The sequence below is a fragment of the Chiloscyllium plagiosum genome, unplaced genomic scaffold (genome assembly GCF_037043375.1).
Source record: "Chiloscyllium plagiosum isolate Xiang-an unplaced genomic scaffold, Cpla_swu_hap1 HiC_scaffold_1, whole genome shotgun sequence".
In the NCBI taxonomy this organism is placed as follows: Eukaryota; Metazoa; Chordata; class Chondrichthyes; order Orectolobiformes; family Hemiscylliidae; genus Chiloscyllium; species Chiloscyllium plagiosum.
Window position 1 is genome coordinate 44,886,854 of NW_028270139.1, and position 288,358 is coordinate 45,175,211.

The 288,358-nt window shown below is 40.9% G+C and overlaps 2 protein-coding genes across 3 annotated transcripts; both read right to left on the bottom strand.

Moving 5' to 3' along the window:
* Positions 1-22,527: 22,527 nt before the first annotated feature.
* On the bottom strand, positions 22,528-175,779 carry rab28 (RAB28, member RAS oncogene family). Of its 2 annotated transcripts, XM_043694681.2 has the most exons (8): positions 174,477-175,779; positions 174,243-174,339; positions 163,796-163,884; positions 138,507-138,636; positions 52,123-52,226; positions 49,131-49,208; positions 24,221-24,321; positions 22,528-23,717 (listed from the first exon to the last, which is right to left on the bottom strand). In XM_043694681.2, the coding sequence occupies exons 1-7, from the start codon at positions 174,549-174,551 to the stop codon at positions 24,226-24,228; spliced, it is 669 nt and encodes a 222-aa protein (XP_043550616.1). In that variant the 5' UTR covers positions 174,552-175,779; the 3' UTR covers positions 22,528-23,717; positions 24,221-24,225. The 2 variants fall into 2 exon arrangements, with proteins under 2 accessions (XP_043550616.1, XP_043550626.1); XM_043694691.2 differs by lacking the exon at positions 24,221-24,321 and having other exon boundaries at positions 174,477-175,748.
* A 69,740-nt stretch (positions 175,780-245,519) lies between these two features.
* On the bottom strand, positions 245,520-248,151 carry nkx3-2 (NK3 homeobox 2). Its single transcript, XM_043694660.2, has 2 exons — positions 247,098-248,151; positions 245,520-246,782 (listed from the first exon to the last, which is right to left on the bottom strand). The coding sequence occupies exons 1-2, from the start codon at positions 247,507-247,509 to the stop codon at positions 246,340-246,342; spliced, it is 855 nt and encodes a 284-aa protein (XP_043550595.1). The 5' UTR covers positions 247,510-248,151; the 3' UTR covers positions 245,520-246,339.
* Positions 248,152-288,358: the final 40,207 nt, after the last annotated feature.

Genomic DNA, 288,358 nt, shown 5'->3' on the forward strand with positions numbered 1-288,358 from the left:
TTGAGAATATAAAGTGCCTGAGCAGAAAATGAGGTGTTGTTTCTCTAGCTTGTGTTGTGCTTCATTGGAACACTGCAGGACAGAAATGTTAGCATGACAACAATTTTTGTCAAGTGGCAAGCAACTGGGAGGTCAGGTCATTCCCACAAATTGGACAGAGCGGTTCCACAAAGCAGCCACCCAGTCTCTGTTTGGTCTCACCAATGTAAAGGAGACCACATTGAGAGCTATGAATAAAGTAGACTAGATTGAAAGTGAAATACTGCTTCAGCTGAAAGGTATGCTTGGAGCCTTGGAGAATGAGAAGGAAGGAAGTGAATAAGCAAGTGTTAGACTTACACAATTGCAAGGGAAGGTGTCATGAGAAATTGAGAAAGTGTCAGGAGTGATAGAGGAGTGGACCAGGATTCAAAGAGGGAATGCTGGCAGGCTACTGGAGGTGGAAATAGGAAGGATGATCCTTTGAATGTGGAGATGAGTATGGGGGAAAGTAAGGAGAAGGGGAACTTATTATTATTCTGGGATGGAGAGAAAGGAGTCAGGACAGAAATGAAGTGTTATGTCGCAGGTAGATAGGATAGTGAAGAAGGCATTTGGTATGGTTTCCTTTATTGGTCAGAGTATTGAGTATAGGAGTTGGGAGGTCATATTGTGGCTTTGTAGGACTTTGGTTAGGGTACTTTTGGAATACTGTGTACAATTCTGGTCTCCCTCTAAAGGATGGATATTGTGAAACTTGAAAGGGTTCAAGAAAAGATTTCCAAGGATGTTGCCAAGGTTGGAGAGTTTGAGCCCACATCCCTCTAAACCCTTTCTATTCATATACCCATCCTGATTCCTTTTAAGTGTTGCAATTGTACCAGCCTCCACCAATTCCTCTGGCAGCTCATTCCATACATGCACCACCATCTGCATGAAAAAGTTACCCCTTAGGTCCCTTTTAAATCTTTCCCCTCTCACCCTAAACTTATGTCCTCTAGTTCTAGACTCCCCCATCTCAGGGAAAAGACCCAGGCCATGCCCCTCATGATTATATAAACCTCTATAAGGTCACCACAGGGAAAACAGCCCCAGTCTATTCAGCCTCTCCCTACAGCTCAAACTAAGTAGAGAACAACTATATTGAAATTCTTAACTAGTTAACTTACTGTTACATGTGATATGTGTATCCAAGTTGTAGGCAGGTTGCTGGAAAAAGATATACATGTTGTGGAAAGTTTGTGCTGCTGCTGCCTAAGACTTCCTACTATTTCCTGCCCACTAAGCAATGAAATCGACAGGAATGTGGAATTTGAAACACAAAGAAATCAGCCAAAATTTCATTCAATGGTGGAGCAGACTGTTGGGACCAAATCATCTACATCTGCTCCTAATTCGCATGCTTGTACACTTGATGTCGACACTTGTCAAGTGCCTAATCACCAAGTGGTGGCTATTCTCTTGAGGAAGGAAGTCAGTTATGCTTGTATGAGGTCAAGGTAGACCGAAGTTGACAGGCCTAATGATAGAACTTATTTGGTTTCAGTCTTCCACATCAACGTGTTTGTAACCCAAAACCTGAGGCAGGCTGCAGTACTCAAGGGCACATTTGATGATGAGCCAGTCAGTTAGTCTGATTAATAGATTGAACTTTAAATAGTTAGAATCTAATGTATCTCATTGCACTTTTGAGAATCCTTAAGTCTTGACTCTTGTGAATCTGTGCTCAAAGGCTGTAAACTTCAGATAGACTTACATGTATGTATCACCTCTCACAAACTTTGGTAAATTCAAAAATACTTCAGAACTAATGATTAACTTTGGAAATGTCCTCATTGTTGTTTTGCAGGCAAGTATAGTCAGAAGTACTCACATAATGAAACCCCATAAATAGCAATGGGAAGAATGGCCAAATATTCTGCTTGCTTTTTAAGGTCTTAGTTAAGACCAAGGGCTCAAAATGTTTGACAGAAATGCATAAAACATCTGCACTCTATTTTTAAACAAGTACTATGGGATCTTTTAAACCCACTTGATCAGGTAGAGGGGCTTGATGCCTGACCCAAACCTCTTCCTCAGCTGAGCTTAATTTCTTGTCTATATGACAGTACCTATAACAATGTTGCAGTCTCTCATTATTGCCCATACTGAAGTGTTAGTGAGTATTATGTTCTGAAATCATGGAGCAGTGCTGGAAACCACATTCTTGTGGCTCAGCAGCCAAACAATTTCCAGTGAACCATACTAATACCTATAAGACAAAGGGATAGCATCTAGTTAATTGATTTTGCACATGCAGGTGCCATTACAGGTGCAGTACACAGAGTCATCTCAAAGTGAGAGCATACCATACATAACAAAAAGAAGCACTATCTGTATGCAGTTCTCTGTTCCCTGGTTTAGATACTCCTAAAGTATGCAGATGTTTCTTCTGGAAATCAGGGCTTAACATCTATCTTTTTATCCTATTCCCATCCAATACCTACATTTTCAGTAGGAGTCCATTGAACAGGAATAGAACTGGAGGTGAGCCCTTTACCCACCTTTTAGCTCAGGAACTGACAGACCAATTGAACTATCCTTCCCACATGGATCGCCATCTCATCAGAATTGTCCAAACATTTCCAGCAATGAAAGATTTGTCTCCTGGACACTGAAGTGAGTAACATCGGGAAAAAGATACCTAACATTTCAATGAAAAGCACAATTTTCTAAGACTCTCTATTGTTCCTAAAATGTTGGATCTGGGGAAAAATGGTAGTTGGTGACAAGAAGGTCATGTTTTGAAATCCAAGGACTCTCTCCTGCAAGTGCTGGCTTTTCTCTGTACCGCTGTTCTGGTTGAACAGAGCTACCTCAACAATGACAAGCGAGTATCTTGGGCCCCTCCTGTCTAGTCAGCACAGTTCCAAATGTACAGGTTCTATGTGTATTGAACAATTGGGACGTCAGATAAACACCAATTTTTTTTTTTTAAAAGTGAAAAAAATTGCAACTTGATGCTACATTCACCTTAAGAAAGGCTTGAGTGTTGCTAAAACAAAAAATGTCTAGGCTTTCACCTTGCATTTATCAGGACATTTTGCAAAAATACCAATTCAAGGGAAAAACTAACATTTATACTGCATGAGAGGAGAGTGCTGATTGATTGGGAAGTGAGCACTGATTGTTAAGTGTCATCTTCACTTTGAGAATACCCTCCATTGTTTTGTGCAGCACTAACACCATGTTAAATGGGACAGATTTCAAACAGATCTAGTAACTCATGAGTATATATGAGGTAGTGTGAACCATCAGGAACGGTACATGGCCCAACATACTCAACTTCCAAAAGAATAACACTTCTACTGACTCCATTGTACCTATCCTGCTTGATTCCTCCTCAAATAATTCTAATAAATTTGTCAGGCATGATTTCTCCTCCATGAAACCATGATGCTCCTGTTTAGTTTAATTATATATTTCCAATGCTCTGCTATTACAGTCTTTAGCTATACTCCAAAATTTTCTAATGATAGATGTTAACTGGCCAAACGTTACCTGTTTATTTTATAAATAAAATAATGTCTCTTTCTTTTGAATAAGGCATTGGCAGAAATTGCCTGATTTCTAAACTCTCTTTTTGAACAGAGGATTTATAAACATAGTCAGTTCTTTGATTCGCTGGGACTTTTCATGAATCTAAGAATTCTTGGAAGATTTATAAAAGTGTATCTACCATCTTTGTAGCAACACATCAAGTCTAGGAGCTATTGGCCATTAGGTCCATTAGTTTTCCTAATACCTTTTCTGTAGTGATTATTACTGCGTTCATTTCCTCCTCCCTTGATTATTTAGTAATTTTGGAATTCAATTAATGTCTTCTACGGTGAAGACTGATACCCAGTACTTATTCAACTTCTGTGCCATTTCATGGTTCATTAACTTCTTAGTCTCTTTCTAAGGGATCTATGTTCACTTTGGCCTTTCTTTTTATATATTTAAAAAAAGCTTTTACTATCTATTTTTATATTACTTGCTGGTCTGACATAGACATAGATATAGATATAAATATAGATATGGATATAGATATAGAATCCCTACAGAATGGAAACAGTCCCTTGGGCCCAACAAATCCACACCGACCCTCCGAAGAGTAACCCACCCAGACCCACTCCCCTGCATTTATCCCAGAGCAATGCACCTAACCTACACATCCCTGAACATTTTCGGCAATTTAGCATGGCCAATTCACCTAACCTGCACACCTTTGTGTTTGTGGGTTTAACATCTTTTTTTTATCCTATTCCCATCCTATACCTAAACTTTCAGCAAGGGTCCATTGAACAGGAATAGAACTGGAAGTGAACCCTTTATCCACCTTTTAGCTCAGGAACTGACAGACCAATTGAACTATCCTTCCCACAAGGATCACCATCTCATCAGGATTATCCGAAAATTTCCAGCAATGAAAAATTCGTCTCCTGGACACTGAAGTGAGAAACATCAGGAAAAAGATCATAAGGATATCTAACATTTCAATGAAAAGCACAATTTTCTAAGACTCTCTATTATTCCTAAAATGTTTGATCAGGGGGTAAGGGGCAGTTGATGACAAGAACATGACAAGTCAAGTGTTGAAATCCAAGGACTCTCTCCAGCTAGTGCTGGCTCTTCTCCATATCTGGAGCACCTGGAGGAAACCGATGCAAACACGGGGAGTATGTGCAAACTCCACACAGACAGTTGCCTGAGGCAGGAATCGAACCTGGGTCCCTAGTTGGCATGAATGAGTTGGACTGAGGATCTGTTTCTGTGCTGTATGACTCTATGGCTTCTGAGTTAACGCCTTCCTTTTCCATAATAGTTCAAAATTAAACTGAATTGTAGTCACTATCCCCGATATGGTTACCCATTGTCACTTCACCCACTTTCCCGTCTTCATTTCCCAAAATTAAATCTAGAATTGTGTCTCCTCCTCCCCTTGTTTTTTTTTTTAAATTTTCTCTCTATTATTTTCCTGGTCAAGTTTTGCTGGATTTTAAAACTTTGCCAATCTCTTTATTTACCACTAATTTTGCCAATTTATTTATTTTTTCCCCTCCAATTTCGCTGGGATATATCTTAGCTGTGAGCCATGAACAATTTTCTTAAACATCCACCATTATTTCTTAAACATCTACCATTGTTCCTTAATCATTTTTTTCTGCTAAACTCCTTTCCTAACCCATTCATCCCTCATCTCTACATAATTACTCTTATTTAGGATTAGCACAGTTGTTTCCATTCAGTGCCCTGCTTGTTTCAAACAGCTAAGGGGAAATACTATTCAATACAATCCACCAATCTTTAGAATGTATGGCCTACATGCTTGGCATCACATCAGTACTGAACATAGCACTTTATTCATTTGTGTGATAAGCAGGGTGACTTTTTCGCTTGACAGCAGCATCCTCTTAGTGGTGAACACCCCTCATGTTGCAATGCAGATTAACAGTGTGAAACAGCTAGATTTTCCTGTTGCTCAAACATTTGTGATACCTGACCATTCCAGAGTAATCTGAGGTAACCTAGACAGTTTGCAGGACCATGTGCAACTGCCTTAGGGCCTCTTATGAGTTTGCATAACATAAAACGAAAAATATCTGATCAGGGCTGTCATTATCCATAGTCAAAAAATATGGCACTGTAAAAGCACACCAGGTCAGGCAGTATCCAAGGTGCAGGAGTGTCAACGTTTTGTGTATAAGCCCTTCATCAGGAATGTCATCATCCATAGGATGGCCTCGAATTTCCCTATTTCGACGTCAGACTTGCATGGTAAGCAGATGACTCAGACCCTGTTTATGAGATGTTAATAAGGGCAATCTTTTATGTGTGGAACTGTACAAAGACCAATGTGCACATTGACAAGTGAAGGTAGGTTTGAGTAGTCACCTGAACTTGGCTGATCTCTCAACATCGATGAAAGGCTCTGGAACAATTAATTACTTAGTTTAGTATTGAATAGTGCTTGCAACTGAAATAGAAGTGGAATTGTTCCAGAGGATAGATATCAACTGACATACTCAACCATTATGCATCTATAATATCTTCACGCGCTTGGATTTTGATTACAAATCACTTGGCATTCGAATATACATACACTGATGTAAATTCCCAAGGCTACCTTTTACTGATTACAGATAAGAACATCAAGTTATTTCTGTTTCTTTTTGAAGAACACAATGTTTTGGTATGTTACCACTTGAAGTACAGAGTAGGTGGTCACCTGAAAGCAGATTCAGTGCAATGATAGACTAAAATACATTAACACAGAATGCAGTTCACTATTCAAGAAGTTTATTAGTGTTTACTGTTTAGATCTAGATTAGATTACAGTGTGGAAACAGGCCCTTCGGCCCAACAAGTCCACACCGACCCGCCGAAGCGAAACCCACCCATACCCCTACATTTACCCCTTACTTAACACTACAGGCAATTTAGTATGGCCAATTCACCTGACCCTGCACATCTTTGGATGGTGGGAGGAAACCGGAGCACCCGGAGGAAACCCACGCTTAGCTTTCCTGAAGAAAAGGTGTTGACTGTGAAACCTCTAATTCTGTCAATATTCAGGTTTAAGAAGTGACTGTGGATATGCTGGAGATTTATGTCTCAGTGATGTTGCTTCTGGGGTATTTTGCATGATTGACTAAAATAGATGCTTCTCAGTTAACACCACCAGGGCAACTTTAAATGGATTTAGTTTCCCCATTTGTACAATGGTAACAGGTCACAGCTACCTAATCCCTTATTTGCCTCAAGTGCCAAATTCAATGCATTGTAAATAACAATGAATTCATCCCAGTGCAAGGTTGAGGAAATGTACTTGAAAGTGTTAGGGTGACTGAAGCAATATCCCAGGCTCAAAAGTACAGTAGACCTTTCAAAATAAAGCTCCACATAGCCCAAGTTTATCCTGTAAATTAGATTACAAGTGACATCTACTGGAGTTGCACCACAACTTCACGAAACCGCTGCTCCTTAAATTTAAAAACATTTGAATGTTCAAATGAACGATTAAGTTTGTCAAAATTATGAATTGTTTTTTATGCTTACAGATATAGCATTTAATAATCAATGATACAATATCAGTTTTATGCCCTGAATTTGTCTGGCATAAGCAAGGTAGAGTCCCTTTTGTGTAGTTAGAGGCCGTTTTCCTATCGAGTCTGTACTGGCCCCCTGACAAGCATCCCACCCAGATCCACACCTCTATCCTATACCCGTAACCCTGCATTTCCCATGCCTAATTCACCTAGTTTGCAGAACCCTGGACACTATGGGCAATTTAGCATGACCAATCCGCATAACCTGCACAACTTTGGATTGTGGAAAGAAACCGGAGCACTAGCCGGAAACCCGCATAGACACAGGGAGGATGTGCAGCCTCCACATAGTTACCCAAGGTAATTATAATTAAGTCCCTGGCATTGTGAGGCAGCAGTACTAACCACTGTGCCACCGTGCACTCCAGCATTAGGATAAGTATGTTAAAAATATCGATGTGATGAATAGCATTAGTGTTGCATTTTCAATTTTATAGGTGAATTATTTATTGAACTGATTTATTATAAATCCAGGAGTAAATGTTTTGCAAAGGTTCTCTAGAAATTGATGTGATGTTTTAATCTCTTAATTTTTCCCACATGAAATTATTAAATATTTATGTCCAAACTTCTCTACCAGCGCGTTGGCACAAATTGTGGTGATAAATCTAACACAACTTTTAATACAAGAATGTAAGCTTCTCATGTTGAACTGACATAAAGAATGTTTGTTATTCATTTTCTGAGTGAATGCCTCCTCCATTTTCCATGAAAGATCCTGTTTTGCTGCACTATCCTTTAATACAGGTACCGAGCAGAATAAACTAATCGGCCGCAATGAATATAAATGATTGATTAAGATGCTCCCCCCAGTATCTAATCTATCATGAGGAACTTGCTGGTTCCAAACTATTGGCCATGAAGGTGCAGATTTGAAAGAGGAAATAATTAGTTGGTAAATGCTGTGAAATTCTGATAACTTGATGAACATAAATGGGAAACAATGTAACTTTTTCATAAATTGATAAACTTTAATGCATCAGTTTTGGATCAAGAATGAATCTCTTGCATTTTTTTTAGGTTATATATACATTGGGAAGGTTACAAATTAAGCAAGGGAAAGGTTTTACTGAGATGTGTGGGGAAACTCTGAAGCAAAACATAGAATGTGAACTGAATCTGACCAATCTGTTCAAGTGTCAAAATGTTATACTGAAGCTGGTCATTAATTCCAACAGCAAAAGCTGCAAACAGATAATTACAATTAATTATCAACATCAATTCTGAATATCAATACAAATAGAAGTCTTGAAGGACCTCACGACATGAGATTCTATAATATGGAGATTATCTTGGGTCTGAGTCACAGAGATCATCAGGGCATACTGAATATTTAAAATAAAAACATTATTAAAGAACCCACCTGAATTTTCTGCATTTATTTATGGTATTGGACCAAATGATTTGTCAGTTTGGTTATGCAAAAGAAAGGACATGTAGAAATGCAAAAAGAACACTGATTACATACACCATTGAGTAATCTACTGAGTTGTGTTGTTGTAACTAAGAGTTATGAAGCTACATTCCACAAAGTTTGTGGGAAACCTTGCTACATAGTGTGGTATAGAATCATAGATCAGGTAAGTCCCAGATCTGAATTTTTAATCAAAACCAGGGTTGAAATAGTCACTAAAATATTATTCAATTTTTCATGAAGTAGGAGAAAAATCAGGCAAGGTTCCCACCTCTGACTACTACGAGATTATCATCCTTGCTGACATGTATGTATGGATGAAGGGTGAGAAACAATTTGCAAAATGGCAATCACGGCTCCAGAATTCCAATGACAAACTCATAACAATGTTGGACCTATGCCACGCATCCGCCTGACAATTTCATCCCTCTTGTCTCCGTATGGAGGTTTTCTCTGTCTTTAGCGTCCAAGTGTTGCAGCAGCCCAGTGTTGCTAAACAAAGAGACCTTGCAGTGTAGGTTCATAGCTCCTTGAAAGTGGAGTCACAGGTAGATAGGATAGTGAAGAAGGCGTTTAGTATGCTTTCCTTTATTGGTCAGAGTATTGAGTACAGGAGTTAGGAGGTCATGTTGTGGCTGTACAGGACATTGGTTTGGCCACTGTTTGAATATTGCATGCAATTCGGTCTCCTTTCTATTGGAAAGATGTTGTGAAACTTGAAAGGGTTCAGAAAAGATTCACAAGGATGTTGCCAGTGTTGGAGGATTTGAACTATAGGGGGAGGTTGAATAAGCTAGGGCTGTTTTCCCTGGAGCGTCTGAGGCTTAGTGGTTTATAAAATCATGAGGGGCATGGATAGGATAAATAGACAAAACCTTTTCCCTGGGGTGGGGGAGTCCAGAACTAGAGGGCATAGCTTTAGGGTGAGAAGGAATTGCTTAAAAAAAAAAGTGGAATTAAAGGAAAGTTCTTGGTATTTCAAAGTACCTGTTTACGAAAACATTGCAGAATATTTACTGCATGATTAATTCCTCAGTCATTTTCACAATGCTTGTTGAATAAAAAGAAGAAAAATTTTGTTTTCGTAAGAGATTATGCACCTAGACAAAAGGTGAATTTTCCTAGTATTATATTGAATCAATTTTTGTATCAATTTTTAAATAATCAATAAATATAAATGTATTTTATGTCAGCATGCCTATTAGGTTTGCCCATGGCGGATATTAGTTGACTCAACATGGAGAGTGAAGTACAAAATGTGGCATGCATTTGCATTGGTTCATGTTAAGTTAGCATAGAAGTTATAAAAGGCCATAGGGATGATTGAGAGAATAGATTACATGGAGACTATAGGATGTGCTAAAGGGGCATAGGTGGTCTAAGATGCTATATATTGACAAAAATGGGAATTGTGAAGGTGAGGTGGGGATTTGTGACAGGTAAGGGATTTTTGTTTATTCTCCCCGTGTCTGCGTGGGTTTCCTCCGGGTGCTCCGGTTTCCTCCCACAATCCAAAAATGTGCAGGTTAGGTGAATTGGCCATGCTAAATTGCCCGTAGTGTTAGGCGAAGGGGTAAATGTAGGGGATTGGGTGTGGGTGGGTTGTGCTTCGGTGGGTCGGTGTGGACTTGTTGGGCCAAAGGGCCTGTTTCCACACTGTAAATAATCTAATCTAATCTTAACAATCCAGACAGTGGTCGTGCACAGAGATAAGCCTTGTACCCAGTCTGTACCCAGAGTCAGAGCCTGTGCTATCCTTGAGGGGTGGACCAGCCCACCATCCAGAACAGTTTTTCTGGGTGGGGTTTGTAGGAAACCTTCAATCTGTACATTTCTGACTAGAGAATGGAATTCAGGGCCCTGAATTTTCCAAGATTCCAATCACTGTGTCCAGCAATGTAATGCCAATAAAACGTTTATTTGTGATCTTAAATCCCCAAAGAACTAAAAAGACAATTGATTTTTGACGTACATCCATGTGCTGGGAAGTTCAAAGGCATATCGTGCGTTCTGGCTGCTGATTACCATCAGCCTTCCAAAATGAACCAAGTTCAGAAGACAGATACAAAGCTTCAGATCGATGAAATGTACGTAATTTACGGCCCAAGTTATGAGTGTTGGTTCATGCCTGGGGCATGGGTGTCTCCACATCATGTTAATCATAAGAGATTTAGACTGGAAATAGAGGAGAAATTTATTGTCACGTGTACTTTTACATGAACAATATAGTAAAAAGCTTTATAAGTCACCACACCATGGCACCAACGTCAATGACAGAGGCAAACACAGTAATTTAAAAAAGAGATAATATTAAGACAGCTTTCATCACAATTCAGTTAACGGCTCCTGGAGTTGGAGAATGACGATTTAGGATTGATGGAATACCCTTAAGACACAGCTGAGACAAGACTGCCATGGTGGGGCACTCAATACTAGACCGGAAGCCTCTGCTAAGAGGACTGCCGTGCCGGGCCGAGACTGCCAATCCTGGACGTGACCATAGAGTCATAGAGCTGTACAGCATGGAAACAGACCCATCGGTCCAACTTGTCCATGCCGACCAGATATCCCAACCTAAGCTAGTTCCACCTGCCACCACCAGGCCTATATCCCTCCAAACCCTTCCTATTCATATACCCATCCAGATGCCTTTTAAATGTTGCAATTGAACCAGCCTCCACCATTTCCTCTGGCAGCTCATTCCATACACCTACCAGCCTCTGCGTGAAAATGTTGCCCCTTAGGTCACTTTTATATCTTTCCCCTCTCACCCTAAAGCTATGCCCTCTAATTCTGGACTCCCCCACCCCAGGGAAAACATTTTGTCTATTTATCCTATCCATGCCCCTCATGATTTTATAAACCGCTATCAGGTCACCACTAAGCCTTGCATGCTCCAGGGAAAACAACCCTAGCTTATTCAACCTCCCCTTATAGTTCAAATCCTCCAACCCTGGCAACATCCTTTGAAATCTTTTCTGAACCCTTTCAAGTTTCACAACATCTTTCCAATAGGAAGGAGACCGAATTGCATGCAATATTCAAACAGTGGCCTAACCAATGTCCTGTACAGCCACAACATGACCTCCTAACTCCTGTACTCAATACTCTGACCAATAAAGGAAAGCATACTAAACATCTTCTTTGCTACCCTATCTACCTGTGACTCCACTTTCAAGGAGCTATGAACCTACACTGCAAGGTCTCTTTGTTCAGCAACACTGGGCTGCTGCAACACTTGGACTCTAAAGACAGAGAAAACCTCCACACCGAGACAAGACCAGCACACCAAGAGACCACCACACTGGGCCATAAATTTAAAAAAATATTATTGTTCTACTTGCTTGAAATTGTTTCCCTCGTTCTAATTCTTTCCCCACTTCAGAGCAGAAAAAAAATGTTTTTTTGTTAGTTTGAGCAGTGACAACATCCTTGGGGACTTATGTAACCTTAAGATCAAACAAAGTGGATTACTAATCATAGATTAACCTTGCAGTCATTCTCTGCTGTTCTTTATATTCTGACTAGTCATTGACATGTCACTCATCTCTCTATAATTATATGCTTTTCCTTGTTTCATGTTTTCTTTAACTTCTTTAGTTGACCACAGATGGTGGAACCTCCTTTGGAATTTTTCTTTCTACCAGCAATGTACTTATTACATTTAAAATGTCTGCTACTGTTTGACAACTGATCTCTTAACCCAACTTCCCAGTTAACTTTAGTTAGTTCAATTTTCATGCCCACATGGTTGCTGTTATTTACATATAAAATTGCAGTCTTAGACCACTCTTGTCCCTTTCAATTACACATAAAATTTAATCATATTATGATCACTGCTACCTAAACATGCCTTAAGGTAATTAAATAATTCTGTCACATAGAGACATAGAGATGTACAGCGTGGAAATAGACCTTTCAGGCCAACTTATCCATGCTGATCAGATATACTAATCTAATCTAGTCTCATTTGCCAGCACTGGTCCATATCCCTCTAAACCCTTCCTATTCATATATCCATCCAGTTCCCTTTTAAATGCTATAATTATACCAGCCTCCACCACTTCCTCTGGCAGCTCATTCCATACACACATCACCCTCTGTATGAAAAAGTTGCTCCTTAAGTCTCTTTTATATCTTTCCCCTCTCACCCTAAACCTATGCCCTCTAGTTCTGGATTCCCCCACTCCAAGGAAAAGACAATGTCTATTTACCTTACCCATGCCCCTCATGATTTTATAAACCTCTATGAGGTCACCCCTCAGCCTCTGATGCTCCAGGGAAAACAGCACCAGCCTATGCAGTCTCTCCCTATAGCTCAAACCCTCCAATTCTGGCAACATCTTTATAAATCTTTTTTGAACCCTTTCAAGTTTAACAACATCCTTCTGATAGGATGGAGACCAGAATTACATATAACATTCCAAAAGTGGCCTAACCAATGTACTGTACAGCCGCAACATGACCTCCCAACTCCTGTACTCAATGCTGTGATCCACAAAGGCAAGGATGCCAAACGCCTTCTTCACTATCCTATCTACCTGCGACTTCACTTTCAAGGAACTATAAACCTGCATTCCAATGTCTCTGTTCAGCAACATTCCCCAGGACTTTATCATTAGGTACTTAAGTCCTGCACTGATTTGCCTTTCCAAAAAGCATCCTACATTTCTTTAAATTAAACTCCATCTGCTACTCCTCAGCCCATCTGATCAAGATCCCGCTGTACTCTGAGATAACCTTCTTCGCTATCCACTAGACCTGTAATTTTGGTGTCATCTGCAAACATTACCCAATACAGTTCCTTGTCATTGAGTCATACAGCACAGAAACTGACCCTTTGGTCCAATCATTTCATGCCGATCAAGTTTCCCAAACAATACAAGTCCCACTTGCCTGCATTGGTCCCATATCCTTCCAAACCTTTCCTATCCATGTCCTTGTCCAAATTTCTTTAAAATATTACAACTGTACCTGCATCTACCACTTCTTCTGGCAGTTCATTCCACACACACATCACCCTCTTGTGTGAAAAGGTTAGCCCTCAGGTTCCTCTTCAGTCTTTTTCCTCTCATCTTCCCTACTTTTGAACTCACCAACCCTAGGAAGAAGATCGTTGCTACTCACCTTTGATGTGCCCCTCATGACTTTATAAACCTCTGTAAGGTCACCTCTCAACCTCCTATGATTCAGTGAAAAATATCCCAGTCAATCCATATAACTCAAACCCTCCAGTCCTGGCAACATCCTGGTCAATCTTTTCTGAACCCTCTCCAATTTAATGATATCCTTCCAGTAGTGGAGTGACCAGAACTGTACAGAGGTACTCCAAATGTACTGTTAACAATATCCTGTACAACCTCAACCTGATATCCCAATTCCGATGCTCAATGGTCTGAACAATGAAAGCAAGGGTGTTAAACAGCTTCTTGACCACTGTGTCTATCTTTGACACAACATTCAAAGAACTCTGTACCTAAACCCCTAAGTCTGTCTGTTGGACACCACCACCCAGGGCCCTATTATTAACTGTATAATTGCCCCTGTTTGTTTTACCAAAATGCAATACATCATTTATTCAAATTAAGCAATTTTGTATCGAATTGGCAAGCTCTCCCTGAATTCCACGTGATCTAACTTTACTCATTAGTCTATCATGCAGAACGTTGTCAAAAGCTTTTTCTAAAGTCCATGTAGACAACATTTGCTGCTCTGCCCTCATCAATATTTTTGGTTACATCCTCAAAAATCTAAAACAAGTTTGTGAGATAGGAGTTCCTATGCACAAAGCCATACTGATGATCCCTAATCAATCCCTGCCTCTCCGAATGCATGTAAATCCTCTCTCTCAGAATCCCCTCCAACAACTTACCCATTACTAATGTCAAATTCAACTGGTCTATAGTTCTCAGGGTTCTCCTTACAGTCTTTCTAAAATAAAGGCACATTAGCCATCCTTCAGTCCTCCTGCTCCTCATCCCTGGTTCTAGATTATACAAATATCTATACTAAGGCCCCGGCAACTTCATCCCTAACTTCTCACAATATCCTGGGATACACTTGATCAGTCCTGGAGCTTTATCCACCTTCATATTTTTTTAAGATCTCCAACATTTCTTCTTCTGTAATGTGGACTGTTTTCAAGACATCAATATACATTTCCCCAAGTTCCCCAGCCTCCATTTTTCTCTCAAGAAAAAAACTGACATGAAATATTTGTATGGTATTTCTCTCATCTCTCTTGGCTCCACACTCAAGACAACATTTAAGGGGCCCTATTCTCTCCTTAGTTGTTCTTTTGCTCTTAATGTACTTGTAGAATCTCTTTGGATTATCCTTATCTGCCAAGGCTATCTCATATCCCGTTTGCCCTCCTGATTTCCCTCTTAAGAATAGCCCTACACCCCTTATACTCTTCAAGACATTCACTTGATTCCAATTGTCTCTGATCAGAGCCTCAATATCTTTATTCATCCATTGGTCTCTACTCTTACTAGCCTTATCCTTCATTCTAACAGGAACATAATGCCTCTGAACTCTCGTTATCTCACTCTTGAAAATCTCCCCCTTGCCAGTTGTCCCTTTACCTGCAACAAGTCTATTCCAATCGCTCTTGAAAGTTCCTGTCTCATACCATCAAAATTTGTCTTACTCCAATTAAGAATTTTAACTTTTATATAAGACCTTTCCTTTTCTAGAACTGTTTCAAAACCAACAGAACTATGTCAAAACATTGGGTTGATGATGCACTTCAACCCTTGCAGTTAACCCCCTTTCTCATCTGATATTATTAATCAACTTGTACAGACACATAATGACACACCTTCAAAGGAAGAACCTGAACCTTGTACCCTAGACGTAGGGACACTACTACTGCACTGCTAAATGTAAGCACCAATCTCATTGGCAATGGTATTATTGAGTTTTAATGAGAATAGGCACTTGTCTTACCCAACATGTAGTTTATTACATGATAGAAATAGGTACAATTTACATTGACTAGTTAGGTATAATTACAAAGGCCACCAGGGGCCAGAGATGACAAGTCTGTCTCCATCGGGATCTCGTTACAGATTCCTTCAACCCCATCCAAATACCATGTGACATCAGATTGAGTGGAGCCAAGACCTTGCTGTTATTTGTGGAATCTACAGGCATAAATCAACTAACTTTGAGGAAAATAAGTGGTTTGAACATCTGATTCAGCTTTCCCAGTTTAATGAGTAACTCCTAGTTACATTTGACCTCGTCACTTTGCACAACCTATTGTATGTATTGATGCTCATAACATTAACTAGCTAAAACAAACCCATTGAATACTGCAATTCTTCAGCAAGCTGGAATTTAGGCACAAAGCATACGTTTTTTATAGCTGTATATACATAGCCAAGGTTATATTGCTTACTTTACAAGTTAAAGAGTGGAAATTCATATTGTGCCATGGTAAGCAGCAAAATGAATTTCAATATAAGGTGATAAATTACAGCTCAGCATTATGAAGAATGACAATTAGTGCTTCTGAATTGTTGCAAAAACCCACTGGTTTATTCATATTCATGGAGAAAGGAAATCAATCACCACTAAGCTGTTACGTTTGGTTTGCATGTGACTCTTGCTCACATTCCTCATTCCCTTTTTCATAAAGGAAATATAAAAGATTTGTAAAGCGAATCACCAAATTCAATCAGCAATTAAGGTGTTAAATTTAACTCAGACCCCAATCAGTGCATGACACTGAATTTTTCCCAGAGGCTAGCTCTCAGATAGTAATGCAAAGAGAGGGAACTCTGGAATGGTCTTACTAGCCTTGTAGTTGTAAGGTTGTTTATGCCAAAGCAAACCACCTAAAAAGAGTGTTATTATGATTTATCAAGAATTCTTTTTCCTCCAAGATTTAACAATAAACAATGGAACTTGTTCAAGGGGCAACTATTGAGTGTCCTTGATAATTATGTACCTGTCAGGCAGGTAGGAAAGGGTCGTGCGAGGGAGCCGTGGTTTAATAAGGAATTGGAATCCCTTGTTAAATGGAAGAGGGCGGCCTATCTCAAGATGAGACGTGAAGGTTCAATTGGGGCGATTGAGAGTTATAGGGTAGCCAGGAAGGACCTGAAGAGAGAGCTAAAAGCAGCAAGGAGGGGACACGAAAGGTCCTTAGTAGATAGGATTAGGGAAAACCCTAAGGCTTTCTATAGGTATGTTAGGAATAAAAGAATGACTAGGGTAGGAATAGGTCCAGTCAAGGATAGTAGGGGGAAGTTGCGTGTGGAGGCGGAAGAGATTGGGGAGACACTGAATGAATACTTTTCTTCAGTATTCACTCAGGAACAGGGCATTGTTGTCGATGAGAATACTGAGGCACAAATAAGTAGAATGGATGGCTTTGAGGTATGTAGAGAAGAGGTGTTGGAAATCCTGGAAAAGGTGAAAATAGATAAGTCCCCTGGGCCTGATGGCATTTATCCTAGGATTCTCTGGGAAGCAAGGGAGGAGATTGCAGAGCCATTGGCCTTGATTTTTATGTCCTCTTTGTCTACAGGAGTAGTCCCAGAAGACTGGAGGATAGCAAATGTGGTTCCCTTGTTCAAAAAGGGGAGTAGGGATAGCCCTAGTAACTATAGGCCGGTGAGTCTCACTTCTGTTGTGGGCAAAGTCTTAGAGAGAATTGTAAGGGATAGGATTTATGCACATCTAGATAGGAATAATGTGATCAAGGATAGTCAGCATGGTTTTGTGAAGGGCAAGTCGTGCCTCACAAACCTTATTGAATTCTTTGAAAAGGTGACGAAGGAGGTTGATGAGGGGAAAGCGGTAGATGTGGTATATATGGATTTTAGTAAGGCGTTCGATAAGGTTCCCCATGGTAGGCTACTGCAGAAAATACGGAGATATGGCATTGAGGGTGAGTTGGAGGTTTGGATTAGGAATTGGCTGGATGGAAGAAGACAGAGGGTAGTAGTTGATGGCAAAGTTTCTACATGGAGTGCCGTCACTAGCGGTGTTCCGCAAGGATCTGTTTTGGGACCATTGCTGTTTGTCATTTTTATAAATGACCTGGAAGAGGGGTTAGAAGGTTGGGTGAGCAAGTTTGCGGATGACACGAAAGTCGGAGGAGTTGTTGACAGTGAGGAAGCATGTGGCAGGTTACAGCAGGATATAGAGAAGCTGCAGAGCTGGGCAGAAAGGTGGCAGATGGAATTCAATGTAGCTAAGTGCGAGGTGATTCACTTTGGGAAGAATAACAAAAAGATGGGGTACTGGGCTAATGGTCGGATACTTGGTAGTGTGGATGAGCAGAGGGATCTTGGTGTCCATGTACACAGATCTCTGAAAGTTGCCACCCAGGTAAATAGTGCGGTGAGGAAGGCATATGGCGTACTGGCTTTTATTGGTAGAGGAATTGAGTTCCGGAGTCCTGAGGTCATGATGCAGTTGTATAAGACTCTGGTACGGCCGCATCTGGAATATTGTGTGCAGTTTTGGTCGCCATACTATAGGAAGGATGTGGAGGCATTGGAACGGGTGCAGAGGAGGTTTACCAGGATGTTGCCTGGTATGAAAGGAAAATCGTATGAGGAAAGACTGAGGCACTTGGGGCTGTTTTCACTAGAGAAAAGAAGGTTTAGGGGTGACTTGATTGAGGTGTACAAGATGATTAGGGGGTTAGATAGGGTCGACAGTATGAACCTTTTCCCGCGTATTGAGTCGGGTATTACAAGGGGGCATAGCTTTAAATTAAGGGGGGGTAGATATAGGACTGATGTTAGGGGTAGGTTCTTCACTCAGCGAGTCGTTAGTTCATGGAATGCCCTGCCAGTAACAGTGGTGGACTCTCCCTCTTTATGGGCATTTAAGAGGGCATTGGATAGGTATATGGAGGATAGTGGGTTAGTGTAGTTTAGGTGGGCTTGGATCGGCGCAACATCGAGGGCCCAAGGGCCTGTACTGCGCTGTATTCTTCTATGTTCTATGTTCTATGTTCTAAAATGCTGTTTGAGTAGACTACAAGGACAAGGTAGAATGAAATGAGAATAACACACACCGTTCAGAGTGGTATTTTTTGAATGACCCCTGAGAATTGTGGTCCTTGCCTTGAGACCTCCTCTTCCACCGAGACAAACATACTCCATCCTGTGAATAAATTGTCCTGAGAATATAATCTTTTTCACATATTTGCTTAAGTATACAATTGTTTTTTTAAAGTGAATTTAAGATGGTATATAAATTTAAAGTAGAATTGTCATAACTATCTTTGATTACCATATACTCTATGATCTGAATTTGATACTTATTCATAAGTATTAAAAAGATTATTGTCTCAAACTCAATTTCTCACAATGCCAGAAACAGAAAGCAGTATCTTAGAATTCTAACCTAAGAATTCTATATTCTGATATCAATCATTGTTGATAAGTTGTTTGTTACAACCTACCTGGAGAGTTCTCTATTTTTGAAGCACCTAATCTATAATCCATAACACTGACTAAATTCTCTCTTAGTTGAGGTCTTAGGCTGACAATCAATTTGACTGGCAAGATTTACCTTGCTGCAGGGAGTTGGGAGTGATGGGGGGGGGGGGGGGGGGGGGAGGTGAAGTTAATAGAACCATTGATATCCTCGGAAACTCATTATTGAAATGTCTTGGGCAGATCAAAAATAACAAAAAACATTTGGATAGGTAAATAGAAACTGGAAAGAAACAAATTTTAAAAAGGGTCAAAATTGGCCATTATAGATTACCAGATTTTATTCAAAAACTCCTTAAACCAACTTTAGAACAACACACGATAGAAACCTTTGTGCTTATTTTATATGGGATAGGTTACTATTGTCTAAATAGCTGAGAAATTGCCTGGGTGACTAACTGATGTAATTGGAGTCTAAATTAAATATTAGTAACAAAATGGCAGACATTTATGGTTCCAGTCCAAAATTTGACCTGAAAACTGGATGTCATGCTGAATGTACAGAAACTTTGTTAACGTGTTTTGTTATAGAATCCCTGCAGTGTGGAAACAGGCCTTTTGGCCCAACAAGTCCACACCTACACTCCAAAGAGTAACCCACCCAGACACATTCCCCCTACCTTATATTTACCCCTGACTTTGATCAATAATCCCAATATCCATCAATTAAGCCGTCACACTAAAAAAATCCACACTAAAGTCTCCTTTTCTTAGCACAAACTTTCATATTTGTTAATACGTTGCAGGGGCATACACTTAAAATGTTATCCATTAAAAACAGGGAAGACCTGCCATGTAATTTGCTTTTAATTGCTATCCAGTGACCTTACTTGAGAATGTGCAGCAAAAACTGATTTTTTGCTTGGGCTCTCATAGCCATCCTCTGTAACTTAGCGAAAAGTATCATACAAACCCAGGAAAAACAGTGTAAATGCTCTACGACTGGAATTTAATGGTCACACTGATAGGACCTTCCACTAGCTGGCACTGACAACTTGCAACATCGCTGCAGGGGTATTCTCTACCCCAATGTAATGTCAACCAAATTTATCTCGTGTTGAGTTTCTGAGCAACTCTAGGTTGGTAGCTCTTCAATATCAATGGTGTCTATGGGAATGATGGCCACTTCTGGTACTGTAGGAGGCCGAGGCTGAACATCTTCATTGGAACCCTGGAGAAAAGACAGATCAGGCAGGATCACCAAAATCCATCAGAGAGCACAGAGTACCCAGCTTCATAAATGGACATGGTTATTTGCCAGGTGATACAGTTCAGAGTGATAAATTATGAGCCACATAAAATTTTGACAAACATGAAGCTAAAAACAGACTTTGGAAAGACTCAAAAAAGCATAGTTTTCCTTTGTAGAATAAAGAACCACTCTTCAAATTATTAAGTTGACTCATTTTAATTAAAATAAAATTGTTAAAATATACAATATTGAATATTTCAAAGTAGCAATGTAAAAAAATTAAATTGAAACACCTTCAGTAAACATCAGGTTGTTTACCATAAATTGTGTTCAAACATATTCAATGAATTAATCATGCCAACTTCTGAAAATCTCATTGATTTCATTTTATATGTACTAATACATTCCAACAAAGCAGTAAAACATTTTTATTCTAATATATTTGTATACAAATAAAACTTGAATAAAATTTACAATGCAAGAACAATTACATCAATGTTACAACATCAGCATAGCAATATTTTAAGCAGTTTATTTTCTACATCCTTTATATTATGCATTGAGCAGTGAGATATGCTTGGAAAGTCTGTAATAAAATGCAATGTCATTCTATTTTTATGCAATACATGACAAAAAATCATTTTGAAATATAAAAAATGTTTTTAAACTATTGATACTATTGTGTCATTGATATTGCAAATATTGGGCATCTAGTTAACTACTTTTGATACAATGAATCATTTATATTACAGTAGGAATTGTGATGTTTGCAAAAGATTGTAGATAATTATATTATAATATAATTCATGGTCCTTAGTAAGATGAACTCATATAGTACCTTGTTTGGAATATTAGTGAGAAAGATTATATTAAAAGTGATCGAAATATTATGTACACTTTTAACTGCTACTTTGAAACCATATACTATACACTGTACTTATGTGGAGTTGACACTGCAAAACTTTCATCTGTTCATGGAGATTGTGCTTTGCTAAACCGCATTTGGACGTGGTTCAAAATGCTACCAACGAAGCACATATATTTGACTGCTTTCACAGAATGCAAGAATACAGTGGTAGTGTACTATCTCTGGGCCACGGAGCCCAGGTTAAAGGTGCTCCAGAGGTGTAAAGTAAAATCTCTGAACAAGTTGATTCAAAAATATCTACAAATTAGTACACAATGTGAATGTCTAGAGTCCTTTTTTGCTGCGATAATTGAGGCATCAAATAGAATGCAATGGAGCTTGTGCTGAAATATAGACAGTTAAAACAAAATATACATGAAAGCAAAAAATCTGTGTGTACCTAGCAAGAGTCAAATATTACTTACTATGAAATTTACAAACATTTAAACATTATGTTTGAATGTTTGTAGAACAAAGACTTGTGAAATGTGTTTAGTGTTATATTACTGCATACTCAAGCTGACAGCTATGAAATACAGAGATACGTAAAGAGTCATAAAGAACAAGACCAATATATATCATCAGTTACAAATCAGTTGCATTATCAATAACATTTGGGAATAAAATAAAACATAGAACAGTACTGACTTAGGAAAGCTCCAATATCAATAATATAATAAAAATATGGAAATTATTCTACAAAACAGTATCTGAGCAGCACGAACTGAAGAAATAACCAGTATGAAAGTAGGAAACACCTGAAAAATCTCCTTGATTTACTGGTGAATGGTCCAGATAAAGTTGATGGTGGATCTTCATATGGTAGTGCTTGTTTATTTGAGATTTCAGAATATCTGCCATTTCCAGTGAAAAGGAATTAGACTAAATCCACAACAGATCTTGGATAAAACTAGGATAAGAAGCCGGTTTAAAAAGAAAATCAGGTTACAACTGAGGCCCTGAAACTTCTAATTGGAAATGTTCATTTAGTGTCCTAAAGTTTCAGCATTTTACACCTCATTTTGTTTGGGCTTTTTAAATTCCAGCAGTGGCAGGGTAGTGTTGTGCTTATGTTAACAACAGCGATACACTTGTAGAAGGATAGGCAGAAAGACATTTGAAAAATATGAAGGAGTACACATTAACAGAGTGAAGGTTTTTTTTTAAGTACATCATGTACATTTTTGCATAATGTTCCTATCCTGGTTACTAAAATCCAACTGTTTAGAACATGAAGCCAACAACTTCCATACACTAATGTTATAGGGATCAAAATTATACTCCAAACAGTTTGAAATCCAAGCAAGTGAGAGTTCTCTCCTCAGAAATTCTCACACTGGCGTGAAGTTAGACCAGGCTGCCACATATACAGTGAAAATTTGGCATTGAAACTAGGCAAAATTGCCATATAAATGCATATTTTGAAAAAGACTCTGCAATGATAATAGTACTCATTGTTTTTAAAGATGAGATAACATAGACGAAAAATGGTAAAACAATACTAAGACTCTTGACAAAACAGTAGAACACACAGATACAGGCATTATTCCAGGGCTTTGTAATGTACAGTCTCAGATCGTGTCACAAAAAGTGTTTACAAAATATACACAGGCAGGTCCGCAAACAGATATATAGAGGAAGGGATGCAAAAGATCAAAAGCACGCCTGATTTCCAGAAGCAGAAGGAAAAGACCCATAAAATAAAATGTAATGCAAAACTCTGGAAATAAAATGGTTTAGGAAGAACCTCAGAAATGTATGTAAAATATTCAATGGTGTAAGTAAGGCATGCCCAGAATACTATATTAGACTAGAAGGACATTGAATTTGAATTACTTAAAGCAAACTTAATCAAATAAAAGTCGTACTTAAAGACTGATAAATGTATGTAATAAGCAGCCAGGCAAGTAAGTAAGGACAAAATCATTCAGAGTATTCAAAATGCAATTGGATGCTATGTAAGTGTAAATGTATAGAGGGCTAAGCTCAATGGCCAAATTAATTTTCATAGGCTTGACTCTTTATTTGCCCAAGGAGTTTCTTTCATTAGGATTTGGATCATTGTGGCAATCTGCTACAAAGCCTTTATTTCTTATTTAAAAATTACAATAAAAAGGTGCTGGACTTTTTTGGTATTTAAAACTTTATGTCTTGTTATTTCAAGTTAATTTGCATGGAGTTAAAACATTCTGTAAATGCTGATATACATTAAACTGCACTACTGAATAAATTAGGTTTTTGGTAGTTATAAAAGACACATCTGATGCAGTTACACTATCATTTGAAACAAAATGGTGAAAATTCTTTCCTAACTCAATTCTGAAAATTATACTCATATGTGTGGTCCAACCTCTTGCATCTCTGTAGTGGACAGTGGCTGCCTTGTATTTCTCAGCATACGGTAACACAGTCAGTCCGTGAAGTCTTTTACTGTGTTACTGAGATGGTTGCTGTCAAAACTAAGTTCCTGAGAAAGAATGGGCCTGTGTGAATGAAGCAGGTTTGCCAAATGTACTAATATGGGGATATGACGGGATCACTGAACTGCACACATTGAACTTCTAGGAGGGTTCACAGTTCTCACCACAGGCTCCTGGCTGTAATTCACAATATCTGCCTTCACTACACGCTGTCATAAAAGAAAGAAAGAGAGATATTATGGATTGTTCAACAAATTAAACATAAAATATAAGTCAAAATAGATTTATTCAAAATTATCAGTATACTAATAATAAAATTTATCAATTGCAAGAACGTTAAATAACGTATCATTACATTGCTGCGCACAGTAAGGCAATAAAAGGTAGAATTAGCTTAGTAGTCCATAAAAATAGACATACAACACTTAATAAACTGTCTCTTACTCTGCTTGAGTTAGGTTTTGGTAAACAAAAGACAGAGAAAATATACTAAATAGTGTCAATTATACATTATGGATTTTTATCTCTATATAAACGTGCTAAGTGAATGTAAAATTTACCATATAGAATGGTGTAAATGTACATAAAATCAAGATTAAGTTAAATTCATTTCATGATAAAATAACTCTTTATAAATAAACCACATTTTGTCCTTCACTTGATGAAACATTTTCAAAGAGGAACTAACTGTTTCAAGCTTCTGCTGTAGTACCTGAATTATTGCATGGTGCACACTTTACTCCGGAATTGTGCAGAATTCTGTGATAGATTCGCATCATGTGAGTAATTTACCAACTCAGCCCTGACAATATGCTGTCAACAAAAAGATTCCAGAAATGCAAAAGAATGAGGGAATAGAGAAAAAGAATGAAAAGAACAAATGAAGACAGATTTGAAACATTTCACAGCTATAGGTATCAAGTAAATTGATCATCAATTATAGCAAAATAAAACAGTGAAGCACAAATTTCTCACATGATTTTGTTTTATCACCACTAATGACACACTTAGTTTAAATGGATTACCAGTAATGCTAAGTAATGATGATTAATAAATTTAAACTGAAATGTGTAACTACAGTGAATGAAATGTACACGACAAAATAAGTAATGAGTTAACCTATACACCATAATTTTTCTTTGCAGAATAAAGAACTGAATTAACCTGTGGTTAAAAAGATAAATTTATGTCGCATGATGTATAATTTAAAGTATTACATAATTGTCTGCTTTATCTCTATATAAAAATATGAAAGCTGCTTTAAATACAGTTTGATATAACTGTAATATAACTTTAATATAACTGTATTTTACTGTGCTAACAAAAAAAGCAATATATCGCAGGTTGGCACATAGAGTTAAATCCGCTAAAAAGTGATGCTGAGTTTGAACCCACCACTTCTCAGGGATGTGTTGTATCTACCTAACATTCTAGTCAAATTCAGCTGTATTTCTCTGCTCCGCTTTCATCATTGCATTGGTACAGCTCACACAGCTCCATCTTTCACCTTTGATAAGGGACAAGAGGAGAAGCTTCACCATCACCAAAACCACCACAAAAAGCAACACACCAGCAGTACCAGCTGGTTTTTGCTCAGCCATGCATCCCTCCACTGGACAGAACTGACACTGCTTTCATGCTGAATGCAGGTGAGGCCCTAAAACAGTCTCCCAGATAGACACGCCTGAGCATCAGCAAATCAGGAGACTCAGGTTCCCACCACAGCTCACTGCTGACATCCATAAGCTCTTGGAATAAGCCTTTTTTCCAGGTGGAATATGAGGGCACACATCATTAGTGGTCAGTAAAGTGACAATCACTTTACAATCACCTTTACAAGTATCTTTGTCTTTACCACACCACACCACACTGTCAACTAATTATGTTCTCTCTTCTCCTACACGGAGAGAAAGCAGAGAGATGTGAGTGCTCATAATGGCTAGATATATCAATACCAATCATGTCCTCAGAGTAGTTCATGAGCTAAGAACTTGTCTCAGCTCGTAGTCTCCTTTTAGTTTGAGAATTTCCACTTAAAATAATCAACAAGGAAGTTTTAGCCTTAAAGAAGATAATGGTTACTTTATTGCAAAACTATAGCATGTAAAAACACATAAAACTGATAAAATTATTAATTAAAAATTCACAAATACAAAAGTAGGTAAAGACAAAGATACTTGTAAAGGTGAAAGACTCTAAGATTGCTTCAGTCTTGAAGATTCTCCTTCTCAAGCCAAGTCATTGAAACTTGAAGTCAGTTTCGATAACTGTGATGACTTCTGTAGACCAATAATTGGTCTTTGCCTGTGGAGTGGACTTTGGTCAGGAGGATTCTGGAGAGCGAGAGAAAGTTCCTTATTCTTCATTGGTTCTGTGGTTACAGTACGTGCAGTTTGCCTGGTGTAATTCAGCAAAACAGCAGCTGATTTTATATGCCATCCTCCCTGTGCTCTCTTTGACTGAGAATGGTCTCTGATGCATTTCAGTGTTCTTCCTGGGGTTCTGCATAAATTGGCTTATTTATACTCTTTTTCATAAACAAAGCAAAACAGCTGCTAACTGAACCATTGTTCCATGAGACAAACAGGTTAATTACATTGAAGTACTTTTCTGTCTCCTGTTTTCCTAAAGGATGCATTTGTGGCCAATTCCACCACTAGGTTGCATATCATGTGCACATGAAAATGGCACATAAAAGTATTATTCACCTTTCCTGTCCCCCAAGATAGAGATACTTTTCATGCAGTGTCTTGAGTTTGTAAGAGTAATGCATCTATGGCTGACTTCCTCTGCCATTTATATTCAGCCTGCTTGGATGGAGAGTTCTTTTCTTCCCTCTCTTGGGAACATAGGAATAGGACTAGGCCATTCAACAAAGTCAGACTGCTCTGGCATTTATCAAACATTTCAGTACTGGTTACCCACATTATCCCATAACCCTTTATATCATGGACTATCTAATATCTATCAACTTCTACATTCAAAGACTGGGGTTCCAACACCCTCTGCATTACAGAATTCAAAAGATCACTACCCTCTGAGTAAAATAATTTATCTTAATCTTGGTCCTAAATGGCATTCCCCTTCTTTTGAAATTATGTACACTGGTTCTAGACTGCCCAGCCAAGAGAAATATTTTACCTGCATTTATCCTGCCTATCCCTTTAAGTATTTTGTAAGTTTAATGAGATCACCTTTCAATTCTTCAAATATCTAACACCTAAAGATCCAGCTTGCCCAATCTCTGTAGAGGACATTGGGAAGGAGAAAGCTCTCTTTATGCAGGACAAAACTCAACATCAGGCACTACAGGCCAAACAAAACCTGACTCACACCTGATTCCAGTGGATGAGAGCTGGATGTAGCAGACCATCATGGAATGCTAAATAGTTGTTAGTCAGAACGTAAGATTGTGAAGGAATCATTTTGGTTTTGTTTATATTCTATTTTTCTGGCTGTCAATAAAGCTTCATGTTTGGAATTGTACAGCTGTTTGAGTGTATATGATGTACCCCTCTTGGACAAGGTGCAATCTACAATGGGCGCTAGGAACACAGTAGTACCGACATAGAGAGGGTATTAAGACATTGGGATGGGTTGTAGCTAAGAGTAGGTAAACTGTGTACTGTGGTGGTTAAGAAGCAATAAGGTTGAGAGATTGAGGTTATGAGGGAGTATCAGCCATATCAGCTATATGCAATAAGCAGCATGACAATGTCAGTGAGGTAGTTGAAAATGTGTTGCTGGAAAAGCACAGCAGGTCAGGCAGCATCCAAGGAACAGGAGAATCGACGTTTCGGGCAAAAGGAATTGGGAATATGGGATGGCGCTTTTACAGGGGGCAGGGTGGGAGGAGGTGTAGTCTAGGTAGCTGTGGGAGCTCCCCACCTTGTCTCAGTCAAATCCCTCGAACTCAGCACCGCTTTCCTAACCTGCAATCTTCTTCCTGACCTCTCCGCCCCCACCCAACTCCGGCCTATCACCCTCACCTTGAACTCCTTCCACCTATCGCATTTCCAATGCCCCTCCCCCAAGTCCCTCCTCCCTACCTTTTATCTTACAGTCATAAACCGGCCGATACAGTCATCGATGTAGCGGAGGAAAAGGTGGGGGATGGTGCCAGTGTAGCTGCGGAAGATGGACTGTTCCACATATCCTACGAAGAGGCAGGCATAGCTCGGGCCCATGGCTACTCCTTTGGTTTGGAGGAAGTGAGAGGATTGGAAAGAGAAGTTGTTCAGAGTGAGGACCAGTTCAGTCAGTCGAAGGAGGGTGTCAGTGGAAGGGTACTGGTTGGTACGGCGGGAAAGGAAGAAGCAGAGGGCTTTGAGTCCTTCGTGATGGGGAATGGAGGTGTACAGGGACTGGATGTCCATGGTGAAGATAAGGCGTTGTGGACCGGGGAAGCGAACATCATGGAGGAGGTGGAGGGCGTGGGTGATGTCCCGAACATAGGTGGGGAGTTCTTGGACTAACGGGGATAGGACCATGTCGAAGTATGCAGAGATGAGTTCGGTGGGGCAAGAGCAGGCTGAGACAATGGATCGGCTGGGGCAGTCAGGTTCGTGGATTTTGAGCAGGAGGTAGAAACGGGCGGTGCGGGGTTGTGGGACTATGAGGTTGTAGGCGGTGGATGGGAGATCCCCTGAGGTGATGAGGTTATGGATGGTCTGGGAGATGATGGTTTGGTGGTGGGAGGTGGTGTCATGGTCAAGGGGGCAGTAGGAGGAGGTGTCCGCGAGCTGCCGTTTAGCCTCAGCGGTGTAAAGGTCGGTGCGCCAAACTACTACCGCGCCTCCCATGTCTGCCGGTTTGATAGTGAGGTTGGGGTTGGAATGGAGGGAGTGAAGGGCTGCACGTTCCGAGGGTGAGAGGTTGGAGTGGGTGAGAGGGGTGGAGAAGTTGAGGCGGTTAATGTCGCGGCGGCAGTTGGCTATGAAGAGACCGAGGGCAGATAAGAGGCCAGGTGGATGGGGTGTGTTGGAGGCGGGAGAAGGGGTCGTCAGAGGGTGGGCGAGAATCCTGGCTGAAGATGTAAGCACGGAGGCGAAGGCGGCGGAAGAATTGTTCGATGTCACGCCGCGTGTTGAACTTGTTAATCCGAGAGCGTAGGGGAATGAAGGTGAGGCCTCTGCTGAGGACTGATCTGACAACATTGGATTGCCAACATTTGTCTAGGTGCACTGCAGCCTTCCAAATATGCAAAGAATGCTTTACTTTAGGCACTTATCTGCCAAGTGGCAAGTTGTGGGAACAGCGAGCCGTAAGATGGGAATAGAATTAGATATGAGGGACACTTAGGGAGAGCAGTTATTTAATGAGGTGAGTTGGTAAAATACAGTGAGAAATGTGAATGAATCACAAAAAAATAACTTGCAAAGAATATGAAATTCAGAAAGCAAATGATATGTTACACACCAATCATTTTGTAATAAAAGCTAAGTGTGAAGACATCTTGCTGAAATTGTGCAGAACCAGGTCTGGAGTATATATGAACAGATTTGGTCTCCTTGTATACAAATGGATATATAAACACTGGAGAAAATGCAATGAAAGTTTACCAGACAGAATCCAAGGATGGGTAGATGTTATTAAGCTCAGATTGAATAAACTAAGCCTGTAGAGTTCAGAAAAATGAAAATTAATCTAATTGAATCATGAAGTTCGCTATGGGTTTGATAAGGTAGATCTTGAGTGGAATCTAGAAATTGGGAGTCACAATCTCAAGACAACAGACATGCTCCATCACCTACCCCACACTAAATTTTGCTGCTGATGCCCCACAGCAGCTATGGATGCCCAGTTTTGAGATCCATGATCGTTTCAAAGTCATGCCCATTTAAGAGTAGTTGTCATGCCAGACAACGTGATGGAGGCTACCTTCAATATGAAGATGAGACTTCTATACAGAAAGAACGCGCAATGGCCACTTTTACCAATAATATCATGGACAAATTCATCTCTGACAGGTAGACTGGTGAAGACGAGGTCAGGTTGGTTTCCCCTCTTATGAGTTCCCTCACTATCTTCTGCCAATCCAGCCTAGAACCTATTTCTTGTACAACTTGGCCAGCTTGGTCAGTACTAGTGCTACTGGGCCACTCTTCGTGAACGGGTGAAGGTGATGTAACCCATCTAGAGTACACCGTATGCTCTTACCACCATTAGTGCTTCTTTCAAGCAATACTCAATGTGGAAGAGAGCTGCTTTGTCAGTCCAGGGATCTTGGTAAGTGTTAATGGATACAAGGTTTCCTTGCCATCGTTTGGCTGATACATTTTCATTGGTCAATGCTGAGGCTTGCAGGAAAATGCCCTTCCAAACATATATCACTATGCTGCCATTCTGGTGAGTCTATCCTGCCCATGAGATGTTGATGCTGGAGTCTGGGATATCACCATACTCAAGACATCATACCTTCCAGGCAATGTTAGGCTGTTGATATACTACTAGCCATGAAGCCCATTCCTGAAGAAGGGCTTATGCCCGAAACATCGATTCTCCTGTTCCCTGGATGCTGCCTGACCTGCTGCGCTGTTCCAGCAACAAATTTTCAGCTCTGATCTCCAGCATCTGCAGACCTCACTTTCTCCTCATGGAGTCAGGGATATATAGCACAGAAACAGAAACTTTGGTCCAACTCGTCCATGCTGACTAGATTTCCTAAATAAATATAGTCCCATTTGCCACCATTTGGCCTGTATCCGTCCAAACCCTTCCTATTCATATACACATCCAGATGCCTTTCAAACATTGTAATTGTATCAGCCTCCACCACTTTCTATGGCAGCTCATACCATACATGCACCAGCCTCTGCGTGAAAAAGTTGTCCCTCTCACCTTCAACCTATGCCCTATAGTTTTTAACTCCCCCTACATCCACCACTTCCTTTGGCAGCTCATTCCATACATGCAACACTCTGCATGAAAAATGTTGCCCCTTAGGTCTCTTTTAAATCTTTCCCCTCTCATGTTAAACCTATGTCCTCTAGTTCTGGACTCCCCTGCCCCATGGATAAGACCTTGTCTATTTATACTATCCATGCTCCTCATGATTTTATAAACCTCTATAAGGTCACTGCTCAGCCTTCGATGCTCCAGGGAAAATAGCCCCAGCCTATTCAGCCTCTCCCTACAGCTCAAACCCTCCAACCCTGGTAACACCTTTGTAAATCTTTGCTGAACCCTTTCAAGTTTCACAATATCCTTTCGATAGCATGGAGACCAGATTTGCATGCAGTATTCCAATAGTGATCTAACAATGTCCTGTATAGCCGCATCATGACCTCCCAATTCCTATACTCAATGCACTGACCATAAAGGAAAGAATACTAAACACCTTTTTCACTATCCTATCTACCTGTGACTCCACCTTTAAGGAATTATGAATCGACATTCCAAGGGCTCTTTGTTCAGCAATACTCACTAGGACCTTACTATTAAGTGTATAAGTCTTGCCCTGATTTGTCTTTCCAAAATACAGTACCTCACATTTATTTGATTAAACTCCAAAAGCCCATCGACCCATCTGATTAAGATCCGCAGTCCACTACACCTCCAATTTTGGTGTTACCTGCAAACTTATTAATCATATCTCCTATGTTCACATCCAAATCATTTACATAAATGACAAAAGTACTGCAGCCAGCCTTGTGGTGCACCACCTGTCACAGGCCTCCAGTCTGGAAAGCAACCCTTCACCACCACCCTCTGTCTTCTACCTTTGGGCTAGTTGTGTATCCAAATGGCTAGTTCTCCTTCTATTCCGTGTGATCTAACCTTGCTAACCAGTTTCCCATGGGGAACCATTTCAAACACCTTACTGAAGTTCATATAGATCACGTCTACCACTCTGTCCTCATCAATTCTCTTCGTTACTTCTTCAAAACACTCAATCACATTAGTGAGGGTTTCCCACACACAAAGTCATGTTGACTATCCCTAATCAGTCCTTGCCTTTCCAAATGTACATAAATTTTGTCTCTCAGGATTCCCTCCAACAACTTGCCCGCCACTGATGTGAGGCTCACCGGTCTATAGTTCCTTGGCTTTTTCTTACCACCTTTCTTAAATAGTGGCACCACTTTAGCCAATGTCCGGCACCTCATCTGTGGCTATCGATGATACAAATATCTCAGCAAGAGGCTCAGCAATCACTTCCTTAGATTTCCACAGAGTTCTAGGGTATACCTGATCAGGTCCCTAGTCTGTGAGATAGTTCTTCCAATTTTAACACATGCTTCCAGATGTTAACAAAAAGTACTTTGCAGTTGTTGTTTCCAAAGGCTACGTTAATGCCAAGTGGAGGGACTGGATCATTTTTTTTGTTTGAATGTGAACACAGGAGATATGGTGGATCCAAAGTGAATCCATAGCAGCTTGATATAACTGAGTGACTTCCATTCTTGTTATTAATCAACCAAACGACTGTGAATCTGGAGTCACATGCAGGCCAGACAAGGAAAAGACTACAGATTTCTTACCTGAAGGCTTTTATTAAACCAGCTGTGTTTTTATATCAATCAATAATAGTTTCATGGTTAGTATTAAACTAGCTTTTGTTTTCGGAGAAAGTGAGGACTGCAGGTGCCGGAGATCAGAGCCGCAAAATGTGGTGCTGGAAAAGCACAGCTGGTCAGGCAGCATCCGAGGAGCAGAAGAGTCGATGTTTCAAGCATAAACTCTCCATCAGGATGAAGAGCTTTTGTTTTATTCAATTATTTTATTGAATACAAATTTGAATTGCTGCAATGGGATTCAAAGCCTTTTCTCCAAAGCATTAGCCTGTGCTGCAAAGTTACTAACTCCAGTGGCATTATCACTTCATCATTTTTTTGTATGCTAAGGAAACTGAGGAATTTGAGGATTGCATGGGAAGATAAAGGTGAGATCTTGTTGAATTGGAGAGCAGCTAAAGAGTACCCCAGCTCTTATTTCTCATATACCTATGCATTGGACACATGCTGTGAATGCAAAGTGTAAACTCATCGTCCTACGTATCACCTTCCCTCCATCCCACCCACCCAGATTTGTTCACAGCAGTTGCCAGGAACATCATCTTTCACTTTTGGAAGCTCCAGGAAATTGCAGGAAGATTGGAAACATTAAGCAGTCAAAAACTGGCAGATTTAATCAATTCCAGCATGGAAGTACAAATGTTACATTGGGAATTCTGAGTAATAGCACAAATTTTAAATGCAAGTGGACATCACAGATGCATTTGAAAGCAGGATGTTGGGATGAAAGTGTTTTCTAAGAAGTCCCAAATGATAACATACACTAAAAGAGGCAGATGAATGTTAGTCAATTATGTGAACACTATTTTATGAAAAGATCGTAAAGTAAATTTAAAATAGTGACCTAAATAATTCAGTTCCAAAAAAGCATGTGATTGCAATTGAGTACCTGGGAGCACACCTGTGGTGTTTATACATTTATACTTTGGGCTTGAGACATTCATGGCAAAGACATTAAAGCAATTAGTTTAGTGTTTACTTCAAAACAGAATACAATGTAGAAGATTTTCTCCTAGAAGGAGAATCAAGTTAGTTCAGGGGGAAAAAAAATTACACTAACTGAAGTGTAGTAATGTTGAGCATCCAAGTCAGGAGAAATCAGGATATATCTTCAAGCTGTTAGAACTGAAGAGAGAGATTCATGTCAGTGGACTCAGAAAGGAATCATGAAAAACAGTCTCCACAGGAAAGAATCTGGAAAGTGTCAATTGAGTAAAGATTTATAGAAGTGGAGATAGAAGTAATAGTTCTCTAAGATTGCAGGTCAGCAATGGATGGTGCAGGGAAACAGGTTGAAGATTTGTTTTTATGTTGCTGTTAAAATCTTTCTATCTATTGTCTAAACATATATACATAGCTTTTGTTTGTTATTTCTTCTTTCATGCAATAAACTTGTGTTCTGTTGTTTAAGAAAATCTGCAGCCTCTTGGCAAAACGTCTCAATAGCTTATTACTGGGTCAACCAATTGCAAAAAATTGAACATATGATCTGTCAAACCAGGTTTCTTTCTGGGATCTCACCCATGTGGAGATTTTAACACTTAAAATAAGTAATCAAACAGACCAAAACTAAAATACCTTGATGGTTGTGCCAAAAGCCGTGTGAACAGCACTGACAGAAATTAGTTCTGTTATTCAGTGACTGCAAAGATATTGACCCAGAAGTTTGACATTTGACTTGTTATAATATATTTCTTTAAAAAAAAGACACGAGTAGCCAACTGTAAGGAGTCATTCTATTGAGTGTTTTGAATTCAATTGTTCAACCAGTGAAGTCATAATATCTTCATCCAGATGAATTACATTTTGACGAAGTGCCAAACAAATAAAATCATGTTTGATTTTCAAATAAGCCAATAAAAATAATCACTTCTTTGAGATGGGTGAAATGGACTGACAGTTCCCAAGAGCTGAAACACCACCTGTAAACACTGCTGTTCTCAGGCTGCAATAAGAAGCTCACTGTAAATTGACATTGCCCAGTTTATTCCACGGATCTTGGCTTTTTTTTTAAACAAGGTTTCACAAGAGAAGTATTAGACTGCTGTTAAACATCAAGGGGGTCAATTTCCTCAGTTTCTCTAGCCACGTTGCAGAAACAGTGGAAACTTTATTTAAATGCCCCAATCCAATGACCTTCCCCACAAAGGCCTCCCACTTTCACTCAGCACCACCAGGGTCCAATCCTTAATAAGCCACACAAACCATGATTCCCCATGCACTACGACAACCAACTCAATTTCACCATGCCCTTAAACATAACCATAACCTGATCACTACGCCCCATCCTTAACACGCACTAAAGATTTTCAAGCAACATGTGCTCATTTCATATACATTTGATTCATACTGAGTGATTAAATACAAAAATCATAAGAACATAAGAAACCAGGATTAGGCAATTCTGCTCATTGAGATGTTCCACCATTTAATGAAATCATGGCAGATGCAACATCAACGTCATACTGCAACATAATTTTCTTGCATTATCCATATATTTCTTGTTTTTTTTTAATACAGGCAATTCCACTGTAACACATCTTTCGTTAATGCGAATTGCCTATAACACAATTGGATGAATAGGGAATGCTGTTTGTAAAACACAAACGTTTAAAGTATGAGTTGGCTATAACGTGATTAGATCACCAACACTTTAAGTGTTGTTTGTATTGTGCGATTTTTATATAGCGCGGGGTCGCACAGGAACGCAGCTATCGCATTCTGGAAGAACTGCCTGTTTGTAGAAATCTATCAATCCCAATCTTGAGCAGACTTGACAATTTAGCAAAGAACTTCAAAGATTCACCACCATATGAGTGAAGAAACTCCTCCTCACCTCAATTCTAAATGGCCTTACCATTGATAACATTTATACAGATTAAGTTTACACACTATATGCAGTTTGAAATCCCTCATGATTATTGTGTTATACTTGTCACATACACTTTATTTTTTACATTTATACAGTGAATTACATTACATGCGCATGGTGGCCTATAAACAACTTACATCAAAGATTTCTGCCCCTTGGTGTTTCTTAGTTTTAACCAAACTGATGCTGCATCTTGAACTTTAGAACAAAGGTCATATCACAGAACAATGTTAATAGAGTTAATACACCACCTTTTCCCAAATTCCTTATTTCCTGAATATCACGTGTCTTTGAATATTCAGCTCACTGTTTTTGTTCTTGCAGCCATGTCTCTATAATGGCGAATAGGTCACACATATGAATTTCAATTTTAGTTGACAATTTACATGTTTATCATGAATGATGCAGGCATTCAGATACAAAGCCTTTAATGCAACTTTTTAAAAAACTATCTTTGTGAACTCTGGCACACTTAAATTTGCAATCGCTTTTCTTTCTGCCAAATTCAGGTTATCATTACTTCTTTAGCTAGCTTGACCTACTGCTGCGGGATTTCCACTTTATGCACTTAGTTCTCCCCTACATCATCCTTTCCACCCCCTTCCATAGTATTACACATGTTGTTAGTACCTACATGGATCAAGGCAATGGCATTCTCTATTTCACACTGTAAGTCTTTCTGCAACTCTAAGCAAATATCCTAAACCCTGGCTCCAGACATGCAACACAGTTTTATGGATTCTCATCATAAACAACAGAGAAATGTCTCTCTCTTACTACCAATGCATTTATTTCAACTATCACTCCACTTGAATGCCTTACTATAACATAGTGCCATCACCAGTTTGCTCATCCTCACTAGTCCTTGCACTCATCCATTCAAGTTGCGAAGACCTCAAGTCTATTGGATAATTGCAGGGGCTGAAGCTCTTCCCTCCCTCCTTCTCAATCTCCTTAACTAATTGATTTGCAGTCATATCCTTAGTCCTTGGCCAAATCAATGATGCTAAACTAAAAGTGGTGTGACTGTCCTCTGGAACAAATTTCAACATTACTTTTCCCTTCCACAATGCATCACAATGTCTGCAACTCAACTTTCAACTCAATAACTCTGAGCTGAAGCTTCTCAAGCTGCAGACACTTGTTGCAGATGTGTTTGACATGGAATCCTTGTCTTGTAGGAGCTACCAAAATGCTGCAGCCATGAGACATCACTTACCCTGCCAAACTTGTATCAATTAAATTTATTCACTTATATCAATAAATTTATAGTTCCCACACCCACCCAACACTTGGCTTCACATTTTGTACAGGTTATCGACACTGAGAAACTCTTAGAGATGTGGTGGCACATTACTAATCTCACTGCATTAGCAATCCAGAACCCCAGACCAACATTTGGATTCTCACCTCTGTTAAAACTTTGGATAGAAAAGCTGACTTTTCTTTTTCTAAACATCGCAAATCTTATTTTATCAATTCTTCATATTTTGCGAACTGACTTGCCAATATTCACATCATTCAGGAAGATTCTATCCAATGAGCCAGCTCTGCTAAAATAGAGAAAACTGCTCAAGGTAGTCAGCTAATTAATTAGTTACTGATTCAGAGAGCCTGTATATTCCTGTTTAAGTGTAAGAGGCAATGTTTTAAAATTAGGGGTTGTCCTTTCAGGACAGAAAGGAGAATTTTTCTCTTTGAGGGCTCAGAGACTTTGGAACTCTGCCTCAGAAGGCTTTAGAGGTGAGGCCATTGAATATTTTTAAGACAGAGGTGGATAGATTCTTGTTGGTAGAATTAACAAATATGGGAATGGATGGGAATGTGAAAATCAAAGTATTCCATTCAGCCATGGTCTTCTCAATTGGCAGGATAGGCTTAAAGGGCTGAATTATTGGCTCCTGCTTCTATTTTATGTACACATATGAACTAAACCTACTCCTTTTAAACAATAACTTAACATTTTAAAACACTAAATTTTGGTTATTTGCTAAATGTAAACAAACATTTGAATTGAGACTGAGATTAACTCTTAAGATCCCCTCACTAACCTAACTCCTGCCACTGTTTCAAGCAGTACAGAGTTGCAAAAAAAATACAAGCAGCTGAATATTTTTAAAATTTAAGTTGTAGTATAAAAGCAAAACATTGTGTTTTTATGATTCACAGTGGACAAGTAAGTATTTGCAAGTATTCAAAAGTAATTTCTTCAGCAAATAAGTGATGTCAATCTGTTCAAAATACATCAGATTCACTTCTAAATGAAGCTGTGTCAACATGAATGATGCTTTGCATATTCTTCTATCAGGTGAAATGATATAAACATGAAACTAGAAAATAGCTTTCGAGTGGTCAGAGTTGAGTTCTGTATTATAAAAAGGCAAATCTTGAGCACGATGGTTAGCTAATGAGTGCTCTGCTAAGGTTTCAATTGATCACCACCTCATCTTATTTAAAAGTCTGAATTAATCAAACCTTCCCTGTTGATGTGATCACAAAAAGACTCACTGTCTTCCACATAAGGTTATCCTGAGTTTCCAGCAGTCCTATTTAATCACAGAGCTCCTGATCTATTCATCCAGAAAAATATGCAATACACCCAAACTAACTTCCAAAATATTGCTGGAATTACAAGACCTAATTGCAGGAACATTCCAGCCAATAACAGAACTGGACAGTCAACTTTTCTTTGTCAATATATTTTGTAGAATCAAATCAACCCAAACCACAGACCTTTAGATACAATCAGATCCCATTTTGAAGTTACAGTGTATCATGGGAATCTCTAGAGAATTCCTAATTTGTTGTGCACATTTGAATTTCAATACAATCTTTAAACTTCACATCCTATTTGAAATTCAAAGAAAAACCATATTTATGTTAAGACAAATGTCTATTTAAACTTTCTAATTGAAGCCAAAAGTTTTAAATTGCAGCAAATGTGGAACCATTGAAGCAAATCAATTTTCAAATTATACTTGATTATTAATGGTAACATAGAAATTTGAAGCCAATGCCTCTTTTCAGTTTTTGTATTAAGTGCCATAATAGCTTTGGTGAGACATTGGATGAATTGTCATCCCAGTAACATAAAACTGAAGTCAAGACTGACTCTGGTCTTGAGGTTTTCAAAGAGACCCAACCTCCCTCCCCAGTTAGCATGGGGGCAGGTTCTATATCCAGGTAAAGGTGGCTGGCATACACTCTCCGAAAACTAGATTGCCAATCAGAGGATTTCCACCTTGATATGCAGGATGTGGAGGTGCCGGGGTCGGACTGGGGTGGACAAAGTCAGAAGTCACACAACACCAGATTATAGTCCAACAGGTTCATTTGAAATCACAATTTCATTTCAATTTAACCTGCTGGACTATAATCTGGTGTCGCGTGACTTCTCAGTTTGAGAGAAGCAGCAGCTTGCAGTACTTTAATTGGTTAGTAACATATTGCTCCAATATGGACATGTCCTTTCACCAGTGTTTGAAAACAGAAATAGCACTGCATCTCTGTGTGCACCCAAAGCAGGAAGGGAGGGCGGGCACGGAGACCTGCTGGGAGCTTTGGCTTACTTGTTTATTGCTGTTAAAAATCACACAACACCAGGTTATAGTCTAACAGATTTAATTGGAAGCACACTAGCTTTCGGAGCGCCGCTCCTTCATCAGTTGATTGTGACAACCTGGTGTTGTGTGATTTTTAATTTTGTACACCCCAGTCCAACACCGGCATCTCCAAATCTTGTCTATTGCTGGGCACAGTTATGGACGCTTAGGGCAGTTCAAATGCAGTCTCCCATTTGGGAAAATTGGAGGCTGACTGGCAAGTTCCAAAATGGCCATTTTCTGGAAACTGTCAATGCAGAGGCACCTAGTGAAACACGACCTAATCACTTATCTCTCAACACAATGAGCCCAGGCTAAGGTTGAAAGCAGGCCAATAGCAAAATTCAAATTTATCCACCTCTAGGTGTCCTCATGCACCAGCCACTGAAAGTAAGCATGTAGGTACAGCAGGCAGTATAGAGGGCAAACTCTATATTGGCCTTTATACCAAGAGGATTTGAGAAGAGGAACTAGGACGTCTTGCTGCAATTGCATGAGCACCAGTGAGGCCACATCTAGAATATCGTGTATAGTTTTGGTTTACTTATCTGAGAAAGGAATAAAATCAGAGAAACCCTACAATGTGGAAAGAGACATTCGGCCCATTGAGTCTATACTGATCCTTTGAAGACCATCTACTCAGGCAGAGCAACCCACCTTATTCCTTTGCATGTGTGAGGAATCCGGAGCACCAGCGGAAACTCATGCCTACATGGGCAGAACATGCAAATCACCTAAGGCTTGAATTAACCCCAGGTCCCTGGCACTGAGAGGCAGCATTACTAACCACTGAGCCACTGTGCTCCCTTTTGCTAAAGACGGAGGTCAGTGAAGATTTACCAAATTGATTCCTGGGATGGCAAGACTGATATAAGAGGAAAGATTGAGTTGGATATGACTGTATTCACTGGAGTTAGGAAGAATGAGGAAGAATCTCATAGAAGTCTATAAAATAATAACAGGACTAGACTGAGATGCAAGAAGGACATTCCTAATGATGGGGGTCCAGTACCAGGGGTCAGAGTTTAAGGGTAAGGGCTGTGATTAGGGGAAATTTCTTTACCTAGAGAATGGCAAGCTTGTGGAATTCACTACCTGAAAAAGTGATTGAAATCAAAACATTATGTGTTTTCATGAAGGAGATAGATATTGGTCTTGTGCCTAAAGGGATCGAGCGATATAGGGAGAGGATGTGACTAGAGTATTGAGCTTAATGATCACGCACGAGCGGAGCAGCCTCGAGGAGTTGAACTGCCTCATGCTGCTCCTATCTTCTATGTTTCTATGTCTATTACAACTGTGTTTTCCATCAATCAGGGCTGTTCTTGGAGACCTGACACACAGTTAAAAAAAAACTTTGTCTAAATTAAAATTTAATTTTAATATTTCTGACCCTCTGCCAGCCCTAGATCCCCCAGATGGTGGTCCTGCCCAGAGATGCTGTTGGACATCTCAACAGCTAAGGATAGAAATTTCAAGAATTCCTGAATGGGCAGCATTGTTGTTCAGTGGTGAGTGCTGATGCCTCAGAGAGCCAAGGATCTGGGTTTGATTCAAGCTTTGGGTGACTGACTGTGTGGAGTTTGTCAGCTCTCTCTTTGTCTGCATGGGTTTCCACCAGGTACCTGGCTTCCTCTTACAATCCAAAGTTGTGCAGGTTCATGGATGGGCCATGCCAAATTGCCCCCTAGTGTCCTGGGAAATGCAGGTAGGTGGGTTAGCTAGTAGCAGTAAATGCAAGGTTACGGGGATAGGTTGCAAGGCTGGGTCTGGATGGAATGTTCTTCGGGGGGGGGGGGGGGGGAGGTCAGTGCAGACTCAATGGGCCGAATGGCCTCGTTCCACACTGTAGAGATTCGATGAACATGGAAAGCTCATTTCTGCTGATCCTATTTAAATTTCATTAGTTTACCAAAATACATGATGGTAGCTCTCTGTCTTCACTTAGTTACAGATGCAACTCCAATCTCATATGTTCACCGCATCATATTACGGAGAGGTTGTAATGTAGTGTTAACATGTTGAACTAGCAACCCAGAACTCCACACTGATGTTCTGAGGATATGGGTTTGAATCCTCACCACCAGTGGACAGTGAAATTTGAAATGAATCAAAATCTGGAATGAAAAACAACTCTAATACTATTCACTGTTAATTGTTGTAAAAAACAATCTGGTTTATTAATGTCCTTTAGGGAAGTAAATCTATTATTCTTACGTAGAATGGCTTACATATGACTCCAGACCAACAACAATGTGGTTGACTCTTAACTGCCCTTTGGGCAATTAGTGATGGTCAATAAATACAGGTCTAGCCAGTGATGAGCACTTTTCATGGATAAATAAATATTAAAAATGATAAAATGTTGCCATCTGCCCTGCATCCCAAAGTGAAATAATAACAAAAGCAATATAATAAAAGAAAGAAACTATTACATTTGCATCCAAAGAAACAGATTCAATTTTCACAGTCACTAGAAAAGTTATCTTACATTAAAGTATTACACTTAATTTTATCGATTAAATGCAAAAAGACATATTAAAGTTATTTTATTGACCTAGCACTCTAGCTAAACACAGCAATATTGTTTCATTAAAACATGACTCCCTTTGGGAGAAATCATGGACTAAGTAGAATCAGTATTTTCTAATGTTTTCAATAAAATTAGAATGCAATATTTTAAATCACAACTCTCAAACAAAATAATACAAATAAATAATGGCAGAGCCAAATCTCAGCAATTAACTTTGTTCAGTTTCTATTTAAAGATCTTTTTACCAAAGTAAAAAATGCAGTTATTTTTAAGTTGCTTGCAATTATGATAACCTTTAACTATAATACTGCTGCAAATATGAAATTTACAAGTTAAATTATGAAGTGCAAAATCAATTTTAGCCAATTTTAATTCTGTTTATAAACTTTATATGGGGAAATGCGAAGTAAGGAATAAGAATTCACATCTGTAAAATTAAGTAGTGATTAACTTAGTGGTAAAAAGCATGGGAAAGGAACTAAGTAATATACAACGTTGAAGCCATACAATTACTTCTTTAAAGGATGAGCAACAAATAAAATACATACACTGATGTAACCTAGGTATTTCACATATATTTCTTTGCAGCTAACTCAAGGCTATTACTGTCAAAGAACTGGAAGCAGATCATCTGCCCACCCACTTTGCTGGCCAACACTATATTGGCAGAGGTAGTCCGGGAGTGGATGGAGCTTGAAACAAATCAAATAAGACAGGGTAGAGAAGAAAATCATTTAATATAAGTTATTAGCACAAAGATGGACTACTGTTGATCAGCAATGAAATTTTCAGTGCCAAGATAATGGTTTAGCTGAAATGAAACAATGAGATAATTTGTCATCCAATGTAAGGTGCTGAATCTGGCATTTTATAAGAATCACTGTGGGTGTGAAGAGGTCAGGCTAGATGACAATACACTGAACCACCTGCACATTTTTCACAGCCAACATGTCTCCACTAAAACAATCCTACAGAAAGACTAATGGATTTTTAGGAAGCTAGGGAAACTTATCACTTAGGTCCCAAACTTCTAGATAACATATCTATTTGGGAGTACATACTTGTCAGTGCAGTACAAACCTAAAATCAACATCTCATTAAAATACTAGAGTTTTCTTGCTATCTACTCTGAGTATATCTTTATAGAAATTGTAATAAAAAGGGATAGACTATATTTTTTCTCAGAATAAACTTTTTCAATTTTTTTCAAAGGAATATGAATTACTAATTTACAGACAATTGAAAACTCTTCATTTGAATTACTATTCCATGATTTTCAAATGGCTTAATAAAACTACCATGGCTGGTGTTATAAATTCCTCCTTTCTCCCTTCCTCTCCAGAAGTTGACAGCTAATAATGGATATCATTAGTAACACAGCCTTCTGTACTTTGCACAACACTGATCCTCTATGGTTGAATCTATAAACTGTCAGCAGCTGCTTTTCGTTAGAACAGTGGAAGAACATAAGTATCAACCTGTATTGTGATCTTTCAAACAGAGCTGATCAGATGTCAATCAACAATGAACAAAAGCAAAATCAGCATTGTAATATGTCCACCTCCTCAAATGTAACTGAAGTCAGCAAATCCAGCATATTCACAATGAAATTGACTTTACAAATTCCTGTGCTCAGCAAAGGGCTCAATTTTATACCGTCAATGAATTTCAGGCATGCCATGACCTTGAATTCTTTTTTCCAATGTCTTCGCCTCTATGTCCACTTCTTTCAACGGGAGTCCTTCCCCATCATAAAGCCCTTTCATCTATCTCCAATAACTCTCCCTCCTCCTAGACTCCTCCCTCAGTCTTTTGACTTCCGCTCAATTTCTTCAACTGCTGATATGATATCAACTGACTTAATTTCTCTATATTTCTCATTCACGCTAACCTGTCTCCATCTGAACTTGCTGAACTTTGTTCTCTCAGGTCCAACCTCAATTTGATTATCAAAAGTGCTGATAAGGCTGATGCTGTTGTCATCTGACTGCTACCTGACAGGGTTTGAGTGCTAACTCTCAGAAACTCCTCTCATCTCCTGTGGATCATGACCCTGTAGTGATTGCAATGTAGTTAGCCAGGTGGATCTCATAGAATATGAGTTCCCTGACTGGGGCTGTTAATCAGAGGGGCCGGGCTGACAAATTAAAACAGGAGCTTCAGGCATCCTTACACTCTGAGAACTGGCTCTGAAGAAGCAGGATCAGTGTCAAGGACTTTCCACATATAAATAAAGGATACCAGCTTGTGGGGAGTTATTTCAGACCCCACCATTGAACATCAAGCTGTTATTGTGAGAACTGTCACAGATTTCATCTCCCCTAGAGATTATACTTCCAAGGCTTCCTCAAACCACTTCTAATCCACAGCCCACTTCTACCTCTTTTCCAAAATGTAAGAGGACTGTCCAGGCAGACCCATTGTTTCAGCCTGTTCCTGAAATTATTTATTCTTACCTTGATTCTATTTATTCCCCCTTTGTTCAGGTCTCTTCCCACTTACATTTGTGATTTTTTGGGTGTTTTATATCAGTTCCACAATTTCCAGTTTTCTGATCCTCGTCACCTCCTCTTCACCATGGATGTGCAATTCCTGGGCACATCCATTCCCCATCAGGGTGATCTGAAGGCTCTCCATTTCTATCTTGAAAATAGGTCTGAATGGTCTCCATCCATTACCAACTTCATTTACCTGGCAGGGCTCAGTTCTCACTTTGAACAACTTCTTCATCTCATTTTGTACAAGTCAAGAGTGTGGCTATGGGTGCTTGCATGGGTGCTAGCTACGCTTGGAGAATATGGAACATTCCTCCCTACTTTGATTCCACTCACAACATTGATGTTACTTCCTCCTCTTGTGTGGAATTGGAAAAGTTCATCAATTTTACTTCCAATTTTAAGGGTCCCACCCTCACCTGGTCCATCTCTAATTCTTCTCTGACCTCTCTGTTTGCATCTCTGGGGATAGGTTGTTCACCAATATTCATTACTAGTCCATTGTCTCCCACAATCACCTCGACTAAACTTCCTCACACCTTACTTCCTGCAAGTTTCTCCATCTCTGTCACAAATGTTCCAATAATGACACCTTCCACTAGTGTGCTTCCACCATGATCTCCATTTTCCTCAATTGAGGATTCCCCTCCACTTCTGCTGACAGATGTCTCAGCCTTATCTGACCAATTTCCCAAAATTCTGCCCTCACCTTTACCACCTCCCCTTCCCAAAACAATGATAGGATTCCCCCCATTCTCACTTTCTGCTTCATCAATCTCTGAATTCAAAGTATCATCCTTCAACATTTCTGCTACCTCAGCAGGACGCTACCAACAAACGCATCTTTTCTTTCCCTCTATTGGCAACATTTGAGGGGACAGCTTCCTTCATGTCAGCCTGGTCCACGCTGTCATCGCTCCTAACACTCATTTATATAAATGATATGGATGTGAATATAGGAGGTATAGTTAGTAAGTTTGCAGATGACACCAAAATTGGAGGTGCACTGGACTGTGAAGAAGGTTTCCTCAGAGTACAACAGGATTTTGATCAGATGGGCCAATGGCCAATTTAATTTAGATAAACGTGAGGTAAAGGCAAATCAGAGCAGGACTTATCTACTTAACGGGAAGGTCCTGGGAGAGTTGCTGAACAAAGAGATCTTGGAGTTCAGGTTCAGAGTTCTGGTTCAGAGTTCCTTGGAAGTGGAGGACCTGAGGAAATCCCTCATCATTTTTTTCCATCTACTACAGCCAGTGAGATAGGTATGGATCAGATGAATTGTGGGATTCACATCAACATCCCATGGAAGCATGTTATCTTAAGGGGCAGATTTACAGTTTTTACCAAAGCCCCCTATTTCAGCAGAGACATGATTTCAGAAGTAAGCAGGTGAAACTGGTTTTATCATCTTTGTGCCTATATCTGGTATTCCTGTGGAAAAGTGAGCAAGAGTGTGGAAGAGTTTCCACCTCTTCATGGAATTTCTCATCCATTTGGATCGATCCACACACTGAGGCTGGAAGTGAAGACTGAGGCAACATAAACTAGCAGAAGATGAAGTAGTTGTGGCACCTAGCAGGAAAACATGCTAACAAATGCAGAACTTTTGTTGTGGTTGGAGACCAGTTGGATATTGCGCGAGTGCATCTTTCCTACTAATGGATCTCACTGGCCAATCACTGGGTGCCTTGATTGCCAGTGGGTGCAACTGATGATACCCTGCATTTGGGAGAATCCATTGGAAGCAAAGCTTTTGAGGTGATTATTGAAAGGAGCCAAAAGTGAATGCATGTAAGGTCACACTGATTTTGATGGTCACTACCAGGCCATGGTGACCAGCATCACAAGATATAAGATCTTCTGCATGAGGACCACAAATGTTTGACGATATGCTTGAAGAGTTATAACCTCCTGCAGCACTGTTTCTCAGTCATCTCCAAGTAGCTCAGTAGTAAATTCAGTGAATTCAATTCTGTTGCCGTTCTGCCCTTTTTTTCCCTCTCTGTCCCCTCTCAATGCCCAGAGTTCAGTTTTTACTTACTTACTTACAGTGTGGAAACAGGCCCTTCGGCCCAACAAGTCCACACCGATCCGCCAAAGCGCAACCCACCGAAACCCATTCCCCCACATTTACCCCTTCACTTAACACTATGGGCAATTTAGCATGGTCAATTCACCTAACCTGCACGTTTTTGGACTGTGGGAGGAAACCGGAGCACCCAGAGGAAACCTACGCAGACACAGGGAGAATGTGCAAACTCCACACAGTCAGTCGCCTGAGGCGGGAAATGAACCCGGGTCTCCTGAGAAGAATATTCTTGCTCAACACCACTAGCCCCAGAATCTGAGAGTTGTGTCTCAATTGCCAGCTGGAACATTTCTAAGGGGAAAATGGCTACCCAATTTTCCTCGGCAGTCTTGGTCCTCACTCCTAATGCCATGGGGTGCTGATCACATTAAAGCCTTGGTATTAATGACCATTTTCCCCTCACATGTGCAGTGCCAAGGTACTCTCTAATCCAGCCTCCTTCTGCACCACTGAACATATTGCGGAATCAAGTGACACCTTTGGACAGCTCACCAACATGTACCATTCTGTCTTCAACTGTTCAGTTTCTGAGAGTGGGTATCATGGCCAGCCCCTTCAAATCAGAACTGCAACTCATTAAAAGTTTTTACTGAGTTTTTCTGACTATTTTAATTAGCTTAAATTGGAGGGAGAGTGGGATTTCTGAACCATCTTCATGATATTTATTATGCCAGACTAATCCAACTTAATTTACAAATAATTCATGAATAAACAAAATATTTGCAGTGATCTTTAAACTATTTCATAACATAAAACAAAATAATGCACACGAGCCCTGTTATCAGACTAAATCCATTTTGTGATCATTAATTTTCCTGAAACTACCTGACTTAAAAATTCAAGTTTTATTATTAGCTGTTGGGCCATCATACTATGACAATCTCCCATTTAAACTTTGTTAACTGAACTGCAAGTCAAAAAATTGACCTCTGATTTGACCTAGAGCTTCATGCCTAGAGTCAGACAACTCAACTTGCCCGTAGAACCAGCACCTGGTTGTAGCCAGACTTTATACATTTCCCAGTAGTATAAATCTCCCAAACACTACCACACCCAAACAAATTTAGGTTTATTTCATACATGCATGAAGTCTGCTTTTTAAAGAGTTTAAAACACTTTTTTGAATTAATAGATAATATGAATTGTAAGTTGGAGAAATGGGCAGTACAATTCTATTATATTTAGGTCTCAGCTTTGTCTCTGTTGAAGCCATGTCTACATGATTGCTATCATATCATATTCCTCTCAGTTTCATGAAAACTCCCAGATCTATTCTATTTTGCCTTGCATTAGCAAAAGTACGTGATCACCCTGAAATAAAATTTGTGCTAATCATTATTACATCTAATATTAATGCTATTTTCTTATGTTCTACTTTTACTGTATGTGAGACAATTCTCATGATTGATACAAAAGATTTACAAGTAATATTGCAGTCTGTGTTTAAATATCAGACTATTGGAATTTCAATCTAAGCTGAAAGCCTTGTTCACTGGTCCTTGCTGATTGACGCTGGTTTCTCACCCAGCGATAACCCTAGATGGTAATACTTTCATGTAAAATGTTCATCCTCAAATTCAATGTGTTCATGAACTTGCCCAACTCCTCTCCAAGATTTCCTTGAGCCCTACAATCTTCTGCAGTCCATCAATTTTGGCTTTTCATGCATCTCTGGTTTTAATCACCCACTAATGATGGCTGTGTCTTTAGCTACCTAATCTGTAAACCAGAAATTTTTTCCTAATGTCTCCACCACTTTTCCCCTCTCTTGTTTAAGACACTCCTTAAAACCTATCTTTGACCAAGCCTTTTATCAACTGTCATAATATGTCCTTTAGTGGTTTGATGTCAAAGTTTGTTTGACAGCATTCTTATCTTAGTGCATTTTTATATATTAAAACACTACGTAAATGCAAGTTGCTACAATTGTTGTATGTTACAAGCTCCTAATGAAGCCTTGACATATTGTGTAACTCATAAGGATGCCTTGCTACAATTTATTGAGTTTTGATCAGATCACATGGAAACACAGTGCTTGGTTTTCCTCTCCATGTCTAAGGAAAGATATACTTACTTTGGAAGTGGTACGACAAATCTTTATTACATTGGCTCCTAGAATGAACGGTTTATCCTATGATGACGACATGCTGAATAAACAGAGTATATATTTTCTAGTGTTCAGGTGAGAGATGATCTTATTAAAACAGATTCTGTAGGGGTTTGTTCCACCAGTTTAAACTGGTTGTTCCACCAGTTTAAAATCTATAACATGGGAGCATAGCCATGTAATAAAGGATTGATTATTTTGGACTGAGATAAGGAGAAATTTCTTCAGACCGCTGTAAACCTTCAGAATTCTCTTCCCTAGAATTGTGCATGTTCCATCTCACAATTTTATTTAAGACTGGGAAGAATACTTGATTGGGATATCGGGATCAGACAGGAACGTGAAATGGAGTCAGATCAGTTATGAACATGCTCAAAAAGATAAATAGTCTACTCCTGTTTCTATTCTTACGTTCTTATTAAAAGTCAGTAATACATGCTATAAGAGATAACGATGAACTGCTGGAGTAAGACTGAAGAGTTCAGGAACCTTGCTTCACCCTGAGGCATCTTACAGCATTGAAATATTCATGCTATAATATGTAATTATGGCAATGCGCTTACATTCTGAGAATAAACATATGGAAGTAAAGGGATTTTTGTGATTCTATATTCAATTTACTACTTTGTCTCAATTGAAATATATAAGATTGAACATTCAAGTATATGAGGGGTCATATCAGAGTAGATATGAAGAGGACATTTCCTCTTCTTAGAAAATCAATAACTCGGGGTTACTGTTTAAAAATGCATTAAAAACCCACAAAATTGAAAGGAGGCCTTCTTTTCCTCAAAGAGGGTCATAGGATTTTGGAACTCTCTTCCTGAAAAGATCATAGAAGCAGAGTCTTTGAATACTTTTATAGCAGTGGTGAATTGATTTTGGTAAGCAAGGGAATAAAAGATTATTACTATAGCCAGGAATGCAGATTTGTAGGTACAACCAAATCAGCCACAATCTTATTAAATGGCTGAGCAGGCTTAATGGGACAAATAGTCTACTCATGCTTCTTACTCATATGCTAGAATGTTCCTTATTCTTTTGTTCCTTTTGGATGGCAATGGAAATGTTTTGCTCCAATCAATGCACTGTTTATTTAAAACAGAAACGATATCACCGTTTATTTTAAGAATATAAAGTAAGAAAAACAGGTTTTGTTTGTAATAATGCCTATATAAATGGATAGTAACTGTTTCATAAGTACGTCACTGGTTTCTGAAATTCTTTTTTCATAGATGCACTCTTGACTTGAATAAATTCTGGAATAGCACTTCATAAATTACATGTTAATTTATTTCTTCATGAAATCATTAAGTGAACTATAAAACTCTGAGACAGCAATAGGTTGATTAAAACATTTTAATAGGTTAATATAAAGTAATTAAGTTCAGTGATTTTACAATACCTGTGATTGCTCAATCTCTGCTTTATTTAGCTTGATACCAATTATATCAGCTGCAAATCTTTGAAAACAGAGGAATACCTATCAAAGAGAATCAGAAATAAGCAAATATACACAGCTGCCAAAATAACTAGATTAATCCTTTTTCCATCCCATCATTGGACATTTAAATTAAGTCTACCCATATCCCGAAGTTTATCATGTATTGTATTTTATAAAAGACATTTTATCCAAGTCCTAACCAAACTGATGAAAATCAAAACAAAATAGATATGACAAAAAACTTGGATAAAAAAATTTACATTTTTTTTTGAGTGGCTTGAAAACAATCTAACTTTATCAACTGACACAGCCCACAAAATGGCACCCAGTTGCAAAACCATATACCAAACTGAAAAAATAATCGTCACTATGAATCAGCATTGTGACAAGAACATGCAACATGATTTTTTTGATGTAACATAGGGCAAATATAACTTAACTAATGTACCTGCTAATATATATATATATATATAAAAAAATTGGCACTCCAAGAAACCATAAGTCATTCATTGCCACTGCTAATTCTGGCACAATAAGGATATGTTTGTTAAACAATAGAATTTTACAAAATTATTTAAGAAATAAACTGCTATAGTTTAGTTCAGGAATTCAGTACAAGTTAATAAAACATAACTTGCATTAATTGATGTGATGACATTTCTAAAATCAAATAGAGAATTTATTTCTCCAACATGAAAAATATCAGTTTTATAAAGGGATGAGATAAAATATTTTGAGAACATAGAAGGTAGTACCAATACTTTTAGTCATTCAGCCTCATCTTTATCAGGTTATGGATGATCTGATTGCTTGTTCATGAAATAAACCAATGTTCAAATGAAATGATATTTAAAAATGGATCAAAATGAAGACCACCTGTAGTTTACATAAGACAAATAGCCATTTAGCAATTTGCTCGTTAGAATAAAGGCTGTAATTTCTGAGGAATGGCAATGTTAAGCAGTTTGTCATTCAGTTCCTTTTCACAAAAGAGGGACCTCTGCATTTCTGAGAGGAGATTTTGATCAGGGTTCTTTCAGAAACGCAGATCCACGCTTCCATTCTGACAGTTATAGAGTCATAGAGATGTACAGCATGGAAACAGACCCTTCGGTCCAACCCGTCCATGCCAAACAGATATCCCAACCCAATCTAGTCCTACCTGCCAGCACCCGGCCCATATCCCTCCAAACCCTTCCGATTCATATACCCATCCAAATGCCTCTTAAATGTTGCAATTGTACCAGCCTCCACCACTTCCTCTGGCAGCTCATTCCAAACCTGTACAACCGTCTGTGTGAAAAAGTTGCGCCTTAGGTCTCTTTTATATCTTCCCCTCTCACCCTAAACCTTGCCCTCTAGTTCTGGACTCCCCGACCCCAGGGAAAAGACTTTGTCTATTTACCCTATCCATGCCTCTCATAATTTTGTAAACCTCTATAAGGTCACCCCTCAGCCTCCCGACGCTCCAGGAAAAATAGCCCCATACTGTTCAACCTCTCCCTACTGCTCAAATCCTCCAACCCTGGCAACATCCTTGTAAATCTTTTCTGAACCCTTTCAAGTTTCACAACATCTTTCCGATAGGAAGGAGACCAGAATTGCACGCAATATTCCATCAGTGGCCTAACTGATGTCCTGTACAGCCGCAACATGACCTCCCAACTCCTGTACTTAATACTCTAACCAATAAAAGATGTTTTGGAATGCAGAATTGTTGGGGGAAGACAAACCACTACCACTTTTCACAGCAGTCTTTGTCCATATTCTGACATTTAAAGATCCAGACAGCCGTTTTGACAACTGCTATCAGATGGCAAGTACCTAAGGTAAGCGTAATGTTAAGGGTAGGGTGCCAGGTAAATAGAGGTTAGGATGCCAAGAAGAAAGGAAGTAGCATGTTAACTGACCAGTTGGCTAGATAAATGGTGTAATGTTGAGGGTGGATTGAGAAGGGTAAGAGAAATCAGGTCCAACAGAAACAAAAGAGTGGATGTTGAGTCTGGCGATGGAAGAGAGGCTATTTGTGAAGCAGGAAAAAGGTATGTTAAGCAGCAGAAATTTTGGGTCAGCTGCATAACTAGAGAAGAATAGGTTCAGGCTGGCAGCAGAAGGCAGGTGGGCCATATCTTGAGTTGAAGGGGAGTGGGATTCAGAACACAGAAAGTGTGATTGAATCCTGAGGGGGTGAAGAAGGGGCAAGAGTAAGGCAGCGGGGAATGATGATGTGTCAGGTCAGTATCTTGACAGCTAAATGATCTAGGCAAAGTGCAGTTGAGGGTGTATTTGAGTTAAGAATGGGATCAGTTGAATAGTTACTCACGAGTTAGACTTGGTATTTAATAGTTCAGCTTTTCCTGAATGTAATTGGTACATTCTGAACTCTTGACTGAAATTGAGACTTTAAGAGGGCTCCAGATGTAGAAGACTTGCCCAGCAGAATCTTTAAATTCCCAGGCAATGCCTTCAGAATGTGCTCGGAAGAAAATTCCGCAGGGTCCTACTTTCAACTCGTGTCTACACATGAATGAAGACTGGCTGGCCATCAGAAAGTCCAGACCCTTGTGTTTTCAATACATACTGTATAACATGATAACAATTAAAATAGAAATATAAATTCTTTAACTGCAGCAAATATTAAACATCCATTTATCAGAAATATCCTTCCCTATTCATTTGTCATGACGTGTATGCCTTTTGGCATTAATTCAAGTCAATCTTGGACTTTTGTCTTATTTGTGCAAATCTAATATTCTTGACCAAGAAAAATATAGCATTTTAGACACTGTGACCAAGTAAAGCAACCCATAAATTAATTAGGTGGAAAGGTCTTCCATGTTACTGATTCTTTGCATGTCTGGTTCAAGATCATTGTTTTCTTTTTCCATTTATCCACTTCTGTTAATCTAAAGTAAACACACTGTTCTAAAATGCTTTAAATGTTCCAACTCACTGAATCTCCGGTTTTGGCAGACACAAAATGACCACTAATGTTGTTTTCCTGGCAGAATCGTTGATGCTTTTCTGTCTTCACAGTTCGCATGTGTTCCAAGTCAACTAGTAGGAAAAGAGATATATTACTGTTTTGTATTCAATGAATGTATTTTAAAATTTAACCATTTCTCTTTCATATGAGAAATTAAGCAGATTGTAAAACCAAACAAAAGTAAAAACAAAATTGTATTTTTATTTTCCTTACCATTCTGTACTATTTTGCAGCTGTTCAACAGTCTAATCAATACCATGGCTTTCAGCTAAGAATTCATAATGAGGCCTGGCTGACTGCCCAAAAATCCACTAAACCTTTGAAATGGCTGAGCCCCAGGGAAAACACTGCTTGATTGGCAATTCTGGCTGTTTGTGTAAATAAACATTAACAAAAGATTAAGAGATTTCAACTGCTTGTAGTTACAGCTATTGATACTTGAAAAGGATTTGAATTTTCGACACTTGATTTGTTTGGAAAGGAGGACTTTAAAGAAATTGGAAAATTAAACAGTAATGTAATCATAAAAGCTTTCTTTTAAAAATATCCTTGTCACCATTGGATTCATTGCATCTATGCAACATACAGAGTCATAGAGAAATACAGATGTACAGCATGTAAAAAGATGCTTCGGTCCAACATCCTTGCCAACGAGATATCCCGACCCAATCTAGTCCCACCTGCCAGCACCCAGACCATATCACCACAAACCCTTCCTATTCATATACCCATTCAGATGCCGTAAAATGTTGCAATTGTACGAGCCTCCACCATTTCCTCTAGAAGCCCATTCCACACACGCACCACCCTCTGCATGAAAAAGTTGCCCCTTAGGTCTCTTTTACATCTTTGCCCTCTCACCTTAAACCTATACTCTCTAGTTCTGGACTCCCCCACCCCAGGGAAATGACTTTGTCCACTTCAAGGAAAACAGCCCCAGCCTATTCAACCTCTCCCTACAGTTCAAATCCGCCAACCCTGGCAACATCCTGGTAAATGTTTTCTGAACCCCTTCACGTTTCACAACATCCTTCCGACTCCCAACTCCCGTACTCAATACACTAACCAAAAAAGGAAAGCATACCAAATTCCTTCTTCACTATCCTACCTACCTGCAACTCCACTTTCAAGGAGCTATGAACCTGCACTCCAAGCTCTCTTTGTTCAGCGACACTCCCTCGGACCTTACCATTAAGTGTGTAAGTCCTGCTAAGATTTGCTTTGTCAAAATGCGGCACCTCGCATTTATCTAAATTAAACTCCACCTGCCACTCCACAGCCCATTGGCCCATCTGATCAAGATCCCGTTGTAATCCAAGGTAACCTTCTTCACTGTCCACTACACCTCCAATTTTGGTGTCATCTGCAAACTTACTAACTGTACCTCTTATACTTACATCCAAATCATTTATGTAAATGATGAAAAGTAGTTGACCCAGCACCGATCCTTGTTACATTCCACTGATCACAGGCCTCCAGTCTGAAAAACAACCCTCCACCACCACCCTCTGTCTTCTACCTTTGAGCCAGTTCTATATCCAAATGGCTAGTTCTCCCTGTATTCCATGAAATCTAACCTTGCTAACCAGTCTCCCATGGGGAACCTTGTTGAGCGTCTTACTGAAGTACATATAGTTCTCATCCACAACTTTGCCCTCATCAGTCCTCTTTGTAACTTCTTCTAAAAACTCAATCAAGTTCGCGAGACACGATTTCCCATGCTCAAAGTCATGTTGACTATCCTTAATCATCCTATCCCTCAGGATTTCCTCTGACAACTTGCCCACCACCGACGTCAGGCTCACTGCTCTATAGTTCCCTGGCTTGTCCTTATCACCTTTCTCAAATAGTGACACCACATTAGCCAACCTCCAGTCTTCTGGCACCTCACCTGTGACTATCAGTGATACAGATTTCTCAGCAAGAGGCCCAGCAATCATTTCCCGAGCTTCCCACAGAGTTCTTGGGTACACCTGATCAGATCCTGGGGATTTATCCACTTTTATGTGTTTCAAGATATCCAGCACTTACTCCTCTGTAATATGGACATTTTTCAAGATATCACCACCTATTTCCCTACATTCTATATCTTCCATGTGCTTTTCCACAACAAACACCAATGCAAAATACTCTTTTACTAACTCCCCCATCTCGTGCGACTCTACACAAAGGCCATCTTGCTGATCTTTGAGGGCCCTATTCTCTGCCTAGTTACCCTTTTGTCCTTAATGCATTTGTAAAAACCCTTTGGATTCTCCTTAACTCTATTTGCCAAAGCTATCTGATGTTCCCTTTTTGCTCTCCTGATTTCCCTTTTTAGTATACTCCTAATGCCTTTATGCTCTTCTAAAGATTCACTTGATCTACCCTGTCTATACGTGACATGTTTCCTTCTTTTCCTTAACGTAACTCTCAATTTATTTAATCATCCAGCCTTCCCTATACCTATCACGTTTCCTTTCACCCTAACAGGAATATACTGTCTCTGGACATTCATTTCTGAAGGCTTCCCATTTTCCAGCCGTCCCTTTACCTGCGACCATCTGCCCCCAATCAGTTTTTGAAAGTTCTTGCCGGATACTGTCAAAATTGGTCTTTCTCCAATTTAGAACTTCAACTTTTAGATCTAGCCTAAATTTTCCATCACTATTTTAAAACTAATAGAATTATGGTCGCTGACCCCAAAGTGCTCCCCCACTGACACCTCAGTCACCTGCCTTGCCTTATTTCCCAAGTGTAGATTAAGTTTTGCACCTTCTCTAGTGGATACATTCACACAATGACTTAGAAAACCTTCTTGTGCATGCTTAACAAATTCCTCTTCATCTAAACCCTTAACACTATGGCAGTCCCAGTCTATGTTTAGAAAGTTAAAATCCCCTACCATAACCACCCTATTATGATGGGTGAATGGCCAGGGAAGTAACATAGCTGCCATGTGAAAGATGTTGTGAACTTACCTTTCAAAAGATTCTCTCATGCAAACCATAGCTTATGGATCCTGAGGTCAGTTAACCATAACTCTCTGAAAACTTGGAATGACTCCATTAAGTAGAAGAGGACTAGGAACTTCTTATCTCACATCCCAAGCTAGCCAACACCTTATTAAGGGATGACTGAAAATAGTAAACCGAGGAATATTATCATGTTAAGTCTGTTAATTTTAAAAGGCTACTAAGTCATTCTGAATTGGGACAAGAACTTGTAGGTGGTGTTCCCATACATCTGTACGGTGTGCAAACAACCTTGTGTGTCAATAGCAAAGAACTAAAAAGAAACTGAAAGCAGGGTTAATTGCTTGATTTGATACCAATGGTAGATTGGGGAATATAACCTTATATTCCACAACCACCTGAAGGAGCAGCACTCTGAAAGCTAGTGCTTCCAAATAAACCTGTTGGACTATAACCTGGTGTTGTGTGATTTTAAACTTTGTACACCCCAGTCCAACAATGGCCCCTCCAAATCGCATGAAGTGATGGTTACTTGACAACATTTGATTGGCTCTTGACCAGGTGACTATCCCTCACGTGGGGGCAGAACAGCAGATAACCTGTGCAAAGGGAAAACAACCAGACTGCTGAAAACACAAAGATGGATAAATCCCCATTTCCTGATCAGGTGTACCCTACAACTCTGTGGTAAGCTTTGGAATTGATTGCTGAGATATTTGTATCATCAATAGCCACAGGTAAGGCGTTGGAAGACTGGAGGTTGGCTAGCGTGGTGCCACTATTTAAGAAAGGTGGTAAAGAAAAGCCAGGGTAACTATAGACCAGTGAACCTGACCTCGGTGGTGGGCAAGTTGTTGAAGAGAATCCTGAGGGACAGGACTTACATGTGTTTGGAAAAGCAAGGACTGATTAGGGATGGTCAACATGGCTTTGTGTATAGGAAATGGTGTCGCACTAACTTGATTGAGGTTTTAGAAGATGTAGTGAAAAAGATTGATACGGACAGAGCAGTGGACATATTTTATGTAGACTTCAATAAGGCATTCAACAATATTCCTCATGGTAGACTGGTTAGCAAGATTAGATTATATGGAATACAGGGAGAACTCGCCAGTTGGATACGGAATTAGTTCAAAGGTAGAAGACGGAAGGTGATGGTGGAGGGTTGTTTTTCAAGACTGGAGGCTTGAGACCAATAGTGTGCCACAAGGATCAGTTCTGGGTCCACTGCTTTTCATCATTTATGTAAATGATCTGAATGTAAACATAGCAGGTATGGTTAGTAAGTTTGCAGATAATACCAAAATTGGAGTGAAAAAGGTAACCTCAGAGAACAATGGGATCTTGATCAGATAGGCCAATGGGCTAAGGAGTAGCAGTTGGAGTTTAATTTAGATCAATGAGAGGTGCTGCATTTTGGAAAGGCAAATCCGAGCAGGACTTAAACATTTAATGGTCCTGTCCTGGGGAATTTTGCTGAACAAACAGACCTTGGAGTACAAGTACATAGTTCCTTAAAAGTGGAGTCACAGGTGCATAGGATAGTGAAGAAAGTCTTTGGCATGCTTACCTTTATTGGTCAGTGGATTGAGCATAGTTGGAAGGTCATGTTGCAGGTGTACTGAACATTGGTTCGGCCACTTTTGGAATATTGCGTGCAATTCTGGTGTCCCTGCTACTGGAAGGATTTGTGAAACTTGAAAGGGTTTAGAAAAGATTTACAAAGATGTTACTGGGGTTGGAGGGCTTGAGTTATAGCGAATGGTTGAATAGGCTGTGGCTTTTTTCTCTGGAGCATCAGAGGCTGAGGGGTGACCTTATAGAGGTTTACAAAATCATGAGGGGCATGGGTAGGGTAAATAGACGAAGTCTTATCCATGGGGTAGGGGAGTCCAAAACTAGAGGACAAAGGTTTAACATGAGAGCGAAAGATTTAAAAGAGACTTAAGGGGCAATTTTTTTCATGCAGAGAGTGTTGCATGTATGGAATGAGCTGCCAAAGGAAATGATTGATGCGGGTACAATTACAACATTTAAATAGCTTCTGGATGGATGTGTGAATAGGTTTGGATGGATATGGTAAAAACAATGACTGCAGATGCTGGAAACCAGATTCTGGATTAGTGGTGCTGGAAGAGCACAGCAGTTCAGGCAGCATCCGAGGAACAGTAAAATCGACGTTTCGGGCAAAAGCCCTTCATCAGGAATTTAAAAAAAGGCTTTTGCCCGAAACATCGATTTTACTGCTCCTCGGACGCTGCCTTGGACGGATATGGGCCAAATGCTGGCAAACAGGACTAGATGCATTTAGGATATTTAGTTGGCATGAACTAGTTGGACCAAAGGGTTTGTTTCCATGCTGTATAGCTCTATGACTTAAAAAAAAAATCATGTCTTTCTCCTGTGGAGGGACTTAGCTGTTTTTCACTCATCTCTCTGCAAATACTACTGAAGGGGAATCAAAACACTTTCAAAAAAATGTGAAAAATATCCCTAACCTACAAAGGAAAGACAATGGATGTACAATCAAGCTTGTGTCAATAGCAAAGAATTAAAAATGAACCAAAAGAAACAGAAAGAGAGCAACTCATTGAATCCTGCAGTGCAGACATGCTATTGAACTGTTTTTTCCCCTGATTTTCTTTTCTACACTTAATATCCATGTTTTGTCTGTTTTACTGTGTCTCTGTTGTGAAGAGGGATGTTTATGAAAGATTAGCCCTTAAATTATAAAGTTATAAGTTAGCAGTTTACATTTGCCATTGGTTAAGATTAACGAGCTGATTATGATATTTTCCTGTTAGGTACAGAGACCTGGTGAACATTTTCGTTGGATCAGAGTTCATAAGTCTGGTAGAGTGGAAAGTGTTTCCCAAACTCTTCTCAATTTTGTGATGACTCTGGGAATAGTGGAGCTTGATTTCCAAAGTACCCCCCCCACTTTTTTTCACACACACACACACACACACACACACACACACACACACACACACACAACGGGTAATGCTTCTGTTAAAGTTTTAAAAGCTCCACTTAAGACGGAAACTCAGTCTTTTATACCTCAGTTCACATGCTATGAAACAGTGATGACATCAAGTTAACTACATTCTGATTGTGGGGCAGAATACATCCCTATTTTTCGAAAGGAAAAAAATGCCCACTCATCCATGGTTGTGTATCGGCACATGTTGTCACTTTGATAATTACATAAATAAGTAAAACCATTTTAAAAATTAATATTTCTAACTTCAGTGTGATCCTTTGCAGTTTTTTATAATTCATACTGATTTGGTGATTGCATACTCATGTAGAGAGGTGCATGTTCTTGACTGCTCTTAGATGACACTTGATTGTCTTGCTGTTCATTATTACCACTCAATATTACTGCATAATCATTGGTATTTTCTTCTTTCTTCTCAATATGCTTGTACACAATAATATCATACAATGGACTGAACTGGTATCAGTTCACTCAGTAATGAAGCACCATGACTATAATTATTGCATCTAATCAGGACTAATTGCAAGTACTCTGCCCTCTTCACAATTGCAGTTGTTCTCAAACTCCTTCCATTCTACTCTGACTGGTGTCTCAAAACAGTTGACAATTGGCTACAGGCAAGGGTGACTGCACTTGCCTTCCATGCACAGGTCTGTTTTCTTTTTATATGTCTTTGTAGAGATTAAATACAGCTGAGTGGATTGTCCGGCCACTTCAGAGGGCAGATATACTGCCGTGGATCTGGTAATATATGTAAACCAGAACATGCCACAATGGTAAACATCTTTCCCGAAAGGACATCAGTGAATGAAATGGGTTTTTATGACAACTGAATATGGTTTCATGGTTGCCATTAGACTAAGTTTTAATTCGGGATTTATTAATTAAATTCAAATTCACCATTGCCTTGGTGGATGCAAACCCATGTCCCCAAAGCTTGAAATACAAAGCTAGTTTCAGAAATGGTGACCATAATAAACTATTGACAGATCAGAAATGAAACATCATTTGCTTTAAGTTTCAACAGTATGTCTACTAAAATAAGACACTGTACAAAAGTTTCAAAAAAATGTGGTCACTTCAATGCATATGTATTGTTTTCGGAATTTATGTAAAGTTGCTTACATCTCTTTTATTTTTCTTGCTATCATTTTTGGTTTGGAACTGTGAACTGTGAGTTGAGAGCTCAAGGTCACTTTTGAGTTGTGACGAGCACCTTTTTTAAAAAAAGAACAAACTGGAAGTTAACTGCAGGTTAATTCTTGTTCAAAGAATGGTGTAGATATTTTGATTCCAGAGACGCAGTGTCCTTCAAACACATGGCAGATGTTTGGATATTAACTGGTGCTTCATAGGCAGTTATGGTGCCAATCAGTCTAACAGTGAATGTGTTGGAGAAGCAGAGACATTGAAGTTTATTATAGTTTTAAACTGTACTTTTGACAGAAGGACTGTGGCTGCCAGATAGTCAGCACTTTCCATACTTATGACCAATTTCACCAAGATGGACAAGGGCAGCACATACCATCACCTGCAAGTTCCCCTTCAAGCCACTCGCCATCCTGATGTGGAAACATATTGCTATTCCTTCACTGTCACTTGGTCAAAATCTTGGAATTCCCTCCCACAGGACACTGTGAGTCAACCTACAGCATGCGGACTGCAGTGGTTCAAGAAGGCAGCTTGTCACCACCTTCTCATAGCAACTAGGAATGGATAATAAATGCTGGCCAGTTATTTTAAAAATCTGGTTAGAAACAATTGGAGCAATTTTGCAGGTCATTTTGTGGTTCTGAGGAAGGGGCACCAGATCCAAAACATTAAGTTCTTTTCACAGGTGCTGCCAGACTTGCTGAGCTTTTCCAGCAACCTTTGTTTTTGTTGAGGGTCATTCAGTGTTTCAATTTTATTTTGTTGCAAATATAGGGATAGGGAGGCTGATTCGACTTGACTCTCCATCTCCATGTGGCAACAAAGTTGAAAGACAGTCTGAATATTGAGTATTAATATGCTAAGCAAAAGTCAAGTCGACAAAATTCATCACACACACACTATTAAGATCAGTGTAGGTCAGGACCAATTTCATGGATGCAAAAACAGTAACTTTCACTAGATGGGAGTACTGTTCTGACAGACATTTCAAGATTGCTCATGCTTAAGCAATATATACACATAATTCACAGCTTTGTAATGCAACAGTAGTGAAAAGGGTTGCTTATTTCATTTTCAATGTACATTAAATGACTGGCATAACTTTTAGAATTGGATTCAATTACATGAAATGTACATTTTTCCCAGCAACATTTCATTCCCCAGAGAATAGTGCCAGACGAAAGCAGATTAAGTACTGCATGAATCTGTATACTTGCAGGTCTACAAGCAATAAATTTATTTAATAATATATTTTGCTCAATCACTGCTTTCAGTATTGGTTCATTTTGAAACTGGCCAGAGACAGATGCTATGAGTGTCAGAATTTTCATGTTTACAGAAAAGTCAAAATGGTCTCAGATTCATTAGCAGTTTGTTTATGGAGCCTGTTTCGATGTATGACAAATGGATTGCTCTTAGTCAGGCTACATTGAGAAGTGATCCTTGTTAGTAATCTTCTGTAGGAGGATAAAGCATCTATGCATAATAAACACTGCACTACTCAGACAATGTCTAAGTGCCCAACCTTAAAATGTATCTACTATTAAACACGAGCAGACCATCTATGAACAGGAAAATACCATGCCCCACAATGAATAACCTCCTTGGCCTTAACACAGAAGCCATCATGCCTCAGAATACTTAATCATTTCAATTTTCATCCATTACCTCTAAACTTCTAATAGAATCATAGAATGTCACTGTAATGAAACAAGTTATTCAGCCATTAAACTTGCAGATATTTTTCTCCACAATCAACCTAGTTAAAATCCAACAGCAGATGCTAGGAAACAGAATGAGTAACAGAAAATGAAAGTCAGGCATCATCTGAGAAGAGAACACCAGAGTCATTATAATAGTTCTGATGAAAAGTCATTGACTTGAAACATCGAATTGTTTTGCTACCCACAGGTGTTGTCTGACTTGTTGAGTGTTTCCAGAATTTTCTGGAACCTAATTATACCCTTCTGCTTACTTATGATCTGCATAAGAGCAGATCCTCTCTTCGTTTTTTCACAGATGGACTCCACTCTTTGTTTGATTATAGAAGCCTTTCATTTTCAGTTTCAATTTGTTTATCATAATTCTAGTTCTTCCTCTTGATCTACATTCCTCTAATCTTTCTTCAATCATAGAAACATAGAAACAGAAAATTAAAGGAGTAGGCTATTCGGTCTTGAGCCTCCACTGTCTTTCATTCTGATCATGATTAATCATCCAACTCAGTACACTGTTTTTACTTTCTTCCCATTTCCTTTGGTCCCTTTAGCCCCAAGAACTATATCTAACTTCTTGAAAACATTAAATGTTTTGGTCTCAACCACTTTCTGTGACAGAGAATTCCACAGGCTCGCCATTCTCTGGGTGAAGCAACTTCTCCTTATTTCAATCCTAAATGGCCTACACTATATCCTTAAACTGTAACCTCTGGTTATGGACTGCGCAGTCATAAAGTCATACAGCACGGAAACAGACCTTTTGGTCCAACTCATCATTGGGAATATTCATGTCAGCATATATCCTTTCTTGTCCTGTTAGAATTTTATTTTATGAGATCGCTCCTCGTTCTTCTAAACTCCAATGACATAATCCTAAGCAATCGAGTCTCTCTTCATAACTCAGTCCTGCCACTCCAGGAATCACTCTGGTAAACCTTGGCTGCACTTCATCCATAGCCAGAGCTCCCTTCCTCGGTGACCAAAGCTGCAGAAATACTCTCACCAACACTTTGTACAATTGCTGCAAGACATTCCTCCTTCAGCATTTCTCATGGCTTAATAGAAGGCCAATTCAACCATGCTGCCATTAGTTGATCATATTTACAAATGTTTTTCCCTCTTTCACCACTCTTAAGTTTCTTCATTGTTTGTGTTCTCTCCCAGCTGACCTGCTCTACCCTCTTCCAGACTCCCACTTCGAAATGTCCTAGTCTTTGCTTTTGTCAAATGTGTGCAACAAGAGTCTTCAATTTTGATAATTATTTTCAGATCTTTTACTTATGCTTACACTCAACAAATCTTCATAAATAAGATATAATGACATTCTTTGGCAATGCTACTCCACTTCCAACATTTCTTTGGTACCTAAATTGTAATACCTGTGCCTGCTACTGATCTTATATCTTGATTTCTCCTTTCTCAGTCCCATTCCAATTTTCATAACTTCCACCATGTTTGCGTTATATTTTATTCCATATATTTTTAACCACAGTATGCATTCTATCCATTAATATCTGTCAATCTTTTGCCTTGCAAGCCATTAGGACTTGACCTTACAGCCTTCACAATTGACCTTTTACAAGTCTTTCTATTCCCTAACTGGCAATGAGCTTCTTCCAATTTACCTGGTCGAGTTTATGCATAACCCAGTGTGTGTATTTTTTGCTTGTATTCTCTGCTTCTGTCACTGAAAACACTCATCATTGCTATAATCTTCTTAGTTCCATAACACTTCCTAAAAGCAAATTCATCACAGCTGATGAAATGGCTTGCTTTGCTTGATTCATTGACATTACTTTTGATTCTGTTAAGATACAATACTCTTCACATTTCATGGTACTCAGCGATCCTGTAATATCACACTTTTTATGCAAACAACTGCCCAATTCACTTTTAATAGAATTTATGGACTCTGCTTCAACAACAACCAGTGGTAAATAATCCCACATCTTAAGAACCTCTGACACTTTTCTTAAGTTCCTCTTTATTTTCTGGTGATCTTAATTTTTTCTGTTCCAATTACTATCTCTCTGACCAGTGGAAACAATCTATTTTATTTGCAGACAGTTTAAGAGAACCTGGGAACAAAAACCAGACCTTCAAATTATGGAAGAGAGCAAAGTGAAATGTGTAGACAAATGCTATTTCAGATTTTTTTAACAAACTATCACATAACATCCGATAAATTCACAAACAAAATTTGGCAAAGACTCAATACTTCCAAATACATATTGATCATGATTCAAAATCTGCACGTTCTAGACAGTAATCCAGAAATTCTGAAATAGCTTGATAGATCTCTCACATTTACTAGTCAAAGTTTAGAGGCATCAATGACCTTATAATATGCAGGCTAGTACACTTTTTTCTACTTATTACAAGCAAATTAATCCGTCTGCTTACAAAATTCCACGTCTTATACACAAATGTTCATCTTGAAAAGATACAAATGAATAGAAGCAACAGACGCATGGTCTTCTCCCAAGAATGTAGAAATAACAAGAGACCTTGGTACATGTGATGCATATATATGACAGCATGTCCTTTAATGGTGGTGGAACAGAACAAAAATGGGAGAAGAATATCGTAGCTTTAAAGCAAAATAAATTTGAGATCCAATCAACCTCAAAGTCAGCAAAGAAAATTTCCAATGACTTTAGCCTAACTATTCCTCTGATCTCGATATAAATCTAGACCTGCACTAACATATATCATGAACTCATTCTGATGGCATGGAAGTTTGTAGCCAATTAAGTACATTTGAAGTGTAGATAGCTGCAATGCAAAAAATCTGGAAACTAGTTTTCTGACAGCAAGAACACATAAATAATGCTAAATGTAGAAGCAGCAGTGCTCCATTCAGCTACTTAAGTCTTCTCTTACATTCAAGAAATCATGACTTAACTACTTTCACTCCATTTTCTGCACTATCCCGATATCTGTTGATACTTTTGATATTTAGAAATGTGTCAATCACAATCTTGACCATAATCAACACCTGAACCTCTACAGCCACAGGGCAAGAGCATTTCAAAGATTCCCAACTCTCAGAAGGAAGAAATCCCTCCTCATCCCAGCTCTAAATGACCTTCCCCTTATTCAAAGTCTGTCACCCAGTTATGAAACCTACCCGACCCCACCCAGGCAAGGGACCTATTCTTCCTGCATCTACCACATCAAGTCCTGTATGAATCTTAATAAATCTATAGTCCAACAAGAAATACATCTCACAGGAAAAGAGATCCATGAATAGCTTAAGAAGTAGGCTGAAGATGGTATTAGATCAGGGCTTCCCTAACTGGCAGTGAGCTGAAATTTTGAGATTATAAATTCTTGATCTATTACCTTGTTATTTCCATTTAATGTACTCAATTTTCCACAACACAATTCATTTCACCCCCTCAATTCAGGTTAAATCCTGCTCCAATTTCGTCATGATATGAGTCATTAGAAAACTTGCCTCAGCACTATTCAGGTGAAATCTGTCTCAAGAGTATGGCGCCAACTTTCCTATTACTGATGCCAGTGTCCCACAAGTTAAAATACATGTCTCCAACACTGGTCCCTGAGGCATGAACTTATCTTGCTAATCTTCTTTACAAAATGTCAATATGCATGTGGTTCAGGTAATTATTACTTTCGATGCTCTGCATTTCAATTTAGGGCCTATTTCCTCATATGCCTATGCAGAACTGCCTAAGCGAAAGTGAGAACTGCAGATGCTGGAGATTAGAGTGGTGCTGGAAATGCACAGCAGGTCAGGCAGCATCTGAGGAGCAGGAAAATCGACCTTTCGGGCAGGAGCCCTTCATCAGGAATGCCTAAACTGATTAGTCCTACCCATGTCATTAGTACCTACATGGGCCATGACAACTGGATCCTCCCCTTCCACTGCAAGTCCTCTATAGCTCTGAGCAGAATTTCTGAACCCTGTCACCGGGCAAGCAACAAAGCCGACTGGTTTCTTGTTCTTGGTGACAGAGAAGTGTGACAGAGAAGTGTGACAATCATCATGAAAATACTGTTCTCTACAATTACTCACTCTGTTAAGTCCCTCCATTTGAATGGTTTCCTGTACCATAATATTATTATTAGTTTGCTCACCTCACTCACCCTTGCACTCATTCATACTAGCTGAAAAAATCTCAAGTTTGTTGGACAATTGCATCCTTGAGTCTCCTCCACTCCCACCATCTCAATCGTGTACCTGACCACTGACCAAATGAGATGATGCTAATCTAAGTGGTATGAGTGCCTTCTGGAACAAAGCACCCAGATAACATTCCCCCTCCCTAATGAGTCACAATGTTTGTTATTACAGTTCACTGGGTAACATGCTGAAATATTTGTCTATTCTGGAGTCATTACAAAAGTTAAACATTGTAAAAAAAATGTATTAAAAATTGTCTCTCCAACTTACTTGATCCAGGTTAACAGAATACATGGATTACATTTCTATACTTAATAGACACTTCTACATGTTACAAACAAAGAGATTCTAACCACAGATAAACAAATATGAACTACTGACATGTAACTCTTATTTAAAACTGAAACCCCAACCACCCCCAATCCTGCTCTCTATCTCCTCCTCACCTCCTCACCAACCAACCCCACCACCCACCCTCGCCCCAACACATACACATGGAGAGAGTGACCACTGCAGATGCTGGAGAAGTCAAAGTCGATAAAGTTGGCACTGGAAAAAGCACAGTAGGTCAAGGAACATCTGAGAAGCAAGAGAGTCGACGTTTCAAGCTTAACCCTGACTCATTTGCTCCTCAGATGCTGCTTGACCTGCTGTGCTTTTTCCAGCACCACACTTTATTGACTCTACACATATATATGGACACAGGCAAACAAACAGAAAAAAAAACTGATGTTATGGGTGAAAGAAAACAAAAGTCCACAGGGTTTGATGGGACAATACTTCTGCATGAAAAGGCTTTCTGTTCTTCATTCTCCTTTCTCCAGGTTCTTTTCCTTCTTTGGAATAGCTACAGATGATTGGTACACTAACTGCAAAATCTGTAAGTTACTGTTAAAGAGTTATGGCAAGTAGACGAGAAAAAAAAAGCTGTTTTTCATCAATAGGTACGTTTATTGCAGAGAGTGAGAGGATCACCACTCCTTTTTACCAGAAGTCAAAACACTTCTCACTGTCTCATTCATACCGACCAACTGTTTTGCCATGAGTCAAACAGATAGTGGTCATCAGGTTAATGACCTTTAGCATCCACAACTGTTCTCAATTCCACAAGTCAATCATTTACCTGTTGCCAACTGAATCGCACCTTACACATACCTCAAGAGGCTGACCTGTCTACAAACAGCTTCTCCCACTGCTTGAACAAAGCAGCAGTATAAACAGTACATACAATGAGTCTCAGCAACCTGGTTTTGAAACAGCAGCAATTTTTTTTCTCTAAAGTCCTTGGTTTTAAGATAGTCCTTTCTTTCATTAAAGTCCACAACCTAAAATGAAGTAAAATAAAAAGAACACTTTATACTATAGATCAAACTCAATCAAAAAGTTTTGAAGTGAAGCTCCTCACGCTGCAGGTCTATAGAAATTTACTGAAGTTATGGGTGCTATGGATTGCCTGTGGTATTCCTAAGTTCTTACATGCTGCAGCTGTTGCATAACATTTATACTGCAATTTTTCTACTAATTAAACGTATTTGTTTCAATTAATTTATAGTTTCTTTCCTCATCCAACTTCCCCCATTCTCTCAACTCCTAGCTTCACAATCAATGCAGACCAATTAATAATGACCAAATAATCAGTAATGTCTGCTGAGAAAAACTCGGAAAAGCAGTTTCAAAATAATTCATTGAGCTTTTACATTCTCCAGAGAGTGCAGAAACAGTTTCATTTTAGAATTTCATCTGAAGGAAGATATAAGATTTCCCCAATGCTACAGCGAAATCTCAACCTAATTGCACTTAAATGTCTGAGGTGCAAGCTGAAATCATGATCTCCTAGATTCAAATGAAAGCATGTTACCAATTTAGCCAACGTTGACTACTCATGAACACTGATATTTTCTGTACATCACAGCACAGAAAACACTTCCCCATTAGATGCTTAGTAAAGTTCCTTTCCTTGGGTTCACAGGGAGAAGGAAGCAAAATAAAGAGCCATTGCAAGCATACATATGAAAACTATGCATTTAGCTATTTACTTATTAACCACAATAACTATTTTCATGTTCTGTGTCGAAAACAAAGTTTCTAGTCATACATAATTTTAGTTTGCTTTTAATCTAGGTGTTGAATGAATCAACTGCATTCCAACTAGCTGACCTTTCATTTGAATGAGAGTGACAGTATATAGGAAGAACAAAGTTTATTTAGTTGAAATAAACACATTTTTGTAAAACTGAAGAAAGGAGGGGAAAAGGGAGTCATTATAATGTAATGCAGTGGTAATTATTAGGAGTTTTGCCACTGCTTACAAACAACATTTCATGAAGACTAATGGATATTAATATGATGGAAGCCATACCAGGTTGGAGGTTACAATTCATTTCAAAATACAAGGCATTCCCTGTAAAGTGTTTACAGCTGTGTATGTTGCTGACTAAACCACAACGTTCACATAACAATGCCACCAGAGGAAGACTCAAGATCTGTAAATTCTTTACAATGATTTTTTTAATGAATTGCATAAACAAAGAATCTTTCTCCACAAGTTGGTTGTGCTTAGTTCCTTTAAGCAAAGGAGTACAATTAGTTTACGCATATCCTTTGTAATTCTGCTGCATTAGGCAAGAATCTGGTTGACTGATCTGGTTTTGCTCATTTCTGACAAACTGTGTGTCACATTAACTACCCCCAGGAAGTAATTCCAAACACAAAATAAACTGTTTATGCCTTCACTCAGATGCCTCTGACAGACTGCTATTAGTTACTAACAGATGAAATACATTCATTTAATTCCCTGTATTTGTTTATCTTAAAGTACCTTTATGTACAATATTGTGAAGTGCATAGCAACATTAACACTAAATAGTACAAACTAATGAAACAAGAGGCACTGTAATACCTAGTCATATAAATTTGAAAAATGTACAGTTGGTAAAGATAGATACATTATTGTGAGGCTGGAGGAAAGTAGTCTTAAGCTTGTTCACATCAACAGACTGAAAGCGAATTCATGATCAGTACATTAACAGGTTGCACAACACATTGTGTCACAAAGTTTTCATGTATTCGATATACTCAATGGCTGTAAAACCTGATCATATTACTTTCATATTGAAGAGTTCAACATATCCTGCATCATAGGATCGTAGAACAATAGAGCACAATTACTGAACCAATCTTGCCTGTACTGCCTTTTTAAAAAACGCTTCAATTAGACACACACCTTTGCTCTTTCCTCACAGCACTACAAGTTTTCTTTCACAATTTATGCGTACTCCAATTTTATACTGCAAATCACTTTTCAAAGCTATAATTGAATCTGTTTCCACCAGTTTATCAGGCAGCATGTTCTAAATCATAATGACTCACGGCATAATTATTTTCCTTTGTGTCACCTCTGGCTTTTTTGCCACATTCCTGCATTAAGTTCATCAGTCTACTTCCTCTCAAAAACTGCCACTTCATTCCTCATGGTTCTCATTTCCAGGTTTTGCGTATATTTAGTATACTGAAATTTAGGTCATTAATACATATATCTTGTTCTGCTATAACGCGGGTGTTGTTGAAGCAAATTTGCTGTAATGCGATTGATGAATGGGGGCACTTTCTAAATCATGAATTTTTAAAACTTGTGTTGGCTTTAATACAATTACATCACCAACACTTTAAGCGCTGTTTCCAAAAGTGCGATTTTTCTATAACGTGAGGTTGCACAAAAATGCAACCATCACGTTATAGAAGAACTACCTGTATCTAAAAAAAGCAATGCTCCAAATACTAATCATCAGGAAACATGACTCAACTATAGTTCACCGCTGCTTTCCATTTTTGTTCTTTCATGAATTATGTACCAAGCCCCTGTAATCCAATGGGTTTCAATTTTGCCACAAAGTCTGTTGTGACTTTTTTCAATTGTTTTCTAAAAATCTTCATATACATTTAACTGCAGTGTCCTCACCTCTGTATTGCATCAAGTCAGCCAACAATGATTTACTTTGAAAAGAAACATATTAGCTTTCATTTATTAACATATACTTTTCAAATTGTTAATTAATATTGCTGTGGATTATTGTCTCTAAAGGTTTCTCTGCCACTGCTGTGTGAGATTTATCCCCATCACTTTCTGAAACACTTGAAACAGATATAATACTTTAATTCTTCCAATTCTCTGGCACCATATCCAAAAGCAACTATAAGACTGTCAAGAATCTCTACAATTTCAACTTGCACTTCCCTCAACAAAGTCATCATTACCAGCTATTATAACTTAACCTGAAGCACAGGTGGAATTGGGTATCTGCTACTGAAATCATTATCAATGCCTTTGTTAGTTCTTGGCTAAAGACCTAAATTGTGAAATTCTCTCCATTAAAATGTTACTACCTCTTAGCCTCTCCTCTCTCTTCACAAAGTTCCTCTTTAGTGAAGCATTTAGTCAGCTGGCCAAATATCTTATGTGGCTCAGTTTTAATTTTTTTGATAACATAGAAAATAGGAGAATGAGTGATCCATCCAGTCCATCAAGCTTGCTCAGCCATTTCAATACGATCATGGCTGATCCTCTGTCTTAACGCGATAATCCCACTCTCTCACCACACTGCTTGGCAGCTTTTTTTTGTTGAAAATATTCAGTGACTTGACCACCACAACCTCATGTTGTAGACAATTTCACAGGTTCACTATCATCTGACTGAAGAAGTTTCTCCTCATCTAGCCTTAGAAATATTTAATAAATCTTAATAGGTCTACAGTCAGAAGAAAAACTCACAGGAAAAGAGACCCATCTAAGGTTTAACAAACAGGTTAAAAATGGTATTAGATGAGGGCTTCCCAATCTGGAGTAGGACTGCGAGTTGAAACTTTGAAGTTATAACTTCTGAGGCAACAGTGGACGAACCCAGTTCCTCCTCACTCAGGGCTCACAGCAGTTGAACTCGGAAATGGAGTCACAGTGGGAAAGAGGTTGGGAAGCACTGCATTAAATTAAGAGGCTTACAATATTGGCAAACAAAAACCTGTGGGAGAGTTTTAAATAACAGAAAGGGATAATCAAAAAAAAAGAATAGAGCGAGAAAAATAAAATTAGACTAAATAAGTCAGAAATGTTACAGATTTAAATTAACACTGTAATTATATAAAAAGAAATTAGTGCAAGTGACCATGAATTCCTCAAAGTCTGAGGCAGGAGGTATTATAATGGGAAATAAGAAAACAGCTGACTTGTTGAACAAGTTTTTAGCCATCTTACAAACTAGAAGACGCAAGAACTAATGGCAATGCCTTCCTCCTCCATGAGGTAATCTTGTCGGACCTGACTCAGCTCTAGCGATCATCCAATTGTATTGTTTCTTAAATATTCTAACAACTTTTAAAAAACTGTGTTTTCTAGTAAAATGTAAAGGTAAAGATGCTGTGATCCCAAAGGACCATACGGCTGTTCTCTTATCAGAGAGACAAAACTGATGGTAAGTTTAACATGAAGGTCACTGTGCCTCAAGAGAGGAGTGAGGTTGAGAAGGCAAGACCTTCATGTTGACTTCAGCCAGTACAGGGATTGAACCCACACTGTTGGTATCACTCTGTATTGCAAACAAGCTGTCCAGACAATTGAGCTAATTGCCCAAAGGTAAAGTCACTATAGTCATAGTGGGCCCTTGGGCTGCTCTCTCGTTAGAGAGAGAAAGAGAGAGAGAGAGAGAGAGAGAGAGAGAGATGACTGTTGGTTTAAGTTTAACCATGCACCAGGCAAGGGAACAGGTTGAGGAGCGTCCTCCACGGTTCGCTCTGCAGGTGGAGTCATTGAACCCCATTTATGGCATCAGTATACATCACAAATCAGCTGTCCACCCAACTGAGCTAACTGGTCGCAACAGGAAAAGAATAAAATGTAGAACAAAGAACTACCAAATTACTGAAATAGACTGTTTACATAAACACTGCAGGGCAACTCTTGCTTCACAACTTTTGTCGAATAATCATGAATGAAAATAAATTATCTTTTAACTAGCTACCAATATCATGTTATTTAATACATATATAGTGTTAATATTGGATTGTTCACATTTGTAGTGCATCTAAGAAGGGAAAGAAAAAGATGAAGGGAAGACTAGATTACATTAGAGTGTGAAAACAGGCCCTTCGGCCCAACAAGTCCACACCGACCCGCCGAAGCGCAACCCACCCATACCCCTACATTTACCCCTTACCTAACACTACGGGCAATTTAGCCTGGCCAATTCACCTGACCTGCACATCTTTGGACTGTGGGAGGAAACCGGAGCACCCGGAGGTAACCTACGCAGGCACGGGGAGAACGTGCAAACTCCACACAGTCAGTTGCCTGAGGCGGGAATTGAACCTGGATCTCTGGTACTGTGAGGCAGCAGTGCTAACCACTGTGCCACCGTGCCGCCCACAAGGAAGGAAGGGAAGGAAGGGAAAAAGAACAAAGATAACTATTTCGAGATAGAGAGCATGTCCATGTGCCAAGAGTAGTGGGGGCTATTATGATAATGACAGATGGAGGATTAAATATGAAAATAAACCTATAAAATAAGATCTATCACACATTCGCACTTAATAATACTACTACTGACTTTTATTTTAGCATAAACTGGAAAATGATGCCTGCTAACTGATGATTTGAAGTTAAAGAACAGTACAAATATTAATTACTGGTGTCAGAATGACAACTATACATGTCAATAATGAATGCAGAATTTAATAATTAATTAGCAAGACTAGTCATCAACCAGAGCAATAGTTTTCAACTGAATTGATATTCTTCCTAGATCAACATAGCAGACAAAAACAGGTTTAAACTCATTCTGAATGTATACGATATAGTGGAAGATAATTATAAAGCAACTCAAACCAGTGTGTAAATTTGCACAGATATCTTTTTAATAGCTTTCAAATCTGATGGTATAGTGAATTGATTTGTTCGTGCAGAACATTAGATGTTAGATTCAGATGCATTTCTAAATAATTTTGAGAGAGGACAAAAATAACATTTGGAAACATACTTAACTATCCTGATACTGTAACACGGGAAGTATTGAAAAGGTCAGTGGCGCATGCATGTAACATATTCTATTCTGAAAAGTAATTTATTTTATTCGGTGACTGAATTAGATGAATTTAAAGAACTAAATAATAAAGCAGATTTGTAGAAGTAGCAATTATGAAAATTTAACAATCCAAAATAATTGAACAAGTGGCCAGCCTTTACACAATTTTTAGCAAAATTGAAGCTCTCTTCTTTGTGTGGTTTTCTGATTGGGCACATGTGTACCAATCCATTAAAAAAACAAAATTTAAATTTAAATCTTTCGCCCATTAAATACTGCAAAAATAAAGAACATAAGAAATTTATAACAAAGGAAAAAGCTCTGATCTCTCCTCATAGCATGAAATTTTCCACTACTTCAAAGAAATATCCAACGTTCCTCCAAAAGATACAATAGTCCTAAATGCTTCATGCAATGTTCCATGCTCAAGGAATCCATTTCTACTTCTCCAAACTTTTTCTCCACCCTCAGTGATTTTTTTATACTATTGACTCCCTATTGCTACTGCCCCCTTCTCCCGACAGAAAGAAATTAGTCAAATATATGTTTCCCAGTCACAATCAAAAGCCTTTTTCAGGTTTAAGATTAGATTCCCTGCAGTGTGGAAACAGGCCCTTCGGCCCAACAAGTCCACACTGACCCTCCGAAGAGCAACCCACCAAGCCCCATTTCCCAACATTCACCCCTGACAATTTGGCATGGTCAATTCACCTGACCTGCACATCTTTGGATTGTGGGAGGAAACTGGAGCACCCGGAGAAAACCCACGCAGACACGGGGAGAATGTGTAAACTCCACACAGACAGTTGCCTGAGGGGGGAATTGAACACAGATCTCTACCGCTGTGAGGCAGCAGTGCTAACCGCTGAGCCACTGTGCCGTGCCCGTGAAACTTGATGTGGCTCTGCTGATCTATAGTTTTTATCATCCTTCTCTTGCATACGCGTTAAATGTAGGAACAAAGGAAATAGGAGTAGCCCTTGAGTTTGTGCCACTACCTAATAAAATCACGGCTTTGCTTTTCCAACCAATCCCTCCAAACCTCGATTCCCTTAAAGTCCAGAAGTACAACAGCCTCAGCTTTGAATATATGCAATGTGCTAGTTTCTACATTGTTATGACAAAGCGAATTCCAAGGATTCACAAATCAGAGTGAAGAAATTTCTCATTTCAATTTAAAATGGCTACAATTTTATCCAGAGACAATGCTTTCTGGTTCAAGACACTCTAGCCAGAGGAAATAATCTCTCACAACATTTTATGCCATTATGCTGTCTCAGACTAATTTCAAGCATTATAGGCACATTCTAGTCAATCCCTTCTCAAAGGACAAATATCTCAATCCAGGACAAATCTAACAAGCTTTGCATTCCCTCTAAAGCAAGTATTTTTTTCCTCAGGAAGGCCAAAACCTCTTAGTACTAGAACAAACAGAGTTGTTATATCTGGTTTGTTACCCATGCCACGTGCTAGAGCGGTGAAGAATAGGGAGAGAGAGGAGTTGAACATGTGGCTACAGGGATGGTACAGGACGGAGAGTTTCGTATAACTGGATAATTGGGGCTCATTCTGGGAGAGGTGGAATTGTCGTTCCATTGTCCGGGAGGTTGAGAATAGTGAGGTCAGAAATATGATTTCAAGGTCACAAAAGTGCACCTGCAAGCAGGAAGACAGTTTGAAGTGTGTCTACTTCAACACCAGGAACATCCGAAATAAGATGGGTGAACCTGCAGCATGGGCTGGTACTTGGGACTTTGATATTGTGGCCATTTTGGAGACATGGATAGAGCAGGGACAGGAATAGTTTTGCAGATTCCAGGATTTAGATGTTTCAGTAAGAACACAGAAGATGTTAAAAGAGGGGGAAGTGTGGCATTGTTAATCAAGGATAGTATTATGGTGGTAGAAAGGACGTTTGAGGACTCGTTTACTGAGGTAATTTTCTATAGGGCTCTGAATAGTTCCAGAGACGTACAGGAAAAGATAGCAAGGATGATTTTGAATAGGAGTAAGATTAACAGGGTAGTTGTTATGGTGGCTTTAACTTTCCAAATATTGACTGGAAATATTTTAGATGGGTCAGTTTTTGTCCAATGTGTGCAGGAGTGTTTGCTGATACAGTAATGTAAACAGGCCAACAAGGGCCGAGGCCATAGTTGATTTGGTACTGGGTAATGAACCCGGCCAGGTGTAAGGTTTGGAGGTAGGTGAGCACTTTGGTGATAGTGACCACAATTTGATTATGTTTACTTCACCATTGGAAAGAGATAGGTATACAACGCAGGGCAAGAGTTATACCTGGGAAAAGGCAGTTACGATGCAATTAGGCACGATTTAGGATACATAGGATAGGGAAGGAAACTACAGGGGATGAGCACAATTCAAATGTGTAGCTTACTCAATGAACAGCTACTGCATGTCCTTGATAATTATGTACTTGTCAGGCAGGGAAGAAGTGGTCGAACGAGGGAGCTGTGGTTTACTAAAGAAGTTGAATCTCTTATCAAGAAGAAGACTTATGTTAGGCTGAGATGTGAAGGCTCAGTTACGGTGCTTGAGAGTTACAAGCTAGACAGGAAAGACCTAAAGAGAGAACGGAGAAGAGCCAGGTGGGAACATCAGAAGTTGTTGGAAGATAGGATCAAAGAAAACCCTGAAACTTTCTGTAGGTATATCAGGAATAAAAGAATGACTAGCGTAAGATTAGGGCCAACTAAGGATAGTGATGGGAAGTTGTGCGTGGAGTCCAAGGAGACAGGAGAAGCGCTAAATGAATTTTTTTTGTCAGTATTCACACTGGAAAAAGACAATATTGTCGAGGAGAATACTGAGATATAGGATACTAGATTAGATGGGATGGAGTTTCACAAGGAGGTGGTGTTAGCAATTCTAGAAAGTGTGAAAATACATAAGTCAACTGGACTGGATGGGATTTATCCTAGTATTCCCTGGGAAGCTAGGGAGGAGATTGCAGAGTCTTTGGTTTTGATTTTTATGTCATCATTGTCTATATAAATAGTGCCAGAGACTGGAGGATAGCAAATGTTGTCCCCTTGTTCAAGAAGGGGAGTAAAGACAACCCTCAAATTATAGACCAGTGAGACTTACTTCAGTTGTAGTAAAGTGTGGAAAAGGTTATAAAGAGATAGGATTTATAATCATCTAGAAGAAAAAATGAGTTGATTAGGCATAGTCAACACGGTTTTGTAAAGGATAGGTTGTGCCTCACAACCTTATTGAGTTCTTTGAGAAAGTGACCAAACAGCTTGATGAGGGTAAAACAGTTGACGTGGTGTATATGGATTTCAGTAAGGCATTTAATAAAGTTCCCCAAAGTAGGCTATTGCACAAAATACGGCGGCATGGGATTGAGAGTGATTTAGCAATTTGGTTCGAAAATTGGCTAGCTGAAAGACAGAGGGTGGTGGTTGATGGGAAATGCTCGTCCTGGAGTTCAGTTACGAGTGGTTTACCACAAGGATCTAGTTTAGGTCCACTGCTGTTTGTCATTTTTATAAATGACCTGGATGAGGGCATAGAAGGATGGGTTAGTAAATGTGTAGATGACACTAAGGTTGGTGGAGTTTGGTTAGTGCTGAAGGATGTTGCAGGTTGCAGAGCTGGGCTGAGAGATGGCAAACGGAGTTTAATGTGGAAAAATGTGAGGTGATTCGCTTTGGAAGGAGCAAAAGGAATAAGGAGTACTAGGTTAATGGCAAGATTCTTGGCATTGTAGATGATCAGAGAGATCGTGGTGTCCATGTACATAGGTCCCTCAAAGTTGCCACCCAGGTTGATGGGTTTGTTAAGAAGGCATACTGTGTATTAGCTTTTATTGGTAGAGAGATTGAGTTTCGGAGCCACAAGGTCATATTACAGCTGTATAAAACTCTGGTGCGACAGCACTTGGAGTATTGGGTACAGTTCTGATCACAGCATTATAGGAAGGATGTGGAAGCTTTGAAAAGGGTTCAGAGGTGATTTATTAGGATATTGCCTAGTATGGAGGGAAGGTCTTGTGAGGAAAGGCTGAGGCACTTGAGACTATTTTCGTTAGAGAGAAGAAGGTTGAGAGGTGACTTAATTGAGACATATAAGATAATCAGAAGGTTAGATTAGGTGGACAGTGAGAGCCTTTTTCGTCAGATGGTGATGGCTAGCACGAGGGGATGTAGCTTTAAATTGAGGGGTGACAGATACAGGACAGATGTCAAAAGTAGTTTCTTTACTCAGAGAGTAGTAGGAACATGGAACGCCCTGTCTGCAACAGTTGTAGACTTACCAACTTTAAGGGCATTTACATGGATAAACAAATGGATGAAAATGAAATAGTGTAATATAGATCGGGTTCAGATTGGTTCAACAGGTCGATGAAACATCAAGAGCCAATGGGCGTGCACTGCACTATAATGTTCTATATTCTGTATTCTATGTTAATACACAATACTCCAGGTGCAGTCTTACTAAAGCCCTATACAATCTCAGCAAAACTCTCTTCTTATGTATTCCACCGTCCTTCTATTATGGTTAACACACTATTTGTCTTCTAAATTGTTTTAGGTATATACAAGTTTACTTTGTGTTTCTTGTACAAAGTACACCAAAATCCCTCTGAGTTTCCATTTCTACAAGTTTCTCACCAATTTTAAGAATATTCTATTTGTTCCTTTCTTACTACAGAGTTACAAACCACAATATGTTCCAACTGTCATCTTCTTCCCCACTCATTTAGGGAAAAGTGAGGACTGCAGATGCTGGAAGTCAGAGTCCAGATTAGAGTGGTGCTGGAAAAGCACACCCGTTCAGGCAGCATCTGAGGAGCAGGAAAATCGACGTTTTGGGCAAAAGCCCTGATGAAAGCTCTGATGAAGGGCTTTTGCCCGAAACGTCGATTTTCCTGCTCCTCCGATGCTGCCTGACTGGCTGTGCTTTTCCAGCACTTCCCCATCATTTAGTCTATTCATATTCCTTTGTTGACTTGTTGCACACTTCTCATTCTTCCACCTAACTTTTTATCTTTCGCAACCTTGGATATATGACACATGGTCTTTGGATTATCATGTCATTTTTTATAAGCATGATAATTTATATCTGCAGCAACTGCACATTTGGGACAGTTACTGAGCTTGAGCACATGTTGCCATTGAACATTCTAAGGGCATTGGTTTGTAACCTGTTCACTTTCTAGTAGTTCGTTATCAGTGCAACTTTTCTTATACATACCACTGACATCATGTGCAGTATAATAATTTGACTGTCATAAATGGCCATCATAAGTCAACAAAATGTTCATATCTCAAAACAGAGCCCTTACATCAAGAGCATGTTCGATGGACAATATGCCACGATAGCACAAGGCATACCTAAAAATGAGATGTCAACTTGCTGAAGCTTCAACATTGTACTACTAATGTGCCAATCGGCATAAACAGCAAGTGATAGACATTGCTTAGTGACTCCACAACCAATGGAGCAGATCTAAGCTCTGCAGCACTGTCACATCCACTTGCGAATGATGAAGGACAATTAAATAACTCACTGGAGGAGGCTCTACAAACATCCCCACACTCAATAGCGTGCAAAAGATGAGACTGAAGCACTCGCAATAATTTTCAGCCTGAATACTTAATGGATTATCCATTTCAGCCTCCTCCAAAAGGTGTTCAGCATCACTGATGTCAAACTTGAACCAATTTGATTCACTCCACATGATAGCTGGAATTGGCTCAATCATTGAATAGCATAAAGGCATTGAAAACATTTAGCAATAGCACTGAATGACAGGCAAGATTAGCCAAGCTATTCCACACAGCTATAACACTGACATTCTCCTGGAAATGTGTAAAACTGCCCAAGCAAATCCTATACACAAAAAGCAGGACAAAACCAACCTGACCAAATCACACACGATCAGTATACTAACAAAAATCAGTGAAGTGATGGAAGGGTACTCAACAGCACTTTTTAGTAATACTCTGCTCACTGATGTTCAGTTTAGCTTCACCAGGCACACTCAGCTCTTTGCCTCCTTACTCCCATAGTGAGGTGAGAATGGCTGTCCCTGACATTAAGGCAACATTTGACAAGTGTGGCATCAAGTGGGAGAAAACTCTCCGCTAGGTAGATTCACACCTGCACACCAGGAGGTGGTTGTCATCTGGAGGTTAGTCATTGCAGCTTCAGGACATCACTGCAAGAGTTCCTCAGGCCCTAAGGCCAACTTTATAAATGACCCTCAGGTCAGAAGGGTGTTCACAATATTCACCACCATTCACTACTCCTCATGTGCTGAAGTAGTCCATGTCCAAGTGCAACAGGTCCTCGAGAACATTGAGGCTTGAGCTGAGAAATGGCAAATAACATTCACACCGCACAAGTACCAGATAATGACCATTTTCAACAAGAGGGAATCCCACCATCTTCCCTTGACATTGCTATCATGAATTTCCCACTATCAACATCCTCAGGTTTACCACTGACCAGAAACTGAACTGGACTAGCCATATAAAAATTGTTGCTACACCTACTGTGGGAGATCATAGGCAGGGAATTCTGCAGTGGGTAACTCACCTCATGACTTGCTAAAGCTTGTCCATCATAGAAAGGCACAAGTCAGGAGTCTGACAGAATATACTTCACTTGCTTGAATGAATGCAGCTCCAACAACTCTCAAGAAGCTTGGCACCATTCAGGAAAAAGCAGCCTGCTTGATTGATACCACATCCACAAACATTCACTCTCTCCACCACCATTGCTCAATAGCAGGAGTTTGTGCTATCTGCATAATGTACCACAGAAATTAGCCAAGACAGCTTAGACAGCACCTTCCAAATTCAAGAACACTACCATCCAGAAGGAATAGGGCAGCAGATACATGAGGACATCAGCATTTGCAAATTTGTCTCCAAGCCACACATTCTGACCTGGAATTAGGTTGTCATTCCTTCACTGTCATTGCTTCAAAATCCTAGAACCTTCTCGCTAACTGTCACAACACCAAAGGACCGCAAAGGTTCAAGAAGGCAGCTCACCACCACCCTCCCAAGGGCAATTAGGGATGGGCAATAAATGCTGACCTCACCACATTCCATTGATGAATGTAGAAAATTCTGGTTCAAAGTGACTTGCAGTCAACCATTTCCATGAGAACTGTGCTGTCACTTACAGTTGAACAGTTCACGGTACTTTTTAATGCAAACAGCTCCTTCCAGGCAAGTGCAGGGGAAAAGCAACATAAATTAATCTTCTATCTGAAAAAGCATAGGAATGCTTAATGTGTAACCATAGGATGTTCTATTTAGCAACTTGAGAAACCATTTGTTAAGTTAACTGTTCTGAAGAAGGGTCACTTGTCCTGAAACATCAACTCTGATTTCTCTCTACAGACGCTACCACACCTGCTGAGCTTTTCCAGCAATTTCTATATTTGATTCTGATTTACAGCATCCACAGTTCTTTTGGTTTTAATTCTGTTAACAGTTGACTAAAGAAGCATGTTTTAAATAATATCTAAGTCATGTGACACACCCAGAAGGTATAAAGAGACCCTAAATCACTTCTTTGAAAACCATATTTTCTTGTGTTAGAAGGGCCTCTTGCTGTACTTAGCATGACTGCTATCGACAACAGAATGTGCTTCCTGGAAAACTCCTGTTTCTAAAAGCTCGCTAGTCATCCAGAGGTTTCATATTCTTACATTGTGTGGACATTTCAATCAATCAAATTAACACAAAGAAACAGGGGATGAGATGTCTACCTCAGTCATTTCTGAACAAAGGAAAAACTACTGAAACTTTTTATACTTGAGATAGTGCTAATGTCCCTGAAGCTAACTCCTATATCACACACTGGTTTTTGATGGGATTGATCAAAAGCAGATCAGACAATTTGAGAAATACTGTACTTCAACTTCATACCTGTGTCACTAGAAGCTTTGTTGAAGATGTTTCTAGACTTAGTCCATTTTCCATAGCAGAGAGCTGGCAGCTAATCTTTCATCATCAGTGGTATAGATGCCACTGAAAACACCTCCACAACTTTATTCAGATCTTGTAGAGTATTTTAGACAGGTTCAATTGACTGTTGTAGACCAACCTGTTGTGACTGAAACCTATTTTATTTGGAACCAAAATCTAGAACTGCAACTAAGGAAGGAATAGAGTGGACTCTTTGGGACAGTATGTTCCAGCTCCTTTTCTACTACTACCTTTGCTGCTCCTCACCTGTGAACTATGATACAAATATCTCCTCAAGCTCACCATGTAAATCGTTTGGGTTTTGTGTTGTGACAGTGGCGCAATATGCCAGGAGTATTGGCCATGTTCAGAGCAACAGGCTGTTCTTCCAGGTCTACAAAAACAGAAGAGGAATATACGTCATAATACTGACTCCAGGAGACCTTCAAACAGCACCTGGATTGCAATATGCTGTCTGCAACATGTTTACGGAAGAATAATTTCCTGTGTGCCATTTAAATCAAGAACTCCTTTTGGTGCTTATCTTTCATATTAGCATATAGTTTGATCAAAATTATCCATTTAAACCCTTTACCTTCATTCAATCTAACATAATCTTGAATGCTGGTGTGATTTCAACCCCAGAAAGTTTGGAAGTTAAATTGTGAGACTGAAGTTTCAGTGGAAAGACATTGCTCTGTCCTCTAATGCAATGTATATAACCTCCAAGATCCCTCATTGCAACTCAACTGGTAGAAACATTGTATTCTATGTTCTTCTATCATTTCATAATTTTAAACATTCAATATCCAGGCACAGAAGTCAATGCTTCAAATGTTAGTCGGAGGACTCTTTTTAAAATGATATTTACAAACCAATCCCCTTCAATTAAAAGTGCTGCCTTCCATGTTTTTTTTGTATAATTCTTTCTGCTCTTCCTCAGCAGTAAACTCACTGCCATTTAGAGTATGATTAATTATGATATTTTATTCAATCAATCTCATGCATAACAACATTGACTTCTGCCATATTTTGTCTTATTCCCCACTTTATCAATGGTCCCTTTGGCCTTCGAAAATATGGGGCCAGAGTCTCCCACCAGGCATTCAGAGCTACAAACATAATGGCATTGAAATTAACCATCCTATTCCTGTTCCCAACATGCCTGCTTTTCTCAATCAGGAGCCTACTTGTAAAATGAAAATTTGAGTCTTATGACATGCATCAGACCAAACTTTGAGGGACATCAGTCAAAACGCACACTGAACCTACCACACCCTTTGGACTAGACATGGAACATCTTAAAACTGCAAAAGTCAAAGAGATTGCTCAGGCCATTCCAAAACCAGATAGGTTTATGAAGGACCGGAGCATGGATAAGACCTTTCTCACCCAATGTCAATTGTCTATGCCTCATTTTCCTCAAAGTACTGTCTTTTGTTTTTAGTTTGCTCCACAGAAGAACAGCAGATTTCTTAATCCATGCTATAATTATTTTTGGGCATTGATTTTAAGCACAAATGAGATCTGGTAAGTAGATTGGCTTGGGCGTCTTGCAAAGAACATCAGGGTATAAGTTGCAGTGAATACACTGCTGCTCAATGTCCACTTTGTGAAAAATTGGCTCCATTGGCATTGTCACCACTTCCTTAAACATATATATAAATCACTGATGCACACAACAAACAAATTGCCTCAGAACGATCTGGAATATCACTCTCACTTCCATCTACTTTTAAATCTTTGCTTTACTTTGATCAGATTTTAACCTGAGGTGCCATATCTCATAATCCCATAATCTCACAGCACAGAACCTTGCCTAGTAATCTCCTGTATGGAACCTTGTCAAAGGTATTTGCATACATTTATTTAATTCAATTACCCTCCAAGCAATAAAAAGCTCTATGAAACAGAAATATCTCTTTTAAAAAAAACAATTGACTACCTGTCCTCAAGTAGATTACTGAGACTGCTGAAGTGCCAAGAGAATTGCAACTACTTTGTGCAGCATGGACCTGCTGCCCTTTCTCAAGAGACAGGATTGGTCTTCCTATCACTGCCTTCGCTGTTGCCCATCAAGCAACCAATACAGAAGGCTACCACCCACAGTGAGATTGCTTAATCTGAAGGGTCATGGGACCCAAAATGTTAACTCTGATTTCTCTCCAAGGATACTGCCAGACCTGCTGAGATTCTCCAGCAATTTCTGTTTTTGTCTCAGATTTCCAGCCTCTGTAGTTCTTTCACTTTTTTTGTTTAGCTTAATCTGCAACTGGGCTATCCAGGACCAGAACATGTTGCAAGGCTATCTTGTAGTCTCATTTGAAACTCAGCAGCCTTCTGCCAGCTATCTTGCATCTCTTAGTGCACTGAATAGCAGCACTTGGGCAAAGGCAGGAAGGGAATACAGAAGGATGAATGAACGTTTAGAGAATGTTTGTATACTTTAATGGTCTGGACACAAGTGTTGAAGGCTTGATTAGTAAATTCACAGATGATACAAATATTGGGGGTGTGATAAAATAATGAGAGGAAAGCTTCAGATTACAGGATGATATAGATGGGCAGAACAATTGCAGATAGAATTTGATCTCGAATAGTGTGAGTGATGTATTTTGAATTGCATTTTGGGAGGACTATTAAGGCAAGGAAGAACACAATGAATAGCAGGACCCTGGAAAGTACTGGAACTTTTTCCCTTTGCAGTTAGGTCAATAACAATAAGGCATAGATTTCAGATAAGGGAAAGAAAATATATTTAAAGAAAACTATTTTTCATCTGGGGCTGGAGTGGCTCCTGATGGAGCTGCACTTAACCAGGCAAGTGGTGAGTATTCCATCACTCTCCTGACTTATTTATCTGCCATTTAAGGTGCAACTTATAGTTTATATTATACCTATGAACTCATGCTAGTGTTAGATGTTAAAATATAAGAGTGATAGTGTAGTGTTTGTTCAATCGTGCATAGGAAGAAAATCGTTCTGCTTTTAACTGAGGAACCTTTCAACTTTAGTCTGACAGAAAATAACTGGGACGCTGAATTTCAACTACCCATGTTTAAGGAAGTTACTGGTTCCCAATGACATTGCAACAAAGGATATATTGGTCTTGAAGGGAGTGTGGTATAGATTTATGAGAAGCACCTAATTACTTCCTTTTGCTTCCAGCCATGAAGCATTTTGGATCCAACTAGTTACTTGGCATTGTATTTCCATGAGCTCTTACTTTGCCAGTCTACCACATGAGATTTTGTCAAAAGCATTGCCAGAATCCATATGAATAACATAAAATGCACTACCTTCATTGGTCCTGCTTGTTAACTCCTCAAATAAATCAATGAAGTTAATTAGGTAGAAATACAAAATGAGCGCTAAATAACCTTTATAAATTTTTTGGAGACTGTTTTTCACTATTTCATGCATTTCTAAATGGTAATTTATCTTGTCCCTCAGAACCTGCTCCAATGACATGCCCAAGGTTAGGCAAACAACCCTGTAGTTCCTCGATTTCTCTGTCCAACTCTCCATTTCTAAATAATGGTATATTATTAGCAGCCATCCAACCTCAGATCTGCAGCCACAAAGAAGTGAAAATTTGGTTAAAGCCCCAGCTATCTCCTTTTGCTTCTTACAGGAGCTAAAGACACCATTTACCTAGGCCTTCAAAAGATGCAAAATTCCATTACAAGTATTCTCTCAGTTTATTAATACCACACAATATTCCATACTTCACTTGAACTACAACATCTGCATAATTCTTCTCTATTGCGAGAACAATGATCTCCAAACTTGTTTTTTTTTGTCCATTAAACAGTTCTCCTCTTTCCTCAGTTAAATTTTGAATATCAAAAATTAAAATTCAATATTTTAAATATTGGAAATACTGAAGCCACAATTCTTGCCTCTAACCCATTTGCATTTTCAATGGGTCCTGGCCCCAAGCTCCAAAATACTCTCCCTGCACAGTTCTGATTTTCTACTGAATTTGTCTCTTTAAATTGCTCTTTAAGGCTTCCCTATTGTCATCTGTGTTAATATCTCTTTCTGATTCAGATAATTTCTCCTTGTGGTTCAGTTCATACTTTGCTTTATAAAGATCTGGTGAAGCATCTTGGGTCTTTTAATTAGGTCAAAAAAGCAACATCAATCCAAGGTATTGTTATTTATCCGCCAGCACATAATGTATTTAGGAAGCATCTTTTGGGCTTTTCTTTATTGCAACTTGCCAATGTTTTCATGCCAATTATTCCCTTTTCCTTAAATTTCATACGTGCACTGTTGAGATTCCTGTAGATTTTCTGGAGCACTAATCTCTCAGTATCTCACATGTATCCTTTAGGCCTTATCCTACAAATTCTTTGGCATTGGGGTGGGGCTAGTTTGGGAGTTCCTTTTTTATGGCAATAATTTTCTTCTAAATCCTTTTCAGATCCTCCTTGAAAGCCTCCTACTGCGGTGAAATTGATTTACCTTAAAGTAGCTATTCCAGTTGGCTTTTGCTAAGTCACATCTTGGTAACATTGACTTCTCATGTACATGAGTGGACAAATTAGGAGAAGTAGGAGGAAGTGAAGACTGCTGATGCTGGAGATCAGAGTCAAAAAGTATGGTGCTGGAAAAGTGCAGCCAGTCAGGCAGCATCCAAGGAGCAGAAGAGTTGACATTTCAAGGATAAGCACTTATCCTCTCGAACCAGCTCTCCTTTTCAATGAGATCATGGCTGATCTGATTACTTCAAATTCTGACCTACATTAACAATTTACCTCCTTGCTTATCAAGAATCTACTTTAACCTTCAGAGATTCAAAGACTCTACTTCTACTACCTTTTAAATAAGCAAGTTCCAAATACCCAAGAAAAAAAATTCTCATCTTGGTCTTGAATGGTCAGAAGCTTATTTTGGAACAGTGACCCCTGTTTCAGAAAGTCCCACAGGAGGGAACATCCGTTCCAAATCGACCCTGTCAAGACTCCTCAGGATCTTGTATGTTTCAGTCAAGTAATTGCTTACTCTTCTAAATTCCAGTGCATAAAAAAAAGACTGTCTAACCTTCCTCAAAACACCATTCACCCATTCCAGGTAATAACAATGCAGATGCTGGAAACCAGATTCTGGATCAGTGGTGCTGGAAGAGCACAGCAATTCAGGCAGCATCCGACGAGCAGCAAAATCGACGTTTCGGGCAAAAGCCCTTCATCAGGAATAAAGGCAGAGAGCCTGAAGCGTGGAGAGATAAGCTAGAGGAGGGTGGGGGTGGGGAGAAAGCAGCATAGAGTACAATAGGTGAGTGGGGGAGGGGATGAGAGTGATAGGTCAGGGAGGAGAGGGTGGAGTGGATAGGTGGAAAAGGAGCTAGGCAGGTCGGACAAGTCCGGACAGGTCAAGGGGACAGTGCGGGCTGGAAATTTGAAACTAGGATGAGGTGTGGGAAGGGAAAATGAGGAAGCTGTTGAAGTCCACATTGATGCCCTGGGGTTGAAGTGTTCCGAGGCGGAAGATGAGGCGTTCTTCCTCCAGGCGTCTGGTGGTGAGGGAGCGGCGGTGAAGGAGGCCTAGGACCTCCATGTCCTCGGCAGAGTGGGAGGGGGAGTTGAAATGTTGGGCCACGGGGCAGTGTGGTTGATTGGTGCGGGTGTCTCAGAGATGTTCCCTAAAGCGCTCTGCTAGGAGGCGCCCAGTCTCCCCAATGTAGAGGAGACCGCATCGGGAGCAACGGATACAAAATATGATATTAGTGGATGTGCAGGTAAAACTTTGATGGATGTGGAAGGCTCCTTTAGGGCCTTGGATAGAGGTGAGGGAGGAGGTGTGGGCACAGGTTTTACAGTTCCTGCGGTGGCAGGGGAAAGTGCCAGGATGGGAGGGTGGGTCGTAGGGGAGCGTGGACCTGACCAGGTAGTCACGGAGGGAACGGTCTTTGCGGAACGTGGAAAGGGGTGGGGAGGGAAATATATCCCTGGTGGTGGGGTCTTTTTGGAGGTGGTGGGAATGTCGGCGGATGATTTGGTTTATGCGGAGGTTTGTAGGGTGGAAGGCGAGCACCAGGGGCGTTCTGTCCTTGTTACAGTTGGAGGTGTGGGATCTGAGGGCGGAGGTGCGGGATGTGACGAGATGCGTTGGAGGGCATCTTTAACCACGTGGAAAGGAAATTGCGGTCTCCAAAGAACGAGGTCATCTGGTGTGTTCTATGGTGGAACTGGTCCTCCTGGGAGCAGATACGGCGGAGGCAGAGGAATTGGGAATACGGGATGGCATTTTTGCAAGAGATAGGGTGGGAAGAGGTGTAATCCAGGAAGCTGTGGGAGTCGGTGGGTTTGTAAAAAATGTCAGTGTCAAGTCGGTCGTCACTAATGGAGATGGAAAGGTCCAGGAAGGGGAGGGAGGTGTCAGAGATAGTCCAGGTAAATTTAAGGTCAGGGTGGAATGTGTTGGTGAAGTTGATGAATTGCTCAACCTCCTCGCGGGAGCACGAGGTGGCGCCAATGCAGTCATCAATGTAGCGGAGGAAGAGGTGGGGAGTGGTGCCAGTGTAATTATGGAAGATCAACTGTTCGACGTGGCCAACAAAGAGGGAGGCCCTCCAAAGAGGCTTGGAGGCCCTCGTTTTTTCCTCTCCCGACGTCCCCAACAGTACCCTTCCACCGACACTCTCATTCGTTTGGCCGAACTGGTCCTCACCCTTAACAATTTCTCCTTCGAATCCTCCCACTTCCTCCAGACCAAAGGGGTGGCCATGAGCACAAGTATGGGCCCCAGCTATGCCTGTCTCTTTGTTGGCTACGTAGAACAGTTGATCTTCCGTAATTACACTGGCACCACTCCCCACCTTTTCCTCCGCTACATTGATGACTGCATTGGCGCCACCTCGTGCTCCCGCGAGGAGGTTGAGCAATTCAGCAACTTCACCAACACATTCCACCCTGACCTTAAATTTACCTGGACCATCTCTGACACCTCCCTCCCCTTCCTGGACCTTTCCATCTCCATTAGTGACGACCGACTTGACACTGACATTTTTTACAAACCCACCGACTCCCACAGCTACCTGGATTACACCTCTTCCCACCCTATCTCTTGCAAAAATGCCATCCCGTATTCCCAATTCCTCCGCCTCCGCCGTATCTGCTCCCAGGAGGACCAGTTCCACCATAGAACACACCAGATGGCCTCCTTCTTTGGAGACCGCAATTTCCCTTCCCACGTGGTTAAAGATGCCCTCCAACGCATCTCGTCCACATCCCGCACCTCCGCCCTCAGACCCCACCCCTCCAACCGTAACAAGGACAGAATGCCCTGGTGCTCACCTTCCACCCTACAAACCTCCGCATAAACCAAATCATCTGCCGACATTTCTGCCACCTCCAAAAAGACCCCACCACCAGGGATATATTTCCCTCCCCACCCCTTTCCACGTTCCGCAAAGACCGTTCCCTCCGTGACTACCTGGTCAGGTCCACGCTCCCCTACGACCCACCCTCCCATCCTGGCACTTTCCCCTGCCACCGCAGGAACTGTAAAACCTGTGCCCACACCTCCTCCCTCACCTCTATCCAAGGCCCTAAAGGAGCCTTCCACATCCATCAAAGTTTTACCTGCACATCCACTAATATCATATTTTGTATCCGTTGCTCCCGATGCGGTCTCCTCTACATTGGGGAGACTGGGCGCCTCCTAGCAGAGCGCTTTAGGGAACATCTCTGAGACACCCGCACCAATCAACCACACTGCCCCGTGGCCCAACATTTCAACTCCCCCTCCCACTCTGCCGAGGACATGGAGGTCCTAGGCCTCCTTCACCGCCGCTCCCTCACCACCAGACGCCTGGAGGAAGAACGCCTCATCTTCCACCTTGGAACACTTCAACCCCAGGGTATCAATGTGGACTTCAACAGCTTCCTCATTTCCCCTTCCCCCACCTGATCCTCGTTTCAAACTTCCAGCCCGCACTGTCCCCATGACCTGTCCGGACTTGTCCGATCTGCCTAGCTCCTTTTCCACTTATCCACTCCACCCTCTCCTCCCTGACCTATCACCTTCATCTCCTCCCCCACTCACCTATTGTACTCTATGCTACTTTCTCCCCACCCCCACCCTCCTCTAGCTTATCTCTCCACGCTTCAGGCTCTCTGCCTTTATTCCTGATGAAGGGCTTTTGCCCGAAACGTTGATTTTGCTGCTCGTCGGATGCTGCCTGAATTGCTGTGCTCTTCCAGCACCACTGATCCATTCCAGCTAATAGTCTGGTAAGCCTTCTCTGGCTTCTGAATTATTTCAATGCATTCACACCCTTCCTTAAATAAGGAGCTCAGTACTGTACATAATAGTTTAAATGTGGTCTCACCAATGCCCTGTACAACTGAAGAATAACTTCATTACTTTTGTATTCAATTCCCCTTGCACTAAACAAGAACATTCTATTAGATTTCTTAGTATATTCAGTACTGTTAGTGATCCCTCTGTATCTTAGAGCTCTCCAATCTCTCAGCATTTAGACAATATGCTTTCTTTTTCTTCCTGCCAAGGACAATTTCACATTTTCCCATTATATCCATTGCCAGGTTTTTGTCCACTCACTGAACCACTCTATATGCCTTTGCAGCAGCCTTATATTATCTCCACAACTTATTTCCATAACTATCTTTTTGTCACCAGCAAATGCAGCAAGCATACCTTCAGATCCTTCATAAATATTCTAAGAAGTTGAAGCCCCAGCGATGATCCCTCTGGCAGACCCAGAAAAAGACTCATTTATGACTAGATATAATAGATTAAATATATTTATTTGATATTGTCACTTGTCCCAAGGTATAGTGAAAAGTGCATAATGTCGCCACACTCTGGCGCCTTCTTGGATTACAGTATAAATTACTAATTAAACTATATAAATTGCAATATATTGAATAAATTGACATTAAATTGATGTTACTGAAAATGACACAGCTTCAAAAGTTCACCTTTCCCATTCCATAGCCTTCACCTTCTCTGCTCCTCCAGTCACCGCCATTCGGCATCATCCCGGAGATCCTGGCAATGTGCTCCTTTTCTGCCACAACTGGCACAGTTGCTTCTGCGTCCGCCACCTCTCAGCTAGAGAGGTGAGTAAGTCCCACACATCCTCCGATACTCAACATCGACTGATGGGTCCTGTCTCCGAGTTGACCAACAGGGTCATGGCTCGTCTTCCGACACAGTCACCCAGGATGGAATAAGGACGGAGATACGTGGGCTGTGGCCTCTCGTGGAAGAACATCAGGAGGATCCACCAAAGCCAAAAATGATGTGACCTAGCTACCAAACTAGAAAAACAATGATGAAGCTGTGTGGATGCAGCTGAACGCAGTACACTGTTTCCTTGTTAGCTTGTCAATCTCATATATATGCACCACCTACATCATGAGATTTAATTTTCCAATAACATTTGGTGTGGCATCTTATCAAAGACCTCTGGAAATGAAAGAATTGGCTCCACTTCATCCATAGGATATTACTTTAATAAGGAAGCCCGATAGTTTATATAGAATTTACCTTCCAAAAAGCATGTTGCATCTGCCCAAATAACTTAAATATTTAAAAATTCCCTTCTGTAACAGCTTAACTTATATCTTTGATTATTTTTTCCGACGTCAGATGTGGGGACTTGTCTGCCCGCACCTCAAAGAGTTTACTCAGTACCATTTCCCTGGTAATTTTCTTGGATTTCTCCATTCCTTAAATTGCTGATTTACAACTATTACTCGGATGTTATTTATATCCTCTACAGGTTAAGACAGATGCAAAATTCCTGTTCAACTATTACACCATCTTATTATTTTTCATTATTCGTTTCCAAAACTAATTTTCTATAGGACCAAGTTATTTAAACAATATCAATAGAAACTTTCAACATTTTTTAAACACTTCTAGCTAGCTTTCTACTGCAGTTTAATGTTCCCCTTTTTATTAATCTTTTAGGCATTTTTGCTGCTTTTTATATTCTGTCCAGTCTTCTGGCCTGCTAGTTATGATGGCACAATTTTATGTTTCAAGTCTGAAGACATTGTTAAAAACTTAAGTTAATCACACATGGTGGCTAATGGGGAAATTTTCTCTTTCATTGGAATGTAACTATTCTATACATTCTGAGATATCTTTTTAAATATTTGGTCTTCTATCTCCATTTACTGTTTCTTAACCTTTTCACAACACAAATCTAACTAAACTATGATTATCATTAAAGTGTTCTTCCACTGATTACCCCTTTTACTGCCCAGTTCCAATTCCTGAGACTAAAGCTAGAACTGTTCTTTGTGATAATTTGGAGGTGCCGGTGCTGGACTGGGGTGGACAAAGTTAAAAATCACACAACACCAGGTTATAGTCCAACAGGTTTATTTGGAAGCACTAGCTTTTTGAGGCGGTGCCTCTTCATCAGGTGGATGTGGAACATGACCATATGACACAGAATTTATAGCAAAAAGGTTACATGGAGTTGGAATGATATATTAAACTACTTCAGCTAAAAATCACGCAACACCAGGTTATTGTTCTTAAATAAATTTAGATTGCGTCTTTCATCTTTTAGGTGTGATATGGTGGTTTAGGTTCTTTAATATGTAAATCCCAGAATTACATTCTCAAAGTGGCATCAGCTTATCTAATAAATAGGTGATTTCCTCAAATTCCAGGAGTAGCAATTACTGTTTTGGATGCTGGTGCATTGTTTTGGAACTTTGGAGAAAAAAAAGTCAAAACAACAGCACTTTTAAAAGAGAGAGGAACAGACAAAGGCAGCACATGGTGAGGTCAGCGCAGGAGAGGGAGAGATAGTTAGAAAGAAGCCCACACTGCTAACTGACACATCAGTGAATCTGCGCAGTTACAGCCTTTGCTGTTTGAATTCATGTATCGCTGGACATCAGAGTGCATCTGGGAAAACTAACCTTGGAGGAACCTGTTTGGGAGAGGTCACAGCATAGAAACAGAGAAGCGAATATTTTTAAGTGTGGCCTTACAGTAAGTCTGCAGTAGTGAGTAGTGTGGATAGTTTCTTGATTATATGTTTTATTGAGATAGGTCTCTTGATTAAACTTAGGAATATAAGCTATAAGTACTAATTTAATCTGGAGCAGTGTGTATTATACAGGAATAAGACAGTGCTATTTTTGGGTCTGAAGACTTAAAGAGTCAAAAAATGGCCTTTAGTAGAATGATATCCTCTTCTTGTAGATGTGGGAGTTTAGGGAGAGTTTACTGAGGATAATATCTGCAATAAATGTCATTGGTTGCGAATCCTATCATATTGAATGGATCAGTTGGAGATACACTTAGAGGCAATGAGGAATTTACAAGAGTAAGGGGATGTGATGAATGACAGTTATAGGAAGGGAAAAAATTTGCAGATAGAGTCACATAGATGGGTTAACTCCAGGAAAGATACGAGAGGTAGGCAGGTAGCGCAGATATTTTCTGTGGCTATGCATACTTCAAACAAATATGCTGTTTTGGAAAATGTAGCGGGTGATGGATTCTCAGGGGAATGTAGCACGAATGGCCAAGTTTCTGGTATCGAGACTGGCTCTAATGCAATGAGGGGTACGTCAGGTTCCAAGAGATCAATTGAGTTAGGGGACTCTCTAGTCTGAGGCACAGACAGTAATTTCTGTGGCCAGCAGCGAAAAATCAAAATGATGTGTTGCCTCCCCGGTGCCAGGATCAAGGATGTCTCAGAGAGGGTGCAAAATATTCTCAAGGAGGAGAGGGCCCAGCAGGAGGTCATTGTATACATTGGAACCAATGACATAGGAAGGGAAAAGGATGAGATTCTGAGGGGAGAATATAGAGAGTGAGGCAGGAATTTAAAAAGGAAGTCCTCAAGAATAGTAATATCTGGATTAATCCCGGTGCTGTGAGCTAGTGAGGGTTGGAATAGAAGGATACAGCTTATGAATGCATGGCTAAGGAGCTGGTGCATGGGAGAAGTATTCACAGGTTTGGTTCATTGGAATCTCTTCTGGGGTAGAAGTGACCTTTACAAGGACAGATTGCATCTGAATTTGAACGGGACTAATATACTGGCAGGAGATTTGCTAGAGCTGCACATGAGGATTTAGACTATGAAGGTGGGTAGGACACAAAGAGACAGTGAGGAAAGAGATCAATCTGAGACTGGTACAGTTGAGAAAAGAAGCGAATCAAACAGGCAGGGACAAAGCAGAGAACAAGGTAGGACTGATAAATTAAACTGCATTTATTTCAATGCAAGAGACCTAACAGGGAAAGCAGATGAACTCAGGGCATGGTTAGGGACATGGGACTGGGATATCATACCAATTACAGAAACATGACTCAGGGATGAACAGGTCTGGCAGCCTAATATTCCAGGATACAAATGCTACAGGAAGGACAGCAATGGAGGCAAAAAAGGAGGGGGAAAGGCATTTTTGATAAGGGACAGCATTACAGCTGTAGAGGGAGGATATTCCTAGAAATACATCCAGGGAAGTTATTTGGATTGAACTGAGAAAAAAGAAAGGGATGATCACCTTGTTGGGATTGTATTACAGATCTCCTAATCAGCAGAGGAAAATTGAGAAACAAATTTATAAGGAGATCTCAGTTATCTGTAAGAATAATAGGATGGTTATGGTAGGGGATTTTAACTTTCTAAACATAGACTGGGACTGCCAGAATGTTAAGGGTTTAGATGGGGAGGAATTTGTTAAGTGTGTACAAGAAAATTTTCTGATTCCTGTATGTGGATGTACCTACTAGCGAAGGTGCAAAACTTGACCTACTCTTGGGAAACAAGTCAGGGCAGGTGACTGAGGTGTCAGTGGGGGACCACTTTGGGGCCAGCAACCATAATTCTAGTAGTTTTAAAATAGTGATGGAAAAGGATAGGCCAGATACAAAAGTCGAAGTTCTAAATTGGAGGAAGGCTAATTTTGATGGTATTAGGCGAGAACTTACGAAAGCTGATTGGGGGCAGATGTTCGCAGGTAAAGGGACGGCTGAAAAATGGGAAGCCTTCAGAAATGATATAACGAGAGTCCAGAGGCAGTATATTCCTGTTAAGGTGAAAGGAAAGGCTGAGAGGTGTAGGGAATGCTGGATGACTAAAGAAATTGAGGGTTTGGTTTAGAAAATGTAGAAAGCATATTCAAGATAGATCGAATTAATCCTCAGAAGAGTATAAAGGCAGTAGGAGTATACTTCAGAGGAAAATCAGGAGGGCAAAAAGGGGACATGACATAGCTTTGGCAAATAGGGTTGCAGAGAATCGAAAAAGTTTTTACAAATATATTAAGGGCAAAAGGGTAACTAGGGAGAGAATAGGGTCCCTCAAGATCAGCAAGGTCGCCATGGTGTAGAGCTGCAGGAGATGGGGGAGCTACTAAATGAGTATTTTGCATTAGTGTTTACTGTGGAAAAGGACATGGAAGATATAGAATTTAGGGGAATAGATGGTGACATCTTGAAAAATGTCCAAATTACAGACGAGGAAGTGCTGGATGTCTTGAAATGCATAAAAGTGGATAAATCCCCAGGACCTGATCAGGTGTACTCTGGAACTCCATTGCTAGATTTCTGGACCCCTTGCTGAGATATTTGTATCACCGATAATCACAGGTGAGGTGCCAGAAGACTGGAAGTTGGCTAACACGGTGCCACTGTTTAGGAAGGGATGTAAGGTCAAACCAGGGAACTATAGACTGGGGAGCCTGACGTGGGTGGTGGGCAAGTTGTTGGAGGGAATCCTGAGGAACAGAATGTACATGTATTTGGAAAGGCAAGGACTGATTAGGGATAGTCAATATGGCTTTGTGTAACGGAAAACATGTCTCACAAACTTGACTGAATTTTTCGAAGAAGTAACAAAGAGGATTGATGAAGGCAGAGCAGTGTACATGATCTATATGGACGTTAGTAAGCCGTTCATCAAGATTCCCCAAGGGAGACTGGTTAGCAAGGTTAGATCTCATGGAATACAGGGAGAAATAGCCATTTGAATAAAGAACTGGCTCAAAAGTAGAAGACAAAGGGTGGTGGTGGAGGGTGAAGGCCTGTGACCAGTGGAGTGCCACAAGGACCAGTGCTGGGTCCACTATTTTTCATCATTTATATAAATGATTTGGACGTGAGCATAAGAGATATAATTAGTAAGTTTGCAGATGAACCCAAAATTGGAGGTGTTGTGGACAGCAAAGAAGGTTACCTCAGATTACAATGGGATCTTGATCACATGGGCCAATGGGTTGAGGAGTGGCAGCTGGAGTTTAATTTAGATAAATGCGAGGTGCTGCATTTTGACAAAGCAAATCTTAGAAGAACTTATACACTTAATGGTAAATCCTAGGGAGTATTGCTGAACAGAGTGCAGATTCATAGCTCTTTGAAAGTGGAGTCGCAGGTAGATAGGATAATGAAGAAGGCGCTTAATATGCTTTCCTTTATTGGTCAGAGTATTGAGTACAGGAGTTGGGAGGTCAAAGAGTTTTTACAAATACATTAAGGGCAAAAGAGTATGCAAAATGTTGCAGCGGTACAGGACATTGGTTCGGCCACTTTGGGAATATTGCATGCAATTCTGGTCTCCTTCCTATCGGAAAGGGTTCAGAAAAGATTTACTAGGATGTTGCCAGGGTTGGAGGATTTGAGCTATAGGGAGAGGTTGAATAAGCTCGGGCTGTTTTCCCTTGTGCATCAAAGGCTGAGAGGTGACCTTATCGAGGTTTATAAAATCATGAGGGGCATGGATAGGATAAATAAACAAAGTCTTTTCCCTGGGGTGAGGGAGTCCAGAACTACAGGGCAGAGGTTTGGGGTAAGAGGGGAAAGACATATACACCTGAGGGGCATCTTTTTCACACAAAGGGTGGTACGTGTGTGGAATGAGCTGCTAGAAGAAGTGGTGGAGGCTGGTACAATTTCAACATTTAAAAGGCATCTGGATGGGTATATGAATAAGAAGGGTTTGGAGGGATATGGGCCGGGTGCTGGCAGCTGGGACTAGATTTGGTTGGGATAACTGGTCGGCATGGACGAGTTGGACTGAAGGGTCTGTTTCTGTGCTGTACATCTCTATGACTCTATGACTGTAGGTGTCATCTCAGCTCAGACAATGCATTAAATATGTGAAGGTAAAGTCTGTACCAATGTTGAGTCAATTCTATTTCTAAAGTGGGACCAAATTTGCACCCCCAAAAAGCCAACATTTTTATGCACAAGTTCAAACAAGACTTCTGCCCAGGTCCTCCAATCAACCTTATGCACCAGATATACTGATGACATTTTCTGTTTCTGGACCCATGGCAAGGAGGCACTGAAACAACTACACATGATATCAATGAGTTTCATCCCACCATCAGACTTATCACAAGGAACATGACGGAATGTACTGAAAGTGCTCAAGGATGCCCTTATAAAAACAGGGTACGATGCTCAACATGTCGACCACCAGTTCCGAAGCGCCACAATGAGAAACTGCAGTGGTCTCCTCAGGAGACAGACACGGGCTGCAACTGATAGGGTACCCTCTGCTGTCCAGTACTTCCCGGGAACCAAAACACTACGTCATGTTCTTCGCGGCCTGCAACACATTATTGATGAGGACAAGCACCTTGCCAAGACCTTCCCTCCACCTCTACTTGCCTTTAAACAACCACCAAGCCTCAAACAAATCAGTGTTTGCAGCAAACCATCCAACCTTCAGGACAACATCGACCACAACACCGTACAACTCTGTCACGGCAGCCACTGCAAGACGTGTCGGAGTGTTGACACGGATACCACCATTACACGTGGGGACCTCGCACCATATACACGGCATGTACTCATATGTCTCGTCCAACATTGTCTATCTTATACACTGCAGGCAGGGATGCCCTGAGGCTTGGTACATTGGTGAGACTAGACAGACACTATGACAACAGATGAATGGACACCACGCAAAGATCACCAGACAAGACTGTTCCCTCCCTGTCGGGGAACACATCAGTGGTCTGGGATATTTGATCTCGGACCTCTGGGTGACCATCCTCCAAGGCGGATTTTGGAACAAGCAACATCGCAAAGTGGCCAAGCAGAGGCTGATAGCCAAGTTGGATACCTATGGGGAAGACCTCAACCAGGACCTTAGGTTCATGTCACACTACAGGTGACCCCACTGCACTATACACTCACTCTCTCTCACACACACACAGACATATACACAAACCTACATACTCGCAGACTCGCGCAGACCCTCTCTCATACACAAGCTCTCTCTCATATGTACACACATGGACCCCTCGCGCACTCACAGGCTTATACCCCATCACACTCATACACATACTTGACCAAGCTTACAAACACACATACACACACTCTTTCACATGCACTCACACCCATTCGCACATACAGACATCCACTCTGTCTATCCTGCACATGCACAAATCTAAGTTTATGGGGTGAATTTGTATTTGCAGAATTACATTTTATTTTGCTCAATAACTGCTTAAATCCATGTAAGATTCTGTAAGCCCCACATTAGAAACAGAATTGACTAAACATTTGTACAGACTTTCCCTTCACACATTTAATGCATTGTCTGAGCTGAGATGACACTTATTATTACATAAGCTGACACCACCTTGAGAATGTAATTCTGGGATTTACATATTAAAGAACCGAAACCACCATATCCCATTGTAAAAGATGAAAGACTTAATCTAAATTTGTTTAGGAACTATAACCTGGAGTTGTGTGATTTTTAACCAAACGTTTTTGAATATATCATTACAACTCCAGACACTGTAACCCTTTCGCTATAAATTCTATGTCATATGGTCATGTTCCATAACCACCTGATGAAGAGGCAGTGCATCGAAAGCTAGCGCTTCAGAATAAACCTGTTGGACTATAACCTGGTGTTGTGTGATTTTTATCTTCACGCAAATCTCCTCACTGTCTTCCCCTCAGTAATCAAGTTACCTCTTCAAAAACTTCAGCGACTTAGTTAAACACAATTTCCCCTTAGATCCATGCTGACTGTTCCAAATTTGCCCACATTTTTCCTGAAGACTATTAATTCTATTCTGAATAATTGCTTCTAAAAGCTCTGAAGTTAAAACTGACTGATTTTTACAATCCTTCCTGAACATAGGTGTAATGTTTATAATTCTCCGATCCCACAGAATCACCCTCAAATCAAGGGAAAATGGAAAGATAACTTCCAGTACCTCTCCAAATGCCACTCTCACTTCCTTCAATATCCTTGGATGCATCTCATCTGGTTCTGCTGCCATATCAACTTCAAGTATGACAGCTTATCCAATTTTAAACCATATAGTGACTAATTTGCCTCCTCTGCCACCATGGCCCGGGCAGCATCTGCCTTGTAGTTAAAGACAGATACAAAGTATTAATTTAATACCTCAGCTATGCTTTTTGCCTCTTAAGTGTAAATCTCCTTTTAGTCTTTAATTCACCCTAGTATTCCTTTTACCATCCTTTTACTAATTGCTCCCCTTAGAGTTTGGCCATTTGATTTAATTGTGTGCAATGTATTTACTGAATAAGCTGCTGGCATGTTAAGATCTGACATTGGCGTAGCACATTGCCAGACGTTAACATACCCAACCCTATCTGACTTATAGATTGTTATGATCCCAGCTTATGTTATTACTCAATAAGTCAGATCCCAAACAGGAACCTGTGTTTGGTTTAAACAAAGTGGTCTCTTGTTGAAACAGAAGTTCGGAGTTTGCTTTTAACAATTTAACAAAACGTATTAACATAAGATTGAAGATAGAATAATCCCAAGCAAAATATAAAACAAATGCAAAGATTTTAAATGCATAGTAAAAGTATAATTTCATTAATCTCAAGACACCCCTTTATAAATTGAAAAGAAACAAAATAGTTTCTCAATGGCAGCCAAAACATGCTTCTGGTATAGTATTCAGCTTGTATATAATACTCAGTACAAAATCCCTGCATTTAATAGCATGGTAGGTTTAAGTCACTTTTGACTTAACTTAAACGTTCTCAGCTTTAAATAACCTCTTCATGGTTTTATCTCAATACTCCTGGTCTGGGACTGACAATAACTAATACTTTTACAGTTACCTATTTCACTATAATATCCTTCCCTTCTTAAGACCATTTTCTGCACAGCCAATCTATTCTGAGAACTGTCCCACTCAATGACAAAGTCTCTCTCTCTCTCTCTCTCTCAGCTATGAGCTTTCCATTGGGCATAAAAGAAAACAAGTTCCAGCACACTCTAAAAAATTTAAGGCCCCATTATTTACCATGCTGTGTCATAGAAACACAAGTTCATTCATAATATACAAAATCCAATCATTCCAAAGCAAGGTCTCAAAACTTTAAAACAAAAATCACCATGGCTACAGAAATACTTAAACTTAATAATTAACTTTAGATGCTCCAGTTATTAGGTCAAAAAAACAGAAACACAAACTCAAAACAAATAATATTAAAAATTGTACATCAAAATCACAGATTACATCATAGGACTGGCTATTCAGACTGTCACAAGCTGCCACCTTTCCTTCAGTGCTTAAAAACAACACAAATCACAGAAACTGGAGCCTGAAATGAAGCACAAGACCTGAACACTAAAAAAGCAATATAAAGTAAACAGTAAAAGGCTAGCAACTGTTCTATGTTTAACTTTTACATAAGTAGTAAAGGAGTGAAGGCTAAGAAAGGATGCTTAGAGCCATAAGATGCATGTGTCCATCTGTGGATGCATGAAATGCTTGCTTATTCCTGTGTGCAAAGTAACTGAACATACAAATCATAATTGCCCATGAGTTCTGAATGAAAGTAGTGAAGGGTTGAAATAATGTGCGAGTTAGTTCGAGAGCAGGTACAATGATCCAGTGTCAACTGGTGTCCATGTAGCGCGCTGTTCTGGTGAAGCATGATGACCATGACATACATTCAGAAAGCTGCAGCTGCCAAGTACCCACTTGGATTAACTTGTTGGGAATTTATGCCATATTTCTTCATAGAGGAGAAAAGTGGTATATAACTAAGAAAAGTTGGGACATCAATAATATGTAAATGCATGGAAATAAAGGTGTTGCTTTTCATTGGTGAAGTGCTGAATTCAATATTTAAAGCCAAAGTGCAAAATTAGAAAAGCTTTTGTGATGTTAGATCTGTTTCTATTCATTCTCATCACATGTTCCCACAGTCTTTGCCATTGATCATACCACACCATGGAGGGAAAATTCCAGCCAATGTCACAAGCTTTAACTTAATATATTTCTCATTTTAAATTAGAAGCATTACTGATGTGAAACATAATCCAGAGTGTATTACTCTGTATAAAAAGGTCGTGAAATGGTTATTCTTCCATTCCAAATAGCAAGGTCCTATAACAAAATCCTTGACAAACTGGAGTGAATTTAATTATACTAACTAAAACAGTCCTAATATGCTAATGTCTGATAGTTTTAATATATAAATATATAATCTGCTTTTCTGTATAATGTTCTTCTTCCATCCCAATTTCTTATATGCTGGGTAACCTTCTTGTACTGAAGGATAACCTGACCCTACGTATTACTGTATCCAGGGATCAATTGTGAGGAAATACATGAAATTAGCTCGAAGGTGAACTTCTAAACCAATTAGAGATCACATAAGTGCTATGGAGCAGAAGGAGTCATTTAGTCCATCATACCTACATCAGCCTGTTAAATAAGATTCATTAGCCAGTGCCAATCTCCTGCTTTTTCTCCATACCATTGCACATTATTTTTTTAGCCGGAGATGTGTTGCTGGAAAAGCGCAGCAGGTCAGGCAGCATCCAGGGAACAGGAGAATCGACGTTTCGGGCATAAGCCCTTCTTCAGGAATCCCGAAACGTCGATTCTCCTGTTCCCTGGATACTGCCTGACCTGCTGCGCTTTTCCAGCAACACATCTCCGGCTCTGATCTCCAGCATCTGCAGACCTCACTTTCTCCACATTATTTTTTTATCCAAGTAATCATCCAATGCCCTCTTGAATGCCTCAATTCTAGTCAATGCAATCCTCTAACTGCACGTGTGAAATTTTCCCCACTTCACCTTTGCTACATTTGCAGATCACTTTAAATCTATGTCCTGTTGTTCTTGTTCCTTTTATGAGCAGGAACAGTTTTTCCCTATCTACTCTACCGAGCCCATTCATCATTTTGCAACTTCAATCAGATCTCCTCAAGGCTTTCTTCTCTCCCAGGAGAATAGTCCCAACTCTTCATTCTTTCCTCATGACTGAAGTTCCTCACCCCTGAAACATTTCTTTTAAACTACTTCTGCACTCTCTGCAATAGGTTCACATCCTTCCTTTACATGGTGCCCAGAGCGACAAACAATTCTCCAGCCAAGGTCAAACAAATACACAATGTGATCAGGTAAAAACAACGACTGCAGATGCTGGAAACCAGATTCTGGATTAGTGGTGCTGGAAGAGCACAGCAGTTCAGGCAGCATCCGAGGAGCAGTAAAATCGACGTTTTGGGCAAAAGCCCTTCATCAGGAATAAAGGCAGAGAGCCTGAAGCGTGGAGAGATAAGCTAGAGGAGGGTGGGGGTGGGGAGAAAGTAGCATAGAGTACAATAGGTGAGTGGGGGAGGGGATGAAGGTGATAGGTCAGGGAGGAGGGTGGAGTGGATAGGTGGAAAAGAAGATAGGCAGGTAGGACAAGTCATGGGGACAGTGCGGAGCTGGAAGTTTGGAACTAGGGTGAGGTGGGGGAAGGGGAAATGAGGAAACTGTTGAAGTCCACATTGATGCCCTGGGGTTGAAGTGTTCCAAGGTGGAAGATGAGGCTTTCTTCCTCCAGGCGTCTGGTGGTGAGGGAGCGGCGGTGAAGGAGGCCTAGGACCTCCATGTCCTCGGCAGAGTGGGAGGGGGAGTTGAAATGTTGGGCCACAGGGCAGTGTAGTTGAGTGGTGCGGGTGTCCCAGAGATGTTCCCTAAAGCACTCTGCTAGGAGGCGTCCAGTCTCCCCAGTGTAGAGGAGACCGCATCGGGAGCAACGGATACAATAAATGATATTAGTGGATGTGCAGGTAAAACTTTGATGGATGTGGAAGGCTCCTTTAGGGCCTTGGATGGAGGTGAGGGAGGACGAGTGGGCGCAGGTTTTGCAATTCCTGCGGTGGCAGGGGAAAGTGCCAGGTTGGGAGGGTGGGTTGTAGGGGGGCATGGACCTGACCAGGTAGTCACGGAGGGAACGGGCTTTGCAGAAGGTGGAAAGGGGTGAGGAGGGAAATATATCCCTGGTGGTGGGGTCTTTTTGGAGTTGGCGGAAATGTCGGCAGATGATTTGGTTTACACGAAGTTTGGTAGGGTGGAAGGTGAGCACCAGGGGCGTTCTGTCCTTGTTACACTTGAAGGGGTGGGATCTGAGTGCAGAGGTGCAGGATGTGGACAAGATGCGTTAGAGGGCATCTTTAACCACTTGGGAAGGGAAATTGCGGTCTCTAAAGAAGGAGGCCATCTGGTGTGTTCTGTGGTGGAACTGGTCCTCCTGGGAGCAGATACAGCAGAGGTGGAGGAATTGGGAATACGGGATGGCATTTTTGCAAGAGGTAGGGTGGGAAGAGGTGTAATCCAGGTAGCTGTGGGAGTCGGTGGGTTTGTAAAAACTGTCAGTGTCAAATCGGTTGTCATTAATGGAGATGGAGAGGTCCAGGAAAGGGAGGGAGGTGTCAGAGATGGTCCAGGTAAATTTAAGGTCAGGGTGGAATGTGTTGGTGACGTTGCTGAATTGCTCAACCTCCTCGTGGGAGCACGAGGTGGTGCCAATGCAGTCATCAATGTAGCGGAGGAAGAGGTGGGGAGTGGTGCTGGTGTAATTACGGAAGATCGACTGTTCTACGTAGCCAACAAAGAGACAAGCATAGCTGGGGACCATACGTGTGCCCATGGCTACCCTTTTGGTCTGAAGGAAGTGGGAGGATTCGAAAGAGAAATTGTTAAGGGTGAGGACCAGTTCAGCCAAACGAATGAGAGTGTCGGTAGAAGAGTATATTGGGGACGTCAGGAGAGGAAAAAACGGAGGGCTTGGAGGCCCTGGTCATGGCGGATGGAGGTGTGGAGGGATTGGATATCCATGGTGAAGATGAGGTGTTGGGGGCCAGGGAAACGGAAGTCTTGGAGGAGGTGGAGGGTGTGGGTGGTGTCTCGAACGTATGTGGGGAGTTCCTGGACTAGGGGGGATAGGACAGTGTCGAGGTAGGTAGAAATGAGTTCAGTGGGGCAGGAGCATGCTGAGACAATGGGTCAGCCAAGGTGGTCAGGCTTGTGGATCTTGGGAAGGAGGTAGAACCGAGCAGTACGGGGTTCCCGGACTATGAAGTTGGAAGCTGTGGGTGGGAGATCTCCTGAGGTGATGAGGTTCTGTATGGTCTGGGAGATGATGGTTTGGTGATGGGGGATGGGGTCATGGTCGAGGGGGCGGTAGGAAGAGGTGTCCTCGAGTTAGCGTTTAGCTTCGGCGGTGTAGAGGTCAGTGTGCCAGACTACCACTGCGCCCCCTTTATCTGCTGGCTTGATGGTGAGGTTGGGATTGGAGCAGAGGGATTGGAGGGCTGTGCGTTGTGAGGGTGAGAGGTTGGAGTGGGGGAGGGGAGGTAGACAGGTTGAGGCGGTTAATGTCCCGGCGGCAGTTGGAAATGATGTCAAGGGCTGGTAATAGGTCAGCGCGGGGTGTCCAGGTGGATGCAGTGTGTTGGAGGTGGGCGAAGGGGTCCTCGGAAGGTGGGTAGGAATCCTGATTGTGAAAGTAAGCTCGGAGGCGGCGGAAGAAGTGTTCGACGTCACGGCGTGTATTAAATTCATTGATGCGTGGACGGAGGGGGATGAAGGTGAGTCCTTTGCTGAGGACTGATCGTTCGTCCTCAGTGAGGAGGAGGTCTGGAGGGATAGTGAAAACTCGGCAGGGCTGGGAGCTGGGATCTGGTGTGGGTGTGGAGCTGGGAGTGGGGGCGCAATGTGATCAACCAGCATTCCAGAGAATCACAAGGACATGAATTCAGCATCTTATCATCTATTTGCTATCAGATTTAGTTGCCCCCAAAATGGCACTACGTTCTTAAAATCTGTACTTACAACTTGGATGCTGATTGTTTAAAAATGTGTGAAATATAGTTTCTAATATTAAGTAGGTTGTAAATCTACTAACTATGAATTAGTTTAACACTGGTTGTGAAATTCCCCCCAAAACAAATATTTAACATGAACAGATTATTAGAAATTAACTACTAAAATCTGCAATGAGTAAAATATTGTGGATATTGGAAATTTGAAATAAAACAGAAAAAAAAGCAGCATCTTTGGAAAGATAAACAAATTAATATTTCATAGCCTGAGGACCTTTTGATAGAAGTAGATTCTATCAATTGTTTGTGAAATAACTCCACTGAGGCCTGGGTTCTATCGATTGTTTGTGAAATAACTCCACTGAAGCTGGTATCCTGTCACCATGTCTCCCCTTATTTACACATGAATAGTCCTCGACTAAAGCACTGTCTCATTCGGAGTCGGGTACCAGGGTGTCAGTATCTCTGACACTCACCCTTTTTATTTGTCAGTCAGGGCTCCCCGATTGATCCAGATTAAGAGTCCAAATCTTGGAACTCATATTCTATTCACATCCCCATGCCCCCATCCAAGACTGAGGACATAGGCCAATCTTATTTCTTTGAGAGCCTCTTCATACTGGGTCAGGTTCCTAGGACTTGGCACACAATATGAATGGTGTGTAACACACAGGAGCTTGCCTTTGTGCCAGGAGCACCTTGATAAAATTTCACTCTCTTCTTCCAGCAGCAAAGATGTCTAGGCAGCTACATCCGCCATGTCCGTCTCTGATTCCGAAGACACGACAATGCTTGACAAAGACAGTGAATCCACGAGTTCTGGCAACCTTTCCAAATGTTGAGGGGCAGCACGTTTTGCTCCTGCAACCTATGTTGAATGCCCAGCTTTCACATGGTACATATGCTTGTTCAAGACCATCACACTTGCCTGGATTTCATATGTCGTTGGTCTTGACCTCACATCGACGATGCCTCTTACTGATATAGGGCCATTTCTGTGATTCTTACACCAAACTTCCTCCACTGTATCAAACTGTCCCTCTTGCTTGGCAGATGCTTGTATCTAGCACTGGAGATCCTGGTGCCATTTCACCGTCTCCTCTATGTCCACGAAGATCAGACTTAAGTCTGATGTGAAGTCTTCTTCCCATTAGCAACTCTGCTGGTGCTATCTGTGTACTTACATTTAGGGTGGCTGCAATGAAAAAAGAACTGTGACATCTTGGTATCTAATGAGTCTGTAGGCTGTTTGTTAAAGCCAGCCTTCAAAGTTTGGTCTGCTCTTTCTGCAAAGCAATTATGGGTAATACAGGGTTTCCTTTTCTGTCGAATCCCATTCAACTTTAAGAAATAACCAAATTCCCTGCTGGTAAATGATGGCCCGTTATCTGTGACCAACACTTCTGGGTCTTTGTGTGTTGAAAAAGATGCACACAGTTTTTCTACTATCATCCCAGTGTTTGACGAATGGACCCTATGCACACCCAACCATTCTGAGTGGGCATTTTCAATGACTAAGAACATTGAAACCATGAAAGGATCAACTTAGACCACATGCAACCGAATCCAAGTTTTATGCAGCCTTTTTCATGAATGTATGGGTGCAGCTGGCAGTGATTTTTGAACACTCTGGGCACAGCCCCACCAATACAGCTATGTCTGCATTGACGCCTGGCCATTAGAAATAGCTCCTCGCCGACATTATTCTTTTGGAGACCCCTTGGAGTTCAGCCAGTATTTGATGGCGAACTTTGCTCGGGACAATCACTCTTGCTACCTATAACAATGTGCCAGCCTCCACCATGTGCTGGGCTTTCCAGGTCCAAAAAGGTTTAAATTCTAGATGTGACGGCCATTTGGTTCCCCCATCAATATCAGTTGTTTTGGTTTTGAAAGGACTGAATCTTTGTATCCAATGTCTTATATTGTTAGCTCTGATTGGGAGCACATCCAGAAAATGTAATATCATGACCGACTCTTCCATTGGAAGTACCGCTGCATGTACCTGCTAATAGGAGACAGTTCGATGCATCTGCATTCGCTACTCGCCTCCCAGATTATGTTCTAACCTGTAATTATAAGCACTTAGCATTAGAACTCACTGCTGAATGCACCGTGAAGCCATGGGCAGCACTGCCTTGCTCTCTTTAAGCAGACCTAGTAGGGGTTTGAGGTTTTTTTCCTATAACTAATGTTTGCCCAAAGGTATTAGTGGAATTTCCTCACTCCATGTACGACCGTCAATCCTTCCTTTTCTCTCTGCGTGTATTTATGCTCTGCACTAGTTAAAGTTTTGGATGTTTGCACTATTAGGAATTCCTCTCCATTGGGCCACCTATGAGCTAATATTACCCCTTTGTCAATACCAGATCTTTCTTGGGATCACCAGAGAGGATGGTGGCTGTTTCTTTACTTCAATGAAAGCTACTGCTTGTCTATGCGGCCTAGCATGGTCCTGCACAAAGTTAAGGGTTGGAGTACAGAGTGAATTTTATTAAAAACTGGTTCTGCAATCACTTATATGGCAGCACTGTTATCAACCACCATTAGAACCGTATTACCATTTAACCAGATGATTATCTTGGTTGGTTCTGATTTTGATGTTGCTAAGCAATTTAGCTGTTCCAAACCTGATGTAGGTGGACTTTACTGGGTATGAACTCTCCTGGATACTGCCTAAGAGTTATCTTACTCAATTTAGTTCTAGCTGGACTATTTTGCTGTCTTGAAGCCTCATACTGACCAACAACTAAAATGGCTTGCTGGCCAGGATCCTGAAGAAAATCTTAACTGCTTGGCTTTGTTTTGGGGTTAAGAGTCCCTCTGATTAGGGTATGTCCTGAGTGAGATTACCTGCACTCATGTGGTGCTCCCCAAGCTCAGATGGACTGGCAAGGGTGTCTATTTCCATCTAAATATCCTGCAAATCGTATGCTCATTATGGTGCATTTTACAATGATAAGGCCAGTTGTAGTGCCTGTCTGAAGTCTAGTTGGGCTTCAGCTTGTAGGCATTTTTACATACATACATTATTAATGCCATATACCAGATGGTCTCTAAAAATCTAATTTACCGTTAAACCAAAGTCAAGCCTTCTGCAAGTCATCTTAACCTGGTCAATAATCCCAATATGTATTCCTTTGGTTTGCAAATAGCCGAGCAAAAGCGTTAGCATCTCAGAGTTAGAGGAGGCTTGAGATCATAATATTTCTGAACTAGGTCCATCAATTCTTGAGAGGTTTTATTATCTGTTCCCCCAGGACAAGTTAGGCTCCTAATGACAGAAAAGATTGTCGCTCCACAGGCTGTCAGGATAATTACTCATTGTTTTTATCTGCCACGATGTTGTTTGCCCAGAAAAGATAACACATTCTTTCCACATACTGGGCCGAGTTCTCAACGGCAGGGTCAAACAAGTAAAGTTCACAAAATAAAGGCATGATGGTTAGAAATGCTTACCCCAACTCAAATATGGTTTCTGCGAGCAAGTTTCTTCAGGATTGTGCTTTACTCGCAATGCCACTGAAATATCTCCACAGAGGTTAGTATCCTATCGCCAAGTCATCCTTTATTTACACATGAACCGTCCTTGAATTTAGTACTGCCTCATACAGTGTCATGTACAGAGTTTCAATATCTCTGATACTCACCATTTTTATATATCAGCCAGGGCTCCCTGACTGGACCAGATTCACAACCTCAATCAGGGTACCCATATTCTATGAGGTCCAGCTGACTGGCCTCATTACAATCATTACAGTTAGCAGTGGTCACATTTAATTTACTCTAATTTTTAGAATAATTGTGAAAGCATATGATTTAAAAAAAGGTTGTCACACCGAAATTATGAATAAAAGTTACTGATTGGCTAACTAAGATTTGCTTTGGTTCAGGAGGACATACCCTAATCCTTTCAGGAACAACAAACAAAATGGGCATTGATTGACAAGAGGCCAAACATGAAATAACATGTAAATAACTGAAGAAAAATTAGCTACAAGGAACAAAAATATTTTCTGAAAAATATCAAATATATGATTTCTTGCAACAAATGTAGAAACGTGAAGATCTGGAAGTAAAAAAGGATTCTCACTGATATTCACATTAACACTGGGCTCAATCAGCTCATTTCTCAAGAAACCACGTGACTTTTATATATATAGTTTTGTAATGGAGTTTCAGTGACAATTAGTTAAATTATTACTGCAACTAACAATACACAGATCAGAAGCAGGTTTGACTTTGCATCATCACTACCATAAATTGGTACTGATCAAAAAATATAGCAATATGGTTTAATCTGAACAGCAACATAAGATTAACACAATGGCCCGCCATACAAAAGGTAAAGGAGAAAGGAAAAGAAGCATGCAAATTGATTTCAATATGGTGCAGTAAAAATTCTAATATATTACTATCTGTCATGTTACACACTGAACAAGCCTAGTCATGGCAAAATCACTGCACACAGTGTGTTATTTTTGTTATCACTTGATTAAACCATCCATTAAAGTCCTACTTGTAGTGATTCCACATTAGTATTCCAACAGGATGACAATATAAAAGCAAAATGAATATTTAAAAGTAGTAACTTTAGTTTAGTTTCCTTCACATCAAAACCCAAATTCAAATTCACAATGCTTAGAAATATAAAACCAAAAACTAAACTATCTTGCATTTAATATTTTGCTTCAAAATTATGCACTGATTGGTTCATAATGTGACATGTTATAACTGTATATCTATTGGCAAATTACATATGCAAACTCCATGACTTTTCCAAAAGCTTTTATTTTTAATTTCCAGTGAAAACAGTGTGCCCTCATGTTTGAAAAGAGCAACTCTCTTGGTTGCCTCATTAATCTAGTTTAAATTATTGCAGCATTTCGTATCATCCTGCTTGATCATTCATCTTATACCGCAATCTAAAGAGATTCCACAGTAGTTAGCACAGGCTTTACCACAAATCAGCAGGCTTTGCTGTTAGAATAAAAGTCTATTTAACTGTAATGATACAACCAGCCTGCTATAGATCAGGTGGTTACTCACAGTTAATGATCTGTGACATACCACACAAGTAGTTATAAAAAGACTCCTTATACACAGTATGTGTAACAATATTTGCTTTTTGGATGGCTAAATGAATGAATACATTGAATTTAACTGTAAATCTGAATTCAAAAGAAAATCTACAAGGAATGTGTTTACTTTGAGTAATGAAAACGTGAACATTTTCCATTAATACTTAACCTTTTTGCGCAGGATAGTGACCACAAGAGCACCCTAATCAATGAGGCAAATCTTTCTTTTAATGTCTTAAATTTGCAAATTGCAGAAATAAAGCTTCTGGGAATCCCACAGTGCTACCAGAGTAGATTGTTTTTTTTTCTGGTAATTATTGCACTAGTATTAATGTCGTTTTACTTTGAGTACTATAATGCTACAGTAGTATGTTTCAGGCTTGAAATGATTTATTTAAAAATAGAAAACTGTAAAATGGCTAATTTCATGACATATTTTGAGCCTACTTGAAATTTAAGGATAGTGCTGTGTTCTGTCAGTCATTTATCACTTACATCAACACATTCAGACCAGAACATTGAAATTAAAGAAAATCTTCATTGAAGTGCTCTCACTGACCAGGATCCCTACAATACAGGTAGTTCTCCTATAACACCATAGTTGCGCTCCAGCAAGACCTCGCTGAATAGAAATTCACTTAATATAAATAATCAGGCCCATGGGAGAAGTGGGGTGAGGGGCAGACCAGCCGAAAATATCACTCCAGATCACTCAAAAATCACTAAGAAGTCTAAAACAAAGTATAGCACAGCCTGAAATGATGGTTGAAATCATATTTATTAACAAAAGTAAATTTAACAATACATCTAAAAAATGTAAGACGCTGCTCTGTGTACAGTACCTCTCACAGAAAGCTGCTCTGTCGGCAGCTGACATTGGCACATGTGAAACCTCCCACATCTCAAATGTGGACTTCCCTTCAAATAGCTGTGTCCAATCCACATTTCCCAGCTCCTGGTCTTGGCCCTGTTTAGTACTCTTCCCTTAGGATCACTCTCTTCTTTATCTACAAATATTGTAAAACTTACAGAATTGTGGTCACTGTTCCTAAAGAAATCCCCCACCGCAACTTCTACTACTTGACCTGGCTCATTCCCCAGTACCACGTCCAATATGGCCCCTTCCCTCATCGGACGATTAACATACTGCTCTAGAAAACTCTCCCGCATGCTTCGTACAAATTCTACTCCATCCAGACCTCTGACGCAAAGTGTATCCCAGTCAATGTTGAGAAAATTAAAATCTCCCATCTCCACTACCCTATTGCCTCTACATCTGTTCATAATCTGTTTACCTATTTGTTCTTCTACCTCACATTCTCTGTTGCGCGGTCTGTAATACAGCCCCAACAATGTAACTGCACCCTTCTTATTTCTCAGCTCCACCCATAATGCCTCACTACCCAAGACCGCACAATTGATATGTGGAGCTTGTTCAAGGAGCAACTATTGAGTGTCCTTGATAAGTATGTACCTGTCAGGCAGGGAGGAAAGGGTCGTATGAGGGAGCCGTGGTTTAATAAGGAATTGGAATCCCTTGTTAAATGGAAGAGGGCGGCCTATGTAAAGATGAGGCGTGAAGGTTCAATTGGGGTGATTGAGAGTTATAAGGTAGCCAGGAAGGATCTGAAGAGAGAGCTAAGAGCAGCAAGGAGGGGACATGAAAAATCCTTAGTTGGTAGGATTAGGGAAAACCCTAAGGCTTTCTATAGGTATGTCAGGAATAAAAGAATGACTAGGGTAGGAATAGGTCCAGTCAAGGATAGTAGTGGGAAGTTGCGTGTGGAGGCTGAGGAGATTGGGGAGACACTGAATGAATACTTTTCGTCAGTATTCACTCAGGAATAGGACATTGTTGCCGATGTGAATATTGAGTCACAATTAATTAGAATGGACGGCTTTGAGGTATGTAGGGAAGAGGTGTTGGAAATTCTGGAAAGGGTGAAAATAGATAAGTCCCCTGGGCCTGATGGCATTTATCCTAGGATTCTCTGGGAAGCAAGGGAGGAGATTGCAGAGCCATTGGCCTTGATTTTCCTCCAGTAGACTGGAGGATAGCAAATGTGGTTCCCTTGTTTAAGAAGGGGAGTAGGGATAAACCTAGTAACTATAGGCCGGTGAGTCTCACTTCTGTTGTGGGCAAAGTCTTAGAGAGAATTGTAAAGGATAGGATTTATGAACATCTGGATAGGAATAATATGATCAAGGATAGTCAGCATGGTTTTGTGAAGGGCAGGTCGTGCCTCACAAAACCTTATTGAATTCTTTGAGAAGGTGACTAAGGAGGTAGACAAGGGTAAAGCGGTAGATGTGGTGTATATGGATTTTAGTAAGGCGTTTGATAAGGTTCCCCATGGTAGGCTACTGCAAAAAATACGGAGGTATGGCATTGCGGGTGAGTTGGAGGTTTGGATTAGGAATTGGCTGGCTGGAAGAAGACAGAAAGTAGTAGTTGATGGTAAAGGTTCATCTTGGAGTGCAGTTACTAGCAGTGTTCCACAAGGATCTGTTTTGGGATCATTGCTGTTTGTCATTTTTATAAATGACCTGGAGGAGGGGCTAGAAGGTTGAGTGAGCAAGTTTGCGGATGATACGAAAGTCGGTGGAGTTGTTGACAGTGAGGAAGGATGTGGCAGGTTACAGCAGGATATAGATAAGTTGCAGAGCTGGGCAGAAAGGTGGCAAATGGAGTTCAATGTAGGTAAGTGTGAGGTGATTCACTTTGGTAAGAGTAACAAAAAAACGGGGTACTGGGCTAATGGTCAGATACTTGGTAGTGTGGATGAGCAGAGGGATCTTGGTGTCCATGTACACAGATCTCTGAAAGTTGCCACCCCAGGTAAATAGTGCAGTGAAGAAGGCATATGGCGTACTGGCTTTTATTGGTAGAGGAATTGAGTTCCGGAGTCCTGAGGTCATGTTGCAGTTGAATAAGACTCTGGTGCGGCCGGATCTGGAGTATTGTGTGCAGTTTTGGTCGCCATACTATAAGAAGGATGTGGAGGTACTGGAATGGGTGCAGAGGAGGTTTACCAGGATGTTGCCTGGTATGATAGGAAGATCGTATGAGGAAAGGCTGAGGCACTTGGGGCTGTTTTCATTGGAGAAAAGAAGGTTTAGGGGTGACTTGATAGAGGTGTACAAGATGATTAGGGGTTTAGATAGGGTTGACCATGAGAAGCTTTTTCCACGTATGGAGTCAGCTATTACGAGGGGGCATAGCTTTAAATTAAGGGGTGGTAGGCATAGGACAGATGTTAGAGGTAGATTCCTTACTCACCGAGTCGTGAGTTCATGGAATACCCTGCCAGTAGCAGTGGTGGACTCTCCCTCTTTATGGGCATTTAAACAAGCATTGGATAGGCATATGGAGGATAGTGGGCTAGTGTAGGTTAGGTGGGCTTGGATCGGCGCAACATCGAGGGCCAAAGGGCCTATACTGCGCTGTATTTTTCTATGTTCTATGTTCTATGTTCTATGTGCAGTCCAGCGAGAAAACCGGCACTGACATCACACATGCGCAGAACGGTTCAGAGACTTCAGCGCAGACAGCAGTGCATGCGCAGAACGAAGTACATGAACCGATCCCCACTGAAATCGTGCTATTGCGAACAGAAATAAGCATTCTCGAAAATACTGTTCCCTAATTCTTCAGCAACGTTACAGCCAAATCATGCTGCCAAAACGCGAGTTATCCCAGAACTATCTGTACAGTTTCATGAAATGACCAGCTTAGTTATTTATTTGTTACATGCTGGCAGAGCAAAAGCAATATTAAATTTTAAAGAAGCTCTTCCTTTGCTAAAACTTGTTCTTTGGAAAACCAGATATGCTTGACCAGCCTTTTGCAGTTCTAATGATGGTGAAGCTGTCATTTTTCACCATAACTGAATTAGAAAAGGCCCAGCAATTGTGTGATTACTATACGCACATAAATCTACAAGTTCTATTCTGAATAGCTGAGCTATTTTATTCACTGATATCAAGATTATAAGGAAAGAAATGATAAGAATTTTGGCTGACTGCCTATGAACAACAAATCATTTTCAATTTACACGACAGTATTTTCATTATCATATTTTCACTACTTTTTCATACAGAGGGTGGTATGTGTATGGAATGAGCTGCCAGAGGAAGTGATGGAGGCTGGTACAATTGCAACATTTAAGAGGTATTTAGATGGGTATATGAATAGGAAGGATTTGAAGAGATAAGGGCTGAGTGCTGGCAAGTGGGACTAGAATGAGTTGGGATGTCTGGTCGGCATGGACGGGTTGGACCGAACGGTCTGTTTCCATGCTGTACATCTCTATGACTCTACTATATTTTAGAGTTTGTGTTTTGAGGTAGAAAACAGTTGTGAGAAGGTCGTGTTTTAAAATTATTTCAAGACCTTTTAATATTTTTTCTTCTAAATTTATTTATTTTTTAAAATGTTAGATTAGAAACATGACTTTTATAAATGTTTTGTTCCAATGACCCATGACCTCCTTTTCAAGGGCAATTAGGAATGAACAGTAATTCTGGTCTTTCCAGTCACACACATCCAATGAATGAATAAAATAAAATTAAGATGAATCTATTTATATAAACCAATACATTTTCCTTAACTTTCCACAGAAAAAAAACATTAAAAGCATTTTTGATCCTTAAAATTTTCAAGTACTCAGCTTAATACGTGGCATTAGTATTTAGTATGCTTGGTACTACGATAAGCTTATTACTTGCAAGCTATTATAGAAAATAATCGTAAAGTAAATGAAATATTGGCATTTACCACAAAGGGAATAGAATATTCCAGATTTCATTTTACTGTAGTTGTACAGAACCTTGATGAGCCCAAATCTGAAGTACTGTGTACATTTTGGTCTCTTTATTTGAAAAAGGAAATAACTGTGTTAGAAGCAGTTCAAAGAGGTTTACTCTACTTAGTCCTGGGGTGAAATACTTGTCCTATGAAGAAAGGTTGAATAGTTTAAGCTTGTACCCATTGGAGCTTAGAAAATTCTGAATGAAAGACAAGATTCTGATGTTGGATATTAGGAAAATGTTTCCATCTTATGATGGAAACTAGAGCTAGGGGAAACATTTAAACAAGACATCTTTTTTTAAAACGGAGATAAAGAAGGTTGTGAGCATGTAGAATTCTGTTACCCAGAAAACTGTGGAGGCTGAGTCATTTAATTTGTTCATAGCAGAATCCGATTAATGGGTATGTGAGACAGAAAGAAAAATGGAGTTGAGACCACAATCAGATCAGCTATCATCTTACTGAATGGTGATCAGCAAGGTGGTCTTTGTTATCCACTTTTATGCGTTTCAAGACATCCAGCACTTCCTCCTCTGTAATATGGACATTTTTCAAGATGTCACCATCTATTTCCCTAAATTCTATATGTTCCTTGTCTTTTTCCACAGTAAATACTGATGCAAAATACTCGTTTAGTATCTCCCCCATCTCCTGCGGCTTCACACAAACACCGCCTTGCTGATCATTGAAGGGCCCTATTCTCTCTGTTGTTACCCTCTTGTTCTTAATGTATTTGTAAAAACCCCTTGGATTCTATTTGCCAAAGCTATGTTATGTCGCCTTTTTGCCCTCCTAATTTCCCTTTTAAGTATACTCCGACTGCCTTGATACTCTTCACAGGATTCATTCGATTTATTCTGTCTATACCTGACATAAGCTTCCTTCTTTTTCTTAACTAAACTTTCAATTTCTTTAGTCATCCAGGATTCCCTACACCCACTGGCCTTTCCTTCCACCCTAACAGGAATATACTGTCGCTTGACTCTCGTTATCTCATTTCTGAAGGCGTCCCATTTTCCAGCCGTCCCTTTACCTGCGAACATCTACCTCCAGTCAGTTTTTGAAAGTTCTCGTCTCAGACTGTCAAAATTGGCCTTCCTCCAATTTACAACTTCATCTTTTAGATCCGGTCTATCCGTTTCCATCACTGTCTTAAAACTAATAAAATTATGGTCACTGACCCCAAAGTGCTCCCCCACTGACACCGCAGTCATCTGCCCTGCCTTATTTCCCAAGAGTCGGTCAAGTTTTGCACCTTCTCTAGTAGGTACATCCACATATTGTATCAGAAAATTTTCTTGTACACACTTTGTGGGCGGCACGGTGGCACAGTGGTTAGCACTGCTGCCTCACAGCGCCAGAGACCCGGGTTCAATTCCCGCCTCAGGCGACTGACTGTGTGGAGTTTGCACATTCTCCCCGTGTCTGCGTGGGTTTCCTCCGGGTGCTCCGGTTTCCTCCCACACTCCAAAAATGTGCAGGTCAGGTGAATTGGCCACGCTAAATTGCCTGTAGTGTTAGGTGCAGGGGTAAATGTAGGGGAATGGGTTTGGGTGGGTGCGCTTCGGCGGGTCGGTGTGGACTTGTTGGGCCGAAGGGCCTGTTTCCACACTGTAAGTAATCTAATCTAATCTTAACAAATTCCTCTCCATCTAAACCCTTAACGCTATGGCAGTCCCAGTCTATGTTTGGAAAGTTAAAATCCCCTACCGTAACCATCCTATTATTCTTACAGATAACTGAGATCTCCTTACAAGTTTGCTTCTCAATTTCCAGCTGATTATTAGGGGGTCTATAATACAATCCCAATGAGGTGATCGTCCCTTTCTTATTTCTGAGTTCTACCCAAATAACTTCCCTGGATGTATTTCCAGGAATATCCTCCCTCAGTACAGCTGTAATGCTGTCCCTTATCTGTAATTGCTATGATAGCCCAATCCCATGTTCCAAACCATGCCCTGGGTTCAGCTACCTCCCTGTTAGGCCTCTTGCATTGAAATAAGTAAGTTGCATTTATCAGTCCTACCTTGTTCTCTGCTTTATCCCTGCCTGTTTGACTCACCTTTGTTCTCAACTGCACCAGCCTCCAATTGATCTCCCTGGGCCCCATACCTCAACACACACACACACACACACACACACACACACACACACACACACACACACACACACACACACACACACACACACACACACACACACACACACACCATTATTACTATGCTTGAGGACCTTCTTTTTAAACTCCTGCCTAACTCTCTATATTTTCCCTTCAGAATCTCATCCTTTTCCTTTTCTATGTCATTGTTTCCAGTGTGGACAATGACCTCTTGCTGGTTCCTCTCCCCTTGAGAATATTCTGCACCCTCTCTGAGACATCCTTGATCCTGGCACCCGAGGGACAATGCACCATTCTGATTTTTCACTGCTGGCCACAGAAGTGACTGTATGAACCTTGGATTAGAGACTCCCCTAACTCAGTTGATCTCTTGGAACCTGACGTACCCCTCATTGCATTAGAGCCAGTCTCGATACTAGAAACTTGGCTGTTCGTGCTACATTCCCCTGAGAATCCATCACCCCCTATATTTTCCAAAACAGCATACTTGTTTGAAGTGGGGATAGCCAAGGAAGACTCCTGCACTACCTGCCTATCTCTCTTACTGTTCCTGGAGTTAACCCATCTATGTGACTGTATCTGCAACTTTTCTCAACATGGCTTTGTGCATGGGAAATCATGTCTCACAAACTCAATTGAGTTTTTTGAAGAAGTAACAAAAAGGATTGATGAGGGCAGAGCAGTGGACATGATCTATTTGGATTTCAGTAAGGCGTTCGACAAGGTTCCACATGGGATTCTGGTTGGCAAGGGTAGACCACATGCAATACATGGAGAATTAGCTGTTTGGATACAGAACTGGCTCAAAAAGTAGAAGACAAAGGGTGATGGTGGATGGTTGCTTTTCAGAGTGAAGGCCTGTGACCAGTGGAGTGCCACAAGGATCAGTGCGGGGTCCACTATTTTTCATCATTTATATAAAGGATTTGGATGTGAGCATAAGTGGTATAATTAGTAACTTTGCAGATGACACCAAAATTAGAAGTGCAGTGGGACAGCGAAGAAGGTAACCTCAGATTACAATGGGATCCTGATCACATGGGCCAATGAACTGAGGCATCGCAGATGGCGTTTAATTTAGATAAATGCAAGGTTCTGCATTTTGGGAAAGCAAATCTTAGCAGAACTTATACACTTAATGGTAAGGTCCTAGGGAGTGTTGCTGATCAAAGAGACCTTGGAGTATAGGTTCATAGCTCCTTGAAAATGGAGTTGCAGGTAGATAGGATAGTGAAGAAAGTGCTTGGTATGCTTTCCTTTATTGGTCAAGAGTATAAGTACAGGAGTTGGGAGGTCATGTTATAGCTGTACAAGACATCGGTTAGGCCACTTTTGGAATATTGCATGCAATTCTGGTCTCCTTCCTATTAGAAGGATGTTGTGAAACTTGAAAGAAAAGGTTTACAAGGATGTTGCCAGCGTTGGAGGATTTGAGCTGTAGGGAGAGGTTGAATAGGTTAGGGCTGTTTTCCCTGGAGCGTCGGAGGCTGAGGGGCGACTTTATAGAGGTTTATAAAATTATGAGGGGCATGGATATAATAAATAGACAATGTCTTTTCCCTAGGGTGGGGGAGACCAGAACTGGATGGCATAGTTTCAGGTGAGAGGAGGAAGATATAAAAGAGACCTAAGGGGTAACGTTTTCACACAGAGGGTGGCACGTGTATGGAATGAGCTGCCAGAGGAAGTAGTGGAGGCTAGTACAACTGCAACATTGGAAAGACATCTAGATGGGTATATGAATAGGAAGGGTTTGGAGGGATATGGGCCAGGTGCTGGCAGGTTGGACTAGATTTGGGCTGGGATATCTGGTCGGCGTGGACGATTTGGACCGAAGACTCTGTTTCCGTGCTACATTTCTATGACTCAAAATCTTAAGATGTCTTCTCATTTCATTCTAATGATTAAAATATCGTTAACAAATAAAAACAAAATTACCAGGAAAACACCACACACTTATCTCTTAAAAGTTTACTAATTATATATGAAGACAGTGTTGATAGCAATAAAGCCAGTCATATTTTACAGCAATTAGTAAAATTGCAAAGATCATGTGAATACATCCTGATTTACAAGTCAAATGAAGATGTATGAAGATGGAATTTACATAACAAATTAGGTACTTCAGAGAATGTAAATCAAATTATTCACACTACAATAATGTTTAGATCAGACACTTAAACGTAACATCAGTGACATGATGAAGGAGTGGTCTTTTTAACATTCCCACAAATTCTATCCTTGTAACCATTGATAATAAGTCTTACAAGACTATTCTGGAGTGGATACATATCAAGAATGGTAATGCTGGGTAACTTATTTTCCTTTTCTAAACTAGAGATATTAAAGTATAATTATGCTGGCTCAGTATGGGCTCGGAGGTCAACTTAAAGACCTTCCTGGTCACTATGTCTAGGCCACTTGCTAGATAAACTGAAATCCATAGGAGAACTTCCTACCTCATACTTATAATGAAAACATCCTGTCTGCATTTTCCAATGCTGTTGGGGAAAGAATTTTGATACAGGGAATATTAACTATAGAGAAATTTTAGTAGACGCAAATGATTTTTCCCCTCAATTTGCTCCATGGCAGACATTTATTTTCAAATTATAGCAAGTCAGGATTCAGACATCCAAGCAGCATCCCAAAGCTGCCAGACATTGCAGACCATCAAACAATTTTGATTTAAACTTAACCCAATTCACTGCACCACATCTTGTTCGCCATACGTTTCTTGTAGCACAACTATTCCCACTAGTGCAGTAAAAGGCTTCATAATGTAATATAACAACTGTTGAATATACAAGCTAGAGCCAGAAACAACAACTTCTTTGAACCATCACCAGAAGCCAATTTAGCATACATGTCAGATCACGTAGCTATTACTTGTATAATACATTGAATCATATAATGGTGCATAAAGCACAGAAGGTGGCCATTTTGATCAGCAAGTCCATACTGCTTTCTTATAAGAACTGCTCAGCTAGTCATACAATCCAACATTTTCTCCCTAGTCCGGCAATCGTTCCTCAACGCTATGATCAAAACATCATAACTGAATTTGCTCCTACCACTCTCAAATTGTGCATTCCAGATCCTAACCAATTGCTGCAACGAAGGGAGATTCTCATTGGGGTCTGAGCAACATGGGCTACTGCCGGACTTGTAGCATAATCAGGTAGGAAATCTGGTGAAGACCAACTCAACATCAAGAGCATCTCACTTCTGTGTTAAGCTTTTCACAAGCGGTGTGGCATGTTTCTCGCTAGACAGAGTTACCAATTTTAGGGGATTATCACTTGATAAACACCTTGCTGATGGCCCAATATTTGGCTTTCCATCTTACCAAACTCACAAAACAAGTTAGATGTCAAGAAACCTTGACATGAAAACCAGAGCAGGTAGCTGGCGAATTTAGCTCATCATATGCTTCATATAGCCTCCATATTAGATACTGGGTACACTCCATAGGGGCAGACCACACATGACCCCTGTCCTCAGACACTGGCATCCAACGTGCGCCAAAGATCATGTGAATACATCTGGATTTATAAGTCAAATGAAGGTGTATGAAGAAGGAATTTACACCCCAAATTAGGTACGTCAGAATGTAAATCAAATTATTCACACTGAAATAATATTTAGATCAGACACTTCAACATAACTTCATGATAATGTAGTAGAGTGGTCTTTTTAACATTCCCAAAAATTCTACCCCTGTAAACACGGATGATGAGTTTTAGACGACTATTTTGTAGTGGATACATATCAATATGGTAACATTGACTCTTAGAAAAGGAAAGGAAAACAACCTAAACCAAAATGAAACAAAAAAGTCCTCATGGCACACTCTGATCCACTAAAAGTATGTTCCTATACTTTAGTGCTGCACCAGTAACTATCAGTGCTGCAGCATGGACACTGTACTCAGGGACAAGGCACCCAGCTCAGGGACTGGACCAGACTACATCTCCAGACACTTTACTCACTGTCATAGTGTTCTTCATTCTGAGCCTACGAGATGCTCATAACATCACTGTATTGAACTAACTGGCCTTTCCCGTTTGCATTTTGTCTCTTCAACCAGAAATACCAGACCCATGTTACTTCTGTCTTGCCTTGTCATTTAACACAGGCACAGAGGATGAAAGCTTGTCAGTCATCAGCAGTCCTCAGCCAACAGAGATTGTCTTCATTCAGGGGATCCGTTCACAGCAATTCTCCAGTACCAGTCCAGGGGCATGGAAATGTTCAGTCAGTTATTGGGGCAGTTAGGATGCTGCCCACATCAGGTGTGATGAGCGGTTGCATGTCAGACAGCCCACCATCCACCTCATCTTTCTGTGCCATTGGGGGCTATTTTCATCCTGGAATGAGAGACGGGTATTGAGGGAGATGAAAGTGAGTTGTCACTTTTGATGCAGGTAGAGAGATTAGGCAGTGCAGATGGTATGCAGGATTAGTGGTGCTGGAGGTTGAGGTAGTTGAGTTCAGAACAGTTTATCAGAATGTTGCTGAGTATGGAAGGTTTGAGTTATAAAGAAAGGCTGGATAGGCAGGGACTTTTTCACTGGAGCGTAGTAGATTGAGAGGCAACCTTTGAGAAGTTTATAAAATAATGAGTATAGAAAGAGTTAATGGTAGTTGCCGTTTCCTAGAATGGAGGGTTTCAAGACTTGGGGGCATATTTTAAGGTGAGAGGAGAGAGATTTAAAAAAAACATGAGGGGCAATCTGCTTTTACACAGAGGGTGATTTGCATGCGAAATAAAAAATTGCACCCATCCAGACAAATGGAGAGTATTTCATCACACTCCTGACTTGTGCCTTGTAGATGATGGATAGGCTTTGGGGAGCGGGGAGGTGAGGTACTTGCCACAGTATTCCTAGCCTCTGATCTGCTTTTGTAGCCATTGTGTTTATGTGATGGGTCTAGTTGAGTTTGTGATCAATGGCAACCCCAACGATGTTGATAGCTTGGTATTCAGTGATAGTAACTTTGAATATCAACCAGAGAGCATATAAACTGATACAGAATTTCATTCATTGTTCAACAAGTGTATCCAATGCATAGCTGAACCACTGAAATCAAGAAAATCTTTGTCCAATATTCATCCCTTGCAGTATTTGTTGATTTTAGTTGAATTCAGCCCAGACAGCAGCATTGGCATTACAATTGACTTCACTAGCCCCTAATACTGAAGTGGGAGAAGAGCGATTTATCCAAGGATTCCAATTCTGACTGCTGGAAATTCACATACATTCACAACAGATTTGCTTGTCCCTAAACGTCCCATAAGCCAAATATTCACACTAGGATTCACACGTTTTGAGATTCAGAGAGTAACTAGTATCCAAGGCAATGTATCCCAAGAGTCAACTTCTTACAGATGAGAGAGGGAATAAGCACCGGGCGGCGATTCTGTAGGACTGCTGTGGACAGCTCTGCCCAACAGCCAAGGCATACCGGTGTTTTTTGCATTCCCTGGCCAACTTATGTGGTGGAATTATTAGTTTAAAACTTACAGAACACATATTTGTTAATATTTGGGAGTGGGAAGGATGCCAAAGGGAAAAGGAGCAAGCAAACAGCAGCAGGGAGGACAATCCCCTGCAGCACCTACCACACTAGAGACTGCAGCAGCAGCAGCAGCAGCAGCCTCTCCTGAACCCCCCAGGGACCTGACAAACTCACAGGAATTGGCTGCAGTGATGGAGAGACTTACCTTAAAGGTTGCGGCTGTGATTGAGGAAATCCGTGGGGTGATTCGTGCTCAGGTGCAACCTATTGCATCCATGCTGCAGAAGCACGGGCAGGAGATCCAGGGCCTCGGGGAGAGGCTGGAGGAGGTGGAGGGTCGAACTAAAGCCTCGGAAGCTGCAATGGAATCCTCATCCAGTTGGATCCAGGTGCTGGAGCGAGAGGTGCGGGCCTCGCAAAACCATATCGATGACCTTGAAAATCGAGGTCGGAGGATAAATCTCCGAATTGTCGGGCTCCCTGAAGGTGAGGAAGGTGAGCAGCCAGTCAGCTTCTTTGAAAACTGGCTGCCGAAGTTTTTGGGCCTTCACATCGAGTCCAGCAGGCTTCAGATTGAAAGGGCGTATCGGGTTACAGTGCACAGGTCAGGGCCGGTGCAGCATCCCCGTCCGGTCCTAGTGCACTTCCACTCATATAAGGACAAGCAAAAAGTCATAGAAGCTTCCAGATCCCTGGGAAAAGATTCGCAGGCACTGCTGTACAAGGAGTCAAAAATCATGTTTCTCCAGGATTTTTCAGCAGCTGTAATCCGAAAGAGGAAGTCCTATGATGAAGTTAAAAAGAGGCTGAGGAACCTGGGCATCCAATTCTCCATAAGATACCACGCAGTACTTCACTTCAGCCATGAGGACTCAGTTTATACATTTGACTCGGCGGATAAAGCTAAAATCTTTGTGGACACTTTGTGGATTGGCCTGAAGAATATAGTTAATGTTTGTTCTCTTTTCTATTTCTCCCCATGTTTTCCCTTCCTTTTTTTTATTCCTTTCTTTCTCCCTCATAATTTCCTTTTTGGAAAGGGGGGAAAAGACTTTGGAATAAGTTGTTCCTATTTTTTTTAATAACTGGATTTTCTGATGGGAAATTTTGTAGATGTCCTTTGTTGTCTCTCTCCTTTTTTTTTGTTTGTTCTGCTTTTCTTTTAGTCACAAGTAGGGGTGTCATGAAGGCAGGGATAGGTGGGAGTGCTCATCCTGACTTTGTCTTTTGATTTAAGGATCATCTCCTTGTTTTTTTTTCTGGCCTAAGGCTGAGGCACAGTCCAGGTTTGAAGGAGCTGTGAAGGAGGGGATGGGTAGGGTGAGTGCCCCCTATGAGCAGGGGGAAGAGTCTTCCATTCAAGGTTCTATAGTTGGTTTTCTTTGTAGTTTTTTGGTAGTAATAGTTGTTTATAGTTACGATAGAGTAGTTTTTGTATATATAGTTTTTCGATTCTATGAGTCTTTATTTACTTATGGTTGGCGCTTTGTAAGCAGGGTTCTCCCTCCAAGGGGTTCAAGAGTGTCTGACAGGGGATATGGCTAAGTGTCTTATTAAATGGTGCACCTGGAACATTAAGGGAAGTCATTCACCTATTAAAAGGAAAAAAAGTGCTTTCTAGCCTTAAAAGGGAAAGGATTGATATCACTTTGTTGCAGGAAACCCATCTTGATGATGGGGAACACCTGAAATTACAACAGGGGGGTTATGACTGGGTATTCTTTTCATCCTTTACTACTAAAAGTAGGGGAGTGGCGGTACTTATCCAGAAAAATCTTCCGTTCACAGTATTAGAGCAGATGAAAGATGAGCAGGGACGGTTTGTGATACTTAAAGCCCTGATACATGGGGAGGAATATGGCATTTTAAACGTCTACTGTCCTCCAGCGCATCCCCTCAAATTTTTGATTAGTGCTTTCTCTAAGTTGAGTGCTTTTGGAAAATGGAACATTATTATACGGGGGGGGGGACTTTAATTGTCTTTTGGATCCAACAGTGGACAGGATGCCTTGTGGGCCCCCAATTATTTCTTTGCAGGCCAAGCAGGTGGTTGACTTACACGAGTTGGGGCTGGTGGATATTTGGAGATGTCTTCACCCTACCGGCAGGGACTTCACCTTTTTTTCAAACCCGCATAAATGTCACACAAGGATTGACCTCTTTCTGGCTCCCTTGGCCCTTCTGGATTCGATTATGCGTTGTAAAATTGGGAATAAAGCTATCTCTGATTACGCGGCAGTATATTTGGAGGTTAAGGCCAAGAGTGAAGGGCTAGGTTTGTGGCACTGGCGTTTGGACCCCTTTCTCCTTAAGGATTCCAAATTTGTGGAATACTTTTTGAAGGAGTTTCAGGAATTCTTGACTATCAACTCAGGCATGGCTAGTAGTCCATCCATGCTATGGGAGACTGCTAAGGCCTTTGCTAGGGGATTAGCTAGTTCCTATTCAGCTAGCTGGAAACGACAGAAGGAGAAACAGCAGCGTCTACTTGAGACGCAGTTGAAAGCCAAGGAGGCAGCACATTTTGCGGGGCCTTCAGTGACTAAACTACAGCGGATCACAGCCCTTGGGGCTGCCTTGAATTCAATATTTGACACAAAACACAAAGAAAGAACTTGCATTTGCTAGACAGAGGTTGTTCAAATATGGGGATAGGCCAGGGAAGTGTTTAGCATACTTGACGAGGAAAAAGCATGCTCCCCAATCCATTACTGCAATCAGAGACAGCGTCGGGGTCCTTACATACGATGCTAAAAAGATTAATGAGGCTTTTCGGAGCTTTTACTCTGAATTGTATCTGTCTGAAGGTTGCAAAGACAGGAGTGCTAAAATGGAGACCGTTTTTAAGAACCTGGTCCTCCCAGGGGTAACCTTGGAACAGCCTCTCTCCTTAATGCCCCCTTGACAGTTCAGGAAATACAGGAGGCAGCCAGGCAACTTCAGTGTGGGAAAGCACCTGTCCCTGATGGTCTTCCGGGTGAGTTTTATAAGGCGCTTATAGGGATTTTGTCAGGGCCAATGTTGGAGATGTACGCCTACCATCATCTTTGAGAGAAGCTAATATTTCTTTAATTCTTAAGAAGGGGAAGGTTCCTGAGGATTGTGCCTCATAAAGGCCCATCTCTCTATTAAATTCAGACTTCAAGATTCTGTCCAAGATCCTGGCGCTGAGATTGGAAAGGGGTGTTGCCCCATATTCTTAAAAAGGACCAGACAGGCTTTATAAGGGGCCATAGGTTCTCTAATAATATTAGAAGGTTGCTGAATGTGGTCCAAGTTTGTCAGCAACGATCGATTCAGGGGTTGGTGATTTCCTTAGATGCAGAGAAAGCATTTGACCAGGTGGAGTGGCCACATCTTTTTTATGTCTTAGAACAGTTCGGGTTGGGTGGAGTCTTTGCTAGGCGGGTGGAGGTTTTATATCGTCAGCCTCTGGCCGTGGTCGTCACCAACGGGTGAAGTCTGGGAATTTTACAATTGGTAGGGGTAGTCAGCAAGGCTGCCCCCTCTCACCATTGTTGTTTACGTTGGTGATAGAGCCACTGGCAGAGGCTATTCGTCAGAACGTCCACATAACCGCTCCGGAAGTGGGATCGAGGGCACACAAGAAGACACTGTACACGGATGATGTCCTTCTGTTTTTATCGAACCCGATCACCTCCGTACCCCAGTTGATACAATGTATCAATTCATTTGGGGCTATTTCAGGATAGAAGATTAACTTTGCAAAATCGGAGGCTATGCCTTTGGGGAACCTTAAGGATGTGCCAGAAGTTGAAGGTGGCCCTAAGTTCCCTTTTAAGTGGTCACGGGCAGGGTTCCGGTACCTAGGCACTTTTATTACCCCCAAGTTTGATCTGTTATTTTGGACTAACTTTGCTCACTTGCTCGACAATATTAGGCGAGAGCTCCAGAGTTGGGAGGCTCTTCCAATTTCATGGTTGGGCCGAATACCTCTCATTAAGATGAATGTTCTTCCTTGTTTGCTTTATCCCTTGCGTATGCTCCCTATAATGTTTCCCAGGTCAACGCTGCGGAAGCTTATGGGGTGGTTTAGTTCCTTTGTCTGGCATCGTGGCGGCCCCTCATCAAACTTACTAAATTGCAGTTGCCTCAAGGCGGGGGAGGAGTTGATTTCCCAGACATCAGAAGGTATCAATTGAGTTCCCTGCTGTCCTTTGTCTGTGATTGAGTAGGTAATGATCCAAACTCAACATGGCTGGATATTGAGGCCTCCCAAGCAAAATGCCCTCTTATTAACCTATTGTTCATGGATAAGATGAGGACAGTTATGGACCACTGCTGGAACCCCATTGTCATTAGTACAGTCAAGGCATGGAGGGCGATGCGTCAGAGTGAGGGTTGTTTATCCAAGACTTCGCCACTTACACCTATAGTTGGCATGCCAGGGTTCGGACCAGGGATGATGGACTCAGGGTTCAAACTATGGGCAGCGAGAGGAGTTTCTAGTTTGGGAGACTTGTTTGAGGGGGAGGTTACGTTGTCTTTTGAGCAACTGAGCCACAAATACGGGTTGCCCAGCAGAGAACTTTTCCGTTTTTTTCAGGTTAGGGATTTCATCCAGAAGAAGACTACACTTCTCACTAAGCCCGATACAGAAAGGATGTTGCTACGCTCCACAAGCACCCTTTCGGTTAGTGCTCTCTATCGCCTGCTGGGTGGCAGGGCCTGGCAGGATATTAACCGTTTATGTGAGGTCTGGGAGCAAGAGCTGGGAATGAAGATCTCTTCTGAAACATGGGAGAACATATGGGAGAATACTCGAAAGATCTCAATCTGTAACAGGACATGCGCTACGCAGTTAAAAGTTCTGCACAGGGCTCAACTGGCACCAGACCGTCTGACGAAGTTTAAAAAAGGGGCATCTTCAGTGTGCCCCAAATGTAAAATAAGTGTAGGTCCTCTTACCCATTGCTTCTGGACATGCCACAGGCTCCGTGTTTATTGAAGCGCTGTGGCGGGAGAGATAAAGAGGCTATTGAAGACTGAAGTCAAAGTAGACCTGATATCTCTCCTCTTAGGTCTACCAAATTTACCATCTTTAGACAGGCATGGGAAGAAACTATTTAATATTCTTGCACACTGTGCACGAGAAAATATTCTGATGTCTGAGAACCCGCCGGGCTTGCTGGGGTGGCAGAAATTAATTATGGAGCACATTCCCTTGGACTTTTTCACAAACATGGTGCACCACACAACAGACAATTTTTATAGGACATGGCAGCCCTACCTGAATTATTTGGATATAGATTTATCAGTTATCTTAACTAGTGCGTTTGTTTAACCAGGATGATTAGATTTGTCAAGCCCTGGAGGGGGTCTCCCAAGTTAATACGGGTATGTATGCAATGCTCCCGTTGCTTTGTTTGGGAGCCTTGCACCGAGCATAGCTGTTCTGTATTTTGTGGTTTTTTTTTGCTTTTCTTTTTTTTTTGGTGTTGCTTTGCACAGTTTTAGGGTTTGCTTTGTATTATAAAGTAGGTTGGTAATTAGTAAATAGTAGTTGTATTGTAATTTGTGTTTTTTTTCTTTTTATTATATTGATATTTGTGATTTTTTTCAATAATTTTATATGTTTGTAAAGTTAAAAAAAATTGCTAATAAATATATTTACAAAAAAAATACAGTTGAAGCAAAATACACACCTGCAAGCATTACTTCTGAGGCTCTATAAGGCTCTGGTCAGACCACATTTGGAGTACTGTGTGCATCTTTGGGCCCTATATCTCAGGAAGAACCCTGGATCATGTTCAGCGAAGGTTCATGAGAATGTTTCTAGGAATTAAAAGCTTAGCATATGAGGAACATTTGAGGACTCTGGGTATATACTTGATGGAGTTTAGAAGGATATGGGAGGATCTAACTGAAACTTACAGAATACTGAATGGCCTGGACACAGTGGATGTTGGGAAGATGTTTCCATTGATAAGACAGACTCGGACCCGAGGGAACAGCCTAAGAGTAAAGGGAAGACCTTTTAGAACGGAGATAAGGAGGAACGTCTTCAGCCAGAGAATGGTGAATCTATGGAATTCATTGTCACAGAAGACTGTGAAGGCCAGGTCATTGAGTGTATTTAAGACTGAGATAGGTAGTTTCTTGAGTATCAAGGGAATGAGGGTTACGGGAAGAAATGGGGTTGAGAAACTTAATCAGCCACGATTGAATGGGCAGAGCAGACTTGATGAACTGAATGGCCTAATTTCTGCTCCTATGTCTTATGGTCAATGACTGCATTACCCAAATACAGATGATATACAAAGGCCAAATACTGCTGGAAATCCTAAATAAAACAGAAAATGCTGAAAATAAACAACAAGTCGGGCAGCATTTATTGCAACAGGAATGAAATTAACATTTCAGGTCAATGACCTTTCTTCAGAACTGGTAACATTTAGAGATGTTGTTGCAATATGTTGCAATCAAGTACCAAGTCTAGGAAATGGAGGAAAGGAACAAAACAACAGAAGGAAATGTCTGAAATAAAACCAAAGGTAATACAGGTTAAGTGTTAACAAAAGGGATGATGACATTGGTCAAAAATGGGTGGGGAAGGAAATAATAAAGAAATAAAAGATGGGTCTATTGTGAATAGCAGAATCATGTGAATGTCAATATGAATAGCAGAATCATTACAAACAATTTCTGTCCAACAAAAAGGGGTCAGTACATATTCTCTGAAATTGTTTAACTTAATATTAAATTACAAAAGTTATAAGGTGCCAAAGCAAAAGAAGAGGTGCTATTCCTCAAGCTTGGACCTGAACAGTGTCAGTGACTAAGTCAGAGGATTATAATCAGATGAAGTATTAAAAAGGCAGGTGACCAGAACTTGGGTTCAGACTAAAAGCAACGAAGGGCAGCATGGTGGCTCAGTGGTTAGCACTGCTGCCTCACAGCGCCAGGGTCTTGAGTTTGATTTTAGCCCTAGGTGTCTGTCTTTGTGGAATTTACACATTCTCCCAGTGTCAATGTGGGTTTCCACCAGGTGCTCTCATTTCCTCCCACAGTCCAAAGATGTGCAAGTGAGGTGGATTGGCCAGGCTAAATTTTCCATAGTGTCCAGGGATATGCAGGATAGGTGAAATAGCCATGGTAAATGTGGGTTACGAGAATAGGGTGGGTCTGGGCTGGATGCTGTTCCGAGTGTCAGTGCAGACTCGATGAGCCGAATGGCCTCTTTATGCATTGTTATAATTCAAATAAAATAGTACAGGAGGATACAATTCCAATAAAACTAAATAGGAAATTGTTCCATGTTTAAATTGTAAAGTGCTCCCATATCAAAAATTAAGTTTTTCTAAAATAATATTAGTTTACATCAGTAAGTCTCAGAGTTTACTTTTTCCCAAATAAAGCAAAAATAGTATTTTCCCTTCAATTTATTGTCTTTACCCTCCCTACTTCTCTCAAAGTGTTCACTTATACATTTTCAGGAGTAAGGCTTATCTCCAGAACCTTAATCAAGTGTTAACTCTGGCAAGATAGTGAACCATTACTGTAAATCCTGATCCTGGAGTAATTTGCCAAGAGCGGCACCACACAACAATCAGAAACAGAAACCAGAGTTGTCTTTCCTTAGTTTAGGCATTAATTTAAATCTAATTCTAGCTCCCCTAGATCAACATCTTTTCGGAGATGACAGAAACAATTGTTTGTAAACAAAAAAAAATGAAATATACCTTTAACATATGATGTAGTGAAGAAATGCTTCTTGAGAAAGCACGGATGTTAATTTTAATGTTGACCAAATGGACAGATTAAAAGAAGTGATTTTTAAAATCAATCAACCAGAAAACAGGCAAGGAAAGTGAAAAATGAACACCTGAAAGGAGAAAATGAAGAAGTAATTCTCCTCCACACACACAAAAATGCATGCTTCTTACTGAATGTTGGCACTAGAATATTTATCTCAGTAAATTTGTATGTCAAGGTAAAAGTATGCCAACAAATGAGAAACATCCTGCAAAAGGTCCAAAATTCAAGGTATGGAAAAGCACGGCTACTGTTTGCAAAAGGCATCCAAATTAATTTTTTCAGTGGAATAATGATTAATAAAAGTTTAAAGATTTATGAAGTGCCATAGAGCTATTTATTAACTACTGGATTGGCCATATTTCTTTTAAAATACATATATGCAAAAGAAAAACATACAAATATTACCTCCTGCTGCTGTCCTTGGGGAGATTAATTGTATTCCACTATACTAAGTTTATAAATAGATTGCAGAAATAGGTTTAGAAAATGGTATCACGGTAAAGTTTGAGGCTAATGCATCACTACCAACAGCAGTGCATACAAATTAAAACATGCTTTGAGATTTAACCTTTCACCTAGCAATGTATCACAGCATCATTTCCGTGTGTAGAGATAGCACTCCTGTACTAATCAATCACAACTAAAGAGCACATACAGTCAACATTCTTAATTAGACTCTATCCACTCTCCTCCTCACACTCATCTGTCATGAACACTGTTTAAAAATAAGTGTTATTAGTCTTTATTTGTGAGTAGATCTGGTTAGCATCTCCACGTCTCAGCAGCAGAAATCATTCATCCATCTGAAGTACATTGGTGCCTGATAATTCATACCCCTACGTAGAAGCTACAGATAACCAGAGCCCCTAACCCACTTCAGAGTCATAAATTATAACATACACAGCTCCCATGCAACCTGGGTTAATTTATGTTTACTATAAATCTACTGAGAAAGGTCATTTGACACTTAAGGAGTCTGATTTCAAATCAGATGGTGAGAAAAGCAAAGAAATCTGACACAGACTCCAACTAGGCTAAGCGTTTTGTCTTGGGGATCCCATGTTGAACTGGCTGACATTAACGGACATTGAATGACTTTAAAAGATGGCTGATTGTCTAGAGAAACGCAATTATTTCAAATAATATGAATGAGTAATAATGAATTTTATGCTTCTCTCATATAAGGATATAAGATCCTTCAATAATCTCAGCACTAATACTATTGGACAATATGGTGGCTCAGTGGTTAGTTCTGCTGCCATACAGCGCCAGGGACCAAGTTTCAATTCCAGCTTCGAGCGACTATCTATGTGGGGTTTGTACATTCTCCCAGTGCCTGCATGGGTTTCCTCCCACGGTCCAAAGATGTGCAGGTTAGGTGAATTGGTCATGCCAAATTGATCATAGTGTTCAGGGATGTGTAGGTTAGGCGCATTAGGGCAAATGTAAAGTAATAGGGTAGGGGAATGAGTGAGGATGTGACATGGTAGGTCTGCGTGGACTTGTTGGGCCAAATGGCCTGTTTCCACACTGTAGGGATTCTATGATTATCCTGCCATTTAATCATAGAACATAGAACATTACAGCACTGCACAGGCCCTTCAGCCCTTGATGCTGCACCAACCTGTGAAACCAATCTGAAGGGTATCTAACATATACTATTCCATTTTCATCCATATGTCTATCCAATGACCAGTTAAATGCCCTTAAAGTTGGCCTGTCTACTACTATTGCAGGCAGTGTGTTCCACGCCCCTACTATTCTCTGAGTAAAGAAACTATCTCTGATATCTGTTCTATATCTATCATCCCTCAATTTAAAGCTACGTCCCCTCATGCTAGACATCACCATCCAAGGAAAAAAGCTCTCACTGTCCACCCTATCTAACCCTCTGATTATCTTATATGTCTCAATTAAGTCACCTCAACCTTCTTCTCTCCAACGAAAACAGCCTCAAATCCCTCAGCCTTTCCTCATAAGATTTTCCCTCCATACCAGGCAACATCCAGGTAAATCTCCTCTGAATCCATTCCAAAACTTCCATATCCTTCCTATAATGAGGTGACCAGAACTGTACGTAATACTCACAGTGCAGCCGCACCAGAGTTTTGTACAGCTGCAGTATGACTTCATGGTTCCGAAACTCAATCCCTCTACTGATAAAAGCTAAGATATCGTATGCTCTTTAACAACCTTATCAACCTGGGTGGCAACTTTCAGGGATCTATTACATGGACACCAAGATCCCTCTGCTCATCTGATCTCCCAAGAATCTTACCATTCACCCAGTACTCTGCATTCCTGTTAGTACATCATGGTATCACAAAATTTGAAGTATTATCAAAAAGAGTTAAAACTGATAAATGCTGTACATTATTTTTTTCACCCATTTCCAAAAGAAACATTGCTGATTCTGGAACTTCATTTGCCGCAAAATGCCACTCTACAACAGTACATAATAATTAAACATCAAGATAATATCAACAAATATCCCGGAACAAATATTCATGCAGACTTGCTAAGTAACATTTCACAAATTGTTAAAACAAATTACAATTGCAACATTTAAAAGGCATCTAGATGGGTATATGAATAGGAAGAGTTTGGAGGGATATGGGCTGGGTGCTGGCAGGGGGACTAGATTGGGTTGGAATATCTGGTCGGGATGGACAAGTTGGACCGAAGGGTCTGTTTCCATGCTGCACGTGTCTATGACTCTACGACACTAAATTCTTACGCCTTTAGTTATTAAAAATGAATTGCAAAGCTGATTTAAAAATAAAATCTTTCACAATTCCTTGGCAATTAATGCTACTGTTCAAACTTAAATCTGGAACTTTGCTTTCTTAAAAAGAGAGTTTCGGGAGTCTCATTATCATTTTCTTGCAAACTTAGCTTCAAATAATTCCATTGAGTAAAATATATGTTGGATTTAAGCAACTTTGCACAATATCACAAATTCTAATTGAATGGCATCTTTACTACATAGATCTTGGGTTTACAGGCCTGTTACTATTTAGATACTATAGTTAATAATGCTTGAAATGCAACTATGATAATTGTTAAAATCACAGTGGTGCCCTGAGCAATGTATGATTTAATTGCCTTGAGTTTAGCACTTGGAAGAACAAAATAATCAATAATTTCATACAAAATTCATGTGCTATCATTCCAAAATAACCTTATTGTAGAAGAGCAACATATAATGGTCGGACATTAAGACACTATTCTTTATGAACAACCTATATTTTTTAATTCCAGGAAGCTTAAAAAATAATTTCTATTAATTCAATTAACTTCTTGTAAACTTTCCCACTAGCAAAGGATATTAGTTTACATGAAACATTATTAATAAATACAATTAAACAGAGATAAATTACAATATAAATTAATTAGCAAATTCAAAGACTTTAAACAGGCTAAACCAGTTACGCATATTACAGATTTTTTTTATTAGAGCTTCCAAATCAATTAATCCATGTACAATTGATGATATCAAAAATGTGTTGTGAACAAAAAATTTCAGGCAATACGGAGTTGACCATGCTAATAATTTAAAATGATAAAGTCTGGGGAAAGTTCATCAGAAAGGTTTTCTGGACCAGCATTAGTAATGTCTTGCATCTGACAAAGTCAAGTATTTGTGTGGAACATCTCCTCTCTTAATATGAAAAAAGACCTGTCCACATAATGAATTGTTGGTATAGCTACCTATTCACAATATCAACTTTGCTGAATGTTATGCAATAAAATGTTTGCTTCCCAAGCTGCATCTAAAATAATATATCCAAATTAACTCTGTCATCCCCAAATTTTTGTCTTTGTTTGTCATTATATCATATCCATAAGCTTTTGACAAACAAGATAAGTCTACATATAAATGAAACAGTAGATTTCTTGTGGCATTGTTAAATTGATTTTTTTTAAAATAGTGGGTTATTATACAAGGTAATACATACTACATCATTCTCCTCATAAGGGGCATTTTCAAGGCCATAAATAGTGTCTTAAGTAAGCAGAATTTCAGCTTGGTGACGAAACGATGTAGCGTGAGGTCAAAGGTTAACTGCATGTCAAGCAGCAAATCAGAACCCAGATTGCAAGTACTGACTTCCATTCTATAATATACAACATTGCTTAAAATAACTTGGCAAAGATTTCAGAGACAATTTTAATTTTTGACATTGGAAGAAAGCAAGGAGAGAGGAAAAGCTGAACATTATAAGTCACCAATTATTTGTCACAGCCTAAAGTTTAAATCAGCTTTTGACTTCCATTCAACTTCTATACACTAGTTCTAAATTGCACAAATTTTCCTCTCACCTATCAACTCCAGATTTAATCTTCATCGCATGTCATTACAAAATAGCTTTAACAGCACAGAATGCTCTTGGATATCCCCTAAATACCATATAATAGTACTAAATTATCTTACATAAAATAAGATTTATTGACTGAAGTATAAACCTACAGCAAAATTTTTGAATTAGAAAGCAAGAGTATTGTCTCAAATTAGTTTAGCAATCTTTGGCATGTTTCCAAATGCTGAAGTCCTGCTTTGGGTACAACTACTGACTTCAGCACAAATGTTTTCCTCATTTCCCATCCTATTCTACACTATCTCCACCCCACCATCCCAGAAAGAGAGATCTTGACAGTTTCATGATGCTTAATTTTTACCATATAAATATCTTCAAAATGACTACTTGTTGAATAAAAAATGTAATCTTAGAAACTCAACTTTTGCACAAATATATATGATCGGCTTTAATAGGTTATGGCTGATTCATTTATTTGTAAACTTACAAAGAAATTCATAACTGCATCCTATCTATTTGGAATGTTTTTCTTCATATTGTCATTTACAGTAATTTTTAATCTGCTTATTTACAGATTGACACAAATTTACTTTTTGATTAAACCATTCTCAGCTATGTTGATCAAACTTTGCCAAGTTACCATATGTCAAGTCTTGTTGACTTTGCTCTTAGCAGATCAGACCCATTTTTTTCTATTAACATCCTCATTTGCACCTTTTTCACATAGGGCTGCACAGTGGCTCAAGGGCAGCACAGGGGCTCAGTGGTTAGCACTGCTGCCTCACAGTGCCAGCAACCCGGGTTCAATTTCAGCCTTAGGCGACTGTCTATGTGGAGTTTGCACATTCTGCATGGGTTTCCGCCCCAGTCCAAAGGTGTGCAGGTTAGGTGGATTGGCCATGCTAAATTGCCCATAGTGTCCAGGGATGTACAAACTCGCTGCTGGATAATGTGGCATCTATATTAATGAAGGAAAATCAAACGCATTCTATAAACAAAAGGCCAATCAAATTAATATCAATTGTAATAGACTGTGTAAACCACAGACCCTGGTAATGTTCTGAGGGACCTGGATTTGAACAATGATATGTGCATTCAAAAATTTTTTTTAAATCTGCAATAAAAAAAATTGAACAAGGACCATGAAACTCATGTAGATTATTTTTTATGACAATCTGGTTCACTAATGTCCCTGAGGTCCGAATCTAGACTGACCTACATGTGTCTCCAGACCCACAGAATAAAAAGCAAGACAAATCCAATGTAGCCAGTTACCACCCTAACAATCTATTTTATCATCAGTGAAGTGTCAGCAGTAATGGTTCCAAGCAGTACTCTCAGCAAAAGTCTGCTCACTGACACTCAGTTTGGTTTTGCCAGGGTTACGCAGTTTCTGACCTCATTATAGCCTTGGACCAAATGCAGACAAAACAGCTGAATTCCAAGGGTGAGGTAAGACTGATTATTCTTGACATCAAGGCCACGTTTGATTGAGTGTGGCATCAAGGAGGTCTTGCAAAGCTGAAGGCATGGGGAATCAGGGGAAAATACTCTGCTAGTTGAAGTTGTATCTGGAAGTATTCCTAGTCTCTGACCTGCCTCATCGATCCAAAGTTCTGATGAATAATTCTAGAGTACTTTTCCTCCACAATGTTAACTAGGTTATTTTAGGTATTGATCAGTCTTAAACTGGTCTTTGTACTTTGATTGAATTTTGGTTGAATCTTACCAGAAATTGACAAAATGTACCATGCTCCTATGCATTCCCTTTGCCTGATGCTAGCCCAATTCTCTCACTCACTGTAGGGAATAGTACTCATCACCCCTGGGATGTACTGCAATTTCAGGCCAAGCAATCAGTCAAGCACTGGCAGTCTAGAGTTGCCTTTCACAGTCAACATGGTGGCACAACAGCCACAAATTAACACTGCTCTTGACACATAGGTGGCATGGTTGACACAATCTTGCACATTGAACTGCACATTTCCATTCCAATCACTGTTTATGCATGAGGCCACACGCCTTATCTGTCCTTAGCCACATTTCCTCTTAGAACCACTTAAGTAACTGTTAATCATTCCCAGAAACTCACTGTAACCAAGCATCTCATCATCGCACAATATGGGACCATCACAAATAAGGAAGACTTTAAACAGATCAAAACATTCAACTTTATTCAGCAACATTAAAAGTGAACTGAAATCAAGCAAACAATCAGAAGCTGCATTTGCCTCTCAGCACAGAAACATGCTACTCACATGTCCAGTACCAACACTTTACAGTCAATGAATGATCATTGTACCCAGCTGTCTTCGACTGATATCGGTGTCAATTAAGTCCTCTCTGGCTAGAAGCATCCTATGCTTCTATGCTCTATCGTGCAGACGATGATCTTTCCTCCCATTCAGTGTCCTCACGATCCTCCTTGAAATACTTCTCCTAAGCTCTAAGCTCGTCAATGTCCATCATATTCCCCTTTTGCCAGCTCCAGCCGTGCAAAGCACAGCATATTGGATTATGCAGCACATTCTGTCTGGACTGTACGTTGTGCCCCAGATTGATCCAAGCAGTGAAACCTCAGTTTCATGAGGCCTGTCATATGCTGTACCATGGCTCTGATCGAAAAATGGAAAGCATTGTATCTACACTGTATCTACATTACAGTTAGGGGATTACATAACCATCAGCCATGGCTGGTGAGCATAGTCTTTGACCCTCAGTAACCATTTATCAAATAGTTGGTCCCTCAAACGCAACAGGAACACAAGTGTTTTCAAGGATGAAGATATCATGGCAGCTGAAAAGGTACTGTAAACAAATTTCTAACAAGTGCAACTGATGATCACAGATTACTTGCACATTGATGGGATGGAAGCCTTTTCTATTCATAAACTCAGTTATGTTATGATATGGTCCTCTCAACATGGCATGTACAAAGTGCATCATATCCTGCACCTGAGGAAAGTCGAAGAGTGTGGTACTGGAAATGCATAGCTGGTCAGGCATCATCACAGCTGCAGGAGAATCGACATTTCAAGCGTAAGTCCAGCACCTGAGGAAAGCCAATACGTTACAGGAACTACTGCTGGGGCTGCAGCGCTGACCTCACCACATGGAAACAAAATGAACCCCACCAATTCATGGGGGTTCCAACTTGTAATCAACTGAAATGGACAGAATTTAATCAGGAAGACAGTAATAGGGACTTTGAAACAGACAGAGGTGAAGTCAATGCATCATAGAGAACACATAAACTTCCAAACAACTAGTTTATCTGACCACTCAAATACCATCTGCCCCACATCTGGTCGGGGTTGTAGACTGTTCATTGGTTTTGAAATGTCTGCTAAGTTCAATCAAACCTGAATGAAAGCAAGTCATCCTCAAACACTCGGGATTGCCCAAGGAGAATAATCCCCTTACAACAGCTGCACTGACAAGCTGGTCTCTTTCAGTCCAAAAGTAAAACATGGCAACTTGGCAAGGCACCAAGGGACATGAACCTTTGCAGGTAGAGAGAAAAACGGAATGAGAAAATTCTAAAACCAAAGCAGTCTCTCAAGTATCCATGCACAACACAGATAGGGAGCTTTAAAAAGATCAGAATGTACCTTGCTGTCAATATGAAACTACTTCACATTGATAAGAACAGAAATTAAACCAAACGTACAGGCCAAATACAAAGAACAGTAGATTTTATTTTGGATATTAACGTAAATTAATGGATTTACTGCAGACAATAATAAGCATGTATGTAACAAGAAATAATCCTATGTTGCATATTCAGTCACAGGAAAAGGTGTTTAGAGCATCCATTGTGCATATATAAAATTTTCAAGAAGTTACCAAGTAATTATCAGATTTCAGACTTCATCAGATAGGTAAATCCAATTCTGGAACATGCTATCCGTACCACAAATGATGTGCCAGAAAACGTGATAGAAAACTGATCAGGAGAACTTTAATTTTCGAGAATCAAGTTACAATGGTAAGCAACTGAATCATTTGGATTGGAGTCACAAAGACGTACAGCACGGAAACAGACCGTTCAGTCCAACCCATCCATACCAACCATATATCCTAACCTCATTTTGTCCTATTTTAGATTAGATTAGATTAGATTCCCTACAGTGAGGAAACAGGCCCTTCAGCCCAAGCAGTCCACACTGGCCCTCTGAAGAGTAACCCACCTATTTGCCAGCATTTGGTCCGTATTTTGCTAAACCCTTCCTATTCAAGTACCCATCCAGATGCCTTTTAAATGTTGCAATTGCACCAGCCTCCTCCACTTCTTCTGGCAGCTCATTCCATACTTGCAACAGCATCTGCATGAAAAGGTTGCTTATCAGAGCTCTTTCAAATCTTTCCCCTCTCACCTTAAACTTTCGCCCTCTAGTTTTGGACTCTCCCACCTCAGGGAAAAGACCTGTCTATTTACACTAGCTATGCTCTTCATGATTTAATAAACCTCTATATGGTCACTCCTCAGCCTCTGACACTCCAGGGATTATAGCTCCAGCCTACTCAGCCTCTCACTATTAGTCAAACCCTCCAATCCTGACAACATCCTTGTGAATCTTTTCTGAACCCTTTCAAGTATCACAACATCCTTCCTATCGCAGGGAGACCAGGATTGCATGCAGTATTCTAAAACTGACCTCAGCAATGTCCTCAATAGCTGCAACATGACCTCCCAACTCATATACTCAATGCTCTGACCAATGAAGGCAAGGATACCAAATGCCTTCTTCACTGACCTATTTATCTGCAACTCTACTTTCAAGGAACCATGTACCTGCACTCCAAGATCTCTTTGTTCAGCAACACTCCCCAGGAGCTTACATTAAGTGTATAAGTGCTGTCCTGATTTGCTTTTCCAAAATGCACACCTCACATTTATCTAAACTCCATCTGCCATTCATCACCCTATTGGCCCATCTGATTAAGACCCTGTTGTAATCTGAGGTAACCTTCTTCGCTGTCCACTACACCTCCAATTTTAGTGTCATCTGCAAACTTATTAACTGTACCTCTTATGTTCAGATCCAAATCCTTTATATAAATGACAAAAAGCAAGGGATCAGCAATGATCCTTGTGGCACACTACTGGTCACAAGCCTCCAGTCTGAAAAACAATCCTCCACCACCACCTTCTGTCTTCTATCTTTGAGCCAGAACACATGATTCAAATACTAATTTAGGATACGAAAGCAAACTATTTAACTTGAAAACATAAAGGGTTATAGGTCATAAAAACAAATATTAATCTACGGTAAAATTAAGAAAAGGTTTTTATTTCACCGCTGTACTGTAGATACCAGGTACACAAAAAGGTAATAATTCAGGATCAGTTGGCAGTTAGAAGGGAGATGGAGTGATACTGATCCAGAAAGTTGAGTACACAAAAAAACACTTCTTGAAACATGGAAGAAAGGAGTTCTAAGGAATCAGTTAAGTGGGAGGCATTAGTTGATGGTAGACAGGCATACATGAGCCTTTTAAGCCTTTTCCTGACTATCAATTTTATGTATTTAAAGGCAACAAATACTACTCAATACATAGTGGAATAGTCTTAAAATAACTTTGAATATTATTCACAATATTAAAAAAATGCTTTTCAAGTTAATAAATGACTTACTTTTATTTCCAACTAATGCAACTACAGGCTGTAGTTCAGATTCCTCATTTACTTTCTTCACTACGGCATACCAGTCTTCAAGGTTTTCAAAACTCTGATAGTTTGTGATGTCATAGACTAATAGGACACCCTGAGGAAGAATGAAAACAATAAAACTACACTTCAAAAGTAATATTAGTAATAGCTCTAGTGCAAGAAAACAAATATAATAATTAGACCTATACAAGTTTACTTTAGTGATAAACCATGAGCATTTTATCAATTTCAGCTTTTGGTAATTCTCCTTGAATAATATTACGGTAACAATAATTAACATGGGATCTGTCAAAGACTTTTAAAGAAAGTACTCTTATGGGATTAACCATAGTATTTTAATGGCATTATGATCACAATTGTTAAAACAATGTTCAATATTGTATTGCATAATGCAGACATTGCTGATCAACAGATGAACAAATGAAATAATATGTACATATGACTTTTTCATTATACTGTCTCAATTTTCACCAGTAAACTTGCAGATTCTTTAACGGATCATTAATTAAAAGTAATAATTTCATCCCCTCAAATGTGAAGAGAAAAAAGTAAAAGATATTCACTGCAGAATGCCACACATTTCATATCCACAATGTTAATGTACATTCAAAAATCCTGAATAGTTACTGTAACTTAATTACAATATAAGAATATTATCATACCATTCATAGCATCATGAAAAATTAGATTTTAGCATTAACTTTCCATTTTGGTCAGACTTTACAAATCATTGTGACACATGATACAATGGAGATGATGTTACTTTAAACACGCTTTTTAGCATTCAACATCTTTTGTGTGGTTGATTAGTACTGACCAGAAAGACTCAATCTCACCTCACTTGACCTGAAAAGATCTTATTGAATTAAACAAATGTGTATATTAACATACTCCATACTGAATCCAACAGTGTCTTCTCCCTTTTCCACACTAATATATTATTGTTTAAAATGTAAGAATATTCAAGAGTTGTGATTATATTCCAATGAAATTCACTAAGCTACCGTTCAGTATCAATGTTATTAATGATAATTTAGGGAGAAGTTGTTCCCACTTATAAAAGAGAAAAGAACAAGACAGCATATTTAAAATGATGTGCAAAACAAGAAAAAAACTCTTTCATACAGCGAGAGGTTAGGGCATGGAATGCACTGCCTGGAAATGTGGTGAATGCAGATTCAATTGAGGCATTCAAGAGGGCATTGGATGATTGCTTCCACAGAAATGCTTTACAAAGATATGAGTAAAGGGCAAGACATTGGCATGCGGTAAACAACCGGTGCAGGCACGACTGGCTGAATGGCCTCTTTCTGCACCTTAGTAATTTGGGCAATACCCTTAGAGAATCACAAAGTGCTTCATTCTCAGTTAACATACATCGAAAAAAAAAAGATACAGCCTGCTAATTACAATCAAGATACCATAACTTACACAAAATCAGAGATTAAAAACTTAATTTTGTTATCTCCACAAAGAAATATTCTTGTGATTTAAACAAGCAATCAATCTTGGAAGCTTCAGAACAATAACCCAGCTCTAGTTAAAGTATAGCAATCAGGAAAATTCTTCAATATTGAATGTAGTTGCAATTGCAGGTGGAATTATTTGATGCTTCTTTTTAGAATTCTTAAAAGGTAAACTGATGTGCTTTCCACTTATAAAGTAGTTTTACTTTTAAAAGTATTTTGATTGATTTAAGGTTATATCTTAATGTTAAAATAAGTACAATGGTTTAGAATGTTCACTGGCTTGTGCTGGTTTAAAACAAAATTCACCTGAAATCAGTCAAAGCAATGCAAAGGATTGAAGAATTTTAAACCCAAGTTACATTGAGCATGACTTATGTTTTACAGTCTGTAATGATGGTATTAAAAATCACTGCTCCTTTCTTAAAATACTTCCTTCCAAACAGCAGTCTAAGTGTACTACACCAGCTGGGACTGCAGCATTTCAAAAAGGCATCTTACCACCATATTTCAAGGGCAGATATGGGGAATAAGTGTTGGCTCTTGTCAATTATTCTCATATCCCATTTTCAAAACTAAATTGTACTGGATAATTGCGCAATAAATTGCATAAAAACTGACATACCTTCACATGAAAATAAACGTGTTGAATTTGCATTATCAGAGTTTGAACCACTTCAAGTTATTCTTTTCTCTACTGAAAGAGGCACCAGGAAGTGTCTTTTTCAAAGGTTATTCAGTAAAAAATCTAATTTACTGTACTAAGATACAGACTGGACACAGTCTTTCTAAAAAAAAGCATTTTCAGCAATTGACAATACTTATTAAATCACTATTCTTTTGTAATAAACATACTGTCCACTGTATTAATAAAATTCTTAGATTGTTATCCCTAGATACAGAACTGATTGTGCTTTAATGCAATGAAATGGGAGTTATACTCTCACGCTACTTGAGTGGGCTAGCCCAATGAAGGTGGAGATGAAAAGTATGGGTGCTAATGCATGTTCACATACAACCCTACAAACAGACACAGACAACCACCTAAACTCCAAATCCACCGCCCAAAATCTCTTCTTCACCCACTATTGCCCCATCTCACAAACAAATAACACCACACACCATTTCAGAAATTCCATTTTATGTCATAATTATGAACGAATGTTTAGTCTTCCACTGTATAAAAACTATTACACTCCATCTTTCCAGCTTCCATACAAAGAAAGGTTTTTTTGTGATACTGTTTGTGAATGCAGTTTATAAACATCCAGTTGGTCAAAAACAAGGCAAAAAAAAACACACTAATACAGTATATTTTTATCCAGTGGACCAGTGAGAGATGCTGGCAGTTAAATATTGTAATTCATAAATGGGCTGCAATGTTTAACTCCCCAAAGGATATACTGTCAATTTATGCTTAATTAGGGATGCACAGTAGTATAGAACACTTCTTTGCACTTTAAAAATGTTATTATTAATTAAATGCCTCTTGGATAGACACTCACAGTACTTAAATTATTCTAAGTTTGTTCTGCTCAGTGAATTCTCTATTTTAATTATTTTAAGAGGGAACTGAACATCTTGATTCATGATGAACCGTTTTGTTTTATTATATCTGTTGATCAAGCTTACATTTTCTCAAACTTTCCCACTAAAATTTGGTGGATTTTTGAGATTGTTTTTTCTCCACATATGGATATAAACATTTTTTTCCTGTACACTACTAAATGTGACCATGAATATGATGGACTATTATGATACAAATTAATGTTTTATGCTCAATCAAAAATTATAATATTAAGGAATCATCTAAATCATGATAGGAGAAAGCAAGAAAAATAACGGCACTCAAAGATTAAATAGAAAGGGTCAAGACACACAAAGTACACAAATAACATACAGCAAGAATTAAGACAGCACAGCAAAAAGTAAATTTGAAAAGTTATAAGCAGGGAAAAGACAGACAAGCAAGAATTAAAAAAGAACAAAGTGGAGAGCGGTTAACTGTGTTCCACAATGGTCTATTTCTGATCATCAAGGACATTAATGATTTTCACACAGGCCTGGAGGGAGTTGTACTAAAATAGGAGGCATAGTAAATCACACTGAAAACCAAAGTAATATTGCAAGAGAATACTGGTAAACCTTTGGCAGAAGGACTTCAACGCATTAAAAGCATTTTTACTCAAAGATGGAAGATATGGAATTGCAGGGGAAATTAGATAGACCAGTTCACAATTTATTAAAAGTAGCTCAACTGGTTACGGCCATAACCAGGATTTATGGCAAAAGCTATAGAATTTTTTTTAAATGGAGATGAAGACATGAATTCAAGCAAAATTTTACTAAAATCACAGGTGAGGCACTACATCTAAGTCTCCACAGTGCAGGAAGAATTCTTAAAACAGTGACAGCAATTCAGATTCACCTAGGATTTCAATAACTATAAAGAAAACAAACACCAAAGAAAGTTGAAACGTTAGTGCACATTTTGCTACTTCGAAGAGATGATAGTGATTCAATCGAGGTATTCAAAGTCAAAAAGCATTGTGCCAGAGATGATAGAAACAAACAGTCTGTTTCCTTGGATTGAACCATCCGGAACAAAGGATTACAGATATCAGATGAGGTTAACAGATTTTGGAGACAAAGCATGATATACATTTATTAAAACAAAAACAGAGAGACTGCAGACTGTAGAATGGACTGCCAGAAATAGCGATTGAAGCAATAACCAAAATCAACATTCAAGAATGCGTGAGAAATGTGATTAAGTGACATGGAAATAAAAGAGAAATGAGAATGTTGCAGCTAAACATGATTAGCATCATTATTTATTAAGGACAAAGATGTGAATTAACTGGGTAAAATAACTGGTCCTCACCCTGAACAACTTTTCTTTCCAATCCTCCCACTTTCTCCAAACAAAAGGAGTAGCCATGGGCACCCGCATGGGCCCCAGCTATGCCTGCCTCTTCGTAGGGTATGTGGAACAATCCATCTTCCGCAACTACACTGGCCCCAACCCCCATCTTTTCCTTCGCTACATTGATGACTGTATCGGCGCTACCTCGTGCTCCCACGAGGAGGTTGAACAGTTCATCCACTACACTAACACCTTCCACCCCAACCTCAAATTCACCTGGACAGTCTCGGACTCCTCCCTCCCCTTCCTAGACCTTTCTGTTTCTATCTCAGGCGACCGGATCAACACGGACATCTACTACAAACCAACCGACTCCCACAGCTACCTGGACTACACCTCCTCCCATCCTGCCCCCTGTAAAAACGCCATCCCATTCTCCCAATTCCTTCGTCTCCGCCGCATCTGCTCCCAGGAGGACCAGTTCAAAATACGTACAACACAGATGGCCTCCTTCTTCAAGGACCGCAATTTCCCCCCCGACGTGGTCGACGGTGCCCTCCACCGCATCTCCTCCACTTCCCACTCCTCCGCCCTTGAGCCCCGCCCCTCCAACCGCCACCAGGACAGAACCCCACTGGTCCTCACCTACCACCCTACCAATTTCCATGTACAGCGCATCATCCGCCGTCACTTCCGCCACCTCCAAACAGACCCCAGCACCAAGGATATATTTCCCTCCCCTCCCCTATCAGCTTTCCGTAGAGACCACTCCCTCCGCGACTCCCTTGTCAGATCCACACCCCCCACCGACCCAACCTCCACTCCCGGCACCTTCCCTTGCAACCGCAGGAGGTGCAACACTTGCGCCCACACCTCCCCCCTCACTTCTCTCCAAGGCCCCAAAGGAAACTTCCCATATCCGCCACAGATTCACCTGCACCTCCACCCACATCATCTACTGCATCCGCTGCAGCCGGTGTGGCCTCCTCTATATTGGGGAGACAGGCCGCCTACTTGCGGAGCGATTCAGAGAGCACCTCTGGGCCACCCGGACGAACCAACCCAACCAACCTGTAGCACAGCATTTCAACTCCCCCTCCCACTCCACCGAGGATATGCAGGTCATTGGACTCATCCACCGCCAAACCACAACAACCCGACGGTCGGAGGAGGAGCGTCTTATCTTCCGACTGGGAACCCTCCAACCGCAGGGGATGAACTTGGACTTCACCAGTTTCTTCATCCCCCCTCCCCCCACCTTGTCTCAGCCGGATCCCTCCAGCCCGGCACCGCCTTCCTGACCTGCAGTCTTCTTCTTGACCTCTCCGCCTCCATCCTACTCCGATCTATCACCCTCACCTTGACCTCTTTCCACCTATCACATTTCCAACGCCCCTCCTCCAAGTCCCTCCTCCCTACCTTTTATCTTCTCCTGCTGAACACTCTCTGCTCATTCCTGAAGAAGGGCCTGTGCCCGAAACGTCGAATCTCCTGTTCCCTGGATGCTGCCTGACCTGCTGTGCTGTTCCAGCAATAAAGTTTCAAAAATAACTGGTTTCCAGACTGTAATTATTATATAATAATCCAGATTTTTCTGATGAACATTTTTTTTGTTTCTCCCCCTTATGCCAAAATCGCATATATTTTAGGACCACTCAATGTTCTGTCACTCCTGGTAAGCAGAGGAAACACAAGCCTCAAAACAGGCACACATACTTCAATGTTATGACAGCACACTAACATTTAACGTCCCATTTTCCATCACTGAAATTCATTAATGCTCAACAGCAATCATGCCTCTATAAAACAGCCATTTTGCAATATTCAGCATTACATTAAGGGAAGAAGTGATTTCGAAGCTCCAGTATGTACTGCACAAGAAATGTATATTTTTCCCCAGAGGATTTGGGTCTTTTATTTTTACACTGCCAACATGACAAGAAAAAAAAATCAGGGTTTTCTTGCACCTTCTTATGCTTGATTATTTTGGCTCACTTATCTTGGATCACTTTCACAGCTAATTCCACCTCTCCAAACCCTTTAAGACAGTGTCAATACTTGCCACAAGGTCTACACAAGATTTAAGTAACAATCCAGGAGAAATTAGCAGAAAGCCCTGTTTGACAATGTTAAATCGTGGACTATCTTAATCCTCTGTCAGACCTCACTTGACAGTCTTCAAAACCGACACTGTATCACTAAAGGCCTGGTTTATGAGATTAACATTTTAAAGCAAACCTGTCAAGCAAGCAGTTAACCAGTTCACTAATGATATAATTCGTACTAATTTCAACAGGAAGACTTCAACTCAAGTGGATAAAATAAAATAAATTTTGAATAACGCTTAGAAATACCATTCCTGTCTTTTTCTTTGTTCTTTAAGAATATTAATTGATCTGAGATTTTTTTTAAACTGCCTTTGTTGAGCAGGATCATTTTATCCTTGAAAAGAGTACATTCCAGAAGTTGTCATGACTGTGTATTTTTAAAGCTACCCACTTATGTTCAGAAAGGAAATGTCAAACACATCAAAATTCACAAAATTTGTATATTTGAACATCCATATTTAAACCCTTGAAAACCTGTTGCCAAGGAAACTGCAACAATAAACTTATAAACAGTGCTTCAGTATAGGGTTTGACAGAAAACTGCTATACCTTAGGAGCTATAAGACTCACTGTGCACAATGAGTTTTGAAGAGACAGCATCAAATAAATCCTAACTGTGAGCCAAGAATAGTGCTTGAAGAGCCTGTGGTTCACAATAAGAAGCCACTCACATGCTACAGCTCACCTCCAAACAGGAAACAACTATGACGAAGGCAGAGCTGATTAAAATGGCAAAACAAATGTTATGCTAGGCAGAAGTGGGAATGGGACAAATAAAGAAGCAAAACATGGATCACAAAGAAGAGTAAATCGCAACGCAAAATCATTACCAGCATTACCCTACTCCCATTTCCCATTTAATGCTGGTCTGGTTTTGACAAACGATCACTGATACAAATGGTAACTCAGCTTCTCTCTCCACATACATTGCCTGACCTTTGGCTATTTCTAGACTTGTGCTTTTTAGGTCAAGAGTTGAATAGTTGAAAGGATACGTGTTGATATTTCTCCACAAATATCAACTCAACCCATTTAAATAAAGTAGGTGGGTGTGGGTACTGCAGATGCTCGAGATTAGAGTCAAGATTAGAGTGGTGCTGGAAAAGCACAGCAGATCAGGCAGCATCTGAGGAGCAGGAAAATCGACAATTCCTAATGAAGGGCTTTTGCCCGAAACGTCGATTTTCCTGCTCCTTGGATGCTGCCTGATCTGCTGTGCTTTTCCAGCACCTCTCTAATCTTGACTCATTTAAATAAAGACTCATTCTCTGTAAATTTTATGAAGTAAGGGCTAAAAACCCCAAAGAATGTGGAGCAGCATTGTTGTTGACCATTCAAACAATGAACCATAAATAAATAAACCAGCTGCCTGCTTTTTGTATTGGCAAGAAATAAAACATTGAATCGACACTTGTAGGTCACTTTGAAACTGAACAGTCCCAATTATAAAAAAAGATATTTCTTCTAACAAAAGAACTTACATTAATTTAACTATCCAAATGTGAATTTACATGAATTTGGACTATCACTACCAGCTAACTTCAGCAATCAAGAGTCTGTAAGCAGCAATTTGTCAGGCAGGTGTTTGAAGAAGCAAGTGCACATGTTTTAAGACAACCAGCATATCCTCCTCTGTAATGTGGACATTTTTCAAGATGTTGCTACTTATTTCCCCACGTTCTATATCTTGAATATCCTTCTCCACGTAAACACTGATGCAAAATACTTATTTAGTATCTTCTCCACCTCCTGCACTTCCACCCATAGGCAGCTTTGCTGATCTTTAAGAGGCCTTATCCTCTTTCTAGTTACCCTTATGTCCTTAATGTATTTGTAGAATCCCTTTGGATTTGCTTAACCCTATTTGCCAAAGCTGTCTCATGTCCCCTTTTTGCCCTTCTGGTTTCCCTCTTGTATACTCCTACTGCTTTTTTTACAGAATCACTCAATCACTTCTGTCTATACCTGACATATGGTTCCTTCTTTTCCTTAATCAAAACCTCAATTTCCAGCATTCTCTACACCTATCAGCCTTGCCCTTCACCCTCACAGGAATATGCTTTCTCCAGACTCTTGTTATCTCATTTCTGAAGGCTTTCCATTTTCCAGTTAAGCTGCCAGTCCCTGTCCATCCCTGAGCCATGTCTCTGTATTTGCTATGATTTCCCAAACCCACGTTCCCAACTATGCCCTGAGTTCATCTGTCCTTTAATTTATCAGTCCTACCTCGTTCTTTACTTTGCTCTTGCCTGCTCTGTTTAATTTACTCCTTTTCCCAACAGTACCAGTCTCAGACTGATTTCTTTCTTCACTATTTCCCTGAGTCCCATACACCCCTCCTTCCTGGCTTAAATCGTCCTGAGCAGCTACAGCAAATCTCCCTGCCAGTATATTAGTTCCTTTCCAATTCAGGTGCAATCCATTCTTCCTGTACAGGTCTCTTCTACCCCAGAAGAGATTCCAATGATCCTAAAACATGAACCCTTCTCCCATACATCAGCTCCTCAGCTATGCTTATATCTGCTCTATCCTCCTATTCCTACCCTCACTAGCTTCTGGCACTGGGAGTAATCTCATATTACTATCCTTGAGGACCTCCTTTTTTAAATTTCTACCTAATTCCCTGTATTGTCTCCTCAGAATCACATCCTTTTCTCTTCCTATGTCATTAGTTCCAATGTGTACAATGATCTCCAACTGGTCCCTCTCCTCTTTGCGAATATTCTGCACCCTCTCAAAATATTTTTTATCCTGACACCAGGGAGGCAGCACACTGTTCTGATGACTTACTTTCGGTCGCAGAAGCGTCTGTCTGTGCCTCTGACTACAATCTCCTATCACAATCGATTGCTTGGAACCTGACACACCTTACATTCGAGCCAGTCTCCGTACTAGAAACCTGGCTGTCGGTGTTACATACTCCTGAGAGTCCATTACCCCCTACATTTTCCAAAATAGCATACTTGCTTGAGATGGGGATAGCCACAGGAGACTCCTGCACAATCTGCCTCCCTCTCCTACTTTTCCTGGAGGTCATCCATCTAACTGACTGTATCTTTGGTTGATCGCCCTCCCTGCAACTACCATCCATCACATCCCCAAGCTCCTGTAAATTCCTCGTTGCCTTTAACTGCCACTGCAAATGATCAATGCGATCCATAGGAAATGCAACCAAACACATTTCCTGCAGACATTAACATCAGTAACATAGAAACTCTCCCTAATCCCCGACATCCAACAGGAAAAGCACATCACTCTACTAAAGGCCATCTTTGCACTTGAACAATCGACAAACCCAGAAAATAGCAGCCTTACTGCTCTAAAAACACTGCTCTAGGCTTGCTTAGTACCTATGCTTTTATATTTTTAAAGTTTAAACAAGAGACAGAAATCAATAAAACATGTAATAAAAAAAAACCCAGTCTCCTCACAACTGTAGATTTACAAAAGATATACAGTAAGGTTACACCTTAAAAAGCCATTTAGCTGCTCCCCTGCTGTGAACTCCCACATGCAGGTTTCTCCAAGGTCAGCTGTACATTTCACTGTTTGCTTATTTTTCTTAGAACAAACTCCAATGTCCAGGGATACTTAAAACCAAACAGCAAAGGCAGCAGTTGTAAAAATTACTGCTGGGTCAAACAGCGGTATAGATTTCTTTCTCCGTTTGAAACACTTCCCATGTGGCCACTACCTTCAAAGTTTGGGAGAAGATTTGTAGCTCGGGTGCTCATTGTTGTTGTGGTTCTGTTCGATGAGCTGGGAATTTGTGTTGCAGACGTTTCGTCCCCTGTCTAGGTGACATCCTCAGTGCTTGGGAGCCTCCTGTGAAGCGCTTTTGTGATGTTTCCTCCGGCATTTATCGTGATTTGTATCTGCTGCTTCCGGTTGTCAGTTCTAACTGTCCGTTGCAGTGGCCGGTATATTGGGTCCAGGTCGATGTGCTTATTGATTGAATCTGTGGATGAGGTGCAATGCCTCTAGGAATTTCCTGGCTGTTCTCTGTTTGGCCTGTCCTATAATAATAGTGTTGTCCCATTCGAACTCATGTTGCTTGTCATCTGAGTGTGTGGCTACTCAGGATAGCTGATCATGTCATTTCGTGGCTAGTTGGTGTTCATGGATGCAGACCGTTAGCTGTCTTCCTGTTTGTCCTATGTAAAGTTTTGTGCAGTCCTTGCATGGGATTTTGTACACTACATTGGTTTTGCTCATGCTGGGTATCGGGTCCTTCGTCCTGGTGAGTTGTTGTCTGAGACTGGCTGTTGGTTGGTGTGCTGTTATGAGTCCTAGTGGTCGCAGTGGTGTGGCTGTCAGTTCAGGAATGTTTTTGATGTATGGTGGTGTGGCTAGTCCTTTGGGTTGTGGCATGTCCTCATTCCGTTGTCACTACCTTTGTCTGTCTTCCTCCTTTTTAAACTGCCATTGTTTTGATCCATTTTTTCCCCCAAAGTTGCAAAACAATGTAACAGCTCATAAAACAGTAATGACTGCTCCTAGAATTCAAGGAAATCAGCTCCAATGCTGAAAATACCTCAAAAATGGAGCAACTCTTACAACCACAATGTTTTTTCGTCCTTCATCGTGAATTACCCAGAATCCTTTATCCTTCAGCTACAGCTAAAGACTGGAGATAGGCTATCATGGTGCTATTATCTAAGAAAGGTAGGAAGGCAAAGCCAGGGAACAATCGACTGGTGAGCCTAACATTGTTGGTGGGCAAGTTGTTGGAGCGCCTCCTAAGAGACAGGATTTATATGTATTAGGAAAGGTAAGGAACTGATTAGGGATAGTCAACACAGCATTGTGTGTGGGAAATCGTGTCTCAAAGAGGATTGATGATGCAGTGGATGTGATCTATATGGACTTCAGTAAGACCCTCGAAATGGTTCGTCACAGTAGCAAGGTTACAGTACACTAATAGAGAGAGAATTAACTACTTGGATACAGAACTGGCTCAAAGGTAGAAGACAGAGAGTGGTGATATAGGGTTGTTAAGCCACAAGGATCGATGCTGGGTCCACTGCTTTTCGTCATTTATTTGAGTGCTTTGGATGTGAACATAGGAGGTATGGTTAATAAGTTAGCAGATGACACTAAACATGGAGGTGTAGTGGATGGTGAAGGCTACCTCAGAGTACCACAGAATCTTGATCGGATGGGTCAATGGACCGAGGAGTGGCTGATGGAGTTTAATTTGGGTAAATGTGAGGTGTTGCATTTTGGAAAGGCAAATCAGGGCAGGACTCATACACTTCATGGTAAGGTCTTCGTGAGTGTTGCTGAACAAAGAGACCTTGGAGTGCAGGTTCATAGTGGAGTAGCAGGTAGATAGGATAGTGAAGAAGGTGTTTGGTGTGCTTCTCTTTATTGATCAGAGTATTGAGTACAGGAGTTAGGAGGTCATATTGCAGCTGTACGGGACATTGATTAGGCAAATTTTAGAATACTGCATGCAATTCTGATCTCTGTCTGCTACAGGAAGAATGTTGTGAAACTTGAAAGGGTTCAGAAAAGATTTACAAAGATGTTGTCAGAATTTGAGGGTATGAGCTATAGGGAGAGGCTGAATAGGCTTGCGATATTTTCCCTGGAGCATTTCAGATTGAGGGTGACCATATAGAGGTTTATAAAATCATGAGGGGCATAGATAGTCGAAATAGACAAGGTTGATTCCCCGGGGTGGGGGACTCCAGGTTTTAGGTGAGGGGGAAAGAGTTAGAAGGGATCTTAGTGGCAACTTTTTCACGCAGAGGGTAGTGCACATATGGAATGAGTTGCCAGAGGAAGTTGTGGAGGCTGGTACAATTACATTTACATATGAATAGGAAGGGTTCAGAGGGATATGGACCAAATGCTGGCAAATGGGACTAGGTTTATTTAAGATATCTGGTCAGCACAGATAAGTTGAACGAAAGGATATGTTTCTGTGCTGTAAATCTCTATGACTCTCGGACTATGACTATGTTCAAAATCGATTAAACTAGGGGAAAATAAGTAATGGAACCTGTCGTAAATTCACTGTCCGTTGATAAATTTAAATCCAAGACTGAGATCGGAGATGCAATTAAAAAAACAGTAAATGCCTGGGTAAAATTATGTGTACATGTTAGAAAAGCATTGGCTGTGGTCTCACAAGTCTTTTCCACCTATCCACTCCACCCTACCCCCTGACCTATCACCTTCATCCCCTCCCCCACTCACCTATTGTACTCTATGCTACTTTCTCCCCACCCCCACCCTCCTCTCATTTATCTCTCCACCCTTCAGGCTCTCTGCCTGTATTCCTGATAAAGGGCTTTTGCCCGAAACATTGATTTTACTGCTCCTCAGATGCTGCCTGAACTGCTGTGCTTTTCCAGCACCACTCTAATCTAGATTCTGGAAGAGGTGTTTCAGACAATGGCTTATGTGTGTCTATTATCTTGAAATAAAGCTTTTTTGGTTGCTTATGCCTGTTGTTGTGAGCCAATTTAAATACTGTAGGAAAGTAATGTTTTCCTTGTTTACTTTAAGTTTACTGGAAATTCAGGTTATTGGTGAGTTCTTGTATTTCTGATGTTCCAAAAGTCCATGCACCCCAAACATCAGTACAAATACTTATTGTCGTTAAATGACTGTATTAGCTGGTGAAATAATTCTGGAGGCTAGTAATCAATCATGAACTCACTGTTTATTTACAAATGAACATTCTTTGACTATAGTACTGCCTCATACAGAGTCAGGCACCAGAATGCCAGTATCCCTGGCACTCAAATTATTTATGTCATCCAGAGTTCCCTGAATGGACCAGATTAACAGCACCAATCGGCGAACTCATATTCTATGATGTCCAGCTGTCTGACCTCATTAAAATCATTACAGTACACTAGTATGTAAGTTAGATAATGAAAATGAGCTCCTACAAATCCAAGATGATTTTCTTTCAATTCATTTACATGATGTGGGCTCCACTCGTCAAGACAGCATTAATTGCCCATCGAAACTGATCACGTGCTGAAGGTGATCCAAAAGTGCAGTTAGGGAAGAAGGAAGTTTCAGGATTTTGACCCAGCAACACTGAAGTAACAACAATATAGTTCCAAGCAAGGATTATATGTGTATTGGAGGAGAACTTACAGATGGGTGTGTTCCTATATGTCTTGTGCCTTATCCTCTTAGGTGGTGGAGGTCATACAGTCATCAATTGAGAAGGTATTGTCTCAGGACTTTTTTTTATTATTGCAGTTAATCTTGTAGATAGTCACACTGAACAATTGTGAACAAAAGTGAATATTGAAGGGAGTAGAAGAGTTGGCAATCATATGAGCTACTTTGCCCTGAATGGTTGAACTTCTTGAGTGTTGTTGGAGTTGCACTCATCCAGGCCAGTCAAGAATATTTCATCACACTCCTGACTCCTGCTTTGTAGATGGCAAACAGACTTAGAGAAACCTAGAGAAACAGATTATTCATTGCATCATTCTCAGCCTCTGAGTCTACTCAAGTCAAGTACTCACAGATATTTTTTATTCAATGTGTTCAGCCATGTTATGTTATGGAGCAAGTGGGACTTGAAGCCATGAGCAACGGTTGGATTTTTTCCTGTAAAAAGTTATTGCCTGGTACTTAAAGTGTGAATATCACTTGTCACTTATCAACCCAAACAGGAATATTGCCCAGGTTTTGTTGCACATGTACCCAGACTGCTTCAGTATCTAAGTCATGACTGGTGCAAAAAAAAAGAGCAATCACCAGCAAATACTCCCATCTCTGATGTTATGATGGAGGATAGGTCATTGGTGAGACCGTTGGACATGGTTGGGCATAGAACAGAGGAACTGCTGCAGTGGTATTCTGTGGCTAAAAGGATTGATTTCCAATAACCACAACTATCTTTTGTGCTCAGTATGACTCAAACTTTCCCTCACGATTGAGTTGATGATGATTGAGTACTGACTGATGAGGTAGTAAATTTTCAAATTGACTTTATCCTGCTTTTTGTGGACATGACGAATCTGAACAATTTTCTACATTAGTGGCTAGATGTCAATGTTGGAACTAAACTGGAACAGCTTAAAACAAAGAACAGTTTAGCATGGAAACAGGCCCTTTAGCCCACCAAGACTGCACCAACACATGATGCTTTTCTAAACTAAAACCTTTTGCCTTTATGTAATCAGTATCCCTTTATTCCCTGCCTATTCAAATATGTCACAAGATGCCTCTTAAACAATGCCATTGTATCTGCCAGTACCTTCATCACCACCTCCCCCTCTGGCACCACATTCCAAGCACTTAACCCCGTCTATGTAAAAAAAACTTGCCTCTCACATCTCCTTCAAACTTACCCCCTTTTATCTTAAACCATGTTCCCCTAGTAATTGACATTTCTACTCTGGAAAAAAGACTCTAACTATCCATTCTATCCATGCCTCTCATATTGACTTGTCCCTCATTCTTTGATGTTCAAGTGAAAACAAACAATGTTTGTCCAATCTCACCTCATAGCTAATACCCTCCAAGCAATATTCTGCTGAACTATTTTTGTACCAACTCCAAAATCTCCACATCCTTCTTGTAGTGTGGTGACCAGAACTGTACACAATATTCCAAATGAGGCCTAACTAAAAGGTACATACAGCTGCAACATGGCTTGCCAATTTTTATACTCTCTATCCTGACTGATGACGACAAGCATACTAAAGCCTTCTTGATCACCTTATCCACTTGTGTTACCACTTTGAGGGAACTATGGATCTGTATGCCTAGACCCTTTATACGTTGATACTGTGAAGCATTCTGCCATTTGCTGAACACTTCCCTCCTGCATTAGACCTTCCAAAATACATCACCTCACATTTGTCCACATTCAAGTTATTCTGTCATTTCTGCACCGAGTCTCCAGCCTAAAATTTATTAATGAGGCCACCTACATTCTCCTCCAAATCATTCATATATATTATGAACAACAGGGGTCACAGCACTGATCCCTGTGAAACACCACTGGTCACAGACATCCACCACTACTCTCTGTCTTTTATGACCAAGCCTGTTCTGTATTCATCTTACCAGCTCACCCTGAATTCCATGTGACTTCACCTTTCGTGGAGATGGTGGTGTTGGATTGGGGTGGACAAAGTCAAAGATCACATGGCACTGGGTTATAGTTCAACAGGTTTATTTGAAATCACAAGTTTTTGGATCCCCACTCCTTCCTCAGGCAGCAAGTGAGAGAGAATACATCCGACACAGAATTTAAGTAAAAGATCAAAAGGTCATACGACTTATGCAAATAATCCTTTGATCTTTTATTTACAAATTCTGTGTTCGGTGTATTCTCTCTCACTGGCTGTCTGAGGAAGGAGTGGAGCTCCGAAGATTTGTGGTTTCAAATAAACCCTGTTGAACTATAACCCGGTATCATGTGATTTTTGACTCTGTTCACCTTTTGTAACAGCCTGCCATGAGGGATCTTGCAAAAGGCCTTGCTAAAGTTCAATCATCTTTGTCACTTTGTCAAAAAACTTTATTAAGTTTGTGAGACACAACCTTCCCCACATAAAGCCATGCTGCTTATCACTAATAAGTGCATATCTTTTCAAATGTAGTAAATCCTATCCCTGAAAATCTTTTCCAATAGTTTCCCTACCATTGATATAAGGCTCACCAGCCTGTATTTTACTGGATTATCCCTGCTGCACTTAAAACAAAGGAACAGTGTTGGCTAATATCCAGTCCTCTGTGCCCGAAGAAGATACAAAGATTTTGAACAAGGTCCCAGCAATTTCCTCACCTGCCTCCCTCAGCATTCTGAGATTGATCCCATCAGGTCCTTAATGTTTTTTAAAACATCCAGCACCTCCTCTTTTTTATACTTATATGCCCCAGTTTATCAACACACTCCTCCCAAGACTCAACATCCACCATGTCCTCCTCCTTTATGAACACTAATGCAAAGTATTCATTAAGGACCTCACCCATTTCCTCTGGTTTCACACATAAATTTCCTCCTTTGTCCTTGAGTGGTCTTATATTTTTCCTTGCTACCTTCTTGCTCCTTATGTACGCATAAAACAGTTTTGGATTTACCTTAATCCTGTTTACCAAAGATATTTTATGGCCCCTTTATCCCTTCTAATTCCTTCTTTGACTTCTTTCCTAAGATCTTTGTATTCTTTGAGGGCTCCCTATCTGCTTCCTAAACTTAGTATGGATATATCAATAGCATAAGTCTTCAGTACTATTGCTAAAATGTTGTCCAGTCCAATAATTTGCAAAGTCCATGCATTCTGTTGTTTCGTAAGGGAATGGGAAGAAACATGAGGACTTCTTTTGTTTTTAACAATCTACCAAACCATTAGGATCTGGATTGCACTGGGCAAAGATTTGATGAAAACAGATTCAATAGTGCCCTTCTAAGGACAATGGAATACAGACTTGAAAAAGAATGAAGTCACATGATACTAGGTTTTTCTCACAGCAGAGAGCGGCGCGAGCTGGGCGGAAGTGAGGTTGGAGCGCAGAGCTGGTCGGGAAGGTCAGTGATTGATATTTGAGTGGGTGGGTTCTGTGGACATGGGCGAGACTCTTGGATGGTTTGTTGCCTCCGGGTGCCAGGGTCCGAGGCGTCTCGGACCGTGTCTTCAGAATCCTTAAGGGGGAGGGTGTGCAGCCAGAAGTCGTGGTGCACGTTGGCATCAACGACATAGGTAGGAAGAGGGGTGGGGAGGTCATTCAAGAGCTCAGGGAGTTAGGCTGGAAGCTAAAAGTTAGGACAGACAGAGACGTCATCTCTGGGTTGTTGCCGGTGGCACGTGACAGTGAGGCAAGGAATAGGTAGAGAGTGCAATTGAACACGTGGCTGCAAGGATGCTGTAGGAGGGAGGGCTTCAGGTATTTGGACAATTGGACTGCATTCTGGGGAAGGTGGGACCTGTACAAGCAGGACGGGTTGCACCTGAACCAGAAGGGCACCAATATCCTGGGGGGTAGGTTTGCGAGCACTCTTCGGGGGGGGTTTAAACTAATTTGGCAGGGGGATGGGATCCGGACTTGTAATCCAGCAAGTAGGCTAGCTGTTTGTCAGGATGTCCAAGAATGTAGGGAGGCTGTGAAGAAGGTAGCACAGACAGGGAATACTTGCGGACACAGAGATGGGTTCAAGTGCGTATACTTCAACGCAAGGAGTATCAGAAATAAGGTGGGTGAACTTAAGGCGTGGATCGGTATCTGGGACTACGATGTTGTGGCCATCACGGAAACGTGGATAGAAGAGGGACAGGAATGGTTGTTGGAGGTTCCTGGTTACAGATGTTTCAGTAAGATTAGGGAGGGTGGTAAAAAAGGAGGAGGGGTGGCGTTGCTAATTAGAAATGGCTGCAGAAAGGCAGTTCGAGGGGGATCTGCCTTTGGAGGTAGTATGGGCTGAAGTCAGAAATAGGAAAGGTGCAGTCACCTTGTTGGGTGTTTACTATAGACCCCCCAATAGCAGCAGAGATGTGGAGAAACAGATTGGGAAACAGATTTTGGAAAGGTGCAGAAGCCACAGGGTAGTAGTCATGGGCGATTTCAACTTCCCAAATATTGATTGGAAGCTCTTTAGATCAAGTAGATTGGATGGGGCGGTGTTTGCGCAGTGTGTCCAGGAAGCTTTTCTAACTCAGTATGTAGATTGTCCGACCAGAGGGGAGGCCATATTGGATTTGGTACTCGGTAATGAACCGGGACAAGTGATGGGCTTGTTAGTGGGTGAACATTTTGGTGATGGTGACCACAATTCTGTGACTTTCACCTTGGTTATGGAGAGAGATAGGTGCGTGCAACAGGGTAGGTTTTACAATTGGGGGAAGGGTAATTACGATGCTGTAAGACAGGATCTGAGGAGCATAAGTTGGGAGCATAGGCTGTCAGGGAAGGATGTCGTGGAAATGTGGAACTTTTTCAAGGAACAGATACGACGTGTCCTTGATATGTATGTACCTATCAGGCAGGAAAGAAATGGTCGTGTGAGGGAACCTTGGTGACGAGGGAGGTTGAATGTCTTGTAAAGAGGAAGAAGGAGGCTTATATAAGGTTGAGGAAACAGGGTTCAGACAGAGCAGTGGAGGGATACAGGATAGCCAGAAGGGACGTGAAGAAAGGGATTAGGAGAGCTAAGAGAGGGCATGAAAAATCTTTGGCGGATAGGATCAAGGATAACCCAAAGGCATTTTATGCGTATGTGAGAAACATGAGAATGACGAGAACGAGGGTAGGTCCAATCAAGGACAGTAGTGGGAGACTGTGTATTGAGTCGGAAGAGATAGGAGAGGTCTTGAATGAGTACTTTTCTTCAGTATTTACGAATGAGAAGGACCGTATTGTTGAAGAGGAGAGTGTGAAATGGACTGGTAAGCTAGAGGAGATACTTGTTAGGAAGGAAGATGTGTTGGACATTTTGAACAACTTGAGGATAGACAAGTCTCCCGGGCCTGATGGGATATATCTTAGGATTATGTGGGAAGCAAGAGAGGAAATTGCAGTACCGTTGGCAATGATCTTTTCGTCTTCACTGTCAACGGGGGTGGTACCAGGGGACTGGAGAGTGGCGAATGTTGTGCTCCTGTTCAAAAAAGGGAATAGGGATAACCCAGGGAATTACAGGCCAGTTAGTCTTACTTCAGTGGTAGGCAAAGTAATGGAAAGGGTACTGAGGGATAGGATTTATGAGTATCTGGAAAGACACTGCTTGATTAGGGACAGCCAGCACGGATTTGTGAAGGGTAGGTCTTGTCTTACAAGTCTTATTGAATTCTTTGAGGAGATGACCAAGCATGTGGATGAGGGTAGAGCAGTGGATGTAGTATACATGGATTTTAGTAAGGCATTTGATAAGGTTCCCCATGGTAGGCTTATGCGGAAAGTCAGGAGGCATGGGATAGAAGGAAATTTGGCCAATTGGATAGAAAACTGGCTAACCGGTCGAAGTCAGAGAGTGGTGGTAGATGGCAAATATTCAGCCTGGAGCCCAGTTACAAGTGGAGTTCCGCAGGGATCAGTTCTGGGTCCTCTGCTGTTTGTAATTTTTATTAATGACTTGGATGAGGGAGTCGAAGGGTGGGTCAGTAAATTTGCAGATGATACGAAGATTGGTGGAGTTGTGGATAGTGAGGAGGGCTGTTGTCGGCTGCAAAGAGACTTAGATATGATGCAGAGCTGGGCTGAGGAGTGGCAGATGGAGTTCAACCCTGCCAAGTGTGAGGTTGTCCATTTTGGAAAGACAAATAAGAATGCGGAATACAGGGTTAATGGTAGGGTTCTTAGTGAGGTGGAGGAACGGAGGGATCTTGGGTCTATGTTCATAGATCTTTGAAAGTTGCGACTCAGGTGGATAGAGCTTGTAAGAAGGCCTATGGTGTATTAGCGTTCATTAGCAGAGGGATTGAATTCAAGAGTCATGAAGTGATGTTGAAACTGTACAGGACTTTGGTTAGGCCACATTTGGAGTACTGTGTGCAGTTCTGGTCGCCTCAGTTTAGGAAAGATGTGGAAGCTTTGGAGAGGGTGCAGAGAAGATTTACCAGGATGTTGCCTGGAATGGAGAATAGGTCGTACGAGGATAGGTTGAGAGTGCTAGGCCTTTTCTCGTTGGAACGGCGAAGGATGAGGGGTGACTTGATAGAGGTTTATAAGATGATCAGGGGAATAGAGTAGACAGTCAGAGACTTTTTCCCCGGGTACAACAGAGTGTTACAAGGGGACATAAATTTAAGGTGAAGGGTGGAAGGTATAGAGGAGATGTCAGGGGTGGGTTCTTTACCCAGAGAGTGGTGGGGGCATGGAATGCGCTGCCTGTGGGAGTGGTAGAGTCAGAATCTTTGGTGACCTTTAAGCGGCAATTGGATAGGTACATGGATGGGTGCTTAAGCTAGGACAAATGTTCGGCACAACATCGTGGGCCGAAGGGCCTGTTCTGTGCTGTATTATTCTATGTTCTATGTTCTAGGTTATAGTCCAACAGGTTTATTTGAAATAAACTCCAGAAGCTTGTGATTTCAAATAAAGCTGTTGGACTGTAACCTGGTGTCATGTGACTTCTGACTTTGCCCACCCTATCCAACACTGGCACCTCCACATCATTGAAAAAGAATCAGAGGGATATGGGGAAACTGTAGGGTTTTGGATTAGTTTAATAAGACAAACTAGGTAATCTAAAATAAAAACAAAAATTGCTGAAGAAACTCAGCCAGTGTGAGTTAACATTTCTGCACTTCTGAAGAAGGGTCACTAGATTTGAAACATTAACTCTGCTTTCTCTCCACAGGCGCTGCAAAACTTACTGAGTTTCTCCAGCAATTTCTACTTTTGTTTGGATTAGTTTAACAGCTCTAATCAAAAACAAAACATAGTACAGCCTTGATGACTGAATGCTTATATTCTGTGCTACATTTGTGACTTTTCTTTATTATTCAATCATTGAATGGGGGCAACACAGGCTAAGCCCATGTCTAATTGCTCAGAGACAACCACATTGCTGTGGGTCTGGTGTCACAGGTAGGCCAGACCAGGTAAAGATAGCAGTTTCCTTCCCCTAAAGGCATTAGTGAAGCAGATGGGTGTTTCTCTCTATCAACAATGGATTAATGGTCATCAACAGACTCTTAATTTCATTATTTGGATGAAGAGGCTGCGCCTCGAAAGGCAGTGCTTCCAAATAAACCTGTTGGACTATAACCTGGTGTTGTGTGATTTGCAACTTTGTCCACGCCAGTTGAACACCAACGCCTCCACATGATTTTTTTTAAAAATTGAATTCAAATTCCACCATCTGCCATAGGATTTGAAGACAGGTCCCCAGAAATCACCAGGATCTCTGGATTAACAATCCAGTGATAATACCACTAAGCAATCACCTCCCCTATGATTCTGTAGAATTTATGAGAACGTGGAAGGAAAGAAAGAAATAAAAGTATCAGTGGAGGATCTGACCTCCACTGATTAAATCTTAATTCAAACATGAATTCCACAAACTCGTATCCCAAGTTCAGAGGGTTTTAGTCCAGGGTATCTGATAGGGAATTTTGCCCCACCTTACAGTGCCAATATGTGTGTGTTTTGTTATTAGGAAAATAAACATTAAATATGAAGACATAGTTGTTTTGCTTTATATTTGACTGTCTGCCTGCCTTTCCCCCTTGTATCTCTCAATTTATCCTATTTTACCTTGCAAGTAATTTTAATTTTATCCCATTGTTTTACAGTCTGTACTGTACATAGCTAATTGTAGGCTTATTTTTCATTTTTGTATCTTTACCCATATAGAATTTGTCTTTGTAGAACCTCCCTGAATTTTATTGTATTCAGCCTCGGGGGTGGAGAGATAAACGGGAGGGGGGTGGGGCTTGGGGGAAGGTAGCTGAGAGTGCGATCAATGGATGGGGGTGGGGAAGGTGGAGCGGATAGATGAGAAGGAACATGGACAGGTAGGACAGGTCATGAAAGCAATGCTGAACTGGAAGGTTGGAACTGGGATAAGGTGGGGGGAGGGGAAATGAGGAAACTGGTAAAACCCACATTGGTGCCATGAGATTGGAGGGTCCTGAGGTGGAAGATGAGACGTTCTTCCTCCAGGCGTCGGGTGGTTAAGGAGTGGCAATGGAGGAAGCCCAGGACCTGCATGTCCTTGGTGGAGTAGGAGAGGGAGTTGAAGTGTTCGGCCACGGTGCGGGTGTCCCAGAGATGTTCTCTGAAGGGTTCTGTGAGTAGGCCTACTTGCAGAGCACTTCAGAGAACATGTCCAAGACACCCGCACCAACCAACTCCATCACCCCTTGGCCGAACACTTCAAATCCCCCTCCCCGTCCACCAAGGACATGCAGGTCCTAAGCCTCCTCCAATGCCAATCCTTAATCACCTGACACGTGGAGGAAGAATGCCTCATCTTCCACCTCAGGACCCTCCAATCCCATGGCATCAATGTGAATTTCACCAGTTTCCTCATTTCCCCTCCCCCCACCTTATCCAACCTTCCAGTTCAGCACCGCTCTCATGCCTGTCCTACCTGTTCATGTTCCTTCCCACCTATCTGCTCCACCCTCCCCTCCAACCTATCACCATTACCCCCACCCCCATCCACGTATCGCACTCTCAGCTACCTCCCCCCCCAGCACGCCCTCCCATTTATCGCTCCACCTCAGAAGCTCCTTGCCTCATTCCTGATGAAGGGTTTTTCCCCGAAATGTCGATTTTCCTGCTCCTCAGATGCTGGCTGATCTGCTGTGCTTTTCCAACACCACACTCTCAACCCTACAAAAATACAAGACCATTCAACATTTAATCGGTTTACTCGAACGCAAGAGATACTGAACATTCCACACCATTGCATTATATGCAAACCTGTTTGCCTTTGAATGTGATCTTCACACTACCAGTAAAACTTTAACCTACATCTAACCAAACTGGACATTCAAAACTATCGAAACCAGTCATTTTAATCGGAGAAAAATCAGACCTCATTCAGTGGTCTGGAGACTCATTCAGCCCCAAGAGGAGGAACAACAGCTCAGTAACCAAATTCAGATTTGGTGGGGAAGTGGTCTTCCACTTTGTACAATTGGAGGACCTTAGCCCAGGGGAAAAGGAGAGAGAGAAGTCAGAAGTGGTTGAAACAAACGAGTAAAGCTATCTCCACAACTACCGCCAGGAGAAGACTACCACATCGAGAACGATTCTCCCAGCCATCTCCAACCTCCATTGACTGGCCACAAACCACAGACCTGACAACCGAAGACACCCAAGAGCACCAACACCAATCTGATCTGCAACCCTGATCTCAGACATCTTCAAAGACGAAGACGTGCTTGCAAGAACCACTAGAAATAAGAATAATCGAGGTATTCACCCGACAGGTTTAAAACACATCTTACAACATCAGCAAACACAGCCGAGACTGAAGGCCTACAGCATCCAAAGTCCTCACCAGAGCACCAACTATGGAGAGCAGGAATAGCCACCTGCACTTCAACATTGTACTGTTCCAGTGGTGAGCTCAATTTCATTGAGACCCCAAAATCCACTCGTTAGCAGGAAGTGGGGAGGTGGGTTGGCAATGGTGCAGGGCAACCAAGGTCAGGAAGGTCTCTTTATTCAGGTACTTGGGATTATATTGCTGTTCTGTGTGTAGCAGTAACTAACTTGTGTCAGAGTAATAGTATATTTTAGTACTAACATCTGTTCTTGACTGTATTAATTCCAATGCTTGTAATTTTCCATTTTCTTTTGTTTTCTTGTGATATGTTCACTTTTCTGTTATTTTATAGAAATATTCAATTTTGTGTTTCAATAAACACTGAGATTCTTTGCCCCTGAAACACCTGCCTCCTATTTTATCACACCACATTTATTAAGTCCACTATCACGACCAGGGACCTGGTGGGTGATCCGGGCTGCCTAAGAATTCCAGCAGTGTACTGATCCAGCAGTGTTCTGCTTCTACAAAGCAGAATTTCCTACAATGCACACTTAAACAATGGAGTCTGAATCCAAAGTGTATTTATTAGTTTGGTTTTGCTTTTCTGAGGACACGTCTCAGTGTATGAATACACACAAATTGAAAATTTTGTTTTCTTTGAAATATGGTATTGTTTTATCTGTTCTGATAAATGTTAGACAAAAAGTTTTTAAAACGTACTTTTTATCAGCAGTACTCAATTTCTGTTATACTAAGCAAATACAGGATCACTCAAAAATATTTATTTCAAGAAATAAGCTGACAAAAAACTTTAAAGAAAAGCAAACACAACTTCTACATTCTGAAGATTTAGTCCACAAGTTTCTTAATGAGAAGGGTGTGTCAGTCAAATGCATCTTATCACTTTGGTATATTCTGCTGAAAAGAACAAATCAGCATTGGCATATTTTATCCTGTGACTTTAATAACTTCAAATCTATTACTATCATTTTTAAATATTGAAATCAAAATTACATTCCTCAAAATTACATTCCTCAAAATTACATTCCTCAAGGAATTAAGGGCAATGGGGAGAATGCGGGTAAGTGGAGTTGAAATGCCTATCAGCCATGATTGAATGGCGGAGTGGACTCGATGGGCCGAATGGCCTTACTTCCATTCCTATGTCTTATGGTCTTAAATATTATACATATCTAATCACTCTTATGGAATCCCAAAAATAACTGTACAAAGTTGCAAGAAATTCAAGGTAAGGTCTGTTTTATTCATGAAATAATTACATTAAAACTAAATGTTAAGTCTGGTATTAATTAAATCTGAATTCATTATGCCCACGCAAAACACCACTTATCTACTCTTGGTTTAGTCGTAAGTGTACCATTTTAAATTTTGCACTGAGTACAACAGAACTTTCAGGTATACAATTAAAATGTAATAAAGCACAATACAGACAATGACACAGGAAAGCAAGTTTGCTTAAATGCATACCACTTCTGACAGCAACAGTTGCCAACAATGGTAAAGACACATAGAAGGCTGTTGCGTTACACGTGGACTTCTACGTACAACCTAATACATTAGTCTACAACTATGAACATTGACCAATTTAAATGCATCTGCACAAAACTTATTGATTATGCAACTATTTCAGTTCTAAAATATTCTTGCACAACCCAGTCTCTGTAAATATAAGGAAATTCAAATCATTTCAACAATCTCTTTTAATAGGGCAATGACTTAAAAGTCGTAGAAATGCACAAATATTCTTATTTTAAAGTTTCACAATCTAGGTGTTTATTACAGAAAATAAAATTAATATTAATATTAAATCTAGATACTTACCTTATTTCAGTATTTATGAAGGTTAATAAGAAAGTTCTTACCTGAGCTCCATAAATGTACTTGTCCAACATCTTTCCTCCGATAGTTTGCCCACCTATATCCCAGACTTGCAGTGTAACATTTAAATTACCTATATAAGAAAGAGATCAGTACATTTAGAACCAGCGATTTGTAGCTCAGATTGAGGTTCTGGATGTAGGTTTGCTCGTTGAGCTGGAAGGTTCATTTTCAGACATTTTGTCACCATACTAGGTAACATCTTCGAATCATCAGCAATGCTTCATCTGGAGGCTCACTGAAGATGTTACCTAGTATGGTGACGAAAAGTCTGAAAATGAACCTTCCAGCTCTACGAGCAAACCTACACCCACATTTAGAACCAGTTGTACATGAACTAAAATTAAATTTTCCAACATACAAAAATAAGTAAATGATTTCAGTCAACGTCCCATTCTACCACAGTGCTGGTGGAGTAGCAAAAGTTAAAGTGAAACCATCATCGTAGATAGAATTGCTTCCTTTGAAAGGTTGATCAAAATATTCAATACAAATTCGGCACATCAAACCTGCTGCTTAATTATTAATCCTCATTTAAATAACTATAATAACTAAATGCAAGGATCACTGGATGTGTATTTATTTTGTCTCAACTCTTACAAAAATTTAATCTTAAAATCATGCAAATATCTAAACACAGTATCTAAATATGGAGACACAAAAGAATCTAGATATTAAATGTACGTTTACATTAGCCATTATAAAATTGAATATGCAATAAGCCATATAATATTTCTATTCATATCAGATTAGTGTCTGAAGTACAGACTAACCAAACAATTCAGTGTTTAAAGTTTAGGACCATGTATTTTGCAGCAGTCTACATTTGGCAACTACAGTTAATACATTCGAGAGCAGACATTTAACAAACGCACAATAGAAATCTTTTTGAGAGAGTTTCAAGGACTGTCTCTCTTTTCTACAACCATATATTACAGGAAGAAAGTGACAAATTGTACGAATAGAGGAAATAAACAAAAAACAACAAATTTTACATTCATTGCATTAAAAACATTAGGCCAGCACACTGACCAGTTCATACTGGGTTGAATTTAAAACCACCACTGGGACTTGCATTAACGTTGTAAAATATTTTTGGCACAACTCTTAACCTTATTTTAAGTGTCAAAAGCCAAGGATGGAACTAAAAACATTACTTTGGCTATTTTTCATTAAGAAGACTGAAATAATCCATTCATGGGAATAAACTTATTTACTGGATGCCACCCAAATGACTAGTTAAAACATATTTTACAGTGGATCCTTTAAGAAAAGGCATATTTTATATTAATCAAAACTCTATGAGACCATGTAAGATGGGACAATAACTCATCTCTTTCAAGCTGACCCGTTGCAGCAATTGCTCCTTGACCATCATTTTGATGTTTTGATAGTTTCAAAACACTTAGCAATTTTTTTCCCAAATATAGTTGCCAATCAATCAGTAATATGTTAATCTATAAAAAAATCCTCAAGTTTTAATTCTTCAGTGCTAAATATTTCACATAGAATTGAAAATGCTTGCACTCAATTTTAATCTTTTCGTATTTTTATTTGTAACCTAAGTCGGTGTGAGTCTTCTATGTTGCCAGCCACCGAAGTGAAAGAAGGGTATTTCTTTTGCATCTCAAACTTAAGCCAAAGAAATTATGAACATGTTATGTAAATGTGAGGGTAAGATTTTTTGAAAAATAAATAATTCATAGAAGCGGATTGTTTCTGAAGCAAATCCAATGAACTGCCTGAAATTTAAATTTTCAAAGGTCTTTATCTAAATATTTTTATCAAAATAAGTAAATTTAACACAGAAGTGATAAAAGTGTGCAGTAGCAGACAGTGTCTGTATCAAAATATTCAGTGTGTACAAGGTTCAATGCAAATTCTGGCATAATCACTTTTAACACCTATTCCTAGCTGCCCAGACCCTCTTGAACCACAGCTAGCATTGCACAGATAATGTGAGGTTGGAATTTGTAGAATTTTTACCAAGTGATAAAGGAATAGTGATACCAAGATCCAAATTATAGCAGTACGACTTAGAAAGAAACTAAGAAAGAAATGCTACAGTATCTGCAGTGTTACTGCTCTTATCCACCTTCATCACAGAACTATGCAACACATTCAAGGTAGCCCTGGTGAACTGCTGCAATACATTCTGTAGATAGAAAAAAGAATAGTGAACTTCTTTGCCTTTCACAGTGTGTAATCACAAGTGCCGATTATTCCAGCACCCTGGCTGGAATCTTATTGGAAATATTTTCAGAGATCAAAAAGTGAACTCCTCCCTGCAACCCCTACACAGTGTTTATAAATAATGAACTGCAGGCAAGACAACTGTGCTCAAAAAGGGGGGAGGACTAAAACGTCAAAGGAATGATCTCAACCACTCTCGTGAATATAGCAAACAATTACACAGTTACACTGAAGATACAAGAGCTGAATCAACCACTTTGTTGCTGTCCAAGGATGGTTTCATAGAATCATAGATCCCCTGCAGTGCAGAAGCAGGCCATTCGGCCCAGTTAGTTCACATCAATCTCCAAAGAGCAGCCCACCCAAACCCACCTCCTACCGTATCCCTGTAATCCTGCATTTCCCTTGGCTATTCCACCTAGCCTGCACATCCATGGGCACCATGGGAAATTTTGCACTGCCAATCCACCTAGCCTGCACATCTTTGGACAGTGGGAGGAAACCAGAGAACTCAGAGAAACTACACAGACAGTTGCCCGAGGGTGGAATCAAACCCAGTTTCCTGGCACAGAGAAGCAGCAGTGCTAAACACTGAGCTACCACTTATGGTCAAGCTCTCAACCAGAGGAAATTAATAACAAAAGGTATTCTCTCTGGGTTCTCCTGATGTTTCAGCCCCTGGTACTGTATGCTTTTTAAATTGCTCTTTCTACCTGTCCTGCTTCCTTTCATGACTTTTGCACATATATACCAAGATTTATTTGCTCTTACATACTGTTTTTGAATAAAACTATTTATTTTATAGTTTCCTTTATACTTTTTGTACTAAAATGTATCACTTCCACACTTCTCATATTGAATTTCATGTTCCACTTTTCAGTCCATTCCACCAATTTGTTCATATTCTTTTAAAGCTCTACATTGTCCCCCTCACAGTTGATAATGCTTCCAAGTTCTGTATCATTTGCAAATTTTGAAATTATTTCCTGCACATCAAAGTCACTGATATATTTGAGGAAAAGCAAGGTTTCCAATTCAGGAGCAAATAAATCTCGGTATATATGTACAAAAATCATGAAAGGAAGCAGGACAGGTAGAAAGAGCAGTTTAAAAAGCATACAGTACCAGGAGCTTTATTCAGAGCAACACAAAATTCAAGGATAAGGAGGTTATGCTGATCTTGTATGAGATGCTAGTTATACCTCAGCTGGAGTATGTGTACAATGCTGGTTACCACATTTCAAGAAGGATGTGAAAGCAGTGAAGAGGTTTACATGAATGATGAGAAATGACAGTTGTGATGACAGATTGGAGAAGGTCAGATCATTTTCCTTGAAGAGGAAAATTGACAGTGTTTTCAAAACTGAATGTGGTCTGGTCAAAGTAGATGGGGAAAAATTGTTCCCACTCCTGAAAAGATTCCAAGCGATGAGTCATTTTAACAAAGCAAGTAGGGAGAAATGATATCCACTGACAAGAGAGTCGGTAATCAGAAGTCATAGATTTTAAGTAACTGGCAAAAAAAAGAGGGGAAATAAGCAGAAATTACTTTACACATATCTGGAGCAAAAATCAAATTCCAGAGGAAATTTCAAATGATGACAGACATATAATTCAAGATGACTGACTTGTTGAGTAAAGGAAAAACTGGTGTGTGGCAATAAACTGCACAGCTCTTTCAAAAAGTTGGCATAGATACTGTGCAATACGATTGCAATTTTAAAGGACTCTCAGTTCAAGGATGAAAATAACATGCCTATTACTAGATACCCAACACCACCTCACTAATTGTACCTTCATTACTTAAGCCATCCAAACACTGTGACAGCATGGCCCCTGCGACCAAATCACATCTTTGTTTTGCCTCCCAAGAAGAAGTCACCATAGGAGTTGTAAAGAAAGAAGATAAAAATGAACAGATCTCCCACGGCTTACTGTTTGTTAGAAAATAATACCGTTTAAATATTTGGCTTTTAAGTAGTGGGATTGTCGTGTAGAACTATTAGAAGGGAGAATAAAAGAGTGGTATTAAGAAGAGCACTAGTTTGGGATGTAATATTCAAATGTTTGGTGACAAATCAGCAAAAGAAACAAGAAAAAGGCATATACTTTGGATACTGGCAAAAGCGGTGAAAAATGCTTGTGTAAAAGATTGCAAGAAGTTGCAGCGGTAGGAAAGTAATGGCAGAAAAACACAGCAGAAACCTCACTGAAAAGAACATCATCTGCCTTGGAGATCACTAAGATAGAATGCATCACCGAACTGTAATTGAATACAGATGAATATGACACAATCACTTCATTTAAATATAATGAATATGGCAGAAAGGGATACCCTCCAATCAGAAGGATGTTGTGAAACTTGAAAGGGGTCAGAAAAGATTTACAAGGATGTTGCCAGGGTTCGAGAATTTGAGCTATGGGGAGAGGTTGAATAGGCTGGGGCTGTTTTCCCTGAAGCATCGGAAGCTGAGGGGTGACTTTATAGAGATTTATAAAATCATGAGGGGCATAGATAGGATAAATAGACAAAATCTTTTCCCTGGGGTGAGGGAGTCCAGAACTAGAAGGCATAGGTTTAGGGTGAGAGGGACCTAAGGGGCAACTTTCTCACGCAGAGGGTGGTGTGTGTATGGAATGAGTTGCCAGAGGAAGTAATGGAGGCTGCTACAATTGCAGCATTAAAAAGGCATCTGGATGGGTATATGAATAGGAAGAGTTGGAGGGATATGGGCCCAGTGCTCCCAAGTAGGACTAGGTTAGGTTAGGATATCTGGTCGGCATGGACAAGTTGTATAGCTCTATGACTCTAAGTATACATTATCTACGAGAGTAATATTTTCTGGAATAAAAAGCACTGCAAATGCTGAAGATCTGAAACATAAACAGAAATTTTTGGAGAAACTCAGCAGGTGTGGCAGCACATAGTCATAGAGTCATAGAAATGTACAGCATGGAAACAGACCCTTCCGTCTAACTCATCCATGCCGACCAATATCCCAACCCAATCTAGTCCCACCTGCCAGCACCCAGCCCATATCCCTCCAAATGCCTTTTAAATGTTGCAATTGTACTAGCCTCCACCACTTCCTCTAGCAGCTCATTCCATACACGTACCACCCTCTGCGTGAAAAAGTTGTCCTCTAGTTCCGGACTCCCCGACCCCAGGGAAAAGACTTTGTCTATTTGTCCTATCCATGTCCCTCAGAATTTTGTAAACCTCTATAAGGTCACCCCTCAGCCTCCGACGCTCCAGGGAAAACAACCCCAGCCTGTTCAGCGTCTCCCTGTAGCTCAGATCCTCCAACCCTGGCAACATCCTTGTAAATCTTTTCCAAACCCTTTCAAGTTTCACAACATCTTTCCAATAGGAAGAAGACCAGAATTGCATGCAATATTCCAACAGTGGCCTAACCAATGTCCTATACAGCCGCAACATGACCTCCCAACTCCTGTACTCAATACTCTGACCAATAAAGGAAAGCATACCAAACGCCTTCTTCACTATCCTATCTACCTGCAACTCCATTTTCAAGGAGCTATGAACCTGCACTCCAAGGTCTCTTTGTTCAACAACACTCCCTGGGACCTTACTCCCTGGGACTTAGCGTATAAGTCCTGCTAAGATTTGCTGTCCCAAAATGGAGCACCTCACATTTATCTAAATTAAACTCTATCTGCCACTTCTCAGCCCATGTGGCCAGAAAGCCAAGTAAATAGTTTGAGTTCAGTGACCCTCCTCCAGAAAGGTTTTGAATGATCAACATCTTCAAAAAATTAATGAAGAGATCACTATCTGTGCCTGTAGAATTTTGTTTTTTCAAAATTTATACCTTAACTATGCTTGTTTGCCTGTACTTAGTGTGAATGGGGCTGGGGCTGAAAATAAAGATATTTGGATTTATATCATAGACCAACATATTTAACTTCGTTTAATTTTGCTTGACTAAAGTTATTGCGTTGTTCATAAATTGCTAAGTTATTTTAAGATACAAACTGGTTGTCAAGAATTCATTATTCTCAAAGACTGGCATTGGTTATTCAAAACTCAGCTAAGGAATCATGGGGGTCAATTTTTGAGGGTCTTTGAAAGTTTTAATTTTTATGTATTGCAAAGATAAAACAGGCTGATGTGGTTCAGTGGTCTGTCTCCGAGTGGCAATAGCTTTAATAGCATTTTTTCCATATGCTCATTTGAAGAGCTAGTGCAGGCACAATGGACTGAATGGCCTCCTTCTATGCATATGATTCTGGGGTCAGTGATATTTCCCCCCTCTGCTCAATCACAACACATTCACAAAATCCTTACATTTGGCCATATTAGTGACAGAAGATTGTTGAGCTTTAAATGGATGATTTCTTCCACGCACAGATTAATTTTACCTGAGTATTACATAGAGTCACAGAGATGTACAGCACGGAAACAGACCCTACAGTCCAACCGTCCATGCCGACCAGACATCCCAACCCAATCTAGTCCCACCTGCCAGCACCTGGCCCATATCCCTCCAAACCCTTCCTATTCATATACCCAACCAGATGCCTTTTAAATGTTGCAATTATACTAGCCTCCACCACTTCCTCTGGCAGCTCATTCCATACACGTACCACCCTCTCCGTGAAAAAGTTGCCCCTTAGATCTCTTTTATATCTTTCCCCTCTCATCCTAAACCTATGCCCTCTAGTTATGGACTCCCCTACCCCATCCATAGAACTTTGTCTATTTATTCTATCCATGTCCCTCATGATTTTATAAACCTATATAAGGTCACCCCTCAGCCTCCGATGCTCCAGGGAAAACAGCCCCAGCCTATTCAACCTCTTCCTATGGCTCAAATCCTCCAACCCTGGCAACATCCTTTTAAATCTTTCCTGACCCCTTTCAAGTTTCACAACATCTTTCCGAAAGGAAGGAGACCAGAATTGCATGCAATATTCCAACAGTGGCCGAACCAATGTCCTGTTCATAATTAGATGCTGATGGAAGGAAAACAAATTAAACTGCACACAAGTCAAAATGCCAACTTCTAATGAGAGCAAGGCAAGGTTCTCATTGCTTAATAAGCAAAAAGCAGAAAATCTAATCTAACAGGATCCATAACAGGCCTTTTATCTTATTGTAGAAGCTGACAATTAATGTAGAAGAGAGCGTTCTTTTCAGTCAGAAACTGGAGATCCTTGAAGCACCAAACTGTACAAGATAAAGTCAGCTTCACCTCATTCTTATCTTTTATGGGACATGGAAATCCTACCAAGGCATTTCAAAACTTGACAAATCTTTTGTGAGAAATATATACAAACCTCTCTAGAAAGGAATGATAGATGCTAAAATAAATTTAATAAAAACAAAATACACAGTGCAAAAACAATTCCTTAAAAATTGATGAGGTTATAATACAACACTCGCTCTTATTTTGAAGATAAAACAACTAGTAAAACTGCAAGTCATTTTATTTCTTGACTCCAAATTACTTTTCTCACCCCAGCTTTGTTTTTGATACCTTTAAGTTTTTCAATTCTATATTTCCCCGTCTGCTTGGTTTGACCATTAATATATACTTTTTATAAATTAAGTAAAGAAGTTTCTCCTTTACACAGTCCAGGACTAATAGATGTACAGTAATCAAATATAGCATTTGCTGCTTGATTGGGCTAAAAGGCTCTGTAGTGACAAGAAATCATTTCAAAAACTGCGAGGAAACTCTATTCAATTCACACAACAAAAAAAATTACAAACCTACCCTGTCTTCAAGCATGTAAGAAGAGAGAGGAAGAAGAAACCGCACCTCACAAATATTGAAAAATCACATTATAGATTCACAGAGGTGTTATGGAGCAGAAAGAGGTTATTCAGCCCAAAGTGTCTGCACCAACTCTTCAAAAAAAATTACCAAATGCCAATCTCCCTACTTGACCATCCACACCCTTGCTGCCCCCCCCCCCCCCCCCCACTAATATCTTTGCAATTATTTCTATCCAACTATTTACCTAATACCTTCTTGAATGCTTCAATTGAACTTGCCTCCACCACTTTTTGAGCCGGTGCATTCTATATCATAACTACTCACAATGTGAAAACGTTTTTCTCCCTCACATCACAGATGCTCCTTTTCAAATCAGTTTAAATCTGTCGCCTCTGACTCTTAATCCTTTTACAAGTGAAAACAGTTTCTCCCTTCCCGCTTTACCCAGCCCATTCATTATTTTGAAACTTGGATCACATCTCCTCTTAACTTTCCACTCTCCAAGAAGCACACTTCCAATCTCTGCATTCTGTTATCATAACTGAAATATTCCATTCCTGGAACCATCCTTTTAAATCACTAGTGCACTCTTTCCAATGTGTTTGCATTCTTCCAAAGAATGTGACAACTAGAATTGTACAGAATACTCCAGGTGAAATCTAACAAGTGTCTTCAGCAAACTAACATTACTTCCTTGCTCATGTATTCTGTGCCCCTATTAATAAAGCAGAGGATAAATGCTATGTTTTATTAATTGCTCACTCAACCTTTCTTGCTACCTACAGTAATCTCTGCACAAATACACTCAGGTTCCTTTGCTCCTAAGCACCCTTTAGATTTGTACTCCCTATTTTATATTGTCTTTCACATGTTCTTCCTATTAAAATGTATCACCTCACACTTCTCTGCATTGAACTTCATCTGCCACCTATCTGTCCACTCTACCAACTTGTCTATGTTCTTTTGGAAGGCAACACTGTCTTCTTCACAGTTCACAATTCTTCCAAATTTTGACTTATCTGCCAACTTTGAAGACGTCCACTGTGCAGCAAGGTCGGGATATATTGATATATGTATCAGCAAAAGCAAGGGTCCCAATACCAATACCTGGGGAGTTCCACTACAAACTTTCCTCCCACCTGAAAAATGTCCATTGAACACTACTTGCCATTTCTTATCACTCAGCCAGTTTTGTCCCCATATAGGCATGTGCCCAAAGTTCTGATGTACGTTTCCAATGGGCAAGACTCCAGGGTGCTCAGCCAAAGTTATTCCTTCACAAATTTTGTAAAACCTGTTTTCCTCAATGTCCACACAGTAGAGATCTCAATGCAGAGCTATAAGACTGCCAATTGAGCAAAAAAAATCAATGCTCCCTGAAATTAAAATTTGTTTCCAAATGAAAGTTGTAGCTGTAAGTACACAAAATAAAAGTACAATTCAGTGACTCACAGCAGTGTTTCAAGGTTTAAATGGATATCTTTGAAAACTGAAAAGACAAAGGATAGAGAACGAAAAGAGAAAAAAAAGACGGAAAAAGCAAGTGAGAGAGGGGGGAAAACAAACTCACATTTCTACAGTACATTTCATGCCATCCTAGAAAATCACAAAGCACTTTCCAGATAGTTAGGCACTTTCTATATCTTGGAATGTTGGAAACACATTAGTCAATTTGTGCAGAACAAATTCCACTCAGCCAGTAAAGAGATGGCAACCAGATAATCTTCAACAATAGTGCTGTCAACCCTCTCAAATGATCACAAAAGATCCCATGGCTATTTTGAAGACAAGAAATGGGTGCTTTCTCTTGTTTCCTGGGCAATATTTCTCTCTTAATAAAACTTAGATTATTTGATCATGAAATCATTGCTGCTTTTGGGAGCTTAATATGTAACAACACCTATCTGAATCATTAATTCCAGACTTAATTTAACACTTTCCCATCAGTAAATTTTAAAAAATGGGGGTGGGGGTGGAATCTTGAATCCAGTGGGTGACCTGCTTGCATTCACCCATCTGGATCTTCCCCACCAGCAGTAGGGAAAGCAATGGACAGCCCATCCACCAGTACGATAATTTGAGGCCCTTAATGGGCTTTAGCACTTCGTCACATCATTGCTCAGGTACAGCATACAATGGAGAGAAAGAAGCTCCACCAAGCACCCACTCTTACCAGTTGGTAATGAGCTCGGATGCTGTTTCTTAACTGGCCTCCTGAGGACAGAGAAACACCTCATCTCTCGTCCTACCAATGCAAGGTCTACCTGCCTGAGGTCCCACAGCTCTAAAATCTCGTCTCCAAGAAAGACAAAGACCCAAATGTGCCACTTTGGTGATAACTCACAGGGACATTTTCCATTATACATGTTGGGCTAAGAATTTAAAACAATACAGGAAATTCGCACAGATCCAATATGTATACTAAGCATATAATATTGTTCAAACTAATATTGTTACACTGTGCACAGAATGAAACTTTGTTAAATGCTCTTACCTGGTAGAGATATTCTTTTCAGAAAAAAATCCAATCCAATTGTTTGTTTGTACTGTTTTCCAAAAGCTTCCTGGGCGAAACGCATTGCTAAAGAAGTCTGCAATATAAAATATTAATTAATACACGGGATCAGGAATGATTTACATCCATGTTCGCTGTGGTGAGGGATACCAGCAAACAAGACAGGGTCCCTGACTGGGTTTTGATCCACATACCAAGATCTCGACCACTCACCTTTCCCGAGGCGCCGTCACCTAAGATGACGATTTTTAGCTGCCGGTCGTGAATTTCATCCTCAGAGTCGGACATGGCACAGCCGGACCAGGCCCCTAGTGCGGGGCTCCTTGTCCCCGCTCTCTCCTGGTTTGTCAGACTTTTATGTCCCGTTCAGCGCTGTCCGTGTCTTCTGGTTTGCCCGTCTCTGTGTTTCTATCTCTCCCTGTTTGCCTTTCTTTGCCCTATCTGTAGCAGATTTTTCTTCTGAACCCCTCCCCCGACCTTGTATGTATATCTCTATGTATATGACCCCTCTACCGTCTCTTTCCCTCCGACAGCCTCTCTCCCTGTCTGTCTCTCACCGTGTTGCTGTGAGCCTCTTTCTCTGAACCCCAACTCTGGATGGCTGTGCGTGTGTCTCTCACTCTGACACCCCTTCGCTCCCTAAGTCTCTGTCCCTATCTGAGGCTGTATCTGGCCCTCTCACCGGTGTGTGTGTCTGATCTCCCTCTTCCACCTTTCCCTGTCTTGAATGTTTCTATGAGTATTTCTATCTTTGTCTCTAACAACTCCCTCCCCAAACGCCTTGGCGTGACTGTCACTGATCACCCCCCACCCCACCCCGCGTCTGTCCGTCTCTGACACCCTTTGCCCGAATTTATAAGTGTGTTTGTGTCCCTCTCCCTAACTGCAAATGTATGTCTGTCCCTGACCCCAGCCCCCGCCGGAGTGTATGAAGATGTTTCTGTCCGTCTCTCTCTCTCTTTCCCCCTTGCCTTTATGGTGTTTGTGTACTTCTCTCTGTGTGATGGTGATGATGGTTATGTTTGTGTGTCTCTCTGATTATGCTTATGTCTGTCTGTCTCTCTCTCTCTCTCTCTCTGCGATGAGGGTTATGTCTCTCTGCGATGATGGTTATGTTTGTGTGTGTCTCTCTCTCTCTGCGTTGATGGTTATGTCTCTCTCGCTCGCTATGCGGTGATGGTTATGTTTGTGTGTCTGTGTGTGTGTGATGATGGTTATGTTTGTGTGTGTCTCTCTCTCTGTGTGATTATGGTTATGTTTGTGTGTCTGTGTGTGTGATGATGGTTATGTTTCTGTGTCTCTCTGTGCGATGATGGTTATGTCTCTGTCTCTCTCTCTCTCTCTATGCGGTGATGGTGATGTTTGTGTCTCTCTGTGTGTGATGATATTTGTCTCCCTCACCGCTCCGCCTCGCCGTTGCCAGGAGCCATTTTCACCTCGGGACGGCGCAATGTGCCAGATCAGGTAGGGGGCATCTTTTCCGCCGATCACAGGGTCAGCTCCAGATGAGGACACGGGAACACAAGCACTGACATCGGGAATCACAATACCCCTCGGAAACTACCTGACGAAGCCACCACCGCACAGGGTCCAGTTTTACCGATGAGTTGATTATTTCGGCGCCCCCTTTGTCGGTGGTGGGCTCTCCCAAAACTGACGCGTTTTGGTCACTAAGGGAGAGAGGTCAAAGTGCAAATGTAATGTAATCTAATGTTTATTTAATGAAGCGTACAGTGACCAAGAGAGGATCCGGAGTGTAATACATTGTACAGTGAGGGGGAGAGTCAGGGCCCAGAGTGTACTGTACTGTGAAGGGAGAAAGAGGACCCAGACTGTCCTGAAGAGTGAGGGGGAGAGAGGGCCCAGAATGTCCTGTACAGTGAAGGGGAGAGACAGGGCCCAGAATGTCCTGTACAGTGAAGGGGAGAGAGAGGGCCTAGAGTGTACTGTACTGTGAGGGGGAGAGACAGGGCCCAGAATGGACTGTACTGTGAGGGAGAGAGACAGGGCCCAGAGGGTACCTCACTATAATGGAGTGAGGGGGCCCAGAGTAAACTGTACAGTGAGTTGGAGAGAGAGGGCCCAGACTGTCCTGTACAGTGAGGGGGAGTACCCAGACTGTACTGTGCGGTGCAGAGAGAGTGCCCAGAGTGTACTGTACTGTGAGGAGGAGTGAGAGGGCCCAGAGTGTACTGTACTGTGAGGTGCAGAGAGAGTGCCCAGAGTGTACAGTACTGTGAGGAGGAGAGACAGGGCCCAGAGTGTACTGTACTGTGAGGGGGAGAGAGAGGGCCTAGAGTTTACTGTACTGTGAGGGGTAGAGAGAGGGCCCAGAGTTTACTGTACAGTGAGGGGGAGAGAGAGGGCCTCGAGTGTACTGTATTGTGAGGGGAGAGATAGGGCCCAGAATATATTGTATGTGAGGGGGAGAGAGAGAGAGGGCCCAGAATGTATTGTATGTGAGGGGGAGAGAGAGAGGGCCCAGAATGTATTGTATGTGAGGGGGAGAGAGAGAGGGCCCAGAATGTATTGTATGTGAGGGGGAGAGAGAGAGGGCCCAGAGTGTACTGTACTGCGAGGGGGAGAGAGAGAGCCCAGACTGTCCTGTACAGTGAGGGGGATAGAGAGGGCCCAGAATGTATTGTACTGTGAGGGGGAAAGAGAGGGCCCAATCTGTACTGTACTGTGAGGGGGGGGGGGAGAGAGGTCCCAGAGTTTACTGTACAGTGAGGGGGAGAGAGGGCCCAGACTGTCCTGTACAGTGAGGGGGAGAGAGAGTGCCCAGAGTGTACTGTACTGTGAGAGGGAGAGACAGGGCCCAGAGGGTACTATACTGTGAAAGGGAGAGAGAGGTCCCAGAGGGTACTGTACTGTGAAGGGGAGAGAGAGGTCCCAGAGTTTAGTGTACAGTGAGGGGGAGAGAGGGCCCAGAGGGTACCTCACTATAATGGAGTGAGGGGGCCCAAAGTAAACTGTACAGTGAGGGGGGAATAGAGAGGGCCCAGAGGGTACCTCACAATAATGGATTGAGGGGGCCCAAAGTAAAGTGTACAGTGAGGGGGAGTAAGAGGGCCCAGAGTTTACTGTACTGTGAGGGGGAGAGAGAGGGCCCAGAGTGTACTGTACTGTAAGGGGGAGAGAGAGGTCCCAGAGTGTCCTGTACAGTGAAGGGGAGAGAGAGAGCCCAGAGTGTACTGTACTGTGAGGAGGAGAGCGAGGGCCCAGAGTGTACTGTACTGTGAGGGGGAAAGAGAGGGCCCAGAGGGTACTGTGATGGGGAGAAAGAGGACCCAGTTTGTACTGTACTGTGAGGGGGAGAGACAGGGCTCAGAGTGTCCTGAACTGTGAGGGGGAGAGAGAGGTCCCAGAGTTTACTGTACAGTGAGGGGGAGAGAGAGAGCCCAGAGTGTACTGTACTGTGAGGGGCAGAGAGAGGGCCCAGAGTGTACTGTACAGTGAGGGTGAGAGAGAGGGCCCAGAGTGTCCTGTACTGTGTGGGAGTGAGAAAGAGCCCAGTGTACTGTACTGTGAGGGGGAGAGAGCGGGCCCAGAGTGTACTGTACTGTAAAGGGAGAAAGAGGACCCAGGTTGTACTGTACTGAGGGGGAGCGAGAGGGCCCAGACTGTCCTGAAAAGTGAGGGGGTGAGAGGGCATGGAATGTCCTGAAGAGTGAGAGGGAGAGACAGGGCCCAGCGTGTCCTGTACAGTGAAGGGGAAAGAGAGGGCCCAGAATATACTGTACTGAGAAAGAGAGGGCCCAGAGGGTACCTCACTATAATAGAGTGAGGGGGCCCAGAGTAAACTGTACAATGAGGGGGAAAGAGTGGGCCCAGTGTACTGTACTGTGAGGCGGAGAGAGAAGGCCCAGAGTGTACTGTACTGTGAGGGGGGGAGAGGCAGGGCCCAGAGTGTACTGTACTGTGAGGGGAGAGACAGGGCCCAGAGTGTACTGTACTGTGAGGGGGGGAGAGACAGAGCCCAGACTGTCCTGTACAGTGAAGGGGAGAGAGAGGGCCCAGAGTGTACTGTACTGTGAGGGGGAGAGACAGGGCCCAAAATATACTGTACTGTGAGGGAGAGAGAGAGGGCTCAAAGGTTACCTCACTATAATGGAGTGAGGGAGCCAAGAGTAAACTGTACAGTGAGTTGGAGAGAGGGCCCAGAGTGTCCTGTACTGTGTGGGAGAGTGAAAGGGCCCACCGTGTACTGTAGTGTGAGTGGGAGAGAGAGGGCCCAGAGTGTACTGTACTGTAAAGGGAGAAAGAGAACCCAGGTTGTACTGTACTGAGGGGTAGCGAGAGGGCCCAGACTGTCCTGAAGAGTGAGGGGGAGAGAGGGCCCAGAATGTACTGTACTGTGAGGGGAAGAGAGCGGGCCCAGAATGTACTGTACTGTGAGAGGGAGAGACAGGGCCCAGAATGTACTGTACTGTGAGAGGGAGAGACAGAGCCTAGAGGGTACCTCACTATAATAGAGTGAGGGAGCCCAGAGTAAACTGTACAATGAGGCGGAGAGAGAGAGCCCAGAGTGTACTGTACTGTGAGGGGGAGAGACATGGTCCAAGTGTACTGTACTGTGAGAGGGTGAGAGAGGGCCCAGTGTACTGTACTGTGAGAGGGGGAGAGACAGGGCCCAGACTGTCCTGCACAGTGAGGAGGAGAGGGAGTGCCCAGAGTGTACTATACTGTGAGAGGGAGAGATAGGGCCGAGAGGGTAACTCACTATAATGGAGTGAGGGGGCCAAGAGTAAACTGTGCAGTGAGTTGGAGAGAAAGGGCCCAGAATGTCCTATACAGTGAGGGGGAGAGAGTGCCCAGACTGTACTGTACTGTGAGGGGGAGTGAGAGGGCCCAGAGTGTACTGTACTGTGAGTACTGAGCGAGGGCCCAGACTGTCCTGTACAGTGAGGGGAGAGAGAGGGCCCAGAATGTATTGTACTGTGAGGGGAGAGAGAGGGCCCAGACTGTACTGTACTGTGAGGGGGAGAGAGAGGGCCCGGAGTGTACTGTACTGTGAGGGGGAGAGATAGGGCCCAGAGGGTACCTCACTATAATGGAGAGGGTGCCCAAAGAAAACTGTACAGTGAGGGGGAGAGAGAGAGAGAGCCCAGAGTGTACTGTGAAGGGGAGAAAGGGGACCCAGGATGTACTGTACTGTGAGGGGGAGAGAGAGGGCCCAGAGTTTACTGTACAGTGAGGGGGAGAGAGAAAGAGAGAGAGCCCAGAGTTTACTGTACAGTGAGGGGGAGAGACATGGTCCAGAGTGTACTGTACTGTGAGAGGGTGAGAGAGGGCCCAGTGTACTGTACTGTGAGGGGGGGAGAGACAGGGCCCAGACTGTCCTGCACAGTGAGGAGGAGAGGGAGTGCCCAGAGTGTACTATACTGTGAGAGGGAGAGATAGGGCCGAGAGGGTAACTCACTATAATGGAGTGAGGGGGCCAAGAGTAAACTGTGCAGTGAGTTGGAGAGAGAGGGCCTAGAATGTCCTGTACAGTGAGGGGGAGAGAGAGTGCCCAGACTGTACTGTACTTTGAGGGGGAGTGAGAGGGCCCAGAGTGTATTGTACTGTGAGTACTGAGCGAGGGCCCAGACCGACCTGTACAGTGAGGGGAGAGAGAGGGCCCAGAATGTATTGTACTGTGAGGGGAGAGAGAGGGCCCATACTGTACTGTACTGTGAGGGGGAGAGAGAGGGCCCATACTGTACTGTACTGTGAGGGGGAGAGACAGGGCCCAGAGGGTACCTCACTATGATGGAGAGTGTACTGTACTGTACAGTGTGGGGGAGAGAGAGGGCCCTGAGTGTACTGTCCAGTGAGGTGGAGAGAGAGGGCCCAGAGTTTACTGTACAGTGAGGGGGAGAGAGAGGACGCAGAGTGTACTGTACAGTGAGGGGGAGAGAGAATGCCCAGAGTTTACTGTCCAGTGAGGTGGAGAGAGAGGGCCCAGAGTGTACTGCACTGTGAAGGGGAGAGAGAGGGCCCAGAGTTTACTGTACTGCGATGCGGAGAGAGAGGGCCCAGACTGTACTGTGAGGGGAGAGAGAGTTCCCAGAGTGTACTGTACTGCGAGACAGGGTCCAGAGGGTACCTCAGTATAATGGAGTGAGGGGGCCCAGAGTAAACTGTACAGTGAGGGGGAGAGAGAGGGCCCAGACTGTCCTGTACAGTGAAGGGGAGAGAGAAGGCCCAGAGTGTATTTTACTGTGAGGGGAGAGAGAATGCCCAGAATGTACTGTACTGTGAGGGGGAGAGAGAGGGCCCAGAATGTACTGTACTGTGAGGGGGAGAGAGAAGGCACAGAATGTACTGTACTGTGATGGGGAGAGGGAGGGCCCAGACTGTCCTGTACAGTGAGGGAGAGAGAGGGTCCAGAGGGTACCTCACTATAATAGAGTGGGGGCCCAGAGTAATCTGTACAATGAGGGGGGAGAGAGCGGGCCCAGACTGTCCTGTAGAGTGAGGGGGGGAGTGAGGGCCCAGAGTATACTGTACTGTGAGGGGGAGACAGGGCCCAAAGTGTACTGTACTGTGAGGGGGAGAGAGAGGGCCCAGAATTTACTACAGTGAGGGGGAGAGAGAGTACCCAGAGTGTACTGTACTGTGATGGGGAGACAGAGGGCCCAAAGTGTACTATACTGTGAGGGGGAGTGGGCCCTGAGTGTACTGGACTGTGAGGGAGAGAGTGAGGGCCCAGTTGTGTACTGTAAGGGGGAGAGAAAGGGACCAGAGTGTACTGTACTGTGAGGGGGAGGGGACCCACTGTGTACTGTGCAGTGAGAGAGAGAGAGAGGGCCCAGTGTGTACTGTAGTGTGAGGGGGTGAGAGAGGACCCAGAGTGCATTATACTATGAGGGTGTGAGACCCAGAGTGGAGCATACTGTGAGGGGGAGACAGAGGGCCCAGAGTGTACTGTACTGTGATGGGGAGAGAGAGCGCCAAGTGTACTGTACTGTGATGGGGAGAGAACGAGCCCAGAGTGTACTGTACTGTGAGGGAATGAGGGCCCAGAGTGCACTGTACTGTGAGGGAGTGAGAGCCCAGAATGTTCTGTACTGTGAGGGGGAGAGAGAGTGCCCAGAGTGTACTGTACTGTGAGGGAGAGAGAGGACCCACATTGTACTATACTGTGAGGGAGAGAGAGAGAGAGGGCCCAGAATGTCCTGTGCTGTGAGGGAGAGGTGGCCCAGAATGTACTGAAGTCTGTACTGTGAGGGTGAGAGAGGACATAGTGTGTACTTGAGGAGTGGGAAAGACTGGTGTGAGTGGGAGAGTGGGAGAGCTCAGAATGTGAGGGCCCAGAATGTACTGTACTGTGTGAGAGAGAGGGCCCAGTGTGTATTGTACCATGAGGAAGAGGGAGCCCAGAGTGTACTGTACTGTCAGGGAAAGAGAGGACTTGGAGTGTACTGGGGAGGGGGAAGGACTGGAGTGAGAGGGAACTGTAGTATAATCCACCACCGTCCACAGTGGCAGCAAGCAGTGCGTTTCTTTTTATTTATAAGTAGTTGTAATTTCACTGTTATATGTGTGCCATAAATTAGTCAATCTTTACCCTTAGTTTTTTTGTATGATGACATTTTACAGCACTCCAGTCATCAGAAATGAATCTATTCTCACCCCATTTCTCAGCACTTGACATATAATTTTGTATGCTACTGTGTTTCAATTGCTTCTGTAAATAGTTCTTCAATATTTTGAGGGTTTCTGGCTTTCCCACCCTTTCAGGCACTGAGTTCCATATACCCGTGAACTTTTGTTTCCTCACATACCCGCTACATCTGTTCCTTAACTTAAAACTGTTCCCCTTGGTTATTGACCTCTCTACTAAAAGGAAAAGTATCTCCCTCTCAACCCTCTCTATTCCCCTCAAAACATTGTACACCTCAATCAGATTACCACTCAGCCTTCTCTGTGCTAAGGAAAATAACTCCAGCCTCATTAAACATCTGTCTATTCTAATCCTATTTTCCCTCTTCATAGTTGAATCACATCAGGCCAGGCAACATCTTAGTGCAATCACGTCCTTACTATTGTGTGGCCATCGGAACTGCACACATTACTCCAGCTGTGGCCTAACTAATGTTATTTACAGCTCCTTAATAACCTCCTTGCTCTTTTAATTAATGCCGATTAGTAAAGGCAAGCAGGCAAAAGTGAGGACTGCAGATAATGGAGATTAGAGTCACGAATGTGGTACTGGAAAAGCACAGCAGGTCAGGCAGCATTCGAGGAGCAGGAAAATCGACGTTTCGGACAAAACCCCTTCATCAGGAAAAAGCTGGGAGTCTCGGGGGAGGGCAGAGAGATAGGCTTCCAACCTCATTCCTGATGAAGGGCTTTTGCCCAAAACTTTGATTTTCCTGCTCCTCGGATGCTGCCTGACCTGTGCTTTTTCAGCACCACATTCTCAACCAGTAAAGGCAAGTATCTATATGTCTTCTTTACTACCTTATTTACCTGTCCTGCTGCCTTCAATGATCTATGGACGTGCACCCCAAGATCCCTCTGATCCTCTGCGCTTCCAATGGTCTTACTATTCAACGTACACTTCCTTGCCTTGTTAGTTCAAAAGGAATCTTCTCATACTTTCAGGATTAACTTCCATTTGCCTCTGTTCAGCCCACCTGAGCAGCCAGTCCATATTTTCCTGTATTCTAAGACTTGTTATTTACCACAACACAAATTTTTATGTCATCTGTGAACTTACTGTTCATATCTCCCACATTCATGTCTATATCATTAACGTACACACAAACAGCAAGGGATCTAGCACTGAATACAGGCTTCTACTCAGAAAAGTACCCTCCGACTGTCAGTCTCTGCTTCCTGCCACTCAGTCAATTTCAAATTAAATTTGCCAAATTGCTCTGGATCCCATGGGCTCTTAGCTTCTTCACCAGCTTTCCTTGTGAGACTTTATCACAATACTTACTGAAGTCCATGCAGATAACATCAACTGCACTACCCTCATCTATACACCTAGTCACTTCATCCAAAAGTTCAATCAAATTTGATCTCTTATGACTCATACTTCCATGCTGACTATCCTTGATTAATCCTTACCTGACCAAGTGGAAATTAATTCTTTCCCAGAGATTTTTTTCTGAAAGTTGCTCCACAACACATGCGAGACTCACTGTTCTGGAGATTTCTGAGTTATTCCTACTATCCTTTTTGAACAATGGTACAACATTAGCTGTCCTCCAGTACTGTGGCACTCCTCCTGTGTTCAGAAAGCATTTGAATATCAGAGCCCCTACAATCTCCTCCCACGCCTCCAAAAGCAGCTTTGAGTACATCTCATTTGGGACTGGGACTTTATCCCCTTTCATGTCTCCTGAAACTACTAAAGCTCCGCCCTCTTGATGCTAATATATTAACCTTTATCGCAGTCCCCTCCTTATTTTTGAGATCTGCATTACCTTTCTGTATTTGTTCACATACAAGGTATTCATTTATTTCCTAAAATAAAACAAAGGACTGCAGATGCTGGAGATCTGAAACAAACAACAGAAATTGCATCATCTTGAGAGAGAACACAAAGTTAACAGTTTGACTCAAAAGGTTCTTAGAGGTCTTGACAAGATAGGTGTAGAAAGTGATTTCGCCTTCTGGGAGAGTCTTGTACCGGATAGCATAATTTCAGAATAAAGGATCCCACATTTAAGGCAGATGAGAAGGAATTTCTTCTCACAGAGGAAAGTGAATTTGTGGGATTCTTTACTTCTGAGGGCTGTTGAAGTTGGGTCATCAACTATGTTCAAGTAAACATTTTTAATCTGTGAGGTAATCGAGGATAATGGGGAAAAGGCAGGAAAGTGGCTCAGCCATGATGTATTGAATAGCAGAGCACATTCATGGACCGAATGGTCTACTGGTGCTCCTGCAACTTATTTTTCCAAAACTGGATGGTCTGTGGTTTGGACAGGAACTTTCAGATGATGTTGATGTATCTATATCTTGTTTCAAGAATCCATCCTTTATGTACCTAACAAATTCTGCCCCATTTAAGCCCCTGGCACTATGGAGGCCCAATGAATATTGGGAAAACCAAAGTCACCCATTACCACAACCTTGTTGTTTGTACATCCTTCCATAATCAGTTTATTTATCTGTTCCTATAATTCCTGCTGGCAATTGGAAAGTCTATAGTACACCCGAATCTTAGTGACTGCCATAAGGTCTAGCTGTATGAGCCCTCCAAGATGTCCTGTTTTCCTGGAACTGTGACATACTCCTTAATGAATAATGCAACTCCTCCACCTCTCTTACATCCCTCTCTATCATGCCTGAAACTTCTAAACCTTGGAACATTGAGCTGCTAGTGCTTCTCTCAACATGTTTCTGTCATGGCTATCATATTGTAATTCCATGTACCAATTCAGGATCTAAACTCATCTGCCTTATCTGTTATACTCCTTGCGTTAAAATACACTTCAGACTGCTAGCCCCACCGTATTCATCAACCTGGCCTTGCCTGTTTCCCTATTCGACTCACTTGATTTAATCCCTCTCTTCAAACACTCCACATGATGACCTATTGCTCTGGTTCCAACCCCACTGACATATTAGTTGAAACTCTCCCAAGTGGCACTAGTGGAACACCCTGCAAGGATATTGGCATCCCTCCAGTTGGGTGCAATCCATTCTTCTTATATAAATCCCACCTACCCTTGAAGACGTTCCAATCCTCCAGAAATCTGAATCCTTCCTCCTACACCAGCTTTTTAGCCACGCATTCAACTGTATTATCTTCTTTTTGCTGCTTTTACTAGCACTTGGTGCAGGGAGTATTCCCAAGAACACAGGCTTAGAGACCCTGCTTTTCAACTTCTTACTTAACTCACTAAATTTCCTTTGCAGAACCTCATCTCTCTTTCTGCTTATGTTGCTACACGACCTCTGGCTGCTCACCTTCTCCCTTCAGAATATACAGTGCATGCTCAGAGACATCCTTGACCCTGGCATCAGGGAGGCAACATACTATCCTGGAATCTCACTTATTGTCACAGAACACCTATCTGTGCCCAAACTGTAGAGTCCCCTAACACTACCACTCGCCGACACTTCGAGCCTCCTTGCTTTACAACAATGATAGTCTTGGTGCCACTGATCTGGCTGCTGCTATTGCTTTCCCCTGAGAGGCCAACCCAAGTGTTGCTGTTACTCCACATATCAGAGGAGGAGCACTCCATAAGGTTTCCTGCATATTTGTAATCTCCTCAGAAAATTGAGAGACATCTCTGACATTTGTTATGAGGAGTTTACTAATCTTGGCTCTTGCATGGAGTCTATCTGGAAGGCATTTGATGTGTGTGCTTAATATTGCAGGATATTCTTTGTACTGGCTTCTGCCCTATCTTCAAGGCTGAATCAGTGCACAGGGGAATGTATGCTTCCTGTTTCCTGACAGCATAAAATGGTGTGCTCTTGGCAAAGGTGTTCATTCTTTGGATTTTGTCCTTGTCAAACTCAGCAGCACAACTGAGCAGAGCAGGAAAAGCTAGGAGGTCAAGGAGGTCAAGTAGCAGAAAGGACAAGATGGGTTTGGGGGAGTGCAGTGGTGGCCAGGTCCCTAAACAGTGCTGTGGTTCTGATATGGCAGGTCTACAATCAGGGAAGGGAGGTCATGCTGAATGGAGAGAAGATCCAACATGTAGGAAGGCACATCAGATGTCTGTGAGGGAGTGTTGAGGAAAATCAAGGGACCCATCAAGGCTGATGGGAGTGGCTCTAAAAGGCGGACAGACAGGTCAAGGCTGAGGAATGAGGGTCTTTGACTTTGAGTAAAGGATGGGAGCCGGGCACTCAAGGGTGATTCAGGTGGTGTCAGCAGGGTTAAGGACTGAGGAAGCTTGAGCATGGAGATTGATGGGCTGCCGCAATAGATCATATTATATTTCACCATTGCAGAATTTGAATTTTGAACGAGAGGCATATGGGGTTTAGGTCTACATGTATGATGGGGTAGAATAATTAACTCATCAGTGTTTCTGGAGCCATGATCTATTTAAAAAAACAACAGTATTAGATAGGCTTCCTGAAGTGATAATATGAATTTGTTTGCACGATGAGAGCTTTACAAGCAGACAACATTATCATTGAAAATAATTAGGTTGCCTTCAATTAGAAATCCCTTTTTCTGCTTAGGGGAAAATCTTACACCTTTGAAGCCTTTTGTTTAAATTTGCAGAAGTCCTAGTTGCTGTTCGATTATGCAATAGAACATTACAGCGCAGTACGGGCCCTTCAGGCCTCGACGTTAAGCCGACCTGTGAAATTAATCTGATTCCATTAAACCTACACCATTCCATTATTATCCATATGTATGTCCAATGCCCATTTAAATGCCCTTAACGTCGACGAGTCTACTACTGTTGCAGGCAGGCTGTTCCACGCCCCTACCACTCTCTGAGTAAAGAAACTACCCCCAATATTTGTCCTAAATCTATCACCCCTAAATAGTTTCTCCGAGAGAAAGAAGTTAATTCAGAGAAGTTAGCAAATGTGTTGCCTCAGTTTAAGAGCTTTAGATTGGAAGTTTTATACCAGAAGTGTTTGGCCACAAAGAGCAAGAGTGCACAAACAGCGCATCAATTTTAGCAAATATCCTGGGCACATCATTTATGGAAGGGCCACAAGAGTCTTGTTTGGCATGGCATGTTGGGCCAAGTCACATTGCTTTGACAATATAAATTCTGCCACACACATCACCCTGCAAAATACTGAACTCAAACACATCATGAAATTGTTCACCACACAAGTGAGATCATATAGGCTTTAACTTCAACTTTTAACAAAAATATGACTTATCATTGGTTTTCATAATCTAATACTACCATTGATAGGCCAGTGAGGCCCTAGCAATGTAACATCCTGTCCACCACTGAAAGGAAAATCATTATTAAATAAATTCTTCAGATAACTTCGTTACTGCAGACAAAGAAAAAAACCCAATGAATCATGGGTGGAGACTTCCAGCCAAGGGAACCAAATGTTGGGAGGGGAACGGGAATCAAAGAGAGAACTCGACTCATCTTAAGAAAATTATCTGAAGTGTTCTGAAATGCATGTGTAAGGAAACCTAACCATCCTCGGATGAATATTTAAGGGAGTCCAACTCAGTTTTGAAGGCATATGTATATATATGAGCCTGACTCACCTTTGGGAGAATATTGTAGGGACCCTAACCCATCAGCAATGGAATACTAAATGGAGCCACAGTCACTGCCAGATATCCATGATCAAAAGGGGGTCACAATTCTGGAGTATTTGAGTAAGGATTTTCTTAGAACATATTTGGGTATTCTAGAGCATCTTCACTGCTAAAAATAAATGAAGGAAGTTATTGTGTTGTCAGGCAGCCTAAGGAGAGCTGATATTCTGAAATGTTGTCTTGTCTATCATTATTGTTGAAATCTCTATGGTCTTTCTTTGAATATACCTGGAGCTTTTGTGAATAATAGACAATGCACTAGTCAGCCCACAGCTAGAATACTGTGAACAGTTTTGGGCCCCTTAACTCGGGTAACATATACTGGTATTGGAGGCAATCCAGAGAAGGCTAACTCAGCAGATACCAGGTTGGGAGGGACTGTCTTATAGAAGAGTTTGAGCTGATTGGGCCTGTACTCAATGAGAAGAATGAACGGTGACCTTATTGAAACATGAGTGATTTTAGGAGGACTTGACAGGGTAGATGCGGAAATTATGTTTCCCCTTGTGGGAGAGTATAGGACCAGAGGACCTAGTCTCAGAAGAAGGGGCTGTACATTTAAGACAGAGATAAGAATACATTTCCTCTCTCAGACAGTTGAAATCTGTAGAATTTTTTTTTACCTCAGGAGTGTTGTTGAGGCAGGTTCATGAAGTATATTCAAGGCTGAGATAGACAGATTTTTAATCAGAATGGAAATCAGGGGATAAAGGCAGGAAATTGGAGTGAGGATTATCAGTTCAGCTATGATTTCGTTGAATGGTGAAACAGCCTCAATGGATTGAATGCCTACTTCTGCTCCTATATCTTATGGTCTCGTGGAAATTTTCAAAGAAATGATCAGCTGTGTAGATGAGGGCAATGCATTTGACAGTCTACTTGGGCTTCGGCAAGGTTTTTGATATGGTCTCACAAGCAAACGTTATAACAAAGGTAAGAACAAATGGGATCCAAGGAAATTTGACAGGAAGCAGAGGATGATGGTTGAGAGGTGTTTTGAGACAAGAAGTCTGTGTCCAACGTAATTCCACAGGGATCAGTGTTGGGAGATTCATGTAGTTTGTGGTATATATAATTGATTTAGGCTTGACTGTAGGAGGATTGATCAGTAACTTCATGGGTGATGTGAAAATGTTTAAGGTAATAAGCAGTGAAGAGGATAGCCTTAGATTGTAGAGGAATATAGATGGGCTGGTCAGATGGGCTGAAAGCAATGAAAATCAGAGAGTCAAAGAGATGTACAGCACGGAAACAGACCCTTCGGTCCAACTCATCCATGCTGACCAGATATCCCAACCCAATCTAGTCCCACCTGCCAGCACCTGGCCCATATTCCTCCAAACCCTTCCTATTCATATCCCCATCCAGATGCCTTTAAAATGTTGCAATTTTACCAGCCTCAACCACTTCCTCTGGCCGCTCATCCCATACAGGTACCAGCCTCTGTGTGAAAAAGTTGCCACTTAGGTCTCTTTTATATCTTTCCCTTCTCACCCTAAACCTATGCCCTCTCATTCTGGACTCCCCCACCCCAAGAAAAATACTTTGTCTATTTATCCTATCCATGCCCCTCATGATTTTATAAACTTCTATAAGGTCATCCCTCAGCCTCTGGCATTCCAGCAAAAACAGCCCTAGTCTATTCAACTTATCCCTATACTTCAAATCCTCCAACTCTGGCAACATCCTTGGAAATGTTTTCTGAACCCTTTCAAGTTTCATAACATCTTTCCAATAGAAAGAAGACCAGAATTGCATGCAATATTCCAACAGTGGCCTAACCAATGTCCTGTACAGCCGCAATATGACCTCCCAACTCCTGTACTCAATACTCTGACCAATAAAGGAAAGCATACCAAACGCCTTCTTCACTATCCTATCTACCTGTGACTCCACTTCAAAGGAGCTATGAACCTACACTGCAAGGTCTCTTTGTTCTGCAACACTCCCAAGGACTTTACCATTAAGTGTATAAGTCCTGCTAAGATTTGCTTTCACAAAATGCAGCATCTCACATTTATCTGAATTAAACTCCATCTGTCACGTCTCAGCCCCATTGGCCCATCTGATCAAGATCCCATTGTAATCTGAGGTAACCTTCTTCACTGTCCACTACACCGCCAATTTTGATGTCATCTGCAAACTTACTAACTGTACCTCTTATGCTCACATCCCTCCTTGCTGTTCAGATCCACTGGTTCCTTGAGGTGGTAGGACAGGATGTATAAAGTGTTTAAAAAATCATAAGGGGCACTGCCTTTATTAGTTGATGCATAGAGTTAAAGAGCAAGAGAAGTTACGCTAGAATTGTATAAAAATGGTGTTTAGGCCACATCTCGAGTATTGTGTGCACTTCTGGAATCTATCCATAGGAGGGATGTTATTGACTCAAGAAGGTGCATAGGAGATTTACCAGGATATTGCCTGGGTTATGAAAAGATAGACCGGAGTTTTTTTCTTGAAGCAGAGGCGACTGAAAAGGGACATGATTGCAATGTATAAAATTACAGCCGACACAGATAGGGTTGACAGGAAGAAAGTTTTCTCCTTAGTGGAGACATCAATGACCAGGGACATAGATTTAAGTTATGTTCAGTCTCCAGTTATCTTCCATATACCTAGGTAGGAGAGAGGAAAATCCACCAGATTTCCCACTCCTGTGCTGATCACTTTTCAAGTGTCATGAAGTGCACCATTTTATGGATGAACTGAGCATTCAGTTCTGTTGTCTTTGAAGTCAAGAACATGTTGACTCACACAATCAAGGCTCACACAATTGTCATGAATACGTTGTATATTTTCAAACAGATCTCTCTCCTTATTCTCATCACTTACCTGTACGGTTGTTCATGTTTTTTTCCATTACAATGCTGTGATAAAGTTAAAAAAAAACAGAAGTGGAGTTTATAGCACACACTTTTAGATGTCGGGGTCAGGTTGAAGCTGGGAAAGTACTTCTCAACATTGATGTAATACAAATGTATTCGGAGAGATATAATCAGGAATTATGAAGAGATTATTCAACTATTAACAAATAAAAAGACAATAGAGGGTTGCCTGTTCAACAATGTCCTTGTTTCAAGGATGAAGTCCAAAATTCCAATGTTGGCAGTGGAAGTCCAGATTTCCTTTGTCAAAGTGATTGGTTAGATAGCCAGCGGTTGAGGCTGTTTCTGGAAAAGAGAATTTTCTTCAAAGTCTTCTGAGTAGGTTTGGTAACTCCTTCCCCACAGTTGTGACAGTTGTGACAAAATAACTTTTTGTTTGCCCAATGCAAATGGTTATTGGCTGCTTTTTACAGGCCAGATGCTTATCCTATCTAACCCAGAGTCGATATTTATGGAGCAGCAATCATCCCTGAATTCTCTTCTTTTTCAAAATCCTAAATTCAAAAGGCAGATGAGCTCAATATTGCAAGAGTCATGTGACCAAATTTCCTGGGGAGGAGTAACAATTCACCTTGAAACAAAGCCTTGCTTTTGCAGTCAGCTCAACGAGATTATCAAAGGGATATACTGTTTGCAACAAGCAAAGTATTGACTGTAAATAAACAGTCCAAAATTGCAAAACTTGCATCACCATGTCCAACATGAGATATGATTCCGCAAATGGACACATTTCATGGATAATCCTGAACAGGTGAAGAATTCCGCTGTCAACCAATTTAGGGTTGTCCATCAGGCTCGCAGTGTAGTGCACTTGCACATACTTGGAGACTTCATACATTTATACACAGGGCCCTGTTCTTTGTAGGCATAGAGAACATGCATTATATCTGTTTCAACTCAACAGTAGGTGACAACTTTTTCTGCCTCTTCTCTCCGAACAATGATTTGATCATTCATGTCAACCAGCTGAATTTAAAATTTAAACAAAGACTGGCAGTTAAGTGTCAATCATCATCATACATTGGTGCATTCCCCATCGTAATGCTTCTACCAATCATAGTCCACTGCCAACCAATCAGCACTCCCCTCATACTGTATAAATGTAGGTTTCCCCTGAAATTCATATTCTTATGAATTGTCATGTGTGCAAGAAGTGTGTTTTCATCAGTAATATTCAATTTCTGTATGAGCAAACGGCTATTAGCAGAAGATAAGTTAAGTGAATGGGCAAAGATTTGGCAAATGGAGTCTAATGTGGGAAATTGAGAAATTGTCCATTTTGGCAAAAAAGCAGACTATAAATGATAAAATAAGATAAAATAAGATCTAAGGTGCACAGGAATCGGGGTGTCATAGTCATAGAGTCATAGAGATATACAGCACGGAAACAGACCCTTCGGTCCAATTCGTCCATGCCGACCAGATATCCTAATCTATTAGTCCCATTTGCCAGTAATTGTCCCATATCTTTATAAATACATTTTATTCATATATCCATCCAGATGCCTTTTAAGTGTTGTAATTGTACCTACCTCCACCACTTCCTCTGGCAGCTCATTCCATACACGTACCACACTCTGCACTAAAATGTTACCCCTTAGGTCTCTTTTATATTTTTCCTCTCTCACCATAAACCTATGCCCTCCAGTTCTGAAATCCCCTACCCCAGGGAAAAGGCTTTGTCTATTTACCCTATCCATGCCCCTCATGATATTATAAACCTCTATAACGTCACCCCTCAGCCTCTGACGCTCTATGGAAAACAGCCTCAGCCTATTCATCCTCTCCTTAAAGCTCAATTCCTCCAAAACTGGCAACATCCTTGTAAATCTTTTCTGAACCCTTTCAAGTTTTACAACATCCTTCTGATAGGAGGGCATGAATTGCGAAAGCTTGTATGCAGGTCCAGTAAATAATTAGGAAACGGAATAAAATATTATGTTTATTTAACACAAATTAACTACAATAGGAAGGAGGTTACACTTCAGTTATATAGAGCACATGTGACACAACAACTAGACCATTATGTACATTATTATTAAATAAGAAAGGATGTGAATGATTTGGAAATAGTTCAGATAATGTTTGGTCAGACTAATACTGGTAATGGGTGGATTGTCTTATGTGGAAAAATTAGACATGCTGGGATTGTAACGGCTGGAGTTGAGAAGATTAGGAGGCGACTTAAATGAAACATAAAACCTCTGAAGGCTTTTTGTGTAAGCGAGAATGGAGAATAATCAGATCAACCATGACATTGAATGGTGGAAAGGGCTCGAGGGGCTGAGTGGCGTAGTTCTCTGTATGTGTATGGTTATATGTAAAAGACTCAGTGACTTCAAGAGAGGAAAGGAGGTGAGAAATTTGGCAATGTTACTTCTTTTAAATAAATAAAATTTGTTCATAAGGTTCTGGAGAGGAAACCAGATTTATGGGTGACAGCCAAAAGCATGAAGGATACAGTAACACTGTGAAAGTAGTGCATGAGAAAGTAATCCCTTTGGGGAAGTTTTGTCTGTAAACTTTCTTGGAACTGACAAGAGAAGCATTGAAGTAAAGTACCAGAGGTATCCTCTGGATCAAGTCGCTGCAGTTGAAATCAAGCAACACTTTTATTTTTGATTATTCTTGAACGTTAATTGATTCCTCACACCGCCGCCCATAGACAATCTTTTCTAGTGAAGTGCCTTTCTCTTCTTGTAACTACAGGCCGTCCCCATGTTGCAAATGTGTTCCATTCTGCAGTCCATTCACAAGTTGATTTGTACACAAGTCAGAATACAATGCTGCACAACATAAAACAGCTGTTCGTAAGCACAGGAAATGTTCATATGTCAGGTCTTTAAAATTCCACCCCGGATGGGATCATATTCATTTGTATAAGCTTTTGTCAGTCAGATGTTTTTAAGTTGGGGACTGCTTTTCGCCTATTTCATAGTTCTTTCACTTTAAGTTTCCTTCTCTTAACATTCAGTGTGCCTCTTACTTGTTAGCTACCCATCTCTGTCTTTCTCAATACATGCCTGCCCTCATCAATCTTGTTCCATCTGTGTCTGTTTGTAAGACTCTCACATTGTATCTTGACTATACTCTTCAGCCTAAATTCTTTGAACGAAATAACTGAGGGTCCAACACTTATGATTATAGTGGAGGAAATCTGACTGGAGCTTCTATCATATTCACATACAATGTTAAACATAAAAATCTGGATATTCTCAGGATTACCTGGTGATTACACAAAGCACAGTTTAACAGCTCCCCTGAAAGGACTTGCCAATGAAATCACTGCAATAGCGTGAATGTGATGGTACTTAGACATTACCTCTTCACCAAAGGATGCCACAAAAAAATCAGGCTGATGCATTCCATGTTTTACAGCACAATTATTGATCCTTTGTCCTATACATCCTCTCTTGTGCGGAAAATTTAAAATTACAACTGTAGAGCATGGTTCCTTCAGAAATTCCACTGTACTGGAGATTACTAATGGATTTTTTTAAATCAAAAAGCAGAATACTACAGATGTTGGAAATCTGAAATGAGAAAATACTGGAAAAACCCAACAAATGTGGCAGAATCTGTAGAGACCAATAGAGCTATTGTTTACAAGAGAAATGGGAAAACATATAAAATCTAAGTTTGTATAAAATATAAAACTTATAAATATAAGTTTTGAGCAAAGAGTTGGGAGAACAAGAGCAAAAGGGAAATCTATGATCGGTTGAAAGACAGGTTAGCTTGAATGACAGAGCAATTATTTTTCCTGAGTCAGAGAGCATGCAGCTGAGGCAAGAAAAGAAACAAAAAATGTACCTGGAACAGGTTTGCTACTGGCTGGAAGAAAACAAAACAAGCAAAGAATAGAAAAAAGGTTGGGCAGAGATTATGTCTAAAATTGTTGAATTCAATGTTACATCCTAACGTTGCAAAGTGCTGAATTGGAAGATAAATTGATGCTCCTTAATTGTACAATGATTTTTACTGGAACAGTGAAGTAGCTTGAGGACATAACTGTCAGCATGATAGCAAGGCAAGACCAAATGTAAACTTTGGGAACGTTTCGCCAAGCACCTCAGCCGGGCCCGTAAGGGCCAGCCTGACTTCCTGGTCACCACTCATTTCAATACCCTTTCCCACTCCCTTTCCAACACGTCCACCCTCAGCCTCCTCCGTTACCACAGTGAATCAGACAGCAAATTGGAGGAACAATATCTTCTGCCTGGGCAGCCTACAATCAGGACGACTCAACATTGAGTTCTCAAATTTCAAATAGTCTTCCCACCCATCCCCCAACGTCCTTTCCAGCCCCTCCTCCTCCCTCCTATTCCACCTACCACCCCTTCCTTCCAGCTACCAACCGGATTCATCCCTCCCATCGACCAACCAGGTCATGCCCACCACCTGTGTTCACCCATCACTACCTCACCATTCTGTTTCCTCCACTGTATTGGGGATTTCTCAAGGATTTTTAAATCAAAAGGCAGAATACTGCAGATGTTGGAGATCTGAATGAGAAAATACTCAAAACCCTCCCCCTTCCTTATCTACCCCTACTCCCCCTACTCACACCTCCATATATACCCGAAATGTCGACTTAGGTGAGACTGCCTGGCTTGCAGTGTTCTTCCAGCATCCTGCTTGTCTACCTAATGCCACATCCTAATGCCTTTGGCCCACATCCCATAAAACCTTTGCTCAACAAAAAAGTTATCTGTCACACTTTTAAAATTAGCAACTGATTTAACATCAATTGCCATTTTTGGGAGAGTTCCAAACTACTATCACCCTTTGTTGTAAAAGTGCCTCCCAACGTCTCTCCTAATTTTTAATCTATGCTCCTAGTTCTAGAATCTCCAATCATGCCTGCTGATTATTCTTTTCTCTAAAATGGAAAATATGCCTTCCTATCCACTTTATCTACACCTCTCATAGTCATAAACACATCTATCAGATCCTCCCTCAACCGTTGCCACGACAAGGACAATAACTCCACCCTATCCAATCTTCCAACTCAAAGTCCCCAGCCCTGGCAGCATCCTGGTTAATCTCCTCTGCACTTACTCTAGTGAAATCACATTTTGTATAGAATGTGGTTACCAGAACTGCATGCAGTACTCCAGTTGTGGCCTATTCAGAATTTAAAACAGTTCTATCATAACCTCATTGCCCTTGTATACTTTGCCTCAGCTAATAAAGCCAAGTATCCCATTTGACTTCTTAATTACCTTAGTTACCTTCAGGAATGTATGGAAATGCGCCAATGGTCCCTCTGGTCTTCAATAATTTCCAGGGTTCTACTATTTATTGAGTTATTCCTTGCCTTGTTAGGCCTCAAACCTTTCTGGGTCAAACCCATTTATCACTATCCTTCCCACTTAACCAGTGCTTTGATAACACCTGCATTTTATGGCTTTCCTGCTATTCAGCATCCTGCAAATTTTTATATCAGCTGAAAATTTCTTGATCACAAACTTATATTTAAGACTAAATCATTAATGTACACCACTCATAGCAAAACCTCAGCACTGAACCCTGCAGAACCCCAATAGAACAGACTTCCAGTGACAGAGATACAGTTCTTTACAATCACTCTCTGATTCCTGCATCTCAGCCAATTTGGGATCCAACTTGCCACTTTGTCTACAACCCATGGGTTCTTATATTCTTAACCAGTTTGCAATGAGGGATCTTGCTGAAATCCACATCAAAGCTTTACCCCCATCAATGTTCCTAGTTACCTCCACAAAAAGAAATTAAACAAATTTGTCAAACAGGACTTTCCTTTAACAAATCCAAACTGACTACTCAAAGAACAAAGAAAATTTACAGCCCAGGAACAGGCCCTTTGGCCCACGAAGCCTGTGCTGATCCAAATCCACTGTCTAAACCTATCGCCCAATTCCTTAGGATCTATATCCCCCTGCTCCCCACCTACTCATGCATATGTTCAGACGCACCTGAAATGAATCTACCGTGCTTGCCTGCACCACCTCTGCTGGCAACGTGTTCCAGGCACCTACCACCCTCTGTGTAAAGTACTTTCCACGTGTATCCCTCTTAAACTTTTCACCTCTCACCTTGAACGTGTGACCTCTTGTTATTGAATCCCTCACCCTGGGAAAAGGCTTATCTCTATCCACCCTGTCTATACCCTTCATGATTTTGTAGACCTCAATCAGATCCCCCCTCAATCTCCTTTTTTCTAATGAAAACAAATCTAACACACTCAACCTCTCTTCATAGTTAGCACCTTCCATACCAGGCAACATCCTCATAAACCCCTGCACCCTCTCCAAAGTGTCCACATCCTTTTTGTAATGTGGCGACCAAAACTGGGCCGAACCAAAGCCTTGTACAATTTTAACATGACCTGCCAGCTCTTATACTCATTACCCCGTCTGATGAAGGCAACATACCATATACCTTCTTGACCACTGTCTACCTGTGCAGCCACCTTCAGAGTACAATGGACCTGAACTCCCAGATCTCTCTGCTCATCAACTTTTCCCGAGGCTCTTCCATGTACAGTATAGTCTGCTCTAGAATTAGACTTCCAAAAATGCATCATCTCTCATTGGCCCGAATTGAACTCCATCTGCCACTTCTCCACCCAACTCTGCAGTCTATCTATATTCTCCTGTATTCTTTGACAGTCCCCTATGTTTTCTGCTATTCCACTAATCTTCATGTCAGCTGCAAACTTACTGATCAAACCAGCAATTCCCTCTTCCAGACCATTTAGGTATATCACAAACCACAGTGGCCCCAGCACTCATCCCTGTGGAACACCACTGGTCACCTTTCTCCATTTCGAGAAACTCCCTTCAACCACTACTCTCTGTCTGCTGTTGCTCAACTAGTTCTTTATCTACCTAGCTAGAACACCCTGCAAACCCATGTAACTTCACTTTCTCCATTAGTTTACCATGGGGAGCTTTATCAAATGCCATCTAAAGTCCATGTTAATTTATACTCCTGATTAATTCATGTGTTTCCAAGAGCAGATATATTCTGTTCTTCAGATTCTTTTCAGATAATCACCCACCACTGAGGTTAGACTGACAGGCCTATAATTTCTGGGTTTATCCCTTCCTCCCATTTTAAATAGAGAATGTTAGCAGTCCTCCAGTTCTCTATGGCCAGAAGGGACCTGAAAATTACTGCCCTTGCCTCCCTCAACCATCTAGGATACATCTCATTCAGGCCTCTAAGCTTTATCTTTTTTCAAGAATGCTGAATCTGCTGGTATCTTCTCTATCCCTGTGTTGATTTCTTCTAATATTTCACAGTTTCCACCCTAATGTTTTATACCTGTGTCATCCTTTTCCATTGTGAAGATAGACAGAAAGTATTCATTCAGAACTATGCTCTGGGCCAACCAATATCTTATTTCTATGGTCCATAATGGACCCAGAGCTTTCCCTTGCTCTAAATATTTTTCTTAAAAAAAACAACCTTTGGCTTTTCCTTTATTCTATACTTCAATGATTTCTTGTGCATTCTGTTAGCTTTCCTAATTTCCTTTGTAAGATCTACCCTATGCATTTTATACTCTTCTAGAGACTCTGCTATATTGAGCCCTCAGTATCTGCCATAAACATCTCATTTTTCCTTAATCCTATAATTTATGTCCCTTGATATGCAGAGTTTTCCATCTTGCTCCTATGCTTTGTTGTTACAGCAATATATTTGACCTTTGCTCTCGCTTTTCCCCCAGAGTACCTCCCATTATACTGACCCAGTTTTATATCTAAGTGATTGTTCCAAGTCCATACTTGAACTTTACTTACCTTAATAAAATTAACCTTTCACTAGTTCAGAATTTTTATTTATATAACTATCCTAAACTTAACTGAATCCAAAATATTTTCCTACTGATATGCCTTCCACCTGCCATTTCCGAATACTAGCCCCCCCCTTCCTTTTTGGGCTTCCTACATACTGGCTACAAAAATACTCTGGGATATATTTTAAGAATTTAACAGCCTCCCTATCTTGCACACTATAACTACTCCAGTTAATATTTGGGTTGTTAAAATCTCCTATCGCTAATTTTTTAATACTTACACATCACTGAAAATTGATAGACTCCTAAACAATCAAGGAGAAATAGAGGTTATCACACACACCCAACAGTCCATTATGTGGTGCATATTTCTACCAATATAGCCTCTGAGATATCATTCCTCCTCTATACTCCTCACCATCATTATTGATTCCTCGATTGCAACTTTAATTCCTTAATTATCACTTCATTTTAAGATTGCAACTCTCCTCCCTCTGCTGCATCCCCTCGCCTCCTCATCTGAATATATTATAATTAGGAATGTTGAACTTCCAATTGTAGAATCCCTACAGTATGGAAGCAGGCCATTTGGTACATTGAGGCCACACCAATCCTCCGAAGAGTATCCCAACCAGACACCTCTCCCCATCCTTAAAACCCTGCATTTCCCATGGATAATCCAACTAACCAGCACATCTCCGGACTGTGGGAGGAAACCGGAGGAGCTGGACAAAATTCATGCATACACAGTGAGAAGGTGCAAACTTGTTTTAAAAAATTCTCAAGGTCAAGGACCAGGCTCGCAGGAAAGTAGTCTGACACAGAACAAACAGCCAAGAGGCGAGTCTGCTAGAATATAGTTTTATTCCCCGCAGTGTCCCCACAACCAGTCTCGTACTTACAACGGGTCTGGCTTATACTCACTCTACATGTTACCAAAACTGGGAGCCGTCAGTTCTCGTAGAGCGGTTGCCAACAACCCACGCTCGGCGGTTAAACGTAACCCCGGAGCAGACTCTACCGAACTGGAGACTTCTCCAGCTGATATACCCTTTTCCAGATATAAACATTCATGTGAACAGCAGAGCAAGGCTAAAAAACACATTCCATTCTGGTTACATACAGATAAGAAGATTCACACGGGAAGGTGTATAACAAGATTCACACGGGACTAAGCGACACCTTCCATTTTCGGTTAGATTCACACATGTATTGGGACACAATTTTAACCCTTTCACCACATTCCACTGCTTGGCCCAATACATGTGTTGCATAATGATTCACACATGTATTGGGACATAATTTTACACCACATTCCACTGCTTGACCCAATACATGTGTTACATTATGCCCATATGTATTCTTTCTAACAAGCGCCTACGTACACGCCAAATATACAAGCAAGTCAGGACATTACAGCATGTTAAAATCACCAGGACCGCTACCAGGATCGACAAGGGTGGGAACAGGAATGTCCCCGCAGTGGAGGACATACCACTCAATATGTCCCACCAATGATGAGCTGACTCCACGTCCACTACACGGGCAGCATGTACTACCTCCTGTCCATGTATAAAGGTAGACACCGTAACCTTGGTGACATTGGTTTGATGCTTTCGTAATATCTGCTTAAGCTCCTCGGATCGGTCCAATGCCCGCTTAAACCGATCCAGGGAAATGTTCCAGGGATTCCTCAGCACTTTCCACTGCACCTTGGTAAAGTGGCGAGCACTGCTATAAGTGGTCAACAAATAGGTGTGATTCTGCCAGTGCCACTGATAGACATTTGAGAGGCATCCCGAGAACGGTGCTGAGGGAAGCATAGGATGTGGATTATTGGTAGCCACACAGAGCGTGTGTGGCCCAATCTGCCACATCATGTCCCTTGGAGTCTCAACAGTCCATTCGCACAGGGCCGTTCCCTTAGTCAAGCAAGGGTCCCGATACCTGTCCATCAGTAGGCAAGTTTTCCCCTGATCAGTCTGTTCACAAGCGGACAGATCATAGGTAATATTGGTATCTGGGCTAAACCACTGTCCCCTTGTCTTCAGAAAATAATATCCAGAAGATGTAATCACTGGTAATACATAATATCGACAGACCGTAACAGTGTGGGTTACATTCATGGTAACAAAGTATCCGTTACACATAGTTGCGTTACACCATGTTCGCTCTGGATGGGTTATCATCCACAATTTCTCAGATACATTCCATAGTCCCCTCCACGCCTGTACATTGGGGGATGTTACCACACGCAAAAAGCGTTCTTTCTGTATTTGAGCATGCAACATTTGAATATGACAGGCAGTCCAATTTAACTGAGCCGTAATGTTCTCAAACAGTTCCTGAGTGGCGCCCCAGACATCCAGTTCCCATTGCAGAGATCGTATCATTATTTCAGCTGTCTCTCCTTGAGTCATCATTACGGATGGCATCCACCTTCCAATAGTATGTAGTCCTTGTGAGGTGGCCTGTCCCGTGTTAGATAATTTAGTACGGGTTACCTCAGAGTCAATGGCATTCGAGATACCCATAACAGTTCCTGCGCCTCCCAGCAGGGTGTCGTACCACGCTCGTCGCCGCCTCTTGGTATGACACTCGGGTATGAGGGGCAACTGTACCCGCCAATGAACATCAGTGTGCAGTACCGCCCGGGCCATCTGTTGACAAGTTGACATAATAGGGGCCAACTGTGTTCGATGCGACCGCACGCCCCCCGTGGCACCCCTCTTCGGTGCTGGCCCACCCCGCGTGGGGTTTAATAACGCCTCAGACGGGGCGTTCGTCGAGGGCAGTACCATTATTAACCACATGAATCGATGACGATTCCGAATATCGGTGGCATTGCGCAGCCACAGATCTTCCCCCCGAGCTGTGACGCTCCAATGAGTCCCCGTTGTCCCGCATGTCTGGGTGCGTCGGTCCCACAAACACGTCTTGACTTGGGCATTTACCACCAGGGTGCAATTAGGCGGTATGAACGATATGTCATATTTTTCCCCATCCCGGCGCATGTAGCACTGTGCACACGTGTACAATTGACAGTCGCTGGTGAGAGTCAGAACAACGCACTGCTGACCGGGTTCACATGTAAAGTCGTCCTGCGTCCGTCGCTGGCTACTGGCCTCCCACCGCACCTCATGGCGGGCGACCGGTACCAGCGTCCAGGCCGTGATACCGATGCCCTGGAGTGGCCATCCGATCGCGAACATCGCCAATAGGAGTCGCAATCCCCATGACCACCCCATGTTCAAGGCGGAGGGTCAGCCTGCGGGTGCATAGCAATTACAACATTATTTAGGTCTCACGTAAGTAGCACTGGTTCGCCGGGACGTTTGCCCAGGTCGGGTCTCCGGGGTACATAATGGTGACCAGACTGTCCTTCCCCTGTGCTATGATTTCGGCCGGCCTAGGGGGGCCGGTCGTCTGGCGCACCCATACCTTGGCCCCCTTAGTGTCAGTAGACCCAAATCCCCCCGTCCCACGCTCAGTAACCGTAACGGGAGCTCCCATCTCTTCCACCGTTGTAAGGTTACATGGCTTAATGACCAATTGCGCTATTCTGTCCCCCTTCTGTATCACGTAAGGTTCAGCGGTGATGTTGACCAGGATCACCCCCAACTCCCCTTGGTAGTCTGCGTCAATTACGCCTGCCATCACATCAATCCCCTTTAGTGACAGTCCCGACCGCGGGAGGATATGCCCATAGGTTCCAGGGGGACAAATCAACCCTAACCCGGTCTTAATCACCGTAGGTTTCTGTTGGATCAAAGTCTGGGCAGTTAGTGCTCGTAGGTCCAGTCCAGCCGAAGCCGGCGTGGCCCTTACGGGAATATCAGCTTCCTCAGCGAACTTCCACATTTTAATAGGCTGAGTCTTTGGGGTATCACATACTTGTATCATCCTATTCAAGGGTGTTACCCCATTTCCTAATGGGCGGTTATTAATTTGTTTCACCACCCGAATTAGTTGCTTCCTCCAACCCGTTAAGTCATTGCAACCTCCTGCTTTTCGTAGTGAGGACTTCAGAAGCCCATTCATTCGTTCTATAAGTCCCGCAGCTTGTGGGTGATAGGGTACATGATAAACCCATTCCACGTGGTTATCGTGACACCACTGCTTTACCGCCCTTCCTGTGAAATGGGAGCCATTGTCACTCTGGACCTGTATGGGCAATCCATAAAATTGTTCAATCAAATCTAAACATCGCAAGGTAGCCTGTTGATTGTTGTGACGACAGGGATGGGCTACCAAAACCCCAGACATAGTGTCCACAGCTGTACATATGTGGTTACATCCTTGTGAGGAGGGTAAGGGACCCACAAAGTCCATTTGCCAGCTCTGTCCCGGACCATCCCCCCGATGGATATGTCCCATCATGTGTTGGGGCACTCCCTGCCGCTGATGTTGACACTGCTCACACTGGTTTACTGCAGTCTTAACATCATCTACCATAAGATCTATTCCTCGGTCTCGAGCCCAGTGCAAGGTTCCTTGCACTCCCCAGTGCCCAGCCTTAAGGTGTGCCCATCTAGCTAGGTCCACTGAGGTGCCCCTTTGCACCATCATGGTTCGGACGATACCATCCACATATCGGTTATGTAGAGCTTCCACATCATTTCGAGAGGTATGGGCATCTACGTGGGTGATGTATATGACCAGGTATTGAGCTTTCTCCCATATATCCTCCCATAACTGTTTACCCCACACTTCCCTATTCTGGATCATCCACTGATTGGCCTGCCAAGTTGGCATCCATTGTGTCATGCCGTTAACCACTGACCACGAGTCAGAGAACAAACAAACTCCCATGACCCCTGCTTGCATGACTACCATATGCACTGCCTTTAATTCTGCCCACTGACTACTTTTTCCCTCCCCTAATTCTTCTAGGGTAGTGCCTTGTTTTGGGTTAAAGGCGGCAGCTTTCCATCTACGCTGTCCCGCTTTCCATTGGGCTGACCCATCTACGAACCAAGCCGTGGCTTGTTCATCCGGGGTCAGTTCATCATACCGTTTTCCCATCTTAACGGGTGATTCCTTGTATTCAATCACCTCAAACCGCTTTTCCCCTTCCTCAGGGGCCTCCGCCACTTGCTCATGTAGGACTGACACTCCTTTCTGTCCAGTCCGCACTCTCTCCGACACATACCATTTCCATTTAATGATGCTGCTCTCTTGGGCAGTTCCTATTCGGTGGGTAGTGGGGTCACTAAGTACCCACGGAAGAATAGGGATAGCTGTTCTCATGATCACTTCATGTCCAATGGTCAGGGCTTCGGTTTCCACCAAGCCCCAGTAGCATGCTAATAACTGTTTCTCAAAGGGGGTATACCGTTCCCCTGCCGGGGGTAATTTTCGGGACCAAAATCCCAGTGGCTTACGGGTCCTTTCCTGTTTTTGCCATAAGCTCCAATTGGCATAATCCCCCTGTGCTGAGACTTGCAGTTCTACAGGTCCTGACTGTATCTTTCCCAAGGATACAGCTTGCTGTATCGCTTGCTTGGCCATTTCAAATGCAGTTTGATGGACCTCCGTCCATTCGAACGCTGCCTTTTTCCTCGTAACTTGATACAAAGGTTTTAAAATTTGTCCTAAATGGGGAATATGCTGTCTCCAGAATCCGAATAACCCAATAAATTGCTGCACGTCCTTCTGGGTGTGAGGGACGGCAAAGACCTGAATCTTATTTTTAGCTTTCGCAGTGATTTCCCTTTCCCCCTTGTTCCACACGATTCCTAAGAATTTTACCGTTTGTGAGGGACCCTGGATTTTGGCTGGGTTGATCTCCCACCCATATCCTCGCATATGTTGAACCAGTTGGTCCAGCAATTCCTGAACCTGCTTCTGACTTGTCCCCTGTATCATCATATCGTCAATATAGTGCGAGATCATCACTTCGTCAGGCACTTTAAAGGCAGCCAAGTGTTCTGCAACTATCCGGTGGCAGATAGTAGGGCTATGCAGATATCCTTGGGGCAGTCGTGTGAACGTGAATTGTCTACCCTCCCAAGTGAATGCGAACTGTTCCTGCCTATCTTCGGGAATAGGAATTGTGAAGAAGGCATTAGCCAAATCAATTACTCCGTACCACACCCCTGGATGATGTTGGATTCGTCCTATAATAGTGACGGCATCCGGGACCGCTGCCGTCAAGGCCGGAGTGTGACGGTTTAGTTGCCGATAATCTACCGTCATCCGCCATGACCCATCGGCTTTATGTACGGGCCATAAGGGGTTATTCCACGCTGTGGTGCATGTCCTAAGCACTCCCGCTTCCAAATAATCCTTAATTGTGGCGGATATTTCTTTATGTCCGCCGGGAATCCTATACTGTCTAAGACTTATTACGCGATCGGCGATCGGGATGGGGAAGGGGTCCATCTTAACCTTTCCCACTAACACCGTCCTACAGCGCAAAGCCATTTTCGTGATTCCAAATTCAAACTTCCCCTGTTGGAGGTGAAGTGTTAAACCGGCCAGAATGTCCATTCCCAGGATCCATTCTCTAACCGGTGTAATGATAATTGAATAAGTTTTAATGGGCATTGTACCTATCTTTAGGGGCAATTGTACTGTTCTTCCTTCAATCAGATTACCTCCCAGCCCAACCAGCGTGACTGGGGTTCCTTTAAACTTATGGGGCGTCCCATAGATTAAGGTGGCCTCCGCCCCTGTGTCCACTAGAGCCATAACGGTTTGGACGGATTTGCGCCAATAGATAGTCAATGATACATGAGGTCGAATGTCGTCTGCTGACCATTGGCTCGTTCGTGGGCAAACCCTTGGGGCTTGGCCCGATTCCTATTGTTCCTCCCATTCATCTTCCCCAGACAGCACTGGGTAAAGACGTTTGCCTCGCCCTTCTTTGTTCTTGCCTTTCTTACTAGGTTTCCGGCCACGCCTATCCACTTTATAACACTCTCGGAGGGGAGGCCGTACCTCCTCCTCCTCCTCGTCCTCCGAGGATTCCCACCGCTGGGAAGTGGAAGTTCTACCCCTTCGAGGCTCATTAACAACCGGACCCCGTGTCTGACATTTTTGTGTTAGTAATTCCACTAGGTCTTCCATAGTGGGTCGGGACTCCGTCTCTACCCGGGACACCTTCAGTCCCTTTCGTCTGCATAAGTCTTTTAATTCCGGTGTAGGTAGGCCATCAATCTCCGATGCTGGGACCTGCGCCCGTATCAAAGCTTGCCACAAAGCACGTCGTGAGGGGCCTTGGTTACTTCCTTGATTAGGGTTTACTTTTCCCCCTGCTCGAGCCTCAGGGCGACGCCCCTCCGTGCCCCCCTGAAAAGCACGGGTTGTGGGTCCCCAATCCCCCAAACCACCCATCTCCCTCATCATACTACGGGCATCTCCTAGGGTTTCTCCCCGTCCACTCAACATTATGGTTAATAACAGTGGTTTATAATGGGGGGGGGCAGTCTTCACTAGATGGTCTCTAGTCTGTCTACTAACATTTGTGTTATCTACCTCGTCCAGCACTCCCAGCAACAGGGCATCCCGCACACACAAACGGGTTAGCCTCTGAACCCCTTCCTTAATCGTTGTCCAAGTTCCTTCCAAGGGGGGCCAATCGGACGGGAAGGGATACTGTTCGGCCACTGCCCTGGCATACATCCCAAATAGGGTCCCCATACTGCGATCTATTACCATATCCTTGGCTTGGTTGCGGTACCCCAGGTCTATGGCAGCATCCTTTGCTAATCCACCAAACTTGGGAGCATCCTGATAGTCTACCTGCACTTGTTGCCCCCCTTCCTCGAGGAGCCGAATTAGCCATAGCTCTAACGGCTCCCCAGGATTACGTCGGGTTTTCTGGGTGATAAACAGCACCTCATCGGTAGTGAAGTCTTCCGTTAATTCAGAGAATTCTGCGGGAGGCTGAGCCCGCGGTAATTCATGCATAATTGCCTCCCCTTGTTCATTCCGTATAGGGTTTCCTTTCTCATCTAACATTACCTCCCGTTGCACTGGGAGACGTCTCTGAACCTGCTTTCTCCTAACCACTGGTTTAGCTTGGAGTACGGGTGGGTCCTCTTCGTACTGATCATCTAAATCTCCCCAAATGTTCCCATCCCAATGATCGATATCCCACCGATCCCCGTTATTTAACTGGGCTACAAACGCCCGTACTTGTACCGGGTCCGGGGTTCGAGGGACCTTCCTTTTCTCTTTCCGTTTCTTAGCAGACAAATACATAATAGTTCGTCCTGCTAGTTCAGTTAATGCTGTCAATTCAGCTTTTAACTTCATAATTTCCTGCCTCAACATAGAGGCATCTCCCGAACTGAGTCCCTGCTCATGTTTCAGGAGGGCTAATTCTGCTTCAGCTTTTTGGCGCTTGTCTGACTGTTGTCTACAAGCCGCCGCACAGGCCCACATCCTCCGCTGTACCCCAGGCAATGGGTTCTTCGGCAGGACTGGGATCCTCTCAAGGGTGGACAGCAGCGACCCTGGGGTTCCTACGCCCTCGGCCTCCCAGTCCTCCGGTCGCCCCCCACCATTTCTCAAACAAACTGCCACGCCATGCCACGGCCCATGCCATCCCGGGACGGTCAGGACCTCCACAGTTTGTTCCTCTGGTTTCTTAGCCTTTTTCCAAAACATTGTTCTGTATCAAAATCTTTCCTCAATTGCGATTGATCCTGCCGGCTACGCCAAAATGTTTTAAAAAATTCTCAAGGTCAAGGACCAGGCTCGCAGGAAAGTAGTCTGACACAGAACAAACAGCCAAGAGGCGAGTCTGCTAGAATATAGTTTTATTCCCCGCAGTGTCCCCACAACCAGTCTCGTACTTACAACGGGTCTGGCTTATACTCACTCTACATGTTACCAAAACTGGGAGCCGTCAGTTCTCGTAGAGCGGTTGCCAACAACCCACGCTCGGCGGTTAAACGTAACCCCGGAGCAGACTCTACCGAACTGGAGACTTCTCCAGCTGATATACCCTTTTCCAGATATAAACATTCATGTGAACAGCAGAGCAAGGCTAAAAAACACATTCCATCCTGGTTACATACAGATAAGAAGATTCACACGGGAAGGTGTATAACAAGATTCACACGGGACTAAGCGACACCTTCCATTTTCGGTTAGATTCACACATGTATTGGGACACAATTTTAACCCTTTCACCACAAAACTCCACAGAGGCAATCACACAAGGCTGACATCGAACCTGGGTCCCTAGTGCTGTGAGGCAGCAATGCTAACCATTGAACCACCGTGCCACCCTGAAGTCACAAACTAAAGTGTACAATCGTACAGAGGACACAGACATAATTGCAGAAGATGCTTCAGATTTCATCTCACTCAAATCTTAGGTAGGACTTGAACCCACAATCCCTGGCTCTAGAGATCAGTGCCTTATCCATTAAGCCACTGAAGCTTCAAATTTTGCCTATCTTTCAGCCAAGTATCAGTCATAGCTATGGTATCAAACTCCCACATGCCTATCTATGCTCTCAGTTTATCAGTCTTATTCCTCAAGCTCCTTGCATTAAAATATATTGCATAAAACTTAATAAACTCATTTTTTTCTTATGTAGCCTATCTTTCCTATACCATCCATGCTCAGTTACTTGTGTTTTAACTTCTAATTTGATGTTAGCTTCTCTCCCTCTGAACTAATTGTGAAGATCTCAGCCCCCTGCCAATCTCATTTAAATTCACTCCAAAGCATTAGCAAACCTCTCCTGGAGAATATTGGTCTTGTTCCTGGTCAGATGTCACCTGGCCAATTTATACTGGTCCTACCTCTCCCAGAAAAAGTGCCAATGCCTCAGAAATCTAAAGCCCTCTCATATATATCATCAACTACAGCATTCATCTGGTCTATCCTTCTATTCCTATACTCAATACTGTGGGACACTGGGAGTAATCCAAACAATTATTACCTTTGAAGTCCTGCTGTTCAATTTTCTAGCTAACTCCCTAAATAAAGTCTGCTTCTGAGTTGGCTCTCTCTTCTCATTTCAACCTCACTGTTACTGTGACTAAGACAGGTCTGCTTCTGTGTCACCTCTTCAATCCTTTCTTTGGATAGTAACTGCCTTTCTTGGGGCCTCACCTATCTTGCTCCTCTTCTAATATACCTCTCATAATAAAGGATAGCATTCCATTAGGTTTGTTAATTACTTGTACCTACATACTCATACTAGAATACCTAGATCCCTCTGCACTTCGGACTTCTGCAGTCACTTTCCACTTAGATTATACTCAGTTCCTTTATTCATCCTGGAAAAGTGAACAATTTCACATTTTACCATGGTATTTGTTTTTGCTGACATGTTGTACGTGACAAAATAGTCAATATTCAATTTGTTAGTCAGCCCGTCAACTAAATATGCAATACAATATATCTTAAGTCATATATAACATAGATTGTATATTTAAGTCTGATATGCCATTAGTGTGAATAAATCTCCAAATATCTTACTCAATAAGAGACATATGTCATATTGTATATGTTACAAGAGCTAGTTATCAAAAGAGACACATCTACAACCACATTCATCTTAATTTATATGAGCTATAAGTCCATGGAGAATATGTGAAGACATTCCTCCTGATTCCCATTGAATTGGGTTTTGTTTAGGTGCATTGATGCCATGTATGGTGAAATGGTGCCTTGATGTCAAGGGCTGTCACTCTCAGCTCACCTGTGCAGTTCAGCTCTTCTGTCCATATTTGGATGAAGGCTTATTGAAATTAGTAGCTGACTGGCCATTTTGGAACCAGTATCTAACATACGTGACCAGGTTATTGCTAAGCAAGTATCACTAGACAACATTGAGAACAACTCCTTCCATCACTTTGCTGATGATCAAGTGTAGACTGATGGGATGATAATTGGCTGCAGTAGAGTTGCCCTGTTTCCTGTGGTTAGGACATAGCCAGGCAATTTTTCACATTGCCAACTAGATGCTAGTGTTGTAGCTGTACTTGGTGAACAGCTGGACTAATTTTGCTACATGTTTTCAGTACTATTTCTGCAAAGTTATCAGGCTCCAGAGTTGTTTTGAGTTGTTTCTTGCTATTATATGCAGTTAAATTAATTGGCTAAAGATTGGCATACATGATACTGGGGACCTAGAGAAGACACTGAGTTTGATCATCCACTCTGCACTATAGCTGAAGATAGTTTCAGCTTTTCCTTTGCATGGATATGTTGGGTTCTCCCATCATTAAGGATGGTGACATTATTGTTTGCTGTATAATTCTCTGCTACCATTCATGGCTAGATGTAGCAGGACTGCAGAGCTTAGATTTGATCCATTGGTTGTGGAGTACCAAGCTCTATCTATTGCTACTGATTTCACCATTTAGCATACAAATAATTCTGTATTGTAGCATCACAAGTTGACACCTAACTTTTAGGTATGCCTCATGTTGCCAGATGCTGCATCTGGCATGCCCTTTTGCATTCTTCATTGAACCAGTGTTGATCCCACAGCTTGATGGTAATGGTAGACTGGGAGATATGCTGAGCCATGAGTTTGGATATAATTCTCCTGCAGGGGGCATACAGCACCTTGTGGATGCCCAGTGTTTGCTCACTAGGTCTGTTTGAAACTGTTTAAATTGTCACAAACACAACCGTCCTCTCATCTTTAAACCTCTTAATACCAAAACCCTTTGACCAAGCTTTTCATTACTCCTATTAATAGTACTTCTATTTTTCTATGTACTTAATGAAGTAGCTGTTGTTCAATGTGCTGTATAAATACAAGTTATTATTTCAGAAAAAAACCCAGCTGAATGAAAAGAGCACAAAACCTGTTTCACTCAGTACAGTTTAACATTTAAACTGTACAGTAGGTCAATTATTTGGTAGGTTTGTTTTCAAATTGCAAAATTGCCATAGTGAATCACAGACTGATTCAGATTGCAAGATGAAAATAAACAAGGATCACAATCCAGACATAAATTAATTATACTATTGACAGAGAGGGATTATGGTGTATGTCTACATTGGTCTTTTCAGTTTTATTACATGTTATCATCATTTGAGCAGAGATAGATGAAGTAATAAAATTGACAAGTTTAAATATAGATAACCTGTGGTATGCCATGAATCTTAGCAAGGTTTCTCACATAGTTTACCAATCCTGGCTCTTTAATTCACTACCTCTGTCCCTGTGGTATCCCTCAAGTCTGCTTCTGGTTCCATTTTATCACACATACCATTCCTAGAACAACTCCAGGGATAAACTAAAATTCCTTACAGACATGCCATTTCCAGGAGCTTGCTGTACACCTGGACTAGCACTGTCTGTCTTGAGTTGCCCTACACAGTTCCCTGGACATGCGAAGAAAGGGAGAAATTGGCAGCCCACTGTATAGGCAGGGACTTGGAAGTCCTGTTGGATAGGCAGGATGCCCTGTCCTCCCAGGACCTCGTATTAGTTCAGCATTGTCTTGCTATTTGGTGCATTCACAAAGTAAGAAAATATGGTTGACAACAAGCATCATTGAAGTCAAGGGGGATAGCCCTTACTCAGGGGGTTGTGGCAGAAAGTAAAAGGTAGCCTCCAAAAGGTGGAGACCATAACACCAGATAACATCGGCTTGGTCCAAGGTTGTCACCAGAGATTCAGCAGTCTCAGCCACCCGAAGATTACACTGGATTGTAGGAGGAAAGTCAAAAACTTCTCCACTCACCAATATCAGTGGCGCCAACTGTTCTCCAATGCCTCACACTCACTCCAAATCTGCAACTGTGCCCACCTCCCACCAAAGCTTATGCTATCATTCCTGTAATATCTTCTGTCATTGACTCTCATCCAACCCAACCCCTAAAACCATTAATCCTGCATGCCTTTTGCACTGCTTACTGACTCATTGAGGCCACTTCCCTACCTGTACCAAAAGAAATAGTTGCGCCTCCCACTTGCATCTCCCTTAATAGTTGGCTCTCTTTCATTCTAGGAGTAAAACAACTTCCAACAGAGTCGAAAGACCCACGTCAGGTAGTAGACTGCCTGACATTCAGTTCTTTAAACTTTATGTAGACAGCATTCCAACTCTGACTGCTCCAAGCTGCTACTGTGTTCAAGTCCCTGAAATGGCATCGGAGGCTACCATGAGCAAAGGTTATCGCCCTTGACTTGACTGAGGCTTGTTGCCACCATGACAAGCTTCTGTTCTTTGTGTCTGCACCAAATAGCAAAACAACACTGAACTAATATGAGTCTCATATTTGTGGCTGAGGAGGGAAAGTGCAAAACGATAAGGCAAGATAATGCAAGGCAAGAATGCTATGAATAGCCAGGTAGATTCAGATTGAGTGGGCGCTATGACAGTGAACTAAGAGCCTGGAAATACAGTCTGTCCAATCCATGAGCTGGATGTTTTATCCTGAGGACATACTGCCCTTGCTATAGCATTGCAATGACAGCTTTTGTGGCAGCCCAAGGTGCAATATTGAAATGCAGAAACATCTAGTAAGTGGATAGCATATGTACCATGAAGGTTCTTGGAGGCTAGCACATGTCCGGTTGCAAAGTCCAAAGACCAGTCACCTTGCAGTGTGCCCTGAGTAATCTGTGCCCAGTGTCCAACATGGAAGTACTGCAAAGCAAGCAACGAGCTGGGTTTACCAGGTACCTGCTCTGGTTTCCATGGTCGGGTTTTCTCATTGATAAGTTTAATATGATAAGAAGATAAATGCTAAGAAGGTGAGTTGGGCAGCCAACAGGCATTTAGCAAGAAATAATCTCCTTTAATTGGCAACTCACTGCTGCTTAACAAGAAACTTAGTACGCTGCTTGTGAAAAGCATAAAAGCTGAAACATGATTCTCCCAGCATCAAGATGGGTCTTATGTTCTCATTGATTCTATTACGATCTCGTCGCAGTCCACATTACTCAGATATAAGATTCTAAAGATTCTGCCCTTATTTATCTCTTTGTGTCAGCCAACTTTGATCTGTCAGACACTCATTTAAATTCATGCCATCTATTTAAAATTGAATTTATCCATAATTTCCACAATCTAGTGTCATTAAATTGACGCTTCTCTCAAAAATGCTTGATCTGATTTTCACTGTTTTTGAACATTTTACCTATTACAACAGAATATTGCCGTTACATATTTACACACATATCTAATTTTGTTGTCACTAATGTTTATATATTTTTTTAACGCCACAAACAGTAATTGGAAAACCCTGCGGCAGATTATCTTTACAACATAAATAAAGATTTTCTATTTACAAATTTAAATAATGTTCAAATATTTGCATTCTATTTTCCATTACATTAGGAATGGATTTTGAATGATTTCCAAAACCACCTCTATCCACACTCTCTTGGCTAGGGAATTTTTTAAGTGTTGCTCACTTTTCCAGTAAAAATTCCATGGACAACCATCCAAACCTTAAGTTGTGTTCCTTGGTTTTGGGTCTTATTACTGTTCTGAGTTTTATTGCATGAAAAATATTTTTTTGATAGTGTCATTTGATCTTGAATCCGGAGCCAAGTTTGCAGAAAGCAGGATTCAGGATCTTTTAAGGTAAAGCAAGAAGAGGACATAATTTAATGAAAAAGTACCTTACTACTTTATTAAATTCACCGTCACCCACTTCATTAAATTTGACAAGCTTACTTACAAAGAGTTCAATTTTCCATAGCTATATGGCTGAGCTTTCTTCCTGTCATTCACTGAATGCAAAAATTCTCTTGAGTTCAAGTGTAGACGTCTAGCCTGTTTAATAAGAAAACGTTTCAGTTCCAGTGAAGCTGGCTCTGACTTTGTAAACATCTTTACATCAACCATATTACTGTGTACTCATTCTATCATCTTATTTTGCCTCCAGATTTTTGGGTATTTTAATTATTTGATTTTATTTAGGCGTAAAGTAAATCTGATCTTTAAATATTTTGTTGCTTTTCTCAGTATGCATTTTCTTCAAATTCTCATTCAACTGTTGACTTTGTAAGCATCCTGATGAGATTTATATTGAACTCCTTTAGTATGTAATCTTACTGTCCTACCAATAAAGGCATTGTTTTCTCAAGTAGAAGGGAGGTGAGTACATTGGAAATTTAGTTTCCTAGTTGACAGACATGCATGTTTGGTGTAGCTAAGCTCCTGGAATGGCCATTCTTGTCAGTGAAAAATAATTGGTAGTTTTGTTCAATTATGATAATTTGTTCTCATTGAAAATCATTACAACTACTTCCAACACTATTACCTCCCTGTTATGCTTTTTTATCACGGGATGCTTATTTTGAACTACAAACTCCTCTTCTCAATTCTCTCAAGCCATTCATAATGAAGTTAAAAATCAGTAAAGCTTGTACTTCCAAATCAACCTGTTGGACTATAACCTGGTGCTGTGTGAATTTCAACTTTGCCCACCCAGTCAAACACCGTACCTCCACATCATTCATAATGAAGTGATGCCATTTGTCAAGCTGGTGTTTCAGTGTCTTTCTACTTCCATCAAATATCTTATTAATGTGTTTTATATGTGAATTAATGTAACCTTGGTCACATGTATACATACTTATTCATGGGTTTGTGGAGCTTTAACCCGCATTACTGCGGCCTTGGTTCAAATTGATTGCTGTGCATTAGTTTCAGTGCATCAGACGTTTAAGAAAGCACCTTCTGCAAACCTGTATGTTTATGGAAGTAGCAAAAAAGGAAGAAAAATGAACTTTCCCTTAACACAAAAGCAGTATATATAATAAGAGAAAATGAGCTTGAAATCCTGATTAATAGCTAGGAAAACTCCAAACAATCAAAATGGTCAAAAAAAGGCCAGAATATTTTCTTTCTGACAGCTGATGACAAGGGACTGGTTCTTCCCTTCGTCATTGGAAACCATGAGTCATACCATTTCCCAACTTTGTGATTATGACTTTAATCTCTATACAGATTTGCACAACTTCCCTAATTTTCAATTCTGTCCTTCTTGAAATAAAGCCTGGTGCCTTGTTTGTTGTTATGACACGGGTTAAACCCGTCTGCTAATTTAAACCCACAGCACAGAAAAGATTTATCCCATGCAGTAATCTGGGAAAATTCGAGAGGCCAAGCACTATTTAAAGTAAAAATTAACAACTTTATTTCTTAAAGTATAACAGAGGACAATTAACTAGCAACTACTTACAAGTCCTTCCTCTAACCTATCTCTTACCTTCCTCGTCTATAATACTAGTCCGATAAAACTCCCATTTAAGATCTGAAAGACAAAACTTCTTATCTCAAAACCAGGCAGCTTTCAGTTTTCTCTGTATGCCAGGCTTTTTTTTCTTCTTTTTTGGGGTTCTGCTTCACAAGTTACTGATCAATAAAGGTATCTTTAAGAGAGCTATTTTTCTGGGCAGTGTGGAGATGGCATTGGCTTGGCAGTTCTCCTCTCAACTGTTCAATTTTACCTGATCTTATACCCCCAAAGCATCAGTTTGTGTCATTGGCTTTTAAGATTCTCAATATACTAAATTCAAACTGAATTGGAGTTTGGAATTTTTCGGGGTATAATTTAAACTGATTGGCCTAATTTGAATCTGTTTTGGAGTTTCCAGGCAACCAGCTACCCTAGCTACCCCCAGTAGCTAGAGCACATGTTATATTGTATCTTTTTTCAGAACACTTCATGCTGTCAGGTAATTTTTGCTAGCTTTTAATTCTCTTAAAGGTATGGTACACCCACATCTTCATAACATTATGATATTGCTAAACTGTGGTGATGGATACATTTGTACTTTGAGATCCATTAGTTCCTCTACAGCACATGGATTTGCATCTTCAAAGTAATAAGTCACTTTCTTATTCTTCCGAACAAACCGTGTAAAATATGTTGGCCCTTAACTTTATTGGCCAATTATTTGTTTATTCTGTACATTTATTAATGCTCTTCGGTAATCTTTTGTATTCCTCCAAGGTATTGTCTCCCCACAGGCCAAATTTGATGCCATCTACAAATTTAGAAATTTGTATTTTTAATTTCTAAGTCCAAAATATGAATGTAAATTTTTAACAGTAATGATCCCAGCACTGATCCTTGTGAAACACTACTTTACACCTTTTGCACTCTGAATAACTGCCCTTTATTCCTACTCTCTGCTTTCTGACTTGAAACCTACAAGCAATCCATTCAGGCAATAATTCCTGATTCTATATACTGATATGTACTAAAAAATATTATTTAAAAATTGATAAATCATATTTTCTGAATCTACTAAATCTGAAAACCCATCAGAAGATTCAATAAATCGATCAAACATGTTTTTCCCCTGAAATCCATACCAAATATTATTATAGCTCCCATTTTTAGATTTTTTTTTTATTTTCCCCTTTAGCATGGTCTTTTCTGCCACAGATGTAAAGCTGTCTGGAATATAATTCCCTAGACATGATATGGCCCCTTCTTAGGAAGAAATACCAAACTCCAATTCAGTTTGAATTTAGTATATTGAGAATCTTAAAAGCCAATGACTCAATCTGATGCTTTTGGGGTATAAGGACAGGGAAAATTGAACAGTTGACAGGAGAACTGCCAAGCCAATGACATCTGCACACTGCCCAGAAAAATAGCTCTCTTCTCAGTTATCTGTTAATGACTTGTATGACATGCTGCTGAATTATTTTGAAATGCATTGAGGAAATTCATCTAAACCAAAGGCTTTATTCTCTTTGAATTTGTTTAGTTTCTTTATTAATCCTATGTTTTATTTTAAATGCATTATCTCATTGTACACAATATCATGTCTATTTCTTCTATTTCCCTTATAAATGCTGAAGTACGAATTCTGTCACATCTCTATCAATACCAGTGCTATAATCCTCCTTAATTATATAATCTCTTAACTATCTTATTCCAATCACAGTCTTCCTTTTTTTAGTTTATGACTTTGTAAAATTATTTTACTTCATATTGTGTTCCTTGATACTTTAATTTCATTGTTAGTCTTTGCCTTCCTTTTTTTGACTTCTTTCCAAATCTGTTTGCATTTTCCGTCATCATGTACTCCTCTACAGTCTATATACATTTTGTCTGTGTTTGTCATAACTGTTAATTATTCCCATATGTCTTTATTCATCCATGGAGTACCACTTGTCTTTAGTTTGTTCTTTCCTCTTAGCACAATTTTTTTTTGCTTTCTATTGAACGTATTTTAAATGTTTCACATTGCTGTTCTACATCATTGTTTGTCTGTATCATCACCCATCTTATTCTCGAGAGATCTATTCCCATCTCCATGAACTCAGCTATCTTGTTGTACATGGCTCATCACATCTCCCATTCACCTGTTTTATGCATGGACAGTTGTCACAATCACGCAACACAAGACGAAATGTAACCCTTCCTGTTCCTTACAACTCTGAGTCTAATTCAGAGACTGACATGATCAAATGTAGTATTAATGGCTCCCTGGACCAGGAGGAATCATGCACTTCTGTTGAATACTCAAGATCATTGCTTCCAGTTTTCTCTGGCAATCGAGATGAGTTATTCCTCAGAGTGTACAGAACTGCAATGAACTCTGCAAATAAAAGAGCACTGAGGATTATGAGTAGTCATTTACAGAGGAACCTCGATTATCCGAACGAGATGGGCGGGCACTATTTTGTTCGGATAATTGATTATTATCTCCTCTGAGGCTTGGAGTTTCCTGAAGTTTCCTTTTTCCTAGCTCTGCCCTCTCTGTTTCCGGGTTTGTTTCTAAGCAGTGTGTAAGGGACCTGCAACATTGCTGAAGCCTACCCCCTCCCGCCCCCCCCCAAACCCCACTCCATCAGTTCAATGGGAGAGACACAGCGAGCACTTGCTAAGTCCGCTCCCCATTCAGGAGGCTAGGCAGGAGCACACCTGTGTGAGCTCCAGCCCCCCTCAACCCTGTCTAACTCCACCCCTCCCCATCTGCAACTCTCCCCAAAAACCCGGGCAGCCGGAGTGGATACCAGCAGTAAGATTGCTGCTGCTTTTGGGGGGGTGAGTCTCAAAAGGGCGCGCACACACACACACACACACAAAACATTTTACTGCAGCTTTTTGACAAGTTCCACCTTTGCCCTGTACAGGATAATGTTGGAAAGATGACCTGGGAAAGGGGGGTTTAAGGTACACCCCTGTGTAGAACTCCAGAGAAAGTGTAGGGTGAGAGAAAGAGGGGGCGGGCGGTACATCATTTGGAGATGGTACCTGGGCTCCCATCGATATCCAGGACTGTTCTTGGCAGCATTTCAGTCAGCAGGGTTCACTTTTATTCATTGTAAACAAAATACGCGATCAGTATTGGAAACACTTCTTTGATGTAATGTTTCCATCAAGACCTGAAGTCTTCTTTGGATAATTGATATTCAGATAATTGAGGTTTCTCCGTATATAACCTGTGGCATTCTTCAATGTTCTAGTCACATAAAAGTTAAGTACTACTGTGACTATCACAATGCAGTCCTGACTGCACCATCTACATTTATTCTAGAAGCACATGGATTGCTTAAATGATCTCCTTGGAAAAGCATTGCCTCATGAACATGGCCAAGTAAATACAGGAATATTGATTTTTTGAACATTTTGAATACAAGGTACCTTCTGCAGATCGCTCACTTTGCACTCCTGTCCCTCCCTGCTGCTTCATTGATGAGCCTTATATCTTCCAATTCATCACATAGAGCAAGGGAGACCTCTAACAAAATGTTAATGACCAGTCACAGTAAGATGTCCAGTAAAGTATAATACATGTACTTTAGCATATAATGCAGCAGTTTCTTTTTCGTTGAACTACATGTAGAAAAGATATTGATTGAACATTGGTTAAATTTTAACAAAGGGTACATTCTGTTGAACATGATTTTAAATCAAGTATCCTGATTCTTCAAATGCAAGGCCACAAGTGACTCAATCTTGTTCAGCAAATGAGAATTGGACAGTGAGCATAGCTGTAAAAGAATCAGCAAAGGCTGGTTACTCCTATTCAACTGGCCATTATTAGGAGAGGTAATTGATTGAAAAAGGAAACTCAGTAAAGACAAAGGCACACACAACCTAGTAAAATTTGTGAAGTCCTCCTCAATAAAACCTAGTGTACTGTACTCAGATTGGGAGACCTATCACAGGCAAGCAACTGTCTGATATAGTTATACTCGTAAAAAGCACACAGCCAATATCCCAGATCACTACTGTAAAAGCAAAATACTGCAGATTCTGAAAATCGGTAATTAAAACAGAAAGTGCTGATAATGCCTGGCAGGTAAAGCAATATTAGTAGACAAAGACAAAACTAACGGGCAGAATTTAATTGTGGCAATGGAAGGTCCACACACAGTTTTGGCACTTTGACCTATTCTTCTAATAAATGTCTAGGTTAAAGTGGTGCAGGAAAAGCACAGCAGGTCAGGCAGCATCCAAGGAGCAGGAACATCGATGAAACCTGTTCAGAGATGTTATCACACTCCTCTGCAGCAGGTGGGACTTGATCCTGGGTCTTCCAGTCAAAGGGTAAGGACACTACCGCTGTGCCATAAGATAAATATTTTGATCAGATCAGCCTTTAATCTTCTTTATGCAAAGGAAACTAGTAGGAGCACCATGTGGATTTTCCAAATGAGGCCCAGTGCTAATTCAGGTACTTACCTAGACAACCACAGAATTTCAGCCCCAGTTGAACAGAATTCCCTCCCTCGCCATGCCAGTTAGAGGCCAGCTGGTCTTCACTATCAGCAGTACTACTGGGGCCAAAGCCGAAATAAGCAATGCATCCACTGGCGTCAGGCAAGCGGGACAGAATGTGTTTTTGAAGAAGAAGGCACTGACTAGATGGTAGAGACATCAACTGCAAGGGTACAAAATGCCTTCCCACTGGGCCCATTCCCAAAGCCGGGTCCCCCGCTCAGGAACAGAATGGCTGTGATTGAAAGACTCCCACAGGCAAACTGGAAATGATTGCTGAGTCTCCACTTGCTGCTAGTTTAACATCACTAGTGTTGCCATGAGACTGCCACTTAAGGGCCAGAGTTGGCTTTCAGATAGGAAAGCCACCCATAAGCCTTCCTGTGCTGGATTTAATCAGTTAGAGACAAAAAGACAGCATGATCTCTATCCACCAACCAAGCTCACAGCCTCCTGCAAATGTACTCACCTTCAGTGGGTATTAATTTGCACACAACATTTCACATCAATGACCGTCATCAGAATTCTGTTTAATGTAGTCATTACTACGAAAGCATTTAAAGAGACGTATTCAACAAAAAATGTTCGAGAACCAATGATCTAAAACCTAAAACAACATATTTGAAAGAAACATAGAGTATTTTCATGAGTGTCCTGGCCACCATTTGTTTCGAAACCAAAATCACCAAAATCTATTTATCGTTTATCTATTGTGTTTTTTTCTTTGTTGTATGCACGATTAAAATTAATTCCTGTGTTTACCTGAGAGACAGCAGTCATAGAATCATAGAGATGAACAGCACGGAAATAGACCCTTTCGTCCAACTCGTCCATGACGATCAGATATCCCAACCCAATCTAGTCCCACCTGCCAGCACCTGGCCCATATCCCTCCAAACCCTTCCTATTCATATACCCATCCAGATGCCTTTTAAATATTGCAATTTTACTAGTTTCTACCACTTCCTCTGTCAGCCCATTCCATACACACACCACCCTCTGTGTGAAAAGGTTGCCCCTTAGGTCTCTTTTATATCTTTCCCCTCTCACCCTAAACCTATGCCTTCTAGTTCTAGATGCCCTCACCCCAGGGAAAAGACTTTGTCTATTTATCTTATCCATGGCCCTCATAATTTTATAAATCTCTATAAGGTCACCCCCTCAGCCTCCAACGCTCCAGGGAAAACAGCCCTAGCCTATTCAACCTCTCCCTGTAGCTCAAACACTCCAACCCTGGCAACAACCTTGTAAATTGTTTCTGAACCCTTTCAAGTTTCACAAAATCCTTCTGATAGGAAGGAGACCAGAACTGCATGCAATATTCCAACAGTGGTCTAACCAATGTCCTGTACAGCCGCAACATGACCTCCCAACTTAATACTCTGACCAATAAAGGAAAGCATACCAAATGCCTTCTTCACTATCCTATCTACCTGTGATTCTACTTTTAAGGAGCTATGAACCTGCACTCCAAGGTCTCTTTGTTCAGCCCTAGGACCTTACCATTTAGTGTATAAATCCTGCTAAGATTTGCTTTGACAAAATGCAGCACCTCTCATTTATCTGAATTAAACTCCATCTGCCACTCCTCAGTCCATTGGCCCATCTGGTCCAGATCCTGTTGTAATCTGGGGTAACCTTCTTCGCTGTCCACTACATCTCCAATTTTGGTGTCATCTGCAAAGTTACTAACAATACCTTTTATGCTCACATCCAAATCATTTATATAAATGACGAAAAGTGGTGGAGCAAAACCAACCCTTGTGGCACTCCACTGGTCACAGGTCTGCAATCTGAAAAACAACCCTTCACCACCACCCTCTATCTTCTACCTTTGAGCCAGTCCTGTATCCAAATGACTAATTCTCCCTGTCTTCCATGAAATCTAACCTTGCTAACCAGTCTCCCATGGGGAACCTTTTCGAACGCCTTACTGAAATCCATATAGACCATGTCTACCCTCATCAATCCTCTTTGTTACTTTTTCAAAAAACTCAATCAAGTTCGTGAGACATGATTTCCCACACACAAAGCCATGTTGATTATCCCTAATAAGCCCTTACCTTTCCAAATACACGTACATCCTGTCCCTCAGGATTCTCTCCAACAGCTTGCCCACCACCGAGGTCAGGCTCACCAATCTATAGTTCCCTGGCTTGTCCTGACCACCTTTCTTAAGTAGTGGCACCACATTAGCCAACCTCCAGTCTTCTGGCACCTCAACTGTGACTAATGTATTGGCAATGGAGCACTTAAAAGGCATGACATAAATGTAAGATTTCTGTCTTTAAATCTTTACTCCAGCAGCAGTTTTATAATCTGAGATTTTTGTTTAAATCTGAGATTCTGCAGCTGGAAAAAGAGTCAGAATTAGAAGTGTAAACATGGTGAGCTGACTCACTTGAGTGGTTGACTCATGGGCATCAGTTTCCTGGAGTCTGAGCCAAATAAACATCAGTATAAAAGTACTTTTGAACACTCTCACCAGCTTCAGCGCTGTTAGTTACCTCCTGTGGCCATCATGGATCTCACAGCACAAGCATCTCTTCTGCTACCTCCCAAATATAGCATTTTAAGCATAATTTATTGTCTTTTTTAATGAAACATTAAATATATTTTATTGCAAACTCTAATATTCAATATCTCACCCATTACATGTTTTTATCTCACCCATTACATGTTTTTATGGAACTCAAGTTGGTTGTTTCAGAGTAATTCCAAAGAGAGGAGCCTGTGTTCTACCCTGTACTTCAATGCCAAAAGTTATCTTTTGCTTGATAATTCTTGACTCTTTAATTCTCCTGTTAATGGAATTTTGCACAATTCTATACAGGTATTATTTGTGGGGTCCAATTACCTACTTTGATAAATGAACCTGTCTAAACCTATTATTGAAAATACATTTTAATTCCATAGTCTGGTTGATGAAATATGGTGGATCTGAAGTTGTCAATGCACAAAGTTAAATATTATCAGTTGAGTACTGGATGTGGATAAATGTCACATACTTACTTTCAAAATTTCCAAAGAGAGAAGAATCTTTCTTTGAGAAATTAGTTTGCAAAGGTTATGACTGTGACTAATCTAAAACAAGTTTCAAGCTCATGCCACTGGCTTTTCCTGTTTAACCAAGAGCATTTTGCTTTCTGTAAGGTGCATGCACACACAGAAAAGTACCTCTATTCTCCTAGAGAAGTGATGGGTCAACCACAGAGTTGCCACTCATATCCGAAAAGATTGAAAAAAATCTTTGAAGTATTCAGTAATGCCATGATGATCCAAGAATGAACCATTCATACAGTATATTTGGGGCTTCTGGAGAAGAGGAATTTATTCCAATATCAAAATTTATTTCTTCTGATGTGTGGTAAAACATTGGCCTAGTTGAGATTCAGAGTGAAGGCCAAAAGCTGATTTATCAAAGATTAGACATCTTTGCCCACAAATGCATCTTTGAGAACAATTTGTACCTCACAAATTCATAAGATTGAATGCTGGTTCTCCAAGTACAAACGAAGCCAGTTTAAATGTAGGGTGTCAATATTGAGTCCAATGTCAATATTGACACTGCAGCTGCTCTCCTTTTCAAAGGGATCTAATCCTGAACAGCTAAAGTGTCTGTCTCACTCATTCAAACTGAGATCCTAATAACATTCTACAGATGACATGGGTTAGATAGCTAAAAAGAGGTAATTTAGCCCAACCAGTTCATGCTGGTGATTATTCTATACTTAAGCATCACCCCATCAAATCTACAATAATACCTCTCTATGTCATTCTCCCTCAAATCCTTGTTTAGTTTATCTACCTGAATATACCTATACTACTCACTTCAAATGCTTTTGATAGTAGTATCTCATTATAAGAAAGTCAATAATCTCATGGGATTAAATGTTTTCTTGTAACCAATGCATTAAGCTAACAAATTTCACAGAATTGACCCCTATTCATCTGTCGCTTTATTGAAATCTGAAACTAGGTATGTAACACACATATAATGCATCTTTCATCGCAACCTTGAACTCACACCAGTTGCCCCTTCCTCCTAAGGAGACAGTGTGGTACCACCAGGCACACAGAGTCAAGGAGGTCCAACATGCAAGCATATCAGAAGATTCTTCTAAGGGCTCTTGAGAGGCATACTACCTTTCCACTTCACCTCCTGTGATCCCAAAGCTTACAGAAGTAGAAACGGAGGAAAGTGAGCCTACATCTGGACAAGAAACTGTCAGCAATGCATTAAATTCATACGCATCAAGGTATGATCACCCAAAACTTCCAAGTCAACAGGGATATAGACAGGGCAGACTCCTACACACCAGCTATAGACATCAGGCCTGCACCTACATGTAGTAGGAGAGCGAGGAAGAGGAATACATACTGCGGTCACATAAGTGGTACTGGTACTATATCATTTAAATAACAACATTTGTCACATGCATTGTAACAATATATATTGTAGTGTATTTTTTGCCGCAGATCAGATTAATTCGCACTCATAAGACAGATGAGGAGCAGCTTTGTACATCCCAAGAGTGTAAGACATTGCAATTGCTGAACTTAGCTTATCTCTCACAAGCAACCAAACCTTTGGCTGTAGATAGCTTCAGATGTCAGGTATCCTTGAACCTCATCTTTGAAGTGGAGATGCTGGTGTTGGACTCGAGTGGACAAAGTTAAAAATCACACAACACCAAATTATAGTCCAAAAGGTTTATTTGAAAGTATAAGCTTTTGGAGCACTGCTCCTTCATCAGGTAGCTGGCTGGCAAAGGAGACCACTCTGAAAGCTTGTACCTTCAAATAAACCTGTTGGACTATAACTTGGTGTTGTATGATTTTTAACTTACGTTTGGAGACTGACGCCAATGCATTTTAATGCAAAAAACAGTGCACATTTACACCAACCTTAGGAGACAGAGAATGGAATCAGTAATGATTCCACACCCTGCTGCAGGGAGAGTTTATTTCTATGTATGAGCTTTCCAAGGGAAAGCACTGATATCCAAGGCCTGAATATGTTCAATGGGCAGCTCATATGTTTATTGTCCATGCTTCTCACATGTTTAACATTATCCGAGAGAATATTCAAATATATAAAGGCAATTTAATAGTCAAAACTGTGAAGTACTGAAGGGTTTCAGAGGAATGAAAGGTAAAAAGGAGCTTCTTCAGGAATTATTAAATCTGGTGGTGATCAAGAGAGACATCATTGTACATCACTTTGTCCTCGTATCCTCACAGAAGGTATCAGAGCAATATACCTTGAGTGCATGTGATGTAAGTAGACTGTCTCACTGCTGCCTTTCCCTAGCATTCATGAATGGCAGGTTCTGCCTAGCTACTTTAATATGCAGTCATATGATTTAGCCATTAACGGAGGTAATTAAACATTTATTCAGTATTATAAAAGATGACACTATGATGAAACAAAATTGACATGTTCTTTGTACAAAATAGGAGCTGCCTGTCAGATGAGCAAAATTTTTGTAATAAAATCAAATGAAGTCCGAACTCAGGAAAATGGGTTTTCTTTTATTCTCAAGCTCAATAATATATTACTGTGTCCTGCTCTCCTGACAACCTTCCTGAAAATGTTCCGATCATCTTCCTTATATTTATCCTAAGAAAGTTGAACTCAATCCTCCATTTTGTCCACACCCAGTACCTTCTTCCATTTTGTCTACTCAATTTCTGAACATCACATCACACTTGAAAGATGAGTACACCCTTTTCTGAAGTATACTACAAAGACCCACCACAGCAATCCAAGCATCAAGACCATATCTAAAAGAGGCCTGTGGTCTGTTCCACTATGGTCCTAATGGAAGCATACACAATTTTGCAACTAGCTATGGGATTCAAAAAAATGTCATGATTCATGTTTGGAGGTGTACCTCTTGACTCCAAGCAGCCATCCCTGTATTGGCAAAGAACTTCGGAGAGAGATCGACCCCTAGTACATACCAGTCATGGCAGCTCCCAGATGTAGACCTCCAAAATGTGACTTCAATGACAAATTATTCAAACATTAAGAGAATGAAATCTTTTCCTGTTCACAAATGCTGCATTTTGGTGATAGAGTGTTCTCAAAGCAATGTGGATGTAATCAATAGCGACCCAGAGGATAGAGAATTAAGAATCCCAATGCCCTAGATGTTTGACTATCATCATCAAGTGAGGAGGATATGAAGAGTTAGGCCCTGGTGAAAATGGCATCAATATACCTCGGGTGCACTTCAGAGTCAAGGGTTAGATGATTCCACACAAGCCCGCAGTTGCTCCTGGAAACAAGGTGCCAGCATAGAAATTAAGGGCAGCGATGACCCTGATGGTTGCTGAGATGGGATTTCCATCCAGTCCTTGTAATCTCAAATCCTTTTTCGCAGATGGCACTTCTCTTACTAATCATCACTGGCACTATGATTCAGACATTTAAAGGTATCTGTAGAAAGCCTTCCACTTTGGATCCCATCATTTGTCTACATATTATCTAAATGGCGAAAGGTTGCAGAGATCTAAGCTGTACAGGGATTTGGGTGTCCTCATACATGAATTGTAAAATACTATATTCAAGTGTATCAATCAATTAGGAAAGCTAATAGAATGTAATCATTTACTGTGAGAGAAATTGAATGCAAAATGTAGAGAGATTATGCTCCAATTATACAGGATACTGGTGAGGTACTATGAGGATGGAATGGTCTAGTAGTATTATCATCCAACCACTATTTTGGGATCCAGATTCAAATCCTGTCGTAGCAGATGATGGAATTTAAATTCAGTAAAATAAAATCTGGAATTAAGAGTCTAATGATGAGCATGAAATCATTGCAAACCCCACCTGATCCATTAATATCCTTAGGGAAGGAAACTGTCATCCTTACCTGGTCTGGCCTCTGGACCCACGGCAATATCATTGACTCTTAACTGCTGTCTGGGCAATACAATGCTGGGAGAGAGTGAGGCCTGCAAATGCTGGAGAGTCAGAGTCGAAAACTGTGGCACTGGAAAAGCACAGCAGGTCCGGCAGCATCCAAAGAGCAGGAAAGTTGGCATTTTGGGCATAAGCCCTTCATCAGGAATATCTGATAAAATGCTGGCCTAGCCAATGATGCCTGCTTCCACAACTGAACGAGTTAAAAAAAACACACACATCTGGAGTACTTGGAGGCAGTTCAGACAAGGTTTATTAGATTAATACCTGGAATGGTTTGGTTGTTTTTGAGGAAAAGGTGGACAGTATGGGCTTCTATCCTTAGGAATTTAGAGGAGTGAAAGGTGATTTACTTGAAGAGCATTTATTACCCATCCTTAATTGGCCAGAGGGCAGTTAAGAGTCAACCACATTGCTGTGGGTGTGGAGTCACATATAACCCTGACCAGGTAAAGATGGCAGTTTCCTCCTGTAAAGGACATTGGTGAACCAGATGGGTTTTTCCAACAATGGATTCCTGGTCATCATAGACTCTTCATTCTAGATATTTATTGAATTCCAATTCCATCATTTGTCATGATGGGGTTCAAACCCAGGCCCCTAGAACATCACCTGGGTCTCTGGGTTAATATTCCAGCCACAATACATCTACGCCATCACCTTCCCTTAATAAAGCCACAGTCCTACCAAACCATAAGGCCGCCCTTTTGTTAGGGAGAGATGACTGAAGGTTGTTTAACCTGAGGTTCACCACACCTCAGGTGAGGGGAAAGGATGAGAAAGAGCTTTCTTCATGGAAACCTCAGTCAGTGTGGGAATTGAAAGCATGCTGTTGGCATCACTCTGCATCACAAGCCAGCCATCCAGCCAACTGAGCTAAATGACTGCCCATAAGATTCTGAAAGGCCTTCATAGGTTACTTGTAGACAGGGCTTCCTCTAATGGAAAAATCTCGAATGAAGGATCACTGTTTGCAAGTTAGGGGTCACATTAAAACAGAGGTGAGGCAAAATAGTTTCTCACAGGTGATCATGAGCCTTTGGAATTATCTTCTTAAAAAGTCATTAGAAGCAGTGTCTGAATAATTTAAGGCAGCGGTGGATCGATTCTTGTTAGGCAAGGGGGTGATCAGGGCTAGGCAAGAATGTGGATTTGTGATTACAATTAGATCATATTAATGATCTTACTAAATGGCAGAAAAGGCTAATGGGTCTAAATGGTCTACTCCTACTCCTTGTTTGTATATTTGTATGTTTTTAGCACTCCTTTACATAAATAAGTCATTGTAAACTGCTTTGTCAACATACTTTGTGGTGGGAAGCCCTCTTGTACTTGACATCCATTCCTGCTTATTCAGTGCAATAATAATATCTTAAGGATTTTACCCTAAACCACATCAAATCTGTTCTTCTATCATCTCTTTGTTTTTACAATGGAGTTAGCTTCTTGACCATGCAGGTTTGATGAAGGATCTCATCAGAAATATTACACACATCTTTCTCATATAGATGCTAATGCTAAGATCAGTTTTTATTGATTTTTTTTTGCTGCAATGAAATTGTTGTGTCCTGGCATTTATGTCTAATCATGCATAACAAAGAAATCTTATTACTGTAAATACATAATGTGGCAGCTACAGATTCATATTTCCTGCACATATTTTGTCTTTTAATTTATCCAGAGGATAAATCGGCAGCAGACAGCTGGGCTTTCAGATCTATTGGACTCAGCTTCCCTCCTCAACATTTTAATGCATCAATAAAAGAAGCTCTAATAAAATCTCTTCAAATGGATACGAACCGCATTTATATGAAGCAGTGGAAAATATAGCTTACATTTTCCTCAGCTTCTTAATGTGCTTTCTTACTTGAAACATTATTTGATCATTTTCCCTTTTACTACTCCCACATCTCCCAATTCTGTTATTGTCCTCCCCCTCTTTTTTTATTTCACTAACCTTATTTTTTCCTTAATAATAGCACCTTCATCTTTCTTCCATTGCATTTTACCCTTGATTCAGTCCATAATTGTATATGACAATAATGGATGTGATTTGTAAATGCAGCACCAGGCTTCATGCAGTGGTCTTTAATGAAATCCATCATTATATTCACTGTCCTCATTTTACTATTTACAACTAATACATAGTCAATATTAACATGTTTATGTTCCTTGCTCCTTCATTTTCATTGCACTGATCATTCTTCCATTGTTAGCAATAACTAATGAACAAATGTTTACAAAGAAATGTAAAGCTAGAATATGTTAACAACAAATATTATCTTTTTATACCTTCCTTGTTTTATTAACTTTTATAGTAACCATGCGATTTTTTTCATTAACCTCATCTCATGCCAACATAAATCTCTCTCTTTCCAACTGAAAAATAATTCTGTACTTCACAGTAATCCACACAATAATCAAAGACACATTATAACAGCATAGGTAAGGCCTTGTAAAACAATCTTTCTAGATTATTTTTGTATGCTCATATATAACAATTAGGTGAACAGAAAGGAAAATAAAGGAATGATCCAAATTATTTTTGGCGATATCCATTTAGAGATTCTAACTTTGTAGAGTTTATACTTTGCTGCTGCTGCTTGATGCAAAATGTTGATTTTTTTTTTTAAAAGTCCATTTACAAGGCCCTGTGAGTGAACAAACATTTCCCAGACCAGATCATAAGTGCCCAAGCAATAAGATATGTTACTTTTCAAGCATCGTATTTGTGACCAATAAAAGCTATTTGTAATAGCCTTCTTTGCTTCATTGGTTTACATTTTTACTGTTTTAGATACTTTACATTGCAGGTAATAACATTTCAGTCAATATGATTTTGAATTTTCATTTTAACTTATTGTAATATGTCTTTCACATAGCTCTTAAGGTGGAAAGAAATGATACTCCTACATAGTTCTGATATACACCAATGTTTTAGTTAATCAATAGCAATATCATGCAAAAATTAAGATTGTTTACATACTGAAGGTAATTTAAACTCTTTGTAAAGTTGGTAATAAATACAAATTCACAAATACCATTAGTATGTCTATTCTATTATGTATATCCTAAGAGACAATTGCACATTTCAGGTTTACATAATTGAACTACACCATTTTATTTTAAGATAAAATAAGCTATTTAAGAAGTCAGCAATTTTGATTGCTCAACCTTGTTTTATTACATGTGAATCCAAAGCTCAAACATTTTCCTACACTAGTCTAATTGAGAAGTTTAACCAAAAATAAAGGATGTTTTGTGTCTGAAGTAAAACTTGAAATTAACTTCTTGACATATGAATAACTATTTTCCCGAGGCTAGAAATTATTATGTGTTATTCAAAAATATACTGAAAATCACCACTTATTCATGCACAGCTCTATTTGCTATCTTGAACCACAGCTGAAAAGATCTAGTCTGCAACAATGTTATTTTCAACATCTTAACAATTTAATTTTGCCTTGTACTCTTCAACTGACTTCACTGGGGACAGGTCTTTAAATAAAAATGGTTCCAGGTGAAGCATGTTATTCCAAGTGCTTTGCCACTGTATATTCAAACTGGATAATGTATTCCACCCAGGATCATTTTCCTGAAAGTTTTAAAGAGGTCTTAAACTCAAAAAATGATACAAAGTGCTCATGTATACTAAGTACTGTCTTTGCAAGATCAGCCTTTAAAATGCTTTTGTTCAATTTGTGATTGAGCACTTGAAAAACCTATTAACGGCTTGTGAATTTATAGTTACGAAGCCAAGTCCAATTGTTGTGAAATATTCAGGAACAATTTGTCTTTAAAACAATAAAATATATTGTAAGTGACAAAATAAATGGGAATTCTGTTGTATGAACTATGCATTTTTAAGTGGGAGTGCATTTTTAGTGCAAATGCAAACATTTTATTTAGTGAATTTTATGTGGATAAATTACTAATCAAGCATTTTAAATTCCTTTTTTGTATAAGCATCACAAATTCTTAAAAATTTGCAAAGCAAAGAAGTATGTGTTTGCTCCTTGATTACATCTATATAGCAACTGTACTGGAATCTATGAATATGCTCAAAAAAATCATGATTGTGACCCATTTATGTCCCAATTAACAGATATAATGGACAGAATTCTTCAAAGCCCTGAACTATGTGGGCTGTAGCAAGAAATGAGATGGAATCGCATGGGAGGGTGAGTGAGGTCTTTCTCAATGTCAGGAGCAAAACGTCACATTTTCCAATACAGTTCCAGATGTTGGAGTAAGATCCTGTTAGTGAGCAGGAGAACTGTTATTAGGGATTGTCGCTCACAATTACTCACATTGGTACCTAATCTTACGTGGTTAAGATGAAGGTTCCCAATCTATCACCTGTGGATGAGCTAGACACTGCAAATTTGGTGTGGAAGTTAGAGCAAAGGAAATCAATGCAATGGGCATGCCAACTACTGTAGGCAGTACATTGGAGCAGTCACACATGCGAGGTTACTTGACTTGGGGGTACCATGATAATAAGCAATGTATCTTACTTGGTTGCTGAAATATAGAGGACAGTGAGGTCAACAGATGCTGGAGATCAGAGTTGAGAGTGTGTTGCTGGAAAAACCAAGCAGGTCAAGTAGCATCCGAGGAGAAGGAAAATTCTAATGAAGGGTTCCAGCCCGAAATGTCAATTTTCCTGCTTCTCGGATGCTGCCTGACCTGCTGCGCTTTTCCAGCAACACACTCTCAATGCTAAAATATAGAGGTTTCCATAAGGCCACATAAATGGCCCTCGTCTTTTCCAACAAGGGCCAAATCCTCTCCTTGAAAGGGGTGAGGAACCAAATGTCAAGTGCCCCACCACCTTCCTGGCTCTTTCAGCCCAACAACAATCTGTTTACTCCTGGAATGAGAGAAAGGAAAGGATTAAGTGAGATCAAAGTTGGTGGCACAGCAATTTGTGCTGGTGCAGATGAGAGAGACGTGGTCAACTGTCACCAGTGAGTGAGTAGGCCGTGCAGAAATCATGCAGGCCTAAGAGGGGTGGAGTGAATTAGAGTGGGTGACAGCGAGTGCAAAAAGATGTTGCATGCAAATAGGAGAGTTGTAGGCCATGAATCCTGATGACAGGTGGGTACAGTAGCAGAAATAATGAAGTAGCCAAAAGAAGCTTGTGGTACATACCCTAACCCCAAGCCTATTCTAGCAGAGCAGAGAAAGTTATCCACCTTCTTCTGACACTGCTGGGCAAAGCTCCAGACTATGGAGACAATAGTGCCCCAGCCAGTAACCTTGGACCAGGCAGACAAGGTCTGGTATTGTAGTCTCCTCTGAGATTCTTGTGGCAACAGCATATCCCTCCTTCATCCTATCCTGTCCAACAGGATGTTCATGTCCCGGTCCACAAAGTGTGGTGCAATCTGGCCCTATCTGCTGTGCTTGGGAAGAATGTATAGGATTGGGCAGGACAGCTCTGAACTGTCAGCACTTAACCAATTGCACAATATTATTTTAAACATGGTGTTGGTATCAGGAATATTTCATGAAATATCAGGACAGTGATGAGTACTTCTGGTTATGGTGAGTGAGGGAATCAGGCTAGCATCAGATGAGAGAGTTGCCATAAGGGTATAGTGCCTAGCCAATGAGGCACATTTGAAGTGATCATGCAAGAAAATTCACAGAGAGAAACACGCAGAGAGAAACTGTTCATAAAATTCAACAAAACTGACACTTTGTCAAAATATAGTAAGATTCAATTATTTTTTCATCTCACTGTTATTTGTACATTTTGCTGATGAAAATCCAACTTGACATTCTGATACTATTTCCTAGCCTCTAATATACTTCATGTTGTAGGCCATGATGCCAATATTCATTTAAGTTCTCCTTTCAGACTGAGAAACATATGAGATAACTAAAGAACTTATAAGGTAATATTTTAATTAAGGCATTCAAATATTTTAAATATTTAAGATAATTAAAATTGCCTTTAAAAATACAAAGAAGCCTTGAATTCAAAGCAAAATGAGTTGATGTCCAACATCAATAAATATAACTGCAATATAAAAACAAAATATTAAGAATGTTGGAAATCTGAAATAAGTGCTCCACAGGTTTGGCAGCATCAAAGAGAGAAACAAAATCAATGATTCAGGTCAGTGAACTTACATCAGAACGAATATCTCTAATTGTACATTCCATAGCTTATCCTAATGAAAAGTGTATCAGTGCACAATGAACTGGGTTTAACTAAACTTTAGTTATTACAGAAATATTTAACCTGCGTGTACTTTTAAAATTGGGAATTAGTACATTTTCTTTGGTCCTGAAGGTGTTTCTGCATTTGTATAATGTGCTACCACGGTACGACTATAATAATGGTAACCATTTTATTCCAGTAGTACGATTTCTGATTGCATACCTCTTAACAGTTTGAAAGTTGCAACCAACTTTGCCATTTAAGTGTTCAATCACTAAAGCAGAAGGGATACAGACATGCACGAGGTCATGAATATATGTCAAAATAACCCACATTGACATATTTGCTACCACTGAGGGGAAATGGTTAGAACGTGATTTTAAATGTACCATATTCCAACTGAATACCTTCTTACATCTGCTTCCTTGCTGTGTTGCGAATATATATTTTCAGCTTGCTGCCTGCTTTTGAGATCTTTGAAGGATGTGGGTAATTGAATTTTACTTTTATCCCGTAGAACGCACAAGTCACACTCGATCCAGCAAATGTGAGTGTGCAGATGGTAGGAGAAGTTAACTCTCGAAACAGTTTTCTCCAGTAAAATGTACAAAATAAAACGATACAATATTTAAAGTACAAAGAAACGCGGTTGTTCAGTCCTGTAAATCGCGGTTGGGTAGTAAAGGATCACGGTTAAATCGAAAATCAAAACGTATTGACAGATTTTTTGGCTATTTTTGTTTCCTTAACTTAGGGGAGATCTTGCGAAGAAAGTTTAAATCATATGTGTATTTAGCGTATTCCGTTTCTACTTTACGCAAAATGCTGACTCGGTTGGCCAGCTTTAAGCAACGCCGATACATTGCCATCTGTTGGTGTTACTTTGAAGCAAGAAGCATACCCAATTTGCAATGTATTCGCCGTAAATGACCCGAGACAACTCGGTTGGCCTGACGCTGGGAAATAGTGGTTTGGATTTGAATGTAAGAACGCAATTTTCTTTTGTTAGTTCGGGGCACAATTCAAAGAAACAGTCAAAATTAAATGTTTTGTCAAATACTGGATGTGCTGTCTTAAGTGCACTGTGGCTTATAAATAATTCCTTCAAACTTACGGTTGGGTAAAGTCGGGGAAAAATGTTGTAGTGTGACTTCTTGTGTTGCATTAAAAGAGGCAGTTTTGAATTTCTCAACCAGATAGAGTGATGTGCATCAACGCACATTGCATTGTTGGTTGTAAGGACTCTACACAATTAAGACTGAGACCGTCCTCCGGCTTCCTTATTCAACGTATCATCTTACCGAGCTGATTTCATATCTTGATTTTCTTTTCTTCACATTTCTACAGCACAAATCATTGCACTACGTAACGGGAAAGACCAGTACTATTCTAAAGTACATCCAAGATTATAGCAAAGGTGTAGCCTTTCAATATTAGGGGAAAAAATCTAAATGAAAAATGTGATAGTTGTACTAGTTAGATAGTAACAACGACTATGTTAACAAAAATTTGTTTAGTATAGTTAATTTAGTATATTAAAAAAAAGTCACCGTTTCATTTTAACTCAAAGAAGATGGTCAGACTTATTTTTATAAGTTCTGGGAGAAAATATCGTGAGTGGTCAAATGTATTCCCCACTCGTGGTCTATCGAATCAAAAGCATTGCCACATGTTGTGTTGGCACGCGTTCGTATTTTATTAAGTGTAATGCATTTCATGTTAGAAAATATTTGAGCATACCTAGAAACGGATCTCTGCTTGAGGCGTGTTAACAGATACATTCATTTTGCTATAGTTTAATCATTAAAGGTTCTTGCACATCGATTATTATAAAAGTACACCCACTCTTTTCCACAAACTATAAAAGACATATGGTCAGCAACGTGAATTTCAATGAATATCAGTTTATGTTGAGTTAATTCAGACTGACTTCTTGCCCCTTTCAGGTAACCCCATCGTGTTCCTGAACAATCAGCGAATTTCAATCCTGGAGTCAGACAGAATATTGACAGAGACACAATAAGCGCTGTCTTGGTAACAAACACAAATAAGTACCAATTTTTTTAAAAAAAAATAGAGATAAATATATCCTCCTTTGAAACTTTGCTGCTAGTTTTCTTTTTTTAATGTTGAATAGTTTCTTCTGTTACTGTAACCTTCTCAAATGTCAAGAAACTTTTAAAAATCAATTAGCCTGTGATATGACGGAATGGAAGGGAAAACATCCCGTCAAATATCTCGTCTGTAAGTCGTTTTAAAATTGGATATTTTGGCGTAAAGTATTTCAAGAAGAACTGAAAAGATCATTTTAATATGTTGTTTGAGTGGCATTTACAAAGCAATAAACGGGGAAGTCAAAATATAATGATTAATGAAAGAAGAAACATATAGACATGGGCTAGATGTCAAAATGATGGCGTTGGTGAGCTAGTAATTTGGGTTCATTAAGTGTGAAACTGGATATGGAACAACAAATGGAACATGTCTGTGCAATTGAGAATAATTTTAATGATTAAGTGCTATTATGGCTGTCAAGTGCATTCGGTTTACTTGTATAGCACGCTTGCTTTGAACATTTCAAAACTTTCCCAGATCGGGCAGACATTTACAATACAAAACCAAGTTATCAAATTGCCGTGTTTTGTATAAAAGAGCAAACGAAGATTCTGACATACAAACACACGCACATGCTCTGATGAGTAAAGAATGTCTGAACCATAAGCCGAATGCTCCAGTCTGAATCTACGGTTTTCCAATCACTCTGTTGTCAATTTCACCAGGCCCCCACAGTTACCGAGATTGGGGGAGGGGTGAGATGAAAGGGTTATTATCATCCGATTTAGTTAACTTTATAACAGAAAAAAATGTTACTGGGTCCGAGTAGTTTTCATTCAATCTTCAAATCAGTAATACAGTTTTTGTCGTTTTTACAAGTGTCCGTGTAGGCCTCTAGAACAACCGAGATAAAGGGATATTGTAACATTGCGTTTATGAATAGACTCTATTTAGACCAAACAACACCGCGGCTCATTGCACAGATCCCCTTCAAATAAGAAGTATTTTGCAGAATATTTTACAGCCGGTTCAAAGATAATTAAACTGCGCGGAATGAATACGCCAATAATCCGTTTAGTATTTGATGAGCTTGTGAATATGCGAGTAAGTACAACAAAACGTAAGAAGTTCTCAGTGAAGCGGGCAACAATGCAATTTTTTTTTTGCCAAGAAGTTGCGCGGAGTGAAAGCATATCTATGTCCGGTTCTCGTTCGTCGTATTAAAGAAGGATTTGATACCACCTGTTGGCTCCGGCGCTGGCGGACGGACCGTCTGTTGCTTTCAGACTTACTGCCTCCTTGTTTTTTTTCCTTCTTTCATGATTAATGACACCAACAGGGCACTGACCGCAATTAATATTCTTTCATTCCAAGAGACACCAACCAGGAACAGCTCGATGCAGCACTTACTGGGGGGGAAAAAACAAGGCCAAATATCAGTGATCACATCCAGCCTTTGGTAGATCAATCTGGATGTAGCGAAAGGAGCACAAACGTGAATTAACTTTGGCGACGTCTTGTATTAATGGAAACCAATCTTTTGACTGAGCTGTGAACTATCATGTTTAAATTATATCCCCGGCAATTTGCTTCTGTTTTTGATTTCAGTCGTCAAATGACCAATTAGAATTCAATATCTGTTGATCTCAAGAGCACATGTGGGCAGAGGTATGAGAATGAAGCCTCTACTGGTGAAACTGACCAGTTTATTCACGAACGTATACTGTATTAAAATAATAGTTACAGGGAACTAAAACTGCTTTCAAAAGATTGGCAACGTTTCAGTACACACTTGATTTTGGTGAATAACAAATGAAGTCAGTAGGAGGAAAGCTTGGAGTTTCGAGAATGTGAATAAAGAAATATTGCTCCGTTAGCGTGTAATTGGTCAAGACTAACACGTGGAATCTTCGAAAATAAATTGCAAACACTACCTTTAACAAGTTTGTAATTTCACAGTTTTCTAAGATCTCTCTGTGCTCGCCATGTTATTAAACGTTATCCAACTTTTGTTTTGTCACTGTTATAAATTGTGAAAATGAACTGCTTTTGAATGCACCATTAATCTGTTTGAGTAATGACAAGGTATACTATTCTGATGGGTTGTAATAACTGTCTAGTTCTTATTGTTGATTCCCAGATATTGTTTACCTTTAAACTGGAAGTGCGCCTTTGTATATTTTGAAACTAAGTCCGTTTTAGTCATGTTACAGAAACCATATTTTTGAATGTGTACAAAATTAGTCGGTTGTGGAAATAAATTATAAGAACTTGTTTTGCAATCGATGCAAGTTGAATTCAATGTTAACTCGGCAATCCGTTGCACCCCAAATTAATGTGTTGAAGTGAACAGTGCATGACATTTCGTTAACATGAAATCGTTGATGAAATTTCTTTGCCTGAGGGCCTGTAACAAAACCGTTGCAAAATTACCAGTACAGTTATTTTTAAATCATGTCCAATTTGCGGAGTCGCCCTTCAGATCTACAGTCATAAAATACATTTATACATTTGACCGATAAAACGTGCAGTTTACTTACCTTAGGAGCTTGTCCAAGCAATGACAAATGGATCTTAGGGACGGAAATTAGGACGAATAATATCTGGCAACACTTCAGTGCAGATATACCTAGCGAGTCTGCTACAAAGTATTTGGAGTGTATAGCATCATATTTTTGAGTGATGTAAAATTCTAAACGATGCATAAAATGGTTTGCGTCAAAACAGATAGAAAAATATTAGTGCGACGTCTTTATATCAATGCAAAACATTTTGAATGTCGATGTATAAGTAAAATAAAATGTCAAATCGCACAGGTCTAAATTGTTTTATTTCTTTTTCCCGTGTTGTCTAGATGGGAAATTTAGTGGAAACGGATAACACCTCACTTGGAGATTATTTAACCCAGCATTTTATCCTGGTTTCATCACGGTGGCACAGTGGTTAGCACTGCTGCTTCACAGCGCCAGAGACCCGGGTTTCATTCCCGCCTCAGGCAACTGTGTGGAGTTTACACGTTCTCCCCATGTCTGCGTGGGTTTCCTCCGGGTGCTCCGGTTTCCTCCCACAGTCCAAAGATGTGCAGGTCAGGTGAATTGGCCATGCTAAATTGCCCCTAGTGTTAGATGTAGGGGTAAATGTAGGGGACTGGGTCTGGGTGGGTGCACTTCGGCGGGTCGGTGTGGACTTGTTGGGCCGAAGGGCCTGTTTCCATACTGTAAGTAATCTAATAAGTACAATTTCTGAAACAACATAAACATTAAAGTTTTAAAAAATCACACAACGCTCGGTTATAATCCAAGAGGTTTGTTTGGAAGCATCAGCCTCCCAAGCACTGCTTCTGCATCAGCTGGTTGCCTAATCCAACGCCGGCTCCTCCAAAACATTAAATATAACAGTGATGGTATCTTTGAGTTGACTGAGCACATCACAGCTTGAATTATATTTTTAATGTTGTCAGTCCTGTTATACAGTACCAATCTGCAAATAAACTTGTCTCGCTGCTCATTAATGGTCTGACATGTGAAATAAAATGTGCTTATTTTGTGAGCTAAAAAAACTTTCGAAGTTCCCAACGCTGCGCCTCTCCTAGCGTGCACAGGAGAATAGTTTCTAGTTCAGACAGGGCTGCTCTTTCACTGGTGAGTTATGGACTCCCCTCCGGTTCCCCAACACTTTACTATACTGGATTCTTTAAAAAATATATAATGGCAATAGCGTTTGTTGAAATGCGGCTAACTCGCAATAAGTCTTTTTAAATTAAGAACACCATTCTTATCACCAAACAAGTTGTCCTTGTCTTCTCGCCTGAATGTACTGGTCCTTATAAAGAAACGTGCGATCACATTAAGTCAATCACATACTTTAATGTTCTGAAGTATAGTCTCAAGTGGCACAGAAATGAATATTGAATATTTTTTTTAATATTCTGTTGGATATGGATTTATTACCCACAGCTGTGTATGTGCACTTCTCCGATTTCCTTTTCACTTAGCTCCCATCCAGAAACCTTTACATTTCCAGCGCCTCATTTGGAATGGCATCTGCTATACCTGGATATACCCAAGTATGAATTGATAAGTAAACACAGTATAATGTAATCATTTACAATACATGCCCTTATTTACTCTCCAATTTGTACTCCTTTAGAAGTAATGGGAATTACGCAGATATTAGTTTACCTGAATTCTGTCCGCTTCTCTTGGGCGCCCTGAAACCACTGCATGCGGTGCAGATCCAGCAACAGCACAATTCTATTTCTTTTCTTCCCGTGAGTTTGATGGAATACAGTACAGTAGAACTAAATTAATCAAGATACCTACCGACTTGGCATATCTCAGAATTCTATGTTATTCGATTCTGGTTTATTTTAAAGGAATTACGCTGCATTTGAAGCTGGGTGTTTACTTTATTTACTGATTTAGATTTGGGGTTCACAAATCATTATGAATGTTGAACATTAAAAACTAGTACCAGATTGTAACCATTATTCAGACAGGAACTGAAGAACTGTAAACCGTATCCTGTTTCTTGGAGCTTCACTGCGGTTTGCGAACACGCAAAACCAAACCCGGTAGAACACAGTTGGAGTTAGCTTGCTTTATTCGTGAAAGTATTTGGAATGATCTTTATTTTCAATCCATCGCGAATATTCCTTCGTCTGTGAGGATAATCGATTAGGAGAATTGGATTAAATCGATATGTCTTCATTTCTATAAAGGCTAACCATTCTGATTCGGTGTACGTTTTAAATACGTGTCGGATAGAATGTTTGGAGCTGTATTATCTATATTACACCTTTTATCTTACACCTAATGGTCTTTAAAGCTATATCCCCTCATTCATTGCCTTCCCACCTCACAACTTCACCAAAAGTCGAGACTATTGGGGCAAACTCACTTCAGCAATACATAGATATGATGCGATTTTTTTTTGCACGTGAGTATATGAATTTATAAGCGCCTTTGGTTTTGACGTTATGTACTGTGGCGTTGAAAACGCTTCCAGGCTCTCAATAGAACAAACTACCAAACTAATTTATTGACCGAGCAAAAAGAGTCCTTTAGGAAAGCTATTTGCAATAGTTATTGTTCTATGAGAAAACGCAACTCTAGATTACAAGTCATGTCTTCTGACAGTGAATACTAAAACTGCGGACTAGGTCTATAAAAACGGCGGGGAAAGAGCAAGCAAGTGCGAAACTTGATAGTTTACCTGAAAAGGTGAGGTCAGCTTCCTGCAGGCGGCGCTATGGCAGTAGGTGTAGTACTGGGCTCACAGCAAACTTCCTGAGGCTTTACATTCACCCTGCCTTAACTCACGGCTAGTTCTGTGAAAATTCACTGAAGAATGTAGTATTGTGTTTCCATCTTGTGACAGCACAATTTGTATAATTTACAGCACAATTATAAAAACTCGACCAATGCGGATCAATTTATTTTAGCGTTCCACTACAAGTGAATGTGAGATGGTGTATTTTACTTGGAAGATAAAGGGAGGCATCAATTATTTGAACAGTAAGAGTCTGTGGAACGAAGGAGTAAAGGGGTCAACTGACACGGGTATCTGCCTTATTAAAACCAGGTTAATGCAGTCATTAACAAAATGCGAATCGAGCGTCGCATTTCGTTTGTAAAGAGAGAAGATTTAAATGAAAGTAAGAGTTAAAAATCACACAACACCAGGTTATAATCCAACAGGTTTAATTGGAAGCACACTGGCTTTCGGAGCGACGCTCCTCTCCTTCATCATGAATGAAAGTAGGCATCAAGGTTTATGAGTAAAAGAGTAAAAAGGGGAGGTGAGGATTATCAGGTCAATCATGATCCTAGTGAATGGCGGATCAGGCCTGATGGGCTGAACTGCTTACTTCTCCTCCAACGTCTTATGGCCTGACCTATCAGGAAATATTGAACAGGCTTGGAGAAGCGAGGGCTGGAGGGTAACTACTAGAAGTCCCGAAGAAAATGGGAAGTATAATAGAATAGACATGGAGAAAAATATTTCCACTGCTCTGTGAATCCAAAACAGTATTTTAATAACAATTCCTAACAGCAATAAATCCAACTGTCAATACAGGAGAAACTACTCACAGATTAATTAGAATGTGGTTCGCGATGCTTCAAGGAAGAGTTGGGGCTAATCGTACGGTTTTCATTTAAGGAGGAGTTAGATAAACGCGTGAAAAACAAAGGAAGGGCATGCTGATGAAGTCAGTTGGAATAAGGAGTTATGGGCCGGGTGCTGGCAGGTGGGACTAGATTGGGTTGGGATATCTGGTCGACATGGACGCGTTGGACCGAAGGGTCTGTTTCCATGTTGTACATCTCTATGACTCCATGATATGGAGGGTAAGCGCTAGCATTAAGCATAGGCCGGATGGTCTATTTGTATGATTACATTTGATTTTTTTTTAATGAATCAAGACTTTGTGGATGACTGGTAGAGGGCATGTCTTACTTTGGATCCAGCGTCATCACATACATTGAACCGGACAATAATTTATTTTTGTATTAAAATGTTCAACTATTTTCCCAATAAATTGAATTCCAGAATGATACTGCGACCAGCGTTTATTTACTCTGAAAAAAAGTATTAGAAAGTTTTGGCGTGACAAACCCACGTAACTGTCGGTTCAGCGCTTTAAGGTAAACGAGGACATTCACAAATCTATACTTTAAAATTTAACTGTCTCTGACATTGCATGATGAACTCCTACGTTTGAGTGAATTTTGCCTGTCGGTATGACGAAGAATAAGCATCAAAGGATTGGGACTATGTCATATTTGGTTTAGGATTTTATAAACTAAATTTTCAAGCTTGAAAATGGTGTATTTGCTACGTTAGTAATCTATACTTGGATCACGATACATTGTGGAGCGGTTTATTTTGTAAGTTTTATTTGTCATTCAATCTTAAATGTCTGAATCCCCAAAGATGAGCAACCTCGTCATCATACTGGTTTAATCAAATAGATTCTGGCATTACCTGATTATTTATAGTTGGGCAATAAGCTTAGAAGAACCTGCAGTTTTACAGAACCCTTTCCAGTACCACAGCACGCACAGAAGTGTTTTATATCGAATGGAATACTTTTAAATTGAAGTCGTTGTTGCAATGCGAGTGTTGCAGCGAAAAGAAATAAAGGATTTCACCTACTAGCTCAATGCAATGTTTTGGACAGATATTGTTTTAATTGTTTCGTCCAGTTGTTATGTATTTTGGGGCATAATTGTCCAAATACTAACAATCGGTGAATAGATGGAAGGCGCACTCCTCGGAAGTTGATTTGATCAGTTAGTACCGATGGCATCTGCATTTTCGAACAGCGAGGCGGCAGCCCCTCCGATTAACTCAGGGTAACACCACTACATCACATCCCCCCCATACCCACCCACTCACACCCAATCCCCCTCCCTCCCAAAAAGATGGAGTTTCACAATCAGCTGCATGCGGACACACAATCTCAGAATGAACCTGGAGACCCACCAGGCTCGTTCTGGCTGATCGCAGATTTTTAAAAAAGAACTGACAAAGTCTTAGCGGTAAGTTTCCAGACAGGGAAGAGTAGATGTTTGCTTGATTTGGATATTTGCAACTTTTCTTATTTTCATGCATCACGAACTGATGCAGACGCTTCTAAAATGAAGCTCTAATCTCAATCGTACAAATTGACAATATCGGACGTGGTCTTTCGGATATAATAACCACAACAGAATGCGACTAATGCAGATTACGTTACTTGCGTTATTCCATTGGAATGTATCTGCGGTTCCAATAGCACTGTAGATTGCACCATTTGGTGTGTTTTTGTTGCAGCTTGACTGATTGAATTCGGTTTAATGCACGCCATGTTAAATGTGCTTTACTAAAAATTGCACTATCGTCCTTGCAAAAATTACATGCAAAGAATGTTCGCGCTTGCGATGCGGTCAGCATAATGTTTACTGTCTCCATTCTACATGAGGCAATTGTCTTCCTCCACCTTCCTGCTTCCCCGCCAATGGGCACGAACACACTTAAAGCGAGTTGTCCCCATGCAGCGACATTACCAGCATAACTGCACAATGGGTAAAAGCAGAAATGCAGGTGCACGGCTCACGGTTCCGAATACACCGCAAGGTTCACACCTTTCAGCGTGAAGTTGTGCGAAAAATAGAGAGCCACAGGCTACCATGGGTTTAGGTGGGATGAGCAAAATTACAATTTCCAATACTGGGGAATACACACCTTCTCACATGGAAAGGGGACGCCCCGCTTACTACAGCACACGCTGCCAGCTCCGATTCATTATAAATGCTCCGGCGATTACATTTGAAATCAACCTAATATTTTAAAATATTCGGAGCCAAAATGCTAATTTGGAGGCGAAGTCCCACAGCTCTGCGGTACTGATGTCGATGGAAAGTTGCTGGTACTGATCGTTCTTGGCGAACTATTTTTGAAACTGTTCGCTTTTAAAATGTAATGCTCGATAATAAAATTTGGAAATTGTTTACTAGTGCAGAAAGCGGGCAACTATAACATATCAGCCATATCTATCGGTCAACACAGAAATGGATGTTCGCCCTCGTGTCAGAATCTTCACAAGTCAAACTTGACATTTACCAAATGTTTGTTTAAATGGAATTAATCAAGGTCATGCAAATGTGGGTAGATACATAACACTCAATGTACCGATTAAAATTCAGTTATTGATACTTTGTTATATATAAATGCCACAATATATACTGTACCGTGTAATAATATAACACACGTTTATATTAAATATCATTCACTAGGACAGGCCTCACTAACGTGCTACTGAGGAATAAATTGCACTTCAATAAGTATAAATTACCAAGTACAATGTAATGTTGATGAGATAAATATTAACACAAATACTAACTAAAGTAAAATATATAGCAGTAAATCGGAGATGAACCTGAGTTCACTGTTTGATATTACACTAAACAATCGGTCCTAAATGTAGAAAGCGCCGGTATATTTCAGTAGGTCTGGGCAGCATATGTCAGGATTGAGGCTGTAGAGCTTTCTCAGTACAGATGCTGCGTGACCCGCCGAACAGTTACCCTGCTTTCCAGTCTGCTGTCAAAGGACCAGTCTTGGCAGGGCTTTTTTGTTACTAGCGCAGAAATAAATACTGCTACGTTGACCACAAGTGCAGCTCTTCACCAATAATATTGTGTATTTAGCAGAAGTAGTGGAACAGTATGTATTTTATCAGTTTTTTTTTAATCTTGCACCCGCTGTGATAGTTTAAGGAAGGCTATTTACAATATTTTATATCGCCGATGGTATCACAACCCGCTCCTTACATTAGACAACTCAAGTCGCCGCCAGAACAGTCACCATTTGGAGATGCCGGTGTTGGACTGGGGTGGACAAAGTTAAAAATCACACAACATCAGGTTATAGTCCAACAGGTTTAATTCCAATTAAACCTGTTGGACTCTAACCTAGAACAGTCACCCGTTGCTTGTCTGCAGCAATCTCTGTTTTACAGGGAATAAATCTTTGTACAGAATGACATTGGAGATTTGTCGCTAACCCAGACAAAGGATTAGCCTATCAGCCCATTCATCTTTTTTTTTGTTCAGGGCACCCGCTCGCAGCTTTGCCTTCACCGAAGAGATTTGAGTCCCAGCGCCCCCGGAACATAAATCAAGCAGCGATCACACCAGTGTTATCTCCTCAAAAAATCCGTTGGAGACAAGTTAACTTCGTTCATTAATTTGGGGAACATGTCAGCAAAAGAGTCCAAGCTGTCTTAGTGCAGCGTGGTCCGCCTCCGCTTGTCTAAACGCACATCATTATCATGCCAGTCCTTACGATTGTATACTTCACTGTTCCCAAACAATGGCTATGGTTGATCATGTTTCCAGCACAACACGATAAAATCATCTCCTTTCTAACACGGTTGCTAGGTGTAATTTCGTCCAAACATATTGACAAAGTCGGATTCAACCTTTTGCCGGCGAAGGTGACATATTTGCCTGTGCTCTGAAAGCTACTCCCGTTTGGTAACAGTTTGGAGATCCATCATTCTGGTGGGGAGAACCAGTGATTGTTTAGGGTGTAGAGCGCTTACATTCAATATTAACGAAATATCCAGGGGTACAAGGATCATAGTTATTACTACATTGTCCTTTCCGTGCCTTGCAGTCTACACTACGTTAATTGGCCCTATCACCGGTTTGACGTACGGTAACACTGGGTAAGACTAAAACAGTCCTCTCTACCGGCAGTACGTTTTTCTTACAGAAAAAATGCATAAATTGCAGAATCTCAAATTCAGTGTGCAACAGTTATTCTAAAATAATTCCTGAATATATATGCTGTGAATGAAATCACTTAAATGTTACACCTCCGAATTACTGTACAATCGATAAACGTTCAAACTAATGTTTCATCTTCGTTATTTCAGAAAATACCTTGAATATGTATTGGTTCATTTTTTTAAAAAATCAAATAGAAACGACCATTAAAAATCTACGCTTTGGTTTTGGTTTACACTGAGCGTCAAAATAAGTATTGGTGTAGAAAACCGAAAGCATTTGAATGTACAGTATTTGGCCTATGGGGGTTAATATTCAAAGTTGAAAAGTGAAACTGTGCTTTTTGGATAACAGTTTCTAATGTGCAAGTCATTCCAATCCACACTGGAAGCCAATCGGCCTATTTTGCATAAAGTTGACTGGTTATCCTGGCCAATAATTCCATTAAACAATTAACACGGGCTGTTTGTGATTCTCCCCAGTTAACACATGATAACAATTGCCTGTTCCTGCATAGCGAATATGTTTCAATCTCATAAAGCGAGTCATCGAGAATGCACATTGCTAGACGTCATTTTAAAACAATTCCTTTACAGAGCGATGGAGGTTATTGGCTGGAAAACATACTCGCGTTGGTCTGTTGGTTGACTTGCTAGCAATGGAAAGCCCGGTAACGTGGATATTGGGGGAAAGCTCAGCGGAGAAACTCTTTTATGAGGCTTCAATACAATGCACGCGATTGACACTTCGACATCCAGTCCTTCCTATTATCAAATCGAATGCAATCTTTCAAGCCCTGATTCAATGAGGGCGCATTAATAGCAGGGTTATCAAACCAATGGAAATAAATATTACCACGTCGGGCCATCCTTCTGAATTAAATTAAAAGTAACCACATATAATATATACTCTATTCTTCTTGCTTCATCACGGTCATATAGTTCCGCAAATCCTAAGTGTAATAGTTTTGTCAAAGGTTAAAATACAGGACATTCTTCCCCCATGTGGGCCCGTCACATTATGAACCACTGCACCGAGGCTTGAGTTATCTTTATCTTTGCTGTGTTGTTCTCAACGATTGTTTTAAACACTTTGAATCGTCAAGAGGGGAAATTTTTAAATGAATAATGCTATACATCCTTGACTGTCAGTCGTTGCACGCTTGCGAAGCACTAAGTCTAATATTGTTTACATACTGACTTGTGTGACATGGAATTAAAGTCTAGTACCTAAATACGATAATATTACTTTTATTTAATTTGGATGCTTACAGAGAACAAAAGGCACTTTTTAAAGTCATAGTAGATTTTATTGTTTTAAGAACTGGAAATAATGCAGAGCGAACACTTTCATAAGAGGGTTACAACTCCAGAGGCACCATCCTGAACCGAGCCATCCTTTGTCGCTGATGTTTGTACCGTGTTTAAACATTCGTTCCTAGTTTTATGTTAAATTCCGGATCCATTCAGGAGAAACGATTAACCAGTTATAACTTTACACACGCTGCTATTACAAAGAAAAGCCTGCAATAAGATCGCCCACACTAATCGCTACTAAATATCAAAAAGAACGGAAAGTGCTAAATTCTTACCCCTATTAACTGCTCGGATATAATCACAGATCGAAATGATTTTGAGATTGGGGCAAACATCTTGACAACATCACCGAAACCAGTCTGCGAGAAAGTGTTAAATGTTCTGCGCTTTTCCCCTCCGCTGTTCTTAACCAGGGAGTACAATACAACAAAATATATCTCTCTTTAGATATTTGCACTTAAGAGACAGCCCGCAGTTTCTCTATGGTTCATACATTCAGCACACGTTGCTTCGCAAAACAAAAGGAAAAGTAAAGCATGTCCAACCAAGGCCAAACTTCGAGATTCTTTTCTGTGAGATTTAGAGGACGTCGGCAGCATTTTGTTTTCTCTCTCCCTTTCCGGCGGTCTTTCATTATTTGAAGCTGAATTGGAATTAAATATCAATTACATGGATACCATGGAAACTCCATCTGCTGAGCCCAGTCTGCAGCTTATACTTCACACCAACGCAAATAAATACGGTAGTTTTAAGGGCGCGTGTTGAAACTTGGTTCATTTAAAAACAAGAATCTATTGAGTCCCCGTGCAGGCGGTTACTGTCCATGCAGGCAGGCAGTAGGTGAACGGATAGTACTGGTAGGACGGCTGGAGGGAGAGCAGTGATGGCCGAAGCAATTCTCCCGGGCTGTACTGTCTCTGATCGTCCCGGATTAATACTTTCACCGCTACTTTCTTCGCCGCTGGGGCCGAAGCCATCAGGTCAGCGGCAAGCTGCCGCCGTTTGGTTTTGTACCTACGGTTCTGGAACCAGATTTTGACCTGAGTTTCGGTGAGTTTGAGAGAAGCGGCGAGATCCGCCCGCTCGGGCCCAGACAGATATCTCTGGTGATTGAAGCGGCGTTCCAGCTCAAATACCTGGGCATGAGAGAAGGCGGCTCTGGAGCGTTTCTTCCTTTGCTTGGGCTGATCCGGGCTCTGCTCAGATTTACAGTCTTCGTCAACGGGGCTCGGAGCTAAGGAGTGGGGGGGGGAAAAAATAAGATCTTAAGTGAATAACATTAACTGGTCTATCCAATCCATTAACAGACCATGTGTACACTACTGAGGGTGACTGCTGAAGTAAACCGCTCGAAAATAAATCTGGACCCATCCGCTGTCAAAATATGAAAGCGACATTTTCTAGAAGGTGCTTTGCAGATGCACTTTGCAAAGTACCGAGTTTACTTAGAAATCACTGGTTAGGAAGCTAACTGTGTTTACGCGTGTGAACAGTTATTGCCATAAACTGCAGTGATTTATTGGTGAATGAATAAGGATTATTATGCTACCTGCTAAATGTTCTGGCGTTCCTCCGCTACACAGATAGTCCTTAGTATCATCCTTCCCTTCGCTGAGACTCGAACTTGCTTCCTTCATTGGTTTCGACTGGAAGGAGCATGCTGCAGCAATTTCCAGCTCCTTTTCCGAGTTGCACATCGAATGATTTTTACAGTCATTTTCATCACTGACGCCCGAATCTGAGTCAGAACAGAGCTGCTCGCTCGGCAGATCTCTCCCCGTATCGATCTTCCCAGAAGACGCAGTGATCTTTGGACAGGAATCCAAAGCGTTCAACATCTTCCAACAGGTCGCGGGCGAGATACAGGACACGTCCAGATTTTTCGAGTGTCGATTCTCATCTTTTCTGGTTAAAATTGCTTGGATGGAGAACGGGGTCAAGGTGTTACCGCGAACAGCCATTTTAGCAAATGCTGTTCTCCTCGAAGTTTTCTAAACGTTGTTTATCTCTCCCTCCCTCCCTCTCTCTCTCTCTGTGGAGTTATCGGTGATGTCCGTACTTCTGTGGTGAGATGGGCACGCAAGGCATCGCTGCTCGTTGGCCTGGGATCTGAGTGCGAGCGGAGGTTAGTTAACACTGACTCTCTCGGCTCTTTCTCTCCGCTCCCGGGTCATTGCTCCTCAGATGATTGACAGCGGCACCCCCCAATAACCACAATCCGATTGGGCCACCACAAAGAGGCTCGACGTTTTAGCGTCACTTCATTGGTTGCTCGCCGTTCTCCATCGAAAGGCTGGACAGTGCTGGACAGAGAGGGGTTTTGGAGAAATGACTGCACCTTCGACTTGCCGTTTAAAACTGCTCTAGAAACCTGTCTGCAGTGAAAGATAATAATTACTTTAAAAGCATTCGATATAGCCCTACTGCCAAATAGTCACATCACTGAATTGGATTATCTCCAACTCCAACCATTTTATTGATATGCATTGCAGACCCATTAAAGATTAAAGCATTCCTTGGGATTTTTAAAACATTTCTTGCAAATTTAATGCTGTAATATGCATTTCATTTATAATAATTTATAATATGTTCATTGCGCACGAGTGTTTCGTACGTATAGTGAATAGACACACATGAGATTGTTGACAATATTAGGAGACAGTGAGGCCTGCAGATGCTGGAGATCAGAGTTGAGAGTGTGTTGCTGGAAAAGCACAGCAGGTCAGGCAGCATACGAGGGGCAGAAAAATCGATGTTTCGGGCGAATCCTGATGAAGGGTCCGGCCCGAATCGTCGATTTTCCTGCCCCTCGGATGCTGTCTGACCTGCTGTGCTTTTCCAGCAATACCCTCAACTCTGTTGATAATATTAGATTGACATAGGTATATATACACAGATTAGACATGCTGTTTATATCCTATTGTTTAGATAAACACACATCACAGATACACATAGACATGATTTTTCAAATAAATATTAGAAGGATAGATACAGCTACAGGTAGATAAACAAGTGAATAAACAACACTCAGGTAACACAATAGCACCATTGGGTAAATATGAAGAGGGCCTAACACTGATGAGACAAACTCCAACAAAAAAAAACAAAAATTCCAGCACAACACTTAATAAACAATGTCGCTCCACAAAAACACCATTGACCTAATCACATAATTCAATGTCGGTGTTTCCAGGCTGGTGTGTAAACATATCAATTTTTGTGACAAGATTGTCAGTTGAAGGTGGGAATGAGGGGGGGGGGGGGGGGGGAGGGGGCACACTCAAAAATCCCAGTCATAAGAGCCCTTCCAGAGCTGGGATAGTCAAGGTATTTGCATCTGTGCCACTGCAGGAAAGGGAGTAAAAACCGAACAACGAACACATTAACACGTAAGATAAACCGTTTTAGGCGCAGCTTTGCTTCCTGAGTTTTGGCAGTCGAACTGGGTGGTCCGTGTTCATTTCAGCAGTTTAGCCTTCCTCTGGTGCAGCTCACAGCTCCTAACCAATAGAGAGTGGGCGGCCTGAGAAACGTGATAAATTATAACGTGTTCGTTTATTTGCACAGCAATCAAGTCCCTAATTTATCGGCAGCAGAGTGTCAAATGGCGGAGAGCCCCACTCGGCCATCCTGCTTCTCCGAACTAGTCCCAGTATCTCTTAACCTTTTCACGGCAACCTCTCTATAAGCCACATACACACACATTTGGACCGGTTAAATGTAAATATAATAGGGCTACCTAGAAACATTTGATGTACCAGACTGTTTGAATTAATCTTCGTGTATTTATTGATAACATTGAAATTGCCGCCAGTATAAAAGTTTTGGATAAGGGAAAATAGCATAAAGTGGGCCATTAGAGTCAAGTGTAAATTGTGATTGAAACTGCTGTTAATCCTTCATCGAATGGATCTTGCGTTCAGACAAAAAGAGGCCGGGGAGGCTTTGTCAGGTCGGCTCTCATCACCTGTTACATTTGCAAACATCTAAATTGATCTGGTGTAAAAAGAAAGTGGAAGGATGAAACGAAAGACGGAAGCGCACAGCTCACTTAAGTGCTGAGCACTCCGGTTTCTGACATGCAGGAGTAAAAAGGCGTGACTGAAGGACCCCTTGAGCGAGTGGATTGTGTGTCCGCGCCACGGTCAGAATCTCCCATTATGGCAAACCAAAGAAGCCATTGGCTTAGGGAGCAGGGGATATGTCACCCCAGTGAGAGGGAGACTTTTCTCACAGGACAAGTCGCAAGTTGCCGATCATCGACGAAACACTACAGAAAAAAATGGTACCAGCATTATTCGCATGAATACAAAACACCTTTACCGTCAAACTGTTCAAATGCCAGTGCTATGATTGCAACCCCGCGAAAATAAAATGCAGGAATTGGAAAAACCAGCTTTCTCTTTACAAACAGTATCGAATCCTTCAAGAAAGTTCGAATGTTACAGTATGTTAACCTGTCCTATTGAAGGAACGAAAAAGCCACCACAGCCAAGTTCATGGAAAACGAGCCGGGTTGTGTTTGAACTGTTGCTTCACCTCGTCCTCACCCAGTCTGCAAACCTCTATGGGACACTGACAAGACATCCTACCGTCATTTGCAGATAGACACATGCTCAGTACACTTTCTATAAGCACAAGGTCTATTTCAAGGTTTTGCACAAAAGTTCCCCAATCAACACTTAACGCATTGACGTGCAACCCATCTTCTTTCTGTATTTATGATTTGGAGGTGCCGGTGTTGGACTGGGGTGGACAAAGTTAAAAATCACACAACACCAGGTTATAGTCCAAACAGGTTTAATTGGAAGCACTAGCTTTCGGAGCGGTGCTCCTTCATCAGGTGGTTGCGTATAACCTGGTGTTGAGTGATCTTTAACTTCTTTCTGTATGTATTACTTTGATGAACACAGTGCAGCCCAAAGCTTGAACAGCGGCTACAGGAGCGATGTACTGATTTATTTTCACAGAAACGAATGACGTGCAGCCTGCGTCCGCGGGTCAGGATTGCAGGTACGCGGTGAGAATAGTTTGGTCCTCGCCAATTTCTCAGCTAATAAACCCAAAACCCGAGCTGTCTTTGAGCTGCTTTCGCACGCCATCTAGAGTCTCTAACTTTCACACACGTGCTTTGTCAGAAATCATATCTTACATACATTTAAAAGTAATTTTAATCTCATTCATGAGAGTGAAAACAAATTCTGATTATAAATCGATGAAGACCTTTCCAATGTCTAAAGCGCTTCCTTTAAGCCAATCCTCAGCAGTTTTTCACAATTCAGCATGATTCTCAAAGGCAAAAGCAATATCTTTCTCATAATCTAAACATTTCATTAAACAAGTATTTTAATACATACTCAATGAGGATGTCTGTCATTTATACTCAACTACGCAGCTTTATGCTTTGGGCATACTGACTTTAGATAACTTGGAAACAGGCTCTTTATGCAGAACGGTACCCTTATGACAACTCAGTGAACTTGCGAAGCTAAAAATCAAACAACACCAGGTTATAGTCCAACAGGTATAATTGGAAGCACTAGCTTTCAGAGCGCTGCTCCTTCATCAGGTGCGAAGCAGCAGCATCATAAATAGGAACAATGGTCATTGGGCCCTTTCAATCGTGAGAGAACCGTAGAATAGGATTGCCCCAAGTGTTTCAATCTGCACCGAATATCTACTCCCAGGCTTCCTCAAACCAGCAGCTTGAACTAAGAGAACAAACGATAATTTGCAGTGTCGCAAGTCACTTAAGAGAGACTGAAGAGGCTCGCATTGTTTTCTTCAGAGCAGGACAGACTGAGAGGGGACCCGAATGAGGTGGATTGGATTATAAGGGGCATGGACAGAGTGAATAGCAAGCAGTTGCTCCCCATAGTTGAAAGGTCAATCACAAGGGGGCATAATTTTAAGGTGAAGGTTTGGAGGGAATTTGAAGGGGAAAACATTCACCCAGATGTTAGTGGGAATCTGGACTGCAGTGCCTGGGAGAGGTAGCAGAGGCAGAAAACCTCACAACCTTTAAAAAATTATTAGCTGAGCACTTGAAATGACATAACATTTCAGATTATGGGCCAAATGCTGGAAAGTAGGACTGGTGAAAATGGGCCCATGCAGACTCAATCGGTCAAAGGGCCTCTTCTGTGCTCTATGACTCCATTCTACAACACTTCAGGCAAACACTGACATTTGATGTACAGAATAATCAGTGTGGTATTAATTTAATCTGATTTTCATTGCAAAAACCAAATAAGGCAAGAGACAAATTTCAGGTCTATAAATGCCATGGGCCTTAACATTTCATTGTGTAGTGATTATATTTTTAGCCTAGGGGTACCTTTTTGACTCCAAAATAGCATCAGAATGATACATGTGTGCACACTTGGGGTGCTGTCCTAGATGAAAGTCCTGTTGGTGATGTGGGTAGTATGGGCACAGGGGGTGCATGTTAGAGTCCAAAACATGAAACACACTGACACCAAAGTTACCATTCTCAACTACAACACTCAAACAACTACCTTGTGATCTTGTGCAACTGAGAAGATAATCAGCAGCATGGTCCAACTGTTGTACCATTTAGAAGAATCAATAACCACTATCAGGTCAGTTGATGATTGATTTATAGTGGTTGTTACTATTTTGGTGGTTTATACTGCTACCTAAAATTGAATTCTCTCAGGAGTAGTGTGACATATGATAATGCCATTGCCTTTCACTTCATTTGCTTTTGCTTCCAGTCATGTGTGTTGTATTTGTATCCCATTTGAACGACAGTATGGCAGAAAGAATAAGGAAATGTGACACAGATTAAAGAAGGAGGAGATGGACGGTGAGAGGGCACACAGAAGAGCCAGGAACCTCAGGTAGCAAATCTCCAACCTTGACCTCAATGAAAAACAGTATGTGTGACATTTCTGAAGGAGAGTCATATTGGATTTGAGACGTTAACTCCATTTCTCTCTCCACTGATACTGCTAGAGCTGCAGATGATCTCCAGCAATCTATCTGCTTCAGATTTTGAGCATTCACAGTATTTTGCTTTTACTTGCATGACATTTCCATTTGACTAAGCTGGTGCTCACTGAACCTTTTCTTTAACCCATTACCATTGCAGCTTCAAAATAGGATGAGTCACATTGCCTTGGAATTGAAGTGGCCGCTGTAATTGAGGCAAGTTAGAGTGAGAAGTGCAGATGTCTGTCCTTCATCAGTTAGCACATGTCACCTGCATTCCTGCAAAGGAGAGGGAAGTGGGTCAGTGAATATGGTACAATGTGCTTGGTTGTTCTGATTCCCTGTTGAATATCTAGTGGATCAGTGAGGTTTGGGTGTGTGTCTTGCAAAAGGAATCCAACAATTTCCCGTATAATTCATAACTGGCTAATAAAAGGAGGAATGGAACTGATATATAGATTGTTATATATGTGGAGATTTACATACGGAGGCAAGAGTGTTGTTGAAGGATTAAATGATCATTTTGCATCTTTCTTTAGTAAGGAAGAAGACACTGTCAAAGTCACAGTGAAAGAGGAGGTAGCTGAGACACTGGGTGGACTAAACATTGACAAGTAGTGGTATTAGATTGGCTGCAGTATTTAAAGTTGAAAAGTCACCAGGACCTGATGATATATATCTAAGAAAGTAAAAGAAACAATTGCAGACAACTGGCGATTGTCTTCTAATCTTCCTCAGATATGGAACTGGTGCCAGAGAAATGCAAATCTTACTTTGTTGAAGGAAGAATGTAAGGATAAGCACTGCAGCTACATGCTAGTCATTTTCTTCTCAGTGGTAGGAAAGTTTTCAGAAACTTTGAATTAAGGCAATATTAACAGTCACACAAACAAGTGTGGATTAATTAAAGTATGCCAGCATGACTTTGTTCAAGGTAAATTGTCTTTAACTTGATCAAGTATCTTGATGAGTTTACAGAGAGGGTTGATGAGCGTAATGGCATGATGTGCATGAATTTTCTAAAGGCATTAAAAGTGCCACTTAACAGGTTTGTCACTGAGATGGAGCCTATGGAGAAATGGAGAATGACAGCTCAGATGGAAAATTGGCTGAGTGACAGGGAACAGGCTTTCATTATGAATGATTGCTTTTCAGACTGCAAAAAATTGTGTAGTGGGATTCTCAAGGGCTTGTGTTACAATACTAGCTTTACTTGATATGTATTATTGACCTAGGCTTTGTTGTACATAGCATAATTTCAAATTTTGTGGATAACAAAACTTGAAAATATTGGGGACTGTGAGGAGTGTTACCATAAATTTCAAGGTGGTATACACAGAATGGTTGAATGCCTGAACAAATAGCAAATTTAAAGCAATAATGCATGAAGTGATTCATTTTGGTACAAAGCAAAAAAAAGTTAACAATTCTAAAAGGGGTGTAAGAAAGAGGGACCTCAATGTATATGCAAACAAATTATTGCAGGTGGCAGAGCAAGTTGCGAAAGTGATTAATAAATCATATGGGTCACTGGGCTTTATAAATCGGAATATTGATCACGAAAACAAGGAAATATGGTAATTCTGTATAAAACACTGGTTTAGCCTCAACTGGAGTAAGCATTCAATCTGGACATTACATTTTAAGCACTTGAGATGGTGCAAGCAAGTTTAATGTGCGTGTTTGCTGGGATATGGTATTTCTTTTGGTTGGATAAGATGGAGAAATCAGACTGTTCTCTTCTCAGATGGGAAGATCGAGAACATGTGATCAGCGCATTTAAAGTCATAATGGGCTGGGAGACAGTCGATGAGGAGAAACTCTTTCCATTTTGGTAGAATATCCTGAGCCAGAGAACCCTGACTGAGGTGGTTGGCAAAATTAGCAAGACCAACACGAGGAAAGACATTTTTATTCAGCAAGTAGTTAGAACCTGGAATGCAGTGCCTGAGACTGTGACGGTATTAGATTCAATTGAGATCTTTAAATTAGAATTGGATATGAAGCAGCTATGTGAAGCAGCTCTATGGAAAAAAGTTGGAAGGGGAACTCGACGAGTTGCTGTTACAGAGAACTTGCAAAGACACTTATGTTTAAATAGTGATTGATGTGAGGTTGCTTGAAGTTGAGTGCTGGGGCTATGTTTCATTGAGCAGTGTGAGTCTAAAGGTGCAGTTACATCAAGCTGGCATTTGAAGATGCATTAATTGTCCTTGACCAGTCATGCAATACCATCAAACTACTTGCTGTGCGGCTTTCATACACTTGGAATCAAGCTGCTGGCATTGACAGAATTGCTATCTGGCCCTATTGCCTTTGAAGTGTTTGCTTAGACTACTGTTCCCTTGTTGGTTGAGGACCTCTCCTGTTGAACATCAGTTCCTCTTCTACATAAGACTTTCACCAAGCCACTTTCAACACCTGCTCCAATCCAAGTTTAAGAGGTGAGGCTGGATTTATCTCGTTACAGTTGGTTTGAACATATGTTAATTTCTTCTAAAATGTGTCTCTGCTCTGGCAGCAGTCACTCAACAGCATAATTACTGTTGACTGCATAACATAAATGATCAGGCAGTACAAAAGTTTCATATTGCTTACATCTTGCATCATAGTCCCCAAATCTCTCGGGTATTTTTGCGGTTTTAAAGTTACAGTTATGCTATGTATAATTGAGATGATTTAATTGAAGGTCTGTTGACAGAATTAGAATGTGAGTATACAAGTGACAAGTTTCAAGCCAAGACTAGAGTTTGGAAAAGCATGTTCCTCTCACCATTCCTGGTAGATGTGCAGAACAAATGCTTGACAAAAGCATTTAATATTGGCAATTAATATCTTTGAAGTCTAATTAAATAAAAGATTATATATCATTACGTTCATGCTTTGTAGAACAACTGAGTCTCTGAGTATTGAGCTCAATAAAATGTCAGTTGTGGAATGCAGCAATCAGTTAAATGATGCAGGTTGTAATGTTAGATTGATAAACTGAAGTTTGGCTAGATTCTGCTAGAAGGCAGACAAATATATCACTGAGACTGATCTTTCTTTTAGAAACCTGGCCTGGAGTTGTTCAGCTTTTTCAATAGATTGGATAGGTTGGATGGAATACATGTGTGCAAATTATACACAGTGTCTATTGACATCATTGCACCAGCCAATGAGGTGGATGTACTGTAAAGCATACAAAAGACTGACAATTAATATTGTACCATTCACCAAGCAAATATTTAGTAGATCCTCTTTAAATGAAGTTAAAAATCACATAACACCAGTTTATAGTCCAACAGGTTTATTTGGAAGCACTAGCTTTTGGAGCGCTGAACAAAGAAAACAATGAAAATTTACGGCCCAGGAACAGGCCATTTGGCCCTCCAAGCCTGAACTGATCCAAATCCACTGCCTAAGCCTGTTGCCCAACTCCTAAGCATCTGAATTCCTCTGCTCCCCAACTACTCATGCATCTGTCCAGACGCATCTCAAATGAATCTACCATGCCTGCCTCTACTACCTCTGCTGGCAACACATTCCAGGCACCTACCACCCTCTGTGTAAAGTACTTGCCACGTATATCCCCCGAAAACTTTTCACCTCTCACCTTGAAAGTATGACCTCTCGTTATTGAATCCTTCACCCTGGGAAAAAGCTTTCTCTATCTACCCTGTCTATGCCAGAGTAGACAGAGATAAGCTTCTTCATCAGGTGGTTGTGGAGCAGGACCATAAGACACAGACTTTAGAGCTTAAGTCTTTCATCCTTTAGAATGAGCATGTTAAATGACACATCGTAGCTAACAGTCTACAGTGTCCATTTATGAAAGGAATAAGCATGATGGATTGAATGGCCCTCTTGAAATGCATATTTTCTTTCATCTCTTTCTTGTGTCTCATGCACTGAAAGATATTTACACTTAAATTTTAATATTAGATTTTTTGTTTTAAATGCTGCTGTATCCCCAACTTATCATCATATATAGTCATTCATAATGATATGCAATAATTTTAGGCTAATACCCTATGAAAGGCCTGTTATGTTTTTCTTTTTATAATGGTGAATAAATGTCCTTTCTCCACAATGCCAGCTTCTCAGGAATTTGGTCATATTCAATTTTTAACATAATCATCACAAAATTTTAAGCATAAGATAGAAAAGTCTTGGATTAAGTCACAACTGACTTTACTAACGACTAATTATATCAAGGATGAAAGACCAGTTATGTAGAGAGTCTAGAGGAACTGGAATTGTTTTTTTTAGATTCCCTAAAAACCATTTGGTCCAACAAGTCCACACTGAGTCTCCGAAGATTAAGCCACCTCGATCCATTTCCCTTTAACTAATGCATCTAACACTATGGGCAATTTAGCATGGCCAATTCACCTGACCTGCACATCTTTGAATTGTGAGAGGAAACAGGAGCACCCGGAGGAAATCCATGCAGACACAGGGAGAATATGCAAATTCCACACAGACATTCACCCATTTTTCTGAGAGCAGAAAAGATTAAGGGAAGATTTAATGGAGACATTCTAAAATATGAGGCATTCTTATAGAATAGATAAGGAGAAATTATTTACACGATTATTCATATTTCAGTAATTGAAAAAACAATCAATAGGTTTTTATACAGTTTTCTTTTCACATGGTGAATCATTATAACCTGGAAGATATTGCAAGAAAAGCTGGTGAAAACAAATTCAAGGGTACCTTTCAAAAGGTATTTAAATATGTACTTGAAAAGAAACATCTCCAGGACTATGGGTTATGAGTGGAATTAGTTGGACAGCTGTCACATGTATGATGGGTCAAATTATCTCCTTCTATGCTGTTGGACTCTATTGGCAGATTGTTCCCTCAATGGATGTGGTGAGCAAGATGTCAAAAAGGAGAACTAATTGGGTGACTTGCCCCTGGAAAGAAACTTAGCCCTGTCATCACTTTTGCAATTAAACACTTAATGAGAGGGTCCATAGGTCATTTTCTTAACAAACAATTAAGGCCCTTTAAGTGGCCATTTAATCATCACTTAATAGCCTCAACTCACTGTCTTCCGAATACCTCCTAGTGGTCGAGTAAGGTAGATGACAGGTAAAACAGATGGTGAGTTTCCTGACTGGGAATCCAGGGTGACTTGTCTTCTGAGTTTGGGGAGTGGCTCCAATTGAATCCACAATTCCACTGATCAATTGGATGTATGGATGACAAGCAAAAGGGTGACAGGCAAAAAGCCATCCCCCTGCCCTTATGTCCAACACCCCCCCCCCAAGTCCTCCTTCCCACAAGCCCCACCCCATGAGAAGAAGAAAAAATTGCCTTCACTTCTCACCGTTGGGTGGACCCCTAGAGAAGGTCTCAACCAGCAGCCCTTAAACACAGAGCAACTAACCTGTGATTGACCAACAGTTTCTGGCAACTTGACACACCAATATGGAGCACTGGATGTGATAAGAATGTACACTACCTATCAGCTCTTCGTGAGTATGTTAGTGAGGGCAGGTATCAGTAATCACCCAACACAAGGGAAATAACACTGCTGTGCCAATTCATCTTGAATTGTCTTACACATAACAAACTATTATACGTCTGTGAGTAAGTTTCAGGTTTGTAATCAAATAGGGTTCAGCTAATATCAAATGATTAAACCTACTGCTCTTTCTCCTTCCCTGGTGCGTTATTTTCTTTATCAAGTTGAGGATGCCAGTAATTCTGTTTCTAACGTTTGGAAATTACATGTGTAAAACATTAGGTTGGGAAGTTATGAAACATAAATTACTACAGATTAGAAGAGGGATATGGAAGCAACCCTCCAAAAGCCAACCAAAGCAGTCCAAGCACCATTAGAGTCAAAATGAGACAAACGTCCTTGAGATCAAATATTCCGAGCATGTTCTCTTAGATCAAAGAGTGGTCCTGATAGAGTGTAAAGATATACTTCATGACGCAGAAAATTATGGCAAATTTTATGAACATTGGGAGCTGACTGAGTATGATACTGATCTTCATTCGGGTAGCATTATGATTCCACCTATGATGATACTAGATCAGTCAGATCCAGAGTGGCTTGATAGATCATAAACTTTCTTTTTCTTTTTTTTCAGGAAGGTCACTCATTGAACATATTCACAGCACATTGCAAATTCACTTTTAACAAAAGAAAATCAAGGTTTATTATGCAAAAGGAAAAGAAAAGCATCAATTATATTACTATAGTTCATTACAAATATATACAGTTTTGGAACAATCTCGTTACAAGCATTAGAAGGAAAAATTCATCCGTTTTTCCATAGCAATAGCCTTGCAGACATTCAAATTTCAGTGAAGTGTCATCTTTTTGCTCAGCTAGCATGGCTGTAATCTGTTTCCATTTCACAATTTTCCATACAATCGCTCAATACTACTTTCTTCAATTAATGTCTATCCATGAGATTTTTAAAACAATCTGTTAACTCAGCTCTGAACTCATGTCTTCAACGGCATGATAGGGTGTATTCCTGTCTGAAGTCTTCACCGTTATCTACTTCTAAAACTTTATTCCTATTGACTTTTAAACAACTCAGGCCTTATCCACAGCTGTAACTGCTTGAAAACTGCATATAATAATATCTCTACTCTTAGCAACCCCCTCTTCTCTTTGAATAAATCTGCCTCTGGTCTTCACTCCCTCTCTGGATCATAAACCTCAAATCACAACAGAAGAAACATGTTAACATATAAACCAAATGAATACATAACAAACTTATAAAAAAAAGTTTGAAATCAATTGCCTGTAAAGAAATAGTTGGTTTGGGAAAAATCAAGATAAAAATCAAATTGGAGCTGGTCAGAAAGTCTAATTTAGTGAATATATTTCTCAAAAATAGTTATTGGGAAAAGATTCAAAGCATCTGAAATGTTTAAACAGACATTGTGAAGTGAACGTTTGAGAAAAATGTCTGCCTTGTGTCATTATGGATCAGACTCAATGGGCTGAATGGCCTACATCTGCTATTGCATATTATGGTCTATTACAGCATCATATACTATGTCTGACACTAATGCGAATCCATTATAGGCAAGGCATTCTTGCCTGAGACATTCAGAGCATTGAGGATTCTATTTCAGCATAATATCTTTGACTACACATACAATAACGCACTTGCCCTTATAGACAAGGTTGTCATAAAAGCTTTCAATGAAAACTGGCTACATATTGAAATTATTATATTATACATGATGCATATTTTCCTAGAAAATGATCATCATTACATAATGAGTGAAACTATTTTATTGGTCTCCTACTTCTTATGAGAAAATCCCATCCTGCAACATTCTGCTAGCTATGATGGGGCCAATGTTTTGCATGCATAACTGCATTAATGGGTTAGTCACTGAGCTAAAATTATTATTTGAATCTCTATTATGCTATAAACATAAAATGTTGAATGGTGCTTGAATTTTCAATCCATTACTGTAAGGAAATGAAACCTGCCCATTGCAACCTACTGTGCAGAACTCTGTCCAGAAACACACATTTTATTTCCACACAGTAGGAAACAAAGAATTCAAAGTTTTTAAAAAGTATCTACATGGAATAATGGCATTGAAAATTCAACTCAATTGCATGAGTCACTATTGAAATCAGCCATGTCTGTTTATGAGGTAACACTAAGTCTCTGGGCTGAGGACAGAGTCAGTTCATTTCAGAAAACCAAGCAGGATAGTAAATCTCATCCATGCTCAGGATCATGCTTTTTTAAAATTTTAAAGAATAATTCAACTAATATTTTCATGTGTGTCATCAAATAACATTTACTTAATAATACGATTGATATCTCATCATATGAGATATCAATTCATTCAGAAATGCCCTTTGCGACTTTTTGATTTCATGTGCAAAATACGGAGTGGTTCCTAATCTGCAGCTCTTGATGGCTGTTCATGATAAATACCCCTTTGTGCTGTGAGTTTATGCAGTGCACACAAGGAAAGCCTTAGATTTGATTAACGGTACACACTGAGCTGGTAACTGTCAATCAGGATAGCATTACGCACTGGAACTTGTCTCCGTTTTCTCAGACTATAGACAAGAAAAAGGCCCTCTCTCCTCATTTCTGATTGTTACACTGATCATTCTCTTATTCATGCTAAAGATGCTCATTTGTGAAACAACTGAGAACAGGATCTGGCTCATTGTCCAGTAGTAAAGGTGATCAATGATCAATTGAATAAATTACTACTTTTAAAAAAATGGGAGGTGAGAATGAATTGGCATGAAGACTGTTGCTGTGTCATCATAGTCTTACCAGACCATAGGGGCTGCTCTCGTTAGAGAGAAGCAACTGGTGGCGATTTAACCTGAGGGCCACCAGACCTAAGGCAAGGGAAGAGGTTGAGAAGGAGAGTCCTGCATCGTAACCTCAAACCAGTGATAGGAATTGAACTCATGCTGTTGGTATCACATTACTCTGCAAACCAACAATCCAGCCAACTAAGATAAACTGATTCCAGGAATGAAGACCAGAGAAAGATTTTTTTTGTTGTGCACACTGTCTCTGAAATGAATTACAATCTTGTCTCAGGTCACCTGCTTCTAAAAGCATTATTTATGTTTTGTGGCTTCTGTCCATTTGCTAATCAACCTGCTCAGGAGCGTTATTTCACACCACTGGCACAGGTCAGACTTGAACCCAATCCTACTGGCTCAAAGGTAGGGATACTACCACTGTGCCACAAGATCCCTAGACTTGATCACTCCAATGAAGGCCTGGCCAACCTTCACATTCTCCCATCTACAAAACAATGTCATTCAATACTCTTGCTGTGCATGTACTTAAAGGTGCCAAATCCAATATCCTTCTCATTTTTCCTGCTGCTGCATGAATCTTTGAGGTTCCTGCACAGCAGCAGCCTTTGGAAGCAGAAGCTGGGCATTGGCATGCCAATTGGCATACGTGGAACACAGAACAATTTAAAGGGAACATTGGCCAAGTCTCATTCACTCATCAACTTTGTCCATGTTGACTGCCTAATATTGCCTTCTGGGGCTAGGTGTCACATCTTACTTTATAATGTTTTGCAAAATGGCTTAGGGTAGTTTATTACATTACAACAGGATTACAAGGTGTTGTTGTGCTGAGAAGTTAAAATGTGAATATTTGTAGACCTGGTGATAGCTTAAGGAGTTCCTGAATTATTAAGAAATATAAGGAAGTATAATGACAAATACTATTCCAAAATATAGCTTTTTTTTTGCAAAAGCCCCAAACAGCTCAACAAATAGATTACATCAATTATAACATAAATACTATACAACTCAAGCTATGTAAATATAAAATAGCACAGGGTTGAGCTGAATTGGAATGAACACATTGTGTCAGAGCATTAATACTGATGAATAATATATATCTGGAATTTATCAAGTACAAGAGAACAATTGGTATTTGATTGATGTGTAATGTTGAAAGATATATCATCTAACATTCTGACATGCATCTGTGCAGTTTATAGGATATCACTGTCAGAAGATCAGGAATTATAAGTACTTTGAAAATGTTACATTTGCACTCACATCATCAATCACTGAAGTTTAACCATGTAAATTAAATATAAATCTTGTTTAATGCAGATGTAGTTACACAGGGTCTACAGACAAGTGGCATTTCTGAGGTTTGACTTCATGAAATTTTACCAATAATTTAGCTTTGATACACTCATTTTATGAGTTTCCTAAAAAAACTCATGTGGTGGCATGGCACAGTAGTTAGCACTGCTGCCTCACAGTGCCAGGGACCTGGGCTCGATCCCATCCTAGGGTGACTATTTTCATGGAATTTACACATTCTCCATGCATTTGTGTGGGCTTCCTGTGGGTGCTCCAGTTTCCTCCCACAGTACAAAGATGCACACGTTCAGCGGATTGGCCATGCTAAATTATCCATAGTGTCCAGGGATGTGTATGCTAGGTGGGTTAGACAGTGGAAGGGGGTGGGATGCTCTTCAGAAGGTCAGTGTGAACTCAATAGGCCAAATGGCCAGCTTCTACACTGTAGGGATTCTATGACTTTGCTGTGGGCTCATGACCCCAGTGGACCAAATGGGAATCTGGAACCAGCAGTGTGCTCATTGTTGCCATTTTGTGGGTGTGGTTTCCCACAAAAGGAAGGTGGACAGGCCATTGATACTGTGAGCTCCACTGGACTACTAGCAGTTCTGACTGCCTCAGTAGTTCTGCTGGGGGAGGTGGTGATGCTGAGGCAAGTTGGAAACAGTGAGGATACCCTAGTGTGAGGCACCCTTGTTAGCCTACATAGCAGCCCATGAATAAACAGGATCTCGGCCATTGGATTGGGTTTGACCACAGCTGTGGCCTTCAAACCTGTAGCTGTATGAAGCCTCCAACTCTGAAGAAGTAAGGGAGGAGCTTCAGTTGAGCTGATGGCTTCTGCATTTTCTGCGCATTCTTGGAGGGGGCATTGAAGGGGCACTCCATGGGTAATAAATTCCTGCATCCACTGAGATTTTAATAATCAATTCCATGGTACAGGTAGCCATCTTAACTCAGCAGCCCCACAATTTCCTGGATGCCTGCCAACAACCCTGTCTTCATGGGGCTGGAAAGATCCATCACCCAGATTCTGTATTAATTAGTACCACTAAAAATGGCCATACTTAAGGAAATCAGAGGAACAGCTGTTGGCATTGCAATATACATGATATAGTTCACAGCCTTGTGATGTTATATTTGTTTTATTTCAATCTGGAACAGAGATATTTATACATTTCTAAAAGCATAGACCATTTTCGGCATTTGCCAACATAGCATTAACATCCTTATGTTCTCACAAGAGTTGAAGCTTTAAATTCCCTTCAGCATTCATTTAAATGTTGGTTATGGAGAGTGGGGTCCAGTAGTTACGGAGGCATAGAGTTGTAGACTCATATAGCATGGAAACTCGTACACGCCGACCAGCTATCCTAAACTGATCTCAACTCATTTGTAAGCATACCCCTCTAAACCCCTCCTATTCATATATCAATCCTGATGTCTTTTATATGTTACAACTCTATCAGTCTCCACCACTTCCTCTGGCAGCTCATTCTATACATGCACCACTATCTGCGTGAAAATGTAACCCTTAGGTCCCTTTCAAATCTTTCCCCTCTCATCTTAAACCTATGCCCTCTAATTTTAGACTCCACAAAACTAGAGGAAAGACCTTGACTATTTATCTTATCTGTGCCCCTTATGATTTTATAAACCTCGATAAGGTCACCCCTTCACCTCTAATGTTCCAGGGGTAAAAAAGCTCCAGACTATTTTGCCTCTCACTATAGCTCAAATCCTCCAATCCTGGCAACATCCTTATAAACCATTTCTGCACCTTTCATTTTAACAACATCTTTCTTATAGAATAGTGGCCAGAATTTTATGCAGTATTCTAGCAGTGGACTCCCTATGTCCTGTATAGCCACAACATGACCTAGAATTTCTTTCAGGAGACTTAGGCCAACACCAAAGTTAATTATTTATTGGTCGGTTCCACATAAATTTGCTAAATGGTCAATAAAGTAGCTGAGAGTTGTTGTTAATTTATTAGGCTGTATTTTCATACAACTCCATTAGAGACACAAAGTAAGTAAAAGAAAAGGCGGACACTGTTTCTGTTATCCACAAAAACACTAATCAAGCAATAACATATTGAATTATTTTTGCAAAGGTAAGTACATACAATATTAGTAAATGACTATTAACATTTTTAATTGCATTAAAACAAAAAGGAAAGCAAAGGGAAAAGCTGGTTAACTTTTTCAATTCTAGTAGAAATATTGCCATCTTGTGGCTAATTTATATTGTACACGTTCCATTTTAAGATCATTGCAGTTGTTGGATTGCAACCTTAGATTATGTTTTACATCTTCATATAATTTAATGCTCTTCTTAACAGCCACATTTTCTTCACTCACAACAAATTTCAATTCACTCAAACCTCCACGGCCTTTTTTTCTCTCACATTTTGCCTACGGTCCCACCTTCACTCACTCTGTAAAGATTGAATTTGTTTTAAGTCTCTCATCCGCACTGTGCTAAATAAGACAAGAATATCAGTTTACACTGAATATAGTAAGCATTCTGCATGCATTCCTTTAAACTATTCTTCAGCCTGATCTATATTTAAATATGATTAGCTTTACCACGAAGGTTAAGTTGTTTTTTAAAAATTATTTGGAAACACTCAAGCGTGTTTGTAGATAGGGGCTGAATATATTTTTTAATATACTTATTTTATACTTAAATAAAATTTTTATATTCCCATTCAAGAATGTATCTTAACTACTGTCCTATCTAATCTTCATATTTCTCTCGCACATGGTATATGAGGTTATTTCTCTCCTAACTTTTTTGCCCCTCCTGATACTTTGACTGGTTTACCAACTGCTGATCCCATGTCATTATTCACGTTCTTTGCTATTTTATCCACCTGTCTATTATTCATGTGAATTGGTTGGACATTCAACCTTTCCTAATCTCATCCTCCTCAACAAACATTCACTTACAAGAAAGGTCGCTAAGTAGAGATCACATTTGATTTGTTATTCTGGAACGAGGAACCATGGAAACATGTATCATGATTGCTCAGGCTAAAACCAATTAAGCCAGCTTAATTTGCTAGAGTGTATCTGAGAGCATCTTCATCTGATTGGTTCAATTACACAGTAGAATAACTCACCACTTTACTTCTTACTACAGATTCAATACTGCAAATTCAAATTGATTCTGGCATTATTCTGTCATGACTTTGGCAGGATAAGTCAAAATATTTAAGACCATGGATACACTAAGGTTTGACCAAGCAGCAAGCATTCCAAACTCGCATTATTAGGACTGAAGCCTTTGACACTCTTGTCTTAATGTCTTGAGGTAGGTTGGGGATTCCTTGTGTTAGGAGTTACAGTGCAGTTGGTCTTCTGTGAGAACTGACTTTGCTTTACACCTGGTCGATTAGCCCAGCTGATGGGGCCCACTAGGAGGTTAGGTTGGGATTGCAGATTAGGCCTTTAAAGATCTGGCAGTGGTTATTACTTATAACTTCGAAGTGGTACAGTCATTTGGTCAAGTATCAACACTGACCTTACCAACACCACAAGACCAGCTTAGTCATCAGGTCTCAGCTTCCTTGCTATTAATGTGGCCACACCAGGTGTAACCCTGATGATAGTAAAACAATTAAGACCCTGACTCCATGAATGCCATAGGTCAAAATGAAAAGGCTGGAGCATTTATATAGTCATGGAGTCATAGGGATTTACAGCATGGAAAGAGACTCTTTGGTTCAACTCGTCCATGCCGACCAGATATCCTAAATTAATCTAGCCCCATTTGCCAGCACTTGGCGCATATCCCGCTAAACCCTTCCTATTCCTATACCCATCCAAATACCTTTTAAATGGTGTAATTTTACCCTCCTCCACCACTTCCTCTGGCAGCTCATTCCATACACACACCACCCTTTGCATGAAAACATTGCCCCTTTGGTCCCTTTTAAATCTTTCCCCTCTCACCCTAAATGTATGCCCTCTAGTTCTGGACTCCCCCAACCCAAGGAAAAGGTTTTGTCTATTTACCCTATCCACCCCCCCCTCATGATTTTATAAACCTCTATAAGGCCACCCGTCAGCCTCTGACACTCCAGGGAAAAGACCCATCTTGGATGTTACTCCAAGAAGAAGAAGAGAAATGTATTAAATATGTACAAGAAAATGTTCTTATTCAGTATGTAGATGTACCCACAAAGAAGATGCAAAAGCCGACCTAGTCTTGGAAAATAAGGCAGTGGAGGTGACTGAGGTGCCAGCGACCATAATTCTATTAGCTTTAAAATAGTCATGGAAAAGGGTGGTCTGGTTCTAAAAATTAAAGTTCTAAATTGGAGAAAGGCCAAATTTGATGGCTTTAGGCAAGAACTTTCAAAAGCTGACTGGAGGCAGATGTTCACAGATAAAGGGATGCTGGAAAAAGGGAAGCCTTCAAAAGTGAGACGAGTGTCCAGAACAATATGTTCTGGGTGAAAGCAAGGCTGGCAGGGGTAGGGAATGCTGGGCAACTAGAGAAATTGAGGCTTTGGTAAAGAAAAAGAAGGAAGCATATGGCAGAGATCGAATGAATCCTTAGAAAAGTATAAAGGCAGTAGGCGTATACTTGAGAGGGAAATCAGGAGGGCAAAAAGAAGAAATGAAATAGCTTTGGCAAATAGGGTTAAGGAGAATCCAAAGGGATTTTATAAATACATTAAGGACAAAAGGGTAACCAGGGAGAGAATAGAGCACCTCAGCAAGACAGGCTTGTGGAACCGCAGGAGATGGGGGAGACACTAAGCAAGGTTTTTTACATCAGTGTTTACTGTGGAGAAGGACATGGGAGATTTAGAATGTGGGGAAATAGATGGTGGCATCTTGAAAAATGTTCATATTACAGAGGAGAAGGTGCTGAATGTCTTAATATGCATAAAGGACCCGATCAGGTGTACGTTAGAACTCTGTGGGAAGCTAGGGAAGTAATTGCTGGGCCCTTGCTGAGATACTTATATCATCAATAATCATAAGTGAGGTGCCGGAAGACTGGAGGTTAGCTAACATGATTACACAATTTAAGAAAGATAGTAAGGAAAAACCAAGGAACTATAGTCCAGGGAGCTTGACATCAGGGGTGAGCAAGGTGTTGGAAGGAATCCTGAGGGACAGGATTTACACGTATTTGAAAAGGCAAGAACTGATTAGAGATAGTCAACATATCTTTGTGTATGAAAAACATGTCTCACTAACTTGATTGAGTTTTTTGAAGAAGTAACAAAGAGGATTGATGAGGGCAGAGCAAAGGATGTGATCTACATGGACTTCAGTAAGGTGTTTGACAAGGTTCCTCATGGTAGACTGGTTAGTAAGGTTAGATCAAATGAAATACCAGGAGAACTAGCCATTTGGATACAGAACTGGCTCGAAGGTATAAGGCAGAGGGTGTGTGGAGGGTTGCTTTTCAGACTGGAGGCCTGTGGCCTGTGGTGTGCCATAAGAATAGGTGCTAGGTCCACTCCTTTTCATCATTTAGCTAAATGATTTGGATGTGAACATAGGAGGTATGGTTAGTAAGCTTGCAGATGACACCAAAATTGGAGGTGTAGTGGACAGCGAAGAAGGGTACCTTGATCAGATGGGCCAATGAGTTGAGGAGTGGCAGGTGGAGTTTATTTCAGATTAATGTGCATTTCGGAAAGGCAAATCAGGGCAGGACTTTTACACTTAATGGTAAGGAGAAAGTGAGGACTTCAGATGCTGGAGATCAGAGTTGAGAGTGTGGTGCTGGAAAAGCACAGCAGTTCAGGCAGCATCCGAGGAGCATTGGAGACTGAAGGGTGACATTATAGGTTTACAAAATCATGACGGGCACAGATTGTTGGGGGAGTCCAGAACTAGAGGGCATAGGTTTAGGGTCAGAGGGGGAAGATTTCAAAGGGACCAAACAGGTGACATTTTCATGCAGGGGTGTTGCATGTATGGAATGAGCTGCCAGAGAAAGTGGTGGAGGCTGGTACAATTACAAAAGGCATCTGGATTTGTTTATGATTAGGAAGGATTTAGAGGCGTATGGGCCAAGTGCTGGCAAATGTGACTAGACTAGGTTAGGATATCTAGTTGGCATGGACGAACTGGACTGAAGGCTCTGTTTCTATGCTGTGCATCTCTATGACTCTATGACTGAATGTGCTGTCATATGGATCTTTGGGGCTCTGATTTATACTGACAAGCCAGGAGTTCCTTCTTCTAAAACTGACACATTATGCAAAATTAGTGCATATTGCTAGCCAAGACTTTTTGTTTATCAAGTAGAAAGTTTTACTTCCAAAACTTTCAACATTTTCCTTTGAAGACTGAGGTTTTCACTTAAAGAAGCTGATAAACCTGATGCTGGACCAGTGAAGTCCTGAGGATCATGCACCAACATGATGCCATAGAGTAAAGTTTATTTTTTTGGCTAAGTCCGAGTTGTCTTACCCCCTTTTCTGCTTACATTGTATAGAGCACAGAACCACACAGCAGACTCTGTCCATACTCTAATGGAGGACCTCTTCATTCAACCAACCAAGACTAAACCAAGATAGTTTCAAGTAGTGGAACTGTGTGTTTAGCAACCTTATACTCAACTAAACCTTCACTCTGGATGAGAGTGCTCCAGGAAGTGGTAATGGTAATCACAAATTATCTGATTATTGATCAATGCAAGCCCTTCCTATAGATGAATCCCACAGCATTGTGAAATGGCCATGTCAGTGTCACGTGTCTGCAGTCAATGATACCCAGCACCTGGAGGAAGCAAGTTATGTTTCTAAATCCTACTGCCCTAACTGCAGAAATGATGCTGTCATCAGGAAACTAATTGGTCAATGATAATGGGCACTGGACTGATGATGAGTAAATGCATGACTGAGAGATTCCACACCGGTCACCCCTCAGTCCCTGGAAGGAGTCAGTGACATAAAGGTTTAAAGGAGCTGTCACCTTGGCAGCCATCGGGAGAGGATAGTCTCCCATTCCTGCAGCCTTCAGGCCCTACTCCAGTATCTGGCATGGTTCTGTCACCATTGACTTAGCGCTGCGCTAATGGCCAGAAAATTAAGATGTGGTCCCCCTGACTCCAACTTCGCTTTCTTATGTAGGCTGCCATAGCAATTAACATCCCATCAGCAGCAGCGGCTATCACGCTCGATGGAAAGGGCCCACATTAGGCGCAGAATGAGTTAAAGTTATTCTTAAATCTCAGGGCATTCTTTGGGAGTGAATCACGCAGGTGAGGGCTGTGCACACTTCCCTACACAGTGAGATATAATGGGGGACATATCTCTATTGGACATCCACATTCTGCTACAGAAGGTGCAGTAGCCATGCCAGAAGGTGATGGTGCCATGCCAGTTGAGTAGCTACCACATGCCAGCAAAAATGGGCAAACCTGCACCATGCACCCACTTTAATCACTGAACCTCACTCACACTGCATTTCTCACAGGCATCAGTGACACTTACATGATGGAGGTGGATTGAAACTTGTGTGGCTCACACAGGGCCCTTCAGGGTGGAACTAAACGTAGTTCACTTCAGCCAGTACTGATAACTTCAATATTTTGAGGGGGCTTATATTCAGTTTGCAAGCACCAATGATGTGTAACAAATCGCCTTTAATCAGCAGCTGATCCTTAAGTACCACAATCTGAATGCATATGAAATGGTTGCAGCAATGATGGAAAATCCAATGCAGCTGCACTTTGCAAACAGCATCGTCATATTTTTGTTGGTGCAATGTCAAGGCACCCAGCAAATGTGGATCCTACACTGTCAGCCATCACGCTCACATTTACCCAGACCACCCTGGGCATTGTCCAGCTATTTTCTTGTAGCCCTTCACATCTAGAAAACAAAACGTGACTGCTGTTAAAGCAGATCACGATGGAAACTGTCAGCACTGGACCTTGCATACCAAAAAAAACTTCCATGTCCCTGATTACCTTGTACTCTGTCACCAGCCCATTTGGCCCATCTCTCCAATGTGGAGACCCATTATGTTGAACCTGGGGAGCTCTGTGCAGTCATTCGCTAATAATCCAGCTGCTTAGGCTGATTCTCTGGGGGTATAGGTTCAAATCCCAGCATAGCAGGTGGCAGAATTTAGGGGTTCTTATGATGTAGCAATTGTGTCTCTATCTTTTAGGTTTCAAGTCTTACCTGCTTTACAGGTGTGTCATGACATTTATAGAGCCTGGGTAGCTCAGCTGGTAGAGCATTCAATTTTCAATCTGAGAGTCCAGGCTTCAAGTCCCTGTCTGCTGTTGTTTTGTCTTAGAGCAGAGGAAACTGAGAGGGGAACATGATTGAGATGTATACAATTATGAAGGGCATAAATAGGTTAGGCCGAAGAAACTTTTCCATTTGATGGTTGGATCAATGACCAAGGGGATAGATTTAAGGTAAGGGCAGGAGGTTGAGAGGGGATGTGAGAAAAATGTTTATTATCGAGAGGGTAGTGGGAATCTGAAACTTGTAAAGGTAGTAGAGGCAGAAATCCTCATAACATTCAAGAACTATATACTTGCACTAGTGACGCCAAAATAAGCAAGGCTATGGGCAATTCATGGAAAATGGGAAGAACAGTTAGGTGCATATTTTTGATTAGCACAAACTCAATGGGCCAAAGGACTTATATCTGTGTCATGGATCTCTATAACTTTAAGGCTCTGACCGAACTTCCCCTTCAACTGTCCTCCCATACCCCCTCTCCCACTCCAAACACCAGCATTACACCTTGTTCCTCTATGTACTGGGACAGGTCCCCGGATTTTCTGTTTCCCTTCTCATCTCTGGCTTTAACGTACTACCCTTTATTCTGAGATTTAATATTTCTGAGTATGTAAGTTAGCTCACTGAGCATGAAGGTTTGTTTTCAGACATTTTGTCACCATACTAGGTAACATTATCAATGAGAGACTCTGGTGAAGCGCTGGTGGAACGTCCCACCTCTCTATTTATAGGTCTTGGTTTCTTAAGGTGGGTGATGTCATTTCTGGTTCGTTTTTTCCAAGGGAAGGTAGATAGGATCTAAATCGATGTTTATTGATGGAGTTCTGGTTTCTGTAATAATTCTCATGCACGTCTCTTTTTCGCCTGTCCTGGGATGTGTGCGTGTGTGTCCTTCTTTGTCTGCATGTATGGAAACTAGTGATAGTGGGTCATGTCTTTGGGTGGTTAGTTGGTGTTCATGTATCCTGGTGGCAAGTTTCCTGCTAGTTTGTCCGAAGTAGTGTTTTTTGCAGTTCCTGCATGGTATCTTGTAAATTGCGTTAGATTTGCTGGTAGTTTCAAATGGATCCTTTAGTTTCATTAGTCTCTGTTTAAGTGTGTTGGCAGGTTTATGGGTTACCATGATGTCAAGGGGTCTGAGGAGTCTGGAAGTCATTTCTGATATGTCTTTGGTGTAAGGTAATGTGGCTATAGTTTTGGTTGCGTTGTGTCTGCTGTTTGGGTTTGTTTCTGAGGAATCGGTGGATTGTGTTGATTGGGTACCCCTTTTTCTTGAAAACGTTGTATAGATATTTTTCTTCTCCTTTTCTTCTCCGAGTACTTAGATGTTGCAGTGTGATGTAGCTTGTTGAAATAATGCTTAATGCAGGTATATTTGTGGGTGTTGGGATGATTGCTTCTGAAGTTAAGTATTTGGTCTGTGTTTGTTGTTTTTCTGTAGAAGCTGGTTTGAAGCTCTCCATTAACTGTACGTTCAACCGTCACGTCAAGGAATGGGAGTCTGTTGTTATTCTCCTCCTGTTTTGTGAGTTTTCTGCCTGTCAGGATATTGTTGAGAGTGCTGTATGTTTCCTCCAATTTGTTCTGTTTTACGATGATGACATTGCGGACCCAAAGTTTGAGTTGGATAGATGGGACGGCAGCTTGTTCAAACCTCTGCATTACTGCTTCCGCTATGAGCTGATATTGGTGATCCCATGGGTGTTCCATTGACTTGTTTGTAGGTTTTGATATTGAATGCGAAGTGGGTGGTTAGGCACAGAAGCACTAGCTTGAGGGTGTTGTCTTTGCTGTCTGGTGTTTGTGGTCCTGGTTTTCCTAGTAGTGATGCCAGTGTTTCTTTGGCCAGGTCGATGTTAATTGATGTGAACAGGGCTATAACATCAAAGGAGACCATTATTTCATCCTCTTCTATATTTAATATTTCTTTTAAAGAACATTTTTAAATAAGGTTTGCCTGTCAGTCGTCTATATTCCAACGAGGACAGGCCAAACCTATCAATCTCTCCTTATAAAACAGTCATGGAATCCCTACAATGCAGATAGAGGTCATTTGACCCATTTAGTCTGCACCAACCCTCGAAGAGTATCCCACCCAGACACACCCCTCCACCTAATTTCTATAACCCTGCATTTCCCCTGGCTAATCTACAAAGCCTGAACATCCCTGGTCACTACAGGATAATTTAATATTGCCAATTCACCTTACCTAAACATCTTTGGACTGTGGAAGATAACTGGAGCACCCAGATATAAGGAAAACATGGAAACCCCACCCAGGCAGTCACCCAAGGATGGAATTAAACCCAGGTCCCTGGTACTGGTAGTTTTAGCTGCGCTAACCACTAAGCCATCATGCTGCCCAAATGCTACCCACTCCGTCCATACCTGGTATCAACTTAATGAAATCTGTGTGGACTGCCTCCAATGCCGATCTGTTCTTCCTTAGATAAAGGGCACAAAACTGTTCACAGTATTCCAGCTATGACCTGACCAATGCCTTGTATAGTTTCAGCAACTAAGTGTAATTTTACAATATATTCCATCTGAAATAAAGGTCAACATTCTATTTACCTTCTATATTACCTGCTGAACTTTATGGTAACTTTCATGTGATTCATGTACAAGGGCTCCCAAATCCAAGCTGTTTGCAGTCTTTATCCTCTTAAATAATATTCAGCTCCTCTATTATTTCTGCCAAAGTTTTCCCTCAAATTTTCTCACATTATATTCCGTCTGCCAAATTTTTACCCACCCATAACACCATAGAGTCTTACAGCACAGAAACAGAGCCTTATGCATAAATGTACACAATATTCCAAAATTGGCCTCACCAATATTCTAGGTAAAAACAATGACTCACCAATATTCTGTACAGCCACAATATAATGTCCCAACTCCTATACTCAATGTTATGACCAATGAAGGCAAGCGTGCCAAACACTTTCTTCACCACCCTGTCTTCCTGTGACTCTACTTTCAAGGAACTATGCACCTGCATCTCTAATTCTCTGTTAGGCAACATTCCTCAGTGCCCGAGTATGAACTAGAAAGTCCTGCCCTGGTTTGCCTTACCAAAATGCAACACTTCATATTTATCTGCCACTCCTCAGCCTATGGGCTCATCTGACCAAGGTCCCATTGTACTCTGAGATAATCTTCTTCACTGTCCACTTCACCAGTTTTTGGTTGTCATTTGCAAACTTATTAACCATACCTCCTATAATCACAATCAAATCATTTATATTAATGATGAAAAGCAGTGGACCCAACACTGATCCTTGTTGTACATTGCTGGTCACAGGCCTCCAATGCGGAAAACAACCCTCCACCACCACCACTTTCTGTCTCCTACTTTCACACCAACTTTGTATCCAATTGGCTAGCTCCTCCGGATCCCATTTGATCTAACCTTACTAATCAGTCTACTACGTGGAACTTTGTTGGATGCTTAGTTGAAGTCCATACAGACAACATCTACCATTCTGCCTTCTTGGTCAACTCTTCAAAAAATTCAATCAAGCTGGTGAGACACAATTTCCCTTGCACAAAGCCATGCTGACTATCTCTAATCAGTAATTTATTTTCCAAATGCATGTAAATCCTGTCCCTCCAAATCCTCTCCAATAATTTACCCACCACTGATGTAAGGTTCACTGGTCCATAGTTCTCTGGCTTTTCTTTGCAGCTTTTCTTAAATAATGGCACCACATTAATCAACCTCCAGTCTTCTGGCACCTCACCCATGGCTATCGATGATACAAATAACTCAACAAGGAGCCCAGTAATCTCTTCCCTAGCTTCCCACAAAGTTCTGGAAAGCACCTGATCAGTTCCCAGGAATTTATCTACTGTTATGTATTTTAAGACCTCTTCATCTGTAATGTGAACTCTTCTCAAGACATCTCTATTTATTTCTACAAGTTCCCAAGCTCCCACGTCCTTCCAATTAGTAAATACTGACACAAACTATTCATTTAGTACCTCATCCATCTCTTGTAGTTTCACACATAGATGGACATGTTGATCATTATGGAGCCCTATTCTCTCCCTCGTTACTCTTTTGCCTTGAACATATTTATGGAATCTCTTTGGCTTCTTCTTAACTTTACCAAAGCTATCTCATGTAGACAAGCAAGTCTCTAGAAGAACACAGCAAGCCAGGCAGCATCAGGATGTGAAGAAGTCAATATTTCAGGTATAACCCTTCTTCAGGACTGGAGTATAAGGGGAGCTGCAGATAAAGGGATGGCTGGGCAAGGGTGGTGAGGTGGGGTTAGGTGAAAACAAGTAGAGGTACGACCAGGTTGGTCAATGGGAGGAATGAATCCTGTGGTTTTCTCTACATCGGGGAGAACAAACGCAAATGAAAGGAACATTTCGCCGAGCATCTCAGCCGGGTCCACAGGGACTGACCTTACCTCCCAGTCAGCACTCATTTAAATTTCCCTTCCCATTCCCTTTCTGGCATGACCATCCTTGGCCTCCTCCATTACCACAATGAATCAGACTGTAAATTGGAGGAACAACATCTCATCTTCCACCTGGGCAGCCTCCAGCCCAAAGGATTTAACATTGAGTTCTCCAGTTTCAAACAACCTCCCTTCCCATCACCTAACTCCATTTCCTTTCTCTCATTGACCCTTCCTTCCAACCACCAACCAGATTCATTCCTCCCATTAACCAACCAGGTCATACCCTCTACCTGTGTTCACCTATCCCCACCTCACCACCCTGCACACCCCCCCTCACCCTCCCCTTTATCTGCAGCTCCCCTTTCACCCACCCCTGAAGAAGGGTTTCTCCCCAAAACATTGACTTCTCCACCTCCTTATGCTGCCTGTCTTGCTGTGTTCTTCCACCTCCTGCCTGTCTACCTTAGATTTCAGCATTTTTTTTGTCTCTAACAAAGCTATCTCGTCTCCTTTTTTGTCTCCTGATTTCCCTCTTAAGTATGGGCGGCACGGTGGCACAGTGGTTAGCACTGCTGCCTCACAGCGCCAGAGACCTGGGTTCAATTCCCGACTCAGGAGACTGACTGTGTGGAGTTTGCACATTCTCCCCGTGTCTGCGTGGGTTTCCTCCGGGTGCTCCGGTTTCCTCCCACAGTCCAAAGATGTGCAGGTCAGGTGAATTGGCCATACTAAATTGCCCGTAGTGTTAGGTAAGGGGTAAATGTAGGGGTATGGGTGAGTTGCGCTTCGGCGGGTCGGTGTGGACTTGTTGGGCCGAAAGGCCTGTTTCCACACTGTAAGTAATCTAATCTAATCTAATCTAAACTTTTACTGCCATTATACTCTTCTAGGGATTCATTCAATCCAACTGTCTATACCTACCATATGCCTTTTTCATTTTCTTGACCAGACCTCCATTCTCTAGCCATCCAACATTCCCTACACCTGCCAGCCTTGCCTTCCCCACTAACAGGAACATACTGTTTCTGAACTCTCATTATCCATTCTTCACGGACTTCCACTTCCCAATCATCCCTACAAATACCCTCACTCACTTGTCTATATTCCTCTGCAGACTCTTTTACTATCCTCACCACTTGCTTTCCCATTTATTTTTCTGTTGCCCACAAACATGTCTATAGTACATTAACTTTCCTCATCCATAAGTATATGCGCTAATTACAGGTTACCATCCTGAAAATGCCCTGATTATTGAGATAATTACTTTATTTATTAGATAGCCAATTCTCCATCCATGCTAACATACTATCTTCAACACCATGAGCATTAAGTAGCCTAATGTCTGATACCTTATCTGATGCCTTCTGGAAATCCAAATATATTACATAAACTGCATCCCCTTTATCTACCCTGCTTATTACATCATCAAAGAATTGAAAACAAATTGTTGAATGCCTGTGTCCATGCAAAAATGGTGCAGCAGGATGGTGTCCATGGATCTTGCCACCAATCACTTTGCACATTCCCTTTTTGCCAGTCTGATTTCATTTCTCACTTTCCCCCAGAGCATTTTCATTCTGGTTCTCCCTCGTGTTATCAACCTGACATTTATCAAACGCTCACAGCCTTGGATTGCCTTGCTTTGCCTTCATGTGCTTTGCCCCTCAGTCGGAGATATCAGGCTCATGTTAATATTGACTAGCAGTCTAGAGCAGTTACAAAGCCAGGAGTCTTCCCACAGTTATCAGCAGACTTCGGTTAAGTCAAGGAGTTTAAGTTTCACTCAGGGGTTTCCCAATGCAGTAACTCAAGGGCTGCCTCTGATACCACAACAGTCCCTGATTGGTCTAGTCAGAATCAAGAGTCTCTTGTCATAAAAGGTGAATGACCTAATGACAGGCAGCACACCACTGTCTTGAATCGTCCTGTCTTTCGATGGGCTGTTTAGCTCTTGAAATGAGAGAAAAATACAGGTGTTATGGAAGATGAATGTGGTGGTATAGCTATTACTATAAGACTGTAAGACTATAAGAAATAGTAACAGGAATAGGTTATTTAGCATCTTCAGTCTGTTCCTACACTCAATAGGGATCATGGCTGATCCGAAACTCCTCATCCCCACTTTCCTGTCCTTTCCCCATTACTCTTGATTCCTTACTGATTAAGAATTGTTCTACCTCACCTTAAGTATGCACAAGGATTCTGCCCCTGCATGCAAGGAGTTCCAAAGACTCACAACACATGGAGAGAAGAAATTCCTCCTCATCTCAGTCTTAAACTGGCATCTCTCTTCCTTCTAACTTGCAATGAACCGAGTCCTAACCTGTTTAATCTTTGTTCATAAGCAATTCCTCCATACTAGGAATATTTCTAATGAAATTTCTCTGAATTGTATCAAATGAAATGAAATTTTTCTTTTAATAAGGGGACCAAAACTGCTCACAATATGTCAGATATGATCTCACCAGTACCTTGTATAGTTGCAGTAAAACCTCCCCACTCTCATCCTCCAACACCCTTGAAATAAGGGCCAACATTCCTTCAGCCTACCTGATTATCTGCTACATCTGTGCGCTTGCTCTCTGTGTTTCATGCACAAGTGTCCCTATCCATCAAGATCTCCAGGACCATGCATGCAAAGCAAGGCACTGATTTCTCACTGTCTGCCATGTGGAGGACAGCTCCAGGTCGACAATGCTTGCTGGGTTCACAATGGCCTGTTAAAGATGGCTGCAGCATGAGTGGGATTTTCAGTGTGTGTCAAGTTTCTCCAAGAATAGAGCGTGGTAAGTCTGTCCATAACTCTGTCCATAACTGCAGAAGCACCAATTAATGCAGCAAGTTTGATAAGATTGGCAGGAAAACTCACTCAGTCTCATGGTGAGAATCACTCTGGCAAACATGACATGACTTGCACTCTGCCAAAAAAAAGCCTAACTTCAGCCCTGTATGTTCTACTTTTGTTTATTTCACCAACATGTTCGTTTCTCCATGAAGATTGACAATTTCCATCACAAACTCCTGCATTACCATTTTTCTTATCATCTGCTAACTCTATAATGCTGCTTTCAACAGCCAAGCCTAGATTGCAAAGAGTTAAAACTGATACATGCAGAGCACCACTGTCATCACTTCCCTGCCTGATAGCTTCCTAACCTCCTTTTATTTCACATCACTGAGGCAACCTTCTGTTCACATCACAACTTAATTCTATGACCTTTAATTTCTTAAAATGCCTTCTGCATGGTAATTGTTGAATACCTTCAAAAAGTCCAACTATGATACGCAACCTCTATTTCACTATCTTGAGTAACTTCTTGTCATGAATTACCTCATCCAACAATTCATAAAAGACTTACCATTAACTACTCTGTGCTGATTCTCCTTGATTAACTCAAGCCTTTCCAAATGCAAGTTTATTTTGACCTTCATAATGGTTTCCAATATATTGCCAACCACTACTACTAGGCTGACTGACCTGTAGTTTCTAAGTCTATCATTCTCCTTTTTCTCAAATAGTGGGATAACGTTAGCAAACCTCCAGTCCTACAGCACCAGTCCAACATCCAATAAGGATGTAATAATTGCGAACGATGTTTCGGATGCATCTTCTTTATCTGTTATGTCCATAATTTCATTTTTTGTGTATCTTTCACATCATCTGGTTCTGTTATGACAAGAGATACAAAGTGTTTATTGAATAATTTTGTCATTCTCTCTTCCTCTATGTAAAGAGGTAGGACCTTATTCGGACTAACTTTTTCCCTCGTCAAATATTCATATACATTTGTGAAATGTTTTTGTGTTATCTTTAATGTTGTCTGCTTTTTTTTCAATTCACCTTGATTTGTAAGTTTCTTTTTTATTCCTTCTGCAGTTGTCAAATTATTCCTGAATATTAACTGAATCTTTCTCGTAATATTTGTCCCATGTCGTCTTTAACTGGTTTGCTTTAACTACATATTTTCTTTGTGATTCAAGGCCCATTGGTTTCTGTGCTAAAGCTTTTACCTTCAAAAGAACATGCCCAGTTTGCACTTCAATTATTTCTTCCTTAGTGCCCTCCATTGCTAGACTCGTACTTTCAGGAGAGAAGAGAGAGAGAAGGCGTCATGGCCAGTGGTTAGAAATGATGTGCAATGAGTGACACTGACAATGGAGTTAATGGGGTGAGAGTTGCAGTGGAATGAAGAGTGGTACTTACTGGGCTGGTGCAACAAGGATGTCTTAGCATCTGGACAGAAGCAAAGAATCCCTACAGCGCAGATAGAGGCCATTTGTCCCATCGAGTCCTCAATGACCCTCTGAAGAGCATCCTAACCAGGCCCAACCCTGCCTCTATTCCCCTAAAACCCCATATTTACCATGACTAATCCACCTAGCCCACACATCCCTGGACACTACAGGACAATGCAGCATTGCCCACTAACCTGCACCTCTTTGGATTGTGGGAGGGGTGGCATGGTGGCTCAGTGGTTAGCACTGCTGCCTCACAGCAACAGGGACCTGTGTTCAATTCCAACCTTAGACATCTGACTTTGTGGAGTTTGCACGTTCTCCCCGTGTCTGCGTGGGGTTTCCTCAAGATGCTCTAATTTCCTCCCACAGTCTAAAGATGTACAGGTCAGAATTGGCCATGCTAAATTGCCACAGTGTCCAGCCATGTGCAGGCTAAGTGGGTTAGCTGTGGGAAATGCAGGGGTATCGGAATAGTGGGTCTGGATGGGATGCCCTTCCGAGGGCCAGCATGGACTTGATGGGCTGAATTGCTTGCTTCCACACTGTAGGGATTCTGTGATTCTATAAAACTAGCACACCCAGAGGAAACCCACATAGACTTGGGGAGAGCATGCAAACTCTACACGAACAGTCAGGTTAGAATTGAGCCTCGGTCTCTGGTGCTGTTAGGAAGCAGTGCTAACCGCTCTGCCACTGTGCTGCGCCGCTGTGCAGTCCCAGTCTCCAGCATCCAGGAGAGAGAGTGAAGAGCTGAATTTCAAGCAATCTCCATCCAAACAGCCTCACTCTGCCCTGGTTATGGGCAGTCTTCTCTTGTAATGAGAGAAGCGAAGGGATTCAGTGAGGTGCAAGTGGGTGGCCTGGCTGTTAGTGCTGGTGTAAGTAGCCAATAAGTGCTCGTAGTGAGTGAGTAGCAAGTGCTACAGACATGCAGGGTTGTTACTGTGGCAGGTTGGGAGGGGTGAGAGGAAGATGTTGCAGCCAATACTGAGATTGGGAGAGCATGAAATTAGGTGGGAGGTGGATACTTTACCAGAGATACAGTCAGTGTGAAATGTTTTATGCCTCACTGGAGTAGAGCACTGGAAATCAGCTCTGCTATTCCCAGGGTCATCACAAAAATTATAAATTTTATACAAATATACAAAATCTCTCAAGTCTTTTGCATTCAAGTTCACAGAAAGCATGGACCAGGTTCCTGTATTCAACAAGAAATACTCTCCCTCCACACCAGTCAGGAGTGCGATGGCACACTCCCCACTGCCTGGATGAATGCCGTTCAAAATAGTCAAGAGGCTTGTCACCATCCAAGACAAAGCAACACACTCAATTGGCATCACATCGATAAACGTTCGCTCTCACTCCCACCAATGTTCATTCACAGCATTGTGTGTCATCTCCAAGAAGTACTGCCTATGTTCACCAGAACTCCTTAGTCAGTACCTCCCAAATTAAGACTACTACCAACCAGAACATGGGAACACCAAGTGCCCCTCCAAGCCACTCACCATCTTGACTTTGAAATATATTGTAAATCATTTCTTTGTCGCTGAGTCACAATCTTGGAACTCCCTCCCTCACAACATTATTAGCCTGAATACAGCAAAATGGATTGCAGCAGTTCATCATACTCTTCCCAAGGACACTTACAGATGGACAATAATTGCCGTCCCAGCCGGGAATGCCTAGATCCCTGACTGATTTTGGTCCTGAATGTAGTGGCTGCAGAGATAATAGATATAAGAATAATCTTTAAAAATTCTTAGATTGTGGGCAGGTCCTAATAGACTAGGAAATTGCAAATTTAATACTTTTACAAAAGAAAGGAGGGAAGCAAAAAGCAGGAAACTATCAGCCAATTAGTTTTATATTTGCCATCAGAAAATTTCTAGAAATCTTAATAAGGAAGATATAACAGGATACTTAGAAAATAATAATGCGATCAGGCAGCTTAAACATGGGTTTGTGAGGGGAGATTGTGTCCAAATAATTTGTACAGGCTTTTGAAGAAGTAGCAAGCAATGTGAATAAAGAGGAATATGTAGATCTGGTGAATATGAATTTTTAAGAGGCATTAAGTAAGATTCTACATCAAAATTTACTACAGAAGATTTGAATTAGGGGATAACATATTAGCATGTATAAAGGATTGATTAACTAACAGGCATACAGGATAAGGATAAATAAGTAATTTTCAAATTTACAAGATATAGCTCGTGGAATACCACAGGCATCAATGTCTGGGGTCTCAACCACAATCTACATAATGACTTGGATGTTAGTGAAGTCTGCCTATGATATCAAAATAGGCAGGAAAGTAAATTGTCAAGAGCAGTTAGGAAGTTAGCAAAAGAATATAGACAAGGTAACTGAGTAGACAAAACATTGACAAGTGGAGTATAATGTGAAATATGAATTTGTTCACTTTGCAGAAAGAGTAGAAAAGTAATATTCTATTTCAACTGAGATTTGCAGCACTCAGTACTGGGGAATCTGGATATCCTGGTATATGAATCACAAAAAGTTAGTGCAGATACAGTAAGTGCTTAGGAAGCAAATAAAATGTTGGTGGTTATTGCAAGGGGAATTGAATGTAAAACTCGGGAAGTTTTCCTGCAGCTACCTAGAGTGTTGGTGAAACCACATCTGAACTATTGTGTAGAGTACTGGTCTCATTATTTGATAAAAGATGTAATTGTTTTAGAAGCAACGAGAAAATATTCAATCAACTGACTCTAAGGATGAAGGATTTATCTAATGAAGACAGGATGACAGAATCTAAATACATTGGAATTTGGATGAATAAGAGATGATCTTATCGAAACATTTAAGATCCTGAGGGGACTTGATAGAGTGCATACTGGGAAGATGATTCTTTGTGTAGGAGAGACTAGAAACAGGGAATATTGTTTATGAATAAGAGGTCTCCCTTCTAAAATGGAAATTAGGAAAATTTGTTTTCTCTCAGGACTATAGACTGTGGAATTCTGTTCTCCAATGGAGCAGAGGCTGCAGCTCTGAATGTTTTCAAGGCCCAGTGAGATAGATTTTGATAGACAAGGGAGTCAAGCATTATGGGGAGCAGACATGAAAGTGGGTTTGAGACCACACCAGATCAAGTATGAGATAATTGAATGGTGGAGCAGAGTTGAAGGACTAAATAGCCTATTCCTAAGCCTTATGTTGAAATTCCTATACCTGTGTTTTATGCAAGAATGTATCACCTTCAGTTCAATGTTTTTTTTGCTTGGAAATTTAAATTACAACTGGCTTTCTTTCTTAGGGTTTCTTCCTGTAAAGTTCTCCAAATTGGAGGCTCCTATGCCCACTCCTCAACTCATCCAGAAACCAATGGACAGCACCATCTTTTTTCCCTTCATCAAATACATCAGCTTATTAAAATAATTCAATTAATTTCTCATTAAACTCAAGGTTTACTCCATGTCAAGAGAATACAGTGCTACTTATGATTTATGTTGTTTTAAAATATCGTCCTGTTCTTTAAATTGCTATTTTCATATATGTTGCCAAATTGGTTTGATTTCTGGCCTGTATTAACTACTCTTGTTAAATATTAAAAGTAAAATATTACATCACCATTTTGTAATATTTTTACCATTGTCTTAGTGAGAAGACTATTACAAGTTGAATTGTAGTTTATTTTCTTCACAGGCTCTTTTTGCATGAGACTAAACTTTGACTCTAGCAGCTTTTCTGTTCAAGTCATTTTCATCAATGCTATGTATGTTAATGTATTTATCACACTATTGCTATAGTAGTAGTGTTCACAAACCAGTGTTTGTTTCAGACTAGAATTTTAACCATTTAACCATATTATTTACTTTAATTAGTTTATAGGAATTTTATCATTGGATCTTTTCACATTATTACAATCTTGTTGTATTCATAGAAACATAGAAAGTAGCAACAGGAGTAGGCCATTCAGCCTTTCTAGCCTCTTCCGCCACTCAGTATGACATCATTGATCATCAAACACAAGACCTGTTCCTGCATTTCCCCCATAGTCTTTGATTCCTTTGTCCCCAAGTGCTTTATCCAACTCCATCTTGAAATCATCCAATGTTTTGACCTCAACTGCTTTCTCTGATAATGAATTCCACAGGCTCATCACTCGCTGGGTGTTGAAATTTCTCCCAATCTGAGTCCTAAATAGTTTACCCTGTATCCCTAGGCTAACTCCTAGTTCTGGTCTCCCCCACCATTAGGAACATTGTCTCTGCATTTACCCTGTGGAGCCCTGTTAGTATTAAATGGATTCCCCCTGTCAGTCTTCTGAACTTCTGTGAATGTAATTGTATTGGATTCAACATCTCATACATCATCCCAGGAATCAGTCTGGTAAACCTTTGTTGCAGTCCCTCTATAGCAATAACATCCTTCCTCAGATAAGAAGGCTGGTACTGCACATATCATTCCAGGTATTGTCTCATCAATATGAGTGCAATGATAGAACTTTTGTTGCACTCATATTGAGCAAGAAATTGGACTTAGTTGGGTATTATGGATGATTTTTGATGCAAGCATGCATAATTCTGCAATAAATGGTGCTGAAGATCTTCTTGTTGAAGGTGCTAATATGTATGCAGTTAGCATCCATCAGATGCATGCAGAACTATATGATAAATAATGTTAATCAATTATTGTATAAATATTTTTAGCCAACTTGTAGAGATATATTGTAACAAACCTCTGGAGCAGGTGGGACTTGAATGTAGATTCTCAGGCCCAGGAATAGAATACTAATTTAATGCCAGTTGTATTGGCTCCAGCTGACACCCCTTCTCCTTGTATATCATGGGTTCAACAACAGGAAGGCACCGTATCAGAGTTAATATTGGTTACTGACTGATTTTGTTTTCTATCTGTTGTGATGTTTCTCCAAATACTTGCTGCTTTCTCCAAATAATTCTGCCAAGTTGTAAATGTTTGTAGAGTGTGGTGTGGAAGATGCCAGGGATATTTTACTGACATCAGGACTTCTGCGTAACCAGTTGCTCCATGTCCTTGGTGTGAAATAATGGGGCCATAAAATACAGAAGCAGAAGTAGGCCATTCAGCCCATCAAGTCGACTTTGCCACTCAAAGAAATCATGACTGATCACCCAACCTAATACCCTGATCCCATTTTCTCTCCATCCCTTTAGCCCCAAGAACTATATCTAACTCTTTCTTGAAAACATTCAATGAAGATCCTGAACTAAACTTTCCTGCTCTATCCCCAGAACACTCATTTCCCTTAATGATTTGAAAACTGTTTATCCCAGCTTTGAAAATAAAAGCAGGCATTTCCCTTTCATTATGTCCAGAAATGTGCTGGAGCCATTTAAAGCATGACAGGTTGGTTTGAGAGTAAGGAGGAGAAAGAGAAGAGGGCCCTAAGGATAGAGCCATCTATTCTCAGCATGCTTGGGGAAGACCTCTCCCACTTGAATTTCAGCAAGGAATAATATGTGAGCTGTCTGTGCTTCAGTAATCTTTGATTCCAACTTCAAAGCAGGAGAGGGACAGCATTGATAATGGCTCCAAAGATGAACATGATGAATTGTTATATCCCTATTGCCATCCAGGCTGGTGTTTAACTTATTTGCAACATGTTGTAGTTTTCCAACTATGTTGTATAAGGGTTATTGGGTGCTCTCTATTCATGAGACCTAAATACATTTTAAACCCTCTTGCCAGAGACCAGCAGTCAAAGCAAACTTCTAAAGATTGCAGGTTTCTGAGTGATGCAGATGGCCATGCACATTGTTCTGCAGGCATCACATGTCAACTTTGATCTGTACCAAACCAAGCAGGATGCCGCTCCTTGGTATCCACTGAGTCCATTGTGTGAGCAGAAGCAATGTATCATGAAGCTTAATACCTTGTATTCCTGCTGCAGTCACAGTGCCTTCATTCAGTGGCAGTCTGCAGGACCAGTCATTTTACCGCCACATCAGAAAAACCAAAGTGCTCCTTCTGAATAACAAATTACTCACTGATGACAAGGATCATAGATCCAATGACTACACACATCATGAATACAATGAAAACCATGCAGCCACAATGAGTGTGGATAGAGCAATACCCCTAGTGTGCTGCTGCCTGGGCACTCTGAATGATAATAGACAATAGACAATAGGTGGAGGAGTAGGCCATTCTGCCCTTCGAGCCTGCACCACCATTCAATATGATCATGGCTGATCATCCTTAATCAATATCCTGTTCCTGCCTTATCTCCATAACCCTTGAATCCACTATCCTTGAGACCTCTATCCAACTCTTTCTTAAATGAATCCAGAGACTGGGCCTCCACTGCCCTCTGGGGCAGAGCATTCCACACAGCCACCACTCTCTCGGTGAAGATGTTTCTCCTCATCTCTGTCCTAAATGGTCTACCCCGTATTTTTAAGCTGTGTCCTCTGGTTCGGCACTCACCCATCAGCGGAAACATGTTTCCTGCCTCCAGAGTTTCCAATCCTTTAATAATCTTATATGTCTCAATCAGATCCCCTCTCAGTCTTCTAAACTCAAGGATATACAAGCCCAGTCGCTCCAGTCTTTCAGCGTAAGGTAGTCCTGCCATTCCAGGAATTGACCTCGTGAACCTACGCTGCACTCCCTCAATAGCCAGAATGTCTTTCCTCACATTTGGAGACCAGAACGGCACACAGTACTCCCAGGGCCCTACACTCCCAGTCTCACCAGGGCCCTACACAGCTGCAGAAGAACCTCTTTGCTTCTATACTCAATCCCTCTTGTTATGAAGGCCAGCATGCTATTAGCCTTCTTCACTACCTGCTTTACCTGCATGCTTACCTTCATTGACAGGTGCACAAGAACACCCAGATCTCTTTGTACTGCCCCTTTACCCAAATTGATTCCATTTAGGTAGTAATCTGCCTTCCTGTTCTTGCCACCAAAATGGATAACCATACATTTATCCACATTAAACTGCATCTGCCATGCATCTGACCACTCACCTAACCTGTCCAGGTCACCCTGTAATCTCCTAACATCCTCCTCACATTTCACCCTGCATCCCAGCTTAGTATCATCAGCAAATTTACTAATGTTATTACTAATACCATCTTCTTTATCATTAACATATATTGTAAAAAGCTGCAGTCCCAGCACTGATCCCTGCGGTACCCCACTGGTCATAGCCTACCATTCTGAAATGGAGCTGTTTATCACTATTCTTTGTTTCCTGTCAGCCAAACAACTTTCAATCCAAGTTAGTACTTTGCCCCCAATACCATGAGCCCTAATTTTGCTCACTAACCTCCTATATGGGACTTTATCAAATACTTTCTGAAAGTCCAGGTACACTACAACCACTGGATCTCCCTCGTCCATCTTCAGAGTTACATCCTCAACAAATTCTAGAAGATTAGTCAAGCATGATTTCCCCTTCATAAATCCATGCTGACTCTGACCTATCCTGTTACTACTATCTAGATGTGTCATAATTTCATCCTTTACAATGGACTCCAGCATCTTTCCCACCACTGAGGTCAGACTAACTGGTCTATAATTTCCTGCTTTCTCGCTCCCACCTTTCTTAAAAAGTGGTACAACATTAGCCACCCTCCAATCCGCAGGAACTGATCCCGGATCTATCGAACTCTGGAAAATAATCACCAACACATCCACAATTTCTCAAGCCACCTCCTTCAGTACCCTGGGATGTAGACCGTCAGGCCCCGGGGACTTATCAGCCTTTAGACCGAACAGTCTCTCCAACACCAATTCCTGGCAAATATAAATTCCCTTAAGTGCAGGTCCTTCAGCCACTGTTACCTCAGGGAGATTGCTTGTGTCTTCCCCAGTGAACACAGATCTGAAGTACCAATTCAATTCTTCTGCCATTTCTTTGTTCCCCGTAATATATTCCCCTGCTTCTGTCTTCAAGGGCCCAATTTTAGTCTTAACCATTTTTCTGCCTTTCACATACCTAACAAAAAAAGGAGCCCTTCAGTACTAAGCAGCAAAGGTATTAAGATTTGTGGCGATCAACTGCATGCTGCAGCTTCATCTTTATTGGAGGACAGTCATTCTGACCAGCTACACAGAGAGCATCTTATTAAGAATGGGTGTATGAAAAAGAATGGCAGAGCCAACCTTCACAGTCCCTTTCTCCTCATAGAATAATTTCAGAGCAGCACAGCAACTGGAACCACAATTCCTTGTTCACCAACAGTCCCACACTTTACCTCCTCTCAGTCAGTGACAAACACAATGTCTTGGGTTTGGAGCCAGACTGCAAGGGACAGGATGTCTGCTGAGTGAATGAGGGAGGTTGGCAGGTGGATTGCTGGAGTAGCTTGTGAGTGACTCAAGAATTAGGCTATTTTCGGGTCAGAGGATGAGGCTACATGTGGGCTGGAGGACAAGGTTGTGAGTAGGTCAGGATTGAGGCTGCGAACAGGTTAGAAAATAAGGCTGTGAGTGCATCAATGGACACAGAGTCATACAGTCATAGAGATGTACAGCATGGAAACAGACCCTTTGGTCCAACCCATCCATACCGACCAGATATCCCAACCCAATCTAGTCCCACCTGCCAGCACCCGGCCCATATCCCTCCAAACCCTTCCTATTCATATACCCATCCAAATGCCTCTTAAATGTTGCAATTGCACCAGCCTCCACCACTTCCTCTGGCAGCTCATTCCATACACATACCACCCTCCGCGTGAAAATGTTGCCCCTTAAGTCTCTTTTATGTCCTTCCCTTCTCATCCTAAACCTATGCCCTCTAGTTCTGGACTCCCAGACCCCAGGGAAAAGACTTAGTCTATTTACCCTATCCATGCCCCTCATAATTTTGTAAACCTCTATCAGGTCACCCCTCAGCCTCCGATGCTGTAGGGAAAACAGCCCCAGCCTGTTCAGCCTCTCCCTATAGCTCAAGTCCTCCAACCCTGGCAATATCCTTGTAAATCTTTTCTGAATCCTTTCAAGTTTCACAACATCTTTCCGATAGGAAGGAGACCAGAATTGCTCGCAATATTCCAAAAGTGGCCTAACCAATGTCCTGTACAGCTGCAACATGACCTCCCAACTCCTGTACTCAGTACACTGACTAATAAAGAAAACAATACCAAATGCCTTCTTCACTATCCTATCTACCTGTGACTCCACTTTCAAGGAGCTATGAACCTGCACTCCAAGGTCTCTTTGTTCAGCAACACTCCCTAGGACCTTACCATTAAGTGTATAAGTCCTGCTAAGATTTGCTTTCCCAAAATGCAGCACCTTGCATTTATCTGAATTAAACTCATCTGCCACTTCTCAGCCCGTTGGCCCATCTGGTCCAGATCCTGTTGTAATCTGAGGTAATCCTCTTCGCTGTCCACTACACCTCCAATTTTGGTGTTATTTTC

Coding starts and splice junctions, on each gene's coding strand:
- nkx3-2 (XM_043694660.2), bottom strand. CDS start 247,509: ATGGCTGTTCGCGGTAACACCTTGACCCCGTTCTCCATCCAAGCAATT. Junction 246,783..247,097: donor AACGCCAGAACATTTAGCAG/GTAGCATAATAA, acceptor CCCACTCCTTAG/CTCCGAGCCCCGTTGACGAA.
- rab28 (XM_043694681.2), bottom strand. CDS start 174,551: ATGTCCGACTCTGAGGATGAAATTCACGACCGGCAGCTAAAAATCGTC. Junction 174,340..174,476: donor GTGACGGCGCCTCGGGAAAG/GTGAGTGGTCGA, acceptor TTTATATTGCAG/ACTTCTTTAGCAATGCGTTT. Junction 163,885..174,242: donor GAAAAGAATATCTCTACCAG/GTAAGAGCATTT, acceptor TTTCTTATATAG/GTAATTTAAATGTTACACTG.